The 288,358-nt window shown below is 45.8% G+C and overlaps 3 protein-coding genes across 5 annotated transcripts in view; 2 read left to right on the forward strand and 1 right to left on the reverse strand.

The window, feature by feature from the left end:
• Positions 1-49,171: 49,171 nt before the first annotated feature.
• LOC142576817 (nose resistant to fluoxetine protein 6-like) lies at positions 49,172-174,853 on the forward strand. Of its 2 annotated transcripts, none has more exons than XM_075687051.1 (15): positions 49,172-49,746; positions 56,890-57,101; positions 68,435-68,546; positions 71,719-71,803; positions 71,917-72,011; positions 74,048-74,227; positions 84,671-84,764; positions 90,901-90,987; positions 100,219-100,390; positions 106,206-106,288; positions 113,442-113,564; positions 122,992-123,112; positions 126,621-126,810; positions 168,720-168,862; positions 170,841-174,853. In XM_075687051.1, the coding sequence occupies exons 1-15, from the start codon at positions 49,440-49,442 to the stop codon at positions 171,135-171,137; spliced, it is 2,301 nt and encodes a 766-aa protein (XP_075543166.1). In that variant the 5' UTR covers positions 49,172-49,439; the 3' UTR covers positions 171,138-174,853. The 2 variants fall into 2 exon arrangements, with proteins under 2 accessions (XP_075543166.1, XP_075543167.1); XM_075687052.1 differs by lacking the exons at positions 168,720-168,862; positions 170,841-174,853 and adding exons at positions 137,882-138,024; positions 139,983-140,535.
• Positions 116,666-121,184, reverse strand: LOC142574008 (uncharacterized). The gene is made up of 2 exons (XM_075683206.1): positions 121,156-121,184; positions 116,666-117,866 (listed from the first exon to the last, which is right to left on the reverse strand). The coding sequence occupies exons 1-2, from the start codon at positions 121,182-121,184 to the stop codon at positions 116,666-116,668; spliced, it is 1,230 nt and encodes a 409-aa protein (XP_075539321.1).
• An 11,457-nt stretch (positions 174,854-186,310) lies between the features above and the next one.
• Positions 186,311-288,358, forward strand: part of LOC142571086 (nose resistant to fluoxetine protein 6-like) — a 102,550-nt gene continuing 502 nt past the window's right edge. The window contains exons 1-15 of one of the 2 annotated variants that reach the window (XM_075679381.1): positions 186,311-186,872; positions 198,630-198,841; positions 206,804-206,915; positions 211,572-211,656; positions 211,766-211,929; positions 213,971-214,150; positions 224,042-224,135; positions 238,050-238,136; positions 259,148-259,319; positions 261,515-261,597; positions 263,872-263,994; positions 267,732-267,852; positions 277,282-277,471; positions 286,118-286,260; positions 288,199-288,358. The exon at positions 288,199-288,358 is cut by the window's right edge and continues 502 nt beyond it. In XM_075679381.1, the coding sequence (XP_075535496.1) occupies positions 186,566-186,872; positions 198,630-198,841; positions 206,804-206,915; positions 211,572-211,656; positions 211,766-211,929; positions 213,971-214,150; positions 224,042-224,135; positions 238,050-238,136; positions 259,148-259,319; positions 261,515-261,597; positions 263,872-263,994; positions 267,732-267,852; positions 277,282-277,471; positions 286,118-286,260; positions 288,199-288,358 (2,233 nt within the window). In that variant the 5' untranslated portion in view covers positions 186,311-186,565. The remainder of the gene's footprint in view (positions 186,873-198,629; positions 198,842-206,803; positions 206,916-211,571; positions 211,657-211,765; positions 211,930-213,970; positions 214,151-224,041; positions 224,136-238,049; positions 238,137-259,147; positions 259,320-261,514; positions 261,598-263,871; positions 263,995-267,731; positions 267,853-277,281; positions 277,472-286,117; positions 286,261-288,198) is intronic. The other variant, XM_075679388.1, reaches the window with a different exon arrangement.

Genomic DNA, 288,358 nt, shown 5'->3' on the forward strand with positions numbered 1-288,358 from the left:
AAACTACGGCATCTATCGTTAAAACCGATGCAGCGTACGTAGCCCGGAGACTGAGCTTTCGATTTATGCCTATCTCGACTCTTATTGCGCAACACTGTTCCCAAAAGCAATTTTTGAAAGACAGTCGTGCAAGTTCACGTAGTATCTATAAATAACCCGAGCGTGTCACTACCAGAAACCCAAGAAGCCGTGGTCGAATCATTCAATCGGTCGCATCTTTCCGCGTCATGCTGGCAGTGGTTTGATGCCGTGCTGCGTCATGCTTTTTTTTTTAACGCTACGTAGGACTGAATTCGAAAGTCTTCCACCAGATGGCCGAAACACAAAACTCAAGATTTGGTTGCACTTCTGGTTTGCTCAGGACTCTTCAAATAATATATTTCCTATTTTTACTTCCTAAAACCTAGCAATGGGTAGCTCATTTGTGAAGTCATCGCTTTTATTATCAGATTTTATTCCTTGGACAACATAACAACCAGCGAACTGAACATATCTTTGTGTTACGTTAAAAAGTACTATCGTGCCTTGTAGCATGGACATACTCATGAATTCTGGACATTGTACCGTCACCATGCCGTGGAACTTCACGGCAATGCAGATGCGTAACTGAATGGGCAAAACTTTAAACAATGTCATTTCTACGTAATAGCTGAGTATCAAGAAGTTTCAACTTTCTGCGCCAAGGGGGTAGTCCTATGTAACAACACATACATTTATGAGACTTAGTCGGAACATTGGTGGTGCGTTAAAGCAATGTTTTGGTCAGGGATGGGCGGTTATGTCACACGACAGGAGCAAATGGTTTTGCACACTCTCAGCAGAGGGCACCTTGATTTGAAGAAGCGCGAAATTTAAACCCTAAAGCGATTTATTACAGCTGGAGTCTTGAACGTAATTGCAGAGCGAGTGTCATTCAGTCCGTTTGCACGTGCATGTTTTGTGAGGCAACAGGGAAGGAAAGGGAGTGTATGTGGGTGTGAATGCCTTGAGCGTGCGTGCGTGTCTGCGTTTGCGTGTCCGCGCGTGTTTTTAATAATAATAATATTTGGGGTTTTACGTGCCAAAACCACTTTCTGATTATGAGGCACGCCGTAGTGGAGGACTCCGGAAATTTTGACCACCTGGGGTTCTTTAACGTGCACCTAAATCTAAGCACACGGGTGTTTTCGCATTTCGCCCCCATCGAAATGCGGCCGCCGTGGCCGGGATTCGATCCCGCCACCTCGTGCTCAGCAGCCCAACACCATAGCCACTGAGCAACCACGGTGGGTGCGCGTGTTTTTGCCTCACTGTTTGAATATGCGTGCGCACGAGTGCGAGTATGCATGTGCGAGCATACGCGTGTTCGTGTGTGCGTGCAGTTCCGTGTGCGTGCGTGTATACATGCGTGGACGCGTGTATATGTGAATTCGGGCGAGCATTTGTCGTACCTCTGTCTCTCTTTGTGTGTGCGTCCGTGTGTGCGTGCGTCCGTGTGTGCGTGCGTGTGTGCGCGTGTGTGTTTGTGAGCGAGCGAGCGAGCTAGCGAGCATTTCCCCGCTTACACCTACTCTTGCGGATGGATGGTATATAGATTTTATTTAAACCCATATTTAAATGTACGAGACAAGAACCAATGACATTGAATTTATAGCATGATTTCTTTCTAAAAGCGAAATCAACGCAAAAGAAGAAAACGCAGTTCCCTTCCAATCTGTGAAGAAGTATGAGCAGCGGAGCTGTGTATGTGGGCCCCTTAATGGCGAACTGCAACTCCGACGCGGGTCGGCCCGGTATTGCACTATCTTCGGGGACGGCCCACGTATGGGGAGTGCTTGACGCCTGCGTCACCTCCACCGCGGGTGGGGCCGGCATTGCACTATCTTCACGATTTTGTTCTACACGCGGACACGACAGTGGGGAAAGTCGCCCTTAAAAGAAACCTCTGGCGCGGGTGCTCCTATCTAAATACATGTGAAAGGAGAATTCGTTTTTCTCGGCAACCACTGTACCAAATTTGACAATTTGACGATGTTTGTTGCATTTAAAATAAAATATTAAAATCTAGTGACTGTTGTTGTCGAATAATTTATTGGTCGCCATTTTTATTAAAAATTGGCAAAAATCGCAAAGTTCCAGAAAACAAACGTATCATGTTTACATCTCTGTCTTTCGGCAATGGAAAATGATATCACAATTATGTGCATTGCATCTAACAGTACATCTAAAGCGGTCAAAATTGATATATTACGCATGAATCTGAAAGAATGTTAGTAATATAGAAATACAGCTTTTGCAGAACCCTTGTACACAACGTAACGAATTTGTCCGCTCGGAATGATATAATGAATGCCGTTTACAGAACCGCGATATGTGTTCTTGATGCAGAGCTATTAATTTGTAAACTTCGTGCTTCTATTTTTTCGCACTTTAGAATTCTTGAAAATTATTTCAACAATATTCAGGCACTAACTTGATATTCCGCTGCCAACTGTCATTATAATTTACCGTTCTCTCCCAAATGCAACAAATTTCATTAAAATCGGTCCATGGGTTATCTCAGGAAAGCATTTCTGCGTTTTACATGTACTTGAATAGGTCGCGTTGGAGTTGAGCCCGCTTAGCTGTAAAAAAAAAAAAAGAAAAAAAAAAAGACCTCAGACGTCAATATCGCAGCCCCAGATTTCGTGACGATGACAGTGTCACCATCGGCACGGCTCTGTGAGCAGCTACCAAGGTGTTCACTTTCGTTATCTTCCTTCCCTCGGCGGCAGCGCATTGTCTTGATGCCAGCGACGCTCTAAATCGGCACCATCATTGCGTCATGCGTCGCTTCTGCGGCGAAGCATGGCTTTTGGCGCCACACGCACGCTGCTATAGAGACATTAAACTTTAAATTCCTTGCCTACGAAAAAAAACAGCATGAATAAAAATTGAAAGTGGTCTGGCCGCAAGGAAGATGCTCACGGGGCCATGCTATTGATGATAGCATCACAAAAGGCTAGGTGAGGTTAACTTTACAGGTTTGCAAGGATTGGCTGACGGGCTAGTTGGTTCATTATCACAGAAAGAACATGACCTCAAGTTCTTAGCGCAGTGTGTGTGTGGTTCCTTCTTTGTGTCCAATCTGAAAGTGCTGTTCTTTACGTGAATTTACAGACTTTCTTTTTCTGCGTCAGTTACGCCTTCCAAGAGCGTTTACGTGGAAAATTTTTGTTGGCATGACTGTTACAGCAGCATGCTTAACCAAAATTTCTTCGCTCGGCTCGATAATCTCGAGGACGGGCTCCAAATTGCTCATTTTCTTTAGCCACGCAAGATCGATTACTGAAAATATAATTAACGTAGCTTTGCTAGTTACGCACACAACTTTTCAACTTACTCCGCATCCAGAGGTTACCAATCTGAACACTCGAATGATAAAATGACGTCCCCAATGCTTGTATTGGCTTAATTGTTTTGTTTGGTGCAGTTAAAAGCAGCCGGCATGTTGATGGTGCTGTAGTCTTATAAAGCAAGTGTGAGGCCTTGGACAGGTCTTCTTGGCGCAAATCAACTTCATGAGCTTAAGCACATGTGCTCAACCGTGCACATCTGCCTTTATAACCGATTCTATTACATATTACATAAGGTACCTGAGCACTACGGTATGTCACACAAGGTGTGCGAGAACATTGTGCGCGCTCCCGCTTATATTTCTGAGCGTTGGTGGCATCAGCCTCGGTTTCCTGGCATCATCAGGAGTAAAAACAGCTGCCTGGGGGAAAGCATTGAATACATTTTCAGTACTTTGTAACATATAGATCAGCGCGGATATGTACGTTAGAACGCAAAGTGATTGTACTGCGGCAGATATTTTGGCTGTCTAATGTTAAGGTCTAATGAAAAAATACAGTGATTTTCTGACAATTAGTGGTGACATGAAATATACAACACAATACCCGTGGTGGAACTGGTCCCTGGACTACAGGGCTACATTGAACCACGAAATGCTGGTTTGATAAATACCACTAATTGGAAAGTGTTTAGTTCTTGAATTTTTGGTATGTCCGTGCCGCTGTGCAGTCTTTGGGGCCCTTTTTACCACGAGCACTTTGTTTCAGCTAATATTCAAAGCAACTGTACACTATTTCTTTTTAGGGTGTGGGTGAGCTTTCTTTAGAGTCTAGCCACTGTTTCAAAGTTATGGGTTAGCTCAAGACGCTCCTGCATGTGTTTCTAATATCCAGTATGTTGTCACGGGTTCAATAGCGAAAGAGCGTCGTTATCTTATCAGATTGCGCGTGAAGCGAATACTGGCGTACATTCTCCATCACATATGAAGACCCGAGATTACGCTGAAATGTACGAGCATTCCAATCTGACGAACCGACGCCTTGATCCGTAGATCAGATTCAGAGGAAGCATTACTTTGCGCGCAGCCATCGTTGAGCTTTCAGTGTTTTCTGTTCCAACGCAAGCTCACCTTATTATGAGTTATATTCGTGACCCGCTCTTTCAGAACTGCCTTTTTCTTCACATCACTGCAACTTGGCAGGATAGACGTGCTACATCTTTATTGAGTGAATACTGGGAAATGGACTAGGACTTTTTTTGCGCGTGCGTTTACACATTTACTGCAGCAACTTATTTTTCATCCCTTTCTTTTTAATTTAGGATGCTGTAAAAGAGAGCAACCTCATATTAACAGGAGGTCTTAGTAATACAGAAAATTTAAGTGCTGATTAGTCGGATTTCACCTCATGGTAAGGAATTTCAATAACTATATCCTTATGATAAAAGCCTATCCGGTTGACAATGTTTCATCTGAGTTCCCCCTTTGCAAACTGATACCGACTTGAAGGTGGTTCGTATGGTGGGTCCTTGACATATGTCCAACCATCAAATAAAGTGTTATTCCGAATGTTTCATTTCAGGTAGGTATGTTACCCTCCTGCTCTTCGCTCCGGTACGCGAACACGCATAAGACGGAAGTGCTGCGTGAAGAGCGTCGTTAGTCCAAACCCACGAGCTTCTGTAACTCGGGGCCTGGCTGCGACAATGCACTTCACAATTTTTACTGTTTATGCAGGTCGCCGGCGCTTCTTTTACGTGACAATGTGCCAGAAAAGCACCGGCGTTTCTTCCAGCATTGGAAGGAGACACTTCGCAAGGACTACGAGCCCCGAAAACCCTTGAATCCGACATAGCACTTGATGACGACAGCGGGATGACACCGGCTGACGATCCAGATTTCGGCAAATGTGCGATTCTTGCCAACAACCATTTGAGTGATTACCGGCTGGACGGTATCAGTCTGCTTCATAAAGCAGCTCTCTTCAGTGCATCGACGGGGCGTGAAACCGGCATGGCTGCAACAGTGCACTTCACGATGTTTTTACTGCTTATGCAGGTTAGTAATATGGAATTATCGTCTTTTTCCCGTTGTTTAGCTTGCCGGTTTCACCCCAAAAAAATTCACTGTGTTCTGTCGCACTCAAGTACGCAACACCGTCCAAGGAAACAGTTTCGCCTGTTTCGCCGCTTCTCGTTTTATCTGCTGCTTTTGATATTCTGTGGCGAAGTTGAACTGAATCCCGGACCTTCAACTGAGGCGACATTGCAGCAGCTCTTGGCAGGCCAGAACACGATTAAGGAGAAACTAAACAGTATTAAATCTGTACAGGCTGCAAACAGGCTCGCTATAGACGAACTAGGTGGTCGTACTAAATCTCTTGAAGCAAAGTTAACCAACCTTGATGAAATCAAATCGTCCGTGACAGAGCGCGCCCAACAGTACGAGACTCAGGGTCGAGCTTTCAGGTCATTAACGTCAAACGTTGACGCCCTTGAGAACCATACTAGAAGGTGCAATCTAATTTATCATGGCATACCTGATCAACAGGCTAACAAGACCATAGTTGACTTTCAGAAACAGGTCTTGGGTGTATGTTCTTCGAAGTTGGGAATTTTCACTGTTGAAATAGAAATGGCTCACCGGTTAGGACACTTTCACGCTAGGAAGAGTAGACCTATTATTGCGAAATTTGTCTTGTTTAATAAAAAAACAGCACGTGCTAAGTAATGCAAGACAAGTTAAAGGGCACTGCACTTGGTATTTCTGAAGACTTCTCGGAAGCAATACGAAAGAAAAGAAAGATCTTGTGGGAGTATGAGAAGGTACATAAACAGGACGGCGTTAAGGTTAGCCTTAGGTGTGATTACCTACTTCTGAACGGGCAGAAGTTTGTTTGCGATGATGTAACAATGCAGGTAAGCTCACAGATGTAACGATGCCAGTTTAGCTCTGTTAACCTTACTGTTCTGTTACTGAATTGTACGAGTATAAAAAATAAAAAAACGAATTTTGTGCACTCATAGATGCAGCAAAGCCTTCAGTCATTCTTGGCACAGAATCCTGGTTAGACTCAAACATTGGTATCACGAGGTATTTCCCACAGGATACAAGTGCTACAGAAAGGACAGAAATTGTCATGGAGGAGGTGTATTCATTCTCATAGATAACGGGATTAGGTCTTCTCAGATTCAGGTGGATGTTGGCATAAGTGAAGCCGTATTGCGCAAACTAGAACTTCCGAACCATATGATCGTTACAGTATGTAGCTTTTATTGTCCTCCAAATGTATCACAATATGTTCTCACTTGTATTCAAGGTATGATTGATTGAGTGCATACAGATACCATGGTGACTGGGGGAGACTGCAATTTGCCGGATATTAAATGGGATTCAACGAATACTATCACAGCTACTGGAATAAGCAATACAGAAATGATGAGTATGGTGAATTTGTATGCACTGAACCAGCTAGTTTTCTCGCCAACGCGGTGAAACAATATTCTGGACTTGCTGCTAACAAATTGACCTGATCTTGTGCATTCAACACTCGTGATTCCTGGTATAAGTGACCACCAGGCTGTCGTGTCGACGATGTCACTGGACTATGTTAAAACCACAACCCATGTTAACAGAAGAGTGTACAATTATAAACAAAGCAGATCTAGATTGTATTAATCAAGCGTTGGACACCTATTTTATAGTGTTTGAAACAGAAGCCGAGTGTAGGAGTATGGAAAAGTTGTGGCGGTTATTGAAGCAAGAAATAATGGAACTGCGTGAGCGGTTTGTCCCAGCTTGGGTACTGCCGACGCGAAGAAGTAAAAACAAACCTTGGTTTACGAAAAGGTTTCGCCAGCTCGCACAAAAAAGGCAGAGAATTTATCGGGCCTTTTGCAGAACACCATCAAGAGAAACAGACGAAAACCTGAAAGAAATAACTCGAGAAGTTAAGGAAGCAACACACACTGCTAAAGACAGTTATTCGAAAGCTATTCAATCACGATTAAAAGATAAACCAAAAGAATTTTCGAGACACGTGAAAAATAACGGAACAAGCCAAACAAGTCGAACAAGAGAGGAATATGACTGCTGCAGAAAATATTCGGAGTCCACTCAATACATCCTAATGCAATGCGAAGAGATTCACCCAGTCAGGCCCATACGTAACGTACGCCTTCCAGGAGCGCTTGGATTTAAAATGAACGAAAGCATCTACCGGTATGCAGCCGAGATAAATACGACCCGTTTAGAGTATTAGTTGATAAAGAGCAGGGAAGAAATTGGTACGACTGGATCCGTTACAGGTATATGTAGCGGTACAACGTAGATACAGAAGTTTTTAGGAAGAAAAATGAGATTAAAGAGATGCACAGAAAAAACTACAATGAAAAGCATGTAGAGCATACCTGATTGACTCAAGCAGGCTTCGTGGTTTTTTGTCACCACCCCGTTTTAAAGGGACTGTCAATAAACCACCAACATCAATCATCATTTCCTGGCCTACCGCGATTGGCTCAAACTTTAAACACGTTGCGTACAGAGCGGCCCTCTGTTAGAGGCAACGCCTGATTGTACAGCTCGCGTGATTTTTTTTTCTTCTGGCAAATGTGGAATCCCCAAGATTTGCAGCAGGTGACGCGATTGGGGACGCTGACACCTTTCTACTCATAAGCAGGGGGCTTGTCTACACTTCTCTGCAGTGCATTGGCAGGATTCAGCCGGTACTTCTCGCCAGGATGCAAATGCTGCTTCTCCATCTTGCACAGAGTTCAACGACGTGGGCAATGTAGAACACTTCATCTAATCGTGCAAGCGCTTCTGTTCAGAAAGGGAGAGGCTTCTGTACAGCATAAGACGAGGGTTTGCTCACGAGGTGGTGAACAGTTTTCCCAAAAGGGACGGTGATTAGTGCGCAAGGTGTCGCGCATTCTACTGACACTTCTGCGAGACTGAGCTGATCGACTCGCGGTGACTCCTAGCCATGATACGGAAGCAGACGCTCAGGTGGAAAAATTTCTGGTCAAGTCTGCCAGGCTAACCACATCTATACACTATGCAGGACTAAAATATATATGCTAGGGCTAAGCGAAAATAGATGGCCGAATCCATTGGTGAAGCCAAGATTTTGTCGAAACGTGGCCGAAAAGTGTCCTAGCCGAAGTTCAATGACTGTTTTCTAAATGTCGGCACGAAAGGCAACAGCAACTTCACAAACGGAAATTTTCCAAGGACGATGACATCGCTTTGCGGCGTACCTACGCGTTTTAAGTCCATGTCTCCCTTTGGCTCTTTTGTACCATAGAGGCATTTGGCGCGTTAGGCACGTCGCATAGCAAACATTTACTTATACAAAAATTACACGGATCTCCCGCACTGAGGGAATCGATTTAAAGGAATCCTTCTGTGTTCCTTGCTTTGACTGACAGCTAGTGTTTAATTCCTTCAGCGTGTAGTCTAACGCGATAGTAGAGAGTTGATGTTAAACGTTAGCTTGCGCGCCTCACTGCTGTTTGTCTGCGAAGTACACACAACACGCAGCGTGTTTGCTTGAGGCGTTGTTGTGCGCCACTGTTCCTAACCTTCGCGCAGGTTAGATTGCCATTACCTCAAACAGCACGTCCCATTGGGGCATAGATGTTCAACTTTAGCTATACGTATCAAAATCACAATCCGAATATGAGGCACGCCGTGGTGGCGCACTCCGGATTAATTTTGACCCCCATGAGGTTCTCTAACGTGCATTTAAATCTAAATATACGGGCGTTTTCGTACTTCGACGTCATCTAAATGTGGCTGCCGTTGTCGGGGTCGTACCTGCGACCTCAAACAATGTCATAGCCCTAAAACTACCGCCGCAGGCACAGAAGTGTCCATTTGACGTGCGACCGCTTCCGTAGAGTGGCCAAGATGCTACGGTGTAATGTGCCTTTGCGTCGGTATGCCGTCCGTCAGTTGTCTGCTTGACAAATTTGCGTGGTGTTTATCTTTCAGAAAGAGCAGAAACGTACCTTATCGTATCTTGAACTCAAATTTATCTAGTTTGTCCGCCACCGCTGTCGTATATAATAGCAGCGCTTTCTCACCTTCTAACGTCTCCTTTTCAATCTCCCGTCCTCCAGCCATGTAGTGGCACAGTGACCAAAGAGCGGCGAGGCTTTCATACACTCGTTTCGTGACTGCGTCGGTTCTTCCCATCTTTTGCCTTCTCTCTCTACCTCATCTCTACAGTTATATGTACTTCCCCTTTGGACTGTTGCGCATTAGTAGAAAGGTAAGCGCCGCCGTTTCTGCAATGCGCTTGCTGGAAGTCATGGATAACTAGCGCTGTCAAGAGGGTATTGTGGCGCCGCCCAAGGACCTCCAGAAGGCATTGTACACATGCGACGCGATGGAAATGTCCAACGGAGTTTCTAGAGTCGCCTTTCCTCTCTACCACGCTCCTGTCATGTATATGCGCGCTGTGAACCCCCTCCTGACGCGTCGTACAAGACATTTACAGCAGCAGCAGCAGCAGTGGAAAGTCCAAGGAAGAGACAAAAAAAAAAAAAAAACTTCGCTCTAGAAGACAGCGCGTGATTCTTCTAGCCAACGATGAAGAAAGTAGTTATGGGAAGGCCGCGCTGGAAATAACGCTAGCATATGGGTTAGCGCTCAGCGCGCTTGTATTTATGGCACGTAGTATTCCCCTTAATTCGCTACGACTTTTTCATCCTGTGGTACTGCATGCGGTACAGTTCTGCAAGGTCAAGAAAAGGCTGCGCTGAAATGTGATGGCATTGCGCCAGCTTTTCAGCGCGGATGTCACCAAGCATATCACGTCTTGTGATTTTACACGTCTTAATGCTGAAAAAAAGAAACGCCTTTCTGTTCAACGTCCACCAATGCAGTTTCTCATTCAAATTAGTTTTCACAATCTAAAGATCTGGCGAGAAGTCTGTTCTTGCACTTATTTAATGTTGAACGGGCCATTCAACGACTTTGCATGTCTAGGTGTTCGCTATCAATATTCAATGAAAATGTCTTCATAATCACTTTAACTGAGGTGTAGATAAACGTTTGCTCACAAAGATAACACCTGTGCGCGATTGGCTCATCTTCGGCATGCAGGATTACGTGTAGCAGTGATATTTGCGTCATAAACACGTGAAAACTGATGAGTGAGGCTATGAGCTAAATGAGCACGCCCACTGTTGACCTCTTGGATAAACTTGGCTGTTGATGGCAAACACGTTAGATACTCAAAATTGAATGCAAGAAATGCCTTGCTGCTAATAACTGAAGCGAAAAATTCGAATTATGCCCCCCATTGCTCAAGCCAAAGCAACTTTCTTCAGTACAATTGATTTTGGGATTTGTAGTACCTGTGCTTTGAATTCGCAGTGTGAGCTGCAAGCGCAAAACGCATTCTGTAAGTGCGTCGCATTATTCTAAGCTCTTCGATTCTATATGCCACAACGTTGACGCGGACAAAATCCTTTCATAGGGTGGGGGGGGGGGTACAAAGTGCGGCGTCTGTATTCTAAAACCCTATGATATTGTGCCAGCTATTCCGTCACTGCTGCGCATTATAGGCAAAACATCAATTTTTGCTTGTGTTAATAAAGCGAAACTTTTCAGCCTCTTCGACTTGCCTACTGCTGCTGGCACTTTTCGCTCGGGGCAGCTTATATACATGGAAGGATCGCGAGAGAGGGTAAAGGCACCATCAGAAAGCATGACTTGTTTGTGATCTTATCGCTACTTGGGCTAAAGTTGAGGGCAGACATGGCTATTCAGGTAAGGTAGGGCGCGTTTCTGCTATTTCAGAAAAATAAACAACATGCAAGCTTGTCCAAACGGACAACTGACGCAGGATGTTCAGACCCAAAGCCGCATTGAAACACCTTAGTGTCCAGATGACAACACGCAAGCGGCCGTGCAGCAAGCCAACATTTCAGCCACGAAGCCATGCGTCGTGCTTACCTTCCCGCATGGTACGAGCAATCATGCACAACTACGCCTCGAGTAATCACGTCTCGCGATGTATTCTGTGTACTACGTAGACAAAGACAAGTCTATAAGCAAGGCAAGATTTAATATCGCCTCACGACTGTCGCATGCTATCAAGATCACCGCCAAGTATCGTCAATCAGCGTAAACAGCACAGAAAGCTTTGCTGACATCGAATCCCACAGAGGGTAGGATATGGATATGATATAAATATGAATATATGTGATATAATGTTCTCGCAAGGTGCGTTGGGATCCCTGCGATGTTACCAGTGGATATGAAAATGCCAGGGGAGTTGAGCCCATGACAACTATCCCATGAAAGCTGGCAGCTGAATGCGGTTGGATAGGTACAGCGCTAAACAGGAATGTAAGCGAAAAAGTGGAAATTATGCAAATAATATCAAAACAGACTACGTTAAACCTAGTCCATAACTGCTTAGTGTAGGAAAAAGCAGTAACTAAAAGAACTCAAGCTGATAAGTATTCGACAAAATAGATGCCGACATTTAAATCTTTTCCAACGACGCTCAGGTTAGCGAACACACCCTACTTGAAGGCTAAATTCTGTGAACAGCGAGGTAAAGGTGGGATCGAGGGAGCCGCGCACAGGCAGGGTAAACTGAGTTGAAAAGCGAGCTCGTGCGTGAGAAGACTTAACGGCAACGAATTTAAACGTGGAGCCAAAAGAGATATGTCTTAAACGAACAAGGAATGGAAAAAAAATCTGCAGGTTTCGGCAATCTCTTTGACTTTAAGCTAATAAAATGCGACTGGAGCTGCACCTCGTAGCACACAGTGATATCTTCTCAAGGACAACTTCCTTGCGATTCGCACAACGTTGTCTTTACCCAGTAGATAGTTATGCGATGTGGACTTCGCAATATACGAACAGGCGCCACCACTCTGAGTCTTAGTGTTGCGCAAGACCCTGCACGAAGTGCCAAGTGTGACGGTGGCGGGACAGCTCAAGTGATGAGCCACTTAAACCATCAAAGCTATGTAAAATATACATTCATAGAATTCACAAGTATATACAGTCTACTAGTTGGACCAACGCGCACCTTTGGCCCACTGATCATCATCATCATCAACATCATAATCATCATCAACACAAGCCTGGTTACGCCCACTGCAGGGCAAAGACCTCTCCCATACTTCTTCAACTACTCCGTTCATGTGCTAATTGTGGCCATGTTGTCCCTGCGAACTTCTTATTGTCATCCGCCCACCTAACTTTCTGCCGCTCCCTGCTACACTTCCCTTCCCTTGGAATCCAGTCCGTAACCCTTAATGACCATGGATTATCTTCCCTCCTCATTACATGCCCTGCCCATGCCCTCCCTCCATTTCTTTTTCTTGATTTGAACTAAGATGTCATTACCTCGCGTTTGTTCCCTCACCCAATCTGCTCTTTTCTTATCCCTTAACGTTACACCCATCATTCTTCTTTCCATAGTTCGTTGCGTCGACCTCAATTTCAGCAGAACCCTTTTCGTAAGCCTCCAGGTTTCTGCCCCATACGTGAGTACTGGTAAGACACAGCTGTTATACACTTTTCTCTTGAGGGATAGTGGCAACCTGCTGTTCATGATTTGAGAATGCCTGCCAAACGCCCCCCCCCCCCCAGCCCATTCTTATTCTTATGATTTCAGTCTAATGATCCGGATCCGTGGTCACTACCTGCCCTAAGTCCTAACTCCCTAACTCCCTTACCACTACCACTTCAAGTGCCTACGTACCTATCGTAAACTGCTGTTCGCTTGCAAGACTGTTAAACATTACTTTAGTTTTCTGCAGATCAATTTTTAGACCCACCCTCCTGCTTTGCCTCTCCAGGTCAGTGAGCATGCATTGCAATTGGTCCCCTGAGTTACTAAGCAAGGCAATACCATCAGCAAATCGCAAGTTACTAAGGAATTCTCCATTAGCTCTTATTCCCAATTCATCCCACTCCAGGTCTCTGAATACCTCCTGTAAGCACGCTGTGAATAGCATTGGAGAGATCGTATCTTCCTGCCTGACGCCTTCCTTTATTGGCATTTTGTTGCTTTCTTTATGGAGGACTAAGGTGGCTGCAGAGCCGCTATACATATCTTTCAGTATTTTTACATAGGGCTCGTCTACACCCTGATTCCGTAGTACCTCCATTACTGCGGAGGTTTCGACCGAATCAAACGCTTTTTCGTAATCAATGAAAGCTATATATGAGGGTTGGTTATATTCCCCACATTTCTCTATCACCTGATTGATAATGGAAATATGGTCTATTGTTGAGCAGCCCTTACGGAACCCTGCCTGGTCCTTTGGTTGACAGAAGTCTAAGGTGTTCGTGATTCTATTTGAGATTACCTTAGCAAATACTTTGTAGGCAACGGACAGTAAGCTGATCGGTCTATAATTTTTCAAGTCTTGGGCGTCCCATTTCTTATGGATTAGGATTATGTTAGCGTTCTTCCAAGATTCCGGTACGCTCGAGGTGATGAGGCATTGCATATACAGGGTGGCCAGTTTTTCTAGAACAATATGCCCACCATCCTTCAACACATCTGCTGTTACCTGATCCTCCCCAGCTGCCTTCCCCCTTTGCATAGCTCCCAAGGCGTTTCTTACTTCTTCCGGTGTTACTTGTGGGATTTCAAATTCCTCTAGACAATTTTGTCTGCCATTATCGTCATGGGTGCTACTGGTACTGTGTAAATCTCTATAGAACTCCTCAGCCACTTCAACTATCTCATCCATACTAGTAATGACATTGCCGGCTTTGTCTCTTAACGCATACATCTGATTCTTGCCTATTCCTAGTTCCTTCTTCACTGCTTTTAGGCTTCCTCCGTTCCTGAGAGCATGTTCAATTCTATCCATATTATAGTTCCTTATGTCAGCTGTCTTACGCTTGTTGATTAACTTAGAAAGTCCTGCCAGTTCTGTTCTAGCTGTAGGGTTAGAGGCTTTCATACATTGGCGTTTCTTGATCACATCTTTTGTCCCCTGCGATAGGTTACTGGTATCCTGTCTAACGGAGTTACCACAGACTTCTATTGTACACTCCTTAATGATGCCCATAAGATTGTCATTCATTGCTTCTACACTAAGGCCCTCTTCCTGAGTTAATGCCGAATAGCTGTTCTGTAGCTTGATCCAGAATTCCACTAGTTTCCCTCTTACCGCTAACTCATTGATTGGCTTCTTATGGACCAGTTTCTTCCGTTCCCTCCTCTAGTCTAGGCTAAATTCGAGTTCTTACCATCCTATGGTCACTGCAGCGCACCTTGCCCAGCACGTCCACATCTTGTATGATGTCAGGGTTAGCGCAGAGTATGAAGTCTATTTCATTTCTAGTGTCGCCATTCGGGCTCCTCCACGTCCACTTTCGGCTATCCCGCTTGCGGAAGAAGGTATTCATTATCCGCATATTATTCTGTTCTGCAAACTCTACTAATAACTCTCCCCTGCTATTCCCAGAGCCTATGCCATATTCCCCCGCTTACTTGTCTCCAGCCTGCTTCTTCCCTACCCTGGCATTGAAGTCGCCCATCAGTATACTGTATTTAGTTTTGACTTTATCCATCGCCGATCCCACGTCTCGTAGAACCTTTCGACTTCCTGGTCATCATGAGTGGATGCAGGGGCATAGACCTGTACGACCTTCAAGTTGTACCTTTTATTAAGGTGTACAACAAGACCTGCCACCCTCTCGTTAATGCTATATAATTCCTGTATATTACCAGCTATATCCTTATTAATCAGAAATCCGGCTCCTAGTTCTCGTCTCTCCGCTAAGCCCCGGTAGCACCGAACGTGCCCGCTTTTTCGCACTGTATATGCTTCTTTTGTCCTCCTAACCTCACTGAGCCCTATTATATCCCATTTACTACCCTCTGATTCCTCCCATAACACTGCTAGACTCGCCTCACTGGATAACGTTATGACGTGAAACGTTGCCAGGTTCAGATTCCAATGGAGGCCTGTCCGGAGCCAGGGATTCTTAGCACCCTCTGACCGCCGCCGTGGTCAGTTGCTTCGCGGCTGCTGGGGACTGAGGGCCGGGGTTTGATTGTTGTATTCATATAGGAGGTTGTGGCCGAGTACTGCACCAGGGTGGCCAATGCTGTTATGGTGACAGAGTGCGTTATCCGGTTCTGGTCACTGGGATCAAGCTGATGACCTGAGATAAATTGAAAACTGAAGTTTGTGCGATTGCATGTGGTAATGACGTTACCTACTAATGCGAAGCTGTCTTTTCGTACGCTACCCTCCTCGCCCTTGAGGTTCATGTGTGACCGTCTATCGGTTTCTTGACTAATATAGTGGACCGATGCCAGAGACAGTATGATAGTAAACTAAGCTGATGCAGCAGATGTTGTAATCAAAACTGGGGCAATCTCCAAGAAGAGTGTAATAGTTAAGTTGGCCGAACCCCGAGATGATATTTGTGAAGTCAAAAGTGACTTGGTGGGTCGATTCTTACAACAGTGCAGAATATGTGTCGTCACAAGGATTTTAATGCAACTTGTCAGACGAGCCGATGCTGCAGTCGATGCAATCCTCACTCATGGTAATGCTATCGCCCAGGTGTAGGATCTGGGCGTAGATTCTTTGTCTCCTCTTTCGGTTTGTCGTCGCTGTCTCGCCAATTAGGCACAGTGGTAGTCCTCCACAGTCTCGCGACGAGGAGTAAAAACGAACATATACAGGACCTTTAAAAAGAACAACGGATTTGTCGCCTTATTTACTCTACGAGTGGTCGTGTGGATCGCGTGGTGGCGGTGATTGATTGATGATTTGGTAGTCAGACGTACTGAAGTGTTAAAAACGTTTCGGTATGTCACAACTCTACACAGAATGTTTTCTTGACCACTCGCAAAACGTCACATCAACCGCTACGGCTACAGCTACGGAAACGGCTATGGAACGTCTTGCGAAAAATGTTTTTGAGCCCATGGCAACAATTGCTGTCTAGTCAGCTGGCACAGTTCATTAGTGCTGCCTCTAGCCAAGGTCATGCATTCCAAGTTAATGATATTCCATATCTAGGTCAAAAGCAAACATCGTCACCCAATCCGTTAGCGGTTTCTCATTGCGAAGGACCTTCTACTCATGAAGAGCACACGGAACCAGAATCACTAGCGGATGATTATGAAGAATTCCAGGATGTAGAAATGGAACTTAAGAGTCTGACACGCACCAGACTGCTCCCCTCTAAATTTCCCCTAAGTCAAAAGCTAAAAAATATGTAGAAAAGAACCTTTCCAAGAATGACTTTTTTAAAGAGAGCATTTCGGGTCAGGCAGTTTCCGCTGCCGTTCTATCTTCCACATAGGCTCTCTAAAAATATTACAGGGGAATTGCCGTGCGATTGTTGCTGCTACTACAGATTAATCACATATTTCTTCCGAGTTTTCACCATACAGACTTGTTTTGCTAGAAACCTGGCTTCCTAATGGGCCTAAAAATTTTCCTGCAACATTACCGTTTGTTTCGTTTGGATCGACCTGCCAGAGGTGGTAGCGTTGCATGCTTGATTTCAACTAAATTTTGTCACAAGGCCACAATTTCGTATCAGTGTATGTCTGCTGAATGCGAAATTTTAGCATTAGACATAACACTGCCAGACTGCTCCTCTTTTACCTTATAGTTAATTTATATTTCCCAGGAGGAGTACAGGATACCCGATGTCTAGACAACGCAATAGCTTCCCGCAGAAAAGCCATAGTACTGGCTTGTGACTTCGTTTCTCACCATGTGTCTTGGGGTTTTAAAACTGATGTAGATGGAAAACCCCTGTGGGAGTGGACTCTTGATAGTAATCTATTCTCTTTAAGTTCAAAAGTTGCTACGTTTGTACGTGGGCAGTCTCAATCTGCCACTTTTTGCAGCTCGTCTCGAACTGTATCCTGGTGGGATACTATAGACTATGCTACAAGCAGCGATTGCCTTATTATTACTTTAGAGATTGATTCCTATGTGATTTATTTCAGTAGAAAAAATGGCACATTTGTAAACTACTCAAAATTTCCAAAGGACTTGAAGTCTAGTATGCTCCCCCGTACGAATATGCAAGAGGATATCAGGGCTATGAGCCTCTGTGCAGTTTTAAAACGTTCCTTGAAGAATGCAGCTTTTAATTTAACCTTCTACAAAGCAAAATCTTTCAGTCCATGGTGGAATTCAGAATGGAAGCGCCCTCACCGAAAACTAAAATCTGCCTGGAAGAAAATCAATGTCCAAACAATTGGCGGGATTACCAATTTATTGGTGCAACTTTGAAGCATAAGATATCTAAAGCGAAAGGTGTGTACGATATGAATAAATTCAATTATTTGTCTAAATCTAAAAACAAAAAGCGCCTCTTTAGATTTTTACGCTCTCGACAGATGATTGCTTTTCCAGCAAATATTAACTCTCTTGTCCTTTGGCCACGTGAATTGTCCGAATTGATTGAAAATATTGAAAAGGGACTAAAAAGCAGATTTACTTCAACAGTTCCACCGTACCTATTGAGACCATCCCCGCTAGAGGAATTTGGGGAAGTCACATTACAAGAACTTGCGGATGTTCGCTCTCTGCTTTCTTCAGCGCCAGGTCCAGACGGAGTTACCAAAGCCGTGATAAAAATTCCGCGTGAATTATCCCCCCAATAAATTTTAAATATGGTAAATTACTCTCGGAAAAACTCCTGGATACCTTCAGGATGGAAAATTGCTTAGGTAATTCCGATACTTAAAAAACAGGGAGGTAGAATTAACTTAGATAATCTTTAAACCAACTTCTCTCACATCCTATTTGGCTAAACTAATAGAAGGAATTTTGAATGGCCGAATTACAACCTGCATTTCTGAAAACTAAATACTTAATCCCAGACCCCAGTCAAATGGGCTTTGGACCTCTGTGCTCCATATGGTGTGCGGACATAGACTTAGAGAATCGCATACGACTAGCTCGTCACCGAAGAGAATATTCAGCATTAGTGACCCTAGATCTAGCTAAAGCTTATCATTGTGTGGAGCATGGCATACTGATAAAGAAATTTCAGAATTACAGGCTTCCGAAATACATCATGGCATGGATGTCAGAATTTTTAAGGGAAAGAGAATTGTGCTGTTTTCAGTGCAGATGGAGATGTTTATCGTCTAGGTATAAGTAGAAGCGCGGGGAGCCATAAGGGTCAGCGTTCTCCCCTGTTTTATTATATTTTAAGCTCCATCACTTTGCTCCAGGACGTTCAGGTATATGTTTATGCCGATGACATCGCTTCTTTTATATCGAATGATGATTTACATTTACTTGATCAATTGTTACAAAATTACTTAAGCATTCTTGAAACTTGGATAGAGAACACACATATGTCTCTGAACGTCACTAAAAGTGCACTTGTCTTTCCTTTAGATGTTCCCGTTCACATTTCACTCACGTATCACCAAGAGTTCATTCCCCAGGTGTATTCTCTTAAATACCTGGGAATAACGTAAGGTGGGCACTAAACTGGAAAACCCACATTGAAAAACTCTTGCGTCTGAGGCAACTCGTGCAGTGGGATGGTTGCGTAAGATCACTAACCGACGATATGGGTTGCGAAGACATACATTAGTTATGATATATAAAATGTATGTACAACCCAGCATGGAATTTGGATGTGTCTTGTTTACAGACAGCCCAGCTTATAAAATGCAGCCTCTGCATTTATTAGAAACGAAAGCTCTGCGATTGTGCCTTGGGCTCGCTAAGTTTGTTGCAAACACCGTTCTGTATGTGGAAGCACGAATACCATGTTTAAAAAGTAGATTCAGGATCCTCACGGTCCAAATGTACTTAAAATTTACGATTCTCCTCAAAGAAAATCAATATATGTTTTCATTAATGAACCTAGTTCATTTTTTTAATAATCACTGACCGTGACTACGCACACCTCAGATTGTACAGGCACAGCTTAAACAACTGAATGTACAAGTTCACCGTATTCAACCAAGAGGTCAATCCAAGACAAGTCTCCAGTCTCCAGATAGAATTTGATGATATTTTGACCTAAAATGCTAAACAAATGCCATACCAATATTTAATGACGAATTACTAGATTACCTTTCCCATCTGGAAACAAGCAATATAATAGCCACTGATGCTTGGCTGTCTGAAGAGAAGGCTGGCGTAGAACATTTTCTCTCCTTCGCTCTGTTGGTCCGTTTCTATACGCCTTCCAGATTACATGCCCATTATCATAGCAGAATTATTGTCTATTGTTCTAGCGCTGCGCAAACTTCCCGCTAATCAATAGTTAGCTGTCGCAGTTACAGATTCCCTATCGGTAGGTCTGTCGCTTTCCACGGAAACGAATACAGCTATCTTGAGTATGTTTCAAAATTCAGTCCTAACAACCTTACAAAAAATGTCAGTGCCTTAACACTCTGTGAAGAAGGATGACCAGCGAAGATGTGTATGTGGGCCCCTTATTGGCGAGGTGCACCTCCGCCACGCGTAGGCCCGGCATTGCACAGTTTTCGGGATCGGCGCAGGTATGGGGAGTGCTTAACTCCTGCTTCACCTCCGCCGTGGGTCGGCCCGGCATTGCACTATCTCTGGGATCGGCCCACGTATGGGCAGTGTTTAACGCTTGCTTCACCTCCGCCGCTTGTCGGTCCGGCATGGCACCATCTTCGGGATCGGCCCACGTATGGGGGGTGCTCAACGCTTGCTTCACCTCCGTCGCGTGTCGGCCCGGCATTGCACCATCTCCGGGATCGGCCCACGCATGGGCAGTGTTTAACGATTGCTTCACCTCCGCTAAATGGGCAGTGTTTAACGCTTCCTTCACCTCCGCCGTGGGTCTGCCCAGCATTGCACTATCTCCGGGATCGGCCCACGTATGGGGAGTGCTCAACGCTTGCTTCACCTCCGCCGCCTGTCGGCGCGGTATTGCACCATCTTCGGTATCGGCCCACGTATGGGTAGTGCTCAACGCTTGCTTCACCTCCGCCGCCTGTCGGCGCGGTATTGCACCATCTTCGGGATCGGCCCACGTATGGGGAGTGCTTAACGGTTGCTTCAGCTCCGCTGCGTGTCGTCCCGGTATTGCACCATCTTCGGCATCGGCCCACGTATGGGCAATGTTTAACGCTTCCTTCAGCTCCGCAGTTGGTCGGCCCAGCATTGCACTATCTCCGGGATCGGCCCACGTATGGGGAGTGCTCCACGCTTGCTTCACCTCCGCCGCCTGTCGGCGCGGTATTGCACCATCTTCGGGATCGGCCCACGTATGGGGAGTGCTTAACACTTGCTTCACCTCCGCCGCGTGTCGGCCCAGCAATGCACTATCTCCGGGATGGGCCCACGTACGGGCCGTCTTTAACGCTTCCTTCACCTCCACCGTGGGTCGGCCCAGCATTGCACTATCTCCGGGATCGGCCCTCGTATGGGGAGTGCTCAACCGTTGCTTCACCTCCGCCGCCTGTCGGCCCGGTATTGCACCATCTTCGGGATCGGCCCACGTATGGGGAGTGCTTAACGCTTGCTTCACCTCCGCCGCGTGTCGGCCCGGTATTGCACCATCTTCGGAATCGGCCCACGTATGGGGAGTGCTTAACGCTTGCTTCACCTCCGCCGCGTGTCGGCTCGGTATTGCACCATCTTCGGAATCGGCCCACGTATGGGGAGTGCTTAACGCTTGCTTCACCTCCGCCGCGTGTCGGCCCGGTATTGCACCATCTTCGGAATCGGCCCACGTATGGGGAGTGCTTAACGCTTGCTTCACCTCCGCCGCGTGTCGGCCCGGTATTGCACCATCTTCGGGATCGGCCCACGTATGGGGAGTGCTTAACACTTGCTTCACCTCCGCCGCGTGTCGGCCCAGCAATGCACTATCTCCGGGATCGGCCCACGTACGGGCAGTCTTTAACGCTTCCTTCACCTCCACCGTGGGTCGGCCCAGCATTGCACTATCTCCGGGATCGGCCCTCGTATGGGGAGTGCTCAACCGTTGCTTCACCTCCGCCGCCTGTCGGCCCGGTATTGCACCATCTTCGGGATCGGCCCACGTATGGGGAGTGCTTAACGCTTGCTTCACCTCCGCCGCGTGTCGGCCCGGTATTGCACCATCTTCGGAATCGGCCCACGTATGGGGAGTGCTTAACGCTTGCTTCACCTCCGCCGCGTGTCGGCCCGGTATTGCACCATCTTCGGAATCGGCCCACGTATGGGGAGTGCTTAACGCTTGCTTCACCTCCGCCGCGTGTCGGCCCGGCATTGCACTATCTCCTGGATCGGGCGACGTATGGGGAGTTTTTTTATTGCTTACCACAACGACACGAAAATTTCCTTCGACGGTAGAGGTATACAGCTTCGCTGTAAAAACTATTTATTTTTTATTTATTTCACAATAACCCTAAAGGCCCTCTAGGGAGGGTATTACATAGGGTAAATGTTACATAGGTGAGGTGAACAGTGCGTAATGTAAATACAATGGAAAAACAAAACTGGGAAAAAATTAACTGCAGTGCATCAACGTAGAAACACAAAAAATAATGATATTTATCAGTACAGCAACTCTAAATGGTTTGTACAAAATGTTACAGTGTCGTGGAAGCTTGGTTAACGGCGCATTAACAAACAAAAAAGAAAAAAATGTTTACAAATCAGAGAGTCAGACGTGATATATTAGGTATTCATGGTACTGCGTAGAGCGTCTGTGAATTTTAAGGCATTTGTTTCGGTGACAATGTGCGATGGCAGATTATTCCATTCTTTCGCGGTGCGAGGTATGAATGACTGACCAAATGCGAGGGAATGACACATTATGCATTTAACTTTGCAAGAATGATCCCGACGCGGAAAAATGGCTGAGGGTTTATGCATGAACTCGTTATGAAGGGATACGTGATAGTAGAGCTAATGGAATGGCGTTAAACGAGATATATTACGGCGAAGTGACAAGGCTTCAAGTTCGGCGCGATCTTTTAATGCTGTTATACTGGTTTCTCGTGAATAATCTGAAAAGATGAAGCGTACAGCACGGTTCTGCAGGGCTTCTAAGTCAGTTATTAGGTATGCGTGATGGGGATCCCATATGGCTGACGCGTACTCTATTTTAGGGCGTATTAGTGTTGTGCATGCCAATTTGCGTAAGTGTACGGGAGCTTGTTTGAGGTTATGTTTAAGGAAACCAAGCGAACGGTTTGCAGAAGCGAGGATATGGTTAATGGGATTATTCCACGTCAAGTTAGGGGTTAAGTGTACGCCAAGATATTTGTAGCTGGAAACTTGTTCAACAAGGCTGTTGTTTAAGATGTAAGATGTTGATGTTCGGGGCGCCTGATTAGTAAAAGACATGAATTTAGTTTTAGTAAGATTTAGAGGCATTAGCCAAGTTGAACACCATACGTTTATTGCGTTTAGGTCAGATTGAAGAATGTCGTGATCATAGTTAGAGTGAATATTACGATATAGGACGCAAGCATCAGCAAATAGTCTGATATTGGATTTGATGCCGTCTGGTATAGATCACTAATTTGCGTTGTGTTCCTGTCCACCGCGGTTAATACTTAAATGAAATGGCAGATGCATTAGCCGGAACTTCATTAAATGGACCTTTGATTCCTGTTTTACCGGATACAGCTTACATGACTGCACTGGGATACATAAAAATTTGTTTGCAAAATGATGTAAGTAATTTATCGCTGATACCATCTCCAGATTTTCAGCATCTCTGTTTTTGCTGGAATAAAGAGTGGTGTCCTCGGCACTTGGAAGTTTCGTACACCAGACTACATTGTCGCATCCCGCAATTGAATTTTTATTTACTTACAGCTGGTCTGTCGATGTCCCCTTATGCACAATTGTAAGGAAATTGAATCAATAGCGCACTACTTTTTAATATGTAGACGATGTTCGCACCAGAGAAAGACATTACTCGAAACTCCACTCTGCAAAATAGGATTAGGGTTAAGTATAACAGTATTAATATTTGGGGCCTTGACACTAGGATATAGTCACAGAAACGTTTGTTCCGCAGTATTTGATCATTTAACTGAAACAAAACGATTGCCCTGATAATTATTACATATTTATGATAGATATCAAATGTGCATTCGTTTGAACTAAATTGGTTTCTCAATTATTTACTAACAATTTCTGCTTGATTTACCTTTTTTAACACTCAACTTTAAGTCAGTCCGACTGCGTGTTCGCATACTAGTCTAGTTATTGCATCATCGTCTTTTATTGTATTTCGTTTATTTTGCGTTAATCTTCTTCAAATAGGTATTTATTAGCTACTTCCTACCGCCCGATTCTTGACCTATCACCCTTAGTGGGTGCGAACCAGGACAGAGGTTCATCATCACCATCATCAGCTTGCGCAGAGGCAGATCCAGTGCCGAATGGAAGACGACGACGGCGAGGTCTTTGATTCATTCAATTTTGGTTGCACTTTGTACACTGTTGTTGGATATATTGTGTATTATTTTTCGGTTTTATGTCTTTTGTGTTACGCCAATATCAAGGCGCAAAGCTGTTCTTGGGTACTCTCAGTAAATACATAAATAAAATCATTTGGCATATTCTAATTTTAATTTTATTTTATTATGGTTTGCAATCTGTTTATGTAAGCCGGCCTATCTCTTATACGTATTGTTCACCTCAGCGAGGAAGAGTAGCTGGCCTAAACGATGATGCCAATGTTTTCGGACACACGTTTATTAAACAAAACATTTCCTTCTTCTACTTCAATGTGAACTTAGGGAATTTTTACTACAGATAGGGCCTGACATCGCAAGAAATAACTACACGAACCAGTAATAAAAAAGACAGGCAATAAAAAAACAAATGAAATTCCCTTATTACAGGCACGAAGGCAAAAATTGATATCAGGATTTCTTTCCGAATTTTTGTAGAACAAGCTAGCGCTAGATGCATCAATACATTTGTCACCCTTAACCAGCAGGCCCACTCGACACCACAATGAAAACGCCCTAACCCCATACTTTACTCGCAAAGACCTACTTAAGTTTTCTTATTTCCCGAGAACCCTTAGTGAATGGAACTGCCTTATCAAAGCAAGTGATCAAACTGTGAAGTAAGCTTTCTGATCCTGTATTATTGTTGCTTTTTTTCGTTCCTGTTTATTTTGTATATCTTCTGTATTTGTATCGGCCACTCTGCTTGGACCATGAGTCCGCAGTATTGTATAAATAAATAAATAATAATGAAAACGGAAGACGCTGTTATAACTGTAACAAAAAGGCACCGCACTAATACAGTGGGCTCAAAACAAGAAAAACAGTTCTCTTCCTCTTGTGTAATACGATTGAAACAAAACACCACTAAAAAAATGCGAGAAAGTAGATCGTACGTGTCTTCCTCTTTCTGCAACATGCGTGACCGAATTGTGAATCGTTCACAGAGACGGCTTTGTGCAGCTTGAACTTTATGTAGTATCTTGTTCGTTGTACACCGCCCCAAAATTTACTGCAAGCAGTGCAAACTGCTTAATGAACTCCTGCTCATTGCATTAGCTAAAATTTTCATATGTCAGAGGGGAGCAATTCTACTCCTGAGCTTTCGGTAAGCAAGACGAGGACACCTCGCATGCACTGTTAACCTCGGTGCTATATGCACAGAAGAGGCGATAACTATGCGACTAGTTTAGAGCATTAGGGGAACGCTCACTTTCTTACGGAATTTGTTGGGCCGCGGTCACCTTGGGACCCCATTTATTTTTCCACTTCCTTATTTATTTGTTTATTCATTTACATTACCTTCAAGATAGGCGTAGAGCGATACAAACGTGATAATTGACCGGCATGGAGACTTGCGCTTTTTGCGCCAACGGAGCACATTGTCTGCTGCTGAAAAACACTACTAAGCAGCTAAAAAAAATGTCTGGCGGTTGTGTGGACTATCCAGATGTTCCGGCCACATTTGCAGGGACGCCCCTTCCGCGTCGTCAGTGACCACCGCTCTCTCAGCTGGCTGGCGAATCTCAAGGATCCTTCCGGCCATCTCGCACGATGGAGCCTTCGGTTGCAGGAATTTGACGTGACAATCGTCTATAAGTCTGGTCAGAAACACACTGAGAGACACACCCGCACCACTAGATACTGACGACGACTGTGGTTTTCTTTGCGCTGTTTCCTCTTCAAACCTAGTTCCACAGCACAAGATTCCGAGCTGTAACCTTTGATTGAATACCTGGAAAGAAGCCGCCAATAAGTCCCGAGGCAGTCCCCGCGTCACTTGTCCTCTTTCCGCCTACGCAGCGACATCCTATACAAGCGGAACATTCATCTTACGGAAACCGTTTCCCTACTCGTTCCCGCTTCTCTTGGTGACAACGTTTTACGTGTATGCCACGACAAGCCAACGTCTGGGCTTCTTGGTTTCACGTGTACTCTGGCAACGATGAACCAGAAGTACTACTGGCGAAAACTCACAAAAATCGTGAAGTACGTCAGAAGTTGTCGAGATTGCCAACGTCGCAAAGTTCCACCAATGAAACCAGCCGGTCTGCTTCAGCCTGTACGACCTCCTTGCTCAACTTTTGATTAAGTCGGGATGGAGTTGCGCGGCCCGTCTCTTAAGTCTTCGGCTCATAACCACTGGATCGTTGTCGTCACCGATTACCTCACTCGATACTGTAGAATGCCTGGCGTTGTTTCTTCCGCCTCGTTTTTGTTCTGTATGTTATTTTACATTGCGCAACATTACCTATATTATCTATCGCCTAGTACCGTACCATACTAAAATAAAGATTCCGGTACATAGATGTCACGCTGTCCTTTTATATCTCGAAAGTTGCATGATACCTTAATTATATGGGCAGTAATGACAGGATATGGTTATTTATATATTTATTTACAGAATACCTGCGTCACCTCGAAGGCATTATCGCAGCGCACGCAGTTGGAGAAAGATGTATTAAATTGTTCACATGAATAAGTAAAGAATGTATAGAGTAAAGTAACATCAAGTTGGGAGCACAAACTAAGTGAACATTTTCAAGCGCAACAGAAAGTTATGCGAGTTTATATAGCAATAAGTGTATTACAAACTTATCAGAAACTTTGCTTCTCACTTATTGGGCATGACTTATGCCTTGTGGTACGTCTGCACAGTTGATTATCTGTGGACGTGCAATCACAGTGCGCACTTAAAATGATGCTATCATTCGCGGGAATTGATGCAACAGGCAAAGTTAACGGCACGATTTTCGTTTGCTTTTGCTACTGTTTAGGAATGCAAGGTGCTCCACTCCTTTCTACATCGTTGATTGCACTCTACTGGAGTTAGAGAGAGAGAAGCAAGGAACGGAAGGGAATCTTAATGGCGAGGTAGTGTCTTACAGTACTTACAGTCATGTTACTAGAAACATAAACAAAATTCAGTGCACTGTAGTAAGTACCATATGTAATTACCATTTAAAATGAGGGTTCATTTAGGTGCAGTAAGGTTACCAAGTCTATAACATATAGAAGGTTTATCGATTTCCATGCAGGAAAAGAATGATACATAAAAAAAGAGATAAAACTGTTTAAATGATGGTTATCCTACATTAACGGTTCAAGAACTTGTTTACTCAATAACTTGTTTACTGACGCTGTTTACTCATAGTCAAAGCAATAACTACGCTAGTGTAGAATATTCATTACGATATATTGTTTGCACGATCGCTTTGCGAGCTTCGGAAGCAATAGCGGCTTGCAGCGGAAGAAAAATTTGAAATGAGACGTTTAATTCAACGGGAAAATACCCGTGGAAGCCAACACGAACCGACTGCAACTGAATCGGGACGGGTATTGAGCAACATTGAAACGTCGAATACTATGCTGTCATGTCGGTGCCATCGACACAGCATTTGATCGTAGCTGTATACCTGGCAGAGAACATCACGATCTCTCCAATGCTATTCACAGCATGTCTACAGGAGGTATTCAGAGACCTGGAGTGGGAAGAATTGGGGATAAAATTTGATGGAGAATACCTTAGCAACTTGAGATTCGCTGATGATATTGCCTTGCTTAGCAACTCAGGAGACCAATTACAATGCATGCTCACTGACCTGGAAAGGCAAAGCAGAAGGGTGGGTCTGAAAATCAATCTGCAGAAAACTAAAATAATGTTTAACAGTCTCGGAAGAGAACAGCAGTTTACGATAGGTAGCGAGGCACTGGAAGTAGTAAGGGAATACATCTACTTAGGGCAGGTAGTGACCACGGATCCGGATCATGAGACTGAAATAACCAGAAGAATAAGAATGGGCTGGGGGCCGTTTGGCAGGCATTCTCAAATCATGAACAGCAGGTTGCCACTATCCCTCAAGAGAAAAGTGTATAACAGCTGTGTCTTACCAGTACTCACGTATGGGGCAGAAACCTGGAGGTTTAGGAAAAGGGTTCTGCTGAAATTGAGGACGACGCAACGAGCTATGGAAAGAAGAATGATGGGTGTAACTTTAAAGGATAAGAAAAGAGCAGATTGGGTGAGGGAACAAACGCGGGTAAATGACATCTTAGTTGAAATCAAGAAAAAGAAATGGGGGGTGGGCATGGGCCGGACATGTAATGAGGAGGGAAGATAACCGATAGTCATTAAGGGTTACGGACTGGACTCCAAGGGAAAGGAAGCGTAGCAGGGGGCGGCAGAAAGTTAGGTGGGCGGATGAGATTAAGAAGTTTGCAGGGACAACATGGCCACAATTAGTACATGACCGGGGTAGTTGGAGAAGTATGGGAGAGACCTTTGCCCTGCAGTGGGCGCAATCAGGCTGATGATGATGATGATGATGATGTATACCTGAAGGCCATGTCTTCTCGTGTGTGACACCTCGTAGTATTTACAACTAGCAGTGCCTGTAAATGAACAAAAGAAAACGTGAAGCCCCCAAAGCCCCCAAAGCCAACGTGAAAACAAAAAAAAGTCGCTTGATTAGCAACGTAGCGTGTCAGGAAACGCATAGGATTCACAGAACAGAATCTGACTTGGGAGTTTTAGAGCCCAGCGCTTCGGTGCCCATTCCTGCGGCGAACGCCGGCGTCGGCGTAACCGAGCGAATGAGCACAGCGAAGGATGAACGAGCGAGCACGCAGCGCAACGAGAGATGAAAGAGGCCAGGAGGAAAGAGGAGGGGGATATCGTGTAATGGTGAGAGGAAAAGCGCAGAGCGGTTACACACACACACACGCACACACATACACGCACACATTTAAGTAATTATGAAGCAAAAATTGAGTTAAGCTCTCTCACGCTTCACTTGGGTTCCGTGTTTATTTGATACTATGGTTATGCCACTACAGAGCCATGGTTATTTTACTGTTAGCTAACGCATCTGCCAGTCACGTACCCAGGATTTTTTTCGGGGGGAAGGGGCAACCTAATGTAACTTTCCTATGCACACACCCGCCATTCGCCATAAAGACGCGTAAACCCACAAAAGAGAAATAAAATAAGGTGTATGGTCACAGGTACGCCTGTGAGATACACCTCTCCTTTACTAGGCAAACAAGGAACCACATCAAATGGACTCGCGCAGGAAAGAAGCGCAGGAAGAACACTGCCAAAAACAAATAAAAAAGCGAAAGTGTAAAAAAACAGATTTCTATAGTAGCATAAAACTTAAAAAGAAACAGCAGTTGACAACCAAGGCACACGGCCCATGCGGGGTTGTGTTACTCCGCCAGCCAATCACAGAAGCAAACAAAATCGTCGTCATGGGTTTTCTTTTTTTCAAAATGGCGTCGTACTTGATACCTTCGGAGCGTGTGCTGTTCTTGAAGAAACTTCATCGATGAAAGCAATGAGGTGTGCAACAGACATGGACAAAATGTATGGAGTCTGAGCATTTCACTCTTCAAAAGTCTACCTGCCATTGTTGCTCAGTGGCTATAATGTTGGGCTGCGAATCACGAGATCGCGTGATCGAATCGCGATCCCGTTCACGGCGGCTGCATTTTCGATTGGGGCGAAATGCGAAAACACTCATGTACTTAGATTTAGGTGCACGTTAAAGAACCTCAGGTGGTCCGGAGTCCCCCACTACGGCATGGCTCATGGTTTCGGCACGTAAAACTCCATAATCAATTAATTAAATATTCAAAAGTCTTTGGTACAGTTCATTTCACTGCTGAGCCCGTTTTACTCATGAAACTTCCCTGCCAACTGAATTGCAACTTAAAAATATACTGCATAGTTGCAGCGAAGCAAGCATTTTATTTCAGTTCAATAAAAAATTAGGCATTCGCAATTCCACTGTAATAGGCGAGGGAAAGTGTATAAATTTACGCGCTAATAATATTATTTTATGGTTGCTGCCTCATTTGCGTAACAGGAAAAGTTTGAAATATGAATTATTTGCAGCCTCGCGGAGGAACAGTGGCTGCCGGTTATGAGGGCGTGTTCGGGGCTTCACTGTAGACTTGAGTTGTGTCCGACTATAGTAGTATTTTCTGAATTAGCTCTAGAAGAAGTCTAGAGGAATATACATTAGCGGAACAATCACAGTTCTTTTGGATCCCTTGTTTACTGATCTAAGAAGTGCCACAACCAACTGGTATTGTTGTTTGGGAAGTTGCGTAACGATGCGTGGCCGCCAGTTCCGTATAACCTTGCAGAGCGCAGGACGCTGCGGTTATAGACGTACTGCGCCCACCGCGGAACGTTAGAAAAACACCTATACAAAAGCACAGCAGAGAAGTCGCTACGTCAGACGGCTCGACTGATAACTGTAGAAGCGTCATTCAAAACACACGGACGGAATTGTTCTCCGCTTCCAGCGGCGTTTTCTCTAGTTCCTTTTAAATAGAAAGATGTTGATCCACAAAGATTTTCATAAACAACTGGTTAAATTTGTTAATATTCGCTTTTTCTTCCTGTTTGGCTGTTGCCTTGGCTCTCTCCCTTAGTAGATCGCTTGATTTCTCAACTCCTTGCGGCTCTTGTTTTCAGTTGCTAATTTTGCACGAAAAGTGCTATACAATTAGGGAAAAACTAGACGAGGTAACGGTTGACAGTCATATTGCTTATGCTTCTATCTAAATGCATGCAAAAGGAGAATTCGTTTTCTCGGTAACCACGGCACGAAATTTGACCAGGTTTGTGGCATTGAAAAAAAAAAACGTAAAATCTAGTGATTGTTGGTTTCTAACTGATTTAGATCGTCAATTCTTTATTAAGAAATTGGCAAAAAATCAAAATTCAGAAAATGAAACTATCAAGTTTACAACTCTCCAACTCAGCAAGGAAAAATTATATCACAATTCTGTGAATTGCATCTGATGTTACATTTAAAGGGGATAACATTAATATCTTACACATGAATCTAAAAAAAATATGTAATATGGAAATACAGCTTTTGCTGAACCCTTCTTCCCAACGCATCAAATTAACCTAAGATATATATTGACGTATAGAATTTGTCCGTTTCGAATGATCTAATGGATGCTCTTTACAGAACTACGGTATCTGTTTTTCATGCAGAGCTATTCATTTATAAACTTCGCGCGTCTTTTTTTTTTTTCGAACTGTCGAATTCTTGAAAATCTCTTTCACAAAATTCAGTCCATAAATCGTAATTCCGCTTCCAACAGTCACTAGAAGTTAACTTTCGCTCTCAAACGCAACACATTTCATTGAAATCGGTCCAGGGGTTATCTCAAAAAAGTGTTTTTGTGTTTTACATATATATGAATAGGCTGCGTCGGAGTTGCGGCCGAGCTAAAGCTTCCTCTTAATGTTTATTGCAGGGTTCGATGATGGACGCTGTTTCGCATAATTTTATTTTGCACCTTATATAACCCATATCGCCGGTATATGGATCCGAGGATCTGCCACCGTCCACGGCGAGCCGTCCCTCGAGGCAATAATGAAGCAAAGTGACAAGTTAAACGTAATTGGCGTTCTGTCCGGCCGCAACTCGTTTCTCGTGCATACACACCAGCTGGCTACGAACCGACTCCCTTTCCTGGTCCCTAGATCAGTCTAAACAAAGAAGGTTGAACTAACGAAGCGACAGCAATGCGCATGACCGTTGAATAGGCGGTGACAAGGGAACGCATCTCGTGTTAGTCGCGCGGGTACAGTATGAGAAAACTGGCCTTCACACCCAAGGAGATGCCGATAACTACCGCCAACCGAAAGGATTGAAATAGGCAGCAAAACGTTGACCACGAAATAGCTGTGAAGTGTCAACATTGATTTGGCGGCGCTTTAGGATTGTGCGTGAGGAGTGGTGGCATGGGCGGGGAAATGGGTGGGGGGTATGCCGCTTAATTTTGCCCCCCCCCCCGAAATTGCCTCCTCCTGGGTACGTGCCTGGCATCTGCCCATGTACGGGCTCGCGTCAGTCACCAATCTGTCTACAAGTACCATGGATGCCACCACTTCAAACCTGACCGGCTGATACCACCTTTAGCTTCGACAACGCTGCATGGCTTTCAAGAGAGCAGATGAGCTCTTTCAATGTGCGTGGACATAAGTGGGAGCGAAGGGCCGCACTTCTGTGGGTGCTTTCTTGCGATGGTAAACCTCTATTCATTATGCAAACCACGTTGAGCCAAGACGACTTCGTTTTGATGATGGTCGCCTGCAGCCACAGGGGTATACACGATGAGCGGTATGTAAAAGAAGGGACAAAAATAAGTCCTCGCTTCCTGGAGGCCGTGGCCCGGTTTTTAAATCGAAGCTTTCTTTCCCTTTTCATTCGGCTTTCCCACTGCTGCTTCTCCTGCTGTCCGGCCTACTGCCTTGGGGGGTGTATATACATGGAAGAAGCGTGGCTAAGAAAAGAGACGCGAGGAACGCGTTTGGACCGCACCGCGTCGAATGCGCACAATGCCCTCCCGTGTCGTCGCTACTTTACCCTTTTGACAGCTGTAATTACCTGTGACCCTGCGCAAGCGCTTACCTTTCTACCAACGTGCAAATCCCGAGGGAAGCTCGAAAGAATGGAAGAGATGGAGGGGGGTTAGGGGGCAGGTAATGGGTAGAACAGACGGCGTCACGAAACAGCCTTGCCTCTTTTCTCTCGCAGTTCCCATACAAATAAAAGAGGCGGGGGAGGGATAGGAAAAAGCTGACGTGAGAGGGCAAGGAAAGGCTGGATAAACTTCAGTTCAAGGTACGGTAAGGTGCATTTCTGCTATTTCTGAAAAGTAAAACCATGCAAATATGTCTAGCGGATAAGTTACGCAGGTCGTGCAGAAGACGTGCATTAATTAAAGCACACTGCAGGATCTAGGTGACACAACGGAAGCGGTCGCACGTGAAATCAACACTTCTGTGCCCGCCGCGATAGCCTTGCGGCTATGACATTGGTCGAGGTCGTGGATTTGACCGAGGCAGCCGCATTTCGATGGAGGTGAAATAAAAAAAAAAACGCTCATGCACTTTGATTTAGGGACCCCTTTAAAAACACTACGGTGCCAAAATTAATCGGGAGTGCGCCACTACGGCCTGCCTCATAATCCGATTGTGGTTTTCGCACGTACAGCTCCATAAGCCAATTCACGCTTAATGCTCCTACCCCGATGCGAGGTGCCATGTGAGGCAATGACAATGCTCTACTCTCTCAGAGGTTATGAAATATGGCGCACAACAACGCTTCAAGGAAACACCTCTCCCTTTGTGTTTTGTGTCCTACGCAGACTAACAGCAGCGGTGCAGGCAAGGTAACGTTTGACATCAACTCACCACTCTTGTGTTGGACAAAACGGCGAAGAAATTAAACATTCACTGTCAACATCACCGCTAATTATCGTCAATCAAAGCAAACAACACAAAAAGCTTCGCTTACATCAATTCCGACAGTGCGGGGGATCTGTATAATTTTTCATTTATCGATTCTTTTAAAGTCACGAAGGCCAGGTGCATTTTCTTACAAGTGTTCCATCCAGTTGTTATTGCTCGAGCGTCGCTGCACGTGAAGAGGGTATGAGTCATCACCATTGTGCACTGCTATGCGTAGCTACTACACCAATAACCAAGGTCGTTTATATTTTTTTATTCATTTTTTAACCGTTAGCCGAGGGCAGCAAGAAGCTTTCAAGTTGTGTTTCAGAAAATACGCTCGTGTAAATTATTAATCGGTATGAAGCTTCGCCTAAATTCATCCCTGTAATTTGCGCGAAAAAGCATTGTCCTTCTTTTCTATTTTTTAAATAACCCCCTCAACTTCTGGATAGTCACGACGTGCTTGTAGAGTGTCTTGCATTGGCACGCTGCGCCCGTTCTCTATCACAATGAAGTATTGTACCGTCATGCTTCACTGGGAAAATGGCGCCGCGATGTTTTACTTCTAGTACGATATCGTCAAACCAATCCAACCCATCGTCTAAACGGTTGCAGCGGCCGCATCTTCAGTGGTGGGCCTTGCGTCCAATATACGGAGCTTTGGATTAGTGGTTCCGCACATTCCATTCCAGCTGGCGCTATGGGAAGATCACGAGTAGTGCGTGCTCCTGAGGAAGAACCTGCCTATATATCGCGTGCGTCAGCGAGAGTTGGCTCGCGTGAATGGGCTCGTCGTCGTATGGCCGACGCCGAGCTGCGCGAAAGAGATGCGACGATTAAACTGCAGCGCAAAAAAAAAAATACAAAGAACACTGGGAGAATCGCAAAAAACTAAAAAACACTCCTAAAGCACGCTCACCCCACGAAGCACGCAAAAGCGAAACAGAGGTGAAATAAATGTGAAACAAAAGATTTACAATTATAGACTGCTTCTGAAGTTTGACTTGCATGGTCTAACGCTCGGTGTAACTAACCCAGCTTCGCTGTTCGACCATCTTCACGGACTGGAAGGGGCAGTGATTTTTTGTTTCTTTCCGTGAAACGTGTTTAAAGAGCCTCAAACGGGGTAGCTGTTGTAACCGATGTAACGAAAATATGTTATAGCGTTATCACTCACGCCTTTGCAACCATAGTACCCATCTGCCTTATTTGGGTATCGTCGTGTAGTAGAAGTAAGCCACTACTGGATCATGCATGCATTGCATGCGCAGACGGTTCTGTTGTCGCACCACGCATGACGCCTTTGGAGCTAAATATTGTCTCACGCACGCCGTTTAGACAGGCGTAGCTGGGCAGTGCGTTTATCCATCGGAGCAGGAATGGGGGGGGGGGGGTCGTGTTTGAAAGAGCTCACTATGCCATCGTAGCTATAAACAATCAAACTCAAAATTGATGCTCATCAGCAGTTGTAAGGCCTACAAACTCGCAATGTGTGGCAAAATTTTCGCGCCTGCTCTGCTGTTCACGATATGTGACGTAAAGCTATGAAATTCATTCCTCGCCTGTCTTACTTGTGTTGTGCACAGGACATATACTCCTTTCTTGTGAATAGGTTTACAATAGGCATGGAAGGGGTTCTTTGAATAAACGTTTCCTTAGCGAAACTTCTTGAACTGTAAGTTTAATAGTGTTTATTTTCTCTCGCAATGTTCTGTTCTTGCAGGTTTCGTTCTCCCTCACCATACCCGTTTGGAGCTGCCTAATCAGCTACTTCATGTGCACTTTCTGCAGAGCTACAACGGGCAGACTGGACAAACTCATCTTTGAGGCTCGATGTGCAACAAAAGGAAAGGAACTGAAGGGAGAAGTTCGAAATGCCAACTGTGCTGAGGAGATATCGCAAGTGGTCCCGAAGTTACCAGATTCCAAAGGGGAGTTTGCACAATACAGAATCGGCGAAGAGGCCTTCAGTGGCTTGCATAAAAATAAGGACAAGCCCACAAGCTCTCATCGATAACGTCAGTAAAAAAACCATTAATTTGTGACAAGCGTTCTAATTTCCCAAATCACCGAAGTCTTTTTTATACTCGTTCTAACAGCGAGCATTCTTTATTCTCCCATCATTTAACCTAGAAAGGCCTACAGATAATTGCCCTTGTTGATGTATTCTTAAGATCGGCATCCTGTAGTCTCTGTATGTGAGAGGTGGTGACGGCACTACATGAGTCAGGGCAGTTTTAACAATTTCATTGTTTATCGCAAACAAAATAAATTGACTATGAAGGTACACCTGTCATCTACGTGTTCGAGCGAGGTGCCGTGCTCCTTTTGTTGCATATTTTTCTCTAATTCAGCCGATCGCATGAAGTGGCAGTGAAGTGGCACACAATGTTGATTTTCTTGGCTGCTACGATTTGTTGACTCCACGTTTCCATTTGATCTCGTTCGCGAAAGTGTTCAATGAAGTGCAGTCAGCGTGCGGGCACCGAGGTTCGTGTGTGTCTTGTTCGTCATCTGTGTCCGCATGCTGGTCGCGCTACATTGAACGCAACCTATTCTATGGTTCTGTGCGCAAGCTGTTTCATCCGAGGAGCAGAAGACGAGGAGGCTCCACAGGGTCCTTTGAACGATATCAGCGAAAGTGATAGGTCGATGTGGCCGGCCCGGGCAGTATGGTGGGTGCTCTAGAAGGCATTGGCTATGCACAGCGTCGCCGGCCCGGGCAGTATGGTGGGTGCTCTAGAAGGCATTGGCTATGCGCAGCGTCCGTGCCTCCGGCTTGTGGTGGTGTACGTTTACTCGCCGTCGACGCATGCTACTCTTTAGTGTGCTGTTTAGGCTACACCTCACGGCTCTCCACTCGTTTGGTTAGTGCTGCATGTACGCATACTGGCCAAACTGACAGACAATGCTTATTGTACCATTACTTGAAGTTTGAAGTTTATTTCTTTCTTCATTACAGAAAGAGGAAACAAGAGCTAAAGGCCATATGGCCTGACAGGGGCTCTTGCTCCTAAGCGTGTTCGGCTTACATGATGATCCAATGTACGAAAAAACCAAATATAACAAGAAACAAGCAAGTACGATGTAGAAAATACAAATAAACAAGATAATGTGTACATTATACAATGACTATGTGAAAAAATCATTTATGCTTCAATTTTTCTTTGTGCATTCACATTACAGCACAGATTAAGGAATACATATATAGTGCATAAAAATTTTAGTGCGATAGGATTTTATGTATAAATAATTTGATTTTGTATGAGAAGGTTTTTTTATACATTGCTTAAAATTAGGCGCACAGAAATAAATTTTTCGCTTAACGATGTTTAGGAGCCTTCGTATTTGATAGTTTATATCCTGACGTCCGTAGTTAGTACGCGTGAATGGTATTTTCTTGATTTGATAACGTAATGGGTATCGAGGAGAAGTGGGTATGCTGACAACATGGAGCCTGTTTTTTTTATATGTAAGAGTAATCTATAATAAAATACTTGATTTGCTCGGATCAGTAAGTGTTTGCCGAAGAGATTGTGTGTGGGTAAGTCACGCGGCCTACCATGGTAGTTTTCAAAAATTCTGACTACTCGTTTTTGCAAGCTTAATAACTTATCACAGTTTTTTGCTACAGTTGTTCCCTAAATCAATACACAATAAGTTAGGTTCGAGTAAAAAAGAGCGTAGTATGTTGCTTTCTTTAGCCATAATGGTATTATATCACCTATTTTATGCATACAGCCTACTGCTTTGCTAAGATCATTGCTAAGCTTATTGACATGATTGTCCCAGGAGAGATTCTCTTGGAACCATACCCCCAAAAACTTTTGCGTTGTTGCTTGTTCTAACATCTTTGCTTGAAATAGAACAATTATATTAACAGGCAATGGCTTGTTTATCAGTTTAAGTATTATATATTTGGTTTTGTTGACATTCAATTGTAGTTTGTTGATGTACAGCCATTCAGATAATAAATTTAAATAATCATTTATTTCTTTTTGAAAGCATTCCAAGAAAGAATTTGCAAAGAAAAGATTAGTATCGCCTGCGTACATGATGATATTATGTGAAGAAGAAATGTTAGGAAGGTCATTGATATCAAGATTAAGTAATATAGGACCAAGTATGGATCCCTGTGGCACGCCAATATGTATTTTGAGAAGTGAGGAAGTGGCCTGACTTATATGAAACAAACTGGTAACGATCTGTTAAGTAACTTCTCATTAAATCTAATGCTGTACCACGTATACCGTAGTTATAAAGTTTGCACAGAAGTATAACATGATTTACACTGTCAAAAGCCTTACGCAGGTCCATAAATAAGCCTACCGTGTATAAACGGTTTTCCATATTTTGCACTATTTGATGTTTTATATTTAGGAGCGCATCCTCACATGATTAATTTTTTTGGAATCCATACTGCGCCGTACTAATAATAGCATATTTCCTTAAGAAACCCTGTAGTCGAGCGTTTAGAACAGTTTCAAAAAGCTTTGAAGAAAGAGGTAGTATTGATATAGGTCGGAAGTTGTTTACACTATGGTCAGCACCACCTTTATGAACCGCGCCGACTCTGGCTATTTTAAGTTTGCTAGGAAAAATTCCGCACTAGAACATTTTATTAATAATAGGAGCTAACACATTACAGATGATGTCAGAGACATATTTTATAGGAAATGCCATGATACCGTCGCAACCTGCAGTATTGTTTGACTTAAAGTTTTTGATCACGCTTTCTGCTTCGCTTGGTGTCGCCGCAAATAACATTAACGAATTTTGCAGAGATGGTTTCACAACAGTATGTCCTATCTCTTCTGGATCTGCTGCAGAAATGTTGCTGCAGCATTGAACAAAGTGAGTGTTTAGGATAGAGACAGCTTCTTCACCTGCAAGAGTGCTGTTAACCGAAGCTATTTGTAGGTCTTGAGGGCTAGCCTTTCCTCCAGATATTTTCTTAATTTCCAGCCAAACTTTTCTTGGATTCGTATATATGCGCGAGAACACATTTTCATAACATTTTTCTTAAGCCTTTTTTAATTCTGAATTTACTTTGTTACGGTACTCCTTAAATTTGGCTAATTCATTCATGTCTCGTGTTCTAAGAAATGTATAGTACATATTATTTTGATTTTTGATTTTTGTAAAAAGCACTACATCTATCCATGGCTTTCTAATTTTCTTTTTGGTCGTTTTGTAGCACTATGTTGTGGGAAGGCTAAGTAGCAAGTGATTAGTTTATCGAAAAATGAATTGCATGCCTTATTTGGGTCAATTTCTGTTAGTTCATATTCCCAGTTTTTTTCCCGAATAAGAAAGCGAAAATAGGCTAGCGTCATTGTATCCATGAGACGGTAGGAATATACAGGCGCATTATGCTTGTATTTCTGCGAACAAGGCCGAAAACAAAGAATTGGAAGATGATCGCTTATGTCAGAGGACATGACACCAGCAGTCGCAGTGGAAACATGTACTTTAGTGATACAGACATCTAATAAGGTTTAGCTGTGTGCTGTAACTCGTGTTGGCAAAGTTATAATATTCGAGCATGCGTAAGAGTAAAGCAGCTGATTCTATTCTCGTGTTATTGTATTTTCAGCCATCATATCTATGTTCGAATCACCTAGTATGGCAAACATTTTGCCGGTGCCGCTGAGATAAGCTAGTAGCTTAACCACAAAGCAAGAGAATTCTTTTTTGTTCCCATAGAGTGGTCTGTAGACTAGTGAAAATGTTCCTGCTTGAAGACGAATAATGAGGCATTCAACGTTGTGGTTAATTAGGAAGAAACCTGCAATTTTCTCCGAGTTTAGAACATTTCGTACATATGCTGCTAGAGCGCCATCTCTTGCGTAAGTATGGTTTAGTACGTGATGGCCTGTAGTTTTCGAGCCGTATGGGGCAGCCCTTATCAGACAACCACGTTTTAGTAAAAAGAAGAACATCGGGATTAGTGTTGGTATGTTGGAACAATTCTTCAATTTTATGTCGCTTATTTTTTATGCTTTGGACGTTTAAACGAAAGATTGAAATATGTTTTTGCAAAGCCGCAGATATATTTGCAAATGAAACGTAATTATGATATAAAGAATTATCGATTAAAGCCATATCTGGACTTAAAACCAATTAGAATTATTCTCACGAAATAAAGCTAAATATTAGGTTATCATCTTGCTGATATTTTCAGTGCTGAAAATATGCAGAATAGGTGATGTTTCATTGCGCCTTGCCATTACTTTCCCTCCAGTGGTCCAGACATATTTCCAACCAACCTCATTGTTCCTTTCCTTCTGTAACTGCTTACCTTGTCTTGTCAAATGCTCAATAATGAATACAGGACGATTCTCATCAAAGCCAAGCATTCTGGTATTAATTTTTTCCTTTCGTGATTTAGCAAGAAAACTGTTCCTTTTGATACGGCGCACAAATCGAACAATTATCTTTTGTTCATTGTGTTTCGCTGTCGGTACTTTATGGCATGCGTCAATATCAGAATCTTGCACTTCCTCTGCAACAAGTTCGCCAATCTTCTTTATAATAGCTATTGGCTCAGCATCAGCAGGAACACCCTTTATTTCCAAGTTGTTGAAACGCTGGTACGTTTCAAGCTCCTCTTGTTTTCGCGTCAGCTTAGCATTTTGCACTTTAAGTACCTTGTTTTCTGTTACAATGACATGGATTACTTCTTTCAATGCTCCTAAGTCCTTAATTTCCTGTCTCAGTTCTTTTAGATCCTCTGGACTTTCTTTTATCTCTCTGAGGTCATCAATTATCTCAGCACGCAATTCGTCCACCTCTTTTTTTGACATAAGGCTTCGGGACTATGACACCATTTCCCGCTTGTAAAGTCTAGAATGTTTGAGATGCAGTTCGGCAGCAGTGCATAAATCACATCCTCTGCTTCGCAAAAAGAAAGACCACTAATGTAAGTAATTAATGCAAGAGCCTTACTTGAGTCATCGTGCGACCCCTCTGTCATCAGAAAGCCATTTCAGGAAGCCATAGCGAAAGAAAATGCACATAAATTAGGTAATTTTCCCCTAACGAAAAAAAGAACGGTCACGGTGAGGAATCCATCCTTTGCTACGCATCCACTGTTACCACTCCGCAAGCCAGCACGCTAACCACTGCGCCATCGTTGCCCTGCGCCGCCGTTGAACGCATTCAACAGTGATAAATATCGTCGAGGCTGTGCGCGTGGTTGGGCGCTGCCTGGCGGGCGATTCATTAGACGGCGCATGATAGGAGTGGCGTCCCTTTCGGCGCTATGAAGTCTTCATCCTCCGAAGATGAATTGGGTGAATCGCTCGCGTTTACGTCATCAGGCGAGACAGGAAAGCGTGGTCGGACGCTCAAGTTCACTGCCGACGAAGTACAAGACCATCGCAACGCAGCGGAACGTACGAAGCACGGAGCGGCCGCAGCGAAACGACGTTCACAACACAAGAACCCGACAACGCGAAAGGCAGAGCGAGCACGGTCAGCTGCGGCGGCTGCAGTGAGGCAACGTGCGCCTCCGAAGTCCCCGACAGGCAGACAAACGGCGAGCACAGCGGTGCAGCGATCAAGGCAGCAGCGGCAACTTTGCGAATTCAGAAACGCCGAGTAGGCAGCGGCAACAAAGCAGTTCGCCAAAACGTTTGTACGCAATCCGTCGGGAAGCGGTTGCGACGTTTGCGACAGATTGTGGTTCAGAATGGACGTCACGCCCGCGCCGCCACGATGTCACGTTCCGGTGCGGGTGTGACGTCCGTTCTAAATCATATTACGTAAACGAAAGCCGTTACACAAAAAGAAAAAAATAAATCCGCAAAACAAGGCATACTTTTCTTGCGTTCATGACTGGTGAGCTCGCAGCGCTTGTCATGAATGCCCGAACAAGCTAACAAAAAGACCATGCTCGCATACCCTAGTAAAAGGCGACTTCAGAGCATACGCCCTCCCTTCCTGTTCGAAGCGTCACGAGTGCCCTCACGAATGCGTCGGTTTGTTTTATTTTTAATTTGTTTAGTCTAGGATGCCGGACAACCGCTAGTGGTGGAAGCGGCGCTGGCGCGGAGCGTCGGCATGTGACCATAAGCAACTTTGGCGTCCTCGTGCAGGTATAGCGAGTTTGTGCACATTGGCGCAACGTCCACACATCCCTGCCACTTTTTATATGCGTGAAGGTCTTTCCGAATGTAATCTTGATCTCATTTCATTCGTTGAACGGTTACCAAGGCAGTAGCCACCGCGATTCAGTTCAATATGCCTGAAGAGAAGAAAAAGCATTTCACTGACAAATGCTGTCACACACATGTCACGGTTGTTAAACGTAAATGACTGTCTCGTGAGGCAAAATCCTACAACAAGGAAGCGATTTAGTCTTAGTAAATTATTTCTTTTTAAATGCTCTAAGTAACACTTGGTTGTCCTTAGTGATGGATCAACAAAGACACCGACCTTCGGCTGCGTGTTCTTACCTACGTCAGGCTCACACTATTGCTGCGGGACCCGAACACAGGCTGCGTTGCTGGCTGTTCCGTGGCTGATATACAGCGAAGTTGTCTGTGGCTAGAATCCGGGATTTTATGGCTTCCGCGCGGAAACGCCCTCCCATAATAAGTGAGAGTGAAATCGCCAACCAAAAAAGCTAACGCATATCGCCACCCGCGTTGGAGCTACGTCTCTGTGAATGTAAGACGTAGTGCGGGCCGTAGCGTGTTTCTCATGAGGCAACCAAGGGGAATTTCACAGCGAAGCTGTATATGGCTTAGATGCGTGGTTTCGTGGCGTCTGCGAGCAGAAATCATCATCGCCAGCAATGGCTCGAGCGTCGTGGTCTTCATTGGCGCCCATCGGCGCAACAGCCTAAAAACGCGCTTGTGCCACTACTCGCGCGTTCTTCGTTGTCTTCTTCTTCCACATCTCGCTCCGTTGTGCAAAAAACAATCATCATCACCAATGGCTCTTTCGCATGCGACTGAAGTCAGGGATCTATAGGCGAACGACGTAATTGCTCTCAGTTGTATTGCGCGGGTGCAATGGCTGGGCCGCACCTTGCCGGGACTTGTCAGAAGAGGGGCTGCAGCGGCAGTAGCCAAGTGCTATCATTATTTCAATAGCGTTGTTTCCCTCTCTCTCGCTCGTCGCTGCTGCCGCTCTTCATCACGCCAGCGTTCTGACAGAGAATGTCCGTGGTCATCGAACCACATCTGTTCGTGTTTGCCTGTGCGCGCGTGAAAATGTGCTTCTTAATTTAGGTGGTAAATGAATCTTTAGAGCAGTTTATGCAGATGAAAAGACAAGCAGTTACCTTACTTCGTATAGCTGTCTCGTCATTTACCATCGCAACCAATGCTTCGCCTACCGGGCGAAACTTGTCTTTTTTCTAATCATGAAAACTTCAAATTCAGTCAGCAAAGACCAGCAAACCATTTAGAGTACCACTGACTGAGCTTTACGCAATTAAGGAACTGTTAAGCAACTGACGCTGGCGCTAGCCGTTCCCAGTAAACGATCACAGTGTTAGCGATCCGACGAGTGCGTTGCTCAAACGGCCATCAAGCGAAACGGAAGGAGCCACAAGAGATCATGCAATATTAAGTGCAATATATGTGGCCATAAAGCCAAATAAAGAACGCAGGCTACTTTTGGTGTCGCTCTTCATGCGTCAGCACACGCTCGATTAGAGGTAATTTAAAGCGTGCGTCCGATGTTATGTCACGTAGTGACCCATTCGCATTCGTGGCGCGTATCGACGGTGTTTCCTTCTCCTACTCTTTTCTGCCGTTGTTTTCTGGTCATTTTGCTTTGTGTAACCCATCGCTAAGCCATGGTCCGGAAAGAAGTTTAGCGCTGCCCTTGACCACAAGCAATGCATTCCAGTTCACCGGCAGCGGTGCTACGTGATTCGCTGCAACATCGTAACGCAATGAGCAACGAAAATAATGATGACGGATGTGCTGCAAATTTGTCGTCGTCCAGGGGGCGTTTCTTGCTATAAGAGGAAGCTTCAGCTCAACGCAACCAGCGCCGATTTTCGCGCTCTGATACATCTGGCTGCAGCGGTTCTCTTCACTTGGCAACTGCTGAATATAGGTTTGCATGACATGTTCGCTGCGTCTCAAAGGAGGACTCAACTTCTACTGAAAAAAAAAAACTTAAATGAATTAATCCAATTCTTCGGTTTTTCATGCCAGAACAACGATATCGTGATGAGACAAGCCGTAGTGTGCGGCTTCGGATTAACATGAACGCACAGGCATTTTTGAAGGCGCGCCCAATGCTTGGTGCAAGAGGGTCTTTGCATTCCACCCCAATCGGAATGCGGCCTCCGCGGACGGTATCGAACGCACGACCTCGAGATGAGCAACGCATCGCGTAGCAATTGGGCTACGGCGGCGGGTCTTGGAATAATGGCGCCGTATCTAAAATTAAGTGTCCTCAATTTTTTTTAGTATTGTAAAAAAATATGCATGAAAAAATTAACATATTCCATTTACAATCATGTCGCTTAGAGATTCAGGAAAGTAATCACAATTCCGCAAACAAAAATTAATGAAGGGTCTAAAGCCAATGAAACTGAACTTTATTGCTGTCTATTTCTAGAATATACCACTAGTAGGCGAGGAACCCCTTTAAAAACCTTCCATAAACGCAAAAGCACTTTATTTTTAAGCCATAAATTTATAACTAAATGTTAGCTGCGTAAGCTCTCTTTCGTGGCTGTTTACCGCGTTAAGGCTGTCATTTTTATCCTCCAGGGACAGCCTTGAACGTGGTGCTTCAATTCCTTCTCCCCATTTTCTCAATTAATTTTACAAACCTGGAATTCTTAACTAGAAGTGTTCTGCCATAGATTTCGGCAAATCGAGCTTGTCTTTTAACCTAGTAAATTATATTCAAGTGTCATCTGCGACAGATGATCAGAAAAAAACATTATAAAAAGCAGAATTATTACGTGAGATTTAAAGTACCACTGTATGACTAATGATAAACTTGCCAACGAATCAGAGGGGCAATAGGGACGCTATAAAGCAGGGTTAAATATTCGGAATACCTGGGCCAACTTAATGCGCACCGAAAGCTCGGAGCACGATCTTTCTTGCATTCTTCCTCCACTGGAATAAAGTGGCCTTTACCAGCAATCGAACCCGCGACGTTTCGCTAAGCGGCATCTATCCATGTTACTGCAACTTTCTTCCTCAACGTGAATTTACCCCGCCGCCCTGCACCTAGGCGAGCTGCTTTCCCCCAGTTGCTTAATTCCTCATCCGACTGGGTGATTTCCAAGTGCTTTGAGTTGCTCAGCTTGTATAGAAGTGAGATCTCTGGGCAATCCCTTAAGATTACAAACGCTGTAGAATGGGGAAGAAAAATGGGAAAGAAAAAACTTCAGCAGGGAATTCTTCCCTGCTGAAGTTGACTTAGACTATCATCATCATCATCATCATCATATTGGCCCTTAAAAACCTCTGGAAGGGGCATTACATAAGGGGGGAGGGGTGGAACATCGAACACAACAACATAGGTCACTGTTAAACATGGTCACAATCAGTGATCAGCAGGATATATACATAAGAAAATGTACAAAAAACCTTTATATAAGCATTAACACGTATAAAAGGAGCAACAGTAAAGTAAACAGAACCAGGCAAGAATTCTCCACATCATGTTTTCAAATAGGATGTCAGTAACTGCCGGAACTTATATGGACCGCGTTCTATTACAATATGGTCTGGTAATGAATTCCATTCTTCAATTTCAAGAGTCAGGAATGACTTGTTAAATGCGTTAGACGAGCCTTGCAGACGTAAAATGCTCATGGAGTTGAAGAAATGGCGTGATGTTCGGAGAGGTGGAAGCAGAAGAGAGTCCCGAAGCGAAGGAAAACAGAAGTATAGCTTATGAAATAATGACAAACGGGCGATTTTTCGTCTGTGCATCAGAGGCTCGACGTCAAGCGATAATTTTATATCGGTAACACTGCAGTGGGTGGCGTAGTCGGGTGAATCATGCTCAAGACGTATCATAAGAAACCGACAAACATTACACCAAGGACAACATAGTGTGAATTACTTGTGTTTAATAGTTGAAATAAAGAAACCATAACTTAATGCAAATGAAAGTGGACGAAAAAACAACTTGCCGCAGGTGGGGAACAATCCCACAACCTTTGCATTTCGCATGCGATGTTCTACCAATTAAGCTACCGCGGCGCCGTTTCCCCATCCACTTTCTTGGGTAGTTATGTTTCCTAGTAGAACCCTGGGAGAGGAGTGTTAGCCAGCTCCATCGCTCACAGACCTTGGCGGCGGTTGTGGAACATCCTTTCTGCCGCAGGCGCCACGAGAACGTGATCTTTTTAGGGGGAAGGCAGCCGGTCAATAAACCCACACATGCTACCTGACGGCATCAATGTGGCCGGATTCGAGACCCTCGTTATGTAATAAACGAGAAGAAAGGGGGTTAACCGAGGGGCCTAATATAATTACTCGGTTTAGATTTAGGTAGATTTAGGTGCACGTTAAAGAACACAAGTTGGTCCATATTTCCGGAGTCCTCCACTACGGCGTGCCTCATAATCAAAAAGTGGTTTTTGCCCGTAAAGCCGCATAATTTAATAAACTTTTAAACAGAGCGTGCCGGCAGGATGACGACGCCAACTTGAAACTAGAATTGGTGACTCTGTTTCACCCGTTTCGACGCGAGCTGCACATTTGGACGAAACTGACACTCTCTTCGGGACCCATTTGGATACCATCGTGGCGAACAAAAAACAGTACGAGATCAATCTGTCCAGCGACGCATTCGAGGACATGTGCCGCGAGCTACTCAGCGAGGATCGCCCACGACAGAGCAAAAAAATCAAGGTCAAGCACAATCACACATTCAAGACCAAAATAGACCGGCGCTGACAGTACGCATTGAGCAGGATGAAAACATTGATATGGTCAACGGAGCAAAGCGCGGCAGCGGGACCACGTGCAGTGCAGTCAAAGTGCGTGACGACGTCATGAGTGCAGATGATTACTGTATCGCTATGCGATTCACAAACCGAGAACAACGCTCTATCATACTAGAAGTAATCCATCGTTCAATGATGCTCGACATCGAACCGCTGCAAGTGTCCCTCACTGATAGTGCTGGATGTGGCGAAACATTTAAAATCACCTTGCTAAACCATGCTTACAACTGTCTCCACTCGACCCCCACTAGCGAATAAGTCACCACCGCTACAACTGGAAAGGATGCGACTTCTATTGGAGGCGTCACTCTGCATTCGGTATTGAAGACAACCATGAAAAGCACGTATAGGGCTACGGTACAGTGACTTAAACACATACCGTTGCGCCTTCCCTAACATCGAATCATTCATTGTGGATGAGATAAGCGTGATGGGATCTCAGCTGCTCGTTAAGGTGGACGCAGAGTGCGACAGACTACGCAATGCTTTGACGCTCCCTTTGGAGGATTCGACGCCTACATGGTTGGCGTCCTGCGTCAACTTCTCCCTGTACAAGCAACTGAGGTATACCGAAAGAGCAAACGGCAAGTTAGGCTCCACACGGACAACCCGTGGACAACCCTACAGTGTCATTCTTTAGTTCACGTGGTGCGTCGAAAATACAAAACCTTTTCATCGTCTCCAGCGCGCCTCGGAGACGGCGAAAAGCTAACGGAGGGAGACGCCGGATTCATCGAAAGTCATTTCGTTACGTGAGAACAGGCCGCGCGACAGGGTCTGGACGGCGTCCGCCTCTTCTATAGCAATGAGGACGTTGACCGCTACAATAACTACTGTCTGGCAAACGAGAGTGATGTGACGGCGTGTTTGGCCTTTGAAGGTGCACTGGAGTTAAAAACAAGACAATGAGACGTGATGCCGGTGCAAAGGTTGCAAAAATGAAGGTTGTTGATTTCGGCGGAGTGCCCAGAGAACTCAAATTGAGCATTGGAAAATAGTACATGATTACAGCCAACAGAGACCTGTCTGATGGCTTAGTCAACGGCAATGTTGGCTTACTGAGGCACATAGAAACAAACGAGAACGACGATTCACAACGTCAGTGGCTCGAGCTTCCCAATGCGTCAGTGGGTATCGTCTCAAAAGCCAAAGCAAAACATGCCAGGGTGCACTACCCTGCAATACGACCCCAGTGGGTGCCCATAGACAAGCGTAATGTAACCGTAACGTTGTACAAGCGCTATAACGTTACTTGCAAGAGGGTGAACATGTGCACGTATGCACATGCTGTGTACGACTACAATAAGAGGTTTGTGTACGCCGCACTGTCACGTGCGACCGCTGTTGAGGGCTTGTACCTAACACATAGTACCGATGACTTCCCATTTAAGCATCGCAGTGGTACCACGGATCGAACTCTGCGTGATGAGATGGTTCTGCTAAGCAGGCGGAAATTAAGCACTTGTCTAATCGGACAATTGACAGTCTGCAACAAGCCGCAAGAGACGGAGACGTCTCAATCACGTTCTTCAATGTTCAAAGTCTACATGCCGACGCCCCGAACATTGAAGCGCAGTGCTTAATGCCGAAAGCCGATATGCTGACCTGGAACCGATTGCCGGTTTCCAACGAGTGTGCTACTGGAAGCGGCAGTCTGTCAGGTGCACTGGAGTGGCCATTTACAAGAACGAAATGGCCGCTCATTGGACCGACAATGCTGTCCTTACCACCAGATTGCGAAGTCAGGTGGGCACTGGTTGACGGTATTGCTGGCGTACTCGTTGTGAAATTCAAGTGCAGAGGCGTCGACGTTGCACTGGCCGCTGTCTGTATTAGCCCTTCGGCGGCTCAAGAAGAAATCAAACATTTCCTTGCGCTCAGGTTTGCTCAATATGCACCCGGGGCATTGGTCCATGGTTGTGACAGCACGAGCGCAAATAACATGCCGTTGCTGTTCACCGGGGACTTCAACGTCGATTTGAGGAAACCCGAAAATTGCTGGTTGCCAACGTTTATGCAAGAGGTCTGCGGTGTGCGCCTAATGAGCTGCGACTCCAGCACACCATTACCATTACCAACTTGCAGAACTGGTGGTGCAATCGATCTGGTTTTCGCAAGGGGAATTCAGACGGACACCGTCTAGCATTATTTTTCGTACTTCTCCATTCACGCGCCCTTGCTTACCATTCTGCCGGCGTCGCATCGCCAGGACTACTCTACGCAAGCGGTCGTCTAGCATATCAACGCTTCTGCCACGATGTGATGCGCCATGTGAGCCAATAATAATGCTAACCTTTCCGCTGGCTACGAGCAACGAATCAAAACAACGCCCCAAGCAGACACGTCTCTTTGTGTGCTCTGTGTACTACATGGATGAACACAAGCGGTGCACGCAACGTAACATTTCACATCATATCAGGACTGTCGTATACCGTCAACGACACCGCCAAATACCGTCAATGAATGCAAAAAAGCCCAGAAAGCTTCGCTTACATGCATTCCCATAGTGCCTGAGATCTGCATATTTTTTTAAAGTCGGCGTGAAGGTAACGAGTTCTATAACCACGCCGATTCTGCGCAATCATTTGACTTAACTATTGTACCACAGAATAAACTTACCTGAGAGAACTTGAATAACAATTCTTACTAAAGCACGAATATCCTGCCTGAATATCCTGTTGGATTCTAATGATATGATTAATAAAAATCGGGCCCGTCGCTTAACGCCGTTTCCTGCCGAAGGAGGGTTATACAGTACAGCAACGGTGAGCGTCGACTTTCTTCTCGTATACTCAGAGTTGTCCTCTGATACCTCTGCGTGCTCGTTTATGAGAACCTATGCCCGGAAGCGCCATATATATAGTTTAATTATGGGGTACCCTACCTACGGAAACGAGAGATAAAATAAGAAGACAGAAGTGGTAATGAGAAAGTCAATGTAATGTTTAAGTGGCGAAGAGCGACCACATTACATCAGCAAGCCACAGCAAAGCTATAAAACCAGGCGTGCGCTAACAGTTAGGCGCCTCAGGAGCCACGCTCTCTCTACGGAAGGTCAACCAGGCATTGCAGTAAATCAGAACGCGATCGCCCCCCCCCCCCTTGCGCATGCTCTAATGTTCCCGGATGAGTGGAGGAGGAAGGAGCCATCGTTCCCCGCGAAGGAATTACCGCATGCATACGTCAAAGCAACCGGATTCATACGTGCGCGGATGGCTCAATTCCAGCGGGCTCCACACGCTTGAGCCCGCGCACCACTACCACCGTTCGCCCTAGCAGTCACGGGACTATGTTCTCTCGGGCCTGGCACAAAGTAAGCAGCCATTCCGGAACCTAATTTACAGTAAAACATAGTTGGACACTTGAAGTACGTTACGAAGAAGCCGCGTGGCCCACGTTATGTCATACACTGACTAGCGTTCTTCGTTATTATCAACATTTTCCGAGATTGCGCTATTCTGTTTGTAGAGAAGCCGCAGAGATGCTTTCGGCGAAGAGTGTGCAGTCGTGGCCAGCCACATCGCTCTTTCTACTGGCGATCCTTCTGTGCGCCTGGGCGACGACGCCTTGCCTCGGAGGCGCCGAAGCCAGTGCGAGTTCTTCGGAGATGGGGTGGTCCGAGGCGAGCTACGTGCAGAGGCTGAAGGATTGGATCGCCAACGCCATGAACCGGGTGACACCTACGCTCATGCGCAAGTTTCTGGAGGCTGACGTGTCAACTGAATGCCGCCTAGGCCTTCTCAAGATGATGCGAGGATTCCGCAACCTGGAACCATGGGCGCTGCGATGTGAGTCTGCCTGCGGCGAACCCAACACTTACAGTAACACAGGCGCTACATCCGCTTGTTTACAACTTGGTTGCAGTTACGGGACCAGTTAATAAAGTTAATAATCAAGGAAGGGGTTGGACTGAGAACGGGTTTTCGGAACGGATATCCACCAATATTGATAGCTACCTACATAATGTTGAAGGTGTCACCCTATAACGAACAGTTCTCGCAAGCAAATGCCTTCGTTAATCCGGCAGTACTCACAGGAGTATACAGTCGTTCGCACATGGGGACTGTTCCTTGTTCACGATGGAGCAGCATGGACAGACGATTTCATGATAGCTGACACTGCGAGCATATGCACAAGCGTTTCTAGATGGCGAATGGCTTTATGAATTAGACCTTTATTGCGTGTTACTAGTGAAATTGTGGTGTTTAGCGACCTGAAACTGCACAGTTGCTTAGGAGCGTCCTAATAGGGGGTCCAGATTAAGTTTGACCACCTGGAACTCTTTAATGTGCTCACGTACACAAGTGTTTTTGTATTCAGCCCCTATGATATAGAGTCTGTCGCGGCCGGGATCAGACTCGCAACCTAGTGCTTAGCATCCCAACAGCATAAAGCTATTGAACTAGCGCGGCGGGTTGGTGTTTCTGTGAGTTGCTATAACGAGTATTTATTAAGGTGGCACCATGTACACCCCAGGCGCAATTCTGACGTCCTCGTCGTCGTCGACGTGATGTTCCGTATACCAAGGGCGATAACATCATCCTCGCGTGCCGTATGCTGCATATGCGAGTGAAAGCGTGCGAGGATAAGGCGATGATGGTTGCTCAATCTTTCGCGCCAAGGGAGGAAAGCGGGGAGGAAGCTCGCTATCTTCCGTCACGCGCAAGGCACCCATACGCGCCGTGCACGCCAACGGACGCGCTACTGGTGGCGGCCTTGCGCAGAACGCGCAGGAGAGGAGCCTGGCGCGCGCCGTAGTTTGTTGTGTTGTTGATCATGCTTCTCTGTCTTATTCACGTTTTCAGAGCAAGATAGGCAACACGATTCGCACGTGCGGGGTGGCCAAAGCTTCAGGGAATGTCGAAGAAGAATTGTTGCAGGGTGGGGGGCTCACATACCGGTGAAAACGTGCCGGCGATACGGTTCTAATAATTCCCGGCAAAGCCTCATCAGCGGGAGCAACGGTAGCAAAAATGGATCGTCGCCTAGAAGGGAAATTTTTTGTTCTCATCCTTTCCTTTGTCTCGTCGGTGTTTTTTTCCACTCGATCATAGACGCGTGAGCGACGAAGTTCGTCTGCAGTGCAGCATGAGGTTTAAAGGCATTTCGCTAAAGTTCGGGATACTGTTTGCCGCTTATATTGTTTTCCGCTTCTTTACCGCGTTGCGCTAGCTAGGCAGCACGACTGCACGAGCACATTGCGTTGTTTGTTAAAGCTACTGAAGTTTGCAAGAACTGAAATTGTTGGTTTCATGTGGCGCGGTAAATCCTCGCACCAGCTGTTGCACACTTCATGTTTTTACATCTATTTTATGCGTGGCTTCACACATGTTTAACTGTTGCTAGTTGCTCCATGCATAACTCTTGTCGATTCCTTTGAGCTGCGAAGTTTTCACCCTGCCTTGTTTGTAAAGGGTATACATCAGGCTGTGTCTTATCGGAATGATACCGAGGAAGTGCTTCTTTAACAGCTTTATTCTTTTCGCCCGAGGGCATCTTAGGTATTGTTTGCGTTTTTCGAAGTATGTTTAGAAAATAGGTAGTTCAGGGCAAGAATTGCTAATAGCTGCTGCATATGGTATTTTTGTTCCATTTCTCGCTGAAAAGTTCGCGTCCCGTTTGGAAAGTCATCACACCTCGATGCTGCCTGAGCAAACTTATCACGCCGAGTGATTTGTTTGTTTGACAACGTAGTCCCTTCTTGCATGTGAGTTTTGTACTCAACTGAATTCTTTCGTTACTTACGCTGCAGACGACTAAACCGGGCCTTGCAGCCAGCGCTCATCTACTTTGACTGGCGCTGCTCTGCCTTTAAATATATCATGTGGCACCTCTCTCTAGTAATATAAAGAAGTACTGAAAAGTTAGTCAGTCTTTAGCTTTGTAAGTTCCCAAGCAGCTCCCTTGGGGAATTTAAAATTGCAGAAACTGCAGCAGGAACAGTAGTTCATCGGCGTATGCAGCAGAATTGCATCGGCGGTACGGCACTAACATGCGCTTTTATTAACCCGTGTGTTTGGTGACTTCATCGGCTAGTGTACGCGTTTCGATTAATAAATTGACAATTACTCTTCTTGAGGCGACTTCGACTGCACTTATTCGGCGTGTCACATGTATTCATCGACAGAAAAATCACAACGGCATATGCAGAGATTGCACCGTGCGGATTTGTTTGATATAAGTCTGCGCTAACGACGGGTGCTTATTATTCAGGTACAGAAGCAGCAATGAAGCAAGGGTAGAATAAAAAAAAAACATCGAGAGATCGCATCACTCAACAAAATTTATCGTCTAGTGAACATGAGCTCCACGTCATGTAAATGGGGTTGATGGTGTTTGTCTGCGGGACACACCTTGCACGTATGTGGACCATTTTGTCCCTAACACCGGTAACATCGTGTTCATACCCGCTCGCACAGAGGTCAGCATCTTCCCTACAGCTGTCACCGCAGAAGAAGCAGCCTGGCGCCCGAACAAAGGAGAAATCGCAGCCGCGAACTTCAGCCATCCTTGCTGCAAAGGGTTCTCGTCTGCTACTGCTCCCGCGTGTATTGTCTGAAGCGTCCGCTAGGTGGCTTTCAGTGGCGCCTCTATAGGCGGTGCACGAGGCGTATAGGACAGAACGGAGGGACGAGGGAAGGACGAGGTAGGGGGGCGTTCTACTCCGGCAGCTACTGCATGCGGCGCGGCCGCGCAGATCCTATTTTGAAAGCGATCTGCGATGGGGACAGAGTCTAGGCGCCTAGGCGCACCGAGGGCCGATAGCATCGTGTGCGCTGTCTTCTCGCCGTTTGAATTGAGAAGCAGCACGAAGCCTAATTCGTTCGCTCCTGTTGCAGCGCTTCCTCACTACAACCTTCTGACAGTCAGTTTCACCGGTCATCGATTGATATGTGCTCGCGTTTGCTTGCGCGCGCGAGACACCATGCTTGTTAATGTATAGTTAGTAAGCGAATGTAGGCAAGTTTATACGGCCGATAAAACTACTATCCCTACTTTGTATATCTGTCTATTACTTTGCTATCGCAATCAACGGTGCGCCTTCAGGGCGAAACTGCGACTTTTTTGTTTGCTTTTTGTTTTCGCACAAGTGAAATAGAGTATCAGAAAGCATTTCAGGTACGATATGGCATACGATGTACATAAGCGAGCATCCTCGACAGGTTGATAGAAGTGGAATTTATGCGATGAAATAGTGAGCATCGTATCCAACGCGCCGGCTCAACAAATTGTGATTTACGCGAAGCGTGCCTGAGACAGTGGGGCAAATGCTCATGCATGACCCAAATATGTCTGCCAACGAGGGGCGTTGGCCACTTCTAATACAAAATCATTATATGTCCCGTGAGGCAGAAAAGCCGGAGTTGTAGACGAGTAGTACCAGAAATCATTACCATTAGTCACGTCATCAGCCTCCTCTCAGTAGTAATACAGAATTAGTGAGAAGTTAGACTAAGGCGTCTCAAGGTAAATTGAATTATGGTGAATTAAAGATAATAAAGTCGATTAAGGTAGATTACGGTTGGTACAAGTTAGAGCAAGATGGATTAATGTTGGTGAAAATTAGAGCAAGGTGCAATAAAGTGAATTTCGGTGAATTAAGGATCGTACAAATTAGAGCAGGGTAGAGTTGTGAAGGACATGTGTCAATTTATGACGTCACGGTGTTAGTGCAGGATGCTTTCCAGTCGACACGATAGCGGCGATATGGTAGCGAGCCGTCGCTTGACGATCGCCGCTGTCTTCAAACGCGACATCGTTAATGGCCCCGTGTCGCAGAAAACCGGCGTCGGCGTTGAAGAGAAGTTTATTTCAACAAACTTAATTAGAGAAGTGCATGTGCACTTGATTTGATGTACAGAAAGAAAAACAATAATCTTACATAACATCAACAGCTAGGGGCACATTATGATGAAACACCAAACATTGACATTACATACAACTCTGGCAAGTGTTGTCACCTGCCCTGGAATTAAAGTGCCGGTAAGGTAACAGCTACGCAGTAATGCGCCCATTTCGGAGCTTTATGAAGCGTGTCGACCATTTCCGCAGGAATTGGTCTTCATTTAGATTGATCAGGCCCACGCAAGCCTGTTCATACGTCTGTTTGTGTAAGCGGCCTAGTAACGGCTACATCTCTCTTTGGCCGCCCCTGTAGTGCCACAGCACCTCTTTGACGCCAGAACGCGAATGCTCCCCCGCACCACAACACAACTTCGAAAAGTCTTCGTGGTTGCGTTCTGGGACTCAAGATTACATCGACCATGCTCCACTGTAAGAACCAAAATGTTTTTGCAACGGTACAATAAAAGAGGACATGTCGTAGCATTTCTTTGTCTGTACTGAGGACAGTGGCTATTGGAAGATATTCCCCACGCTGCAGTGCACTTCCGCGTAAGCAAGACGGGCCAACCTCGTCTGCCCCCGAAGTCGAGCACCTCGGCCGGCACGGCCGATGTGTTCAGCTTGCGCCAGCTGATGCTCCAGCATCGATGCAGCTTTCTGTGTCAAGTGTCATATTACTAGTAATTCGCAAACCTCCGTTGCCGGTGTGCCAACTATATCTACGTTTAATAAAGTTGATCTAATGGAGTTAAGGCTGCTGCATACATATTTATAAAATGGCTGTGGCTGTTCAGCCGCAGGTCTTATTCTTATGCCTGATAAAGAAAGCTTCCTAGACGTGCCTAGGAAATAGTTGAGAAGTTTCCTGCCGGGATATTCAGGATTGTTCACGAGGTCGTAAAAAAACCTCGCAATGCGAGGACGGAGCTCATTGTTCTGTTACACGAAATGCTAAGTCCACCCAGGCTCGTTGGAAGCCGAAGGAGCGGACGTGCCACTGATTCTGTTTTATCTTCTCAGAGAAAAGAACCACAAAGTGAAGCTAGCCCCTGTGAAGCCTTGTGTGGGAGGCGCGCTACGAGTGCGACGTAGTAAAAAGCCGTGCAAATGCTGGATTTCCTTATGTAGCAGCGCTCGGCTAGAGTCAACGAGAACTTCGATGCCACTGACAGCTTCTTTTCTGCCTTCCTAAGCATGTAGGGCCACGTCTCCTGCGCAACTTCGCCAGATGAGAGGAAAGCTACTCCCAGGAGCAAACCTTGAAGCAGCGCGAAGAGTACGAAGACGCGCTGCTTCATGTTTTACTCAAGATGAACCAACTCGCCCAAATCATGTTGTTGCTTCTACCAGGGCTTTGATCTCTGCTACCCACTTAACTTCTTCGTCAAGCGCAGTTGTGAAGTTGCCGAAGGCCATCGCCTCACTTTTATCTTTATTCAGAAGGGCTTCGGATAATTCAGAGTAATCGTTGAATAAACGTAGGAAGGCATAGTAGCAGTCTTCGTTGCTTAAAAGGAGGGACACGTCATCTGCATATGCAGACACCTTTATTTTTCCTTGGACTGGAAAGGGAAATCCACGTATCGCTGGGCAAAGTGAAATGTGGCTCAGCAAAGGGTCAAGACAAAGAATGAACAGGTGATGGTTAGTGAACCCCCTTGCCTGAAGCCGCGTGCGACCGGGAAAGAATCGCTTAGGCCACCGTTGACCAGCAGTTTGGCAGATAAACCCGAGTACACAGAAGCCAGGTAGTCTTCAACATTCACCTTAGGATCACCTAGATTCCACGCGTTCTGGGAAGCTGGTCTCAGCGATGCTGTCGAGCAGCCGGTAAGACAAAACGTCGCACAGCATCTACACCTTCAGATGTCGCAAACCCTCTCTCGCGCGCGCGACAGCACGTGCCTATTAAATAGATGGTGCTTGGCGACGAAAACGCCGCGGAATTTGGTACTCAGTTGCCCGAGAGAACGCGCCCTCACAAGTCCCATTGCCGACGACTATGAGAAAGGTGAAAGATCCTAATAAAGCTTCTCGATTTAATATCGCTACGTGCAGCACTGACTGCACGCCTCTGCGTATCAAGACATGGCCACGGTTAAATAAATACCTTTGCTCACTGCGAAAGGCAAGGGGTCAAGGACGTTGAAACGGTCACTCAAGCAAACGTGATGTTGGGGCCATACTGAGGGCAATCTTTATTATGTTCCACTGAAGAGTAGGGCAAAGCGTTACGTTTTGGATGAGTTTGTTGTACATGGTTCTGCAGATGTGTTCCATGTGCAACATGAACGATGTACAACATGCGAACCATGTTGTACATGGTTCACATGTTGTGTGTCTCTTCTTCGTTCGACGTCCTGTCTTTATGCGTGCATAAGTCCAATTAGAAGAGTATATATGGGTTTATCACAAAAACGACTTTTAGACGTTTTTCTTATGATGCGAAGCATAAAGGGCTGCGTGCCTCAGTAAGCGTGTAGACAACGAAGGGGAGTGTACGTCGAACGTGTGTTACTTTGTTTTTTGTTTTTGTTTTATTTTTTGGTTTGGTGAGAAACGCAGGAGTAGATCAACTCTGTACAAGAGCGATGGCTTTGTCTGTTCATTAAACTAAATGTCTTTGCTAAGTCTGTACCGCAGGTTACGAAGCATGTGCATGACGTCTCATGTGCAAAATGTAAACAGAGTTAGGGTACTGAGCTCGAGCACTGCAGTAGCTGATCTGTCCGCCATTTCATTTGCTGCGATACTCATGAGACTCGGTAGCCACTTAAGACTGAACTCATAAAGAGCCAGAGAAGCAATAGTTAATATTTTCATAATTTCGTAGAACAAAGGGTAATCTACATGATAGAAAAAATTTATTGCTTCTAAGAACCGTTTGAAATCGGAATATAGTATCCAGTGCCGACAGAAATCATTCTCGGCAATTGATCTTGAGGTTTAGAATCCAAACAGGCAGACAGAAGCTATCGAAATCACTGTTGTTCTTGTTGTGCGGCCTTTATTCTGCCTATTATTAGCAGTCTGTAACCACAGATCCTTCATTTACATGTCCGTATCGCGAAAATCATTACTCGCAGTGATTGATGCATCCGGCAAGTACCCTACTGGAGCCTTCCAGTTGTCGCGAGCTGATCTGGGCGCCTTCGACGAATGCGTAGAGACCATGCTCTTCAACGACTACGGTGAGGAGACGGTGCGTGGTCAATACTGCAACCTGATAGTTTACCATGGCAACAAAACGGACCTGGACGACCTCATCTCCCTGGCCATGCAGTTTGCGCATCCTAGGGTGAGGCAGTAATTTGATCAATGCATCTGTCTGATAAGTTAGAATGATGTAAGCCTTGAAAACTAGCGTTCGGATAATATTTTGTTGGTGCACAGGTAATAATGTTGCTGTGCAAGCCATTTAATGATCAGGGCAAATAACCCGGTAGACCATAAAGCCCAGACTACACGTGCGCGCAGCAGCAGCAGCAGCAGCAGCAGCAAAGGGCTCAGCTCATTAAATCTGTCTGAGCCCTTTGTATCGGGCGGGCAAATCTCTAGTACCCTAGCCAGAAATTTGAAAAAGGAGATCCACATAAGCACACACGCACACTACAGTATCAGTTCGCAGGGAGTATACGCACGTCCACATTAATTGCTCTGCTTCGACAAGTGCCCGCTGCATGCTGCGTGTACTACCGGTGTTGCCAAACCGCCGTACAACTCGCTGCACCAGATGTTGCACTGCCTGCACGCTTTCTCGCAGAGCCACTTTGATCAGCAAACCACAGTGACAGCAGCAGTGTGGTAGTCTCTCCTTGGCGTAGACACAAATATGTACAGTAGAGCACAAGGTAGTCAACCGCCACTTCGTTCCCGCACACCCGGCACAGAGCACTTGTAACGCTCCCGCAGTCATCGAAGCTGCGCCAGCACGCAAGTGTCCGCAACGCCTTCGCCCGCGCCTTCAACAGCATGCCATCACCGTCGCTTTTGTCGCACAGCCGCTCCTTGCCAATAACGTTTTTGCGAGTGCGATAATCACCAGCAGCGTTCACGTGTTGCTCATCGCCCTCGGCGCCTGCGGGTTCTCCTCTTCGCACATCTGGGTGGGGAGAGGGAGTATTCTGTTAGTGTCCACATAGTGGACGTGTCCACTTTGTCTGCTGCTGAAGTTATGCTTGGCTAGGCGGGTGTACGCTTCAGGAGGCAGGCCCAACCCATGCTAATAAAAACCTGAGCAACAGACGAACTGGAGGTGCCCGCTAGGTGGACATTTACAGGATACCCCCCCCCCCTCCCCGCCCCGGTAGCTTAACGGCTATGGTGTTGCGCTGATAAGCACGGGGTCCCGAGATAAAATCCCAGCGGAGGCGGCCTTATTTCAATAGGAGCGAAATGCAAAAACGCCCGTGTCCCTTGCATTGGCGGTACGTTAAAGATCCCTTGGTGGTTAAAATTAATCTGGAGACCCCACTACAGCATGCAGCTCATTGGCCCGTAAAACCCCCCAATTTGATTACACAATAGCCCCCCCCCCACGCCCCCTGTGCTTGAACGATGCAGACCAACTCTCAATCCTTGCATGCTTTGACGGGTATGAAGAAAAACTCAAACTTCCGGCGAAGGGTGGGTACCCGCGATGTCCACTGAGTCCTTATTCAAGTTACTCTGATGTACCTTACACGCAGCCAGGCCTCGTAATCAAGCACGCTCCTGGCTTATCAAGCCTCGTACGTGCACTAGCCTACGGCTCCCTGAATGGTCTCTACGGCCACGTGGCCATGGCAGCCCAATATCAGTGGGCCAACCTCTCGTTGCCCCCGTTCCAACCAATGTCTGGTGTTTGATTGGAAAATGAGTGAAAACAGCAATGCCAAATAAGAGGCCTGGGACCTACCCTTACAAAAATTTTTATAGAAAGTCCATAGACAGTCTATAGACATTTGTCTATGAAGTCTATAGACTGTCTATAGACATTTCTTTAGACTAGTCTATAGACAGTCTATAGATTTATGGCCATACACTTTTTATAGACTAGTCTATAAAAAGTCTGAGTCTATAGACTGTCTATAGACATTTCTTTAGACTAGTCTATAGAAAGTCTATAGACTTATGGCCATACACTTTTTATAGACTAGTATATAAAAAGTCTGAGTCTATAGACTGTCTATACACAGTCTATAGACAGTCTATAGACTTATGGCCATACTTTTTATAGACTAGTCTATAAAAAGTCTGAGTCTATAGATTGTCTATAGACTGTCTATAGACTTATGGCCATACACTTTTTATAGACTAGTCTATAAGAAGTCTGAGTCTATAGACTGTCTATACACTGCCTATAGACAGTCTAGAGACTTATGGCCATACACTTTTTATAGACTAGTCTATAAGAAGTCTGAGTCTATAGACTGTCTATAGACTGTCTATGGACAAGTGTATAGGCTTACAGTTCTACTTTTGTAGACTGAAGTCTATAGAATGTCTACAGATGAGATTTGTCCGTAGACATTTTATACACTTCAGTCTACAAAAGTAGAACTATATATACAGTTCTACTTTTGTAGACTGAAATCTATGGAATGTCTATATACAAATGTATATAGATAGTCTATAGACATTCTATAGACTTCAGTCTACGAAAACAGAACTTTATAGTCCGATACACTTTTTTTCTATGACATTCTGCAGACATTTGTTAACAAATATGAATTTTTTTTAATCTATAGGCACTCTATATACACAGACATCTTATAGACAAGTCTACAAAGAGTGTATAAGGCCATAACTCCATAGCGGCTATCTACAAGTTAGTTTACATTTTTGTTTACATGCGGTAGCAAAAAGTTTTGAATGTATTTATGCATGTGCACCTGTTCCTTTTCATCTGCACTTATGCATTACCGTTAGTAGATTAATAATGCTTCTGAACCAGCTGTACTTTCATATATGTTGCACAAACAGAAAGAATTTATATAGTGCTGAATCATGCAGTGCGAAAAATAAAACAAATGCGCCAGCAATGCATTCACCGTTTTTATTGCTCGATATAATAGATGAATTCCTTAAATTCATGTCGTATGCTATTATGGAAACAGATTAAATATTTACACTACTCCTTGGCAAGCATGGTCGCCAGGCTGGCCTTGACCTTTGTGTCATTAGTCCCAAAGGTGCTGCAGGTGTATGCTGCAAATAAGTAGATGCAGCAATATGAGGCAAAAATAACAAGTGTATATTCTTTGTGTGTTCATTAAGCAGCTTAATATATTTGCTCAAACCATCGAAGTCAATACTTAATGCGGTTTAACTATGACTAATGGCTGCTTGTCAATACAAATCAGCACCTTTATAGAATGTTTTATTGCATGGTATGGTGAACAATTAAACAGTCACAACTGCTGCTCGTTCCAGCAACAGTATGTTCCCTTTTATGACACGTTCATATATGATGCATTATTGTACTTATCCCAAATGGCCTCTATATTTATTGCTGAAACGTTACCCAGTTGGGCTGTCTGTACATTTTTTTTGGCTGGTAGTTAAGTATGCCCGTGCAGAGGGATATTTTCAGAAGACGTGACTGGAATATTCACAGTATCATGCCTAAGATTGTAATTTATTTTGCTTAATACACATTTAAATGTCTTTCTCATACTTTTAAATGAATGGGTGATTGGCCATAACTTCAACGGAAGGCAGATGGGCTGATTGTATCGATATGGTCACTTAATTTGTTACAGGTAATGAGGCCTCTTGGGCGTGCTAACAGGTTTCCAAGTTAGGTATACCACATGAGCACCCGAAATACCACACGAGCACTTTGTGTCATGGCACGACAGATATGCACCTCCTAGAAAACAGAACTGATAGTATAGTTCGAATGAATTCTATTACAGTAAATTATTTAAGGTGCTTTGAAAGATGAAAATTTTTTCTAGGCTATCGAGGTTCAGGACGTTTAGTTAACGCAAAAAAAACACATATTGAGTAAGAAATGCCTTGTCAGTAAGCTTGACTTCCTTTTATTTTTCAATAAATGGAACCAATTTCCTTCAATTTTTATCAGGTGAAACGTTTTAAAAATATATTTAACTCAGAGATTCTCTGGAAACTTTGTATGACATATAACAAGACAGCATACCTATGTGGCCATTTTAAAATTTCCCGATCTTTTTCCAAGCCTTCCCTGGTTGTTCTCATGAAAATTTTCTGGCAATCTATGACGCCTGCAGCTTAAGTGCAATAAAAGAAATATTGTGGTTTAATGCTTGCCAAGTACTGCCAGTCCATAATATTTAGATAAAACGAATAACACGTCAGTCACTTGACATGCAGTGTTAGATTCAACTGACTTGAATCCCTTGATTAATAAAGCTGACAAGGGCTTCGGCAAGTTCGTAATTGATGGCCACACGAGTACAGCACGGAAGACACAGAGACACACGTAAAGCAAATGCAACAATGTGAGGAAAAACTATACAATGAGTTATACAATTAGTTATTTTTACGCTTCAGTAGTAGTTTTCAATATAATTTGCTCTCATCACTTATGCCTCTAGTTAACTTTGTTTACCTCTGACTAAAGACTACATGGGAATATTAATCAGTACCATTATGATGTTTCGTTATACTACAGTATGATAAGCAGTTAGACAACCGTAATGGTCGCCGGTGCCAGCAACGGTACGTTTCGTTTTAGGACAGGTTCATGTGACACACAGTGTACTTATAAAAATAAAAGAAATGCGAGAATCCCAAACGATTCCTATAATAATACTTGTTGAAACAAAGATACCTGGCTGGACTGTGCACATTTTTCAGGTGTTAATACAATATGCCCGTGCCGAACGAACATGCTCAGCATACTGACTGCAGTTTTGAACAATCACGTTAAGATTTGCAATTTACTTCCGCTTAGAACAGTCTGCAATGTCTCTTTTCTCATACTTCGAGATGAATACATTTGCCACACTTTCAGTAGAATGCACATGAATGGGGGCGTACTGATCAGGTTACTTATCAACTAAAACATGTTACGATCTCTTAGGTGTGTTGATAAGGGTAGAACAAATGCAATGCCCACTGAATTATTTGAATAATCTGTGCGTTATCTACTTAGAAAAGACCACCAAATTGATAATCTGGCTCTTTTTTTCTTTTATACAGCGCATATTGTATGCAGTCTGTCCAAGACGACGGCGCGACATGCAACAGTAATGAAAACCGGAACACTTATTACGCACGACAATGACTTCATACCATGCACGATTAGCACAATGCGAATCTGCGCCAGCAGCTGCCTTGTGATTAAGAGCACGTAAACTACAGAACGCCGAAGCATCGGAAGCCGCTTAACGCTTTTCACATAGCTCGAAAGATAACTTCTGCTGCTAAATTGTTTAAAAAAGAGACAAAAAACAAATCTTCCAACTACCGTCAAACGCAATCCCTTCAGTTTGAAACGTGTAAAGGTGTTCCCGGAGCGACTAATTTATTGTTCTCTAATTTTTTCGGCTAAGTTGCGGAGCTGCAAGTGACTAAGCTTATCGCAGGTTTCATGCTCCAAAAGCGTTTGTGGTTGCATATAAATAGATTGGGTTAATCTAGAGATTTCTACTAGATATTTCTTCGTCTCGTGTTTTGCTTGCTGTAACTTCACAAAACTATTTAGATTGGTTGCCAGGAACCTTAAAAATACTGCTACTTTTAAACTATGCGAAAACGGCAGCGCACACACTGCTGATGCATGCCCCGCAAACACGGCCTTTCATCCTAGTACGCTAGCAGTTATTCAACTATGCCTGTCTGTTTGAAAATTCTTGATGCTAACACAATTTCGAGATATATGCGTAAAGCGTGTCATGAGAATTTCGCTACACATACGGTGCAGCATTCATCGCGGCCGGATCAAGCGCCACTAAATGAGATCTACCACACTGGCTGCCCAACACACACAATCCGCTTAGTGGTAGCTCAGTATCAAGTTAAAACATGGTGTACTTCCTTTTTTACGCACCTAAGCTATATTGATAAAATCAACAAGCACGAGCGATCGCTCGCCGTAAAACATTCCGTATAGTAGAAGCGAGAACAGGAGCGCGTTGTCAAACCATGTCAACGACAAACCGACACTATACCCGAGTCGCCTGCGCTATGTGCAGCCGGTTCGCGCTACGAAATGCGCTCACATAATCATGAGGTATTGACGCAAAACGTCTTTGATAAAGCTTACCATTCAATGTAGTTGACTTGTGATGCCACAAAGAAGACACGCATACACAGACACCAACGTTCAGGGAGACACCGCACACCGGCACAACCGTTTACGTGCCTGGCGCGCTCGTTGAGACGGCGCACCGCCGCGCATGCGCAAGAACTCCGAGCATGCGCAGGAGCTCCGCGCGGAGGGCGTGCGCGCTCGGAGGAGTGTGAGCGCCTTTTCCGCCTTCATTTTTTTCTTTGTCTCTTTCTCTCTCTGCGCGCCATGCGCGCCGGAACGGGTGGCTTTTCTTTTCCGTTATGCATTTTTTTCGTGGACGAAGGATATGCGCTGGCAGGTTGTAAGACAAACGCTGTGGGCTATCGCATCAGACTGGAACGCTAACATGAATGCGCTGTTTGTAAAAGCCGTTACGGTGCCCTTCAGACGTTTTAGACGCATTATTGTCAGCGTCGATGAGTAATACAGCGTATTTGTAGCATATCTTCCAGCGTACCGCTAAATGTGATGCCCGCACGTATGTTAGTGCTAATTTTCTGTTCCGATGATAGGTCAAAGCAATCAGTACAGCATTGAGGTACTCATATGCGTGGCTGCGCAGGCATACCGCCGGCGAAATACTGGGTGGGCTCAGAGAATTTGGCACCTATTTTAAGTGAATGAGAAACGTTGATGAGTTTATAGTGCAGGATATTAGGCAACAAAAGTCGCCCGATGTTAGTGACGCAGCCGAGATATGAAGACAATGTGAAAAGTATCCGAGAATCGGACGACACACAACGCGAACACCACATGCGCGACATCGGTTCATGGCACATTCACAAAGTCCGCGTTGTCAGCTACAAACATTACGAGTGTCTTTGCTGTTAGCTTGATGCCTGTTTCGAATCCACTTGTATCTGAAGCTGGCGTTCATAACATATATTTTAACAATTGGATCGGCGTTTTGCTTCCGTTATTCTACTGCCGCAAAAGTGATGCGACAACTGTGAAGACTGTCTTGGTATTGCCGAGAGTGACTACGTAGATCATATGTGGTCAACAAATGCGGAGGTATACACTATGTGTATACTAAAGTCTACAAATAGGCTCTATAGCAATCTCAGCAGTATACAACTTTAGTGGCTTATATCAAATGCAGCTATGTATTATCCACCGGTACCTGCGCTTGGTTACAGCGTACACGGGTTGGGCCCAGATTAACGATGTTTGTCTATTGTTAATCTATAGACATGCAAGACCACGACAACTCAGAGGTGGTGAATTCACCACCTGGTCTGCGGGCTTTCGCCACTTATTCACCCCCTTTGCCACACCTTCACCATCTGACCTTCACCACCTGGTCTTCGCGAAGTGTACGTCCGGGAAGCAGCCAGGTTTAGGGCCTTCGGGTGCCTGGAAGACCTTGGTGTCTCGGACGGTGCCTGCTCCGCCGCGATCCTCGTTCGGTGCAGCTGCACCGAACGCAGACTAGCAGTCTGCACGGTTTGCCCACCGCGCCGGGGTTGCGGTGCCGTCGTGCATGAACCAGTGCCATATTATCGCGTTCGCAGAGGGCGGGGGGTATGGGAACTCGGAATTACATATTATCGACTTTCTTCTATAGACATTCAATACACCAGGAGTAGAGAAAAAAATAGAAACCTTGTCGACTATTGTCCATAATATAGAGAGTCAACAGACAAAGTATGGACAAAAATAAATAGAAACTGTATCGGCTTTCGTCTACAGGTAGCCCATATAGAGGGGAAGTAGACAAAGAAGAAACAAACTCCCTATCGAATTTTTTCTATAGACCGTCTATAGACTGCGAGTAGACAAAAAGAAATAGAAATCTTATCGACTTTCGTCTACAGAAAGTCTATATACAAAGTATATGGACAAAAATAAATAGACACTGTATCGACGTTCGTCTAAAAGTAGTCCATAGAGGGGAAATAGACAAAAAGAAACAAACACCTTATCGACTTTTTCTATAGACCGTCTATAGACAGCGAGTAGACAAAAAGAAATAGAAACCTTATCGACTTTCGTCTATAGAAAGTCTATAGACAAAGTATGGACAAAAATAGATAGAGACTGTGTCGACTTTCGTCTGTAGGCATTCTATAGAGGGGAAGCAGACAAAAAGGAAACAAACACCTTATCGACTTTTTTCTATAGACCGTCTATAGACTGCGAGTAGACAAAAAGAAATAGAAACCCTATCGACTTTCGTCTATAGAAAGTCTATAGACAAAGTATGGACAAACATAGATAGAGACTGTATCCACTTTCGTCTGTAGGTATTCTATAGAGGGGAAGCAGATAAAAAGGAAACAAACACCTTATCGACTTTTCTCTATAGACCGTCTATAGACTGCGAATAGACAAAAAGAAATAGAAACCCTATCGACTTTCGTCTATTGAAAGTCTAAAGACAAAGTATGGACAAAAATAGATAGAGACTGTGTCGACTTTCGTCTGTAGGCATTCTATAGAGGGGAAGCAGACAAAAAGGAAACAAACACCTTATCGACTTTTTTCTATAGACCGTCTATAGACTGCGAATAGACAAAAAGAAATAGAAACCCTGTCGACTTTCGTCTATAGAAAGTCTAAAGACAAAGTATGGACAAAAATAGATAGAGACTGTGTCGACTTTCGTCTGTAGGCATTCTATAGAGGGGAAGCAGACAAAAAGGAAACAAACACCTTATCGACTTTTTTCTATAGACCGTCTATAGACTGCGAATAGACAAAAAGAAATAGAAACTTTATCGACTTTCGTCTATAGACAGTCTATAGACTTTATATCAACAAAAGTCCAAATCTATAGAAAGGAAAGGTCGTCTATGAAAAGTCTATAGACTTTCTATAGACAGTCTAAAGTCATTTTTGTAAGGGTACACACAGTTGCATATCTCCCGATCCAGTAGGAAGTGGTTGCCGCCCCAGAGACCTCATCGACGTAGCACTCTCGTCGAGGTGTGCTATGTTTACCCAATGTTCTCCACGTAGGTGTCTCACACGTAGGTGGAGGTGCCCAACAACGCACCAAGGTACTTATGCTCTGTTTTCCAAGGTATCTGTACGCTGTCTGGCAGTTTATCAGCCGCAGAGAGGTCTGGACTCGAGAGAACAAGCACCGCAAACTTCTTTCCATTGAAGATGAGACCAAGTTTCCAAAGATGTTTCACAGACAGCGTGACCAGATGCTGGAGGCCACTCATACTGGCATGATCTACCAGTGCCTCTAGTGGCCATCATCATGACACAGGGAGTTGAACGCCGTTTTGCACGAATGGCTAATCGCATAACCAACGAAGTGCAGTTTTTGCGAGGAAATAGTGTCTTTCTCGGCAGAGCCGTACATCACGTATGCATGAACTGTGCATGTTGAGTGGCGCATTTTTTGTTCCAAAGTTGTCAAAGTTCGAAGAATGAAAGTTCGCAGAAATCGAGATATGTTTTTGCAGCGCATGAAACGTGCGGGAAAGTGGGGAGAAGGGAAATGTGGGAAGGTTCAGTCCAGAAAAGAAGTCAAACTTGTGTAATGGGTGACAATCCTATATTTACTTGACTGTGTTTTCAGTGCTAGTACCTGTAGATAAGACAATGTTTGTGCGCTTTCGTTCGTGTATGTTATCGTAAGTTAGATACCTTGATCCCCGCTAGTGAACGTCGGACAAACGAAAATGTGCCATAATGTACATTATATTCCAAGCTACGTAGCTTGGAATAAAAAAGAAAATAGATAAAATAAATAGCGTAGGGAAGTGCCTGGGGAGTAGTAATAATCCGTTATTAGCGAAAAAAATCCAAAATCAAACCCGGATGCGCTAGTTCCAACTGCGCGCGCCTAAAATCAGAACTGGAGTGTGACTCTACTTAACGAAGAATGGGGCCCGATCTCCGAGATTGTGCAGTGTAAATATGTTGCTCGATTCTCAATATATTGCGGTCTAAAAAGAAAGAAAGTAAAAAAATTGTAAAGGGTAAATAAAGGAATCCTTGTAAAGGGTAAGCTGACATAGGAGTAGCTGCTGTAATCAAAGAAAGAGAGGCTTATTGACGGATCTTCTCTACCCTCCCGAAAAATAAAGCTGTAAAAACATGGAACAATAAAACACATGTTACACTAATGCCCCCCAAAAGACCTTGTCTTGCTTCTGTGCCAACCACTGTTGATTCTCTTGGTTTTTTCCCGTAGTAACAGTTACCAAAGCATAATGACGACATCTAGTGGATTTGCAGATAAGAACCTGTCCGACCCGCTAAACACCCACTAGCGTAATAGCCAACCATTTTTTCTTTGGTTATTTTCTTGCAGGTCGTATACAGTCAAGTCGCTTATTCGGCTCAAGCCCGAATCTTTTTCTTTTCACTATCTATGACTAAATTCATGTTTGAATTGCACGCATAGGCTCACGAAGTTCTTTCGTGAGCGCGAAAATTTTGAATTTTACTTTAACGTAAATAGCAGTGTTCCTCTGTGTGCGGCCCTGACATTGTCGACTATAATTATATAGTAAATGTCGCACTGGCCGAATTCAAATACTGAACCGTAATATTTAGAATTCTTACTTTATGCCCCCATCCCCATCATAATTTTAAGCATCTAATAATATTTTTGTTTGCGTCTGGCTTGAACATATGCATCCAGTGGTCATTCCCCTGCCAGCGTTGCACATTTGCGAAGGAATTACATTCGTGTTTTATAATGCATAGTGCTTACCAATTACATCTATAAGCCTATTAACAGCATAAAAAGACACAACTTCCACCATATCGTCACAGCACAGAAAGCGGCAACATGCCCTGTAATTATTTGTCGGTGCGGACGCTGCTTTTTAAAGTTTCAAGCATTACTAACTACATATTCAATCGATTATTCGCTTCCCGTCTTTTTAAGGTAATTATGAGGTATGCTGTTCTAAAGTAATACATCGGCTATGAGAGAAATCCTTCTAGAGAGCTACGGGTTAATTGTTAATGCCTGTGGTTCGTAATTGGCACCGAGCGCTGATACATTACCATTTTTTTTTCATTACGTTTCTATCTAAATGCGGTCATCGGGAACGGTAATAGAATAATATAATAATATGGGTGCATTAACCCATCTATCACTTCTATACCTGTCCCGGGTCTTCGTATTCTGTTCTACGTTTTAAGATTTAGCCGGCACAATGACTTGGATTACACCGTTTTATTCATTATCCCAGACATTTGTACGTATAAGAGTCTCATTCATCAAAGAAAAATTGCGCAATAAAAAAGAAACTAGAGATACGTATTCAGGTTCATGCGCCGCTCCAGATAAAGGGTTGCCAAAGGCAATCAAATTGAGTGCACCCTGGGGAGCTCTAAAAACAGACACCCTAGTTTTCCTCGTACTGTATTCATGGTGGTGATTACTTCTTGTGCAGCTCGGAAATATCGCGAAGAGCTTTAACGAAGTGAGACTCCCACTGCTCCACCTAGGCGTATGCACCATCAACAACTGCAACGAGAAGGACCTTCAGAAGCTGATCGGAGCAGGTACGTGTCTGAACCTGCGAGGACGGCGATTGCGCACACGCAGAAGATATACTTGAACGACGCAATGACGAGCAATGTCCGTGAATCAGTGTTTTTTTTCCTCTCGTTGCCGGAAAGCGTTCCGTAATGGCATCTAAAGAAATCAGGGCTACTTGCTTCATGAGTTCACGATCATTAGGGCGCCATTTTTAGGGCATGCCCTCCGTGCGTGTCTGGATTCCTTGTCACTGGTGTGTCTGGTGAGCAGACAGAGTAATCACGGACTTGTTTGCGCCATAGCCTGCAATTTTTGACGTAACCGTGCCATCAAGTAACTGTTTGATAATTTTCTGAGTACTAATAAAATGAAAGGCAGCTAAGAGCGTGGGTAATGACAAAATGACTCCGCTCCGAGACGATCAAGTGTGGGCCTCGAATGCGGATTTTGTAGCCTTGTTTCGTGGATCTTCACTTTATTGCTGTTGTTGTTGTCTTCCTAGTCCTCCCTATTGACAAGGATGATGATGGGCTGGAGAAGGATGATGGTGGGAAAGCACGTGAAATTCACATTTCACTTACTTTTTTCTCGTGAACTGCATGCAAAACAGCACAGAGAAAGGTAACCTGGCGCGTCATCACGTAAAATTCTTCCAGTTTCTTTCAATCCAATTTGCCACTATCCCCGAGATTTGTCAAAATTTTCAGGCCACCGCCACTTCGCCTGTCAGTCGGGCAACATCATGAAAAACACTCAAATTCCACCTCTTAAATGTCGTTTACACATTCATTGATTTGTCACAAGGCCGAAGAAAAGAAAACGAAATATTTCGATTATACGCCTTTGGCGACATTATCCCTAAGCTGTTCGTCATAAATGTCTGGCGTATGCCCACTCCACGAGTCTGTCACGAAGCCACCAAGTCACGAAAACTCAATCAATCAAAATGACTGTTATGCACTAAAGACGCATTAAAAGCCCAACAAAACTTATTTGTTTGATTGCTTGAAATTGCCTCGTTCAGAAAATAATTAAAATAGCAGCCTACCGATCCCTCTCGCATTGGGTGCTCGGAGCTACGCGGAAGAATGGATTTCTCGTCGATTAATAAAATTTTGGTGTGGCAGCACAAAGTTTTCCAGGCTATTCGGTCGGCCAATTTTCTCCCTTGAGGACGTCGTTTAATGGCATTTTTAACCTTCTGTTCCACGCCGCCGCGATTTTCCACAAACCGAGCGCCTCCAGTTAAGCAAAGGGAAGCGGACCAATCGCAGTTACCAACATCACATTATTCATCCCGTTATCTACTTTCACTGCACTTGCTCAGACGGACCGAAACTCTCTCCCCTTCTTTGTTCTGCTCGCCTCCTCCTATTCAATTAGAAAAGAAAGGCCTGTTAACGAAGGCAATGGTAGTTCCTTTCAAAGCAGGCAAGCGTGACCGTCTGTTAACGAGGAGAGCGATTGATTGCACTGTGAAAACAAACCTGCCGATCACCGCCCGATGCTTGACGTAACCCTGACGTCAAGAGATTGGAACAAAATTAGTATGGAATGGATTTACGTTATATGGCCCAGGGACACCGACTACAAATAGTTTTCTAAAATGCTTTATCGTAAGGGATCTAACCATAAACTATCCAGTAAGCAACTTTATGCCCACTTGCATTAATTCTTCAAGCACTTTTAGGTAATATCCCCAGGATATCATTAAAACCTGCTTCTTTCTATCAAGCACTTTTAATTGCGAGTCAAACTGCAGTTTTGAAGTCATATAACAGCTGCGTTTCTGAAAAAAAAAGCTGTCTCTTACTTGAGGCATCATTCAGGCGAAAACGGAGTAGTCCACACCACACAGCAAGTAATCAGATTAGTATAGCCTTACATTAGCTAGGTGAAGGCAAAAGCAGCTACGGCTAAATGAAACACCATAACTTCGTTGCGCCCATCTTGCAATGAAACGATTTTCGTTAATGACTTCGAATTCTCCTAACACCATATTACGCATTGACGCATAATGTGACTTGTCTGAGTTGTGAAGTGGCCAATTTAGTCACCAGTGTTCGCCAGAAAAAGTGCAAGCTGACGGCGCAATGGGGCCGTGGGCCCATGGAAATACCTCGTGCGGGCTCCATGCGCTCGTAACCAAAAAATCGCGAACCCAATATCTACAATACGGCAACGTTGGCGCAGTCCGGAGCCGGCCTCGCAAGCACTCTAGGAAAGTGCGATTCACACTGTATGCAGACAGTATGAATTTAAGAATATCATAGGCCACTTTTCGTGCCTACATTCTGAGAAAGCTCCGCGAATGCATTTATTTCATTTATTCTTGAAAATACCCGCCGTTGTTGCTTATTAGCTATAGTGTTGGTCTGCTAAGCACGAGGTCGCGAGATCGAATCTCAGTCACGGGCCTCATTTCAATGGGGGTGAAATGTAAAAACTCCCGTGTACTTAGATTTAGTAACAGGTTAAAGATCCCCAGGTGGTCCAAATTTCTGAAGTCCCCCACGAAAGCGCGACTCATAATCAGATTGTGGTTTTGGCACGTAAAACCCCATAATTATCTTTTTATTCCTCAATGCGCCCACGAACAACTCTACGATTTAGTAGTGGTGCACTTGTGTTACACGAAGAACAGAGTACAGAAAACCAAAACAGAAAACCTGAAAGAATAGTGGTACAAAATGCAACAAGAAATTGAAATAAATCAATGGCAGAAGTCAGATAAAGAACAAATACGAAGGCTCCAAATATCATGATCATAACCCAAAGTGTTTTGTTCGGTTACAAGACGTGTTATAAAGTTAGACGAGCAAGCTAAATACGCATTGAAAAGGCCTGGATTACGCAAGTTTGGGAGAGATACGCAGAACGTTACTGCAGGCAGTAACCGCGGACAGGAGAAGTGCCTGTGAATTATTTTATAAAAAAATAAGTTATTGCGATATTTTCACCTTACTTCTAGGGGTATAATATTAAACGTGCAGAGTACACAATGATAGGCATAAAATATTCGGTGTCCCAGAAATAGATCGTGCAGAATGTGAGCGAAATGTCAGCCTAAACTAAACTCCAGTTGCGCCATTCCAATGCATGAGAAACGCAAAAACTACCTAATCAGAGAAGTAATGAATTAAAAAGAAGCTTCCTTCGAAGTGAATTTGCCAATTAACTCTGCTCTTCTTTCAGTGCTTCCTCCTTCCATAGAAGTCACCATATCGAATTGCGTAACGTCTTTGCCTGCCGCCTTTACAAAAGGGCAGGTTGCTATTTTGTAAGTATGTTCTGGCGGTAGCGTTCAGCTTTGCAAAATAACTAGTCTATCTAAAGGAAATCATGGAAACTCTTTGAATTTTTTTTCATTATTGTACCTTTCTTTTTTGACAGGTCGTTTCTTGGCATTTTGATGTTGTTGCTTGTGGTTGGAACACTTCTGGATATATGCAGCCCTGCAGGGCAGGATATGAAAAGAAAGAACCTTAGTAAGTTCACGAACTGCATTTACAAAGGACTTGTCGTTGGCCACTCATCTTCGGCTTCGTACACAACCATAATCTCATGCAGTTATCAAAGACCAGCTGGAAAATAAGGACGTGTATCCCTAAGTACTACATTTCAGCAGTGCAACAATGAAATATTTGCTTTTGTATTTCTACAACCACCGGTTAGCAAATAAATGCGTCTGTCATTCAATATTGCTACACAACACATGACATGAACTGATACTGATTCCTTCACGAGGGCTCAAAAAATGAATTCACGCTGAATTAGTTGTGATGCTCTTGAAGGAACTGTCGCGAAATAACTCGACGACGTTCGAAGGTGCCCTTGGGAGACGAAGGGAAGTTATAGTAAAGCATTGCAACGATATCATTTTTGCTCATACATTCTTTTGAGGGCATGTCAATCCCCAGTTTGAGCGGTTTGAGTTGGTCCAGGTTTTCAAGGCACAGAACTGTTTGCTTTTGAGGCAGTCAGTAGTCTTTGGCACGATAAACTCGACATTAACCGCGGACAGGGCAGCAGACGTTGCTGTCTGTGTTCTTTCTGCACTCCTGCGCATGCTAGCCGCTCGATTCATTGAGCCATGAAATAACTGGCACATCTGCAAAGTCATCATGACTGACACGTCGCGCCGTCAGACCCGGTCTTTCCTTGGAGTACGCTTGGACTGCCACCACGTTTACGTTCTCTGGTACCTTAGTCACGTGCGTCCTGCGCTACTTAAAAAGCGTCGACGGAAGTGTTCATGCTTTAGTACGCTATATTTAAGCTGCATCCCAGGTGAATGCACAGCCGTAGTGAGTAAGTTCGGCGAGAGAAAACGTCGTTCATCATACAGAGGGAATTAAAATGCTTCGTTGTTACACTGCCAGATGCAGAACGGTCTGGTATAGGGTGCTTCTTCTCGCATTTTAAAGAAGTGTTGCTTCGGGTGGGTGCCTCATTAGCAAATGTTTACGTCGATAGCTCCACGTAATTTCTATGCCAGTGCCGGCTAATAAGGATTTCCTTTAGTAAAGGTGCTCTTGGAAAATTTCGTTCTCAGCGGCAATGTCGAGGTACAGATATTACTCACAGCTGCCACCGAGGCTTGTTCGAGACTCTTCGGGAATTGGACTAGGTTAATTCTCAATCATCTTATGCCGCAAGTTCAGGAATATGTGGCACACAAAAATATCGCATTTTTCTTTTCGGGTAAAATTTAGTGCCAACATTCTTATGGTTTTCGTTTATTTCTCAGCGCTCCATTGGCGTAATGCTTTGCTCATACACGCTCCTTTAATTTCGCTATGAATTGGACAAACTGAGCTTGAGAATTTCCGGCGAAGCCTGGTTTCAGTCTGTTTTTAGAGTTGTAGCTGCATACAACCCTCGCAATAAACTAAAATCTCCCCAATAATTGCTTTTTAAAGAAAGAGTACTTCCTTATTCGTTTTGTGTAACGCATGATGGTGAAGGAGAGCAGATCGAGAGGCGTAAAATTAAACAGAGCAGTACCTGAAGACACGGTCTCAACAATGCAGCACAAAGCAGTGTTCCTAAGTATGAAGACTAGTGCTAGCAAAGACTGATATACGCGAGCAATCGGATTGGTTTTGCAGCCCTCGCAGCAAAACTAATGACGCTAATTTAATCAAAAACTCTCAAAGGCTACTTTTCATAAAGCTACATGCCAACCTCATAATTACTTCTAATCAGCTATATGCATTTCGATAACAATATAATTCCAAAGATTTTCTTTGCAGAGAGTTCTAAAGAAGCTGAAAAATTTTCATAGGAGTGAACGTTAGTGCAAGTCATGCGACGCCATTGCATAGTTAATGTGTTGCACAATGTTTGAAAAAAAAACGTGCTTTTTTCATAACATAAGTGCATGTATCCTGGCAGTAATAATTATTTGAACAAACAGGACATTACATCATGTATCTAACCTATTTCTTTTATTTTTTTCGTGTTTGCTGCCATCGTGCTTTTGATCGTGGTACAATATTTGTTTCTTCGCTCCCATTTTCAGATTTTCTTCTGTCCGCTGTGAAGTCATTCTCTGTAGCGTCAAATACGAACATGATGCTTCATGTAACTCGAGACAAGGCATCCTATGCCTACAGGCTTCGCTTCCTACACGGCATCCGCTTCCTAAGCATCGTATGGATTGTTGCTGGACACAGCTACGGTGCGTCTTCGTATGTGTGGTGTGAGTATGTTTGGGCGTTCTTCCCCTTCGGAAAATTCATCACATGCTCTGAGCACAGTAGCACGTTATTCGGCTTTTTTGGTTGTACAGTCAAGCACATACCTATAAATGGTGGACGCAGGCACATGCAATCATGATGTAAGTAGCGTACAATCTAACGACTACAGAGAAATGTGATGGCACCAAGGATCAGTACTGTTATATGCCGTTATTTTATAAGCACAGCCACTTGTCAACCATGCATGAGCGGATCATTTGTCGGAAAAATATGTAGGAAAGTATAGTCATTTGGCGCAGGAACCATGAACGAGGCCCACAACCAGAAAAGCAAGGCGAAGACAATGACAAAATGACTCAAACAATGAGTAATGTGCTTAGTACAAGCTCCCTCTCCTGCTCTTTTATGTCCACCCTTCCAACAGTTTGGGCGCAGCCGCAATTTAATCCTTTTATACATACCACGCTACGTGGTGCTCCAGCTGTACCAGGTGCGTGCGACTATGCTTACATGCGCTTTCTTTGCTTAGACACGAGCATAGCAAACAGCCTTCATCGGGCATTGCAAATGCTCCCAAGGAGTGAAATGTGAAACAGGTATTATCGTCTTCTTGCTTATATGCGTAACATGGGAAATTTGGTGACAGAAAAATCGGGCTATCACACGATGAAAGCTAGGATAAACAACAAAACAAAAAAAGAACGTAGGAAGGGTGCAAAATACTTCCGTACGAAAGAGTTGCCAGTACAGCAATTGTTATTCTAAATTAGATGGCAGTTCTTGTGGGCTGACAAAGCGAACTAAATGTCTTGTTTTTATCTTTGTTATAGTCGAGAATGAATGACATTTGGCTTTCATTTTGCCAGTATTCCGAACGCAGGAACGTAAGCCCTAGGTTCCTAACAATAGCATTTGTGTGTCCTAGAAACATGAGATTCTAGACAGTAAAATTAAACATGCACATTCGCGAATGACTGCTTCATCTTCTAAAATATCCAGATTGCTGATTGCTCGATACGAAACCTGCTGAAATATTGAGCAATGTTTATCGGAGTGCCTCTTAAGCTGTTTATCGTTCGAGCAAGCCAGACTATGCGTATTCTAAGTCAGTCAATCGCTTGGCGTTTCACGCACTGCTGATATTATATCTGTATACGCCGTTAATATTTTTATTATAAATCGATCAAGTTCAGCTTAGGCATTTGATAATTCATTTCACATCTATAGTTGTGACATTGATAATGTAATGGCATAGGCTAAACTACATTGCTTTAAGCCCAGCATAAATGTTGTTTCCGCGCCTAGCTTCTGTCTGTGTGTGTGCGTTCGGCAAAGGAAAAGGCGTGCTCATGTTCTACATCTGTCATGCGTTAATGCTGCACCGAATAACATAGTGCCACAAAGCATCGAAGATGATCGTCAAATGCTTTAATCCGAAACTATCCTTGAAGGCGCTCCTCGAATTACGAAAGTTTATGGGCATATCAGCTGACACAAGAAATGGAAATCTTGCTGCGAAAGGCAACGCCAAATGACACCACGATGCAGCATATCTTCTAACGATAGATTCCCCGATGAAACCCTTTAGCAACCCACATTATTGTGGTTATCCTGGCTGCAACTTCCAATCAAGCAGTAGCACACGATGCTGGGACTCAACGACAACTAAATGAACATTCAAAATGGTTAGTTCAAACTCCTCGTATCTCGGTGGCACATACATTCTGGAGCATTAACCCTGCCAAGGCACGTATCCTGTGGCACATTCTCAGTGACCGAAGTTGCCTATTGGGGCAGCCAGCAGTCAGCAGCAAGATGTATATTACGGCCCATATGCAGTGGCCAAAGTTGTTCATATTCATACACGAACGAAGGATTAAGAACGAGACATTATTTACAAAGTATATTTACAAAGGATAACTGCAGCGTTGACCAGTTCAACCGACAGCTCGAGAGCCAGAGAGCGTTCGTAGTCTTCGTCGGGGCACCCCGTGCATCGTCCACAAGAAACGCGCAATATGCATGTATCATTATCCCCGGCGGCAGAAGCACCGTCCCGGGGCGTCTAAATATCGCTGATAACAGGAGAGTAATATGGTTTGAGGCGTGCGATATGCACAATGTCAGTGGAATTCGGGGAAGATGAGGCACTGGTACTGACTGGGCGATATTGTACGTAACTGGAGTCACGGCACGCAGCACTTCATATGGGCCTGTGTACCGAGACAGGAGTTTTTCTGATAGGCCAACGTGACGAGTCGGGGACCACAGGAGTACCAGAGATCCAGCCGAAAAGTGGACGTCTTTGTGTTGGCGATCGTGGAAACGCCGTTGCTTCTCTTGGGAGGTGAGGAGGAGAGCGAAGGCACTTTCGCGTTCTTGGGCTGCCCCAGTGATGGCGTCAAGTCCATACTCACTGGTATATGCTGCTGCGGATGGAAGAGATGGGTCCAGTAGCAATGTGCGTTCTCGGTCGAATAACAGAAAGAGCAGAGAAAAATCGGCAGTGTCGTGGCGCGAAGAAGTAGATGCAAAAGTGACATAGGATTGGGCAAGGTCCCAATCAGTATGGTCGGACGAGACGTGCTTCGCAAGCATGTCTGTTTGGGTGCGATTCAGACGTTCCGTGAGACAATTAGTCTGTGCATGGTAAGACGTAGTCAGCTTGTGCTTGGTGGAGCAGGACTGCAGGATGTCGGCGATGACTTTAAAAAGAAATGTCCGACCACGGTCTGTGAGCACTTCGTGGGGAGCACCAGGCTGTACAATCACGTTGCGTAAAAGAAAGAAAAAAAAGCTTGTTGGAAGCGCTCTGGTGATGGTGTAGCGCGTGACGTAATCTGTTGCCATAGCGACGCACTTGTCACCAGATGTGGATAGAGGGAAAGGGCAAAGTAAGTCCAAGCCAAAGCGAAGGAACGGCTCCGAAAGAATGTCGAGCGGTTTAAAGCACCCAGCCGGGATTGTCCATGGTGTTTTTCGGCGCTGGCATTTCTCACACGCCACAACTATTTCCGAACGGAGCGGGCAAGGCCTGGCCAAAAGAAGCGTCGGCGAATCCGCTCGTAGGTGTGGTAGAGGCCAAGGTGACCTGCCGTTGGTAAATCGTGAAGTTCTTGGAGAACAGCTGACGGGAGGTGCTTAGGAATGACGAGGAGTATGGCAGGACCGTCGCGGCGTACATTCTGGTGGTATAATGTACCATCCGGGAGAACAAACAGGTAAAGGGACGAATCAGAAGCCATCAATGATGGCGTGCAAGGTGGCATCACGGCGTTGCTCGTCGGCAACGTGTAGCAGCTGAGAAACGGAGAAAACGCAAGCGTCGGTATCGGGGTCAAGGTGGGTGGTTGGTTCGTCCACTGGATGGCATCATAAACAGTCTGCGTCTTGATGTAATCGGCCGGCCTTGAAACCTACTGTATAGCAATATTCCTGCAGCCACAGAGCCCAACGACCAAGCCGGCCGGTAGGATCCTTGAGTGAGGGAAGCCAGCAGAGCGCGTGGTGATCCGTGATTACAGAGAAGTGCGTGCCATACAAGTACAGGCGGAATTTGGAAACCGGCCAGACGAGAGCCAGGCATTCACGATCTGTAATCGAATAGTTGCGCTCCGCCGCTGTGAGGAGGCAGCTAGCGTATGCGATAACGCGATCTTGGCCTTGTTGGCGCTTGGCTAAGACGGCTCCGATACCGTGACCACTGGCATCGGTACGCATCTCTGTAGGAGAGGACGGGTCAAAGTGGGCCAGTGTAGGTGGCATGGTGAGAATGTTGGTGAGGTGGGCAAACGCGACAGTTTGAGCGAGGCCACACTTAAACGCCCCGTTCTTCTTCAGAAGATCAGTAAGTGGTCGGGCAATCGCTGCGAAGACTTTAACGAAGCGTCACAAGTCGGAGCAAAGTCCTAGAAAACTTCGGACGTCTTTGACAGACTGAAGTACAGAAAAAGACGTGACATCACGAATTTTCTCCGGGTTTGGTTGAATACCGGAACCGTCGACGAGGTGGCCAGCAATGGTAACACGGGCGGCGCACATTCGCATCACGGCTGTTGTACTACCATTAGCTAACTCGGACGGCAGGCGACTGGGCAAGTGTCAGGACTTTACGATTACGGCTGCGAAGATTTGATCGCATAACTGACACCTGAGCGCTAGTATCGATGAGGGCTATAGCTCTTGAACGGGTATATCATCAACAAAAACTTCAACAAGGTTCTGTCGAGAAGCAGGGGTCATCAGAGGTTTTGGAGTCCGAGTCATCAATGCAGCCTTACCTGCTGCGGCTGCATTGTTTAGTTTCCCGAAAATCTGCCCACGTAGGACGGGGACGAGGGACGTCGAGGTGTAGGTGAACGGGATTGAAGGCATTGCGGCGAGGGAGAGCGGCTTGTGGTATTTCCCCGAGATGGAAGCCCGGCATGGTATGGTTCAGAGATGGGCGACAGAGGCCGAGGGTCTCGGTCGAAGCCGCGATCAGCATGTTGACACGTGTAAGTGAAACGTGTCTTCATCGTGAGACACGTTTCACCGCCTAACAAATGTTATCGCGACGCGCAGGACGCGCTTGCATGTGTCGGAAGTTTCTGGAATGTTATCGATGGTTCCATCCACTGTCTGTGATCGAACCTTGTCTAATCTGATTGCATGTGCGCGACGCGAATAATGTAGAACTTTGTGGAAGGCGCGCGGGTCCCATCGATTAGTCCGGGACATTCGACGATTGATGTATAAAAGCCGACGCGCTTGACCCGTTGATCAGATTTCGACGACCGCCGATCGTGTTCGCCGCTACCGTTGTTCTTCGAGTGTAATAATAATAATAATAATATTTGGGGTTTTACGTGCCAAAACCACTTTCTGATTATGAGGCACGCCGTAGTGGAGGACTCCGGAAATTTTGACCACCTGGGATTGTTTAACGTGAGCCTAAATCTAAGCACACGGGTGTTTTCGCATTTCGCCCCCATCGAAATGCGGCCGCCGTGGCCGGGATTCCATCCCGCGACCTCGTGCTCAGCAGCCCAACACCAAAGCCACTGAGCAACCACGGCGGGTGTCTTTGAGTGTAGCCTGTTTTTGAGGGCACAAGTTCACCCAATAAAACGCTCGTTTCCTTAATTACAGTTTTGCTGCCCTCTTAACCGTCACTACCACGTGACATCTGGTGGAGGTGCTAGTGCGGTTATGTACCGAACGCCCCCGCAAAGCAGCGATCCAAGACCGAAGCCCGAGGGCAAAACCAACATCGCCCAAGACCAGCCTGCTAGCCGCAGACTGCAAGGACTGCCCCCAGAGCACGGACTTCTACCTGAGACGACAAAGAAGATTGTGGTCAAAACAACCCCAATGGCTACCCCAGGGTCCCATGTTATCCTAAACAACCTCGGGACCCACTGACCTTCCATGGAGCAGCGACTGAAGACCCGAAATCCTGGCTGGAGACCTACGAATGAATCGCGACTTTCAACAACTGGGACTCCGGCGACAAGCTGCGGCATGTATACTTTGCCTTAGAAGGCGCCGCCAGAACGTGGTTTGAGAACCGGGAGTCGACCTTGAAAACATGGGACCTTTTCCGTAGCGGCTTCCTTTGCACCTTTACGAGCATCGTGCGCAAGGAAAAGGCCAAAGCCATGCTGAACGCCCGAATGCAGCTACCTAACGAAAACGTTGCCATATTTACTGCAGACATCAACCGTCTGTTCCGCCGCGCCGACCCGGATATGCCCGATGAGAAGAAAGTCCGCCTTCTCATGCGGGGTGTGAAGGAAGAACTTTTCGGCCCAATTATACGAAGCACACCGAAGACCACAGAAGAGTTCCTTCGCGAGGCCACCAGCATCGAGAAGACACTCGAAATGCGGAACCGGCAATTCAACTACCGCATGACCTCTACCAATTACGCAGGAATTCAATCACTGGCCACCGACGATCTGCGCGAGTATACCAGCCAGCCCGCCCGCCCGTCGCCCAGCACCGCTACGCGAGGAAGACGGACATTTGGCGCGCTCCTCACCACCGCCCGCTCTGTTATCACTGCGGAGAAGCGGGTCACGTCTACCGCCGATGCCCATACCGGGAGATGGGACTGCGAGGGTTCACGATGAACGCGCCGCGACAGCAGCTGGGTGAACGACCTCGCGTAATCGCCGACGACCTCGCCACCACTCAGTGGAGCCCTCGACGACCGTCCCGTTCGCCGTCACCAGGCCGCTACGTGTCGCCGCAGCGCCGACCACACACTGGCCCAGCCCGGGGCCGGTCTGCGAGCCCATATCAGGAAAACTAAAAGCAGCAACCGATGGAGGTGCGGTTGCTGTTCGTCGAACTGACGAAGATCCTCCGCCGCCGACGAAGACGCCAAAGAAAATACCTCGACGACATAACGACACGCCGTCGTCGCAACAAAGTCAAGAAGCAAATAATATGCCGACGAAAGACGACCTGATGACGCCACGTATCAGCCACAGGCCAATGCAACGCAGCTGTGATCCGACGCCAAGAGGTAACTGTAACGCAAGACAAACAACCACCGACCTCAACGTGCTTTTCGACGGCCATGCAGTCACCGCCTTAGTCGACACAGGAGCCGATTACTCCGTCGTGAGTGGACCCATCGCCGCCCAGTTGAATAAAGTTAAGACTGCATGGGAAGGCCCTCAAATTTGGACCGCTGGAGGACACCTCATCACGCCGACTGGTATCTGCACGGCAAGAATTACCGTTCATGACCGGATTTACCCTGCCACCTTCGTTATCCTCCAACAGTGTTCACGAGACGTCATTCTCGGCATGGACTTCCTGAACCAACACGGCGCTATCATCCACCTGAAGTCGAAGTCGATAACGCTGTCGGAAGATCGAGCGATACCGCCGGAGAGCTCTCGTAGTCAACATGCCTTAAGCGCGCTCGAAAGTCAAGTCAGCATCCCGCCTCGCTCCAGCATTGTCATTTCCATCGGCACCAAAACACCTGCCTACGTAGAAGGCGTCGTCGAGGGTGACCAACGTCTACTGCTAGACCATGAAATTTCCGTCGCAAGAGGGATCTCTCGAGTGCACGGAGGTAAAACTGAAGTGTTGCTGACAAACTTCAGCCAGGAGTTCAAGCACATTAACAAGGCCACGGCGATCGCGTAAATCGAGGAAATTCTGGAAACCAGCAATACCTTTGTCCTCTCGGATTCCGCCGCATCTACCCCGACGACCATGGTTCCCGAACCAGACTACGACATTAATACAAGTCTCCCCAAGATTAAGGAACAACACCTCTGAAGTCTGCTCCGACGATACAAAGGATGCTTTTTGACGTCATCGAGGATTCAACAAACACCAGTCGCAAAGCATCGCATAATCACCGAGGAGTGCACTCGACCACTGTGCCAGAGCCCTTACCGAGTTTCACCGCGAGAACGTGAATACATAAGAGAACAAGTCGACGAAATGCTCCGCGAAGACATCATCCAGCCGTCGAAAATCCCCTGGGCATCCCTTGTTGTCTTTGAGAAGAAAAAGGACGGAACCTTACGTTTCCGCGTCGACTATCGTCGACAGAACAAGATCACAAAGAAGGATGTATACCCCCTACAACGGATAGACGACGCATTAGATCGGCTCTGCAACGCAAAATACTTGTCGACGATGGATCTCAAGTCTGGTTACTGGCAAATAGAAGTCGAGGAGAGACATCGCGAAAAGACCGCCTTCATCACGCCAGACGGCCTGTAGGAGTTCAAGGTCATGCCACTCGGACTGTGCTCGGCGCCTGCAACGTTCCAGCGCGTCGTGGACACGGTCTTAGCAGGATTGAAGTGGCAGACCTGTCTTGTTTACTTGGATGACGTCGTCGTCTTCGCCGGAAATTTCGACGATCACCTTAGGCGGCTTGTCATAGTACTAGAGGCCATCAAGTCATCAGGGCTCACTCTGAAGCCAGAAAAGTGCCGCTTGGCTTAAGATGAGCTTCTGTTCCTAGGCCATGTCATCAGCAAGTCTGGAGTCCGCCCCGGCCCGCAGAAGGCCTTCGCAAAGTTCCCGCAGCCCATCGACAAGAAGGCAGTTCGTAGATTCCTTGGTATGTGTGCCTACTACAGGCGGTTTGTCAACGATTTTTCACGCATCGCTGAGCCGCTGACACAGCTAACTAAATGTGACGTCAACTTCGAGCGGGAAATGCCGCCGGCCGACGCATTTCAAGAACTCAACCGACGCATGCAGTTGCCGCCCGTACTTGCGCACTGCGACGAGGACGCCTATAACGAAATCCACACTGACGCCAGTAGCCTAGGCCTCGGTGCCATCCTAGTCCAGAGAAAAGATGGACATGAACACGTGATAGCTTACGCTAGCCGGTCGTTGTCAAAAGCGGAAGGCATTTATTCTACAATCGAAAAGGAATGCCTCACTATCGTTTGGGCTACAGCGAAATTTCGCCCATACCTATATGGCAGGCCATTCAAAGTCGTCAGCGACCATCACGCCTTGTGTTGGATAGCGAATTTAAAGGATCCTTCAGGACGGCAGGCGCGGTGGAGCCTAAGACTGCAAAATATGATATCACTGTAACCTATAAGTCCGGACGAAAACACTCTGATGCCGATTGCCTATCACGCGCCCCCATTAACTCGCCGCCGCAAGATGACGAAGATGACGCTGAACAGATGACGAAGATGACGCTGAAGATTTCGCTGAACAGCAGCGAGCAGACCCGGAGTTGAAAAATCTCGTCGAGTATTTGGAAGGGCACACCGACGTTGTCCCTAGGGCACTTAAGCGAGGATTGTGTTCGTACTCGCTTCAAAACAACCTACTCGTAAAGAACTTCTCACCAGTGCGCACCAACTACCTTCTTGTTGTCCCGTCAGGAAAGCGTCCAGAAGTATTGCACGCCCTACATGACGACCCGACCGCTGGACACCTCTGATTTTTCCGGACACTGTCGAGGATACAGGAAAGGTATTATCGGCCGCGCCTCACCGCCGACGTCACCCATTATGTCAGAACATGCCGGGACTGTTAGCGACGCAAGACACCCCCAACAAAGCCAGCCGGAATCATACAGTCAATTGAGCCTCCTTGCCCACCATTCGAGCAGATTGGGATGGTCTTGTTGGGATCCTTCCCGACGTCTACAACCGGAAATAAGTGGATCGTCGTGCCGACGGACTACCGTCGCTGAAACTAAAGCACGGCCGAAAGGTAGCGCAGCCGAAGTGGCGAAATTCTTTGTAGAAAACATCCTGCTGCGACATGGCGCCCCAGAAGTCCTCATCACCGACAGAGGAACGGCCTTTGCAGCGGAGCTCACTCAAGCCATTCTGAAATACAGTCAGACAAGGCACAGAAGGACAACGGCCTACCGCCCACAGACGAATGGTCTGAACAAGACACTTGCCGACATGCTAGCAACGTACGTCGACGTCGAACACAAGAGCTGGGATGCCGTCCTGCCGTACGTAACATTCGCTTATAACACGGCGGTGCAATAAACAAGACAGAGTACGCCGTTGCAGTAGCCACAGTGCAGTAGCTGCGTGCAGCTCTTCTATGAACGCCTTTGACGACAACTTGGGTAAATATGTGCCACTCTACAATGATAAAGATGCACCTTCAAATTGTTCCGATGCTTTGAGGAATCGAACCTAGGTTACACACGGCTTCCTCAAGGACAGCAACCCGACACTTTAACAGGCCGCGCCATCAATACACCGCGCATGCGCACCTTTTCAATGAACACTTCCACGCCAACGCTTTAGCGGGCGGTGCAATGAATCAATTGGGCATGTACCACTGTTCAATTAACCTCTTCGTAACTTGGGTATATGAGTATGTGCTCCTTCCTGGGTGTGCAGTAACCGAGGGAACAATTCTCAGCGTCACCACGAAGCAGCGCGCCACACTTCTCTTCTGGGAAGCCACGCGCATACGTCTCGGCAGCGTCACTAGATGGCGCAGCGCGTCCAGAAAGAAAAGCGACAGGGGAGCGAAGCTTCCACAGGACGCGTTAACCAGCGTTCGCACGCACCGGCGCGCCATGGATTTAAGATGCCACGCGCAGGCTTTGTGGCGGCGCTGCTAGGTAGCGCCGAGTGGTCCTAGGGAAACGCGAAAGAGGTGTCCCGCTGCACTACACGCCTTGTGCCCAAATCATTTCGATGGTGCCAATACGTTGTGTCACTGTATTGATAAAATGCTAACCACAATACCATCGACAGTCGTCCTGAGATGGGTTCAGCCGATTTTTTTTTGTGCCAGATCGGACAAAGTTAATTCAAAGTAGGTGAAGTACCTAAAGAGCGTAAGTGCTTTAATGTCTATGGTTCGGGAGCATTTACTTCTCTGAAACATTTCCAGTGCCATACTTACGAAAATAACACGTTGCACATCCTTGTGATTATGATATGCTCCCTAAACTTCAGCTTTTCTCTATTTCTTTCTAGCAAACTTGGCGAACATGATTAAATATGTTGATGAATGGCAAAACATGATTGCCATAGCCGGATTCATAAGCGTCGACAGTTTCTTATTTCTCAGGTGCGTAGTGGAGCACTTCCGCTCTTTATTTCTTCTTTTCTCTCAACAGAGGACCTTACATAAATTTCGTATCTGGTTTTACGTAGAAATATTTAGTTATGACTTTATAAAGAATCGGGCATATAGGACACAACAGTTATGAATGGTCATTTACGTGTATAACCATATATAGTCATATCTGTTAATTTCTTTTATACCGTTATCTGGCTCTCGCTTTATCAGCCCTATACGATCATATCTGCCCAATTCTTTGTAAAACCATATCAATATTATTCCAGTAAGACTGACATAAACTGTATTTGGGTGTCTGCTATACATATTTTATATAGCTCTTCTAAAGCTATGTATGTAAAATTCCTTACATTTCGGCTTATCTGAGCCTGTGTAACATATTAGCAAGCGTATGTCAACTCTATATAAAGGAATTTCTAGTTAATGCTCCCACTTGTTCTTCGGAATTAGTATGTGAAAATAGAGGGGTATAGACATATTATACGATGAACGAATACCACGTGGTATGTATGCGTATAAATTTAGTTGATTTGCCCTGATTGTCCCGTTGACACTGTAGCCTACATGCATAAATATATATGAAAGCATTTCACTGTCGCCTTTTTGCTTCAAAATGGCTTTTCCGCTTGCTGCAATTGAGGGAAAAGAGGGGATCACCCACATAAATGCACATCCACAGAGCATGTAAACGGCTTGTATATCTGAAAAAAAATTCTGCTCAGGTGAATGAAAGCCCGCTCAGATCGCGAAATCCAAGCGCTCATACCTCTTTTTGGGCGTCACAATAGCTTGTTCTTTTTGCATATGTACTTTCCGGGTATAGGCACATGTATACCGCCTGAAATAAGTGGAATTAATCACTAATGCCTTGAGACTAAAAGCGCCGTTAGAACCATTGTAGTGAGCAGAGTGATTTGAAATATGGCTTACTTGAAGCCTCCGCAACCATTCCTTTAATGTATCTCGCGTCTTTCATTATACGGCAAGCAAAAATTAGGCCAAATGGGAGTAAATGATTTTTCCTCTACCGAATTTCCCGATAGAATTTTGATATGCTCCGGTCAGGTGGAGTAAAAAGTTTAAACCCGTGCGGAACGGAAGTTAGGATGGACTGATGGGAGTAAATGTGTACCCCCATCGGGGAGTTTTTGCAGTAAGCTATGGAACCGCATCGAAGAAAACCCAAGAGTCACAAAAAGAAAAAAAATAGATACACATACCATCCTTTCTTCGCGACACCTCCCTCTATGAAAAATTGTGTCACTCGTTTCCGCAATGGACTTCGAACGTCAAAAGAACAGAACTTTCATAAACGCGGATATGGGAGGGATTCATGGAAGAAAAATGAATTAGCGGCAAGGAAAAAAATGGAAAATGAAACTAAAGTAAGAACAAGCACGCCTAAGAAAATGGAAAAAAACCCGAGCAATCGTGAAACACAAGAAAATTAATACTAAAGTTCATTCACTTGAACTGTAATACATATCATTGTCACTGTCGTAAGCAGCGATGCTTCTAGAACCGTACTCATTGGAAGATGTCCTCATGTTCAAGTAAACTTCGACCTCATCCGAGTTTTCGGCTTGACAGCCTCGATCAAGGTTCTCCGTCTCACAAACACGATCACACGAGGCAAGTCTCAGGTCACCACGCGAACCACACTTGCGTACCTTAATACGGATATGACACATTCTCTTTTTCTGACCATTTTCGTCAACAGACTCTTCCTCCGCGTCACCATCGGAGTACTGCCGAACGTGGCAGCATTCGCATTGCACAACATTCACGCTGTAACTTATCTTTTTCGGTTCGGTTCACTTGCTGGAGCTCGCGCTGTAGGCAGTGGGCTATTTTTCTGGTGTCTTCGGAGCAACGTCGCGCGTTTAGGCCTTTATCTACAAGAGGTGTTGGATCATTCTTGAAGGCCACAAGAGGGCGACACTGGCCGGTGTTCCCGGTTTTAGCAGTCAGAGCAGGAGGTGACGTACTTTCTGATGTGAAAAAAACATGTTTTTGCCAGAAGTAACGGCGGAGAACATTATTCTCCATCGCACGCGGGACGTCGAGGTGGCCCGCTGAAGAGTCGAGATGACAGTGCTTTAAAACTTCTGACCTCAAACACGCAGAGACAACGAGTGCCGTGCGACCTTCGTAAAAGCATTTCGCCTTTCTGCTCAAAATACCATCAACTCACCGAGGGATCCGTGCGGTTCTTTTCAGTCTCTGACAGCCGAATGTGCAGCTGCTCTAAGCAATGTATAATTACTCTCATCCACGCGTAGATCAATGTGCTCATATGTTCAGCCAGCACGAGCAACGGTAAGGTTTTCTGTACTTGCTAGCGCGGGATCATGCGGAAGGAGGGAAAGCCTGTCAGAGTTTCTATGCTGGAATTAAGAATGCTGCCGTAATTTTGTGTCGGTCCCGATTGCTTGGACACGATATACGAGGGGGGACCTTTCGACAAAGTATAAAATGGCCGGCCGAACAAGCCCTCTACGCCCAGCCATTCTCGTTTCCCGAGGGGTAGACTTGCGAACCCCGAGTATCACGTTCCTCCTTACGTTGAGGTCCGTCTTCTCGGAACCGGTTCCGGCACTGGGTCGCGAAGGGGCCGATGTGGTCGTAGAGATGGCATTGTGGTCGCCCGTCGTTCTCATCGGAACTTCCCTGTGGCCAATGTGCTGCAGGACGTCGTACACCTTCTTCTATAGAATTTAAGCGGTCCGGTAACGAGGCTATGGAGTCCGCGATCGCCTTCAGGTCCATATCGTGCTCGGTAGCATCTCGCACGCAAAGGTGCTCTGCCGCAGCTCAGGTACCGAAACATATCGGAGGCGGCTGCGTAGCTAGCACAGCAGGTATCATTTCAACGGGAGGTGTCAAGACGTCTGGGAACCATGGCCGCAGGCCGGCAGAGAAATAAGAGCCAATCGGTTGTGGCTGAGAGGTACGGATCATCAATAATAATAATAATATTTGGGGTTTTACGTGCCAAAACCACTTTCTGATTACGAGGCACGCCGTAGTGGAGGACTCCGGAAATTTCGACCACCTGGGGTTCTTTAACGTGCACCTAAATCTAAGCACAGGGGTGTTTTCGCATTTCGCCCCCATCGAAATGCGGCCGCCATGGCCGGGATTCGATCCCGCGACCTCGTGCTCAGCAGCCCAACACCATAGCCACTGAGCAACCACGGCGGGTACGGATCATCAAAGCAACCCCACTAATAATCGAGAGCAAATGTCGGGGTTTGCGATAATAATTTTTTCCCGCATGTCCGGATGCAGGCCGGGCATAGTCCTCTTCAGACATCGAGGAATTAACTCTGGTGCACAGCTGTTCATGATGTCCAACCTTCGTTTTATTGTTTATTGGACACCGTTCTCTGCCTGCCTCCCTCACATCGAAGCGACCAACCAGTCGCAAAAACAAAACAAAAGGCCCTGCGGTATACATTCTTCGCGATAATATGTTGCCAGATCTGGGAGCCTAAAAGTCATATAAGGCGCAGCAAGAAATACCGGAAACACTCAATATAAAGTATTGTATCTGGCTATAATGCAAGATCTGGAACTTTATAAATCATATAAGGAACGCGCCATGTAAGGAGTTATGTAGGACCGTATTTTGGGAAGTTGGGATCTGGGTGTGGGATCCATGCTTGGGACTGAGGCATCAGTATCAGGGTCGCTAGCCTGCGCTATACTGGGACGTCATAGTAAGCGGACCAAGCGCGCCCCCTCCATCGTCCGTGCCTATCTCTGCGATTTGCTTCTTGGTGAGGAGATGAGATAGGAAGGTTGGAGCGAAAGACTAACTGGTTTATTTTACATATTTACAAAACTGGCTCCAGATATGCGAGGACAATCCATGTTGGAGTGCTTTAAATGTCGGAGTTCACTTCATTTCTGAGCACACTACATCAGCACCCACACTGCAGCAAATGTGTCCGCTTTTAAGAGAGTTCTTTTCCCTAGTTAACTAGAAGAGGGAACCTGATGACTGTGCCTTCTCCAAACATAATGGTCGAACTCTTCGTAAAATCCCACGTATGGCCGCACCAGCTGGTTGGACGCCGCCTCTAAGGTCCAACCTTCAAACCCACCTACGAATGAATGACGAAGGCAATCTGGAAACTAGTCCACGTTGATTGCACGGGAGTCGTCGACACTGGCTCATTGCTGTTCGTGACGGTCAGCCCGTCACGTTCACGTGACTAGCCTTCACGGTTGTTACCGCTTGAGCGGGGTGTAGTGGTTGTCGCCTCGAAGGTAGCATCTTTGTTTGCTCGTCAAACGCGGCATCGGGACCCGTCGCCGTCCCGGCGGGTGCTGATGAAGGGGCTGCTTCGAGGGAAGCACCTAAAGAATGCTCGTTACCGTTTTCGTTCGCAACAGACTCCACCACCCCCACCGGGAGATCCGACTGGATGTGACCAATTGTCACGTTGCCCGAAGGCTCGGTCTTCAGTTCCGACCTTATCTCCTCACGAACAGGTAACTCTCGGCGATAGACAGCGACGACGGCGTGGTTCCGCTTAGCCAGGTTAGTGCGGCGCCCTGGTATAGCGCGGGCCAGATAACATGTTTTAGGTGCCCCGGTGGCGTAGGCAAGCAACCATCTGAGTGACGCCTGAGTGCGATCCTCGAACCACAAGACCTGGATCACAACAGTGCAGCAAAAATGGTGCGTTTGCCATATCTCGCCTCATATGCACCTAAATATATTGATACGTCACTCTATATCAGGTGCTATATTTGCGTATATGACCATATAGCATCTTATAAGAGTCAGATATGACCCGTACTTGAGATTTCTTACGACAGGGGAGTCATAAGTCTCTCATAAGTCCTTCATAAGTCTGTCGTATTATCAGATATTTTGGTGGACTCAGCAGCAACATTCACTATAAACGGAAGCCTATAACGAGAGTTGCACCTGATGGTTGTCTCGGAACACTCCACACAGTCATCCTGTTTCAGTGGTCGATAAAGGGCACTCGGACTACATTTGGTTGCTTCTTTCAGACTGCCTTAATCCGACTTAGATCACCTCTATCGGAATGCGCTCACCGACGACGTCGGAGCAATCGCCAGATTTGGTAATTTTCTCCACACGCAAGTGTTGTGCACCTTTCGATAGCACGCTTTTGGTGTGGACGTTTAGGCTGCTTCATGATTTTGCTTTAACTGCGTGCTGTCATGTTTTATTTGGCTGACGTCGATGATAGCGAAGGGGCAACGTTGGTATTCGGTCAGGCAACCCTGGAAGTTCTCCTCGGCCCTCGTTTGCGTCCCTCACTGCTCCGGAATGTGAGCCGCTTCGGGTGGCGCGTGTTCCCTGTTATTCAAATATCGAGCATCTGGCAATCGGAATCGGAATACCGGATCGACAACCCTAATGTACCATTAGTTAAAGTAGCAACTACACACACGAAGCTATCACTAATGCTTAGTGAAAGTACAGTATCCGCTACTGTAATCCTGATTTAAAAGACTCCGACTGATGACAGCAGTATTTGGCCGGTTTGACCGCAACAATTTTCGCAAATGCAGGCAGCTCGTGAACTATTGTACCGTAATATAATGTAACACATGCAGTTTTAACTCGAGCAAGCCAAATTCTTAAATTGAATTTTAGCGTTTTACGTGCCAAAAACCACGATTTGTTTATGGAGCATGCGGTAGTGGGGGACTCCGAATTAATTTTGACTACTAGGGGGTCTTTAATGCTCCCCCAATGCACGAGACACGAGCGATTTTGCATTTCGCCCCCATCGAAATGCGGCCGCCGCGGCCGGGATTTGATCCCGCGACCTCGTGCTTAGCAGCGCAACACCACAGCCGCTAAGCATCCTCGGCGGGTAAGTTGAAGTATTAAGCTGCTTCCTTGGATGAAATTCACGATTGTTTCGGCTTATTGCCGCACTTGCAGTGTCGCTAATTTGGGCAAACCGCTATAGTCGACATTATTATGCTCACACGAACATGTCATGATTATGCATAAAGTGTCTTGAATAGAAAAATGTCAAAAATTTTCATGACTTGATGTAACTGAGAACTGATCTGGTCTTTATTATCCTTATACCCTGCACCCACCAAACCCCGCTCCTTGCTGCAGTGGATTTCTCCTAGCTGCAGTAGTATGCAAGCAAAACAGGACTGGAATCATCATATTCCTCTTTGCTGTAATTCGAAGATTGATCAGGTAAGTTTGCCATAGAAGGAAGTGCGCGTGGACTTCCTTCTTCCTTTTTGCCAGTGGTCATTGTGGCTGAACGCCTAAAGAAGTCGATTTTGAGGGGGACGGACGCGATCACAGAAGGCAGTAAAAGCAAGAAAAGAGTAGTGGCTATTCCTTACGGTCATTCAGTACCACACAGGCTTAAGAAAGTTGCAAGCAGATATGGTGTTAATGTTGATTTCACTGCTCCCAATAAGCTAGCTAAGATATGCGCTGCCGTGCAGAGAAAACCGGAGCAAGTGAAAAGCAAGAAAGAACAGAGTGACACACGTCAAGAAAAACAATTTTACTGACTCTCGTATGGGTGCGGTATATAAAGTTCCCTTTAACCCGCCATGGTTGCTCAGTGGCTATGGTGTTGGGCTGCTGAGCACGAGGTCGCGGGATCGAATTCCGGCCACGGCGGCCGCATCTTGATGGGGGCGAAATGCGAAAACACCCGCGTACTTAGATTTAGGTGCACGTCAAAGAACCCCAGGTGGTCGAAATTTCCGGAGTCCCCCACTACGGCGTGCCTCATAATCAGCAAGTGGTTTTGGCGCGTAAAACCCCGTAATTTTTTAAGTTCACTTTAGCTGTGGTCATTTCTACGTAGGGCAAACTGGGCGGTGTATCAATTGGAGGCTAACGGAACATAAAAGCTCATTAACCGGTGGATTACCTTCTAGTATATCCTTACATTGCCAAGAGTGCCAAGATTGTATCTGCACGCCTGAGTTAGATGAATGCATGATATTGTACAGGCATATGATTCAAGACAGGCGTCTTATGGTCGACGCATGGCATATCAATAATGATGGAAGTGCGTGCGTGAGGTAGCCTTCGATTACCTTTCATAAGGAAGAGATGAAATACTTAACAGTTACCTCTCACGTAGACTGGCACGTGTACCCGATTGACACGTGGTGCTACCATTCCAGAGCATGCGCAGATGAGTTTTGTCTCTCTTTTTTCTTTTTTCGCCTCAGTGCTTCCTTCACTTGATAGTCGGCGTTTGTTTTGTCCACTTCTCGTCCGTCCGTGTATGTACGCTTTACCCCTTCTTTGCATTATGCTTCCTTTAGGCCGTGTGGGTTGCCGTTTCTAGCCCGTTGCTCGCTTCGGGTAAAGCGAGTGGTGTGAGTGAGTGGGTGAGTGATGAGTGAGTGAAATTCCATTATTTTGGTCCAGAGAAGACGCAGGGGAGACCCAGCGCCACCCGGCTAGTCCCACGTAGAGACCGCTAAGGCGAGCTTGACAACCCCAGAGTGGGCACTCTGGACGGCCAGGGTGTGGTCGCTGAATTCAGGGCTGGCCAAGAGCGCAGTCCACCTATCCTTGTTGAAGACGGAGCCGATGAGTTCACACTCCCACAGCACATGGTCCAATGTTGCCATTAGTCCACAGGCAGGGCAGTCCGCACTGGGATACCTTTCAGGGTTGTAAGGATTGGGAGATCAATCCCATCGCTCATAACCCATTGTCAAGATTGGAGTCGGGAATGAATTAGATGGTAGCTGGCCCATGCCGTCGTCCAACTTATCCACGCTGAGGACGTTGTTGAAGGGAAGGACTGCTTCTCATCGAGAACGAGGAATATGGGTTTATTTACAGTATCTACATAAGGACGTTGCAGTTCATCAGTCTAGCATGACTGCGAGAGAAAGTACACTGAGCAGCCGCACAACAGCGATTTATAAACACTCGGTCCTCCCTCGATCCCAAGGTGAGAAAAACGTTCAACCAGTCATCGTAAACGAGTCCCCTCTCTGCACGGGGGATTACACACACAAACTTCCGCACAGGTTCACGGTCCTCAACCGACGTCAGACGGACTTCATAGAACTCGAAAGGTGCCTTTTATTTCCCGAGCTGACCGCCGCAGCGCGGCCGCCGATTGCCCATTGTCTTGCGTCTTGAACGGCGCGTGGGAAGGGGCCTCGAACTACGTTCCCACGGGGACTCCCCCGCTCGTGGCAGACCGGGTAGGCGGTGTCGCGTTCCGGCACAAATCCTGCTTTGCCGAACTCATCTCGGCTCCTGCGACGGAGAGTCGAGAGTCGTACTGTCCTGCGGACACATTCAACTTAGTGACGCCGTGGCTGGCGCGTTGCAACGGTGGCGTTCCTGGAACAGTTGATGCCGCTGTCGCAACTGGCTGGCAAAACTTGCACCTCAGCAGGTCGTTCTTAACAGCGCCTCCATGGCCCGGAAAATCTCGACTGTCCAGTCCTGACAACCGCTGGGCAGGAAGAGAACGGCTGGTTGCCAGGGGGTTGATGCCTTGGCTCGCAGCGACCACTTGTCTAATGATGTCACCGCCCCAAAACATCCAAAAAGGACAGGCAACTGCAAAACTAACCCCCAGCACGGCTCTGCGGCGAGATGACGTACCTTGAGTCTCACTTTAGACCCGCAAGACTTCAAAGAAAACATAAGTGCAGAAACAAAAAATGCTGCATTTCCCTATGCCACTTTTTGAAGCAATTTCGTGCTGTCAAATTAAGCAATCATGGAGGGAATCCTCCTAAATGAGAGGGGATCTTCTTGGCTTAACAAAATTAACAATAATAACCCTAAAATTTAGGCGGGACTCTTAAACGCACAATTGAAATTAGCCTGCTCAAACCATCCGTATTGCTATGCAACTTTCCCTTCTTATACCTAACGGAGAAGTTGCACTCTTGGAGAGTGAGGCTCCATCGGAGCAAGCGGCCATTTTTGTGTGACATTTGATTGAGCCACGTCAGAGGACAGTGGTAGGTCTCGAAGATGAACCTCGCTCCGTACAAGTAACACGACAACTTCTGGGCGGCCCAAACTAAGCAAGCGCATTCCTTCTCTCAAGCGCTGTAGGCTTCCTCTCTTACATTTAGTTTACGGCTGGCATAGAGGATAGGATGCTCCTCGTTATCATCGCCGACCTGTCTAAGTACCACGTCCATACCTCTGTCGCTTGCGTCGCATTGAACTATGAATTCATTTGTGTAGTCTAGCGCGTGAGGCACAGGACGAGATACCAATAGCGTTTTCTAACTTTGGAAAGCGTTCTCTTTGTCCTTATCCCAGTGTACGCTACTCGGTGCTAGCTTTCGGAGGGCGTCCGTTAATGCACTTGCCATTTGCGAGTAATTCGGAATGTACCGTTTATTGTAGCACACAAGTCCCAAAAATGAACGAAGGTCTGTTTTCGTGCGCGGCTGAGAAAATTCTCCAATCGTAGCTATGTTCAGCTCGGCCGGCCGTCTCGTGCCCTGGCCGAAAACATGGCCCAGATAAGTAACCTGCGAACAACCAAATCTACACATTTCCGCTTTCATCGGTAAGCCGGCTTCCCTCAACCGTGAGAACAGCTGTTTGAAGTACACTACGTGTTGTTCCCAGCTGTCTGAAAAAATTGCTACATCATCAAGATATGGCAAGGCGAACTCCTGCAAGTCTTTTAGGACAATATCCATTAACTTAGAGAAGCTAAACGGTGCGTTCTTCAGCCCGAAGCTGAGTGCGAGAGGGCGAAAAGTGCCTACAGGTGAGGTGAAGGCGGCATAGCGGCTGGCACTTTCTGAAAGGGGAACTTGCAGGACCCCCGCACGAGATTTATAGTTGAAATGTATTTAGCAGCGCTAACTCTTTCAATTAGTTCCTCAATGTTGGGTATCGGGTACAGCTGATCCCTAGTGATGTCATTTAACTTCCTGCAGTCAACACACGGACGAGGGTCCTTGTTAGGGGTTTCTACCAGTATTAGCGGTGACGTGTAGTCACTCTCAGCGGGCTCAATAACTCCCAACTATAGCATGCGCTGTATCTCTGCCTCCATAATCTATCTCTGTCTTGGAGAGACCCTGTAAGGCTTTGATCTTACGGGTTCGGTTGATGTCAGCTCTATTTCATGCGTTATTAGTTCGGTTCTACCTGGCCGATCGCTGAGTCTGTTGAGATATTTCCCTAACACCCCTTTGGGCTCATCCAGCTGCTCGGGTCTTAGAGCGTGCGAGCTTACCGAATGGCTTACTATTTCTAGGCCGATTTCAGAGTTGGAGGTCGCCCTATACTCCTTAAACTTGGTACTGGTGCGATCCTGCTCTTTGATGGTATAGTTAACGACTCCGCTCCGCTCTATATACGGCTTCATCAAATTGCGGTGATATATCCTCACCTCCTTCCTGCGACCGGGCATATTCAGAGCACAGTTAGTATCTGAAAGTTTGTACAACACTTTAACGGGTACGTCCCAGTGAACTTCGAGCTTGTTCTTTCTTGAAGGTTTGAGGATCATTACCTGGTCTCCGAGGTTAAACGTACGAAGCCTCGCATTCCTGACGTAATAGAATGTGGCGTTCTTTTGCCCCACTCCCATGTTCTTTTCGACTAGTTCTTGGGTTGCGCTTAGCCGTTCCAGCAAATTTAGCACGTATTCAACCACTGTTGGACTCTCTCCTCTTTCATTCCACATTTCTCTTAACATTCTTAATGGAGAACGGAGTGTCATCCCATACACTAGTTCTGCTGGCGAGAACCCTGTCGCTTCATGTGGAACCGTTCGCAAAGCAAAGAAAGTTACCGACAGACAGTTCTCCCAGTCCTCCTTATGCTCGTAACAGAGCGCACGCAAAACTCGCTTAAGCACTGAATGCCACCTCTCTACACTGTTTGACTGAGGGTGATAGACGGAACTGTGGATCAACTTTACCCCGCATTTTTGCAAGAATGTGGAAGTCAGTGCGCTCGTGAATACTGACCCTTGATACGCCTGAATTTCGGCTGGAAATCCAACTCTTGCAAATACTGTCAAAAGCGCGTCTACTACTTCGGTGGAGCTGAACTCTTTCAGAAGGATTGCTTCTGGAAACTTTGTAGCCGGACACAGCATGGTAAACAAGTACCTGTAACCCGATTTTGTTTTTGGTAGAGGCCCTACCGTGTCTATCACAAGTCATCTGAAAGGTTCTGTTATTAAGGGTAATACCTTTAGTGGAGCTTTCCATGTCTCTCCTGGTTTACCCGAGCGCTGGCACGTGTCGGATGATCTTACAAAGTTTTCTACGTCTTTGAAACAGCCAAGTCAGTAGTATTCCATAAGCAATCTTTCTTTGATTTGTTTATGCCTAGGTGGCCGCACCACCCATTTCCATGATAGAGACTGAAAAGGTCCTCCCTGTACTTAGTCGGTACGACTAACTGATCTAAAATCCTACCCTTTCGATCTCTGTAGTGCCGATACAACAATCCTCCTCTCTCATGTATCGTAACGTTGCGCCTAGCAATGCCTGCTTTAGCTGTGTGATGTAATTTAGCTAAGCTGTCATCATTCTTTTGCTCTGCTGCCAGTGACTCTCTGTCCACACGTAAGAGCTGATCAAAGTTCTTTGGGGCCGGTGATAATAACGACCCTGTCTCGCTTGGGATTGCGTCAACTTGCTCTTCCTGCAGGCTTGAACTTTGGCACTCTAATGATGCGCTCTCATTGAGCTGGTCAGCTGGCAGGCTTTCCTCAACTGTTTTTTGTCCCTCGGGCCTAGCTCGGATTCGGCTACTGAAGTTATCCCTTTTTCTGCTTCCGCTGGAGCAGCTTGTGCACTTTCAACCAAAAGCGACGCGATTTTACGAGCTTGGCCTCGCGTCAATGCCTGTACAATTCCCACTCCCAGTTTGAGCCCTTTTTCACGCAGTAACCGATTCGAACGATTCGAAAATATGTAACGGTACTGCACTGACAAAATTTGGAAACTGCAGCCTCGGTCACTAGCTCCCCGAATAGTCCGCTGATTTTGACTTTCGCCATGGGCAGACACGCACTGTGTTCTTCTACAACCTGTTTGATCCATGCTACTTTTCCGCTGAAGTCGTCTACCGTAACGTAAGACGCATGGACAATGTCCGTCGTGGCGGCACTGTCTTAAGAGACAGTGCCGCCACGACGGACATTGCCCATGGTTTGTCATTAACTTGCAGGTCGTGAAGATATGGGCTTAAAAGTTCCATATTCTTGTCTTTTACATCTACATAGGGAAAAACTACGCTAGGCTTTCCGCAGTTCACAGCTATATCTCCCAGTTTGTGGCATTTATAGCAGCGGATTGGTCTGAAAGATTCGAATTTTCTTTTCAGCTCTTTTGGTATTGTTTACCTGTTTGATTTCTCCTCGTTCTTTTCTGGGGGCTTTTACTCCACGTCTAAAGGCTCCGGTCGTTTAGTCTGCGAACCCTTTTTGAACGGAAATGGTTTTCGTGGTCAATTTCGACCGTCCCAATTTCCGTCCTCAGCGTTCAACTTTCTACGCGTTGCGTACTCTTCGGCTAATTCAGCCGCCCTTTCCACAGTGTTTACATTTCCTCTGTCTTGCACCCACATCTTCACAGATGGTGGGATGCTTTTGTAAAACTGCGCTAGACACATGCATTCAATGATCATGTCTCTGCTGTCGTACGCTTCCGCGCTTTTCAGCCACTCGACTAGGTTGGCCTTTAAGCCGTATGCAAACTCCGGATACCCCTCGCTATCTTTCTTGCCTGTGCTCCTAAACCTTTGCCGAAAAGCTTCGGCTGAAAGGCGGCTAGCCTCAGGAGATTAGCCTTAATTTTTGCATAATCACATGAATCCTGTGCACTGAATCTGGCGATTACTTCTGCCGCCTCACACGGCAACATACACAGCAACCGCTGTGGCCATGCACTCTGACCGAAGTTCATCTTCTCGCAAGTCCTTTCAAAATGGCTTAGGAACAAGCCTGTGTCGGTCCCGACCTCAAATGGCTTTAATAGTCAAACCATACGGTATGATTCTGCCTCACTTGATCGTCCCAGAGCCTCTTCACTGCCTTGAGACAACTCCAAACGTTTGCTTTCAAGTTCAAGTTGCATTTATCTTAACTCGCGTTTCTCTCTCTCTCTTTGCCCCGTTCTTCTCTTTTCTTCAGAAGTTCCAACCCCATTTCAATTTCTTCCTCTCTGGCCTGTTCGGAAATTAGCTTCAATAATTCCGATTTTAGCATTTCCTTGCGTACATCAAGGCCCAGTTACTCACCAACAATCAACAATTCGTCTCTCAGCAGTCTCCTTAACTCCATGATTGCTGCTTTACTGCCTTGATCCTGTTCGCTAAATCTACATAGGAAAACACAACCTAGCTAACAATCAACAATCTAGCTTCCCTACAGTTTTAAACAGAAGAACAACAAAAAAAAGCCTAGAGAGTCAAAGCAAGGTCCGAGCACTCACCGCAGACACAGCACCACGTCGCAAAGTCCATCCCACCGTTGCTACCAGTTGTAAGGATTGGGGGCTCAATCCCATCGCTCCTAACCCGTTGTCAAGATTAGATTTGGGCATGAATTAGATGGTAGCTGGCCCATGCCGTTGTCCAACTTATCCACGCTGAGGACGTTGTTGAACGGAAGGACTGCTTCTCATCGAGAACGAGGAATATGGGTTTATTTACAGTATCTACATAAGGACGTTGCAGTTCATCAGTCTAGCATGACTGCGAGAGAAAGTACACTGAGCAGCCTCACAACAGCGGTGTATAAACATTCGGTCCTCCCTCGATCCCAAGGTGAGGGAAACGTTCGACCAGTCATCGTAAACGAGTCGCCTCTCTGCGCGAGGGATTACACACACACCCTTCCGCACAGGTTCACGGTCCTCAAACGACGTCAGACGGGCTTCGTAGAACTCGTGTATTACGTGAAGAAAGGTGCCTTTTATTCCTCGAGCTGACCCCCGCAGCGCGGCCACCGATTGCCCATTGTCTTGCATATTGAACGGCGCGTGGGAAGGGGCCTCGAACTACGTTCCCTCGGGAACTCCCCCACTCGCCGAAGACCGGGTAGGCGATGTCGCGTTCCGGCACAAAGCCTGCTTCGTCGAACTCATTGCGGCTCCTGCGACGGAGAGTCGAGGACGCGCTTATTGCCCTCCGGACGCAGTCGGCTTAGCGACGCCATAGCTAGAGCGTTGCTGTGGCGTTCATGGAACAGTTGACGAGGCTGTCGCAACTGGCTGGCAAAACTTGCACCTCAGCAGGACATTCTTAACAGGGTATACAGCACGAAGAACCGCAAGGTTAAGATACGCACTGGCGTGTTAAAGACGGGGGGTCATCGTGAGCAAGGGTCGCGCCCCATTTTCCTTTTATCTCCTTCTCTTCTAAAATGACCTATCCCTTCCTCATTCGGATGAGTGACACACTTTCGTACGGCGGTTGCGTCTGTGGCAATTTTATAGAACATCAGCTCTGCGTCTCTGCACGCTATGACGAGCCGCGCCTTCTACTCCGCGCCACGTTAGGTCGCCTGGGTTCAAGAGCGTGCACAGTTACAAAAGTACTTGAACCGTGGTCACACGCCTGACAAATTCAGAAAGCGACACAGGCGTTTCGACAGTTCCTGAAGTCGATAGATCTCAGTGAGCGGCTGTTCACATCCGGATGAAGCGATGCATAGTATTTTCTATTATTTCTTTGTTTTCATCTCCTAACCGCCTTTTCCCTGCACGGGGTAGGGACCAAGAGTCTGGTTGACCTCTCTTCCTTTTACTTACACGTTCTTAGGCTCTTCTTTTGATGCGCGGATTATTGGGAGAGGCGGCATTACGCACACTCGTTTCACGGGATCTGGTCGTGCTGCAGCAGGCTATTTGTTCGGCGGCGCCATGCATGTGACGTCATCTCTCTGGCCTCCTCCGCGATAGGTGTGCGGTATGATCAATCTGTGAAAACTGTCACTGCGGCGTTTTTAAAGCGAAGCATTCATCCCTAAGAATATAACGCTTATCGCCATGTTATATACGTAGGGCGGAATTTTGACCGCTGTGGTAGGGCCAGTTAGTAAAACAACAAATCATGAAAACATAAAACAACAAATCATGACAAAAAGCTTATAATACAATGTCGGCTCATAGACATCTCTTCATTTAATTACACATCTACAGCTCTTAATGGAATAGTGCATCATATTCAACAGTTTTCTAAATTGACTTAAACACTTCTGATATATCGCCTACCCCGTTCAAGGTCTATTAAGCGCAACTGGCTATGCGCTCATTGTGAGCAACGCAACAAAGAAAACGAAAAGGATAAACAGTTTGAAACGTTGTTCACGCACACAGCTTCGCGTCACCTAGATGGCAACAATGCATTGGGTCTGTATAATATTTTTCTTTCTTAGTATACATAAATGCTGGACGAACTGTAACAAACAAATTCATGCTCTTCCAGAACCATGGTTCCGGTATTCTTTCTCCTCATGTGCCTATACCTACTGCCGCTCATTTCGTCCGGACCGAACGCAAAGACCTACTTTCAGAGAATGGACGAAGAGTTTCGAAGCCAGTGGCTGGTTCTGCTGCTACAAGTGCAAAATTACTGCTTCGACATCATCCCTGACACCGTAAGGATCTTCTATGGTGTGCCTGTTAAGTTGTTACCTTTGCAACACTCGAACCTCTCTTTGTTTTCGTTTTCATGTTTTAAGATGGCTCTTTCAGTGAAAACTTGGTTTTCCTTCACCCGCCGAGGTGATTAGCGGCTATGGCGTCGCGCTGCTAGGCACGAGGTAGCGGGCCTTAATCCTGACCCCGTCATCCGCATTCTGAGAGGGGCGAAATGGAAAAGCGCACGTCTTCCGTACATTGAGTGCACACTAAAGAACCCCAGTTAGTCAAAATAATCCTGAGTCTTTGACTATGGCGTACCGCACAATCAGATCATGCTTTTGTCACGTGAAACGTTACAATTTAATTTTGTTTTCCTTCAGGACAGAGGGCTCAATAGATATGCTACAAAAGATGGTAAAATTTCCGTCTCGGAAGCACAAAAATTTCACAAATTTCGGAATTTTACGTGCAAGGATCTCCATATTATTAGAAACATACTTGTCTTTGGTGCAGTCGCCGAATTTTCGAAGTTCATCGCGGCCGCACCGACCAAAATTTCTTTAAACACTCTCCGGTGGACGCCTTCCGGCGATGCACGGACGAGAATAATCGCCTTTATCCTTCTCTCCGACTGTTCTATTCCCGTCATCACTCTAGGAGATATGCGAGGTTATTAACCTCTGATGATTCCTCTCTTTTAACACGAAAGTGTTTTATGCCGGGGTCGACCTTCAACTTGCGGTAACGGATGTGACGTCGCGCGAACGTGTGAAGTATGCTCAAGTAAAACTCTTGCTTGGGCTAGTTGGTTCATGCTTGAATTAGTAAAGGCAAGGCGCCGATCCTGTCGTTTGTGTTCTTCTTCTTGAGTCCTGGCCTTCTGCGCCTCGCCTTTACTAATTCAAGTGTGAAGGATCCTCTCTTGACAGGGATGGTGCCGCCATCAAGGAGCGGTGAAGCGAAGTACTGCATTATCACACTTAGGAGCGCCGACAGTAAGCGCTTTTGTAGTCTCAGCGCTAGGAGGCCTCGAAGTGAGCGCCGCCTCGAGCACGCGAGGCACCATACTCAGCGTAGCGGAGGCTCCAACGCCGTGTACGCTGGCGTAGGCGGTGTAGGCCTTCTGCTGAGGTGACGACGCAGCTTCTGCAGATGTTGTTTCTTTCGCGTCCGATCAGCCTGTGACGCCTCGTCACCTACGGAGTGCATCTTCAACATGTATGAGCAGTGCTTACACGCTGCCTATTGCTTCCTTGCGATGGCACCAACTAAGGAAACTGTTACGATAAGCGGCGCTGAAAGGCAACGACGTCGAGGGGCGAATCTCGGTTTGGTCCGGGGCGAGACATGCCAGCGCGAAGCAGAACGCCTTCGTGCGTGCGCGACTCACGCTGCGAACTCAGCCACTGGCATTCCTGAAGCTGAGCGCGTGGCCACTCAACTGGCTGCCCAAGACACAACGGAGACGGACCGAAATTCTCGTACCTTCACTGAAGTGACACGACAGCCGGACGCCGCTCGCTAGCAGGATACCACGCGCCAAACCTGTGACACGGTCGTCGACCCGTAAATAGTGCGCTTTCTCTGCAGCGGACCGCAAGTTCACGAAGCAAGCATGCAACAGTTTCTGCGAAGACAGGTTTCGCTTTCGTATTCTGCCGATCTCTGCGAAAGAGGGATCAACCAAACTTTTTTCTCTCTCTTCGTTCTTTTTTCTTTTTTGCTTACGACAAACGGTATTACCCGCAACGGAACTCTAATGACGCGTACATGAAGGATTCAGTTGGAAACAAACTAATGAGACGATATGATATACTGCGGAAGTGATGACGGCGTAAGACAGCCGCCACAGAGGAGGAGAAGGTCACTTAATCTGTTGTTGGGGTCATCGAAGACATCTTGGTGGGAGCGGGTAACGGGGAGGGGGGTGCTGTTGCATGAACTCTTTTGGCCTGTGCTCACATGATTACTTTCAAAAGTAGGCGACTACACAAGATTAGCTGGTCTTGTGAACCACTGCCGCTGACGGCCAAGTCGGTGGATATAGAACGCGGAAGAGTGTGCGTCCGATAAAGCGTGCAATGTTTATTGATAGTGCAAAGCAGCATAAAAGCAATGTAAAAAAAATCAGATAGAGTAGCCATTTAGCTGCGCATTTGCAACAAATGCGCATGTATACTAAAAGGTTCAGTGACACTTAGGTTTCTGAAGCACGTAAAAAGCAAAAAAAAAAAAGAATAAAGAGTAATTGTAGAAGCTCACGGCATTGTTAAAGGGGAAGAAAAATGTGTCAGTGCAGCATCAGTCGGTCTATCAAAGTGTGAAATATTTTTTTCTGGATAAACAGCTCTACTTGCAGGAAGGGTGCATGCCCTTGACCCTTTAGGTTCGTGTTGGCATTTCTTTATCTATTTTTGACATGGCGTGCGCTGGTTGTTCTTTCAGTAAAATATTCAGTTGGCACTTCAGCGCTCGTCATGTTCTATTTGTTCTTGATAACCGTCCTCGTCTTCTTCGCGCTGCTTCAGGTAAAAGGGGCGCTGAAACGATTTTCCTGATTTCGTACAAGCGTACTGAGCCGTTAGGGTAGGTCCTTCTGATCATTAAGTGACATATTCTAGCGCTTCGCGTAAAGCGTGTGATTGAGTATATGGTTATAAAAATGTGTACAACTGAGTGAGCTATCCGATTGGCTATCCAGGTCGTGTGCTCGGCAATTTTTCCAACTCTATTTGGAATAAGTTTTCTTCGAATAGTTGGAATACTGATTAATTTGTTTCTTTAAAACATGACTAAAAGAAAGGGAATACACGGCAATTTATCACCGCACTCATGCACTTCCGGCTCACAGCCAGTGTCGTCTGCTCGTGTTACAACGCGGGCTGCGCGGTCAGTGCTGGTCTCGCACTTTCTTTTTCGGGAGCACCATATATCGCCCATGTTACGTTGGGGGCTCCAAATCTAGCGATCGGCGACGTGTCAGGCTTCGACATCGTGTCCCTCTGCAAGGCAGCATGCTAGCGGAGTGGCTGCTGCGCATCGGGCTATCCGGTATTCGTGTAAAGGAAAGCACAAGTGGACTGGGCGTTTTACGCAATGAGCCGAGGCGCAAACGGCAACGGTCTGCACGGTGCAGCCACCTGGTGGCACAGAATTGAACCAGACAAAGGCAGCGCTAAATTGCAGTAGCCAAGTTTATTCTATATTGCTGCTGGTGTAAATTTTCGACAGTAGCGTAATCATGAACACGTCTTTTTAAATGTTCAATTGTTTTACACTTCGTTAAAGGAATGTTGGCTCTGTATTTGGCTGGTTAACCTGCGCGCCACCAGCTGGCTGGATCATGCAGGCCGATCGGGCCGCTCACATACGTACGTCTACGCTACAGCTCCTTTATCACAGCGCTATAGTAGTATGGAGGGGCTTTAGTTTACGCCTCCACCCATCCGTCAAAACGCCCAGCTCCCCTGTGGTTACCAGAATACCGGACACTTTCGGCGCTGCGACAGAAGGCTCCCAACGCACGCTGATTGGAACGCTCACTCTGGGGATCGACGGCCAGGTGGCTAGCGCAGAAGTTGGAGAGGCTTCGCGGGCTGGCTCCAAGACAGCCGGAAGTAGACGACATGACGTCACATCATGACGCTGAATAAGCGAAGGCGCACCTTCGACTCGATCACTCGGCGAACGAGGAGGAAAAGCATTTCTAGGGAAGAGGGTAACTTGTAATCCTCTGTAGCTTTCTTTATATGAGATGGTTCTCTTGGATCGTGGCGCTCATTCTTTTATTCTAGCTTTGCCCTACGCGTCTACCAAATTCGCCCGAACCGTTTGAGGGACCCTTTAAACGCAGGTGTCACGCAGTACGTTACACCTGCAAGGTTAGGAGCAACTGGCCAAGAAACTATCATATCCTACCTCGTGACATTAAGGCTGCCAAATTCAAGGCCCTTGTTTATTGATTAATGAGGGCCTCCAATGTGACAGTCTTGACCTCATGACCTTCAGTGAAGGTTTATGAGGAAAGCAGAAACAACGTGCAAATGCGCAAACCCATTCTCGCTGCACATTGGTATCGCACAGGGCTTCATGGTTTTATTATGTTTTTGTCTCTTTTAAGGTTACGACATATAACATATCCATTAACTTCCACGAATAGTAGAAAGATAAAAATGTGGATAACAAATTTAAAACAAGTTGTAAATTTATGTTACATTACCTAGAAAACTTATCACTAAGTTTATGAGGCACGTCTGTGTCGGAGACTTGAAGCCCTTAAAACAATATTATTTTGTAAGATATGCTACTATCGGAGTGGTGAGTATATACAGGGTGTGCCAACTACCACGCACCAAGATTAAAAAATAACAAAGGCCACGTAGCTGGACAGAACCAAGGTTATTTGCCGTCGCTTGAAGATATTTAAATATTTTTTCAATGCCGCCTAATTACATGTTTAATCTTAATTAATGCATCAATCAACTTCTCAATTATTGTAAGAAAATGAAAAGTGAGAATGACGAAATTGTAGAGCAACATGAAAAACTCTAGATAAAGCTTTCTGCTACTCAATACGAACTACATAAGAGTATATTTCCGAGCTTGAAAGAGGTCCGCGGATGCACGCAAAGTGCCTCGAGCGGCCAGTCGCGCGGAAGCTTTGCATGTATTCGAAGACTTCTGTCACGCTCGAAAAGACACTTTTATGCCGCACGTATTGAACAACAGAAATCTATAACTAGAGATTTTAATGTTGCTCTACAATTCTCACTTGGCGCTCACCATCACAAATATTATTTAAGAAATTAATAATTATATGGACCAATTATGTAATTAGGCGGAATGCAAAAAAGTAGTCTCAGCATCACAAAGAGATTGCAAACAAGATTACATTCATTCTGGCCAGCTATGTGTCATTTGCATATTTTAAAATCTTGGTGCATAAAAGTTAGGACGCCCAGTATATATCCGTCACTGGACCTGCATCATTACAGGAAAGGTGCGTCACGCGCCTCATCGGAGGTTATTCGCAGCAGCCTCTTTAGCCCGGTGTCTTAGGTAATAGTTTACGCTCGGGCGCACATGAAATCAGTCAGCACATGGGGGCTTCAACGTTTCAAAACTTACGAACGATCTGCAAGAAATCATTATCTTGACATGTTCGCCTTTGCATATTGTTTCTGCTTTCCGCATAAACCTTCACCGAAGGTCATGACATTAAGACTGTCAAATTGGAGGCCCTCACTATTCAATGAATGACGGCCTTGAATATGGCAGCCTTAATGTCGCGGGGTAGAGTTTGGGACGCATGGCGCTGATAAAATGTTCGATGGGAAGGAATAGTGGTGCAGATGTTCCACATATGCCATAAAAAGCAATAAAACAAAAATATGTGCAATGAATTCAGCGAATAAAACCGCGCACATCCTTCTCACACAGGGGGATACAAGGGGGACATTAAACGGTATCTAGGCCGGTGCATTTATGAACTTGACTAGGGCGCAAGTAGCTTTTTGCGTCAGAGACGGACGTTGTCATGGTCCGAGAATATTGTGGTCACAAATTTCCCTAAGATCCAGCTAGTTTTAAGGATTCTCCAGAGCTAGGTTGCGCACCTCTAGCCGAAGATAGGTATACAGCATGTGCCCGATGGTTTCATCGCATATATAGCAGAGCATACAGTACAGGGTTACACTGTGAACTTAGAGAGCTTCTAAAAGTCTTGCATTGCACTAAATACCCCAAACATGTTGCTATAGAATGTGTTAAAGAGTAGACTCGTGGAAATCACTAGAAAATTGTTGCCAGTGACTTGTTTTCCTATCACAGCGAATGTTTCCCCACCTGTGGTACCTATCCGTAGACTTCCAATTCTTTCTTCTGAGCCTGCCGATACTTCTGCTGCTGAAGAAGTAAGTAATTTCGTTGGGAAGTGCATGCATTTTAACACGAAAGTGTTTTATGCCAGTGTCTACCATCAACTTCCTGTAACAGATCTGACGTCGTTGTGAACGCGTGAAATACACTTTTGACAGGGATATCGCGCCGCCATCTAGGAGCGCTAAAGCGAAGTACTGCATCATGACACTAACCAGTGCCGACACTGAGCGCTTCGGTAGTCTCAGCGCAGCGGAGGTTCCAACGCAGTCTAGCGCAGTGTAGGGGGTATAGGCATGGAGGAAGAAAACTGAGGAGAGGCCCTGGCCCCTCCGCGCGCTAGGAGAAAAGTGTGGAGGAAACGACGTAGTAGGTTCTCCTTTGTTTTGCTGTTTTTTTTTTATTTCCTTGCTGTAGTGGCCCCGCCTTTCGGGCCACAATGGCAGCTTTGTTATTGTTCTGTGCCACGGAGGAAGAAAACTAAGGAGAGGCCCTGACGTCACTCTTTGTGAAGCTAAAGTGAAGCCGGAAGTTGGCGTTGTTCATGGCGTTGCTCCGCCTATCGGGCCAGCTCTCTTGTTTACATTTCTCGCGAAACCACGCCGTGCTGCGCGCAACCATGCTGCTCGGACTCGCGCGCTCCGCAGCAATACTAAGCAATCGTTAGCACGTTAGCATGGCTCCGCGAAAGAGGGCAACATTTCCCGCTGAGATTCCTTCGTCCGTAGCCATTGCCGTGGCGCGGTACATTGCGTACAGTGTTGCATGCGCGTTCATTTCACGAACTTTAGTTCCTCCTGTCCCACCTGGCCACAGCAACATCCAGTAGAGCACGGTCCAGATAACGCAGCGCAACAAAACACGGAGACCAACGCAAACCTGCCCGCACGCGCCTTTGCCACGGTATGAAACCTACGGAGTACCACGTGTGAGCGCACAGAACAATAACAAAGCCGCCATTGTGGCCAGAAAGGCGGGGCCACTACTGCAAAGAAATAAAAAAACAGCAAAACAAAGAGGAACCTACTACGTCATTTCCTCCACACTTCTCTCCTAGCGCGCGGAGGGGGTAGGGCCTCTCCTCAGTTTCCTTCCTCCATGTTCTGTGCGCTCACACGTGTTGTTCTGTAGGTTTCGTACCGCGGCAAAGGCGCCGTGCGGGCAGGTTTGCGTTGCTCTCCGTGTTTTGTTGCGCTGCGTTATCTGGACCGTGCTCTACCGGCTGTTGCTGTGGCCAAGTGGGACAGGAGGAACTAAAGTTCGTGAAATGAACGCGCATGCAACGCTGTACGCAATGTACCGCGCCACTGCAATGGCAACGGACGAAGGAATATTCGCGGGAAATTTTGCCCTCTTTGGCGGAATCATGCTAACCTGCTAACGATTGTTTAGTACTGCTGCGGAGCGCGCGAGTCCGAGCAGCATGGTTGCGTGCCGCGCGGCGTGGTTTCGCGAGAAATGTAAACAAGAGGGGAGAGCTGGCCCGATAGGCGGAGCAACGCCATGAGCAACGCCAACTTCCGGCTTCACTTTCGCTTCACAAAGAGTGACATCAGGGCCTCTCCTGTGTTTCCTTCCTCCGTGGGGTATAGGCCTTCTGCTGAGGTGACGAGGCAGTTTCTGCGCGTGGTTTGTCTTTCGCGTTCGATTAGCCTGTGACATTACATTTGAAATCCCTATATGGACTGCAGCTTGAACATGAATCAGCAGTGCTTACACGTCCCCTATTGCTTCGCTTACGATGGCACGAACTAATAAAACTACTTCGCTAAGCGGCGCAGAAAGGCAATGACGTCAACGGGCAAATTTCGCTTTGGTCCAGCGAGAGACATGCTACCCTAAAGCAGAACGCATTCGCGCGTATGCGGCGCACGCTGTGAACTCTGCCACTCGCATTCCTGAAGCTGAGTGTGTTGAAACTCAACTGGCTGCCCAGGGCTTACTAGGGAGCCCAACCACAATGCCCGTACCTTCGCCGAAGCCACTCGGCAACAGGACTCCCTTCGCCAACAGGGTTTTCCCACGATCCAAGCAACCTGCAAAACGGTCGCTGGCCCGCTAATCGTGCGCCTTCGCTGCAGCCTAACGTGAGTTCACGTAGCAAGCATGCACCAGCTTCTGTGAAGACACGTTTCACTTTCGTATTCTGCTGAAAGCATATTTAGCGCCAGGAAACAAGGACGGGAGGGAGACGACACCACTCCCCTCCCGTCCTTGTTTGCTGACGCTAAATATGCTTTCAGTTTACCAACACGCCCAACAAATGGCAATGCTGGTATTCTGCTGATTTCTATGAAAGATGGATGAACCGCTAATTTTTGTTCGGCCGACTGTCTGTCACGATAGCGCTATTGGATGCTCATTTGCGTACAAGGTGTGCACAAGGCAGGCCAGTAGGGAATAAACGTACGTCAAGCTTTCAAGTTCGAACTTTTCTTTATTTTTTTCATCTTTTTCAGCCCGAAAAAGCAAAATTCTAGTTTGAGGGATTAAACACCAATGCCAAAAAAGTTTTAGAACGCCTAAAAAGCCTATAGTTTCGATAGCTTAAGCATTAGCAGGCCTCCGTGTAAATTCACTAGGCTTGAGGATTGGGCGAGTTCGTATTGCATTCTAAAACTGGTACAGCGCAACATAGATGGGAAGAAACAACCCGAATCGGCCAGATGAAAGAGAGTGCGCTGACTTCCAATTGGAACAGAGCGCTGACTTCAGTTGTATATCAGCGCTCCGTTCTTTCATCTGGCCGGCTCCGCTTGTTTCTTCCTTTCTATGTTAGCTGCTCCAGTATTAGAATGCCCTGTGTAAAACTTCGAGTTTGAAATCAGAGTGGACGTGTCACGAAATACACGCGAAAATACATGTCCTGATACCCAAACTGCCAATAAAGCTGCGATTACTGCTCGCCAGAAATGATGCGCTACCCACAACGTTAATAAGCAGTGAGGCTTCTTGGCATGATTGAAGAGGTAGCTTAGCGCAAATAAAACCACGGACACAAGGAAGACAGACAAGGACAAGCGCTACTCACAACTGTTTAATGGAAGGAAGGATGGTGCATAAATATATATATATCCTCTTGTCACGCATGCGCCTACCAAGCAGAAGTGAGGCCGGTACATGCACATCAAAGGCGGTCGCGCATGAAGTTAAATTCGGCATCCAGTAAAGTGATGGAAGGCTCACTCACACATCTATCTCTATTCGTCTTGATAAAGAAGGCCTCAAGAGCGAGCCTGGAAGACGCGTTGCCGCTCCTGCCAAGAATAGTTGTCGCAGAAAATCGAGCGTCGCAACCACACGCGGTAACATGAGCCACCAAATGTGCGCCCTTATCCTCTTTTTTCTTTAGTTTTTGCGCATGTTCCCTTAAACGGTCATTCACACAACGCTCAGTTTGGCCAACGTAGAGCTGCCCACAAGGGTGCAAGGGTATTGCATAAACAACCCCTCTGGAGCACTCGACAAAGGGCTTCTCATGCCTCGTGCGGCAGCCCCGCCTGCTCTTACAGCAAACTCGAGAACACAGCTTCGAAAGCTTGTTGGGCGCAGAGAAAACCAGAGGAATACCATGACGGTTAGCAACCTTCTTAAGGTTGTGTGACACCTTGTGTACATAGGGAACAACCTCTGGTCTTACCTTCTGTCGTTCGACTTCTGCGCTCGCCCTTCGTGCTCCAAGCTTTACTTTTTGCAGAAGAGACTCTACTATAGCATTGACGACCGTCAAAGGGAAACCAGCTGCCAAAAGGCGTCCAACTTGGTTCATAAAACTAGACCGCATTTGGTGTGCGCACGATTTCCGCAAAGCCGATTCCAAGCAAAGACTACCAACTGCTCGCTTCACCACTTTAGAGTGTGCGGAATCGTACGGCAGCAATTGCTTCATGGCTCGCGGTTGATAGGACCAGCAGACGTGGCCAACTTCAAAAGACAATTTTAAATCTAAGAACTGCAGGCCTGTGTCGTCAGGAAGTTCATGGGTAAAAACAAGCCCTTGGCCTTGGTTGTTAAAAGCTTCTAAAATAAAAGCAGGGGATGTAAAGTCACCCTTATTGTTTAAAAGCACTAAAAAATCATCAACATACCTAAAAACTTTTAAAACCTGCCCCCCATTAAAAACCTGCTCTAAAGACCTATCAACAAAAGACAAAAAAATGTCGCACAAAATAGGAGCAACACAAGACCCAATACACACTCCCCGGCGTTGCAGATACGGCTGCTCGTTGTAAAGAATAAAAGTCACACTTAAATAAAACTCGAGCAATGTTAAAAAGCTGTCCACTGAAAGGCCCGCTGAGTTTTGGAAGTCGACCACGTCGTTGTATTCAATGCATTCCCTTAAGAAAACGAGAAGCTTGTCCTGAGGAATTGAGTAGAATATCAAGACGAATAGAGATAGATGTGTGAGTGAGCCTTCCATCACTTTACTGGATGCCGAATTTAACTTCATGCGCGACCGCCTTTGATGTGCATGTACCGGCCTCACTTCTGCTTGGTAGGCGCATGCGTGACAAGAGGATATATATATTTATGCACCATCCTTCCTTCCATTAAACAGTTGTGAGTAGCGCTTGTCCTTGTCTGTCTTCCTTGTGTCCGTGGTTTTATTTGCGCTAAGCTACCTCTTCAAATATGGACGACCAACTAGCCCAACAGTCAACTCTTCTTGGCATGACATCGGAGATTAGGCGCTGGAAATCTCAGAGGAGATAAGCTGGAATTTCGATCGCATCCATTAACCATCAAATTCAAGCTTCGTCTACTTAGGTGCTATGTTATGGTCCATACTAAGAACTATCGATACCTACCAGCCTTGCAGCTTTGCCAGGATTGTTTAAATAGTGTGCCCTGTATATCCAATTTTGGCAAAATTAGATTTTGTTGCAGTAATTTATTTATTTATTTAATTATTTATTATAGCCTTGCAGCGGGGAGTAGTAACCAAAAACACAAAATATGATGGACTAATTATTAATAAAAGGCGGTACCAAAAATAAATCTTATTTATACAATCTTCGCTGGCATTAAAAAATAAAAATAAGTGCTAAGCGAATAATACGAAAAAAATCTGATGAGTCCAGATTTCTGCCATGAGCCATGAGTCCTATTCATACAATGCCAACTAGCTCAGAGAGAGAGAGAAGAACGAAGAGGTAAAGGTAGGGAGGTTAGCCAAAATCTAGCCCGCTTGGCTACCCTACACTGGTGGAGGGGAAAAGGGAAAAACAGATAAGGAGAAAAAAATAATAGTCAATCATTCACAGTCAGTAGCAGAGGAATCTCCACTGTCACAAGCGTTCATGTAATGCAGTGTCCTCCAAGAAACGCAGAAGGGCGTTTGTGGCCTTTTGCATGGAAGAACGCATAGGCCCCATGGGCCAAAGATCTTTTCCTCTGAGAGTGCTCTGTTGTGTAGCAGGTTGAGCTTCGCTTATAAAGTACATCGTATAGTGTCAAAGGATGGGCAATGACAAAGAAAGTGCTCTATAATCTCATAGCACTCGCAAAAATTGCACGCCGCACTGCTGGCAATTCCCATTAGGAATTAATAGAAATTTCTAAATACGACGCCCTACCAATGCGACACAGTAAAGTTGTTTGGCGATAGAAGAGCCAGGTGGCAGGCGAAGTTTCAAGTAAGGGTGGAGAGAGTGCAAGCGTGATTTGGTTAAAATCTGTGAATTCCATCGTACAAGTGTGATGTGGCGAGCAAGGCATAGAAGTTGTCGCGCAGCATCAGTTCTTGAAAGTGGTATAGGAAATCGCTGATGTTCTTCGTGAGCTGAACGCGCAGCTTCATCTGCGCTGTCCTTGCCGACAATGCCGCAATGGCTTGGCAACCATTGAAATATAATGCCGTGACCTCTCTAGAGCGCGTTATTATGAGCGTGCCTTATCTCGTACACTAGCTGCTCGTGTAACCCATGACGTAGGCCAAACTGCAGAGTTTGTAGGGCTGCTTAGGAATCACAGAAACTTGCCCAACGATTTAGTGGCTGCTGGAGCACGTACTTGGGGGCACCATGAAGAGCCTCAAGTTCTGATGCTGTCGACGTTGTATTGTGAGGATATTTAAATTGCAAGGAGATGCAAAGAGTATTTATTGTAAGATGGAACAACTACTGCTCCGGTAGAGCTGTTTGAATTCGTGGAACCGTTCGTGTAAATGTGTATGCGGTCAAAATAGGACTCGTTGAAGTGAAGCAGAGACAACTGCTTCAAGGCTAGCGGTGAAATTCTGCCTTCTTAACAATCCCAGGAATTGAGTGGCACACGTTGTGGCAGAGACCACAATGCCGATGTTCGGCGTTTTGCAGGTTGGAAGCGAACTAGCTCAGACGTTCTTAAAGTAGTTAAGATGTTCAATCGTTGCAATTTCCGCGTGGAAGGTAATGATAACCGGAACTCGAAAGGGACCATAAGGCCCTATTTCGCGAGTTTACCGTTTCTACAGCTCATACTATGCGTAATACCAACCAGCACGATACACAATTGCCTTATCATTCGCCTCTTCCACTTTCTGTGATTAAGTTTATACATGGCCATGATTAGACGCAGCTGTGGCGGGAGCATCCATGCAATGACTACATACTTCTTGAAGGATCAGTCATACGCAATGTATTACATGTGTGCTTCGGATAGCCGCAATGCAGAAGGCTTCAAAGAAAATAATGTGCGTCCAATTTGCATCAGGATGTCTTTTTCTCTATTTGGGAAATAGGAAAGTGTCAGCAGCCAGAGGAACGACAGGCTGCGTCACAATCCCTCGCATTTCGTGCTACGTAATGCACGCTGTTTGTGAGGAGACGCTCGCGAACTAACTTTGATTGGCAATGTGAGCGCCTCGTAAATGGACATCGGAAGGGCTTAACTAAACGTTTGTGAATACGCAGTGATTATAAACGGAATGTTGATGTTTCTTGTTGCCCGTAATCAGAAAGATGATTCCTAATTTCGGAGCCAACGAACCTGTAAGGTGCATCTGCTGCCGAGGCAGATGCACCTTACAGGTTCGATCCTTACAGTTACACACAGTTACACACAGTTACACACAGTTACACACAGTTACACATTACAGCTCGATCATTTTTCAGGCGTTATATTTAGCTTTCCCGTTTGAGTAATCGGTGAGGCAGCAGTTGAGTTCTTTACGTTTCCATTCATTTTTGTTTTTGTTTTTTACAGTCGTCCTAAGACCGCTGTCGCTATATTTGCGCTGCTATCGCTGGTAGGATGTTCGATTGCGACGTGGCAAGTGGCCAGTAACGACATGACACCTTTCGTCGTTGCCGTGACAGAGTCGCTACCGTGAGTATAACTCATTTTCTATTTCCATTTCTGTGCAGCCCAAAATTTACATTTATTTGTGTTCTTCAACGTTCACAAAGTCCGCAGTATGTTATTAGGGAGTAATTAAGGGGCGCCGGATTATATTTTGACCGCCTGGGCATCTTTCACGGGCACTTAAAGCGCAATACAGCAGCGTTTTTGAATTCCTTAAATACATGTTGCGGACGCCTGACTCACAGTCGTTCATCACTCTTGAAAGTTTTGCGCTTATTAGTACTACTTACAAAAATGGAAACAAAAGCGTAAACCCGTAGCCCGCATGGAAATTACACCTACTATAATCGCAGTTGAGTATAGAACATGCCCAGGTGAAGTGTCCCATGTGAAGCGTAGACGAAGGCAATTTGGGCGATTCGTATCAGGGATCCATCGAGAACGTATATTTAGGTTCCTGACTGAAGTACGAAAAGCATGCCGCTTTGTTATTAGAGGCAGCACTTGTTTATATTTGAGCTACGAGTTTCGGTAGCGAGTTCACGCGCATGCAACTATCTCAGTATGAATCCAAACAGTGTAGAGGTAATACATTGGCAGACAGAGGTGTGAAGTGATCTACCTTGTTCCAGCGAGCAGTGTCTCAAACTGGAGTCGACGATTCGATCTCAGACTGGAACCGACTGCTGTCCTAGCGTTCACGAGTCACCTTCAGGACAGCAGTCGAAGCCAGTGCTTCGGAACGGAACGAAAACAAAAATTCAGAGCCATTCCACTGTGTGAAGGTGGTGATCAGTGGAGGTGTATATAACTATAAAAAACATAATACAACGAAACAATATAACACAAATATGCACGTTATGTTAATTTGCATTTGCGTTTATCTCGTGACCACAGTAATTACGGCTTTATGGTCGCTATGATAGACGGCCATGGCCTCTGTAACGACACTGGAGATGTTTTTAGCGAACGTTAGGTCTATGCACGACCGATGGCGCGTCGTGGTGGAGACATTGGCCCTGGTGTAACATTGAAGGCCGAATCTTCCCAAGATGAACGCCAAGAACCACTTTCAGTCGTGACGAGACACAGCGACGTTAAAGTCACCCACAATGACGATGGGATTGCGGACCACCCAAATGTGTCAATCGTAAAGTCTTCAAGGCCCCTCTTTGACGTTCCGGTAATAACGTACGCGGTGGCGACACCGATTCCGTCCCCAGTCTGTACGGCGCCCGCGTCGGCACTGTGCACGGCAAAGCGTGTCGCCCGTCGTCGGTATACGCATAGGCGCAATGGCCGCGCTGTCGTTCTTTGCGTAGATCGCAACGCACTAAACCATCATCTATCATTCATTACCGATTTTGACACATCTGGCCTTAAACGCAGCTGGAACACATAAGCTGATACGATTTCGCCTGATGATTAAGATATTTTAGCTCTGTAGACGCCACCATCGCTTTTCCACTATGTGCACATCACACAACGCTGGCGACTAGCCTAAGACAGCTGCTCGGTAAAACTAGAAACGAAGTCAAATGACATTTTTGACCGGAACGGACACGTAACCGAAAGATTATTATTTTGTTTCTCAGTGAAACCAATATATTTTTATGCGTTTTCGGTTCGACAGGAAACTCGGCAATCCGAAACAACCGGCGCCAGGCAACGTCAGCATTAGCGTGAAGTAACCACGTACTCCCAAGAAGATCAACCGAGCAAACAACGTTTGTTAGGGGTATCGCGTGCAACATATAGCACAGCAAGAAAAAGGGGAAGGGACAAATGGAGAGTAAGGGAAGAAAGTGATTACAGCAGGTGCGCCCAGCTTCATAGGCACGTGCGCTGCCATAACGATACAACAGTCTCCTCTTCTCTTAGGGAGAGAACCTGTCAGGGGGACGTCTCGAACGCGTTGACCTTCGTAGTTCCAGGGTTGTGGTCGCATCCGTCGTATTCGCACTAGCGGTCTTGTCGACGGCTCCGTCGCCTCTGGATGAGAGACGCGGCTGCACTTGCTCCGAGTTCTGCACCACCACACGCGGTTGCACTTGGTCCAAGTGTCGTCGCATTAGTTCGCCCTCCGGTCCCTCGGCAGTCACCATACGAGACCCCTCTGTGGTGTGGACACGTGCTTGAGTCCATGGGTCTCCGAGGCAACCGTAGTTTCGCACACAAATTGGTTTATCCTTCTGCAAGAAATCATTGGCAAAAGGGTAACTGTAACGCTCTGTTTCTGACGGCAGCAAGTTATCTAATCGGGAGCGTAACTCACGCCCCATCAGCAGCATAGTCGGCGTTTTTCCGCCCGACAGCGGCGTTCGTCGGTAATTGTGCAAGATCCTGGCCAGCAGTATTTGCATCGATACTTGCCTGTTTTTCTGCAGGTTTTGTTTTATGGTACGCACCGCTCGTTCCGCCAACCCATTCGATTGAAGGTGATATGGTGCAGTGCGCATGTGCTTTATTCCATTCAGCGTAGCTAAAGTCTGGAATTCCCGGCTTGCGAACTGCGGCCCATTATCTGTGACGATCGTGCGTGGCAACCCAAAAGTGCTAAGAGGGTGCGCAGGGCATCTACGGTCGTCCCAGTTGTGGAAGTTCGCAAAGGCACAGCTTCCATCCACTTACTGTGGGAAGCGACCACAAGTAATAGCATGTAGCCATCCACCGGACCCGCAAAATCAATGTCCAGATGAGACCACAGCTGCCTGGTTTCCGGCCACGGGACTGGTACCTGGCGTGGAGGCATCGGTGCAGCTTGAACACATAAGTGGCACGTCTTACCGAGCTGCTCAATCTGTTTATCAATGTCGGGATACTAAAGCAGCGAGCGAGCTAGTCTCTTCATCGCGGTGATTCCTTGATGTGTCTCATGAATCAGCTGCAACACTGCGTTCCTGGCTGTTTTAGGCACGACGACTCGGTGGCCCCAGAATACGAGGCCTTCTCTTTCGAGCGCAACGCGTACGGCACCGGCCGCGCCTCCTTACAGAACTGAGGAAGAGCATCATCCCGCAATGGCAAACGGGAGGGTGGTCCCCTTATGAGCCCTAACTCGGGTCGAAACACGACAGAAAATTCTTCTAACAAGACTTGAACGCCATTACCAACTTCACGAATGGCTACACTCTCACCTTCTTGCGTTGCGCGCTGAGCACCGGCTCCCCAAGAAGGTCCAGCGCTGTCATGACGTCCCTGCCACACAGGTTCAGCCCGGAACAACTCAGCACCGCTAATGTGGCTTTCGTAGTCTTCGAAACCAAGCAAACGTCGAGCTGTAACTGGCCACGTATCGGCAGTGGTCCAAGGAAGCATGACAACTTGAGCGGCGATTCTTGAAGTTTCGGCCAGGCATCTTGATGCTGTACGTAGGTGGGCCAAGTGATGATAGAAACCGGTGACCCTGTGTCCAGCTGCATCTTGATAGCTATTCCATTCCAAAGTAGAGTGCACATTATTGCCTCTACGGTGTGAATGTTTCCAACGAAATTATCTGCCGTTTCAACGAGGAACAGAGCTTCTGATCCCGGATCGTTGCAGTTTCCTGCTGACGGATGCACGGCATTAATTTGCTGGTTTGGCCACGTGAATGGTTCCCTCGTTCTGCTGTCTGCTTGTCCAGGACACATCTTGCGAACATGACCGCGCTGCTGGCACCGGTAGCACTTCGCCGAGCGGAACCGGCAGGTTCTGTGGTCGTGCTCTGTTCTTCCACACCTGAAGCATGGTTGCCGACTTTCACGTCGTGCATGCATGTTTCTTAACATGTGTACGCCTTCATCCTCAGGCGCAGTCTTCAATGTCTTCACGTTTCCTTCCGCCATTTCCACTGCTAAGGCGATTTCCTCTGCTTCGCTTCTTGTTAAGGATGCCTTCGAAAGCAGTTGACGACTTACCGAGTTGTCTTGCATGCCACAAACTATACGGTCCCGGAGCATACTGTCAAGTGAAGTGCCAAAGTTGCAGGTATCCGCCAATTGCCGAATGGCTACAAGAAAATCTCTGACTGCCTCTCCTGGCATCTGGTTGCGTGAGAATTTGTAGGATTGCACTATTTCATTCGGGCTGGGCGAAAAATGCTTCTGCAGTATGTCGAGGGCTTCATTGTACAGCTCGTTCACCTTTGTTGGCGCGCAGCGTCCACTAACGACGGCCACCGTGCGAGTGCTCAGCCCTGCTACGAGCAATGCTCGCTTCTTTTCTTCCGTGATGCCGTTGCCTTCGAAGAAAGCTTCTAGCCGCAATAGATATGCCGGCCAGTGTTCCGTAGCTTCCTCGAACTGCGGTGGGCTTGCGTATTCGGCCACGGCTACCGGAGTGTTGCTGGTGGGACGGCAGGCTTATCCCATTCTCGTCGCCACTGAAGTAACCACGTACTCCCAAGAAGATCAACCGAGCAAAGAACTAAAGAATACATTGTTGCGCCAAAAGAAGGAAAATAAATACTTGGGAAGGAAGAGTACGAAACGACAGATTGAGCGCTGAAATTGAAGTAGACATGGTAGAAAAGGGGCCCACTGTACTACAAATGTAGTTGAGTAGAACTTGCTGCTGGGCGAGTTGGTTGGGATCTAAAGAATACATTGTTACGCCAAAAGAAGGAAAATAAAGACTTGGGAAGGAAGAGTGCGAAACGACAGATTGAGCGCTCAATCTGTCATTTCGTACACTTACTTCCCAAGTCTTTGTTTTCCTTCTTTTGGCGCAACAATGTATGTCATTGTTGCGCCAAATTGCATTTCATAGTACGCCTGAAGCCGACTAAACTGATATGTCACACATGAATATCAAAAAAATTCAGTAATATGGAAATACAGCTTTTGCCGAACGCTTGTACACAGCGCAACAAATTCATGCAAGATATAAATTGACATATCGAGTTTGTCCGCGTTGAAGAATCTAATGGATGGCTTTCACAGATGCGCGATATCTGTTTTTGATATAGAGCTATTGATTTACAAACTTCGTGTATTTTTCAAACTTTCAAAATTTTGAAAAGCTTTTTCATAAAATTCAACCACTAAATCAATATCCCGCTTCCAACAGTCACTAGAATTTAACTTTCTCTCTCAAATCCAACAAATTTCATTAAAATCGGTCTCCCGGTTATCTCAGGAAAGCGTTTTTGCGTTTTACATGTATTTGAATAGGCCGCGCTGAAGTTGGGCCTGTTACTCCCGGGGCAAAAAGGAAGCTCAACCGCCATGCCTCATCGAGACGGAGGGTGGATTCATAATTTGTTATCGTTGTTTCGAGTGGTTGGTGCTGTTACGGTTGGCGTGTGACACCCCGGGAGAAAAGGATGATCAACCACCATGCCTCATCTAAACGGAGGATGGATTCCTAATTGGTTGTGGTTTTCTCGAGTGGTCGCCGGTCTAGCAGACGCCCCGCAGTGTTTACAGGCCCTTTTGTGTGTGTACGTGAGAACCCTTTCCACGAACTGCCGAACTCTAGGGCAGAACGCTTTCCACGAACCAACGCCGCCTAGAAGAAAGGATCAGCCGCCTACGATCCCGGACACGCGGGTGGCCACCAGCGGAGGCAAGCAAGTGAAAAGTCACCTAGGAAAGTGACAGCAGCCGCAGAGCAACGACGGGGACGTGCAACGTCACCTGGGAAAGTATGAGCAGCCGCAAAGCAACGTCACTAGGGAAAGTGGGAGCAGCCGCAAATCCACAACCAGACTTAGTGCCTGTCACGTGACGTTGACGTGAGAAAGATCCCGCCTACGATTTTAGTGGGCCTATTTAAGGAGCCCCGCAATGCTCTTTTTTCACTTGATTCATTCTCTTCTTTTACATCTATCACCGACCTCTGAATACACGGTGCAAGTTTGGCACTAGAAATCGTCTCGTCATTGCCTGGTCGCCATGGTCTACCGGACGCCTGCAGCACGCCGTCAACGCCATGCTACCCAATAGTAACGTCGTTCGAGCTTCGAGAAACGGCGTCGCAACAGCCTGTACGGGTTGGAGTCGGGCAAGTAAAAATGTAATAGCGGGCCCATGCTGTCGTCGAACTCATCCAAGCTTAGGACGTGGTTGTAGGGAGGAACTTGCTCTCATGCAGATCTATGAGTACGGGATTTATTTACCATATTTACATGAAGGCTGGAGAACGTTACATTTCATCAATCTAGCATGACTGAAAACGAAGCACGAAGCACACCGAGCAGCCGAAAACAGCTGATTAAAAGCACTCTGTCCCGCCTAGATCACTAGGTGAGGGAAAACAGCCGTCCAACCTTCGTCCAGCCGGACCGCCCCAAAGTCGTCGTAGCCGCAGTCGACCCGCCTTTGAAGGCGAGAGATCACACACTCATTCCCGCGCTTTTGTTTCACTGAACACACCGAGCGGAGAGGGTCCTCGTAGACAGGGATTGTCACGCTTGACTCAAACTGGCGCCTCTCGACTCCAGAGCTGACTCCGCAGTTAGCCGCCGCGCCTCTCAAACGACTGTGACGATTACTGGGGCCCGTTAGAAAGCGACTTAAAACTACCTTTTCCAGGAGTTCTCTTCCTCCAATTAGACCGTGAAGCCTACATCGAACCAACTAACAATACTCCATCCGCCAAATAATCGATCCGACGCTGGCGCCGTTGGGCTGTGCGAAGGAGGCGCATTGTTGACTTTACAAAGCAACTCGTCGCAGCGAGCTAGGGGAGGTTCGAAGGTCAATACCCCTGCAGGACTATCGTAACATTCCGACCTAAAGCTTCCTCTTAAAAGCGGTACATGCCCAGTGCCCCAAATTCAGTGCCGCGTCCCCAGTGATCCAAGTTGGTCCGGCGCAGTGACGTAGTAACGGAGAGGGAGGGGGCGGGGGGGGCCGTGGGACCCGGGCGGCAGTTCGGGAAGGGGGGCAGTGTCATATGTGTGTGAAGACACCCTCTTTCTGCCGGCTTGACTGGGCGTAAATGGCAAAGAATGCTTCGGTAAGCAGCAGCACGAGCTCACGTACACTATGTACCAGATATGTAGTGCCGCAGCATTGTCGGATGCAGCTTTATCAACATAATAGTAATAGTTGCAGGATGTACGGGCTAAAAAATTATTTGGCTAAATGCGTTTTATGTCGTCAGTATGTATACAGTGTTCCATTTCTCAGTTTTGTATCGTTTGTATTACGTAATTATCAGTTTCGCAGTGTGGAGTAACAACTTTGTCTCCTAGTCCTAGTTAACCGTCCTTTTATCATTTTGTGTTGCGTGACTTCATGTCACAAATACCGTGTGTTGCTTCAGCTGCACAGAATTTTATGAAAAGGTGAATTTTCAGAGGTTGTTTTCCGATGTTCTATCAGGTTGGGTCTTTGTGACCACCTGGAACTCGGTATCGTGTAAAATATGGCAGATAATTAATAAGGATATCTTAAATAACTACTTCATTACCAGTTCTAGAAGGAACGTTGCAATTCGGGAATTGAGGATCCAAATTCATGTTATTAACTCAACAAAAACATCTCTAAACCAATTTGTCTTGGGTGCTACAGAGCCTGCAGTACTTTGGCACTATGGGTGGCTAAGTATGGTATTACCAAAATAAATATGAAATAGTGCACCGGTGACGTCGATATCGCCATACTCTCAATTGCGAGTGCATACCCACAGTAGCGCGGCCGCTGGCACGGGCTTCATGGCGGTCTTGACTTTTTTTGCATGATGACTATTTAATTTTAGTTTGGGTTCGGGGCTGCCCACAGCCAAAATACTGCGCGCCGTATACCTACTACGATTTTTGTGACGTTGTTGTTGGTCAACGTATGACTGTCCGGCTTCAATTTTGCACATGCAATATTGCCTCTATATTTGCTAATTAAAACTTTATTGAAATATTTTTGTTGCTTCTGAGCCATATTTGCCACGATGCTGCATCCGTATTGGCTGCCAAGCCTCACAGTTTGACAGCAGATTTTCAAATGCGCTTACCACAAGTTATCACTGAAGCACACTGTGTTATTTCGTGTAGAAAATAAAACAGTGTGTATACTTGCTATATTCGCGATCTCTGGGAGTGAAAGCGAAAGAGGGGCCCCAGAGGGCAAACGCGGTATCCGAGGCGGCTGTGCTGGTGTTGAAACGTCACCCCCCTCGTTCAGAAAATTTTCGATATCCTCGCCTTCCTGACTACACCCGGGTAGCTGGGTGGGGGTGGGGGGCGGGGGAGTGACAGAAGACCTATGAGCCCTGGTCCGGCAGTTGGTATCTAACCCTGTTGCCTCAGCACAACAGCCCCATGCGCTGTCCATTCGACCATGGACTACCCGTCACCAAGGCTGTGGTGAAAACGGTTAGACGCATTGATAGGCGGGTCGCCCTCGTAAAGTGCGAAAGGTAAACAAAGAATCCAAGTCGCATTAGAAGAACCTATTACTACATTGAGATATTACCACTTGTGATTCTTGCACAGTCCCTCTCAGCATAGATAACTTGATTCGAAGTGCGGGTCATGCAGAACGATCCTAGAGCCGTTCCTTTGCCGACCTGGCGCTTGATGTAAAGTAAGGCCAAAACACTGCATCGGACGCTTAAGCGACCACGCCTGGCAATCTAAGTGAACCGCCCCTATTTCACGGTAAATCTGAAAACAGGTATGTCGACAATGCTGTTGGTGTAAGAAAAACAGTGAACACGCCTTGGAACTCTTCAGCACTGAGAGCATTCATTCCGCAAGTGCCACTTACTTCCTAAGGCTAATTCAAATTTTGATGGTGAATTTCAGTAAAAATGTCATCAAATATTATGTAAGTTGCCGACGTGCACCGGCGCGAATACTGCGCCGTCGAAAAAAAAATAACCAATTTATATCTACAGCGCCATTTTGATGTCTTCCTTGATGCTGATCGTAGGTTCGCGCATATTTCGCAGAATAGTTTCTTTTTTCTATCCAAGGCTCATGTGAAGAAAATTTCTGCCACGTAAAAGCGTTCCTCCAATGACCAGAATTCGGGCACCCGCACTGGATGAGAGCGTTCGGCATAAAACTAGACAATCGCTGTGGTTATCGCCGATAATGTATGACCCTGACTTCGCAGAAGCATTATAATACCGGCCCTGAACCTCAAAGATGACATCATCTCCGTAGTGATCACCAACCAAAGGTATTTGTGGCTTTAAAGCATGCCGTCGTTTACACCGAGTCGTTCATATTAAGAACCACCGGCGACTTAAACCACCTCCCTGCCCCCATCACTGCCATGTGCGAGTTGTTCAAAAGGTTCCTGTATGCATAACTTGGTTGTCACCTTTCCTCTTTGTGGAGTACTCGAGAAGTAGAGAAAGTTACAATATATAATTAATCAATATTAATCAATGAGGCAATAAATTTCTAACGCCTTCGATTGAACACCTACGTATACAGCTAATGAAGTTGAATTCGTCATCCTACATAAAAAAAATTATTTTATTGCTGCTTTATTTGTCTTATCTCTCTCTCTTCTTGTAGAACATTCTTGAAGACTGCTTACCGCTACTACTTCTACCCGTTCTACCATGCTGTGTGCTATTTTTCGGGGTGCATAACATTTTTTTTGGTTGCACGGTTCAGGAAGCGAGAGATACCGAAGGTGAGTTTGCTGGGAGGTTGCGTACCGTACTTTTCCTTTTTAACGGGCAGTGAATGGTGTAAAAAACTAATCTTGCTAATGCACAAACGACTCGCAGAGTTCATTTAAACATAAAATGACCTCTTTGCACCAATGTGAGAGACTTCAGAGGAGTAATCCACCCTCCAGCGAGATCCACTGTGAATCCAGTGAGAGCCTAAGGACAAGGCAATAAAATATAGTGCCAGTGTTGCCTTCACCATGCGTCGAGTACAGCTAAATCTTACTCATCACTGCCACGGGAGTTCACAACAGTCCAACTGCGTTCAGAGGCTGTAGCCGCCCACAAATCTCCAAAGTTGCGAGCCTCGCACAGTTTCACACGAAGGTTACTGGAGGAAAATTTGGAGCTGCAGATAATCGTTTAGCTAACATGGTAATCGTGGACCGTAGGTCAATTTTTCTACTATTTGGAGTGGATTATTTCACTTAAGCGGGCGCCGCAGCATCTTCCCTTGCCCTTTGCGATTCAAATGTTTTTGTATTGGTCTCACAACATTTATTTTTTAGTAATTAGACTTTATACGCTCGGGATTACCTTTACTGCATAATTTTAGTGTGCAAATAAATGAAGATATTTCTTCAGTATCACAAGTGGTTGCAGTTGAGTCACGTGGCAGATGTTTGTGTTAAAGTGGCGGTATGTTCACGCTGCTCTCAGTCCCACACCTCGTTATTTTAGCAAACGACTGTAACGAAGTGCACAATCTGCAGGCACCACATCAAAATGTATCTCTCGAATCGGGAACATGCGGAGTGTTTGTAAGCAGATTGTAAGTGAAGGCTCCATGCTCCGGGACACCGCTACTTCTACGAGAAAATGACGCGCCTGCCGTCGACGTTCGTTCAAGAACGTCTCACAGCACCGTCCTATAGTCGGGACGCGTCACCACGTCGTATTCCTGTTTGCAACGAGATATTACTAATTCCTTTTGTAATATTCTGCTGAGTTATCAAGGAAGAAAGGTTTTAATGTTCCATGAAGCCCCAGATTAAAAAAAACAGTAATGAAGCTGTGATTCCTCTTGAACAAGTACATTCACATGTTTTTCCAAGGCGTCAATATAGGCCTCAGTTTATTTAGTATTGTAACTAAACAGAGCACTTGGAAGACATGTTGTTAACACAATAAGTCCATGCTATTTTATCATCAAAGCAACATCTAAAGAGCAAACTGAATCTACATGCTTAACAGGAGTATTTCGGAAGGGGAAAATAGGTTCAGCGTAAATTATCTTATTGCTTGCCCAGTAATAGCAGGAACCTGCACTATATGGTTTTGCACAACGCATTAGGGTTCAAGGCTGTTCACTTTTAATTAATTTGACAGCTCATTCAGCAAGCATTTATATCTTTTATCACGGAGCCTATATTAGAACCAGTAAATGATACCTCTGTGTAATTTGAGTACATTAAATATGAGGGAGCAAGAAAGAGCCCAAATAAGTAACTGATGTACAGGAGAAGAAACAGAGAGCCTAAAATTGAACCCTGTGGTAGACATATACTTTTTTGTTAGACATTTTTTTTCTGATTAATACATTGTGACGTTAATGTAAAGTACCTGTAATATACTGTATATTATATGCAGTGGAAGTACCCTTACACCGTAGAACAGTAATTTGCCCAAAAGGTTTTAATTAGGACTTGAATGATATCTTTATATGCAGAAAGTTGTGACGTTACGAGTTCCTTTTTTATGTTATTATTTTATACTTCGGTTGATCTAAAACCATTTCAGCAGACCTATCATTTTGGAAACTTAAAGGTTTTACTGTAAAGCTACATGCACGGTGATGCTCGGGTTATATGATACCCGAAGGCTCTCGATTACGGCTGACAATCTATGATGCTTTGAAATCCACGCAACAAACTTGGACAATAATTCGGGACATCGACAACCAATTAATTCACGGCCACCTGCAGGAAAGTAGCGATGGAACGTCACCTTCCGTAAATATCTAATCTCAGAGGCAGAATAGTGTAAAATAGACGGGAGAATGAATGCTAAAATGTTTTTATTTGCCAACAAGTCTGGAGGGGGCTCGCAAGGTGAGAAGCTGAGACATACAGGTTGAAAGTTCCTGAAGTTCCTCACATGGTAGCAGCACATCCGCCTTCGGCAATGAGCATAAAAACACTCATTCTTTAAAATATATATGCAAAGAAAAAAGAAATTCTTGTACAAAAATTCAGCCCCCAGAATAGAAATTCTGCTTGCAGCAATCACTAGAATTTACCTTCGTCTCTCAAACGCAAGAAATTTCATTAAAGTCGGTTCAGGGGTCATCTCAGAAAAGCGTTTCTGCCTTTTACACGTACTTGGATAGGCCGCGTCGGAGTTGGGTGCGAGCAAAAGTTTCCTCTTAAGGCCGCAAATTAATTTTATTTGGGAACGCTACTAGTCCACTATGAGGTCCACAGAGTCCTTCGGGCCGGCCACAGATTTAAAGAGGGTCTTCCGTTGGTATTGCCATCCGCGAATCGTTGACGTCGAGCGGTCGAGTCACGGAGGAGTTTCCCACCCTCTCGGCCATGAAAACTACTCGTCACTCGAAGCAGGCGCGTCACGTATAAACGGAGTCGAAGCGCCAAAGTTCAAAGAGTGCAGCAGCATTGTAACCGTAACACCAGTCAGAGGCACAGGGAAATTGGCGTCGATTCCAACAAAAACCAAGTTTTGACTTCGATCGACTTGTTTAAGATTGGATCGGGACGCACATGTTGCCAACATAACAATAAAAACTGCGAGATTTAGTCAATTTGATCAATTTTACCGTTATTCGAAAGCAACGATAGGGTCGTGTTCAAGCAACGAAAATCGTGAAAAAAACTTGTCATAATCGAGTAAATACGGTACTCGTTTTTTGATAAGCCACTATTTCGCGAGCATGGACATCTAGGTCAATGTTTTGTCATCCAAGTATAAAGAGATGGAGAAAACATAAAATACTGATTCGTAAGAGGGTGAAAATTCTAGTATCACCATCGCTATACTAGAAATCCTAGGAAAGCTATGCTGAAAAATCCGGTGCACTGCATCATCGTATCGCGGAGTAGTGGACTAAATGTCCCTAACTTCCACCTGTTAATGCATACAATACACTGAATTATTGCGCCTTCCTATGGATGCGGCAGCCGAAGAAGGCAATCGAAGGAACGAGTTTGCGCTTCGCACCACCGTGAATAATGTACGGTAGAAGCATGGGGGGGAATCGAACTCGTGACCTTACACTTCACTGCACGGCACCACATATATGCCTATAGGCACCACGATGCATCTGCGCAATAAAAGTAAATCTTTATAGCGAAGAGAGACGACGCCTCCAGGCACGCACATGGAGTTACATATGAAACTTTTTAAACAGAAAGTACAGCATATCTCGGAGTGCGCAAACAGACAGCGTCATGCTTTCGAACAACGAGAACAGCAGTGTTTTCTTTTTCATGCAACGACTTGCTTTTTCAGACGTTCCAGATAGCAGCCTGGCTTCTTGCCGTCTCAAGTGGACTTACCTGTATCTTCGTGAAGATTGCATGGTACCGCACCAAAGACCCCACTACCGAGTTCGGCAAACTATCCACGGCCTTTTTCGATCGCATCCTGTGGTCCATTTTCCTCATCTGGATCACCCTTGCTTGTGCCACTGGAAGAGGAGGTAATTATGGGAGGACGCCTATCGTGCACAATGTTCAAGACAAATAAGTTATTTGTTTTAAGTGACGCTAGTATTGCTCTTATAGATGCTCTGAAGAATGTGCGCTTGAAAGTACGCTCCAAAACACGAACAAGATACGCATTGACGTACACATTTGAGACAGCGCAGTGAATTTCGTAGGTGATTATGGTAGGTTTGATGCGCTGGACAATGTTTTATTCCTACATTCAGAAAGGCAACTAAAGGCATGTCTTACCTCATCCTAACCATTAAATTATCAAATTACACGGCGTTCAGGACAGTGGGATAAAACATTCTCCACAAAAGGGGAAATCAAGGAACCGCAGATAAGATTATGCACCTATATGTCTAAAATAAATGAACACCTAAATAGTTCAAGGACTAAGTGGTGAAAGTGCTGAAAATCTGGTTTAAGCACGTAACATGTTAAAGGTTTTCAGAATCAACAAATTACCGAAGTACTGTTAATTCAACTTAGGATCTTTACAGAACATTCAAAAGTGCCGTTTTAGAACTAGTGAGCGTATCAAGAAACGTACTTCGTAAGACTTCAGGGCGTCTTAGGAGCAGCGCGCTGGAGAAATTGCGAAGTTGTCTGATATTGTGGGTGCCTTGGGAAATATGAAATTGGTACTAATTGAAGTTATTCGAGATGGTTCCCGGAGGACTAAAACTTCACCAGTTCGATAACTACCAGGGGTATCGGAAGCTAAAACGTGTCCTCCTAGAAACGTGTTTCGCAGTTTTGAAACCTGTCTATTTATAATAGCAGCACTGTAGCAAACTTCTAAACAGCTGTCAATTAAATTTTACGTTGTAGAATGGTGGCTGCGAGCAAAGCGGGTCCATATATTTCTCCTTGAAACTTCGCCGAAATGTGCGGGAGGCCCTCTGCGCTCATAGCAGCAATCGTTAAAAGTATGATCCAACGATTACATGTATTAAATCAGACTTATAAATAAAATATTAGCGAATTATAATCCTTGCACTATTACACAGACCAACGCCGCTGCCATGGGAGCACCTGTTGTAGCATAAAACGCTCGTTTCTAGGCCGAGTCCCGTAGCTGATTATAGGTACATATATTTGATGTGATAAAAATTATAAACACGCCTCATACGTCGAGCGCATACATTCAGCATTCAAATGTATTTGTGAGTAAAATCCACTTAGCAAGCAATGTTTTAACCGTGTAGCAAAAGTGGCGGCAGCTGGAGGGTCCTATATATTTGCAGACTATTGCAACTTGTATTACGTGGATTCTCTTCGTTACTCGACAGACCGAGCAGGCTGTTCACGAAGCACAAACAAAACGTATTCTGGGTCCTATGTATGCCAACATTAGAATATCACTGACATAGAAGTTCGCCGGGCTTCTTCCTCTCGAACGCTGCTTTGTTAAACATGGGCTGTTATTCGATAACTACGCTGATGTTAGCCTACATTATTTTTTCCTCCTAACTGATAAATGCCACATTGTTGAGTTCTGTAATTCCTCAAGCATGATTTGTTTTGACGCTACCGCAGGTCAAACGGCCAAAAAAATTTTATTTTCATTCTTGTTATTGTGTTCCGAAGGGTGATGTATACATTCAAGTCTAATTGGCGGTCATGCTTAACGCGGCGAGTATAATTTTACCAAGGTCACGTATACTCGAAAGGTTATAATTAAGGAATTTCGCGTCCTGGAATAGCACTGTGGGCTGTAAGAGACGCCCTAGTGGAGGGCTCCTGTATTAAATTAAATTATGGGGTTTCACGTGCCAAAACCACTTTCTGATTATGAGGCACGCCGTAGTGGAAGACTCCGGAAATTTCGACCACCTGGGGTTCTTTAACGTGCACCTAAATCTAAGTACACGGGTGTTCTCGCATTTCACCTCCATCAAAATGTGGCCGCCGTGGTCGGGATTCGATCCCGCGACCTCGTGCTCAGCAGCCCAACACCATAGCCACTGAGCAACCACGGCGGGTGGGGCTCCTGTATGGATGGATGGATGTATGGAGGTTGGATGCTATGGGCGTCGCCTTGCATATGGAGCGGTGGGCTGCGCCAGGAAGCTCTTAATTTTGTATTATTTTGCCTTATGTTTTACCTACCTTTTTTTTTAACGGACAAAATATTCCCAGCATCAAGCTTCCTGAACTACGTAACATATGATGATGATAATGATTTACTGGCATCCCTTTCGAAGCGGAGCGGTGACAAATAGTCACCAATGCTATAAATGTTACCCCGTCGCCCCCAAGCGCAGATATTTAAGGTTTGCTTTTACATTCCGCACTGGGAGGCCATCGACCCCATGACCCTGTGTTCAGCAGCAGAACGCGGTACATAGAAGGGTAGTCACGGATCAGGATTGTCGTTGTTATTGAACCTCCAACATGTCACGTACCCACAATCGGCAATGCACTCAGAATCGCACGGTTGTACGATGCGCAATAAAACAAAGTTATGTTGTAAGTACCGAACTGAAAGGAAAAAGTAGAAAAGGGAAAAGCTTGAAACAAAAGATTAGTGGGCAATTGAGTAATGAGAGGGGATGAATGGATAATTAAAGAAGATATAAAAGAACGAGAATTAGCTACCTTCAACGAACCAAGCTCTAAAGAATTTGGTAAAAAAATAATAGTGACAGTAAAGAAAATGGACATTAATATTGTAGAAGCTCCGTAGGTTGCAGGAAATTGTATGCAGCATCAAAAACATCTCTGTGGCTCCCGAGGCCCCAAACGAAAGGAAAATCGAACCAGTTACTCACGAACCAATATCATAACGTGGATTTTCAAGGAGTCTTTTTCGGTGAATAAACACATCGGCAACAAAATAAAGTGTAAGCATTGCATGAAATTTCAAATATTGAATGAAATGTAGCCCAGATTGCCATCGACGTTGTAATTGATGTAAATTTTATTTTCGTTTTATTTTATTTGTTTTTGTTTTTTGTTTCTTGCGAATTGTCAGGACGTCTAGCCACAGTAGTGTGTTGCACGCAAGGTGCATTCCGGCAACTTATGTGGGGCACAAATGTTCAGTGAGGATTTTGCTAATTCTCGAAAACTGTTAGTCATCGATAAAGAGGTGATTTCCTAGGTTATTAACGCGATAGCGTTAAGGAGCTCGTGTCGCAGAAAATCCGGTGTCGTCCACGTCGGTGGCGTTGGCCGTGAGCGATAAATCCCAGAAGGCACTTCATAAATAAAAAACAACAACATGCAAGATGGGCGGGGTAAGAATCGAACCAGGGTCTCCGGAGTGCGAGACGCTACCACTCAGCCACGAGTTCGATGGTTCAAAGTAGGACAAAAGCGCCTCTAGCGAATGCGGTGTTGCCTTAGAAACGTGCCGTAGAAAGTTATACTGTGGTGTATATCGGTAATTATGAGCATGTAAATTACAGAAGTCGCCGTTACACGAGTAGCGAAGTAAGTTTCCGCTACATTTCTTCTGCGCTCTGCGCACACGCAGATCCATCTTGCGGCAAACACAGAAGACCCCCTCCTCGCAATGTACGGCGCTGCCCCGACTGGTGGCGCGCCACTCGCCCGCGCGACGCGGCTCCTCTTTCCGCTCATAGCGCGATTCCTAGGTGCAGCGTCCGATGCGGGACGCCTCTGACGGGATCGCTGCGCCGTAGCGCGTCTGGTGGGAAAGCGTCCCCTGCGATATGTGCCGTGCTGCTGGCGAGGAGCCATGCGTCTGCGTAGTGCTCCCAAGCGAGATAGAGGACGATTCCATCGAGGTGTCAGCCCCATGACCGCGCCCGCCTTCATGGCGCGTCATGGCCCCGGCTGTCCGTGTCGATTACGACGTTTGGCTCGCGTAGATCCTTTCTCCCTCCGAGACACCGAGTTCTTGGGTTCGTTCCGCTTACTCAGGCGCACGTTTCGTCATTGTGTGACTCAAAAGCATGCCCAGCGAATGAGTGGGCGTTGCGAACGGGGTGCGATAACGCTATCGCGTTGCACTCTTGAAGGCGAAGCTTAAGCGTCCTCCAATTGTTTTTTCATATAAATGGCGCTCTGCAGTAGGCGCCAGGAGTCGCACGTATATATGTACATATATATGTATGTGGGGGGGAGTAAAAAAGTGAAGGGACTCTTGAGAAAAGGTACATTTATTCTAATGATAGAAAACTGAAGAATACAATGATTTACTACATAACCTGCCTGCACTTTAACAAGTTTCGCTAAACGTTTCACAAGTTTTTTGATTCCGTCGGAAAAAAGTTTTTTGGTTCCACCTTTAAAAATTTTGCGCCGCATCAATGACTTCTGCATCGGTTGCAAATTTTCTTCCCCTGATTGCTTCCTTCAGTGGTCCAAACATATGAAAATACTTGGAGCCAGGTCTGGACTGTAGGACGGGTGTTCCAGCAGTTCGAATCCCATCACAACTCCTTTATTGTTTCAGCCGTCCGTTTGACAGAATGTGGACGAACATTCTCTTGCTGCAGGAGGACACATTTTCGCAGTTTTCCACGACGTTTGGATCTGATTGCAGGTTTCAATTAAGCTCGCAAAACATAACAATAGCTTTCACCATTCACAGTTTTGCCTCTTGGGGTGAAATGAACGGCTATCACACCTTCCACGTCTCAGAATATTATTACAATAATGTTACCAGCTGATGGTTGACGTTTAGATGTCTTAACTTCTGGTGATGATGAGTGTTTGCAAACCATGCTCGCAGCCTTACTTTCCGGTTCGTGAGGATGTACCCACGTTTCATCTACAGCAAGAACGTGCTGTTAAAATCCGCCTCCCTCTCGACGATAACGGGCCAAATGTTCACACGAGATGTCCAACTTTTTTGCCTTATGCTGCGCCGACAATTTTTTCGGGACGCACCTTGCACACACTTTTCCAAAATTTACCGTGTCCTGTAAGATGGAATATGCGGAACGATGACTGATATGTAAAGTATTGGAGATTATGTCCCCTGTGATTCATCTGTTTTCCATCACCATACCCTCAACGACTTTCACATTGTCCTCATGCGTTGACGTTGATGGCCTGCCCGATCTTTCCTCGGCACATAAATTTTTCCCTGCTTGAAACGCTCTAGTAATTCCCAGATCTTGCTTCGCAATAAACAACTGTCACCATACTGCGCCTGCATTCGACGGACAATTTGCGTAGGTTTAACACCTTCCGCAAACAAAAAGCGAATCACTGCCCTCATTTCCTCCTTATTGCAGATCGACAATGGAGCTGCCATGCTGAACGGTCTGCTACACTCTAAGGACTATCGCCGGAATAAGAGTGATAGGTTCCTTAGAAGTGTTACGGACGACAATAATTTAGCGCTGGATACTAGCAGTGTTACTAAACCTTAGGGCGAGAAATTGCAGAAGTCCCTTTAATTAGTGACTTCCCCTCGTGTGTGTATATATAGAAATACAATATTTCATTACCTAAATCATATTAACTCACTGTTAGTGTCACTCATGCTGTAAACTTAATAAAATGTCAACATACAATGATGCCATAGAAATCATAAAGGAAATAATTTTTTATGTAATATATTCTTAAATTAAGGTGAGGGTACAATGCTGCGATCAGTTTCATGTTGTGACGTCGTATAGTGACGGTGAGGAACCAAGCGCTGCGATAATTTCAAGCTGAGAATCAATATCTTTACTGGGGCGAAATTGCGCCCACATGCATGGACAAGAAACACTCTAATGTCACAACAATTGTGGCGAGCACAATCCCCGTAGTCTATATCTGATCTACTGGTCACGTGGGTCTCCTATTTATATATGTAGCATGGCAGTTACATTACAGAGGCACAACAGGTGCTCGCTTGCATTCGAGAAGGCACGACGGTACAACGCGGTTCGCGACGTGCGCAGAATCTGACTGGACATTTCTGTTTTAATTTAATTCTGCGGTTTCACGTGTCAAAACCACAATGTTGTTATGAAGCACAACGTAGTGAGGGACTCCAAAATAATTTTTTTCCACCTGGGGTTCTTTAAAATGCACCCAGTGCGTGGCACACAGGCGTATTTCATCTTGACCCCAGCGAAATGAAGACGTCGTGGCCGTGATTTGACCCCTGACCTCGTGCTTCACAGCGCGACGCGAAAGCTACTACGTAGCCACGGCGAGCGTCTTGCTATTCACCGGTAGGCAACGTCTGCGAAATTTCGGATAAAAAAGGCGCTTTTTGCGCGGGGAGGTAACTTGATAACGGCGATTATGTGGCGAAAAACGGTCAGCGGTTAAATGCAAAACAATGTACATGTGGCGATATCCTTAAAAAAGACAAAGGTGGGAAGATGTGGGAAGAACTGCCCGTGGTAGCCACACCAACAGCCTCCACATCAAGGCTGTTAAACGTGCTGCGGCAGGAGCGAAAAAAATTCGGTGCATCCGCGTTGCAGTGCGATTTTTACAGGGTTAATTTCACACAATTGCGATTTCAAGAAGCCCAGGGTTGCTTCCTGCGAGATTAAGTGGCATACACTGCACCATTTATGTAATCTAATGAAAGAAACCTGTGCATTGGGATATTACTGAAGTGTTTTTAATAAAGTAAAAAATACGCTGGTTTTATAACTTAAAAACGCTTTCAAGTTTACATTTGTTTTGGAGTGCGAAACAGCCGTTCCTGAAATTCGCTGCGAGGTCACATGGTATACCTAAACAGCTGTTCCCAGCTGTTTGTTTAGCGCTCTGTGTTGTCTTGCGTGCCTTCTACGTCCGTGTCGTTCTGTCTGCGCTACAACAAATTACAAGAGGCCCTCTCAACAAGCCCATATAGCTATCCTCATCGCATATGCAGTATTCAGAGTTCGTCTGCAGCGAAGCCGTACTGTCAGTGCAGAGAGACCATCGAACTCCGCGCGCTTAGCGTCAGCTACTGCAAAAATTATGTGCGCACATTGTTCGTAATTGTGCATGACCGGTGCCTGCAGAAAGCACCAACCCGAAAGCTCACGTCTGCCCCAGGAGTAAGCCGCCAATGATCTGTGTGTGATTAGTGAACGTGAAACGGAGTTTGTAATGTGAAATTAAATCCTTGGGCGCCAGCCTGGTTCGTCCAACGCAGTGCGTGTACTATAATTACGTAAAACGTCCTCTCTGAATATTTCCAAATGGGCAAAAGTCGACACCACAAATCGCTTAGGAGCGGCAGTCACTTGTGCGCGTAGTATTGTTCCATTCTAACAGATGTGGGTGTCATCTACTTTCTCGTGCTGCATCTCGAGCTGCCATTAAGCAGGGAATCTCTATCAATAAGCTTAAATGAATATGCTGCGTTACGTTGTGCCGGGGCGTAGCCCCACGGCAAACATTATATATGTTGTTAGGAGTACATTCGCTTGTTTATTTTATTTATTTATTTATTTATTTATTTACATATACTAGAGCCCAATAGCTATAGCAGCAGTGGGAACATTGTACATTACTTTGCATAACACATTAAGAAAAACCAGGTATACACAAATAGGTGAATGATCAAAAAGAAGTGCTTTACATATTAGCGAAGTGCCTACCAGTGGTAGCTATAAATTTTTTTAGTTATATTGAACGATTGTTACAGGGTCGAGAATTACAAAGCTCTATTGTACGTGGAGAAAAACTGTACTTGAGTGTATTAGTACCGGCATAATGAGGTGTTATGTTCAAGGCGTGGGGAGCTACGGGTATAACTTCCGTTGGCAAATGTGATATATTAAAATCGGTAAGACCAGAGGGGAATTATTAATTGCATATAAAAGTGTGAAGACTTTAATATGATAACGTGAACGTATGCAATGGCTCAATGTTCAAAGATTGTTCAGCCGATGTTGTTGAGAAACGGTGGACGTAATTCTGGCAAATGGAACGGATAGATTTTCGTTGAACGTTATTGAGCGAGCTTATTTCACATTGCTTGTAGGCGAACCGAACGACACATGCATATTCTGGAATAGGACCAATTAACGTTTTATATAATAGCAGTTTAGTATCGCGGGAGGTCTTAGCTAAAGTTCGGCGCAAATAAGCTAATCTTCTTACGGCTTTTCCGTTTACATATTCGATATGCTTTGACGAAGAAAGATGTTCTGTTCGAATGACACCTAAGTATTTATATTGAGGCACTCTATTAAGTTGGATGCCATCCAGAGAATAATCCAACGACAGTGGGGTCTGCCTATTGGCAAATGAAATCACGACTGTTTTACTACCGTTGATGTTCATATGCCACGTTTTGCACCACGCGCAGAAAGATATAAGGGATTTGGCAAGACGGTGGTGGTCATCAATGGAGATAATATATTCGTAGGAGGAGACGTGGTCATCTGCATAAAGTCTGATTTTGGTTGAGGTGCTACGAGGTGAGTCATTGGTGTATATTAGAAATAATGAAGGGTTTAATACGGATCCTAGAGGAACGTCTGAAGTAACCTCGACAGGAGTTGAGTTCGCTGAGTTAAAGGAAACAAATTGGGAGCGATAACGAAGAAAACTACCTATCGTAGAATTAAGACATGGATTATTGAAAATGGCGTTTAATTTTACCACTAGTCTAGAATGCATCACAGAGTCAAACGCTTTATAGAAGTTGATAGAGATGACATCCACTTGATAACCTATGCCTTGGTTAGAAGTGATATCATGAAGAAAATGGACAGATTGCATTACAATGCTATAACAACGATGGAAAACAGGCTGGGGCAGATGTTAGAACATCATCAAAGTTAAGGAATTCGATTATACGTTTGTGAATAGTGTGCACGAATAATGTAATCTTGCATGACAGGGGTGTGAGAGATATCGGCCTGTATTTAGAAGTTATCACCTGATATATACAAAGGCAGGACTTTGGCTGTTTTCCATTTAGTTGGTACTTTACCAGACTTTAGGATTTCCGAAGGACTACAGTAAGGCACTGGGCTGTCCGTAGGGAGTATCTTGCAAGGAAATAATTCCGGATACCATCTGAACCTATACACTTTTTAGTGTCGAGATTCAAGATTAGGTTTAAGACACCATCATAACTTATTACGATATCGCCAAAATACAAAATTACAAATGAGAAAATAGAGCGCTAAAATTTTGTACGCCATTAGCCCAGCCCTCGTTGCCTTCCTAGTCCAGAGGAAAGACGCACTTGAGCGGGCCATAGCTTACGCTAGCCGTTCGCTGTCAAAAGCGGAAGTAAAAAATTCTACGACCGCAAAGAAATGCTTCGCTATAATTTGGGCTACAGAAAAATTCCGCCCTTGCCTATATGGCAAGCCGTTCAATTTTTGTCACCGACCATCACGCGTTGTATTGGCTAGCGAACATAAAAGATCCTTCAGGACCCGTGGTGCGGTGATACCTCAGACTCCAAGAATATGGTATCACTGTAATCTACAAGTGTAATCTCGAACTACGCGCTCGACCGGCAGATCAGATTTTCAACCATCGTTGAATGTGTTCGCCGCTATCCTTGTGCTTTAAGTGCAGCCTGCTATTGTGGGCAGAGGTTTGCCCAATAAAAGATTCGTCATTCACAGTATTGCTACTGTGTTGTTTGCCGTCGCTACTACGTCACAATATTGACAAAAAAAGCATGCAAGCACAATTACGGAGAGAACAGACATGTCTAGGCTCGTTGAGGTGACCGGCTGCGGACTGCAGCGGCGTCTGTAGCTGTTACCTCGCGGTAACTGCTAGGTTCCAGCTATGTTTAGCCCATATCCCATGGATATAGGCTAAATCACCTTTGCAAAAATCTCTTCTAGTAGGAGACATCACGCGCTTAACATTACACCATTTTTTGCACGCACTAATACTTTTCAGTATAGCTTCTTCCCTAAAACAATTGAAACATGGAATTCGCTACCAGAAACCAACCGTTCTCTCCCATTAAATGAATTTTTGTCTGTACTCCCTCAACACTGCGCCTAAACTTTCTTTGTTGCCTATTGTATTTCTTTCTTGTATTGTATTATCCACTCCTGCTATAGCCCCATCCGGGGCGGCAGTATGTGTAAATAAATAAATAAATAAATAAATAAATAAATCAGGCAAGTGACTTGACCATGCGTGGCCTCATTGCAGGGTCGCCCTGTGCTTTTTTGCAATATATGGCGCCAAACTCGGCCGATATGAGATTCCATCTGTACATGTATCTAGCATTCGTGCGCGTCTTATTATGCGCACGGTTTTTTTATCGTGTTCTGATTATTGTACTTGCAGGGATGTAAGCGGTAATTGATATATTCCACGACAGGTCATTTACCCAACATTGTGTTGAAAGGTACAATGTGTGGCCGCTCCGTAATGGCTAAAGTAGCCATTAGTATAGGAAAAAATTATGATGCAGGACACATTCACTAGTTGCAATCTACATGAGGCGCAGCTTTCATGCAATGGTCAGGTAAATTCTGTACAACTAAGTCCACTGTGTATAGCATTTCTTATTTTCATCTGATGCTATACGCATTCTTGTGCAATGTTCGCTTACGCACCGCGCAGGTCACAAGTTTAATGTCATGTAATAAAGTGCAATGAACTCGAGTGAGCTGAACTCATTCGAGTGAGCTCACTCGAGTGAGCTGAACTCGTGCTTCACTGGGAAAATGACGCCGCCATGTTTTACTTCTAGCGCGATAGCTGTATATGCGGCTTGACGATTCTTGGTGTCAGCAGTCCACTGCGGCTATCGTAGGAAGCAAGTTTTAAAAAAAGAATGCCTGCTTCTTTCTGGTACGCGCGAAAAGTCCGCGACGAGATGTGCTATATAGAAGCAGTGCCACGACCCTGTGATATTGCTTTACGCCGCCTCCGCGTACTGTGGTCACCGCCACTCTAGAAGCAGCACGTAAATCTAGACTCACTGGCATATGTAATGATAAAAAATCACATGCACATAAAAAATGCCGAGTAAAGCTTATTCTTACCGATGTTCTCTGTCTTGTGAGCTTGGATTATACTACATAGATAACAAGAATTTGTTGTAAACAACTGCAAACGTAGCGTAGCAACTGTGAACCAGAATTGTCAAAGGCTTACTCAGGTCTCTGGATAGTTTGTTTATATTTTGTTTTTCTCATCACGCAGGCTTCCTGTGCACGTTCCTGTCATGGAGTGCCTTCACGCCCCTCAGCAGGCTCACCTTCGGCGTGTACATTGTCCACTTGCCCTTCGCACAGCTTACGATGCACATATCGCGGGAACGGCTGCACTACTCGCATTTCTTCATTGTAAGTGAACAGGGGCAAAGACAGCGTTAGTTTTCGTTAGTTTCAGGCGGAAGCAATATGCCACGGTTCGGTAGTAGTATCTGTAAATATTTATTGTAAAGTACGCATCGGCTACAAACCACACACTGACTCCGCGCTCTGCAGCTAAGATCTGCAGCAAAGGCTAGTGTCAGCCTGTCGGCGACGAGAGCCGACTGCATTTTCTAGACAAGGGAGGAGTGTATCGCCCATTGTGCACGACTTACGCTTCGATGGCGCATTCATTCAGTCAGCGTCACGCAGATAGGGATTACAGGTGGACAGTGAAGGAACCTTTCGTTCTCGTTTGCTTTTGCTTTATTTTTGAGCTAAGCCCGGGCGTATGTACTGCCTTCTCTAGCGTTAATACAATGCTCAGAATTGCACTATGTGACACTTTGCTATTCCAGCACTTGTATATCTTTCAGGCAGCTAAGAAATTAAGACACCCGGTATATGAAACAGTAGGAAAGTAAAAACGCATTTTTTTGCTTCTTGACGTGAAACGTCTTTAAAAAGCCCCAAAGAGGTAGATTGCGGAAACTGATGTAAAAAAAATTTGAAGGCCCAATCCACTCTGTGAAGGTGGATTGCCAGCGAAGCAGTTACCATCCACTTAACCTTTTCTAGTCTAACGAATGAAATGAGTATGCCATAAAATGGAGTGTGTAACCATTTATTGCACAACGACATTCACGACGGCTTCATGATCGCTGTGGTATACACTGAGGTTTTCGGTTTTGACCGTTTCCACGTTCTTCGTCAACGTTAGGTCGACACACGAGTCACGGATGGTGGTTGGTAGTTTCTTTTCTGTGTAACACTTTAGTACAAACTCTTCGAAGGCAAAGTCTACGAGCCGCTTGTTTTCCTGTTTCAATATGTCGACTTTAAAGTCCCCCACAATGACGAAAGGCGTAGTGTTATTTCTCGCCAACACCTAGACGTGCCTTCGCATGAAGCGTTCTATGACGGCCTTGGAACGCCCCGGCGAAATGTGCACGGTGAAGATGACGATTCCATCGCGGGTTTTCACGGCACACACATCGCCGCAGTCGACCGGGTAAGACTTAAGCGGGCACGCAGTCACGCATGCTTCTTTCCTTGCGTAGACAGCGACTCGGGCAGAGCGGTTGTCACTTCGTTTCGCGCCCGTTATTCCAACGTAGCCGGTCACTTCGGCGACTATGTCCGTCCACGTTTCCGAGAGACACAGAACGTGAACCACGTTGAGTACGAAGACATGCGTTATATCTTTGGAGTGAAGACCAAGCGACCTCACGTTGAGAGAGGCAAGCGAGATCGAGTGCGGTTCCCGCAACATGGAGCCCACGAAAGATTCGCCGGTTGTAGAGGTAAACAGCTTCGCTGTAAAATGTAGCGTTATCACTTACACCTTTGCAACCATAATACCCACCTACCTAATTTGGGTATCGTCGTGTAGACGAAATAAGCCACTACAGCATGACGCGTGCACTGCGTGCCCAGATGCTGTGGTTGTCGCGGCACGCGAGACGCCTTTGGAGCTAAATATTGCCTCACGCGCGCCGTTCAGAGATGCGTAGCTGGGCAGTGCGTTTGTCTATAGAAGCAGGAATGGTGGTGTTCAAAAGAGCTCGCTATGCCATAGTAATTATAAGCTATCAAACTCAAAACTGATCTTAATTCAGCAGTTGTAAGGCCTACAACCTCGCAATGTGTTGCAAAATTTTCACGTTTGCACTGCTGTTCACGATATGGGACGTAAAGTTATGAAATTCATTCCTCGCTTGCGTTACTTGTGTTGTCCACAGGACATATACTCCTTTCTGGTAAAAAGGCTTACAATGGGCGTGGAAAGGGCTGTTTTAATAAACGGTTGGTTAACATAGTTTGTTGAACTGTATGTTTAATACTCTTTATTTCATCATGCACTGTCCTCTATTCTGTTCTTCTTGCAGGTTTCGTTCTCCTTCAGCGTACTCGTTTGGAGCTTCCTAATCAGCTACTTCATGTTCATTTTCTGCGAAGCTCCAACGGGCAGACTAGACAAACTCATCTTCGAGGCTCGACGTGCGACAAAAGAGAAAGAACTCAAGGACGAAGTTCGCAATGCCAACGGTGCTGAAGAGAAGATGTCATAATTGGTCCCGAAGTTACGAGATTCCAAACGGGAGTTTGTGCAACGCAGTAGCGGCAAAGAGGCCGTCAGTGGCTTGCATAACGACGAGGGCAAGCCTACAAGCTCTCATCTATAAAGTCAGTACCAAAGGCCACTAATTTGTGATGAGCGTTTTCTTTTTATTTTCCAAATCACCGAAGTCTCTTCTATACCTGTTCTATAGGCACAACATAAATACTTTATTTTCCCGTCATTCGACGTAGAAGGGCGTTCGAGCAATGCGCCCTTGTTGATGTATTTGTAAGACTGGCCTCCTTTTTTCTCTGTATGTGAAAGGTGGTGTCGGCACTACATCTGTCAGGGCAGTTTTAACAATTTCATTATGGATAGCAAGCAAAATAAATTATTACTATTAAGGTACACCTGTCATGTACGTATTCGATCAAGGTGTCGTGCTCCTTTTCTTGTGTCTGTTTCTCTAAGTTAGCTGACTGCTCAAAGACGGAAATTAAGTGGCACGCAATGTTGACATCCTTAGTTGCCTTCACGAATGCCTATATAGCAGTAATTGGAATGGCTGATATTCCTGCATGTGATGTTTACAGATGGTAGGAGAACATCGATCGCAGTTTCGATCGGAAAGCGACTCATCGCGGTTATATTTTTCATGTAATAACATACTATGTAGCCTTTCAAAACGCGTGGAATTTAAATCATACCCGGAACACAGCGACTGTGGAACACTAGCTCTGACGGAAACTTGACGTTACTCGGGTATCCCTGATGATGAGGTTCTGCCTGATACTAACAATTACGTCATTTATAAAAGATACCGAAAATAGAAGGGAGGCGGTGTCTTAATTGCAGTTAAAATCACATAAATTTATTTGTAGTATAAATTGTCAGCCTGTAAGAAACTATGATTCTACATTGCATCATCGTTTCGCAATTTAATAATAGCCGTAAGGCCATCAAATAACTCTAGTTCTTTTACTTCCTATATGGGCGACGTCCTTAATGCTATTTCAGCTAAGTTTCCCAAAATAAATACCTTCTTAACGGGTGGTTTTAACTGCGGTAACGTCAGCTCGCCATCTTTCACGTGCCATGAAGGAACTCGTTAACCACATCCTTGGCTTTTTCGTTTGTACAGATTGTCGGCCAACCAACACGCGCAACTAACATCCTCGACCTGCTACTAACATCAGAACCCTTGATTACTAGTGCCAGTTCCATTACCGATGGGTTGAACGATCACACAATTCTGAACTTCACCATTACTATTCCATAACTTTGACGAGCCCTAACCTTTCAGCGCACCTTTAATTGCAAGGTGCAGCACCAGCGTTTGTGCGCAATCCGTCGGGGAGTGGTCGCAACGTTTGCGATAGACGGTGGTTTAGAACAGACGTCACGCCGGCTCCGGAACGTGGCATCGTTCCAGTGCGGGTGTGACGTCCGTTCTAAACCACAGCCTGTCGCAAACGTCGCAACCACTTCCCGACAGATTGCGTACAAACGTTTTGGCGAACTGCTTCGTTGCCGCTGCGCACTCGGCGTTCCTGAATTCGCAAAGTTGCCGCTGCTGCCTTGATCGCTGCGTCGCTGTGCTCGCTGTTTGTCTCCCTGTCGGGGACTTCGGAGGTGCACGTTGCCTCACTGCAGCCGTCGCAGCTCGCCGTGCTCGCTCTGCCCTTTCGCGTTTTTATTTATTTATTTATAATACCTCAAAGGTGTGGGACATTACTTGAGGTGTGGGCACATATTCAAAAACGGCGTGTCAGGTTAGGTAAGGTGACTTGAAAGATGGTCTTCCATGGCAGCTTTGAAACGAGAAATGTCAATGATGAGGTCGATATCAGAAGGAAGGGTTTTCCATTCACGGGTTGTGTATAGAAAGAAAGAACGTTAATATGTAGTGGAATGGGCGCGTTATAGATACACAGCATTATGATGCGTGTGGCGCGAGAAAGGATGGGCTGGAATAATGACTTGGTTGCCTGTGGGCTGTAAATGAAGGAACCTAAAAAATAAAAGAAGACGAGCACTTTTGTGGCGGGAGGTGAGCGAGGGAAGACACAACCTATATTTTAAGGCTGAAACACTTGTATTATAGTAGTCAGAGAGAATGAATCTGGCAGCTCGGTTCTGAACGGATTCAATGATGGTAATCATATTAACCAGATGGCTGTCATAAATAGCGCAAGCATATTCTAGTTTAGTTTGTATTAAGGTTTTATATGCAAGTTGTTTGACTGAGGGAGAGAGAGCGAGGGGTCTTGGGTTGTGAACGTTGTTTCGTTGCAGCCGCTCTCCTTCGTACGTTTCGCTCCGTTGCGATGGTGTTGTACTTCGTCGGCAGTGAACTTGAGCGTCCGACCACGCTTTCCTGTCTCGCCTGATGACGTAAACGCGAGTGATTCACCCTATTCACTTTCGGACGATGAAGACTTCATAGCGCCGAAAGGGACGCCACTCCTATCATGCGCCGTCTAGTGAATAGCCCGCCAGGCAGCGCCCAACCAGGTGCACAGCCTCGACGATATTTATCCCTGTTGTATGTTTCAATGATTGCACAATGCAACGGTGGCGCAGTGGTTAGCGCGCTCGGCTGCCGAGTGGTAGTAGTGGCTGTGGAGCAATGGATAAAATCCTCACCGTGACCGCCCTTTATTTTTTTTTTATTCGTTAGGTGGAGATTGCGCAATTTGTGGGCCGTTTTTCGGCGACGGCTTTCTGCCACAGGTTTCTGATGACGGAGGGGTCTAACAAAGTACTAATTAATATTCTCGCATTAATACGAAATGTCAGTGTGCTCTGTTGTTGTGAAGCCGAGGATGCGATCGGCAGATAACGGTACAGTAAACGTTGCCTGTTAGTTTGACCAGTATGCGTAGAGCAGTCACCAAAAATAAAAATAAATTATGGGGTTTTACGTGCCAAAACCACTTTCTGGTTATGAGGCACGCCGTAGTGGGGTACTTCGGAATTTTCGATCACCTGGGGTTCTTCAACGCGCATCTAAATCTAAGTACATGGGTGTTTTCGCACTTCGCCCCCATCGAAATGCGGCCGCAGTGGCCGGGATACGATCGCACGACATAGTGCTTCGCAGCCTAACACCATAGCCACTATGCAGCCACGGCGGGTAGCAGTGACCAAGCGAGTGGAGAGGTGAGAGGTGTAGCGTACTCAGCACAGTAGCTAAGAGTAACATGCGTCGACGGTGAGTAAACCTACGCCACCACAAGCCGGAGGCACGGACGCTGCGCATTGCCAATGCCTTCGACAGCACCTATCATACTGACCGGGGCCGGCCACATTGGCCGACCACTTTCGCAGGCACCGCTAAAAGGACCCTGTGGAGCCTCACCGACTTCTCCTCCTCGGATAAAACAGCTTTCGCACGGAGCCATAGAATAAGTTTCGTTCAATGTAGCGCGACCAGCACACGGACACAGATGACGAACAAGACACACACGCACCTCGGTGGTCATACGCTGACTGTGCTTCATTGAACACTTTCGCTCGCGAACGATACCAGATGACAACATGGATTCAAGACATCGTAGCGGCCAAGAGAGAGAGAGAGGAATATACGAAGGCAGGGATGCTAAGCAGTCAAGAGTCCGGTTGGCTACCCTACGCTGGGGGAAGGGAGAAGGGGAAGAGAGAGAAGGGAGAGAGAAGGCATATATAATAATAATAATTATGGGGTTTTACGTGCCAAAACCACTTTCTGATTATGAGGCACGCCGTAGTGGAGGACTCCGGAAATTTCGACCACCTGGGGTTCTTTAACGTGCACCTAAATCTAAGTACACGGGTGTTTTCGCATTTCGCCCCCATCGAAATGCGGCCTCCGTGGCCGGGATTCGATCCCGCGACCTCGTGCTCAGCAGCCCAACACCATAGCCACTGAGCAACCACGGCGGGTATAGAAGGCATAGAGACGTGCACGGACAGTACTTAAGTTAAAGCCGCTCGCGCAAACCAGACGTTCTGAGAAAGCACAAAAGTGCCTTCACTGTCTTTGAGCCGATGATCGGTGGGGGCGGTGCTGTAGTACTGTCTTTTCGCTCAGAGGACGATCATGAAGTTTCCTCAGTGTTTTAGGCAAACATTGTCTTGTGCTTCAAATTTAAAAAAAAATGGCACAATAAGTGGTCAATGTTCTCCTACCATCTGTAAACATCACATGCAGGAATATCAGCCATTCCAATTACTGCTATATAGGCATTCGTGAAGGCAACTAAGGATGTCAACATTGCGTGCCACTTAATTTCCGTCTTTGAGCAGTCAGCTAACTTAGAGAAACAGACACAAGAAAAGGAGCACGACACCTTGATCGAATACGTACATGACAGGTGTACCTTAATAGTAATAATTTATTTTGCTTGCTATCCATAATGAAATTGTTAAAACTGCCCTGACAGATGTAGTGCCGACACCACCTTTCACATACAGAGAAAAAAGGAGGCCAGTCTTACAAATACATCAACAAGGGCGCATTGCTCGAACGCCCTTCTACGTCGAATGACGGGAAAATAAAGTATTTATGTTGTGCCTATAGAACAGGTATAGAAGAGACTTCGGTGATTTGGAAAATAAAAAAAAAACGCTCATCACAAATTAGTGGCCTTTGGTACTGACTTTATAGATGAGAGCTTGTAGGCTTGCCCTCGTCGTTATGCAAGCCACTGACGGCCTCTTTGCCGCTACTGCGTTGCACAAACTCCCGTTTGGAATCTCGTAACTTCGGGACCAATTATGACATCTTCTCTTCAGCACCGTTGGCATTGCGAACTTCGTCCTTGAGTTCTTTCTCTTTTGTCGCACGTCGAGCCTCGAAGATGAGTTTGTCTAGTCTGCCCGTTGGAGCTTCGCAGAAAATGAACATGAAGTAGCTGATTAGGAAGCTCCAAACGAGTACGCTGAAGGAGAACGAAACCTGCAAGAAGAACAGAATAGAGGACAGTGCATGATGAAATAAAGAGTATTAAACATACAGTTCAACAAACTATGTTAACCAACCGTTTATTAAAACAGCCCTTTCCACGCCCATTGTAAGCCTTTTTACCAGAAAGGAGTATATGTCCTGTGGACAACACAAGTAACGCAAGCGAGGAATGAATTTCATAACTTTACGTCCCATATCGTGAACAGCAGTGCAAACGTGAAAATTTTGCAACACATTGCGAGGTTGTAGGCCTTACAACTGCTGAATTAAGATCAGTTTTGAGTTTGATAGCTTATAATTACTATGGCATAGCGAGCTCTTTTGAACACCACCATTCCTGCTTCTATAGACAAACGCACTGCCCAGCTACGCATCTCTGAACGGCGCGCGTGAGGCAATATTTAGCTCCAAAGGCGTCTCGCGTGCCGCGACAACCACAGCATCTGGGCACGCAGTGCACGCGTCATGCTGTAGTGGCTTATTTCGTCTACACGACGATACCCAAATTAGGTAGGTGGGTATTATGGTTGCAAAGGTGTAAGTGATAACGCTACATTTTACAGCGAAGCTGTTTACCTCTACAACCGGCGAATCTTTCGTGGGCTCCATGTTGCGGGAACCGCACTCGATCTCGCTTGCCTCTCTCAACGTGAGGTCGCTTGGTCTTCACTCCAAAGATATAACGCATGTCTTCGTACTCAACGTGGTTCACGTTCTGTGTCTCTCGGAAACGTGGACGGACATAGTCGCCGAAGTGACCGGCTACGTTGGAATAACGGGCGCGAAACGAAGTGACAACCGCTCTGCCCGAGTCGCTGTCTACGCAAGGAAAGAAGCATGCGTGACTGCGTGCCCGCTTAAGTCTTACCCGGTCGACTGCGGCGATGTGTGTGCCGTGAAAACCCGCGATGGAATCGTCATCTTCACCGTGCACATTTCGCCGGGGCGTTCCAAGGCCGTCATAGAACGCTTCATGCGAAGGCACGTCTAGGTGTTGGCGAGAAATAACACTACGCCTTTCGTCATTGTGGGGGACTTTAAAGTCGACATATTGAAACAGGAAAACAAGCGGCTCGTAGACTTTGCCTTCGAAGAGTTTGTACTAAAGTGTTACACAGAAAAGAAACTACCAACCACCATCCGTGACTCGTGTGTCGACCTAACGTTGACGAAGAACGTGGAAACGGTCAAAACCGAAAACCTCAGTGTATACCACAGCGATCATGAAGCCGTCGTGAATGTCGTTGTGCAATAAATGGTTACACACTCCATTTTATGGCATACTCATTTCATTCGTTAGACTAGAAAAGGTTAAGTGGATGGTAACTGCTTCGCTGGCAATCCACCTTCACAGAGTGGATTGGGCCTTCAAATTTTTTTTACATCAGTTTCCGCAATCTACCTCTTTGGGGCTTTTTAAAGACGTTTCACGTCAAGAAGCAAAAAAATGCGTTTTTACTTTCCTACTGTTTCATATACCGGGTGTCTTAATTTCTTAGCTGCCTGAAAGATATACAAGTGCTGGAATAGCAAAGTGTCACATAGTGCAATTCTGAGCATTGTATTAACGCTAGAGAAGGCAGTACATACGCCCGGGCTTAGCTCAAAAATAAAGCAAAAGCAAACGAGAACGAAAGGTTCCTTCACTGTCCACCTGTAATCCCTATCTGCGTGACGCTGACTGAATGAATGCGCCATCGAAGCGTAAGTCGTGCACAATGGGCGATACACTCCTCCCTTGTCTAGAAAATGCAGTCGGCTCTCGTCGCCGACAGGCTGACACTAGCCTTTGCTGCAGATCTTAGCTGCAGAGCGCGGAGTCAGTGTGTGGTTTGTAGCCGATGCGTACTTTACAATAAATATTTACAGATACTACTACCGAACCGTGGCATATTGCTTCCGCCTGAAACTAACGAAAACTAACGCTGTCTTTGCCCCTGTTCACTTACAATGAAGAAATGCGAGTAGTGCAGCCGTTCCCGCGATATGTGCATCGTAAGCTGTGCGAAGGGCAAGTGGACAATGTACACGCCGAAGGTGAGCCTGCTGAGGGGCGTGAAGGCACTCCATGACAGGAACGTGCACAGGAAGCCTGCGTGATGAGAAAAACAAAATATAAACAAACTATCCAGAGACCTGAGTAAGCCTTTGACAATTCTGGTTCACAGTTGCTACGCTACGTTTGCAGTTGTTTACAACAAATTCTTGTTATCTATGTAGTATAATCCAAGCTCACAAGACAGAGAACATCGGTAAGAATAAGCTTTACTCGGCATTTTTTATGTGCATGTGATTTTTTATCATTACATATGCCAGTGAGTCTAGATTTACGTGCTGCTTCTAGAGTGGCGGTGACCACAGTACGCGGAGGCGGCGTAAAGCAATATAACAGGGTCGTGGCACTGCTTCTATATAGCACATCTCGTCGCGGACTTTTCGCGCGTACCAGAAAGAAGCAGGCATTCTTTTTTTAAAACTTGCTTCCTACGATAGCCGCAGTGGACTGCTGACACCAAGAATCGTCAAGCCGCATATACAGCTATCGCGCTAGAAGTAAAACATGGCGGCGTCATTTTCCCAGTGAAGCACGAGTTCAGCTCACTCGAGTGAGCTCACTCGAATGAGTTCAGCTCACTCGAGTTCATTGCACTTTATTACATGACATTAAACTTGTGACCTGCGCGGTGCGTAAGCGAACATTGCACAAGAATGCGTATAGCATCAGATGAAAATAAGAAATGCTATACACAGTGGACTTAGTTGTACAGAATTTACCTGACCATTGCATGAAAGCTGCGCCTCATGTAGATTGCAACTAGTGAATGTGTCCTGCATCATAATTTTTTCCTATACTAATGGCTACTTTAGCCATTACGGAGCGGCCACACATTGTACCTTTCAACACAATGTTGGGTAAATGACCTGTCGTGGAATATATCAATTACCGCTTACATCCCTGCAAGTACAATAATCAGAACACGATAAAAAAACCGTGCGCATAATAAGACGCGCACGAATGCTAGATACATGTACAGATGGAATCTCATATCGGCCGAGTTTGGCGCCATATATTGCAAAAAAGCACAGGGCGACCCTGCAATGAGGCCACGCATGGTCAAGTCACTTGCCTGATTTATTTATTTATTTATTTATTTATTTATTTACACATACTGCCGCCCCGGATGGGGCTATAGCAGGAGTGGATAATACAATACAAGAAAGAAATACAATAGGCAACAAAGAAAGTTTAGGCGCAGTGTTGAGGGAGTACAGACAAAAATTCATTTAATGGGAGAGAACGGTTGGTTTCTGGTAGCGAATTCCATGTTTCAATTGTTTTAGGGAAGAAGCTATACTGAAAAGTATTAGTGCGTGCAAAAAATGGTGTAATGTTAAGCGCGTGATGTCTCCTACTAGAAGAGATTTTTGCAAAGGTGATTTAGCCTATATCCATGGGATATGGGCTAAACATAGCTGGAACCTAGCAGTTACCGCGAGGTAACAGCTACAGACGCCGCTGCAGTCCGCAGCCGGTCACCTCAACGAGCCTAGACATGTCTGTTCTCTCCGTAATTGTGCTTGCATGCTTTTTTTGTCAATATTGTGACGTAGTAGCGACGGCAAACAACACAGTAGCAATACTGTGAATGACGAATCTTTTATTGGGCAAACCTCTGCCCACAATAGCAGGCTGCACTTAAAGCACAAGGATAGCGGCGAACACATTCAACGATGGTTGAAAATCTGATCTGCCGGTCGAGCGCGTAGTTCGAGATTACACTTGTAGATTACAGTGATACCATATTCTTGGAGTCTGAGGTATCACCGCACCACGGGTCCTGAAGGATCTTTTATGTTCGCTAGCCAATACAACGCGTGATGGTCGGTGACAAAAATTGAACGGCTTGCCATATAGGCAAGGGCGGAATTTTTCTGTAGCCCAAATTATAGCGAAGCATTTCTTTGCGGTCGTAGAATTTTTTACTTCCGCTTTTGACAGCGAACGGCTAGCGTAAGCTATGGCCCGCTCAAGTGCGTCTTTCCTCTGGACTAGGAAGGCAACGAGGGCTGGGCTAATGGCGTACAAAATTTTAGCGCTCTATTTTCTCATTTGTAATTTTGTATTTTGGCGATATCGTAATAAGTTATGATGGTGTCTTAAACCTAATCTTGAATCTCGACACTAAAAAGTGTATAGGTTCAGATGGTATCCGGAATTATTTCCTTGCAAGATACTCCCTACGGACAGCCCAGTGCCTTACTGTAGTCCTTCGGAAATCCTAAAGTCTGGTAAAGTACCAACTAAATGGAAAACAGCCAAAGTCCTGCCTTTGTATATATCAGGTGATAACTTCTAAATACAGGCCGATATCTCTCACACCCCTGTCATGCAAGATTACATTATTCGTGCACACTATTCACAAACGTATAATCGAATTCCTTAACTTTGATGATGTTCTAACATCTGCCCCAGCCTGTTTTCCATCGTTGTTATAGCATTGTAATGCAATCTGTCCATTTTCTTCATGATATCACTTCTAACCAAGGCATAGGTTATCAAGTGGATGTCATCTCTATCAACTTCTATAAAGCGTTTGACTCTGTGATGCATTCTAGACTAGTGGTAAAATTAAACGCCATTTTCAATAATCCATGTCTTAATTCTACGATAGGTAGTTTTCTTCGTTATCGCTCCCAATTTGTTTCCTTTAACTCAGCGAACTCAACTCCTGTCGAGGTTACTTCAGACGTTCCTCTAGGAACGTCTGAAGTAACGTCTAGAACGTCTAGGAAATAAAGTTTTTTTCCTTTAGGGCATAGATAATTAGGTTAGATTGCCTATTGCGGTTTTCTAGGTCTTTAATTTTTTGTTGAAGTGTGTCTATAACTTTGCTCATATAGGCGATTTCTTGTTGACAGGATTCAACTCTATTTTCAAGGACTGTAAGGAGGCCAAGCTTGTTTTCTATGTCTACTAAACGTTTTTCTTTAATATCTTTGATGTCGGCTGCAATATCCTTCAGCTGTTTTGAAATTTGGGTTAGATCGGGGCCAGGGTTAGTTTCAATATCACCACCTACTATCAGCAATTTTCTCAAGGCTAAGGCGACACCAAGTTTGAAGTTTGAAGTTTGAAGTTTTTTTGAACCAAGAGCCAGGATACAAAACGGTGGGCACGGCAGCACTAGCAAGAAAGAGTCACTTGAGCGGATGCAATATCCAAAATCCCTTCTCACCTGTACAACATATGCAAACGGGTTGTTAGCGTGCCGCATGCTGGCAATACCACCGTGCCCAGTGGCCGAGTTGATCCTGGGCAGGCTATTTAAAGCGGCGGAGAGCAGTGGCGCTGAACGCAGATCACGTGCCAAGATGTCCGAGGATGCTATCTTCCGGTGTTGACGGTGCATTTCCCACGATGAGTATGGCGGTGGATACAGCACGTGGCATCGGGTAGCGTAGATCCCCTGCGCCGCCCTGATCGCCCTGGCTTGCGCAGTGCCTCCATGCCGGCATGAAGCAGCAGGCCGAAGGACAGCTATACAACAAATGAAAAGGGGTTGTCAGCGTGCCGCATGCTGGCAGTGCCACCCTGCCCAGTCTATTGTGCGCAATGTTTAAGACAAGTCAATTATTATTTTTTAAGTGACGCTAGTATTGCGCTTATAGATGCTCTGAAGAAGGTGCGCTTGAAAGTACGCTTCAAAAGACGAACAAGATACACATTGACATACAAATTCGAGACAGCGCAGTGAAGTTTTTAGGTGATTATGGTACGTTTGATACGCTGGACAATGTTTTATTCATACATTCAGAAAGGCAACTAAAGGCATGTCTTAACCCATCCTAATCATCAAATTATCAAATTACACGGCGTTCAGGACAGTGGGCTATAACATTCTTCACAAAAGTGGTAATCAAGGAACCGCAGATAAGATTATGCACCTATATGTTTAAAATAAATGCACACCTAAATATTTTTAGGATTATGTGGTGAAAATGTTGAAAATGTGGTTTAAGCCGGTAACATGTTAAGGATGCTCAGAATCAATAAATTACCGAAACACTGTTAATTCAACTTAGGAGCTTTAAAGAACATTCTAAAGGGCCGTTTAAAAACTGCTGACCGTATCAAGGAACATACTATCTAAGACTACAGGGCGTCTCAGGAGCAACGCGCTGGAGAAATTGTGAAGTTGTCTGATTCTGTGGATGCCTTCGGAAATTATGAAATTGGTACTAACTGAAGTTATTCCCGATGGTACCCGGAGGACTAAAACTTCATGAGTTCAATAATACCAGGGGTGTCAGGATAAAATTCCGTAAATCTTAAACGTGTCCTCCTAGAAACGTCTTTCGCAGTTTTGAGACCTGTATGTTTATATTGGCAGTGCTGTCGCAAACTTCTAAAGAGCTGTCAAATAAATTTTAGAACGGTGACTGCGAGCAAAGCGGGTCTATATATTTCTCCTTCAAACTTCGCTGATATGTGCGGGACGCCCTCTGCACTCATAGCAGCAATCGTTGAAAGTATGACCCAATGATTACATGTATGAAATAACACTTTTAAATAAGATCTTAGCGAATTATAATCCTAACACTGTTACACAGACCAACGCCACCGCCACGGGAGCAGCTGTTGTAGCATACAATGCTCGTTTCTTGGCCGAGTCCCGTAGTTGATTATTGTTGCATATGGTTGATGTGATAAAAAGTATAAACACGCCGCATACGTCGAGCGCATGCATTCAGCATTCATGTGTATTTGTAGGTAAAATCCACTTAGCAAACAATGTTTGAACCGTGTCGCAAAACTGGTGGCAACTGGAGAGTCCTATGAATTTGTAGACCATTGCAACTTGTATTACTTGGATTCTCTTCGTTATCCGACAAACTGAGCAGGCTGTTCACGAAGCCCAAACAAGACGTATTCTGGGTCCTACGTATGCCAACATTAGAATATCACTAACACAGAAGTTCGCCGGGCTTCTTCATCTCGAACGCTGCTTTGTTAAACATGGGCTGTTATTCTATAAGTACGATGAAGTGAGCCTACATTATTTATTCCTCCTAACTGATAATTGCCGCATTGCTGAGTTTTGTAATTCGTCGAGCATGATTAGTTCCGACGCTACCGCAGATCAAACGGGAAAATTTTTTTTTTCATTCTTGTTATTGTGTTCCGAAGGGTGGTGTATACATTCAAGTCTAATTAGCGGTCATGCTAAACGCGGCGAGCATAATTTTACCAAGGTCACCTATACTCGAAACCTTATAATGAAGGAATTTCGCGTCCTGAAATTGCACTGTGGGCTCTAAGAGACGCCCTAGTAGAGGTCTCCCCTATGGATGGATGGATGGATGTATGGTGGTTGGATGCTAAGGGCGTCGCCTTGCATATGGCGCGGTGGGTTGCGCCAGGAAGCTCATTATTTTGTATTATTTTGCCTCATGTTTTACCTACCTTTTTTTTAAACGGACAAAATATTCCCAGCATCAAGCTTCCTGAACTACGTACCATATGATGATGATAACGATTTACTCACATCCCCTTTGCAGCGAGGCGGTGACAAATAGTCACCAAGCCTATAAATGTTACCTCGTCGCCCCCAAGCGGAGGTATTTAAGGTTTACTTTTACATTATGCACTGGGAGGAGGTCGCTGCAGGCCACCATGGAACCCATGACTCTGTGTTCAGCAGCAGAACGCGGTACATGGAAGGGTAGTCACGGATCAGGATCGTCGTTGTTATTGAACGTCCAACATGTCACGTACCCACAATCGGCAATGGACCAAGAATCGCGCGGTTGGACGATGCCCAATGAAACAAAAGTTATGTTGTAAATACCGAACTGAAAGGAAAAAGTAGAAAAAGGAAAAGCTTGAAACGAAAGATTAGTGCGCAATTGATAATGAGAAGGGATCAATGGATAATTAAAATAGATATAAAAGAACGAGAATTAGTTACATTCAACGAGCCAAGCTATGAAGAATTTGGTAGAAAAATAATGGTGACAGTAAAGAAATAGGACAGTAATATTGTGAAAGCTCTGTAGGTTGCAGGTAAGTTTATGCAGCGTTAAAAACATCTCTGTGGCTCCCGAGGCCCCAAAGGAAAGGAAAATCGAAACAGTTACTCACGAACCAAGTTCACGAAGTGGATTTTCAAGGGGTGTTTTTCGGTGAATAAACAAACATCGGCAGCGAAATAAAGTGTAAGTAGTGCATAAAATTTCAAATATTGAATGAAATGTAGCCAAGATTTGCCATCGACGTTGTAATAGATGCAACTTTTATTTTGGTTTTATTTTATTTGTTTTTTTGCGAAATTGTCAGGACGTGCAGCCACAGTAGTGGGTTGCACGCGATGGGCATTCCGGCAACTTATGTGGGACACAAATGCTTAGTGAGGATTTTGCTAATTCTCGAAAACTGTTCGTCATCGACAAAGAGGTTATTTCTCAGGTTATTAACGCGATAGTGTTAAGGAGCTCGTGTCGCAGAAAAGCCGGTGTCGTCGGCGTCGGTGGCGTTGGCCGTGAGCGATAAATCCCAGAGGGCACTTCATAAATAAAAAAACAACTTGCAAGATGGGCGCGGTGGGAATGGAACCAGGTTCTCCGGAGTACGAGACGCTACCACTCATCCACGAGTTCAATGGTTCAAAGTAGGGCAAAAGCGCCTCTAGCGAATGCGGTGTTGCCTTAGAAACGTGCCGTAGAAAGTTATACTGTGGTGTATATCGGTAATTATGAACATGTAAATTACAGAAGTCGCCGTTACACGAGTAGCGAAGTAAGCTTCCGCTACATTTCTTTTGCGCTCTGCGCACACGCAGAGCTATCTTGCGGCGAACACAGAAGACCCCCTCCTCGCAATGTACGGCGCTGCCCCGACTGGTGGCGCGCCACTCGCCCGCGCGACGCGACTCCTCTTCCTGCTCACAGCGCGATTCCTAGGTGCAGTGTCCGATGCGGGACGCCTCTGACGTGATCGCTGCGTCTGGTGGGAAAGCGTCCCCTACAATATGTGTCGTGCTGTTGGCGAGGAGCCATGCGTCAGCGTGGTGCTCCCAAGCGAGATAGAGGACGATCCCATCGAGGCGTCAGCGCCATGATCGCGTCCGCCTTCATGGCGCGTCGCGGCCGGGCTGTCCGTGTAGATTACGACGTTTGGCTCGCGTAGATCGTTTCTCCCTCCGAGACACCGAGTTCTTGGGTTCGTTCCGCGTACTCAGGCGCACGTTTCGTCATTGTGTGACTCAAGAGCATGCCCAGCGAATGAGTGGGCGTTGAGAACGGGGTGCGATAACGCTATCGGGTTGCACTCTTGAAGACGAAGCTTAAGCGTCCTCCAATTTTTTTTCATATATATCACGCTCTGCAGTAGGCGCCAGGTGTCGCACGTATATATATATATATATATATATATATATATATATATATATGTGTGTGTGTGTGTGTGTGTGTGTGTGTGTGTGTCTATAAATATATGGGGGGAGTGAAAAAGTGAAGGAACTTTTGAGAAAAGGTACATTTATTCTAATGATATAAAAATAAAAAATACAATGATTAACTACTGAACCTGCCTGCACTTCAACAAATTTTGCTAAACGTTTCACAAGTTTTTTGATTCCGTCGGAAAAAAAGTTTTTTGGTTCCACCTTCAACCAATTTTTCGCCGCATCAATGACTTCTGCATCGGTTGCAAATTTTCTTCCCCTGATTGCTTCCTTCAGTGGTCCAAACATATGAAAATAGCTTGGAGCCAGGTCTGGACTGTTTGACGGGTGTTCCAGCAGTTCGAATCCCATGGCAACTCCTTCATTGTTTCAGCCGTCCGTTTGGCAGAATGTGGACGAACATTTTCTTGCTGCAGGATGACACATTTTCGCAGTTTTCCACGACGTTTGGATCTGATTGCAGGTTTCGATTAAGCTCGCAACACATAACAATAGCTTTCACTATTCACAGTTTTGCCTCTTGGGGGGAAATGAACGGCTATCACCCCTTCCACGTCTCAGAATATTATTACAATAATGTAACCAGCTGATGGTTGACGTTTAGATGTCTTAACTTCTGGTGATGATGAGTGTTTCCAAACCATGCTCGCAGCCTTACTTTCCGGTTCGTGAGGATGTACCCACATTTCATCTACAGCAACAACATTCTGTTAAAATCCGTCTCCCTCTCGACGACAACGGGCCAAATGTTCACTCGAGATGTCCCATTTTTTTGCCTTATGCTGTGCTGACAATTTTTTGGGATGCTCCTTGCACACACTTTCCCAAAATTTACCGTGTCCTGTAAGATGGAATACGCGGAACGATGACTGATATGTAAAGTATTGGCGATTTCGTCCCCTGTGATTCGTCTGTTTTCTATCACCATACCCTCAACGACTTTCACATTGTCCTCATGCGTTGACGTTGATGGCCTGCCCGATCTTTCCTCGGCACATAAATTCTTCCCTGTTTGAAACGCTCTAGTAATTCCTAGATCTTGCTTCGCGATAAACAACTGTCACCATACTGCGCTTGCATTCGACGAACAATTTCCGCTGGGTTAACACCTACCGCAAACAAAAAGCGAATCACTACTCTCATTTCCACCTTGGGGCAGATCCACAATGGAGCTGCCGTGCTTAATGGTCTGTTACACTCTAAGGACTACTGCCGGAATAAGACTGATAGGTTCCGTAGAAGTGTTGTAGACGACAATAATTCAGCGCTGGATACTAGCAGTGTTACGAAACCTTAGTGCGAGAAATTGCAGAAGTCCCTTTACTTAGTGACTTCCGCTCGTGTGTGCATATTATATATATGTATATATATATTGTCACGTGTGGAAAGACACAGATGACTGAGGCTATATACAGGCTATTTAAACTGGAGCCAGACCGCCAGGCCGACACTCTCTCGCGCCATGGGAACCAACGCACTTCGTCGTCGTAATTGTGGCGGCTCGTCCCTTGAGCATCGCTCGATGATATCGTAATACTACCCCCCGGCGGCAAACGCGTCGTCACGGTGCTGTTGAATATCGAAGGCGCGTGGAGAGTTGTAGGGTTTGAGTCGGGCGACGTGGACAATGTCACTGGTTGTCACAGCGAAGGACGTAGTGGGCGTGGCTAGAACGATTTCGTAGGTGACATCGGTCACTTGGCGAAGCACGCGATATGGGCCTGTGTAGCAGGAAAGGAGTTTTTCACAAAGGCCAACTTTACGCGATGGTGACCAAACCAACACGAGGGTGTCGGGCACAATATGGACATCACGGTGACGCAGGTTGTAGCGTTGCTTTTGTTTGCCTTGAGAGATTTGTAGACGAGCGCGCGCAAGTTGGCGAGCGTGGTCAGCATGGGCGATAGCATCACGGGCACAAGCGCTAGTTGAAGCTGTGGTTGACGGAAGCACAGTGTCCAGTGGTAGCGTCGGTACACGGCCATACAAGAGGTAAAAAGGCGAAACGCCAGCAGTTTTGAGACGGGAAGAGTTGTACGCAAAGGTAATGTAAGGTAGAGCCTGGTCCCAGTCATGTCTGTTGTCTGAAACGTATTTGGATAGCATGTCTGTAAGGGTGCGGCTCAAACGCTCAGTGAGGCCGTTCGTTTGAGGGTGGTAGGAGGTGGTAAACTTATGCTGTATTGAGCAGGCATGCATGATGTCGTCAATGACTTTGGCTAAGAACGTACGGCCAAGGTCTGTTAGCAACTGACGCGGGGCACCATGAATCAAAATGATATCATGCTGGAGGAAGTCAGCAACATCAGTTGCCCAACCGGTCGGAAGAGCGCGGGTTTCGGCGTAGCGGGTCGCGTAGTCCGTCGCGACTGCAACCCACTTGTTTCCTGATGTATATTCCGGAAATGGGCCGAGAAGGTCTAAGCCGATAAGATGGAAGGGCTCGTCAGGAATGTCGAGCGACTGCAGGTAACCAGCAGTGAGCTGGGAAGGTTTCTTGCGTCGTTGGCAAAGTTCACAAGCGGCGACGTAACGTCGTACGGAGCGGGCAAGGCCCGGCCAGAAAAGACGGCGACGTACACGGTCATAGGTTCGAGATACGCCGAGGTGTCCTGCCGTTGGTGCGTCGTCAAGCTCTTCTAGAACGGTTGAGCGGAGGTGTTTAGGTATGACAAGTAGGCACTGAGAGCCGTCCGGATGAAAGTTACGATTGTACAGTACCGTCGCGGAGGACGAAGAGGCCTAGAGTGGCGTCGGCCGGAGAGTGTTCAAAACGGTCGATGAGTGCTCTGATGTAGGCGTCACGGCGTTGCTCGTCGGCGAAACGAAGCAGCTGCGAGAGAGAGAATACGCAAGGAGCACTGGTGATATTGGAGGGGTCAGGGTCGTCAATAGGGTGACGCGACAAGCTGTAAGACCATGGAATATGAAAATCCTTGTAGCCTGAAAGCCCATCGACCAAGCCGGCCTGTGGGATCCTTTAGCGATGAGAGCCAGCAGAGAGCATGATGGTCAGTGACTACGGAAAAAGCGCGACTGTAAAGGTAAGGACGGACCTTTGCAACCGTCCAGACTACAGCAAGGCATTCTCGTTCCGTAATGGAATAGTTGCGCTCCTATGGTGTGAGGCGGCGGCTCGCAAAAGCAATAACACGATCCTGGCCACGCTGACGCTGGGCTAAGACGGCACTTACGCCATGACCGCTGGCATCTGTACGCAATTCTGTAGGGGCATCAGGGTCGAAGTGGGCGAGAATGGGTGGTGAGGAGAGAAGAGCGACGAGACGAGAGAAGGCGGCGGCTTCTGCAGTACCCCAAGAGAATGGCACGCCTTTCTTCAAAAGATTAGTGAGAGGTCTAGCAATTGCCGCAAAATCTTGAACAAAACGACGAAAGTACGAGCATAGCCCTACAAAACTTCGAACGTTTGCGGCAGTCTTCAGAACCGGAAAGTACCGGACGGCGCGACTTTTGTCGGGATCAGGCTGTACTCCGGAAGCGCCAATGAGGTGGCCCAGAACAGTAAATTGGCGGCGGCCGAAATGACATTTGGACGAATTAAGTTGGAGTTTCGCCTTTCGAAATACATCAAGCATAGCTCTTAGACGCTCAATGTGAGTGTCGAACGTGGGCGAGAAGACGATGACGTCGTCGAGGTAGCAGAGACATGTGGACCATTTGTAACCTCGGAGCAAGGAGTCCATCATACGCTCAAAGGTGGCAGGGGCGTGGAATATTTCAAACGGCATTACTTTAAATTGGTATAGGCCATCAGGTGTGATGAACGCGGTTTTTTCTCTGTCCATATCGTCAACAGCAATCTGCCAGTATCCAGAACGAAGGTCAATAGAAGAGAAATAGCTGGAACCGTGGAGGCAGTCAAGGGCGTCGTCTGTACGTGGGAGCGGGTAGACGTCCATCTTAGTAATGTTGTTCAGATGATGGTAGTCTGCACAGAAGCGCCACGTGCGATCCTTCTTCTTAACCAACACTACAGGTGACGCCCAGAGACTCGAAGAAGGCTCCATGATGTCCTTGTCTAGCATTTTGTTCGCTTCACTTTGAATTACTCGGCGTTCCGACGCAGAAACTCGATACGATCGTCGGTGAATAGGAGTAGCATCGCCAATAAGAATCCGATGCTTGACCGCGAGCGTCTCGCCTAAAGGGCGATCGTAGAAGTCGCAAATATGTCTGTAGGACGATAATACTTGGTAAAGGTCTTCAGCCTGCGCAGAAGACAGGCCCGTCGAAACCATTATCTGTATCTTTGGATCGGCGGCCGAGGCTGGCACGATGGGCCTGCTAAGCTCGCAAGAAGCATCGGTCTATAAAGTTGCCACGTGATGGTCGCCGAGACTATCAACGTTGGCAAGGCAAATACCTCGCGATAGAATTTGCTTTGCCAATCCAAAGTTGAAGATAGGCATGAAAGTGCGGTTCGCAGTTATAGTAAGTATACTGTGAGGCACGGTGACGTCCTAGTGTTGTGGAATGTCGGGCTGAGGAGTGACGAGGTACTCGACATCAGGGACTGGTGGGGAAGAGAAGAGTTCAATATAGGCTATTGATTTTGGCGATAGGCGAATAAAACCGGTGGGGCGTAGGTGGCAGTGGGGTGCGTCAGAAGGTTCTGCGAGAATCGGCAACTCAAGGCGAGGGTACTGGCAGAGCAGTCAATAAGAGCAGAATGCGCGGAGAGAAAATCGAGGCCGAGAACGAGGTCGTGGGGGCAATGAGCAATCACGGTTAAGAGGACAGGGGTGTGGCGGCCGGCGATGCTAAAACGTGCCGTACACATGCCGATGATAGGCACAGTACCGCCATCCGCAACGCTGACGACGCGTGCCGACGCTGGGGTGAGCTGCTTGTTCAGTCGTCGTCGCATAATAGAAAGATGTGCTCCTGTATCGATGAGTGCCGGGACAGGATAGCCATCAACGTCAACGTCAAGAAGGTTTTGGTTCGTGTGTAACGTGAGCAGAGGATTTGAGGGCAGGGTGGACAACGCAGCTTCACCTCCAGAAGCGGCAGCCTAGTTTTCCGGCTGAATCCGGGAGGCGATAGACAACGGAGAGAAGCGACGGGGTTGGGGCGAGCGAGACTGATGGCGTCGAGGTGAGGGCGAGCGGCTGTAGCGAAGGTTCGGGGCAGGAGCATCAGCGGCAATGGGTTCATGGCGGGTGGCATAGCGAACAGAAGGTCCAAAGGGGCGGGAATGAGTGGCGCTGTATGTCCGAGGAGGTGGTAGCCATCGGTTGTGGCGGTGACGAGTGTCGTGGCCGATGCGACAGCAGTAGAAGCAGATTGCCCTGTCATCAGAGTACGCCATTCGGACGGGTTGCGGCGAGATGTGGCAGAATAGTACTGCCGGGGACGAGGAGGGCTGCTAGAGAACTGGGGAACCGTGGATGGAGACGATGAACACACGGAGTTGAGACCCATGTTCTCAAATTCCTGTCTGACGATGGCCTGAATCATCGCAATGGTGGTTGCTGGTGGATCGGGAGGCGTCGCGGAGAAAGCTGGCAAACAGGCGACCTCAAGCTCGCGGTGAACAATACGGGTTACGTCGTCACAGGGGGTGGTCTGACGCGGTCGACCCTCACATGTCGACGTAGCAGCAGTGTTGGGTCGCCGCGTGATGTGATGTGTGATACGGCGGCTCTTAGCTTGTTCAAGACGACGGCATTCTTTGATGATGGCGTTGATAGTCGAGACGTGGCTGAAAACAAGCAAATTGAAAGCATCGTCGGCGATGTCTTTTAGCATATGCGACACTTTATCTGCTTCAGACATAGTATCGTCAGCTTTGCGGCATAGAGCCAAGACGTCGAGGATGCATGAAACGTACGGCTCGGTAGATGTCTGGACACGAGACGCAAGAGCCTTTCTCGCGGCAGCCATGCGCACAATGGGGTCGCCGAACAGTTTCCTGAGCTTTTCTTTGAAACTGTCTCAACTGTGTATCTCGTCGTCATGCGTTTGGTGCCACACGCGTGGGGTGCCGCCGAGATAAAAGATGACATTGGCGAGCATGATCGCTGAGTTCCACCTCTTATTAGCACTGGCGTGCTCATACAGCTTGATCCATTCGTCAACCTCTTCTCCCTCCAGGCCAGAGAACACACCAGGGTCGCGATGTTCGGCAACCGTGATGATTGGGGCAGTCGGACAAGTCGAATCCGTTGCAGAGGCGGTCTCGTCACCGGGAGGCATGGTGACAAACTCGATGTACCGACCACCCCGAAGTTCCGTAGTGAGGACGGGGATCGCTGACCTCCACCAGAATGTTACTTGTAGAAACACACAGATGAACGAGGCTATATACAGGCTATTTACACGGGAGCCAGACCGACTCTCGCTCGCGCCACGGGCACCAACCCACTTCGTCGTCGCTCTCGCGGCGGCTCGTCCCTTGAGCATCGCTTGATGATATCGTAACTATATATATATATATATATATATATATATATATATATATATATATATATATATATATGTGTGTGTGTGTGTGTGTGTGTGTGTGTGTGTTTGTGTGTGTGTGTGTGTGTGTGTATATACAATATTTCATTACCTAACTCACGTTAACTCACTGATCGTGTCACTCATACTGTAAGTTTCATAAAATGTCAACATACAATGATGCCATAGAAATCATAAAGGAAATAATTTTTTATGCAATAATATTCTTAAAGGTGAGGCTACAATGCTGCAATAAGCTTCATGTTGTCACGTCGTATAGTGACGGTGAGGAACCAAGCGCTGCGAGAAATTCAAGGTGATAATCAAAATCCTCACTGGGGCGAAATTGCGCCCACATGCATGGACAAGAAACACTCTATGGTCACAACAATTGTGGCGAGCACAATCCCCGTAGTCTAAATTTGATCTACTGGTCACGTGTGTCTGCTATTTATATATGCAGCATGACAGTTACATTAGAGAGCCACAACAGGTGCTCGCTTGCATTCGAGAAGGCACGACGGTACAACGCGGTTCGCGACGTGCGCCGAATCTGATTGGACATTTCTGTTTTAATTTAATTCTGCGGTTTCACGTGTCAAAACCACAATGTTATTATGAACCACAACGTAGTGAGGGACTCCAGAATAATTTGTTTCCACCTGGGGTTCTTTAAAGTGCGCCCAATGCGGGGTACATAGGCGTATTTCATCTTGACCCCAGAGAAATGAAGACGTCGTTGCCGTGATTTGACCCCGCGACCCTGTGCTTCACAGCGCGACGCGAAAGCTACTACGTAGCCACGGCGAGCGTCTGGCTATTCACCGGTAGGCAACGTCGGCGTAATTTCGGATAAAAAAGGCGCCTTTTGCGCGGGGGGGGGGGGGGGAAGGGCGGGTAACTTGATAACGGCGATTCTCTGGTGAAAAACTATCAGCGGTTAAATACAAAACAATGTACATGTGGCAATATCCTTAATAAAGAAAAAGGTGGGAAGATGTGGGAAGAACTGCCCGTCGTAGCCAAACCAACAGCCTCCACATCAAGGCTGTTTCACGTGCTGCGGCAGGAGCGAAAAAAGTTCAGTGCAGCCGCGTTGTAGTGGGATTTTTACAGAGTTCATTTCACACGGCTACGATTTCAACAACGCCGCTGGTGTGACGCCCAGGGTTTCTTGCAGCGAGATTATGTGGCATACACTGCATAATTTATCAAATGTAATGAAAAAACCTGTGCATTGTGACATTACTGAACTGTTTTTAATAGAGTTAGAAATAGGCTCGTTTTGTAACATAAAAATGCTTTCACGTTTAAATTTGTTTTGGAGTGGGCAACAGCCGTTCCTGAAGTTCACTGCGCGGCCACATGAAAGACTTGAACAGCTGCTCACAGCTGTTCGTTTAGCTCTCTGTGTTGTCTTGCGTGCCTTCTACGTCCGTGTCGTTGCGCCTGCGCTACAACAAATTACAAGAGGCCCTCTCAAGAAAGCCATACAGCTATCCTCATCGCATATGCAATATTCAGAGTTCATCTGCAGCGAAGCCGTACTGTCAGTGCAGAGAGACTATCGAACTCCGCGCGCTTAGCGTCAGCTACTGCAGAAATTATGTGCGCACATTGTTCGTAATTGTGCATGACCGGTGCCTGCAGCAAGCACCAACCCGAAAGCTCACGTCTGCCCCAGGAGTAAGCCGCCAATGATCTCTGTGTGATTAGTGAACGTGAAACGGAGTTTGTAATGTGAAATTAAATCCTTGGGCGCCAGCCTGGTTCGTCCAACGCAGTGCGTGTACTATAATTACGTAAAACGTCCTCTCTGAATATTTCCAAATGGGCAAAAGTCGACACCACAAATCGCTTAGGAGCGCCAGTCACTTGTGCGCCTAGGATTATTCCGTTCTAACAGACGTGGGCGTCGTCTGCTTTCTCGTGCTGCCTCTCGAGCTGTCATTATGCAGCGAATATCTATCGATAAGCTTAAATGAATATACTGCAGTACGTTGTGCTGGGGCGTAGCCCCACGTCAATCATTAAATACGTTGTTAGAAGTACACTCGATTATTTATTTATTTATTTATTTATTTACATATACTGCAGCCCAATATAGGGCTATAGCAGGAGTCGGCTCTTTGTACATTACTATGCATAACACATTAAAAAACACAAGCATACACAAATAGATGAATGATCAAAAGAAGTGCTCTACATATTAGCGAAGTGCCTACCAGTTGTAGCTATAAAATTTTTTAATGATACTGAACGATTGTTACAGGGTTGAGAATTCCAAAGCTCTTTTGTACGTGGAAAAAAACTGTACTTGAGTGTATTAGTACCGGCATCAATAGGTGTTATGTTCAAGGCGTGGGGAGCTGCTGGTATAACTTGCGTTAGCAAATGTGATATAGTTAAAATTGGAAAGACCAAAGCGGGAGTTATTAATTGCATATAGAAGTGTGAAAACATTAATATACTAACGGGAAAGTATCCAATGGCTCAATGTTCAAAGATTGTTCAGCCAGTGTTGTTGAGAAACGGTGGCTGTAATTCTGGCAAATGAAACGGATAGATTTTCATTGAACATTATTGAGCGAGCTTATTTCACATTGTTTGTAGGGGAACCAAACGACACGTGAATATTCTAGAACAGGGTGAATTAACGTTTTATATAATAGCAGTTTAGTATCGCGGGAGGTCTTAGCTAAAGTTCGGCGCAAATAAGCTAGTCTTCTTACGGCTTTTCCGTTTACATATACAATATGCTTTGACCAAGAAAGATGTTCTGTTCGAATGACACCTAAGTATTTATATTGAGGCACTCTATTAAGTTGGATGCCATCCAGAGAATAATCCCACGACTGTGGGGTCTGCCTATTGGCAAATGACATCACGACTGTTTTACTACCGTTGATGTTCATATGCCGCGTTTAGCACCAAGCGCAGAAAGATATAAGGGATTTGGCAAGACGGTGGTGGTCATCAACGGAGTTAATAGATTCGTAGGAGGAGACGCGGTCATCTGCATAAAGTGTGATTTTGGTTGAGGTGCTACGAGGTGAGTCATTGATGTATATTAGAAATAATGAAGGGTCTAATACGGATGCTAGAGGAACGTCTGACGTAACGTCGACAGGAGTTGAGTCCGCTGAGTTAAAAGAAACAAATTGTGAGCGATAACGAAGAAAACTGGCTATCCAAGAATCAAGACATGGATTATTGAATATGGCGTTTAATTTTTCCAGTAGTTTAGAATGAATCCCAGTCAAACGCTTTAGAGAAGTCGATAAAGATGGCATCCACTTGATTACCTATGCCTAGGTTAGAAGTTATATCATGAAAAAAATCGACTGATTGCATTACAGTGCTATAACAACGATGGGAAACAGGCTGGGGCAGATGTTGGAACATCATCGAAGTTAAGGAATTCGGTTGTATGTTTGTGAATAATGTGCAGGAATAATGTCATCTTGCATGACGGGTGTGAGAGATATCGGCGTGTAATTTGACAGAAGTTCTTTTTTACCTGATATAGACAAAGGCAGGACTTTGGCTGAGTTGGTACTTCACTAGAGTCTAAGGATTACTGAAAAACTACAGTAAGGTACTGAGCTCTCCACAGGGGGTATCTTACAAGTAAAGAATTCCGGATACCATCTGAACCGGTATACTTTTTAGTGTCGAGATTCAAGATTAGATTTAAGACACCATCATACCTTACTACGATATCGCCTAACTACAATATTACAAATACAATATACAGCGCTAAAATTTTGTACTCGATTAGCCTAGGCCTCGGTGCCGTCCTAGTCCAGAGGAAGGACGCACTTGAACGGGTGATAGCTTACGCTAGCCCTTCGCTGTCAAATGCGGGAGTAAAAAATTTTACGACCGCGAAGAAATGCCTCGTCATCATTAGAGCTACAGAAAAATTCCGCCCTTACCTATATGGCAGGCTGTTCAATGTTGTCACCGACCATCACGCGTTGTATTGGCTAGCGATCATAAAAGACCCTTCAAGACCCGTGGTGCGGTGATACCTCAGACTCCAAGAATATGGTATCACTGTAATCGACAAGTGTAACCTCAAACTACGTGCTCGACCGGCAGATCAGATTTTCAACCATCGCCGACTGTGTTCGACGCTATCCTTGTGCTTTAAGTGCAGCCTGCTATTGTGGGCAGAGGTTTGCCCAATAAAAGATTCGTCATTCACAGTATTGCTACTGTGTTGTTTGCCGTCACTACTACATGACAATATATACAATGAAAGCATGCAAGTACAATTACGGAGAGAACAGACATGTCTAGGCTCGTTGAGGTGACCGGCTGCGGACTGCAGCGGCGTCTGTAGCTGTTACTTCGCGGTAACTGCTAGGTTCCAGGTATGTTTAGCCTATATCCCGTGGATCCGGCAAGTGACTTGACTATGCGTGGCCTCATTGCAGTGTAGGCCTGTGCTTTTTTGCAATATATGGCGCCAAACTCGGCCGATGTGAGATTCCATCTGTACATGTATCTAGCATTCATGCCCGTCTTATTATGCGCACGGGTTTGTATCGTGTTCCAATTGTTTTACTTTTAGGGATGTAAGCGCTTATTGATATATTCCACGACAGCCATTTACCCAACATTGTGTTGAGGGTACAATGCGTGGCCCACCCCGTAATGGCTAAAATAGCCAATAGTATAGGAAAAAATTATGATGCAGGACACATTCACTAGTTGCAATCTACATGAGGCGCAGCTTTCATGCAACGGTCAGGTAAATTCTGTACAACTAAGTGCACTTTGTAAGGCATTTCTCATTTTCATCTCATGCTATACGCATTCTTGCACAATGTTTGCTTATGCACCGCGCAGGTCACAAGTTTAATGTCATGTAATGAAGTGCCATGAGCTCGAGTGAGCTCACCAAGTCTTGGACCGAACTATGAGGCTGAGTTCGTCTGACCCTCGTTGAGTGGAATTTTGGTGAATATGAGACAGAGCCCGTTCAGCTGAGTAAAAGTTTGGCTGAGTCCGAGTCCGAGTCTCCGTAAGCTGGGCTGAATAAAATTTTGCGGAGTTTGCACACACATGCCTTTAGATCACACTATGGAATAAATGAGCAAGCAGCTGTACCTTACAATGTAGAAAGAAGAATAAAGGTATTGTGGCGCAATGTGGAATAACGCATGGAAGAAAAAGGAGGTGCCAGAAAGAGTGCCAGACAGGACGTCTCACGTTCTTACTTCTGTCTCTTTTTTTTTCGCATGTTATGTTACGTTGCGCCACATTGCCTTTCTTATCAATGCACCAACTCACCCAGCACAGTACCCGACTACAGTAAAAAGAACATTCCGATAAACAAATGTCATACTGTCATTGTATATCTAGTAAGTTTCGTTACACTTTAATTATCGAGGCAGTAATGACAGGATGTGGTTATGCGAGTTTATGTAATAATGAGTGTAATTGCAAACTTATAAGAAATTCTGCTTCTCCATTGTCGGGCATTGCTTATGCATTGTGGTACGTCTGCGCAGTTGATTATCTGCGGACGTGCAAGCTCAGTGCGCACGCAAAATTCACGGGAATCGATGCAACTCGCTAACTTCACTGCACGATTTTGATTTGCTTTTGTTTAATGTGTTACCTACTGTTTAGAAATGCAAGGTGCTTCACTCATTTCTACCTTGTTGCATGTATTGTACAGGAGCTAGAGAGGGAGAAGCAAGGAAAGGCAGGGAATGTTTACGGCGAGGTAGTGAGTTAGAGTATTACAGTCATGTTACTAGTTCCATAAACAAACAAAAAATTCCATTCACAAAGCTGCATTGGTGGCAAATGGTGGCGGGTATTGCGCAACGTTGAAACGTCGAATACTATGCTGTTATGTCATATGCTTTTGACAGAGCATTTAGTGGTAGTTACACATTCTTTAAATTTCCCCTTCGTAAAAGCATGCCGTGCAACAACTGTGACATTTTCGTACATCGCGAACTTGCGACCGAAATCGCACTTAGATGCGATGAAAATCGCGTCACGTGAAACATGCTTCACGCTTGCGGTGCTCTACGTCACATCATCACGGATGGGTGGGCGTACCGCTAATGCCGCTATGGGTGTGAGTGGCTCTCGCTAAACCTCCAAGAGCGAGATGGACAGCCATCGCCGTAACTCAGCATTTCAAGAGTGCCATTCTTTGATTGTGACTTTGTCTCTGGCTTTTGCCGTTGTTTCCACGTTTATTTTTCATCTCATTTAAGAATTTGAAGGTTATTGTAGCATTTAGCATTATATTTGAGTATTCATAAAGCAAGAATAGAGTTAAACTCCCTCATGCTTCACATGGCTTCATTGTTTATTTCGTAGTACGATTAGCTCTATAGAGCCACGGTTATCTTATTGTTAGTTAACGCGTCTGTCCATATAGGGGCTCTCGTTAGTCGCCAACCTTTCAAAAAGTTTGCGCGATGCGGCCAATTCTATCCTGACCGGCTGAAGCCACTTTTAGCTTCGACAACGCTGCATGGTTTTCATGAGAGCAGACGTGCTCTTTCAGTGCGCGTAGGCATAAGTGGGAGCCAAGGGCCGCACATATATGGGCGCTCGCTTGCGATGGCAAACCTGTATTCATTACGCAAACCACGTCGGGCCAAGACGACTTCCTTTTGATGGTGGTCACCTGCCGCCACAGGGGTATACACATTGATCAGGATGTGAAAGAGACGACGATAATTTGTCCCGGCTTCCTGGAGGCCATCGCCCGTTATTTTTTTAATTGTTTATGCTTGTAAAGTCACGAAGGTCAAGCGCATTTTCTTACAACTGTTCCTTCCCCTTGTTAGTGCTCGAGCGCCGCTGACGTGCGGATCAGTTACACCCATGGTGCACTACTATGCTATCACCAGCTACACACAGAACCAACGTGTGTTTTGTGTTTTATGTTTTTATACTCATATTTTTTACCGTTAGTCGAGGGCAGCAAGAAGCTTACCCGTTGTATTTCGGGAAACTCTAACGTCTAAATTCTTAATCGGTATGCAGCTTCGGTCAAATTCATCGCCGTAATTTGTGCGAGAATGCTTTATCATTCCTTTTCTGTTTTTTTTAATAACCCACTCAACTTCTGGATAGTCGCGATGTGCTTGCAGAGTGTCTTGCATTGGTGTGCTGTGCCCATTCTTTATAACAATGACATATTGTGCCGTCGTGCTTCACTGAGAAAATAACGCCGCCGTGTTTTACTTCTAGTACGATATTTGTATATGCGGCTTGACGGTTCTTGGTGTCAGGAGTCCGCTGCGGCTATCGTAGGAAACAAGTTTAAAAAAAAGAATGCCTGCTTCTTTCTGGTACGCGCGAAAAGTCTGCGACGGGACGTGCTAAATAGAAACAGTGCCACGAACCTGTGATATTTCTTTACGCCGCCTCCGCGTATTGTGGTCACCGCTACTCTAGAAGCAGCACGTAAATCTAGACTCACTCGCATATGTAATGATAAAAAATCACATGCACATAAAAAATGCCGAGTAAAGCTTATTCTTACCGATGTTCTCTGTCTTGTTAACTTGGGTTATGCTACATAGATAGCAAGAATTAGTTGTAAACAACTACAACGTAGTGTAGCAACTATCAACCAGAATTGCCAAAGGCTTACTCAGGTCTATGGAGAGTTTGTTTATATTTTGTTTTTCTCATCACGCAGGCTTCCTGTGCACGTTCCTGTCATGGAGTGCATTCACGCCCCTCAGCAGGCTGGCCTTCGGCGTGTACATTGTCCATTTGCCCTTCGCACAGCTCACGATGCACATATCGCAGGAACGGCTGCACTACTCGCATTTCTTCATTGTAAGTGAACAGGGGCAAAGAAAGCGTTAGTTTTCGTTAGCTTCAGGCGGAAGCAATCTGCCACGGTTCGGTAGTAGTAGCTGTGATTATTCATGTAAAATATGGATCTGCTATAACCCACACACTGACACCACGCCCTGGAGCAAAGATCTGCAGCAAAGGCTGGTGTCAGCCGACCTGCGACGAGATCCGGCTGCGTTTTCCATAGAAGGGAGGAGCGTATCGCCCATCATGCACGACTAACGCTTCGATGGCGCATTCATTCAGTCAGCGTCACGCAGACAGGGATTACAGGCGGACAGTGAAGGAACCTTTCGTTCTCGTTTGCTTTTGCTTTATTTTTGAGCTAAGGCCGGACGTATGTACGGCCTTCTCTAGCGTTAATACAATGCTCAGAATTGCACTATGTGACACTTTGATATTCTAGCACTTGTATATCTTTCGGGCAGCTAAGTAATTAAGACACCCTGTATATGAAACAGTAGAAAAGTAAAAACGCATTTTTTTGCTTGTTGACGTGAAGCTTCTTTAAAAAGCTCCAAAGGGGGTAGCTTGCTGAAACTGAAGTAAAAAAATTTGAAGGCCCAATCTACTCTGTGAAGGTGGATTGCCAGCGAAGCTGTTACCGTCCACTTAACCTATTCTAGTGTAATGAATGACATGAGTACGTCTTAAAATGGAGTGTATAATCATTTATTGCTTCAACGACGTTCACGATGGCTTTGTCATCGATGTGGTATACACTGAGGTTTTCGGTTTTGACAGTTGCCACCTTCTTTGCCAACCTTAGCTCGACAAACGAGTCACGGACGGTGCTTGGTAGTTTCTTTTCTGTGTAACATTTTAGTACAAACTCTTCGAAGAGAAAGTCTACGAACCACTTGTTTTCCTGTTTCGGTATGTCGACTTTAAAGTCCCCCACGATGACGAAAGGCGTAGTTTTATCTCTCGCCAACACCGAGAAGTGGGTTCGCATGAACCGCTGTAGTTGGGCTTAGAAGTGCCCTGCGAAATGTACACGGTGAAGATGACGATTCCATCGCGGGTTATCACGGCACACACATCGTCGCAGTCGATCGGGTAAGACTTACGCGTGTACGCGGTCACGCATGCTTCTTTCCTTGCATAGACAGCGACTCGGGCAGAGCGGTTGTCACTTCGTTTCACGGCCGTTATTCTAACGTAGCCGGTCACTTCGGCGACTATGTCCGTCCACGTCTCCGAGAGAGACAGCACCTGAACCTCGTTGAGTACGAAGTCATGCGTTATACCTTTGGAGTGAAGACCAAGCGATCTCACATTGTGAGAGGCAAGCGAGATCTAGTGCGGTTCCCGCAACATGGAGCCCACGAAAGAATCGCCGGTTGTAGAGGTAAACAGCTTCGCTGTAAAACACGTTATAGCGTTATCACTTACACATTTGCAACCATAGTACCCACTTACTTGATTTGGGTATCGTTGTGTAGACGAAATAAGCCACTACTGGATCGTGCATGCATTGCGTGCACAGATGGTTCGGTTGTCGCGCCACGCGAGACGCCTTTGGAGCTAAACATTGTCGCACGAGCGGCGTTCAGACTGGCGCAGCTGGGCAATGCGTTTGTCCATCGGAGCAGGAATAGTCGTGTTTAAAAGAGCTCACTATGCCATACCAGGTATAAACTATCAAACTCAAAACTGATCTTAATTCAGCAGTTGTAAGGCCTACAAACTCGCAATGTATTGCAAACTTTTCATGCTTGCACTGCTGTTCACGATATGTGAGGTTAAGCTATGAAATTCATTCCTCGCCTGTGTTACTTGTGTCGTGCACAGGACATATACTCCATTATGGTGAAAAGGCTTACAGTGGGCGCGGAAAGAGCTGTTTTGTTGAATTGTAGTTATTATTGTAGAATTGTAAACATATTTTGTTGAATTGTATGGTTAATACTCTTTATTTTCTCATGCACTGTCCTCTATTCTGTTCTTCTTGCAGGTTTCGTTCTCCTTCAGCGTACTCGTTTGGAGCTTCCTAATCAGCTACTTCATGTTCATTTTCTGCGAAGCTCCAACGGGCAGACTAGACAAACTCATCTTCGAGGCTCGACGTGCGACAAAAGAGAAAGAACTCAAGGACGAATTTCCCAATGTCAACGGGGCTGAAGGGAAGATGTCGCATTTGGTCCCGAAGTTACGAGATTACAAAGGGGAGTTTGTGCAACAGAGCAGTGGCAAAGCGGCCGTCAGTGGCTTGCATAACGACGAGGGCAAGCCCACAAGCTCTCATCTATGACGTCAGTACCAAAGGCCACTAATTTGTGATAAGCGTTTTTTATATTCCAAATCACCGAAGTCGCTTCTATATATAGAAGCATTTGTTGTACCCATAGAACAGGTATACCTGTTCTATGGGCACAACATAAATGCTTTATTTTCCCGTCATTCGACGTAGAAGGGTGTTCGAGGAATGTGCCCTTGTTGATATATTTGTAACACTGGCCTCCTTTAGTCTCTGTATGTGAAAGGTGGTGACAGCACTACATCTGTCAGGGCAGTTTTAACAATTTCATTACAGATAGCAAGCAAAATAAATTGTTACTATTAAGGTACACCTGTGATATGCATGTTCGATCGAGTTGTCGTGCTCCTTTTCTTGTGTCTGTTTCTTTAATTTAGCCGATTACTCAAAAACGGAAACGAAGTGGCATACAATGTTGACGTCTTTAGTTGTCTTCACGAATGCCTACTCAGCACTAATTGGAATGGCTGATAGTCCTGCATGTGACGTTTGTGGAAGGGAGGAGAATTGACCACTTATTGTTTCATTGTCCTCAATTTGAAGCATAAGACAATATTTGTCCAGCACGTTGAGGAAATTAGGTGATCCTCCTCTGAGCGAACAGCCAGTACTCGAGTCTTCTGAGTCAGTACTAGAGCACCGTGCCCACCGTTAATCGGCTCAGAGGACACTGAAGGTACTTTTATGCTTTCTCAGAGCGCCTGGTTTGCGCGAGCGGCTTACACTCAAGTACTTTCTGTGCAAGTCTCTATGCCCTTCTTTCTTTCTTTCTTTATTGTTTCCTCAGACACAGTCTAAGAGGGGGCCGAGGCTAAAGGCGACAGAGCACCTGACAAGGGCCCCGGCCCCCTTGCACAATATACACTGACAAAATACATCAACAAAGTTCAGTCAGGCAGACATCATAGGTTCAGACAGGGGGCAATAATAAAAAGGGGGACTAGTGACTGCTCGAATATAAAGTCAGCAAATAATTCGTACAAAATATTTACATACGCAACATAATGTCTGCAACATAAATACAGAACACAGCAATTCAGTTACCAGTCAGCACGTTCAACAACATCCTCCATAGCCGTGGCACTCATCACAAAAACCAAGACACAGAAACCAAGCACAATTTAACAGCAGTGTATCAAAATTGCAGTAGCTGAGAGGAGCATGGCTAGGGAGAACAAAGCGCACTTTTTGAGGTAATTTACAATAATGAAAACATAATGTCACTGTTCACAAGAAACTTCCTACAGTATTTCTTAAATGTATGTACACCTTTACTAAAATCTACTTGAATATCTCTTCTGTTTAGAACATTGGTTATTTGAAAAGATAATGCTTGCCTTCCATAGTTGGTTCTAACTTGCGGCATTTTTCGTTTTGAGTTTCGGGTACTGTATGAAGTTGAGCTGGGCACTGCGGAAATATGTAACTTGTATTTATTGATCCATTGCAATAGCTTAATGTAGTACACCTGGTCAGCCTTCAACATGTTATATTTGGTAAATAACGGCTGTGTTCTCAATAACTGCTTGTTGCCTTTGAAATTTTCCAGTATGCGCAAAATTTTATTTTGTAATACATTAAGTTTGTAGTAGTTAGTAGCTGTTGTTGTTCCCCAAGTCAAAATTCCATAGCTCATTCTAGAGTAAACCAGTGAATAGTATAGTGCCTGCCTTAAACGTTTGGGTATTAGATGTTGTACTTTGTAAATGCACCCAATGGTGCGACAAAGGCTTGATTTTAGTTGAATAACGTGAGTATTCCATGAGAGGTTGTGGTTAAACCACACACCTAAAACTTTTGTTCAGTAACCTGTTCCAGGAAGCGCCCTTCAAATCTAATGTTAACCGGGTAGCAGTCATGTTTATTAATTGGCTTAAAAATGACGTACTTTGCTTTATTTATATTTAGACTCAAGCGATTTCTTTGAAGCCATGCAGATAACTGTAATAAGTAGTCATTAACAGATGTCTCTAAACATTGCATGGTTTCTCCGCTGAAAAAACACTAGTATCATCTGCATACATTAATAATTGCGGGGATCCATGTATTGCTATAATATCATTTATATAGATAAAGAGTAGGGGACCCAGAATAGAGCCCTGGGGAACGCCCTGTTGTACTTCGAGTTTGCTGGAGGACCAATTGTTAACACGTACATATTGATGACGTTTCTCTAGACAACTCCGGATGAGTTTTATTGCCACTCCTCTAATACCATATTTTTCTAATTTTCTTAACAAAATATTATGTTGGACAGTGTCGAAGGCTTTGCTGAAATCTATAAATAAGCCAAGAGTGAGCAATTTTTTTTCTATATTTTCAATTATATTATCCTTTATGTCAACGAGAGCAATCTCTGCTGATTTGTTTGCTTGAAAGCCGCACTGAACTTTTGTTATTACTCGGTGTTTATTAAAGAAACCACTTAGACTGTGATTGATGACGTATTCAAATACCTTTGAAAACACTGTCAGAACTGAAATGGGCCTGTAGTTCTTAATGTTGGTCTCACCACCGCCTTTGTAGACAGGTGTATCTTTTGCGATCTTCAAATCATCTGGAAAATCTCCGCTAAGAAGCATCTGATTTATTATACGCGATAATATGGGGCTTATCAAGAATACCACATGCTTAATAGGCGAAACTTTTATCCCGTAGTCACCACAAGCGACTTGGTTTTTTAGATTTCCTATTATTGCTCCAATTTCATGAGACGTTGTAGGGGCAAGCATGATTGACTCCATCAAGCTATTTATATGTACGCAGTCACTGGAAGTGCCATGCCGTCCTGAATAAACACCTACTTTGACGAAATGCCGATTCATTGCTTCTACTAAATTGTTCCCAGTTAGAAGCACATTGTCAATGCAGATTTCCTTCACACCACAGTCAGCTTGATTTCTTGCTAATATGTTGTTTAGTAGCTCCCATGTCTTTTTGCTGTAATTTTGAACGTCCTCGAATTTAGTTTGGAAATAAATGGACTTTGCGTGTTTTAGATCCGAGTTTTATTTGTTTCTCAGTTGTTTGAATTCATTCAGTACGCATGGGTCTCGGGTTTTAAGAAAGTGTTGAAATTTTCGGTTTTTCTCTTTTATTCTTCTGTACAGCTCACTAGTAACCCATGGTTTTCTAATCCGTTTACTTTTCTGGCCACTTTCTCGTTGTGGAAAGGCCAAATCGTAGCAATGCTGAAATTTCATCAAAAAGACCTGGTAAGCCAGTGTGGCGTTGCGTTGCTTGAACACATCAACCCAGTTATCTACTGCTATATAGTTTTGAAACGTCATCAAGATTTTATTAGTTATTGCTCGATATAAAATTTTTTCTTGAAGAAAAACATATTTTTTCTCGGAAGGAAAGCCCAAGCAGAACACTGGCAAATGATCGCTGATGTCATATCTGAGAACACCAGCCGTAACATTTGCATCATCTGTGTTGGTAACACACACATCAAGACACGTGGCGGTATGTACTGTGGCCCTGGTTGGCAGTGATATCAGATTAGATCAGGCATAGGAATTTAGTATGTCATAAAAGTCTCTTGCACATGGACTATCTGATATGGTGTCTATATTGACGTCACCAAGAAGCATAAATGATTTTGTTACAGTCTGTAAAGTGTGAAGAGCATTGTCGATGAAGTCGATAAACTCCATCGATTTGCCTGCGGGTTGTCTGTAGATCGCGCAAACAGTGACGTTCGACAATTTGACAAACAGGCTTTCAATAACTTGATCGCATCTAGTCAGCTCGCTCACCACTTCATACCATACACAATCCTTTATAAAAATTGCTATACCACCGCCCCTTTTTATATCCCTACTAAGGCTTACGCACTTGTAACCAGGAAGGTGCGGTACCGTGTCTGTGTGTATTAGCCAAGTTTCTGTTAATACTATTGAAGAAAACGTATTGGGGGGGGGAGGGTTTAGGGACTGAAGAAGTATTTCAAGACTATCAACTTTGTTTTTTAGGCTTCGCATGTTTATATGTAAAACTGAAAATTGTATTTTGTTTGACCTGACGAACGAGTCAAACAAAACAGGTCTCTCCCTCCTCTTTCTTCCCCAGCGTAGGGTAGCCAACCGGACTCTTGACTGGTTAACATCCCTGCCGTCCTATATCTCTCTCTCTCTCTCTCTCTCTCTCTCTCTCTCTCTCTCTCTCTTCGCCGCTACGCTGTGTTGAATCCATGTTGTCATTTGGTCTCCTTCGCGAAAGTGTTTAATGAGCGCAGTCAGCGTATGACCTTCGAGGTGTTTCTGCGTCCTGTTCGTCAGCTGTGTCCGTGTGCTGGTCGCGCTACATTTAACGCAAATGATTCTATGGCTTCGTGCGAAAGCTGTTTCATCCGAGGAGGAGAACGCGGGGAAGCTCCACAGGGTCCTTTTAGCGGTGCCTGCGAAAGTGGTCGGCCAATGTGGCCGGCGCCGGTCTATATGATAGGTGCTCTAGAAGGCATTGGCTATAAGCACCATCAGTGCCTCCGGCTTATGGTGGCGAACGTTTACTCACCGTCGATGCATATTACTCTTGGCTACTGTGCTGAGTACGCTACCCCTCTAGGCTCTCCACTCGCTTGGTCGCTGCTACCCGCTGTGGTTGCTTAGTGGCTATGGTGTTGGGCTGCGAAGCACGATGGCGCGCGATCGAATCCCGGCCACGGCGGCCGGATTTCGATGGGGTCGAAGTGCGAAAACACCCATGTACTCAGATTTAGATGCGCGTTAAAGAACCCCAGGTGGTCGAAATTTCCGGAGTCCCGCACTACGGCGTGCCTCATAATCAGAAAGTGGTTTTCGCACGTAAAACCCCATAATTTTTTTTATCATTTTGGTGACTGCTGTACGCATACTGGTCAAACTAACAGACGATGTTTACTGTACCATTATCTGCCGATCGCATCTCCTGCTTCACAAAAACAAAGCACAATGACAAAGCGTATTGACGCGAGAGCATTACTTAGCTCATTGTACGGCCCCTCCGTCATCAGAAACCTGTGGCAGAAAGCCGTTGCCGAAAAACGGCACACAAGTTGCGTAATCTCCACCTAACGAATAAAAAAAATAAAGGGCGGTCACGGTGAGGATCTTATCCATTGCTCCACAGCCACTACTACAACTTACTACCACTCGGCAGCCGAGCGCGCTAAACACTGCGCCATCGTTGCATCGTGCAATCATTGAAACATACAACAGGGATAAATATTGTCGAGGCTGTGCACGTGGTTGGGCGCTGCCTGGCGGGCGATTCACTAGACGGCGCAGGATAGGAGGGGCGTCCCTTTCAGCGCTATGAAGTCTTCATCCTCCGAAGATGAATTGGGTGAATCGCTCGCGTTTGCGTCATCAGGCGAGACAGGAAAGCGTGGTCGGACGCTCAACTTCACTGCCGACGAAGTACAAGACAATCGCAACGCAGCGAAACGTACGAAGCAGAGCGGCTGCAACGAAACAACGTTCACAACCCAAGACCCCTCCCTCTCTCCCTCAGTCAAACTACTTGCATATAAAACCTTAATCCAAACTAAACTAGAATAGGCGTGCGCTATTTATTACAACCATCAAGTTATTATGATTTCCATCATTGAATCGCTTCAGAACCGAGCTGCCAGATTCATTCTTTCTGACTACTCCTATAATACAAGTGTTTCAGCCTTAATATCTAGGTTGTGTATTCCCTCGCTCACTTCCTGCCACTAAAGTGCTGGTCTTCTTTGATTCTTTAGGTTTTTTCATTTACAGCCCTCAGGTAACCAAGTCATCATTCCAGTCCATCGTTTTTCCCGCCACACGCATCCTAATGCTGTGTATCTATAACGCGCCCATTCCACTACATATTAACGTTCTTTCTTTCAATACATAACCCGTGAATGGAAAACCCTTCCTTCCGATATCGACCTCATCATTGACATTTCTCGTTTCAAAGCTGCCATGGAAGACCATCTTTCAAGTAACCTTACCTAACCTGACCCGCCGTTTTTCAATATGTGCCCACACCTCATGTAATGTCCCACACCTTTGAGGTATTATAAATAAATAAATAAAAACGCGAAAGGGCAGAGCGAGCACGGCGAGCTGCGACGGCTGCAGTGAGGCAACGTGCACCTACGAAGTCCACGACAGGGAGACAAACAGCGAGCACAGCGGTGCAGCGATCAAGGCAGCAGCGGCAACTTTGGGAATTCAGGAACGCCGAGTGCGCAGCGGCAACGAAGCAGTTCGCCAAAACGTTTGTACGCAATCCGTCGGGAAGTGGTGGCGACGTTTGCGACAGGCTGTGGTTTAGAACGGACGTCACACCCGCACTGGAACGATGCCACGTTCCGGAGCCAACGTGACGTCTGTTCTAAACCACCGTCTATCGCAAACCTTGCAACCACTCCCCGACGGACTGCCCACAAACGTTGCTGCTGCACCTTGCAATTAAAGGTGCGCTTAGAAGTAAGGGTCTTTGTTATGGAATAGTAATGGTGAAGTTCAGAACTGTATGATCGTTGAATTCATCGGTAATGGAACTGGCACTAGTAATCTGGAGTTTTGATGTTAGAAGCAGGTCGAGGATGTTAGTAGCGCGTGTTGGTTGGCCGACAAGCTGCACCAAGGAAAAGTCAACGATGTGGTTAACGAATTCCTTCATGGCACGTGAAAGATGGCGAGCTGACGTTACCGCAGTTAAAACCGCCCGTTAAGAAGGTAGTTCTTTTGGGAAACTTAGCTGAAATAGCATTAAGGACATCGCCCATATAGGAAGTAAAGGAACTAGAGTTATTTGATGGCCTTACTGCTATTATTAAATTGCGAAACGATGATGCAATGTAGAATCATAGTTTGTAACAGGCTAAACAACTTATAATACAAATGAATGTATGTGGTTTTAACTGCAATTAAGAAACCGCCGCCCTTCTGTTCTCGGGATCATTTATAAATGACGTAATTGCGAGTATCAGGCAGAACCTCATCATCTTGGGTACCCGAGTAAAGTCAAGTTTCTGTCAGAGCTATTATGTACCACAGTTGCTGTTTTCCAGGTATGATTTAATTTCCACGCGTTTTGAAAGGATACAGAGTATGTTATTAAATGAAAACGATAACCGCGATGTGTCGCTTTTCCGAAGCTGCGATTGCAAACGGGGTGATAGTATCTGCTGATTTTGCCCGTGTAATCTACCGCCTCGATTGAATAACTGTACCTGATATTTCGTCGTTCACATATCAATGCGTAGCTTATCAATATTTTATTTTATCAGAACATTTTTTTTTAAATTTCACGAACTGAAAGTTTGTTTTAGCCTCCCGCGTCTGCAAGGAAAAATTTTCGCGTGCTGCAAATTCGCAACCTAGAACCCTTCTTCTGAAAGGTGCTTTCTGTTCTTGAAAAGTCCATACTTAGTATGCATTGTCCTGAATTTCTCCGCATTGTAGTTTACAAGGTGCTATGCAGCTCTATTTGGGACGTACAAATCAATACTTATACTATGTTTCTGTGAGCAAAATTCTTTTACTTCGGTGGTTTCTTTTCTGGAATCATCGTGCGAGTCTGCTATGCCGGATAAAAGTACATTTTAGCGTGGGAGCTAGTTCTGGGCGTCATCACAACATGATTAAATTGTGTTAAGTTCGTCACAGATGCCAAAAATAGATTCGGGTGCTCGTACAGATGAATCAGATTTATTCCGCAACGATTCAGTGTTGCCCTCGATTACACGCATTCGCGCTGACAACTGCCATAGTTCAACCACCCCCGGAAGGTGCGCGATAGTTTCTACTTCAAGAACATGCGCGCCGCTAGAGATAAGATATAGTGCGACGAAGTGAATTAGACGTACTACTTCGCATTTCTCGGTACTCATTTTGCAACGAAAGCTGTATATGACTACCCTTCCGTAGTTTTTTTCAGCGTCCGGCCACAGAAACGGGCTTAGCGATTTCTAACAATCCCATACGGGTGCAGTACGGTGGCGCAGATGTCAAAATGCGGAACAGATTAGAACACTCGCCGTGAACAATAGCGCGACGTCAAGGTTATCGCAGTATATAAGCAGGAGAGGTATCGACGCTAAAAACAGCCGCGTTATCGATGGGGCGTACACGTATAGTTCGTACACCCGAAGAACAACATGCGTACGAGGAGCGCCGTAGGCAACAGCAACGAGAATGTAAACGGCGTCGGCGAGAAACGACCACCGACGAGGAACGTTCCCGCGATGCGGAAAGAAAACGACAATCGCGAGCCCGCGCAGCTCCGAGTGAGCAGCGGCGCCAGACTCGCAACGCACAAAATCACGAGTTCCCCTCTGTGAAGATGGAATGGCAGCGAAAGCACTTCGCTTTTCAATTCATCATCAGCTTATCATTATCATCAGCTTTCGCTGCCATTACATCTTCGCAGAGTGGAATGGTTGATATTTTTTTTTCGCTTTAAGAAACAAAGAAGGTTGAGTGGATGGGAAAGAATACTTCTTTCCGTTTACAAACTTTTTGTTCGCTCGTGTCATCAATTTTAAATCTGGGACCGCGCGGGAAGTGGCTGATGGTGTGTGCCTGTCGCCTACGCCTACGCTCACCCTCACCGCTTGCTGAGCGATACCGAATTCTGCTCGCGCTCGGTGACCTGGGGCGCGATCGGAGATGGTTGTTCGGCGCGTTCGTTCGGTTACCGGCGCGCGCGATTGGCCTACTCCACGCCGACGTCGCCAGCCGCGGGGCGCGGCCACGTTTTTGGTGACGTCAAACTGACGACACCCTCCTGTCAATCATCCTACCACCGAGCATTTCGTCTGCTAGGCGCCGAACCCGACGGGAGCTGGGAAGTTTGGAGCGATCATACGGCTTCGCATGGCGCGTCTGGTGGATTGGATTGGATCCAACAGGCGGCCTTTTCGGCTGTGGAATGGCACGTTTGAATGCAATCCATAGTTTCATTCGAGAAAATGGCGCTTCCGTTGGGAACTTAGGTTGTTGCGCTGGCATTTCTAGAGGAAGGAGGAGAGCGGGTGGCGGTGCGAAACGCGTTTGAAGAAATGGCAGAAAGTGAATTCCGGCCTCGTTTTTGCTTCTCGAAACAAATAATTCGTTGGGTTGTACAGAGAAATCGACAACATCATCGGTGCCAGCGAGCCACTGGAATGTTGTCGCTGCCTCTTGAAAAGTGCGCCACTCTTCCCGTCGTTTTTTTTTCTTCTCGCTGTGCGCGACACCACCTAGGGAGGACGCAAAGAACCTAATAGTTATAAATTGCAGTAGTCACACGTACTACTATTTGAAAACGTGTTTGGGCTTGAGAAGAAAAAATACATGTTTTAGATAAAGATTTAATTCATTTGGAAGACGAGAAACATTTGGTTTTGTAGTATACTGTTTGCAAGCAGACGACAAACGACGGAAGTAAACTTCCGGGGAGGTCACCGCTTCCTGATTGGCTGCTCTCTCCGCCTCGCTGTCACAAATTTTGCATACTGCAACTTTGTGACGTTGCAGCAACTGAACGGAACGCGTATCGAACAAAGATCTCTGATCGCACGGCGTGATCGGAGATCGGCGTCAAAGGATGGAAGGTGCAGCAAAGCAAGCATTACACTAGCATACATCTAAATAGAGGCATCATGTTTGTAGCTTTGCATAGTTTGAACATCATGATTTCTAGTTCTTCAAGGTTTTACAGTCTAGCTGTGCAATGGTTGTCGGCATTTTACAGCGAAGCTATTAGCCTCTATACTCCGTTCCACACGTATAGTACTAAACGCTGTGAGACTTCTTGCAGTGGCTTCGTTCGCACTAGGATATTGTTCAATCTTTTACCGCAATTGTGTGTGACTGTTTCTTTATATAGGCTCATTATTGATTGAAACATGTTTTAATCCTTAGAAACAAACGCACTTTGGTATACAGGTGCTATTGCGTTGGTTTAGGTAATTTTTATTTTGGTTGTTATTTTCGGGTTTCATTTATTTAGACCCGTCGCAAAGCACCTCGCGTGCATGCTTGCGCGAGCAAACGCTGTTGGCGCTCAGCCAAGCATGGACGGAACACGCGGAGTGATAACTTTCATTGACTAAACTTCTTGCGTAGCTTCCACAGCGTTGTACGCTATGTATGGAACGGAGTATAGTTGATCGGCATTTTTCCGTCTGTGCACACCGAAAGAACAGACCTCGCTGGAAAAGGGGTTTGTGCTTGAGTTTCCGCGTAACAGAATTATGCTTACTCGTAAATTCGAATTACAATCCGAAGATATCATGTCTGCAGGTGTATTTATTTATTTATTTATTTATTTATTTATTTATTTATTTAGGATACTTTCAAGGCCCGAAGGCATTACAGAAAGGAGTGGGTGAACATAACAAAAAAATTGTGCAATATACAAAGACATATTGAACGTGGCGTTTCATGAATGCTGGTTTTGAAGGTGTTGGTATCCAGGATGGCTGCAACGGTGGCGGGAAGGTGGTTCCAATCTTTGCTTGTGCTAGGGATGAATGCATTACTACAAAGTTTAGTACGTGAAGACGGCACACAAACTTTGAAACTGTGGTCAGAGCGAGATGATATGTATGACGGTTGGGTGATAAGCTGTTCTTTAAACAATGGGTTGTGGTGGTAGATTTTATGGAATAGCGAAAGGCGGAAGCACCTACGACGGAAAGAAAGTTCTGGCAAGTTAAGTGTTGTCTTCATTGAGATAACGCTAGCATGTCGGGAGTAGTTTGATAAGATGAGACGCGCTGCACGATTTAGAATGGCTTCTATGCTGTTTATCAGTGTAATGTTAGCCGGGTTCCAAATGGTGCATGTGTATTCTAGTTTGTAGCGAACTAATGTTTTGTAGAGAGTTAGTTTCAGTGATGATGGCGCGGATGAGAAGTTTCGGCGCAAATAGCCCAACATGCGATTGGCATTGCTACATATAATGTCGACAGGCGTGTGCCAGGAAAGGTTGCTGGTGATGTTTAGTCCAAGGTATTTGTACGATGAGACAACTGAGAAAGGGCTATTATTTAGGAAACATGTATGCAGATCAGTAGCATTGGTACGCTGTGATACGCGCATGCATTTACATTTCTTTAAGTTAAGCTTCATAGACCTCTTGTTACACCATAACAGAACGTTATTAATGTCGTCTTGAAGTTTATGAGGATCATTGAGGTCAGTAATTTTATGATATATAACGCAGTCATCAGCAAAAAGCCTAAATTTTTGCGTTACGATTTTCTAAATATTGCTTATCTGGCACCCGGGCATCAAGATTTACAAAATAATTAATTGTAAAATAACTCGATCGAAAGGAACTTTAACATGAATAAAATGAGCTGATGATAGTACTATGGCCGCGAAAATGCCATGATCAACCACACGCATGCGGCGCATTGAAAGATTATGCTCACTCATAGTTCTCGAATGGTGCCTGTGCGTGCAAAGGCATCTCACGTACTCGAGAGAGCTGAAAAACGAACTACTCTTTGCAACAGCAACTTTATTTTCTGCAGTAATAGAGCGCGCGGTGAGCGGCGTGGATAGCTTGCCGGCGAGATTCACGATCACGGGAGAGCCCATGTGAACTAGGGCCGCCCGGCATATGGCAGGCAAGCCTTTCGTTGCAGAATGGCAAAAGAACACACCTTCACTTCATAGTCGGCACGCACGGTTTTCATGACATATTCTCGGTGAACTTCAACCAAAACGTTGGTTGCCAAGCATGTTAATTAATCTTAGAACACGTTTGAACAGAATAAGTTTATTCTTCGTGCACAAAAAAAATAGTTAACTTCATCCATTCGCAATAGTTGACCGACTCTAATACGCAACTTTCTTTCATATGCCAATTTGATCATGGGTGCCGAATTCTGAGTTCGTCGCCCAGCGATCACTCCGAAGCAAAACCTTCCGAACATACACGCGATGACGTCAAGCATTTTCTGTTTATGCTGGCGATACAAAGCGTACGTTTCTCTGCAGTCGCAGCGGCGGTGTCCACGAGGTCGCCGTGGCTGAAGTTGCACTTCACGTTTGCTTCCGAAAGTTAATTTTGCAGCCAAATACAGCAGAGTGGTAGCCCGTCGACCTTCAGTCATCTGACACCGCAGAAATCGCAGACAGAACAGGTTAGAATCGCACTAATTTGCAATTAAACCGCTACCTTTACAAGCTGCCGCAGGGTGAAAACGGAATCCGCACATACCATTATGAGGAGGAGAGCGGCGCGGCGCGCTGGTTCGAGGCTGCGTTCCCCCTCGACGATAAAGCGTTCTATAGACCGTTTTTTCGTAGGCGCCGCCATATTGCGAACGCAGTGGCGCCGCCTATGAGCAGCGCCATACTGGCTTGGGTAAAAGCGGTCTTTTGCATGGCAGGTATACGTTTGGCGGCAGTTTCTGGCGTTTGTTTTCGCGGTCGTGCGGTCTGTTTAGTATGACGTGCGTCTTCTACGTAGTAAACGGTTCTGTGAGACGTGCTGAAGTGGTTTAAGGCATCATGGCCGGAATTTTCTCTGGCGTTGAGGTGGACAGAACACGCAACGCGATGTGTGCGCGCATATTCGAGTCTGCAATCAGCCTCGGAGATGAATTGTGTATTTCTGAATGTTCCAGTCACTAATGTGACCTTATTTCAGTATTATCCTCTATTTCTAAGCTGCGGAAACATACGCGACGATCATAACAGCGTGATCGTGGGTACCGTTCTGCTACGATATGAGCTGTGATGTTATACTTTGGCAAGCGTTCAAACTGTTCGCTGCAGGTTACATTGCGTGACTACTTGGTTCGATGGGTGAGGTTTGCGCACCTGAATAAAATAGTTTTGGCAAGTGATAGCAGCATACCTTACAGTCTGAATTACGCTTGTCCAGCAAAGGGACTGTTTGCGAACAGCGCGAGCGTCCTAAGCAGTGGTAAGTGCTGGATTACATATATCTTTGTTCTATATACAGCATGGTCCAAGCATACCGCATCAGCGGTTCTATATTTATAAACGTTGTGCGGCGTGACTATGCGAGGCCCTATTGCGGCGTTAGCCCGTTTTCTATTGCTTTTTCGAGAAAGAGGATTATAACCGAATTTCTTTTTCGGTTGTGTTTGTTCCGTTCATTACGACGCACTCACACGCATTACGGAAATTTTGTCCTCAAAAATAGGCATCGCATTCTTTTTATGCGATCCTTCGTATATTATGGCTGTATGCAGGCAAAAAAGGCAATGCCGAAGCGCACAGCTTACATATGTACCGTGCTGGTTCACAAACCGCAGTGATCGCTGTGTTGAGCAGCGCCATCGGCCTCATGCAGGAAGGCTAGCGTAGACATATGGTAATTTGAAGCCTACTAGACTTGAAATGCGCGAGAACGATGCCGGTGCATCACAAACATGTGACTGCGCCTGCCGCTTAGATGTTTCGTGGTTGCCTTAGGTTGGCCGTGCACGAGCATGCGCTCTTATGTTTATGCTTTGCTCCCTACGCCAAGGGATCAGATATTGAGCAGATTTACCATTTCATGCTGCTAATACAGAGACACTGGGTTTCTTTGTTGAATTAAAACCGATATAAGTAAAATATTTCACAACACATACACACACCGCGACTGATAATGTGCGTACACCGCGGCTTATAAAACGCGTCACATTTCTGCGCTCCCAAAAGATATTTCCGCCTACTGTAGTTACCGATGCACCGAAAGGCTTCCCTGACGACCTTATATGAACGGACACGGCGTAAATTTCACAAAATACCATCTAAAACATCTCAAAATCGCTCCGCAGCACGCGACAGCAATACTTTCAAGCAGCGCCGCGCCGGATCGCCCAAGCCAGAGAGGAGGAAAGGCTCTCCGCACGCCCTATCCTCCTCGCCCGATGAAACGGTCTATATGGCTAGCCGATACCTACATCCGTCTGATACCAGAACGCCAAAAACTCCTTCGTTGCTACCCAAAGCACATGCGCGAAAAAAAGAAACAGAGAGAAAGAAAGAGATGCGCGTGACTGGCTGCGACAGTAGTGACGTCGGTGCTCTACGTAGCAGTCAAGCTCGCGCGCAGCAGTTTCTCCGCTTCAATCCGGCTCCGAAACGGGTAGGCCACAGGTCATACGTACTGCTGAGGAGCACGCAGGGAGAAAAAAAGACACTAAGCAATCAAATGCAAATAACTAAGTGTTCTTGCCGATAGCTTGAAATCTGGCGTAAAAATTTAGAAATTTAGCAAAACACTCTTATTTATTCACAATAGGTTGCTTTGTGTTCTTTTTTTCCTCGCTCTTTTTTCTTTCTTTTATTTATTTATATATTTATTCCATATCAGTAAATATTTTTTCGCGGGCACCGTTTCCTTCCACGCCTTTTATTATCTTTCAGAGAGACGATTGCCCACGACCTCCAGCGAAGCAGATAATAGATGGGTGCTGTGCTAACGGACATTGGCACGCTGGCTGACACACGGCTGTGTCACCGGCCTTGAGCATACCACGACATCATTCTTAATTCGACACCCTCGCCTCTAACACACCTTTAGTTGTTGCCGCACCCACCCTCCTTACCTTCTCTCCCCTTCAGTTGAACCCTACCTTTAATTCTGGGCGGAGGAAGGCGTAGTTAGCCTTGAAAAAGACAAATCCACTTGTCTAAACGTTGGCTCCCGCATTTACCTTGCTCTGATTTTGCTCTTCGGTCGAAAGAGGGTTATACAGTATAGCAACGGTGAACGTCAACTCTTCATCTCCTTTACTCCGAGTTGCCGCTTCGGAAGCTCTGTGTGCTCGTTTATGTGAGCCTATACTCAGAAGCGCTGTATAGTATAATCCTGGGGTATCCCACCTACGCGAAAGAGAGATGAAAAAAAGAAGACAAAGGGCGTAATCAGGAAGTTAGTATAATGTGTATGCGGCGTACAGCGAACATATTCCATCAAGAAGCCACGGAAAAGCTAGAAAACCGGGTGTGCGCCAGCAGCCAGGCGTGCTTCAGCGGTCACGCGTCTCTTCAGAAGGTCAACCAGGAATTGTACAATTGTAATGAGTGACAACGCAATCGCGCGCCCCCCTCCCTCCTCCCCGTGCATGGTCTAATGTTCCCGGAAGAGTAGAGGGGGAAGGAGGCGTCGCTGCGCGCGAGGGCTTGCCGCACGCGGACGTAAAAGCAACCGGATTCATGCATGAGTGGATGACATGACTAGCGGAGTCCGTGCGCATGAGCCCGCGTAACCTATAACACTCATCGCCGGCGATGCCACGCGACCTTTTGTTCTCTTAGGCCCGGCACAAACTAAGCAGCCAATCCGCGACATAATTCACAGTGAAACATAGTTGGGCACTTGAAGTACGTAACGGCGCTGCCGCGTGGCCCGTGTTATGGCTTAAACTGTCTTGCGTTCCTCGTTATTATCGATATTTTCCGAGATTGCGGTCTCCTGTTTGGAGGGAAGCCGCAGAGATGTTTTCGGCGAAGAGTGTGCATTCGTCGTCAGCCGCATCGCTCTTCGTACTGGCGATACTTCTGTGCGCCTGGGCGACAACGCCTTGCCTCGTAGGCGCCGAAGCCAGTGCGAGTTCTTCGGGGACGGGGCGGTCCGAGGCGAGCTACGTGCTGATGCTGAAGGAATGGATCGCCAACGCCATGGACCGAGCACCACCTACGCTAATGCGCAAGCTCCTGAAAGCTGACGTGTCGACTGAATGCAGCCTAGGCCTTCTCAAGATGATGCGTGGAGTCCGCAACCTGGAACCGTGGGCGCTGCGACGTGAGTCTGCCTGCGGCGAACGCAACACTTAACGTAACACAGACGCGGCAATCGCTTGCTTGCAACTTGCTTGCAATTGTGGGACCCACATGCCTCGATTTTGTAGCGCTGCCACTTCCGATGCTACTCCTTTTGGCGCTTTTGGGCCTCGATTATCAGTGGTCAGATTGACGCTCCAGCCGGTGTCATCAATGGAATCAAGCGCCCGTGAACTGTGGATGATGAGAGGGGGCAAAGATTAAGAGTGCAAGACACCGCTACAAAATCGAGGCCCCGGAATTCTCAAGCCGAATATGTATATACAGTGAATTGGAATACCTATATGAAGAAACACGTGAATGATAACTTCCGCTTATTGATAGCGTGAATTTTGTGCGTTTGTTGCTGTGTGCGTACTCAGGGTGCGCACCAACGCTCGATCGCATTCATGGACGATCATCATCATCATCATCATCATCATCATCATCATCATCATCATCATCAGCCTGGCTACGCCGACTTCAGGGCAAAGACCTCTTCCATAGTCCTCCAACTACCCCGGTCATGTGCTAATTATAGCCATGTCGTCCCTGCAAATTTCTTAGTCTCATCCGTCCACCTAATTTTCTGCCGCCCCCTACTACGCTTCCCTTCTCTTGGAATCCGGTCAGTAACCCTTAATGGCCACCGGTTATCTTCCCTCCTCATCACATGCATTGCCCATGCCCCATTTATTTTTCTTGATTTCAACTAAGATTTCATTAACACCCGTTTGTTCCCTCACCCAATCTGCTCTCTTCTTATCCCTTAACCCATCATCACCCATCATTCTTCTTTCCATAGCTCGTTGTGTCGTCCTCAATTTAAGCAGAACGCTTTTCGTAAGCATCCAAGTTTCTGCCCCATACGTGAGTACTGGTAAGACACAGCTGTTATATACTTTTCTGTTCAGGGATAGTGGGAACCTGCTGTTCGTGATCTGAGAATGCCTGCCAAAAGCACCCCAGCCCATTCTTATTCTTCTGATTATTTCAGTCTCATGATCCGGATCCGTGGTCACTACTTGTCCTAAGTGGATGTATTCCTTTAACACTTCCAGTGCCTCGCTGCCTATCGTAAACTGCTGTTCTCTCCCGAGACTATTAAACATTACGTTAGTTTTGTGCAGATTAATTTTCAGACCTACCCTTCTGCTTTGGTCCCCTGAGTTACTAAGCAAGGCAATATCATCAGCGAATCGCAAGTTACAAAGGTATTCTCCATTAACTCTTATCTCCAATTCTTCCCAATCCAGGTCTCTGAATACCTCCTGTAAACATGCTGTGAATAGCATTGGAGAAGTCATATCTTCCTGCCTGACGCCCTTCTTTATCGGGATTTCGTTGGTTTCGTGGACGCTCAATCTGTACTAAATTAGCAGCCCGATGCTTCACTGGAGCAACGGGCGTCCTTTTGATGCCTTAGCCTGTGAATACGCTCCGAGAGTGACCGAACCGAAAGTGATTCATTGCGAATATGGACCAAGGTGAAGGTAGTGACGCAGCGGTTGCGTAACCCTCGCTGGAGATGGCAAGTGATCGCGGTGCACCCCGCATCTCCCCCTGCACCCGGCACCCTCCCCCGAATTTAGGCGACGTACCCCACCCCCCTCCTCCCCGCCCACACCACCACTACTCACACATTCCTAAAGCACCGCCAAATCAATGTTGAGACTTGTTGTTCAAATTAATGTTGAAGAGTTCGTTGCCTTTTTCACTCCTTTTGGATGGAAGTAGTTATCGGCACCTCCTAGGGTGTGAAGGCCGGTTTTCTCATAGATTCGGTGCCAGCGCGATTAACTCTAGATGCGTTCAGTTGTTACCATCGATTCAACGGTCACGCGCATCGCTGTTGCTTCTTTAGTTAACCTATTTTGTTTAGTGTGATCCAGGGACCAGGAAAGCGATTGCGTTCTTAGTGAGCTGGTCTGTATGCTCGTGGAACGAGTTGCGGCCTGGGAAAGCGCCAATTGCGTTTAACTTATCCTATTGCTTCATTATTTCATCGAGTGACGGCTCGCCGCGGCGCTGGCAGGTCCTCTGAACCGTATACCCACGATATGGATTAGATGAGGCGGAAAATAAAATAATGCACAACAACATCAAAACCAGCAGTAACCCTTAAAACCATAAGCAATATGACTGTCACCTGTTACCTCGTCAGGTTTTTGCCTAACTGTACAGCACTTTTCGTGGAAAAATGGCAACTGGAAACAAGAGCAGCAAGAAGTTGAGATATTAAGCGATGTACTAAGGGAGAGAGCCAAGGCAACAGCCAAGCGGGAAGGAAAAGCAAAAATTAACCAATTTAGCGCTGTTTATGAAAACATTTATGGACCAACATCTCTTTTATTTACAAAGGAGACAGAGAAAACACGGCCGGAAGTGGAGAACAATTCCGTGTGTTTTGAATGACGCTTTTACAGTTATCAGTCGAACTGCCTGACATAGCCACTTCTGTGCTGTGTTTATGTGGGTGTTTTTCTAACCTTTCGCGGTGGTCGCAGTACGTCTAGAAAAGCAGCGTCCTGCGCTCTACGCGGTTGTACGGGACTGGCGTCCACGCATCGTTACGCAAGTTCCCAAATAACAATGGGAGTCGGTTTTGACACTTGGTAGAGCAGTAAACTAGGGATCCAAAAGTACTGTGATTGTTCCGCAAATATATATTTTTCTGTAATTCTTCCAGAGCTAATTCAAAAAACGCTACTATAGTCGGATACAACTTAAGCCTGCAGTGAAGCCCCGCTCACGCCCTCATAACCGCGAGCCACTGTTTCTCCGCGAGACTGCAAATGATACGTGCTTAATCTTTTCCTGTTGCCCAAATAAGACGGTAGCCACAAAAATAAAATTATTGCTGCATAATATAATACGTTTTCCCTCGCCTATTGTAGTGTAAAGGCGAAAGACTAATTCTTTATTGAACAGAAATGAAATGTTTGCTTCGCTGCAACTATTTATTGTTTCGTTTGATTTCAGTTGGCAGTGAAGTTTCATGAGTAGAAGGACCTCAGCAGTGAAATGACCTGTACCGCAGACTTTTGAAGAGGGAGATGTTCAGACTCCATACACTTTGTCAATGTCTGTTGCACACTTCATTGCTTCCGCCGATGAAAAGACTCTTCAAGAACAGCAGACGCTCGGGAGCTATCAAGTACGACACCATTCTGAAAAGACCGCATGACGAGATTTTGTTTGCCTCTCTGATTGGCTGGCGGAGTAACACGACCCCGATCGGTCCGTGTGCATTAGTTGTTAAGTGCTGTTATTTTTTTAACTTGTATTCTACTATAGAAATCATTATTTTACATTTTCGCTTTTTTACTTGTTCTTGGCAGTGTTCTTCCTGCCCGAGTCGATTTGATGTAGATCCTTGTTTGCCAAGTAAAGGAGAGGTGTATCTGACAGGCCTACCAATGAGATACGCCTTATTTTTTCTGTTTTGCGAGTTTACGCGTCTTTGTGGCGAATGGTGGGCGTTATTCATAATTGTACAATAAAGGTACCCCCCTCATTTGCACAGAATAGTTACCTTGGGTTGCCCCCGCCCCCGAAAAAAATATCCTGGGTACGTGCCTGCTATAAAGTATATGTATTATTGTGATGCCATGAACACTTCAGGCGCATTTCTGCCTTCGTCATCGCAGTCGCCGTGATCTTCCGTATAAAGTCCGATGGACATGACATCGTCCCCACGCGCCGTATCCTATATGTGCGAGTTAAAGTGTGCGAGGGTGTGGCGACGATGGATGCTCCATCTCGCGCGCGCAAGGGAGGAGAGCGGGGACGAAGCGCGCCGTCTTCCGTAGAGCGCAAGGCCCCTAAAATAGTGGAGGGAGGGAGGCATGGAGGGAGGTGTTTTACCCTGGCGGCTGCGCGAAGCCGCACAGGCCCTATTTTGAAAGTGATCGGTGATGGGGACAGAGTACAGGCGTCTCGGCGCACCTAGGGACGATAGCTTTGTGTGCGCCGTCTTCTCGCCGCTTCGTTCGCGTTGAAGCGAGAGGCAACACGAAGGTCAATTGACTCGCTCCTGCTGCCACGCTTCCTCACTCCTGCGTTCTGACAGCGAGTTACACTGGTCGTCGATTGAGATGTGCTCATGTTTCCTTGTGCGCGCGTGGCACCATGCTTGATAATTTAGTTAGTAAGGGAATGTTTGCAAGCTTTTACGGTCGATAAAACTACTATCCTTACTTTGTATAGCTGTCTATTTACTATCGCAATCGGTGCTGCGCCTTCCAGGCAAAACTGACTTTTTTGTTTACTTTTTGTTTTCTTACAAGTGAAATAGAGTAACAGAAAGCATGAAAAGGTCAGGTATGGTGTGGCATACAACGTACATAAACGACCCTCCGTGACAGGTTAAGAAAAGAAGTGGCTTTTACGCGATGAAATAGTAAGCATCGTATCCTTCACGCCGGCTAACCAAATTGTGATTTGCGCAAACCCAGCTTGACATAGTGGAGCAAATGCTCATGCGTGCCTCCAATATGCCTGCAAATGACGGGAATTGGCCTCTTTTAGTCCGAAAGGATTACATGTCCCGTGAGGCAGAAAAGCCGGCGTTGTTGACGAGTACTACCTGAAAGCAGCTTCAGTGACGTCATCACCGCTTTGTTTGTCGTCAGTAGTAATACAGAATTAAAGTTACAAAAAGTTAGAGTAAGGGCGACTCCAGGTGGAATAGAGTGAATTCATCATCATCATCATCATCATCATCATCATCATCATCATCATCATCATCAGCCTAGTTACGCCCACTGCAGCGCAAAGGCCTCTCCCATACTTCTCCAACTACCCAGGTCATGTACTAATTGTGGCCATGTTGTCCCTGCAAACTTCTTAATCTCATCCGCCCACCTAACTTTCTGCCGCCCCCTGGTACGCTTTCCTTCCCTTGGAATCCCGTCCGTAACCCGGAATGATCATCGCTTATCTTCCTTCCTCATTACATGTCCAACCCATGCCCCATTTCTTTTTCTTGATTTCAACAAAGATGTCATTAACTCGCGTTTGTTCCCTCACCCAATCTGTCTGCTTCATGTCAGCACTTAAAATACAGAATGACAGTCGTTTGTATTTGCACCCTTTCATTGGACATGCTGTTAAATTTAAGCTATTAAAACTGTTAAATGTATGTAAGCACCTAACCAAGCATGAGCTGTTTCTTTTTAAAATGAACACAGGCACTGTGCTCATTGCAAGTATGTATCATGTCACTAAGCAAATATGCAATTAGATTGTGCCACAATTTTTTCATCACATGGATATATCTGTTGAGAGGCAAGACAAAAAACAGTCATTTCTCACAAAACTAATCAACTTTTATTAACACATTTCTAACTTTTCAATGACACTTGCTTCTATGTGTTTGTCTCCAGAGAGCAGACTTTATTTCGACTTTCACATCAGAGACTTTAGATAAATATACCACGTTAAGATGACTGCCTAGAGCACATGATAATTTTCATCTTGGTGTGACATACTGTATTAGGAAAGTTTTGTTGAGTCAAATGGTACAGCCACTATATCCACATTCCAGTTTTCTCGTCCAAATTGCCTGGCAATGTATTTTGATTCTTCGGCATGCGCTCCTCTGCACTATGTGGAGTCACGCTGGGCTGGCTCTTTTGACATCCTTGTGTCCTTGAAGCTGCCTTCTTGCGTTATATAAAACAGGTGCTTGAAAAATATCGTGTGCAAAAGTCAACACGAGCAAAGGGTGTAAAACAACATCAAGAGAGTCAAGAAGTAAGATCATGGCATTAAAAGAAAGGCTTAGCTTTTAGTCTTCCTACTGACACATAAATGACTGCAACAGTAAACTGCTAAACTAACTTCAATTTTTAGATTTAAACAAAAAATAAATAACCGACAGTTCATCCTCGTTCAGCACCAATGTTAAAATACTCCTACTAATAAATGCAATATTTGTCATTGTCAGATGTCATAAGTCTGTAATTAGTCTGGTGTGTCGTAAACACCCCTCGTGACACATCCTAAGCATGTTTCCAGTGTGCCCCCCGCACCATCTCTGGTTGTGCCACTGCTCGAGCCGTAATTTGAGGATCATATATGCAAACATGATGCTCAGTAGAGATGAAAATATGGTCCTCCAGTTAAATGGATATGACTGGATGTGCCTATAAGAAAGGACCACAAGGCTTATGGCAAGCTTACCCACATTTCAATACTAACAAGGAAGTTCACTGCGCGTGGCCTGCATCTAAGCTTACTAAAAGGCATGAACTTATTTTCATTTATGTGGTGCGCAATGGAGTTCATTTTTGACACACTCGACTATACTGCAGTTTCAAATCTATCATTTTACATTCTTGAAGGCATGTAAAAGTTGCAGTTAGACCGTAGTTATTAGTTTATTAGACCAACTCTTTGTTTTGTGTACGACAGACGACTGGTAACACGGAATTAGGAATTAAAGCAATGTTTTATTTTGATACTTTATTTCTCCACTAAAAATAATAAAGTGATAAACACATTTTTATCTGCCAAGCTGTAGCAAGATGCACACAATACGCTTGTAACCTTCAGAGGAAGGGTGATTTAGCTGCTCATTTGGCGCTTCTCTGAAACGCCAACTCACATTACCAAATGCACAGGCATGTCAAAAACAATGAACGTATCGAAAGCGCCCCTGCAATTGTAATTCAACACAGCAGCCTTTATATTAGATGCCAATGCATAACTCGCTGCTTGACCATTCACCGAGTTCATAGACATAAGCACCCTTTCAGATTAGCATCGCGCTCGAAAACCGCAACAGGAGACATAAAATCAGACATATCATCACACCATTTCAATAGATGAGCAAGAACAGTTCAGTCTTAGGGCTAAACCCCATAAGAGCGATTTAGTGCGCGACGGCTACGAGCGACGGCTTCGAGCGACAATATGGGCCGTCGCTTGAACAGATCGCTCGGCGCTGGAAATCTAGAATTCGTCGCTCGTCGCCCGGAAGTGCTATAAGCGACTAGCCAATAGCGCGAAGCCGGAACTGGATGTACATCGTTCAAATGCTACCGACTGTCACGCGGAACGAGCAAACAATCGAATTTATATATGTGCGAATATAAGAACCTACTGCAAGACCTTCAGAAATATTTTATGGTACTTTTTACAGTAAAATACATCAACTTAATTTACTAAAGCACGCGTCACGGTAGTTTTGACGCGTATTTGCAGGCCTGATACCGGCAAAACCGGGGAGCCGTCGCTCAAAATCGTCGCTCGAACGGAGTACGACTTGTAGGCGATGAGCGAACGCGACAGCCATCTCCACCGCATCGCTTGTAGCTGTCGCGCGCAAGATCGCTCATATGGGGCGTCTACATTATTCAGCATAAAACATGAATTCCTCACGCGTTTTCAGTAAATTCAAGATCACGCGCCCAACTGCCCTCTTGCAGCATGTAGTTGAATGCCTGCGGCAAAGTTCCTAACTAGCACTGGCGCTGCACGTAACTTCAGTAGTCGCAGATTACCCATGGGCGAGACACCGCCAAGCGCGCGGCTTATATATAAGGAAAGCATGCCGCCAGCAAAATGACGCCTTCTTTTATGTGACTGCTTATTTCAAAAGTGTTCCGTGCATAGCAGAGTGTTAAACTGAATAAATTCAAACACACAAAACACACGCTAAGCGCGCTCCGCATAGGCTTGGAATCATGGGCTGGTGAACAAACCATTTTAAGCGTCTTCTCACCTCCCGTATTATTACACATACCATGGTTCTGGCAGCGTTTGCGATTTTCAAAGCTCCTACGGATAGCGGCAAGTGATAAAATCACACGCAGTTATCGCGACGACTGGCTTTTTCGATTGACATCGAAAGACACAGCGCGCTTGCGCAGTCCATTGTCAATCGCATCGGCAAAGCGCCACGACGACTTCTGGCGATACCATTTCACGTGCGCAGAATGTGCACCTTATAAGTTAGAATTCACTTACTGTGGAGGATATCTTGTCATATCGGAGGAATGACGAACGAGGGTCGTGTTTTCGCGGCGACGAGAGATGGGCTGACACACGATCTTCCTTGGATGGCCTACGTTGCGGCTCGCTGGACAGATCCCTTACTCCGGTACTGTGCTGTTCCGCGAGGTTGAGCGCGCGCGCAGTGGAGTAACTCCGAGTGAAAAAGTAGAGCGTTCGCTCCTCGTTCGTTTGAACTGTGGCTACCTGTTCTCTTGGAAGCAAAACGATGTGTTCTTTGCTCAGCATGGGTGAGTGAAACATTGTCATGTTCGGGGCCAGCCTCCTACAGTTGAAGCAGAGGCTTGCGCTACGTTTTGTTCTCTATTACCGCGAGAGTAGAACGGGCATTCTACTCTCTCTCTCTGATGGGCAGAGTGAAAATCACATTCCACTCTCTGCTTGGTGATGGAGTGAACAATGCATTTCACTCCACTCGACATTTTGCTAGAGTAAAACAACGCTTTGAAGAGTAAATTGGCCACTTCCCTCCTGCGATAACCTCCCTAGTTTTTGGAGTGTAGACTGGTACGCAACCAAGCTTGTCAGCTCCAGTCCATTTGTTGTGAACAAAGTCTCATTCGAAAAACTAGTTTTAATACCTTGGTATTACTTCAAATTTAAACTGCACACATAATACATACAAAACAAATGTCATACTAGCCGTCGGCGGCCTGCCTATCTGGCCTGGTTTCCCGTGGTGAAGTGGCATGGTGGGCTGCCGTCTCCTTGCTCCCCCTGAAAGACTCAGACCTCTTCCTTCAATTAGTTTTGCAGCAGCCAAGGGACACGTGAACCCTTGGGTGACAGAGGCCTCTCCACCAATCGCCTACTCAGACAAATCAGGCAAGCCGACGCGATCTAACAGGCGCCAGAAATAAAGCGACCAGACATGATCACGAAAGCACGCAAGGAACGAAATTATGACTTATGGGCAGAGCTGAGCGTGAACCGACCGCGACAGGTACGCACACTCGTCTCCGCCCGTTTCGGTATCCCTTGGAGGGTGGTCGCGAGCAGAGTAATCCCTGTACGGCGCACACACAAAGTGAGTGTCACGTACGACTGCATATGCCGGGCGAGAGCTCACGCCCGATGTCACGTTCCGGTCCTTCACGCGCAAATGCTGCAGGCGCCTGCGTCGCTCGTTTTTGTGTCTCCACGTCTCCGCTCACTGCCCGGCTCCCCCGCATCGAGGAAGGCTCAACAGTCACAAAAGCAAAAGGCACCCGCGCAACATTTTTTTTCGCGACACCTCCACCCAATAAAAGAGAGAGCCATTCGATTTTACAAAGCCCTTCGAACGTCAAAAGAAAAGAGCACTCATTAAAACTTGTATGGCAGGGGTTCGTATAAGAAAACTGAAGTAACCCCGGAAAGGCAGTGGACCCGGGTTCCAGTCCCGGACCAGGATAAATTTTCCTTCAATTACAAGGCTTTTCTTTCGAGGAACCCGTATGCGTTCCCTTTGTAGTAATTGCTACGATGGCGGATGTGTCATTTTCCCTTTACTAATTATTTTTCTTCACCTTACGAGGTTCCGCAGAACTATTATGTAAATTAACTAAGTAAATGAATTAAGTAGCAAGTAAGTTCATTCACTTGCGCTATAATACACATCAGTGTCCGTGTCGCAAGCAGCGACGCTTCTAAGTCCGAACTCATTGGGAAATGTGCTTCAGACGAAGGAAACTTCGATCTCGTCCGAGTTTTCGACTTTGCGTACTCGATCACGGGTTTCTCCCTAACCCAGATGATCACAACAACGATCACACGAGGCAAGTCTCTAGTCACCACACGAACCACATTTGCGTACATTACGACTGATATCACATATTTTCTTTTTCTGACGATGTCCTTCAAAAGACCCGGCATCTGCGCCCCCATCGGAATGCGGTCGAATCTGGCAGTGCTTTAACTGCGCAACATTCACACTCCCACGTTTTCCTTCCGTTTGGTCCACTTATTGGCCATCACGCTTGAGTCGGTGGGCTACTTTTCTGGCGCATTCGATTCTGCCTCGCACGCCTAGGCGTTTACTTACATGGAGTACCGGCTCATTCTTAGAGGCCACAATAGGGACGACTCTGCCCGGCTTTCTGGGTGGAAGCATTTGATTCTGGCAGTCATAGCGAAAGTGAACGTACTGGTTGACGTGAGTAAACATCTTTTGTCAGAAATTACTGCGGCGAATTTCGCCCATTTGTGCTTGACGCCGAGATGGCCCGCCGTAGTTTCTACATGGCATTGCTTTAAAACCTCCGATCCGATATACCCTGGGACAACAAGTGCCGTACAAGCCTCATGAAAGCACTTCGCTGTTCTCTACGAAACACCATCGCCTGACTGAAAGCTCCGTGCCGGTCATACCACTTTTCTGAACACGGCTATGTTCGGCCATTCTAGGTGATGTACAGCTTCTCTCATCCACGCGTCTTCCCTCTGCTTTTCTACAACGTCCGCATTATCCAGCACGAGCAACGGTTAAGGGTTTTCTACGCATATTCGTGCCGAATCATTCGGAGAGTGAGAAACCGTGTCGGAGTTTCTATGCTCGAAGTTAGTGCTCTACAACTTGAGACGTCACAAACCTTCTCTCCCTCGCGCGTGCGAATGCAAGCGGCTCTTAAAGAGATTGTGCTCGGCGACGAACACTCCGCGCAACTTCGTACGGATTCGGTTGACCGAGAGAACGCGCCCTCACCCGAAAAAGTTAGGCCGGCCACTACCAAAATGGGCGAAAGATCCAAATAACGCTATAAGATTTAATATCGCTACATGCGGCGCTCACTACACGCATCTGCGTATCAGGGAATGGCCATGGTCAAATCCCTTTGCTCACTGCGAAAGGCAACATGTCGAGGAGGTTCAAATGGTCACTCAAGTGAACATGATGTTGGGTAATACTGAGGGTAATCTTTCCTATGTTCCACTGAAGAGTAGGGGCTATAAAAAGAAACGAGTCTTTATGCGTAGCATCAAAAGAAGAACATCTAAAGTGCTGCATGTGTAAATGCAGACGCCTAAACGTGTAGACGACGAAGGAGCATGTCGAACGTGCCGTAACTTCTTTTTATTTTTGCTAAAACCGGAGCAATGGATAAATTTGGTACAGTAGTGATGAATTTGTGTGTTCATTAAACTATGCCTCTTTGCTAACCTTGTAACGCAGGTTGCGAAGAACTTCCATAGATTTTCATGCGGGAAATGTAAAACAAGTCAGGGTACTTAGCTCGAGCGCTGCAGTAGATATAGTCTGCCTGCCATGTCATTTCCTGTGATCCTCATATGAATCGCTCGGCATTAAAACTGACCTCATGTCTAGGAAAAGAAGCCACAGTGAATATTGTCAAGGCGCAGTGAAGAAGAAGTCCCAGTTGCGCTCGGCATTAAAAAGGCGACCCACCACTGTGACTCCTGAATAGCGCTCTACGACCTCTGTTTTTGACGTTGCGACAATATTTTCATAATTTCGTAGAACATAGAGTGATCTACATGATAGAAAAAACCTTCATGACTTTTAAGGACCGTTTGGAGTCGGAATATACCATCCAGTGCCGACAGAAATCATTCTCGGCAATGAATCTTGAGGTTTAAAAATTCAAACAGGCAGAGGGAAGCTATCGAAGTCAGTGTTGTTGTTGTTGTTGTTGTGCTGCGTTTCTTCTGGCTATTCCCTACAGTCTGTAAGCACAGATCCTTGATTTGCATGTCAGAATCGCCAAAACTGTATTTTTCGCAGTGATTGACGCGTCCGGCAAGTACCCGACCGGAGCCTTCCAGATGTCGCGAGCTGATTTGGGTGCCTTCGACGAATGCGTAGAGACCGTGCTCATCAACGACTACGGTGAGGAGACGGCGCGTGGTCAATACTGCAACTTGATAGTTTACCCTGGCAACCAAACGGACCTGGACGACCTCGTCTCCTTGGCCCTGCAGTTTACGCATCCTCGGGTGAGGCAGCGATTCTGTTAATGCATCTGTCTGATAAGGAAGAATGACGTAAGCATCGAAAAGTAACGTTCAGATAAAATTTTGTAGGTGCACGGATAAAAATTTTATTATGATGACCATCGTCATCATAACCTTAAGAGACAGGAAGCGAGAGGTATGGATCACGGAGCACAAGGGGATAGCCGATGTTTTAATTGACATTAAGACAAAAAATATTGCTGTGAAGGCTATTTAATGTTCACAGCAGGTAACCGGTGTAAGAGTTCCAGAATGGACGCCGTGGATAGGGAAACGCAGTCGAGGACAGCAAGTAATTTGGTGGCGGATGAATTCGGAAAATTTGCAGGCGCAAGTTGAAATCAGCTAGCGCAAGACAGTGTTAATTGTGGATTCCTGGGAGAAGCCTTCGTCCTGCAGTGGGCGTAAAGATAGACTGCTGCTGCTCATTGAATGTGGCTGAGCCCTTTGCATCGTGCGGGCAAATGCCCTAGCCAGCCATTTAATAAAAGAGATCCACATAAGCATACACACACTACAATATCAGTCCTCAGTGAGTGCGCACGTCCACACTAATCATTCCACCACGACAAGTGTACTCTGCATGCTGCATGTCCAACCACTGTGCCACGGGCCACCACTGCCCTAGCTTTGCTTTGGTGATGCCGGACCCCCGTGGTAACTCAATGCGCGACATGTTGCATTCAAATCAAATCAAATCAAAAGGGAATTTTATTACACAATATTATGAAAAGTGGGTACAAAGGTATTTGGTCCCATAGCCTAATGCGGCTAGTGATGGGTCCAATACAAAAAACGTATTGCAATAATTATCAAACTTATACAAACAAAATAGCGAAAGTATCATACATAAGCGGCAAATACTAAATATAATCACAGAACTGCGCTAAAAATGAACAAAACAAAAACAAAACTCAAGAACGTGCTTGACAAGATAAGAAGTGGCATTTGCATGTAATGTCAAAATTTCTTGCGAGTTTTATTTCAAGAGGCAAATTGTTCCACAGCTTAACACCAGAGAATTGAATTAATCTTTCGCCGTACACATTGGAACATAAAGGGAGATGATTAAGATTATCGTTGCGTGCATGCAGTGTGTTTAACGACGGAAACGTGAAAATGGCACGCGGAAGAGGTGTGTTTGTGTTTATTGTTTTATTTACTAGGCAGAAAATCTTGTAGTCCCGAATGTCAGTAAACGGCAGTATACGCAGCTTCTGAAATAGAGCATTAGAGGGATGACGCACCGAGGAGAAAGTAATCGCATGAACAGCTCGTTTTTGTAATCGTAATAACGGGGTAAGGTGTGTTATGTACGTTTGGCCCCACGACTCGCAACAATAGCTAAGGTGGCAGTCAAATAGGCTAAAATATAATATTCTTAGCAATGTCAAATTAAAGTATTGACGTGCTCGTATGAGAGTGTAACAGTTGAATGACAACTTTTTACAAACGGTATTGATTTGGTCTCTCCAGTTAAGGTTACTGTCAAATATAATGCCTAGATACTTAATAGTTGGAACACATTCAATGGTTCGATTGTTTAATGATATGCTAATTGAAACGTAGTTCAGAGTTTTCATTCGGGAATGGAAAATAACGTATTTAGTTTGATCGGCATTTAGTAATAGTTGATTTTCACAAAACCACATTGAAACAGCTAGTAGTTCATTGGATATAGCATATTGTAAGGTTTCAAGTGAATTACCTGTGAATAAAATGACAGTATCGTCAGCATACATTAATGCTTTAGATTGTGGAATTCGCGGGAAATCATTAACGTATAGAGCGAATAGAATGGAACCTAATACGGATCCTTGCGGTACACCACATGTGACATTCCTAGATTCGTATAAAAAACCATCAATCAGTACTTTTTGCTTTCGGGATGTGAGATAACTGGAAAAGAAGTCATGAGCGCCATCGATAATACCATAGCACTTCAGTTATTTCAGTAGTGCCGAGTGGAAAATGGTATCAAACGCCTTTTTTATGTCGATAAAAATTCCAATAACAATCTTTTGATTCTTGAGGGCAGAGTTCAGTATTTGAGATAAAGTAAGCACCGCTGTTGATGTGGATTTCCCTGGGACGAAACCATGTTGTTCCGGGCAAATTATGTTATTATTGCTAAGGAAGTCCTTCAGCTGTTGCGCGATTAATTTTTAAAAGATATTGTTTACTATACTCAATACGGAAATCGGTCTGTAGCTGCTGGGAATATTATGGTTGCCCGATTTGTATATTGGTAATACTTTGGCCATTTTCAACACATCTGGATAGGAATTCGCATTTAATGAATGGTTAAATGGATGACAAAGTGGAGCACCTAAAACGTCAGAATTGTCTTTTAGTACCCTAGCTTGTATACCATCTATTCCTGTGGCTTTGTTCAACTGCAGATTTTTTTATAATAGACGTCACCAGCTCTTCTGTTATGGACTGAAAGCTAAATCTCGTTTCATTTTTTTCAACATGAGTGGTGGGCCGGGCAATACTAAATTGTTTCGTAATGTTTTCGCCAATCGTGGCAAAGTAATCATTAAAATCATGTGTAAGGCTATTTGTGACGTTGTGAGGGAGAATTTTCTTTTTGTTATCGAGCCCTGTCGCTTCTCTGACTATATGCCATGTTTGTTTTGTGTCGCGACGGGCAACCAGACATGCATAGTATGCCTTTTTAGATTTACGCAATAGCCCAACTAACTGATTTCTGAAGTACCTAAACTGAGCCTTGTAATATTTATTTGTTTTGTTTACTATTACAATAAGCTGAAGTTAATCTTTTTTCTTCAGTAGTGCTAGAATAGGCTGTGTTATCCAAGGACATATGGCGTGATCATACCTACGTCGGGTGCACGTATACGATGAGTGCTTTATTGCATTCGTGATACTGCAAATAATGTTATCACTTTCTACTTGCACGTCATCGTTATACAGCGTTTCGAACATAGTGTGTTGCAAGAGGGTGCGTACTTGCGAATAATTAACCCGTGTGTGATACTTCGGGAGCAACTTTTCTGTTTTACGAGTATGACGTAAGTACGACTGGGGCATGAAAAGAAAAGTCGGGTGGCGATCAGCAATTAGACAATCATAAACAGCAGCTTCTACGTTAGTATCAAGACTGCATAGCATGTGATCGATAAGTGTGGCAGAATTTTCAGAGTAACGTGTTTGTTCGGTTATAACATTTCTAAGATTAAATGATTGTAGGAGGAGCAAGTAGTCATGGCACTGTTCTTTTAGCAGATCTATATTGAGGTCACCACTGATTACTATCTGGGAATGCGAAGTTAAACATTAAATGAGCACACTTTCCATGACAGACATGAAGTCATCTACGCTTGAGCTTGGGGAGCGATAAACTACACCAGCTATGACACCACATTCAATTGTTGCAAATAGTGTTTCCGCAGATTGTTGAGTGCTCGAGATATCACTTAGACGCTGAAAACTGAGCTCGTACCTCATAAACATGGCTCCTCCACCACCACGTGTCGCATGCGCTCTCGGCTGTGACAACATTACATATCCAGGTATATTTACGTACTCATCTTCCTTTAGCCATGTTTCTGTTATTGCGATTATAACGTTTTGAAATAAATGTTGTGACAAATAGATTAGTAGCTGGTCGAAATTTTTCTTTGTGCTGCGGATATTGCAATGGAACATTGATATGTTTTTATGTTTTTGCCACGCCCTTTCAACCTCTGCGTTATTAATCATCTTGATTGGTTACTGCACTCTATCGAGGTCCTCTGCGCATGTCACGTGCAGAACCCTCGAATTTTCTGTCTTGCGCATTAACACTTTGCCATCTGACACCCAGGCGAACTTCCAATTTTTCTCGCGTTTTGCATTCAATGCTTTTGCCAAAAGTATATCATATTTGCTGGACAAAGGTGTTCATTCACGAACACTGGTAAACTATCCTTGAATCCCAAGGTGGACGTGTTCAGCCTCTGCTTTTTTGCCGCTCTCAGAACCCGGTCCCTCCCTTTGCAAAAGTGGAATTTTACTATGATGTTGGGTTTCTCTTTGTCCTTCGATGGGACTCGATGAATTACTTCGATGTCAGACTCGTCAATCTCAGAGCCAATACAAGTTGAAATTGCTTTCATTGTCGAAGTTAGATCTTCATCGCGGGCTAAAGGTATTTCTTTTATTTCCAGGTTGCTCTTACGACTCTATTGCTGCATGTCAGTTAAATCTTTCTTAATGTCTCCGAGTTCCTTTGCAAGACGCAAGTTGTTGTTTTTTATTTCCCTATTGTCGTCCTTAACTTTGGTAATTTCGCTCTTTAGTGTTTGCATTTCTGCTCGAAATGCCTCAAACCTCTCAGTGATGAAGTTCATTGCTTGGTTTACAGGGTCCAGCTCATTTCTTATCAAGCTCATTAGGTCGTGTTTCATTTCGTCATATTTCTCATCAAGTCTATTAGTCAAGTCTACCAAAGCCTTAGCAAGTTCTTTAACGGTTGTAGGAGCCTTCTCGCACATATTGCGCACACAGTAGGGAGCAGTCCGGCAGCCTAAGTAACGATTACTTAAGTAACAATATAAATAGAACGTACCTGCACAAAATAAATACTTCGTTAAAAGGCCGTTCGATCGTTGTGGCAGCCTGGACTGGTCCTTTGTGACGCCGCCCTCAGTCAAGGAACCGTTTAAGTACCCGGCTGGTGTCATCAGGGCTCATAAGGATGCGCAGAAGCATTTGTTGGTCCGGCGGGTTCTTTCCAATGGTCAGTTGGATGGTTCCCCTGTCGCTGCGTGACCTGGCATAGTCACTAGGCGTAGGCGCTCGATGTAAAACGGCGACGGGCGCTCTGCACAAAATAAGTGCTTCGTTAAAAGGCCGTTAGATCGTTGTGGCTGCCTGGACTGCTCCTGTGTCTGCATGCTGCATTGCCTGCATGCTGTCGCGCAGAGTCACTTGGATCAGCAAACCACATTGACAGCAGTAGTGGGGTGACCTCTCCTTGGCATAGACACAAATACGTGCAGTAGAGCACAAGGTGGTCATCCGTCTTTTCTTCCTTCCCCAACACCCAGCACAGAGCACATGTGACGCTGGAGGAGTCATCGAAGCGGCGGCAGTACGCAAGCGTCCACAGTGCCCTCGCCCGCGCCTCGAACAGCAGACCACTGCCGCCGCTTTTGCCGTACGACCATTCCTTCTCAATAATGTTCTTGTGAGTGTGGTAATAGACAGTTTTAAAATAGCGTTTGTCGCCTTACGTACGTTAACCGTAAGTACCTTTGCGGGACGTTACGGCGCGTGTCCTTTCAAGTTTTTTAGTTTACCTTACGGAAACAAAAACGCAAAGAAAACGTTATAAAACAGGGCGCCGTCTGGTGCTTCGTGGCAAATGTATGGAAGCCAACACGATCCGTCGTCGCTGTGCGCTATGTTTAACGAAGGTTCTCCACGAAGTGTCTAACAAGTAGGTGGAGGTGCTCAACAACGCACCAAGGTACTTATAATCTGTTTTCAAAGGTATCTGTACGCAGTCTGGCAGTTTACCAGACACAGAGGTGTCTGGATCCGAGAGAACAAGCACCGCAAACATATTTGCATTGAAGACGAGAGCAAGTTTCCAAAGATGTTTCGCAGACAGCGTGACCAGATGCTGGAGGCCACTCATACTGTCATGATCTACCAGCGCCTCTAGTGGCCGTCATCATAACAGATACAGTGAAACGACGTTTTTCACGAATGTCTAATCCCATAGCCAATGAAGTGAAGTTCATGCGGGGAAATAGTGTCTTTCTCGTAGAGCCGTACATCACGTATACATGAACAGTGCACGTTATTGAATGCCGCATTTTCTGTTCCAAACTTGTCAAAGTTTGAAGAATGAAAGCTCGCGGAAGTGTACAGCGCATGAAATGTACGTGAAACTGGGGAGAAGGGAAATGTGGGAAGGTTCAATCTAGAAAAGAAGTCAAACTTGTGTGATGGGTGGCCATCATATATTTACCTGACCGTTTTTTCAGTGCTAGTGCCTGTAGATAAGACAATCTTTGTGCGCTTGCGCTCGTGCATGGTCTCGTAAGCTAGACAACTTGATGCCCGCGGGTGAATGTAGGACAAACGAAAATGTGTCATAATGAATCTTAAGATAAAAAGAAGAAATATACAATAAATAGCGTGGAGAGGCAGCTGGGGAGCAGTAATAATTCTTTGTTAGCGTAAAAATCCTAAATCAAATCCAGATGTGCTACTTTAAACTGCGCGCGCCAGCACTAGAACTGGAGTGTGACTGTACTTAATGAAGAATGGGGCCCGATCTTCGAGATTGTGCGGTCTAAATATGTGGCCCGATTCTTAATATATTGGGGTCTAAAAAGAAAAGAAAGTAAAAAAAAAGTAAAGGCGTAAGGAAAGGGCTCTTTGTAGCAGTAAGTTCATACTAAACTAGGGTAAGCTGACGTAAAAGAAGCTGCTGTAATCAAAGAAAGAAGAGGCTTTCTGGCGGATCTTCTCTGCCCTCCCGAATAACGAAGGTGTAAAATGGAACAACAACACACATGGTACCTTAATGCACCCAGAAAGACCTTGGCTTGCTTCTATGTACTCCACTGTTGAGTGGTACTTTTTTCGTTGTGATCATCATCATCATCATCATCAGCCTGGTTACACCAACTGCAGGGCAAAGGCCTCTCCCATACTTTTCCAACTACCCCGGTCATTTTTTCCGTAGTAACAGTTACCAAAGCACAATGACAACATCTAGTGGATGTTCAGATGAGAAGCTGTCCGACCCATGAAACACCCACCAGCGTAACAGCCAACCGTTTTTTTTTCTTGTTTAATTTCTTGCAGGTCGTATAGAGTGCAGTCGCTTATTCGACTCAAGGCCGCATATTTTTGTTTTCACTATCCATGACTAAATTCAAGCTTAGTTTGACGTATTGGCCAACGAAGTGTTTTCGTCATTGCAAAAATTTAGAATTAAACGTAAATAATAGTGCTCCTCTGTGTGCTGCCTTGACCTTGTCTACTATGATTATGTAGTAAATGGCGCACAGGCCAAATTGGCAAGCTTAACCCAAATATTTAGAATTTTTACGGTATGCAACCATCCCCATAATAACTTTAAGTGTCTACTAATCTTTTTGTTTGCTTCTGGCTTGAATATATACATCCGGTGGTCATTCCTATTGCAGCAGTGGACATTTGCGAAGGAAGTACATCCTTGTCTTATAATGCAAAATGCACACCAATTACGTTTATAAGCGTAGTAGCAGCATAAAAAGACAGAACTTTCACCATATCGTCTCAGAACAGAAGGCGGCAACATGCCTTGTCATTATTCGTCACGGCGGACGCTGCTTTCTAAAGTTTCAAGCATTACTAGCTATATATTCAATCGATTATTCGCTTCCCGTCTTTTTAAAGTATTTATGAGGTATGCTGTTCTAAAGTAATACATCGGCTATGAGAGAAATTCTTCTAGAGAGCTACGGGTTAATTGTTAATGCCTGTGGTTCGTAATTGGCACCGAGCGCTGGTACATTAGCATTTTTTTCATTATGTTTCTATCTAAATGCGGTAATCGGGAACGGTAATAGAAGAATATAATAATATGGGTGCATTAACCGGTCTATCACTTCTACTACCTGTCCTAGGCCTTTGTATTATGCTCAATGTTTTAAGATTAAGCCGGCAGAATGACTTGGACTGCACTGTTTTATTCATTATCGCAGACAAATGCATGTTAGCCCCATTCATTGGCATGGAAGAAAAATTATATAATAAGAAAGAAACTCGAAATGCACATTCACATTCATGCGGGGCTTGAGATGAAGGTTTGCCAAAGGCCATCAAATTCAGTGCATCGTCGAGAGTTCTAAAAACCATGCGGATATAAGCCCGAAGCAAGACACTCTACTTTTGGCCCGACTATAATAATGGCGGTGATTACTTCTTGCGCAGCTCGGAAAATTCAGAAAAGGAATTTACGAAGTGAGGGTCCCGTTGCTCCACCTGGGCGTATGCACGCTCAACAACTGCAACGAGAAGGAGCTACAGGAGCTGATCGGAGCAGGTACGTATCTGCACCTGCGAGGACGGCGATTGCGCACACACAGCAGATATAGTTGAACGACGCAATGACGAGAAATGCCCGTGAATCATTGTTTCTTCTTTTTCTTCTCGATGCCTGAAAGGGTTCCGCAACGGCATCCAAAAAAGTCAGCGCTACTTGCCTCATCAGTTCACGATCATTATGGCGCCATTTTTGTGGCATGCACTCCGTGCGTCTCTGGCTTCCTGACCACTAAAGTGTAGGGTGAGCAAACACAGTAATCACGGACTTGTTCTGTGTCATCGGCTGCAATTTCTCACGCAACCGTGCCATCAAGTAACAGTTCGATCATTTTCTGAGTACTAAGAAAATGAAAGACAGAGAAGAGCGCGCCTAATGACAAATGGATCCGCTGCGAGACGATCAAGTGTGGTCTTCGAATGCGGATTTCCTAGCTTTGTTGCGTGGCTTCTTTATGTTCACTTTATTGGTGTTTTTGTTGTCTACATAGTCGTACCCGTTAACAACTATCATGATGGGCACGAGAAGGAAGAGAGTGGGAAAGCACGTGAAATTCACGTTTCAGTTATTCTTTTTCTCATGAACTGCATGCCAAACAGCACAGAGGAAGGTAACATGGTGCGCCATCACGTAACGTTCTTCCAGTTTCTTGCAATCCAATTTGCCATTATCCCTCCAAGATTTGTCAAAAATTTTCAAGCCGCCTCCCCTTTGCCTGTCAGTCAGGTGACATCACGAAAAACGCTAAAATTCCACCTCTGAAATGACGTCTGCACCCTGATTATTCGTGACGATGCCAAACAAAAGAAAAATAAATATTTCGATTCCACGTCTTCGTCGAAATTAGTCCTAAGCTCTTTTTCAGAAATTTGTGGACTATGCCCACTTCGCGAGTGTGTCACTAGACGCCACCAATTCACGAAAACTCAATCCGTTAAAACGACGCTTATGCACTAAAGATGCATTAGCAGCCTGGCAAAACTTATTTGTTTAATAGCCTGAGGCTACCTCGTTCAGAAAACAACTAAAGATAGCAGCCTGCCGATCCCTCTGGCTTTGGCTACTCGGAGCTACCCGGAAGAATGGATTTCTCTACGAATAATGAAATTTTGGCGTGGCAGCGCAACGTTTTCCAGACCATTCGGTCAGCCAACTTTTCTTCCTTCAGAACCTGGTTTAATGGCAATGGTTGCACGGTGCCGTGAAAGTCGACCAACCTAGCACCTCAAGTTAAGCAAAGGAAAGCGGACCAATCGCAGTTACCAGCATCACCCTATTCATCCGGTTATCTACTTTCATTCAATGCACGAGCTCGGACGGACCGAAACTCTCTTCACTATTTTGTTCTGCTCACCTCCTCTTATTGAATTAGAAAACAAAACCATGTTAACAAAGGCAACGGTATTTTCTTTCAAAGCCGAGAACCGTGGCTTTCTATAAACGAGGAGAGCGTTTGACTGGACTGTGAAAACAAACCTGCCGGTCCCCGCCCGATCCTTGCGTCGACGGTTACGTAAATCTAATGTCAAAAGATTGGAACAAATATAGTATGGAATAATTTTACGTTATATGGCCCATAGACACTGACTACAAATATTTGTCTAAAAGGCTTTATCGTGAAAGATCTCAACAACCTCCATCCATTAAGCAACTTTATGTCCACTTGCAATAATTATTCAAGCCCTTTTAGCTGATATCTCCAAGATATGATTTAAACTTGTTCCTCTCTCTCAAGCACTTTTAACCGCGAGCGAAACTGCAGTTTTCGAAGCCATGTCGCAGTTTAGTTTCTCCAAATGAGCTGTCTCTTATTGAGGCTTCGTTCATGCGAGTATGGAGTAGTCCGCCCCGCACAGCAAGCAATAAGATTAGTATAGCATTGCATTAGCTAGCCGAAGGCAACAGGAGCTATGGCTAAACGAAACACCATAAGCTTGTTTCACCCATGTTGCAACGAAACAATTTTCGCTAATGACTTCGAATTTTCGTAACACCATACTACGCCTCGACGCATAGTGTTACTCAAACTTCTTTGAGTTATCAAATGGCCGATTTGTTCACCAGTGTTCGCGAGAAAAAGTACAAGCCGGTGGCGCAAGGAGGCCGTCGTCGCATGGCAATGCCTCGTGCACGCTCCATGCGCTCGTAACCAGAAAATTTCGAACCCAATATGTACTGTTCGGCAACGCTGGCGCAGTCCTGAGCCGGCCTCTCAACCACTCGAGGAAAGTATGATTCACGCTGTATGCAGATAGTGTGAATATCAGAATATCATAGACCTGTTTTCATGCCTCCGTACGGAAAGCTCCGCAAAGTCATTTATTTCATTTATTCCACAAAGTACCCGCCGTGGCTCCTTATTGGCTATGGTGTTGGATTGCTAAGCACAAGGTCACGAGATCGAATCTCAGACATGGCGGCCGCATTTCAATGGCGGCGAAATGTAAAAACTCCCGTGTACGTAGATTTAGGTGAAAGTTAAAGATCCCCAGAGGGTCCAAATTTCCGAAGCCCCCCACTACAGCGTGCCTCATAATGAGATCGTGGTTTTAACACGTCAAACCACATAATTATTTTTTTTATTCCTGAATGCACCCAAGAACAACTCTACGACTTTGTCCACTTTTGTGTTACACGAAGAACAGAAAATATAAAACCAAAACAGAAAACCTGAAATAACAGTGGTACAAAATGCAACAAGACATTGAAATTAATCAATCACAGAAGTCAGGTAAAGAACACATACAAGTGCTGGAAATATCATGATCATAACCCCAGGTATTTTGTTCTGTTACAAGACGTGTTATAGCGTTAGAGGAGCAAGTTGAATTCGCGTCGAAAAGGCTGGCATCACGCAAGTTTGGGAGAGACATGCAGAACGTTACAGCAGGCAGTAACCGCGAGTACAGGACTCGTGCATGTGAATTATTTTATAAAATAATAAGTAATCACAATATTTTCACCTTATTTCTAGGGGTCGAGTATTAAACGCGCACTGTACACCCTGATAGCATAAAATACCCGGTGACCCAGAAATAGATCGTACAGGATGCGAGCGAAACGTCGGAATTAACGGGCCCCTGAAACGGATCGGACAAATTTTGTAGACGCGTGGGGTACAGCTTAACTAGAACATTCGCACCTCCATTTAAGTGAAGCGTTACTTATTAATGGAGCTACAAGCGATTACAAGTTACCTTCCTCCCTAGCCATGCTTTTCCTCCTCAACTCGTTCGCCAAGCGATCGGGGCTAAGCTTCGCCTTCACTGGTTCTGCGTCATGATGCGACGTCACATCGTCCACTTCCGGTTGTTTTGGAGCCCGCCCCGGCCCTTGCGAAACCTCTCCGCTAGCCGCTTGGCCATCGACCCCAAGCGAGAGCTATCGAAGCAGCGTGCTTTGCGAGCATACTGTCGTAGCGCCGAACGTGTCTGGTATTCCGGTAATCACACACTAGCTGAAGTTTCGACGGAACGGTGGAGGCATAAACTCATGATGGATGAAGGAACTTTAGCGTAGACGTACGTGAGCTGCCTGATCGGTCTCTAGGGACCAGCCACCCGTTGGCGAAGAGCTTAACCAGCCAAAGAAAGAGCTAGCATTGCTCTAAGCAAGTGTAAAACATTTTAAGCATTTACAAAAACAAAGTGTTAACGATTACACTCTTGCGAAAAATTTACACCAGCAGCAAAGAAGAATACATTTTGTTACTGCTACTGTGTGTGGTTGAGCTCTGTGCCACCAGGTGGCTGCACCGTGCAGACGATTCACATTTGCGCTTCTGTTTATCCCCTGAAACGACACGCAAGGGGACGCAGCCTTGCGCTTGCGTTTACCCTAATACCGGACTCGCGAAACGCTATTGCGTTAGTAATCTTCGGGTGTAAAGTGACGGCCGCAATCGCGCAAATCCTGGCGCCGATCGCGTAGCGGCAGTCCGATGCGCTGCATCCAGTTCGCTCGTCTACTGGCTTGCAGAGGGACACAATGTCGCAGCTTGACATATTGTCAGTCGCTACGATTGCAGTCCACAACGCAACAAAGTCGAATCATAGCGTTCGCGAAAAGACAGACCGACACTGATGGCGGAGCTCTCGTCAAAGATGGAGCACGTTGTAACACAAGCAGACGACACTTGCTTTGTGCCGGAAGTCCTTAAGTGTACTGAAAAACTGTTCTTGTGCATCCTCTTTGTGTTACGTTCTTTTTATAAAAACAAATTAACTAACATTCCAACTATTACGAACATGATTTGTTTACCATAAAGTTGGAAAAATTATCGATCCCGCGCCCTGGTCAGCCAATCGGATAACTCGCCCCACTGACGTCATATGGGTGATTTCCGTCATATGAGTAGGGGCGGCTTAAAATTCCGCCGAGCAGTGTGCTGCGATCGGCAGCGATGTGCATCTTGAAAAACTTATAATAAATTCCACGCTTTACGCGGGGCACTGAGATGTGTCAACTAATGATCAGAAGGACCTACTCTAACGACTCAGTATGTTTGTAGAAAATCGTCAAAGTCGTTTGAGTGTCCTTTAACTCCCGTACGCCATTCCAACGCATGTGAAACGCAAAAACTAATAAGAGAAGCGCTGAATTAATAAGAAGCTTCTTCCGAAGTAAATTTGCCAATTTACTCTGCTCTTCTTTCAGTGCTTCCTCCTTCCATAGATGTCACCATCTCGAATTGCGTAACGTCTTTGCCTCCCGCCTTGACAAAAGGGCAAATTGCTATTTTGTAAGTATGTGCTGGTGGTAGTGTTGAACTATACGAAATAACTAGTCTAAAGGAAATGATAGGGACTCTTTGGCTTCTTCCTGTCATTAATGTATCTTTTTTTTGACAGATCGTTTCTTGGCAGTTTGGTGTTGTTGCTTCTGGTTGGAACACTTCTTGATATACGCAGCCCTGCAGGGCAGGATATGAAAAGAAAGAACCAGAGTAAGTTCACGAACTGCATTTATAAAGTACTTAGTCCTGCAGGGCAGGATATGAAAAGAAAGAACCAGAGTAAGTTCACGCACTGCATTTATAAAGTACTTGTCGTTGGCCACTCATCTTCGGCTTCATACACAACTATGCTCTCATGCAATTACAGAAGGCCAGCTGGAAAACAAGGGCGATTATCAATAAGTACATTTCAACAATGCAGCATTGAAATATCTGCTTTTTTCTTTCAACAATCACCCGTTCGGAAATAAATATGTCTGTTACTCGACATTTCCACACAACACATGAAATCAACTGGGACTGATTCCTTCATGAGGGCTCAAAAACGAATTCAAGCTTAATTATTTGTGATGCTCTTGAAGGAACTGTCGCGAAACAGCTCGAAGACGTTGGGAGACGAAGGGCAGTGATAGTAAAGCATTGCAGCGAAATCATTTTTGCTCATGAATTCTTTCGAGCGCATGTCAATCCCCAGTTTGAGCGGTTTGAATTAGTTCCCGTTTTCAAGACACAGAACTGTTTGCTTTTGAGCCAGTCAGTAGTCTTTGGCACGGTAAACTCGGCATTTTCTGCGGTCAGGGCAGCAGGCGGTGTTGTCCGTGTTCTTTTTGCACTCCTCTGCATTCCCATTCTCTGCACTCCCGCTGGATTCATCGAGCTACGAAATGACTAGCACATCTGCAAAGTCTTCATCATGGCAGACACGTCGCGCAGTAAGACCCGGTCCTTTCTTAGAGTACGCTTGGGGTGCCAAGACATTTACGTTCTCTGGTATCTTAGTCACGTGCGTCCTACGCTTCTTAAAAAGCGACGGCGGACGTGTTCATGGTATAGTACGCTCTATTTCGGCTGCATCCCAGGTGAATACACAGCCGTAGTGAGTAAGTTGGGCGAGTGAAAACATCGTTCGGCATAGAGAGGGAATTAAAATCCTTCGTTGTTACAGTGCTTGAAATAGAACGGTCTGGTATAGGATGCTTCTGCTCGGCTTTTAAAAAAGTCTTGCTTTGGGTGTGCCTCACTGGCAAATCTTTGCGTCGAAAGCTCCAGGTAATTTCTGTGCCGGTGCTGAATATTAAGGATTTCCTCTTAGCGAAGGTGCTCTTGGAAACATTTCGCTCTCAGCGGCAATATCGAGGTACAAATATTACGCACAGGTGCCACCGAGGCTGGTTCGAGACCTTTCGGAAACGCGTCTAGGTTAGTTCTCAATATTGTTGTGCCGCAAGTTCAGGAATGTGTGGCACACAAAAAAATCACATTTGCCCTTTCCGGGTAAAATGTGATGCCATTATTCTGGTGTTTTTTTCTTTTTTTTTCAGTGCTCCATTGGCGGAATTTTTTGCTCACACCCCCCTTTTGTATTCGCTATCAATTAGACATGCCGAGCTTGAAAATTTCCTGTGCAGCCTGTTTTCAGTTTGTTTTTAAACTAGTAGCTGCATATAACACTCAAAATCAACTAAAATATCCCCAATAATTGCTTTTTAAAAAAAAACAGCACCTAATTATTCGTTTTGTGGAACACACGATGATCAAGGAGAGCAAATCGAGAGGCGTAAAATTAAACTAAACTGTACCTGAAGACATGGTCTCAACTCTACTGCAGCATAATGCAGCGCTCCTTAGTATATGGACTAGTGCTAGGAAAGACTGATATTCACGATCAATCGGATGAGTTGTAGAGCACCTGCCAGAAAACTTATAATGTTAACTTAATCAAAACTTCACAAACGCTACTTTTCATATTACTAAATCCCAACCTTCTAATTCCTTCGAATCAGTTATACGCATTTCCAGAACAATATAATTCCCAACTTTTTCTTTGCGGAGATTTCTTTTTAATTCAAAAATGCTCATGGGAGTGAACCTTGGTGCAAGTCGTGCGACGTGATTTCATCATTAATATGTTGTACAATGTTTCAAAAAACGTGCTATTTTTTCATAACTAAAGTACATGTGTCATGGCAGTACTAATTATTTGAATAAATAACACATTAAGCCATGTCTCTAACACATTTCGTTTATTTTTGTTGAAGTCTTTGCTGCCATTGTGCTTTTGATCGCGGTTCAACGGTTGTTTCTTCGCTCCCATTTTCAGATTTTTTTCTGTCTGTTGTGACGTCATTTTCTGTAGCATCGAATACGAAATTGATGCTTCATGTAGCTAAAGACAAAGGTTCCGAGGCCTACAGGCTGCGCTTTCTACACGGCATCCGCTTCTTGAGCATCGTCTGGGTTGTTGCTGGACACAGCTACGGTGCGACTTCGCATGTGTGGTGTGAGTATGTTTGGGCATTCTTCCCCATCGGAAATTCCATCACATGCTCTGATGAAGAGAACAAGCATGTGCTTCCGCTTCTTTGATCGTGATTTCGAGCCCATGTCTATAGATAAGTGGACACATGCATATGCATTCAGGATGTTAGTGTGGCGTACAAACTAATGACTATAGAGAAATGCGATGCCACCAAACATCTTTACAGTTGCTTGCCGTTGAATGTTGAATTTAGCACAGCTACTTGTAAGCAATGCATTAGTGGCTCGTTTGTTGGTAAAATATGTGGGACGGCTCTATACGCAGAGCTTTATGGAGCAGGAACCAACGTGCTCCACAGCCAGAAAAGAAAGAGGACTAGAATGGCAGAACGACGCAAACAATCAATATTGTGCTTAGCAAAAGCCTGCCCCCCCCCCCCCCCCGATTCATTTTATGTCCGTGCTTCCAACGTTTTGTGCGAAGCCAATTTAGCCCTTTTCGACCATCACGCGCTACGTCTTGCTCCAGTCGTTCCAACTGCGTGCGACTGCGCAAACTTCCTTAGTATGTTCATTCGCTGTCACAGTAGATTACAGAAATCAGAGTATGCACATCAAGGAATATGCCCCGCTTTCGACTGGCAACATTTTAACAAAATGTCATAAAATGTTTTTTTTTCTCTCAAAAGTAAGTATGCCCGAAAGCATGGTAATTTTTTAGTGTGTGCTCTCAGAACACAGAAAATGCTGGCAACATATTTTGCTGGAGTAACTATATGTGGCATATTTAGCATCACTTTCGAAAGTGCGCAAAACACCACCCAGTTTACCTCACGAAGCACATGCACTTACTTTGATTAGGCGCGAACAGAGCAAACGCCCTTCGTCGGGCATTTTTTTCGTTAATGTGAGACACGTATTGTCTTCTTCTTTATTACGTGTGAAACATGGGAAGTTTGGCAGCAGAAAAAGCAGGATATCACGAATATGTACCTACAAAAAACAACAAAACATACAACGTAATAAGAATACAAGAAACTCCCGTACCGAAGGTTTGCCAGCACAATTGTTACTGGAACTTTGGTGGCAGTAACTGTTCGCAAAACAAGCGAACTAAATGTCTTGTTTTTTATGTTGGTCATAATCGAGAATGAATAACATTTGACTTTCAGTTTGCCAGTATATATATTTCCAATGCACGAACTTATGCTCTAGGTTCAAGCCAGCTGTGATGGCGGTCCCATAATGTTAAACCCGTGTGATTCCAAGCGGTAAAACTAAAGATACAAATTCGCGAATGCCAGCTCCATCTGCTGAAATAGCGAGATTTCCAATCCCCCGACAGTAAACTTGCTGAAATATTTGAGCAAAGTAATCTCGGAGTCGATATTAAGCTACATATCGTTCGAGCAAGCCAGTCTATGTGTATTCTAAAGACAATCAATCGCTAGGCGCTTCACACACTGCTGAGATTATATCGGTATACGCTGTTAATATTTTTATTATAAAGCCAGCAGGTTCAGTTAAGAAAGATGGTTAGTTTCACATCTGAGGACGTGAAATGAATAATCTAATGGCTCAGGCTAAATCTAATGGATTTGCACCCAGCGAAACTACTGTTTACATGTTTAGCTTTTGTCTTTGCGTGTGCGTGTTCGTCGGAGTAATAGGCATGTTCATGCTACACATGTTTCATGCGTTAATTGTGCACAGAACAAAAGAAATTGTGACAGAACCATCGAATAAAATTGGGAAAGTCAGCGATACTTTTCTTGCGTAACCTGCAGCATATCGCCATGCTATCCGTGAATTACGAAGCTTTATGGGCACATTAGCAGACGAAATAAATGGCAATCTCGATGCCAACTACAATGCCAAGTGATATCCCAATACTGTATATCTTGTTATCACATAACTCCAGTTGAAACCCTGTAGCAAACCAAATTATTGCTGTTATACTGCCTGCAACTTTCTGTCAAACAGCAGTGCACGCTAATGCGAGCTCTAGGACACATCAAATGCACATTTAATATTGTTAGTCGACAACCCTTCTGTGTCGGTGGCACATATATTTTGGAGCATTAACCAAGAATAGGCACGCACCCAGTGACACGCTACTCAGTGACACAAGTTGCCTACTTGGCCAGCCAGCTGCCATAAGCAAGGGCACATACACAGTGACCGGAGTTGTCCATATATACCGAGAACACGTTTTTAATGTGTTAGCACTCCTAGAGTGCTTCACAAACTTTTCGGAGGCTAACTCTGTATGTCTCTAACTGTGTCTCTAACCGTTTTACCGCTTACCTGGGTAACTGGGCAGTCCGCGCTCGAATGAGTAGTGCATCGGGCTGTTGCGCTGAGGGAACAGGATTAGAAATCAAGCGTTGGACCAACTTGGACCACTGACTATGTGGCACTCTGTACATATGTGCAGCTCTTCATTGAACCTATTCCACGCCGACATGAGATTGGGTAGGTACCGCTCTTCAATGAATCTTTTTGACACCGACTTCGAGCACTGGGTACGTGCCACTCGGTCTGCACTCATCTTCAATGACGCTCATCAATACTGACTTGGGTCTCTGGGAATGTGTGGCTATAATGACGAGAATATCATTTCAGTTTCTCTGATCGATGCTCGGCGAAATCTAACCTACGCCAACAGCAACAAAACAGCAAGTCAATGCTTTAGCAGGCTGTGCCACAAATGCACTCAGTAGATGCCGCTTTTCACAAAACGCTTTAGCGACCTGCGCCATTAATGCACTGGGTATGTGCCCAAGTCAGTGAACCTGTCGCGAACTCGGGTCGCTGAGTATGTGCCACTGGGTCTGCGGCAAGCGAGGGAACAATTCTCAGCGTCACCACGCACCGGCGCAATACGCTTCTCGTCTCGGAGGCCACGCGCGGAGTTCTCGGCGGCGTCACTAGATGGCGCAGCGTGTCCAGAAATGAGTGCGTGGGGAGCCCGGCTGCCGCATGAAGCGTTTTTCAGCGGTCGCAGGCTGTTACGAACGGCCTGCAAGGATACCGACCTACAAAATTTTTCCAGCCAGCCGCAGCTGCGGAGGTGGTGAGCTTCCCAGAAGCAACCTTGGATCCCTTCCCCACCTGCTGCGGCGACTCGTTTTGTAGGGACGACGATGTGCCGCATCAACACCCCCGCGGTGCCGCTATGACTAAAAGCGGTCGGCAGACCAAGTATTGTTAATGGATTCGCCGTGGCAGTCACGGCTTGTTTGAAGCGCTGAAACTCCTGGGAGAAGATGTCTTGCGGCCGTGTCACGGGGCTTAGAAGTCATGGACAGACGCGGCAGCCATTGTCTGCGGAGTCAACACTGGGTTGAAGACGCGCCTGCTCGGGGCAAGACTCATGTCTGCGAAAACCCTCTCACCTTGGTGTATTCAGTGAAACCTGTGCGGAAACGAGTGCAAACCCTCCCCCTTAAAGGCGGGTCGACAACGATGACTTTGAACAGTCCGTTTGGTCGAACGGCCGTATTCCTTCACCTAGGGATCTCGGGAGGACAGAGTGTATTTATGGAGTCATTGGCGGCTCCTCAGTGTCCATTCCTCTTTCAGTCATGTTAGACTGATGAACTGTGACGTTCTCATGTAAATACTGTAAATAAACCCATATTTCTTGTTCTCGTTGAGAAGAAGTCCCTCCTTTCAACAATGTCCTCAGCGTGGATAAGTTGGATGATGGCATGGGCCAGCTACCGTCTATTTCATGCCCGACCCCAACCATGACATCTGGCTGCCAGTGGTGAGACAGACTTTGCGACATGGTGTTGTGTCTGCGGTGAGTGCTTGGTTCTTGCTTTGACTCTCTTGGCTTCATTTTGTGGTTTTTCTCTTTAGAACAGTAGGGAAGCTGCATTGTTGATTCATAGTCAGGTTGTGTTTACTAAGGTAGGTTTAGCCAGCAGGATCAAGGCAGTAAAGCAGCAATCATGGAATTAACGACAATGCTGAAAGACGAAATGTTGATTGTTGGTGAGGAACTGCGCCTAGAGGTACGCAAGAAAATGCTAAAATCGGAATTATTGCAGATAATTACCCAACAGGCCAATGAGAAGGACATTGGATTTGGGTTACAACTTCTTAGGAAAAGAGAAAAACGGGAAAGAGAAGAACAGGACAGAAAGGAACGCGAGAAAGATCGGGAGTTAGGAAAAATGAAACTTGAACTTGAAAGTAAATGTTTGGAGCGGTCTCAAGGAAGTGAAGGGGCTCTGGGACGATCAAGTGAGGCAGAATAACGCCGCATGGACAAGCTGTTAAAGCCATATGAGGTCGGGAACGACATAGGCTTGTTTCTAGGAAATTTTGAAAGGACTTGGGAGATGTACTTCGGTCCGAGTACATGGCCACTGCGGTTGCTGTCTATGTTGCCGTGTGAAGCTTCGGAAATAATCGGCAGACTCAGTGCGCAGGATGCATATGATTATGCAAAGGTTATAAGGCTAGTCTTTATAAAAATTACTGCCGTTCAGCCGAAGCTTTTCGGCAGAGGTTTCGAAGCACACGCAAGAACGATAGTGAGGGATATTCTGAGTTTGCATATAGCTTAAAGGACCTAGTCGACTGGTTGAAAAGCGCGCAAGCGTATGAGAGCAGGGACATCATTATTCACTGCATGTGTTTAGAGCAGTCTTACAGAAGTATCTCACAATCTGTGAAGCTGTGGGTGCAAGACAGAGGAAATGTAAACATTGTGGAAAGGGCGGCTGAATTAGCCGAATAGTGCGCAACGCGTAGAAAGCTGAACGCCGAGGACGGAAATTGGGACGGTCGAAATGGACCGCGGTAACCATTTCCGTTCAAAAAGGGTTCGCAGACTAGACGGTCGGAGCCTGTACACGTGGAGGGAAAGCCCTCAGAAAAGAGCGAGGGGAAATCAAACGGGGAAACCGTACAAAAAGAGTAGAAAAGAAAGTTCGAATCTGTTAGACTGATCCGCTGCAATAAGTGCCAGAAACTCGGACATTTCACTTTAAACTGCGGGAAGCTTAGCGTACTTTTCTCCTACGTGGGTGAAAAAGACGAGAATATGGAACTTCTAAGTGCATATCTTCACGACCTGCAAGTTAATGGCAAACCATGCCGGGTGCTGCGAGACAGTGCCGCCACTATGGACATTGACCATCCGACTTACGTGATGGTAAATAGCTTCACTGGAGAAGTAGCACGGATCAAACAGGTTGTAGAAGAACACAGTGTGTGTTTGCCTATAGCCAAAGTCAAAATCAGTGGACCGTTCGGGGAGCTCGTGACCGATGCTGCCGTTTCCAAATTTTGTCGCTGCAGTACCCTTACATTTTTTTTAATCGGTGAGATCAGTTAATGCGTGACAAAGGGCTTAAACCTGGAGAGGGCGTAGTACAGGCAAAGCTCGTAAAATCGCGTCGCTTTTGGCTTAAAATGCACAAGCTGCTCCAGTGGAAGTAGCAAAAGACGTAACTTCAGTAACCGAATCCGAGCTAGGCTCGAGGGACAAAAAAAACGGCTGAGGAAATTCTGCCAGCTGACCAGCTCAATGACAGCGTATCGCTAGGGTGTCAAAGTTCACCCCTGCAGGAAGAGGCAGCGGACGTACTTGCAAGCGAGACAGGGTCATTACTATCTCAGGCCTCAAAGAACTTTGATCAGCGCTTACGTGTGGACAGAGAGTCACTGGTAGCCGAGCAAAAGAATGATGACAGCTTAGGTAAATTGCATCACACAGCTAGAGAAGGCATTGCTAGGCGCCACTGGATGGTACAAGAGAGAGTAGGATTGTTGTATCGGCACTACAGACACCGAAAGGAAAGGATTCTAGATCAGCTAATTGAACCTACTAAGTACAGGGAGGACCTTTTGAGTCTGTCATTGAAATGGGTGTTCTGGCCACCTAGGCATCAACAAATCAAACGAAAGATTGCTTATGGAATACTACTGGACTGGCTGTTTCAAAGACGTAGAAAACTTTGTAAGATCATGCCACGCTTGCCAGCACTCGGACAAACCAGGAGTAACCTGGAAAGCTCCACTAAATGTAGTGCCCTTTATAACAGAACCTTTCAGACGACACGGTAGGGCCTCTACCAAAGACAAAGTTGGGTTACCAGTGCTTGCTTACCATGATGTGTCCGGCTACAAGGTTTTCAGAAGCAATTCCTCTGAAAGGACTCAGGTGCCCCGAAGTAGTAGACACGCTTTTGACAGTATTCGCACGAGTTGGGTTTCCAGCCGAAATTCAGGTGGATCAAGGGTCAGTATGCACCAGCGCACTGACTTCCACATTCTAACAAAGGTGCGGGGTAAAGTTGATACACAGTTCCGTCTATCACCCTCAGTCAAATAGTGTTGAGAGGTGGCATTCAATGCTTAAGCGAGTTTTGCGTGCGCTCTGTTACGAGCACAAGGGGGTCTGGGAGAATTATCTTCCGGCCACTTTGTTTGCCTTCCGAACGGTTCCTCATGAGGCTACAGGGTTCTTGCCAGCAGAACTAGTGTTTGGGAGGACACTCTGTTGTCCACTGAGAATGTTAAGAGAGATGTGGAAGAAATGAGGAGAGAGTCCAACAGTGGTATAATACGTGCTAAATCTGCCTGAACGGCTAAGTACAACCCAAGAACTAGTCTAAAATAACATGGAAGTAGCTCAAAAGAACGCCAAGTTCTATACGATAAGAATGCCAGGCTTCGTACGTTTAACGCCGGAGACCAGGTATTCATCATCAAACCTTCAAGAAAGAACAAGCTTGAAGTTCACTGGGACGGGCCCGTTAAAGTGTTGCATAAAGTTTCAGACACTAACTAGGCTCTGAAAATGCCCGGTCACAGAAAGGAGGTGAGGATATACCACTGCAATTTGGTGAAACCGTACGCAGAGTGGAGCGGAGTCGTTAACTGTACCATCGAAGAGCAGGGTGACACTAGTACCAAGTTTAATGAAGTTTAATGAGTATAAGGCGACCTCCAACTCTGAAATCAGCCTAGAAGAAGTATTAAAACATTCGGTAAGCTCGCACGCTCTTAGACCCGAGCAACTAGATGAGCTAAAAGGGATGTTAGGGGAATATCTCGACAGATTCAGCGATCGGCCAGGTAGAACCGAACTAATAACGCATGAAATAGAGCTGACATCAACAGAAAACGTAAGATCAAAGCCTTACAGGGTGTCTCCACGACAGAGAGAGATTATGGAGGCAGAGATACAGCGCATGCTAGAGTTAGGAGTTATTGAGTTAAAGGAGTTCAATGCCATCACTAGGGATCAGCTGTACCCGATACCCAACATTGAGGAACGAATTGAAAGAGTTAGCGCTGCTAAATACATTTCAACTATAGATCTCGTGCGGGGGTACTGGCAAGTTTCCCTTTCAGGAAGTGCCAGCCGCTATGCCGCATTCATCTCACCTGTAGGCGCTTTTAGCCCTCTCGCGCTCAGCTTCGGGCTGGAGAAAGCGCCGTTTAGCTTCTCTAAGTTAATGGATATTGTCCTAAAAGACTTGCAGGAGTTCGCCTTGCCATATCTGGATGATGTAGCAATTTTTTTGGACAGCTGGGAACAACACGTATCGCACCTCAAACAGGTGTTCTCACCGTTGGGGGAAGCCGGCTTAACGATGAAAGCGGAAAATTGCAGATTTGGTTGTTCACAGGTTACTTATCTGGGCCATGTTGTCGACCAAGGCACGAGGCGGCCGGCCGAGCTGAAAATAGCTACGATTGGACAATTTTCTCAGCCGTGCACGAAAACAGACCTTCGTTCATTTTTGGGATTTGTGGAGTACTATCCACGGTACATTCCGAATAACTCGCAAATGGCAAGTCCATTAACGGACGCCCTCCGAAAGGGAGCACCGAGTAGCGTACACTGGGATAAGGACAAAGAGAACGCTTTCCAAAGTTTGAAAACGCTATTGGTTTCTCGTCCTATGCTTCGCACGCCAGACTACACAAAGGAATTCATAGTTCAATGCGACGCAAGCGACAGAGGTATGGGCGTGGTACTTGGTCAGGTCGGCGACGATAACGAGGAGCATCTTATCCTCTATGCCAGACGTAAACTAAATGTAAGAGAGGAAGCCTACAGCGCTTCCGAGAAGGAATGCGCTTGTTTAGTTTGGGCCGCCCAGAAGTTGTCGTGTTAAGTGTATGGAGCGAAGTTCATCTTCGAGACCGACCACTGTCCTCTGACGTGGCTCAATCAAATGTCACACAAAAATGGCTGCTTGCTCCGGTGGAGCCTCACTCTCCAAGAGTACAGCTTCTCCATTAGATATAAGGAAGGAAAGTTACATAGCAATGCGGATGGTTTGAGCAGACCAATTTGAATTCTGCGTAAGGGTCCCGCCTAAATTTTCGGGTTACTAGTGTTAATATTATTAAGCCAAGAAGATCCCCTCTCGTTTAGCAGGATTCCCTCCATGATTGCTGAATTTGTCAGCACGAAATTGCTTCAAAAATTGGCATAGCGAAATGCAGCAGTTTTTGTTTCTGCACTTATGTTTTCTTTGAAGCCTAGCGGGTCTAAAGTGGGAGCCGATGTACGTCATCTCGGCGCAGAGCCGTGTTGTGGGGTTCATTCTGTAGTTGCCTGTCCTTGTTGTATGTTTTGGGGCGGTGTCCTCATTTTACACCTGGTCGCTGCAAGCCAAGACATCCTCCCCTCCCCTTGCCACCAGGCGTTCTCTTCCTGCATAGCGGTTATCAGCACTGGCTAGTCGAGATTTTCCGGGCCATGGAGGTGCTGTTACGAACGACCTGCAAGGGTAACGTCCTACAAAATTTTCCCAGGCAGCCGCAGCTGCGGAGGAGGTGAGCTTCCCAGAAGCGACCTTGGATCCCTTCCCCACCTGCTGCGGTGACTCGTTTTGTAGGGACGACGATGTGCCACATCAACACCCCCTCGGCGCCGCCATGACAAAACGTGGTCGGCAGACCTAGTATTAGTGGATTCGCCGTGGGCGTTACGGCTTGTTTGAAGCGGTGGAACTCCTGGGAGGACGTGTCTTGCGGCCATCTCTCGGGGTTTAGAAGTCATGGACACACGCGGCGGCATTGTCTGCGGAGTCAACACTAGGATGAAGTGGCGCCTGCTCGGAGCAAGACCCATGTCCGCGAAAACCCTCTCACCTTGGTGTGGTCAGTGAAAAATGTGCGGAAGTGAGTGTGTAAACCCTCCCCCTCAAAGGCGGGTCGACAACGATGTCTTTGAACGCTCCGTTTGGCTGAACGGCCGTTTACCCTCACCTACGGATCTAGAGAGGACAGAGTCTATTTAAGGAGCCATTGGTGGCTCCTCAGTGTGCATTCCTTTTTCAGTCATGTTAGACTGATGAACTGTAATGTTCTCATGTAAATACCGTAAATAAACCCATTTTCCTCGTTCTCGATGAGAACAAGTTCCTGCTTTCAACAACGTCCTCAGCGTGGATAAGTAGGACGACGGCATGGGCCAGCTACCATCTATTTCATGCCCGACCCCAACCATTACAACGCACCCCTACGCCGTGCATTTCAGATGCCACGCGCAGGCTTCGTGGTCGCTCTGGCAAGTGGCACCGAGTGTCCTTTGGGAAGCGCAACCGAGGAGACCCGCTGCTGTAGACGCATCATGCATAACACGTTTCCATGGTGACAATATGCCGTGTCCCTATATTGATAAGATGCTTAACGCATTACCGTCGACAATATTCGGGAGATCGGTTTTGCGTATTTTTTTTTGTGCCAGATCAGACACAGTTCGTCTAAAGCAAGTGAAGTAGGTAACTAACGCAAGCGCTTTAAAATCTATGGTTTGGAAACACTGACTGTTCTGAAACACTCCCAGTACCACCTACGAAAATAACACAATGCGTATTCTTGTGATTATGATATGCTCCATAAACATCAGCGTTTCTCTATTTCTTTCTAGCAAGCATGGCGAACTTGGTTAAATATGCTGATGAATGGCAAAACATACTTGCAGCAGCCGGATTCATAAGCGTCGACAGTTTCCTCTTTCTCAGGTGGGTGACAGAGCACTTCTGGTCTTGATTTCTGGTTTTCTCTCAAAATAACACCTTCCAGAAATTTCATATATTCTTTTACGTAGAAAAATCTAGGTATGACTATATAAAGAATTGGACATATATGACCTAGTAAAGCCATATGTCGTCATTTACGCATACAAATATATATGGTCATATCTGTCAAATTCTTTCTTACTCATATCTGGCTTTCCCTTTATAAGCCACATAAATGTCTGTCCAATTCTTTATATAGCCATATCAAGATTATTCCGATAAGCCTCGTTTGACCTGTATTTCTGTGCTGCCGTATATATCTTATATATGGTATATCTTAGTATATTTGTAGTCTCGTAGACTTTGGTATATCTTAGGAGGTGCAACATAATAGATAGTACATGTCCGTTCTATACAAAAGGTATTTCTAGTTCATGCTCCCACCTCTTCTTCGGAACTACGTGACAATAGTGTAGTTAGAGATATTAAATGGTAAACAAATACCGTGAGGTACTTATGCGTACGCATTTATTTGATTCGCCCGGAGTGTTTCGTTGATACCATAGCTTACATGGACTGATAGATGGAAGCATGTCAGCGTGGTATCTTTAGTTTGAAATTGATCTTCCGCCTGCTGCAAGTGAAGGAAAAGTAAAAATCACCCACATTTTCTATCATTCGCAGAGTATGTAAACGGCACGTATATCTGAAAAGAATTTCACCTCAGGTGGATGACACCACGCTTAGGTCGAAAAACCTAAGCGCCCATGCCTTCTTTATTATTTTTTTTGTCGCCGCGGTGGCTATAGCTTGTTCTCTTCGCATATGTAGTTTTAGGGTATATACATTTCTGTGCCTCCTTAAATAAATGGAATTAATCACTATTGCCTTGAGACTAAAGAGTGATATTTACAGCCATCGTAGTCAAAAGAGTGAATCGAAATGTGTCTTACTTGAAACATACGTAACCATTTCATTGGTGTATATTCCCGTCTTTCATGTGTCTTCCGACACTTCCCAACCGAAGGTTGGTCCCGTGGCAGATTTGTGGACTATTCACGACAATATATGCCAGTTGTATTTCCCCCTTTTGCGCCTGAGAAACCACTGCAGCATTCCGATCTAATGTAGCCAGAGAAAAACATTGAATGCGTTAATTCTGGAGTTTTACGTACCAAAACCACGATTGGATTACGAGGCACGCCGTAGTGGGGACATTCTGGATTAATTTTGACCACCAGAGGATTTTTAACGTGCCCCCAATGCACGGGACATGGGTGTTTCTGCATTTCGCCTCATCGTATTGCGGCCGCCGCGGCCGGGATTCGACACCGCGACCTCGCGCGCAGAAGCGCAACACCATAGCCGCCAAGCCACCACTATGAGTAAACACTTAATGCGTGCACCACAGAAAGGTAATCCACTGCCCAAGAAAGGGTAGCCACCAAGTAACCTGTACAGGGCGACACCGCAGACGTACTTGCAGGAGGACCCAAAAGCAGCCGGATTTGAAGGGGTTCTCGATCGCTTCCTTGAGCGCGAGTAGGAGAGAGAGAAATGAGCAAGGCGAAAGTAGGCCCGCGTAAAGGAGGGGGCCCGCGCTGGCCCAAGTAACAATTATATCAACGCTGCAGGCAAATTTCCGCCATCACCATAGCCGTCAGCGTCACCGTGAGGTTCTGTGTAAAGTCCGAGTGCCAGAACATCACGGCTGCGCGCCGTATCCTGTAGGTGCAAGGGATAGCAAGCGAGGTTGAGCCGAGAAGCATGGTAGCTTGGTGTGGCGGCGTCTTTTCGCGCCCGAAAGGGAGGAACGCGGGTAGGGTTGGAAGAAAGGCATGGGTAGCCCGCCTCCCCGCTTCTACTCCGGCCGCGACTGCGCATGGTGTGGTCGAGAGCGGCCACGCGTGTCCTATCTTGGAGGCACTCTGCGGTGGAGTCGAAGACTAACCAACTCTTGATTACTGATGGCTTCGTATGCGCTGTGTTCTCATGCGCCTAGTTCGCGTTGAAGCAAGAGTCAGCATGAAGGGGAATTCTCTAGCCGCTGCTGCCCCTCTTGATCTTGCCCAGCATCCTGGCTGCGCGTCTCCGCGGCCATCGAGTGAGATGAGTTCTTGTTTGCCTGTGTGTGTGAGACACCGTGCAAGTTAATTTAGTTAAGACACTGTTTACAGCTGTTTAAACAGTTGAACAAAACGACTAATCTTACTGCGTATAGCTGTCTAATAATTTGCTATCGCAATCAATGCTTCGCCTTTCGGGCGAAACTGCGACAAAGGAAGCAAGTTGGACATCCCCTCCACCCAGGGAGACAAGACTACGTGGGCTTTGGGGAGAGGCCATAGCAAAAAAAAAAAAATCCACCGACAAATATGATAGTCCCTAATACGAAATTCGAGCGCAGGTTTACACGTGTTTTCATTTCGCGATATATTGGCTGGCGCGGACAACCTGTCTCGTGCGACACGTTCCAAACGGAGAGAAGTGTGGCGCCTCTGCCCCGCTAATTCAGAGATCGCGAGAGGCAGCGCTTGTGTGACGCGTGGCTGCGATTCACAGCAGCCGCCACAGACAGAGCTCCCTTCACGCAGCGCTCTGTTTCCATACAGACGACGCGCGCTACTCTGGCGCCATATCGTAGCCATCGTCGCCGCACATGCCGTCTTGCGCGGCACTACGCTTTCCTTCTCACGCTTTCGTTCCACCAACGACGCGAGTGGCCCTTCGTTGTAGGGAAGTCCTGCCACCATGGTTAGCGGCAAGAGCACCCAAGGGAGCGTCACATCAAGCCGTACTCGCAGCCGCTCGCCATCGCCCCTTGCAGAAGCAGCGATCGCCGTCACACATGCACGCTGGTGTCACGGACCGCAGCTGACGCCGCAGACGAGCGTAGCCCTCCCCAACTCATGGCACCCTGCCTCCCCCCCCCCTCTCGGAAGCGAAGATGAGATCGCCCACTAAGCTGCGAATGCCTAGGCAGCCGACAACTCAGCGCATGCGCAGGCCGTCTCCTCTCCGCTCGTCCTCTGCTTTCTGCCAATTGGTTACCCGGCACCCTCCTCCTGCGCTATCGTCTTTCTTTCATCTCCAGCTGCACTCCGCGTTCATTCTTCGCAGCACTGGTTCGCTCGCTTACGCCGACGCTTGCCGCAGGAACGGGCGACTAAGAGCTGTGATCTAAAAAAACTATAAAACAAGGAAAAGAAAGAGAAATAATGCACCGACGATTACGATACTCCCTAATGCGAAATTGAGCGCAGCTTTATGTGTTTTCATTTCGCGATATATTAGCTGGCGCAGACAATCTGTCTCGCGCGGCACGTTGCAAACGAGCGAAATGTGGCGCCACTGCCTCGCTAATCGGGAGATTAACGAGGCAGTCAGCGCGTGGGTGACGCGTGGGCCCTAATCACAGCACACGCCGCGGACAGACCTCCGCTCACGCAGTGTTTGTTTTGACGCCCTCGCCGGATGCCTTATCGATTGCTTTATCGGTGAACAGATTACTCACACTAGAGTGTTTTAGTTGAGCGTCCTTACGGTATGCTCCGCTCCGAGCTGCCCCGCTAAGCCACAGCGGAGCAGCGAGTGATTTTCACGTTTTAGTTATACGTTTAGCGCAGTGGAGAGGACCTTTCGTAGTTGCAGCGCCCCCTGGCTAAATTCAGGGTAATGCAAGAAAATAAAAACACTTTATGATCACTCTTATAGACTAAAACGTATATGCATATATATATAACATATTTCTCCATGAAGTATCTAGACGCGCGCTTGTAAAGCGTAACCGGTCCATTTTTTTCCAATGGAAAATAAAGCGCCGTCTTGGGGAACGCCACGTGTTAGCCAACGCGCTTGCTTTCTGCATCCAATCCAATCCGTTCTGACGCCAACGGTAGCCAAAGTGCGGCGCGGCACGCTCCGCTCAGGCAGCTTCTAAGCGGACCGTGTTCCTCGCTCCGCTATCCCGCTTACGGCTAAGGGGACAGCGCATGCGCATTCGCGCTTCCACTCCGCTTAACTGCTTAGCGGAGCGTAAACACGCTCAACCAAAACACTCTACTGCTGTGGCGCTACATCGGAGCGATCGTCGCCATAGAAAGCCCCATACACATTAGCGGTAAAACGCATGCGGCGCGCTGCCGGCGTTCATACACAGCTGCGGCATAGCCGGCACACCTACTTGCGCCGAGCCACAGTGACACTCACGTGACAACATGAAAATCTCGCCTGCTCTCGGTAGTAATAATAATAATATTTGGGGTTTTACGTGCCAAAACCACTTTCTGATTATGAGGCACGCCGTAGTGGAGGACTCCGGAAATTTTGACCACCTGGGGTTCTTTAACGTGCACCTAAATATAAGCACACGGGTGTTTTCGCATTTCGCCCCCATCGAAATGCGGCCGCCGTGGCCGGGATTCGATCCCGCGACCTCGTGCTCAGCAGCCCAACACCATAGCCACTGAGCAACCACGGCGGGTTGCTCTCGGTAGGTGCTAGATGTTGCGTGCTTTCTCGTTCGTCTGCTGACAGGTCTGCGTTGTGTTTACGTTTTTCGTCTTTCGTTTTTACCGCGAGTCATGTGTTATGAAGATGAGGACGTTGTTTGCACTTATCATAGTCATGTCGGTAGTGGCGTGGCCACGTTACAAAGTCAAGGAGAATGAAGCACTGGGTGTCGCCTCCACGTCTTCGTATTCAGGGTTCGTCTTGTACAGAATCGGATATGGCGCAATGTCTCTAAAAACCTTACCTTTAGGACGTCTTGGTTTGTACTCACCATTCTAAATACAATCTCAAACCATGACAATCGAAACAAGCACGAACGAGATCATTCAAACAAACCGAACAAGCGCGAGCGAGAGCTGACGCGAGGAGACGATAGTACGAAGCGAGCGGTCCGGCTGAGGCCAGATACGAGTACGCATCGAGCGGTCGGGTGGGTCCGCACGACACCAGTTTCCCGCGCACTCTGACTGGCTTCCGCCGTTCGCGGCTTCAGTCTTTCATGCCCCCTCCGTGTTCGCTCTTTCATGCTTCGCTGTTGCGTTCGTTCGCTTGGTTACGCCGAGGCCGACGCTGAGGGTCGTCGCAGGAACGGGTGCCTAAAGTCCCAACCACTCACACGCGTTAGCAAGCTTCGGCGCTCGCCGACAAGCGAGCGCGTCGCTTCGCGTCGGTTGGAGGGAAAGGGCGCGCAACCACTGGACACAAGCTCTGACCCTCGCCGAAGCTCGCTCCTCGGCTGCAGCGCACTGTTGCTGGACTATTTTGTCTTCATCCGTCAAAGTCCGGCCTAAAACAACCTGCTATAAACTAAGCTTGAAACAATAGGTCAGTTATCTGCATGCTCGTTTAGGTATAAAATACACGCCACAGTTTCTTTTTATCTTTTTTAGAACAATAGTCCACAAAATATCGACATTAGCGCTCGCATGTCATCTGTCTACAAGATCGCTTTGCAAACATCCGTACGACGAGGCCATATCGTATCAAAAGCTGTTGTGTCATTTCATTTTTTGTAGCTGATTGCGCAGCCAACTATGTAGGAATTAGACGTGCAAAGTATCATTGAAAAAATCTGTGTTAGAAATATTGTCACGTAGATGGGACGGGGGAAAATGATGCGGCGTCAAAACTGGGAGTTACAAATTTCACTCTTTATTAGGCGAACTCGTGCCCAGCAAAAGCAAAATTCAGTCGCAATGATAGCGGCGAGCAAATTCGTCGATCGTCGAAAATCTCACCTGCGGGTCAAGCGCGTCGGTTTTCATATATCAGTCGTCGAAAGTTCCAACGTAATCGCTGGTGCCCACGCGCCTTCCAGAAACTACCACACAATTCGTGTCCCGTATGCAATCAGATTATACAAGGTTCGTCGGCAACAGACAACAGAGACAACCATCCAAAACTTTCGCGAAACTTCCGATATGTGCAGGCACGTTCTGCGCCGAGCGATAACGCTTAACATTTTTTTCCCAGTGAAATACGTCACCGGTTACAGTTAAAGTACCCGTGTCAATATAATTATGCTTGTTTGAGCATGAAACAAACGTGAAAAAGTGGGTTCAGAGAAAATCAGGAAAGAATTGAAACACCTGTAGCACTCCCCCCAAAAAAACATCTAGAATAGCTAAACTTTAAGTAATTCGTAGCTTGTCTCCTCCCGATTTTTGATACTGTCAAATCTTGCCCAACCCACCGTGGTTGCTCAGTGGCTATGGTGTTAGGCTGCTGAGAACGAGGTCGCGGGATCGAATCCTGGCCACCGCGGCCGCATTTCGATGGGGGCGAAATGCGAAAACACCCGTGTACTTAGATTTAGGTGCACGTTAAGGAACCCCAGGAGGTCGAAATTTCCGGAGTCCTCCACTACGGCGTGCCTCAAAATCAGAAAGTGGTTTTGGCACGTAAAACCCCATAATTTAAAATTTTATCTTGCCCATGGAGCACCTCATTTATTATTCTAGGTTGTTTTGATGCAGCCATACCCCATCGGGAGGCCTTCACATTGAGTGTATTGCTAGACAAAATTTTCACAGTCTAAAGGCCATGTTCTATTGTAACTGGTTTCAACGTGTCAAGTTTGTCTTTCTGGTCATTAATGAAATGACATACCGCCAGATAATACAAGCTTGAGAATCGGAGTGTTTTACTAGGTGTCTTTCGTTGCCCTTTTGTCGTATTATTGAAGCGCTTATTCGAATGTATGGGGGCAGTTCATTTCCATGATATATATATATATATATATATATATATATATATATATATATATATATATATATATATAGGTTATATTCATAATTTACACATTTCGTCACCACAAAAATATACCAGTATATTCTTTCCAGCCTACTATGATGTTTTGACTGAGAAACACATTCAATTTTTTCTGTGAGGCACGCAATAATTGCTGTGGCATATTGTTCATTTATTTTTTGCACAAGACTGGATACAGTAGCCAACCATCATTAAAACTCAGAAGAAATTAGTAGCACAATGCATTGATCAGCACACAGCATTTTATTGCACTTTTTTAATGCATGCTTTTTTTTAATTGCACAAAAGCTACTGCCCTGAAATAATATACTAGGCCATACTTAAAAAGCATGATTTTATGCTACAATAATAATACATCAATGAAATGTTTTAGCGCCCAGGAACAGCTACAGCGCCTTCGTACTGGTGCACTTAAAGAGCAATAGTGAGACAAAATGTACAGAAAACATGAATGTGGTAGACAAAAAAATGCGAGATAGAGAAACAAATAGGAAAAAAAAAGAAAACGAGGAAGACTAAAAGGAAGTTAATCATATATGATTACATACAGGTACACAAAACACAGGAAATGAACTCTGAAGTATTTCAAGACAGGCACAGGTCTTATTACATGTGTTTTGGAGTCGAGTCATATATAGCACAGCCTTGCAACAAGGCCAGACAAAGAATCTGGAATGCTGCATGGTATACTGCTGCAGCACAAACAAATGCATATGATCAAGAAGCTTTGGGGAATGCATAATGTCATGGACCACCTCATACAGGAACAAAAGTTCTGATTAATTAATTCTTGAATCTGGAGGTGCGAGTTGAGGTATGTCTGAGAAGGCTGAACTGTGGTCGCGAGAATGGCAAAATTGGTGCTTGAAGATTGATATAAATTTATTCTGGAAGCCTTCAACGAGGTCAGAATTAAATTTGCATGTTGCACGGGCCCCTCCTACAGAGGCATACTCTAGTAGTAGAAGGCACACAGCCGAATACAATTTCATAAACACAACAGGTGAGTGGACATCATGCAATATACGGCATACAATTCCAAGAGCGTGAAGGACATGTTGTGTGATTATCTGTGTGAAGAGAAGCTTAGCATTTTGTCGAAGTACACACCAAGAGCTTTGATTTCATCGAACTACACTGCGAACTCATTACCGCGGGCATGACGCTCTTTGGTCATACTTGGCCCTTGGACCATTAAACAACAAACATTCATTCATTCATTCATTTCATCAACCCTGGACAGTTGAGTATCCCGTAGGGTGTATGAAAATTGCACATGGTGTGTTTTCCGCACATAATGCCATAGTATCGGAAGCATTTAAGACTACCATATTGTTTCTCCACCAGTTTGAGAGTGAAAAAATGTCTTTTTGGAGGTCGATGCAGCAGTGAACACTGTTGACAGTCTCAAATAGTTTTAAGTCGTCGGCACACAAAGCCATGCTGTTCATTTATTAAAATGATCTTAGCACAAACAGAAAGCAAGGAATACAATACCGATTCAAACACTTCTGACGCACTGCAGAGGATAGATATATGCTGGCAGTTAGTAACTGCACGTCTAGCACCTGATTTGTGCACGGGCAACGCCCGTGCTACATTCCGAGTGCTAGAAGACGTACTAAAATTCAGGGAACTATTGAAGGTGGCTGTGAGAACAGGGAACAAGTATGCTTCCATACGTCTTAACGCTTTCAGACGCCACATTATCCCGTTGATTCAAAACTTGCTTTCACCACCCCCATGTCTTGCATCCTCAGAATCATAGAAATTGTACAGCTGCAGAAAAGATGTAGAATTTTCAATTGTTTAGTGAGTTTTGTCAAGTTTACAAAATGTCGAGCTTTGTAAAGCTTGAAAAGCACTTATCCAGTGACTTGAAAATTATGCCTAGTGTATGACGTGAAAAACAATAACAGAAGAGAACCCGCTACATAAAACATACTGGCAGAGTAAAAACACCCAGCCGTCTACGTTCCCGCTCATTTTGCTAAAACACTCTGCACGTTATTCAAAATTGCAACAGAGTTCCAATAATAAGTGTTTCAAGATGTATGAAACACATTTTAACTATCATCACTTTCATCAGTGCTTTTGCTATTGATGCACTATCCTGCTGTGCACAATTGTGTAGACAGCACCTCAAAGGTTTAAGCACTGCGGAAGAAATACCATCAGCACCACAAGAAAGGGAACCCGCCGTGGTTGCTCAGTGGCTATGGTGTTGGGCTGCTCAGCACGAGGTCGCAGGATCGAATCCCGGCCACGGCAGCCACATATCGATGGGGGGCGAAATGCGAAAACATCCGTGTACTTAGATTTAGGTGCACGTTAAAGAACCCCAGGTGGTCAAAATTTCCGAAATCAGAAATTTTTTAACCACAAAGGGAAGGTTTGGGGGGCTCCATTCAGTTGAAAACAAGGTTTTCATTGACTGATAGCGTATACACCGCACACACACACACACAACACGCAGGAGTACCAATTCACTCCGGTCGCGAGAACTGGGAGTCCGAATGGCCGAGGGGGTGGGGAGAAAGCCGTGTATGCCAGATATAATCATGGAGCTGTGGTATCGGGTCATACAAGAGTGATGGGGCTCAGGCAGTGCTGACCACTTCTTCAGACGAACTGAAGAAGAAAGACGAGTGCTGTCTAGAGCGCCGTCAAGCACCCTGAGAATAGACAGACTAGTACAATGTTGCGCTGGTATTGCAGGGTGTCACTTGAGGGCTTTGAGGCAATCCTCGTAGTCTGGCATGAGCTTGCGGCAACCGAAAAGACGGAAGCATAGGGTGCGGGAGTAGAGAGACTTCAGTGTTCGGAAGCATGTTTCCATATGTTTCGAGCACAATAATATACACATACTCCAAGCACAGACGTTGCGGCAATCGTGATTCGGTTGTATGTTTCCGCAGACGACCGCACTGAGACCGGCGGAACCCAGTGGGCAGGTTGTATCAGTCGGCGTCGTTCGAAATCAGTTTGGATCCACGTCGCACTGCCACAATTAACGGTCGTCGGTCGTATCGTTGTCGCCCTACAATCACAATGCTGTCGTTCAGTAACACTGTCACGCGTGTGGTGCGTCCAAAGAACTCGGACGATCGTTGGTGTCGGCGCCTTCGCAGTGGCAGCCATCATAGGCATAGCAGCCAGAGGCCTCGCAGCCTCCGATTGGTTGACACCGGCGATACGTCGCAGCCTCTGATTGGTGCACGCCAGCGAAGCGTCGCCACGCGTCGGCGAACTTCTAGCATCGGCAGTCGACAAAATCACTGCGCGTCATCACGCTTCGCCCTATTCCCGACCGACGCCTTGGCGTGTGCCGAAGCATTGCGACGTGTGCCAGTAGTTGGGCCTTAAGAGCTGCGCCCTAAAAAAAGAAAGAAAACGCCACCAATAGCGCGTTTGCAAGCGCCTCGTGCCGTGGCGCCTGCTGACATGGGTCGATATGAGGACACTTCGGCCTTTCCTCTTCTTCTGGTATGTTGCGTGCTTTCGCACGCAAGCACGCAGACTGGGGAACACATGCCGCGAAAGCATTTTCCGCACAAGATTTCAGCTTTCACTTTAATTAGGTCTACATTCGTGAGAATGAAACAGCGCTTATTTCCTGCACTTGTTTTAACAATATGAACACACTGCCTCACGAAGAAAAAAAGAACGCGAACCCTGCGTACCAACACATTGAAAAAAAAAAGGTCATGACACATAAAAGCAGCACAACCAACAAACAATGCTTGCTCTTGTTGACCGTTGCGTATTTAAGCAGCTTACCTTTGGTACTTCAGCCAGTCTCCCGTATTTGTTATCTTATTATCTATCTTTGAAAAAGAAAGTAATTTTTTAATATAATAATAAATGAAAACTAACTTTCAGGTAGCATACTGCAAAGAGCTTTATCAAGTCCAGCCACTATTTATTTTTGGTGACCATTGCAGTTGCACGAATAGCTACTAATAGGAATGTCGGTCTACTTCGGCGGCGGCTGCTTATGGCGCGGCCGCGCGCGCCCTATCTTGATTGGACAGAGGGGTCGAATGCTGATATCTTTTTGTGCGCTGTGTTCTTGCCGCTTATTCGCGTTGAAGCTGAAGGCACCACGAAGATGAATTCGCTCGCTACTTGCTGCCCCGCTTTCTCGCTCCAGCATTTAGACAGCGAGTGTGCGCTGTTATAGAGTGAGATGTGTTCATGTTTGCATGTGCGCGCTTGACACCATGCTTGCTAAGTTAGTTTGTAAGCGAATGTTTACAAGTTTATACGTCCGATAAAACTACTATGCTTGCTTCGTATAGCTGTCTTCTAATTTTCTATCGAATGGATGCTTCGACTTTGTAGCGAAACTGCGACTTTTGCGTGTTTCTTGGAGACCACTCTCTGTCCGGCTCCACCGCATGAAGTAAGGGCCAACAGTCACAAAAAAAAAAAACCTGCCTCGCCACCCCGGTCCTGCGACAGTTGTTGTCCAGTGAAGATGTTGATAACTATCACTACAACTGCGTGGGGAGTAAGGAGGGGAGGGGGTATGTGATGGTGTATGGTTTATAGCTAAATTCCTCCGCCGGCGCATTATTCGGCCACAGGAGATTGTGGAAGTGTGCACTTCCTCTGTTCTAGAATTCCACAGCAGTGCGACCAGCCGCAGCATGTCACCGCTGGTCGTATTGCCGTTTCTTTTCCATTTGCCGCGCCTCGTATTGACATGGCTCCTCGGGAGTCTTATGTGTTGCCTACGCATAGCGGTGGTGCAACAACGATGCAATGATTTGCTATAGGCTGTTTATATATATATATATATATATATATATATATATATATATATATATATATATATATATATATATATATATATATATATATATATATATATATACGGAAAGCTAGGGGCATCTTTAACGGGAAACGTATGCGGGGAGCGCTACGTGCTTCGCATTGTTAACAGGTGTGCCTTATCATCAATTATATGGTCTGGATGCTTGTTTTGTGCTTTATCGTTATTGAAGCGAATGATGTGCCGTATTTCGTATGCATGATACCGAAGAATGTATGCACTTTTCGATGTAATCACGGAAGCTTTCTTTTTAGTGAGGACGACGGCACGAAAAATCCCCACCAACTAGAGGCTAACAGCTTCGCTGTAACAAAGACCTGCGGCATACTTTCTTAGCGTCAATATGTTGTGAGCTTTGGGACCTTTACCGCCATATAATGCGCAGGAGATATAAGGAACACACAATATAAGGAGTCGAAGCTGGGCATAGTGCCAGATATGGAACTTTCTTAATCATATAAGGAACGTTGAACAAAACAAACCCGCCATATAAGGAACTCTTAGGGCCATATATGGTGCCGTTGTGATCCGGGTATGGGGTTCATTGTTCGGACTGGGGCGTCACTATGAGGCTCGCTAGCATGCGCCGCCGGGTCCCTAAAACGTTGTAGCTGGCTTGCGCTATATAGGGCTTCGTACTAGGTTGGCTAAGCGTACCCACGCCGTCGTCCTTATCTATCGCCGAGAGGTGCTTTTTGGTTGGGATGTGAGATAGGGAGTGTTAGGCCGCTCATCTCTCGAACAGGCAGAATGAACGGTGTAGGGCTGCATGATTGTTTTGTATATACTTTTGCAGTGCCGCGAGTTGCCCATGCGTTTTGTGAATGGGAAGGCGTCCACCCCCCAGCGCGTCGGGCAGCAACCGTTTCTGTTTTTGAGGGGTCGGACGGCCCGCGTGGTGTCGGGTGACGAGCCGAGGCGCGCGCCGGGGGGGCGCGGTGCAGAGGCGGAAAACGGATTCGGAGAACATGCTCTTACGCGCGCTGTGTTGACATTCCGCCGATGGTCATAATAGGGCCACGCGGACAAACCTCGAGTGGGGCGGTGGTATACGCGACGTTGTGGCGCCGGCTCATGAGTCCCCTGCTGGCTGGAAACGCCGCTGAGGTGCGAGATGGCCTCAATAAATCGTGCATGCCTGGCGTGTTTGCCGAGGCCGTCACTGACCATGCGTAAATAGGAGAGGGAAACGAAGCTGTGGGAAGAGGGAAAACAGGGTGGTTTTCCAATACATTTACTTTTGAGAGTAAGCCCATCCCTTTGGGTTGTGGCTTAAGAAACTGTCAACTCTCATTGGCAACTGCTTCTGTGGGATGGGCTAACGGTCCTACCGCCCTTTTTCTTTGTCTCTTTCACCTATAACAATCGAGACGAGGTGCTTCTTCATCAGTCTAGGCTGTAATCACTAAACCTGATAGAACAGTAAGACTCCGTACGATGCAACGCTAGTCTGGGCCGTAACCACTTAGTGGTAGAACAGTGAGACTCGGTTGGTCGTATGTAGTGACAGTTGTCCTAGGCTCTAACTTAAAGAAAAGTAGAAGAGTAAGGCGCTGTTTACTTGTGTGTTTTGTATCAGTGTTCTTTTGCTAACTCTGTATTTGACTGTGTAAATATTTCCGTTGCAATATATCTTCAAGTTTTGTTACCTCCAACCTGCCTCCTGCTTCATCACCGCCGATAATCACCTTGAAGAGACTTTGGTCGGCTTCAAGGAGAAAAGAACAACAAAAACTTCCCTCTCACTGCTCCGAAAATTAATCCGCCATTCAGGTGGCGCATGCTCCCGTTATTCACATCTGGAGCATCGGGTAATCGGAATCGGAATACCGGATCGACCACCCTAATGTACCATTAGTGAAAGTCGCATCTACAGACTCACAGCTACCATCAATGCTTCGCGAAAGTGCAGTGTCGGCCAATGGAATGCCGATTTAAAGGCTGGCGACTGATGACAGCAGCATTTGGCCCGTTTGTTCGCAGAAATTCTCACAAATTCAGGCATCTTCTAAATACTGTATAGTAATATAACGTATCATGTGCAGTTTTACTTTGAGCGAGCTGGATTTTTAAGCAGATTCCTTGGATGAAATTCACGCTTCTTGCTGCCTATTGCCGAACTTGCAATGTCGCTCATTTGCGCAATCCGCTACAGCCGAGATTAATATGCTCAGTGTGCGTAGAGTGTCTCGATTAGACAAATATAAAAAATGTGCCTCACTTGAGCTAATTGAGAATTGTGCTGGTTTTTATTATCCTTATACCCCGCACTCACCCGACCCCACCCCTTGCTGCAGTGGATTTCTCCTAGCTACAGTGGTATGCAAGCAAAAAAGGACTGGAATCGTCATATTCCTGTTTGCTGTAATTCGAAGATTGATCAGGTAAGTTTGCCATAGAAGGAAGTGCGCCTGTATAAATAGCAACACAGAGCTGTACCGTAGCGTGTTCATTTTCATTTATGTCACATGTATTTGCATATCCTTCAATACAAAGTTCGTTCCTGCCGAGTGGATACTAGCATATGCTTATTGTACTCATTAATAATCTATTACTTTACTGGCAAACGTCGGCGTCTCCCTTTTCTGACAATGTGTAGCAGCTGTGGCCTTATAATTTGGGCGATAATCACCAATGCGATTTAACATTGAATGTTTTCATTAAATAAGATTATAATTAGTGACATCAGGGGCCTTCTTAAGCTTGCAAAGCTAAAGTCAGCCAATACTCAAATAAAAGCGCTTTGCTAAAAACCTTGTGCCTATCACGAGCCTTGAGAAATACGGACTCAAAAATGCGCAATGAGATGGATTCATGTTCCGTTTATTCTTTATTTTTCGTGCGTTCTTTACGCCGTGCGGTGACATACTTGTTGCAACAACAATGCATTTTTTAATGTTTTGTAAAAGGTGGTAGTATCGGAAGACCAACTAAGTGGACAACCCTTCACCACTTACCGGCTTCATGAGCCTTCAAATAATGAATAAATTCAATTGGTAAAATTGTTTTCATTACTGGACAGGAGTCTGTATCCAAGCTAGTTGGTACACAGCTTCATTTTCCTTAAAGCAGGTCAAGCGCGCAAAGACACGGACGGCAAAAAGAAGATAAAAAAAGTGCTACTTCCAACTAATTTTATTTGCATGAGGCCCCGTATACATACATTCACCATTCAAGTCACGGCGCATGCGTCAGAACCAATGATAACTATATCACTGTGTCAAATGATGCCCCACAGTGCACGCTCATACCTTCACGTGTCTGCGGAACGCTATGATTACACTATGAAAACATGAAGCGATAAAATGTGTTGACCAAGAGATCGTCAAAGGATAAATTGGCGAGTATAAAAAGCTGCACTTTTCAAGAACGTCATTTTAAGCATTAAAGCACAAAATTAACTGAAACGCCAATGCATTTATTTCTCGGCAAAGTTCGGGAATTAATATCTCGGAATTAATGTCATCCTTAGATCGCGTTCCAAATTGATCCGCCTTTTGACCTCCACGGCTAGAACTTGTAAATTCTAATATCAGCCATAAGGCAATTCGTTAAAAGTTGATTAGTCAATTTTTGTTAGTCGATTACGATTTCAACGAAGGCGCCAAATAAAGCAACGGATGAGCGAAGGCGACACGGCACAACCACGTAGGTGCCTTCGGGGTGGTCCCGTGTCGCCTTCATTCGTCCATTGTTTTATGTGGCGCCTTCGTTGTAATCAAGTATTACCAACTCACCCACCAGCACGTGCTCAGTAGTCGATTATCGATTTCAATTTTTTTGTGCAAGTAGAGGCCGCCGCTTCGAGTAGACCGCCTCATGAACCAGAATACTGCTATCTGCCATATATGTATGGCAGATAGCAGAATTCAGCTCAATTAGCTAAATAATCACACTTGAAGACACTGACGAGAAGAAAGGTGGTTAACCGAAGGGCCCGATTTGCGAAAGTTGTGGGATGGCTCCACACCTGCGGCAAGTTGCTTGTTCATCCACTTTCATTTCCATTAATTTATCGTTTCTTTGTTTCATTTATTAAGCACAAGTATTTTCCCCTATGTCGTCCTTGGTGTCAGTGTTTGTTGGCTCCCTTTGAAGACATTGAGTAATTCAACAAAACTGCGAATAAATGCAGTTGGTCACATGAAAAGTCACTGTGTGTGTGTGTGCGTATATATATATATATGTATATATATATATATATATATATATATATATATATATATATATATATATATATATATATATATATGTAGGTGTGTGTGTGTGTGTGTGTGTATGTGTGTGTATTCTGGTTTATCACGTTTTCTTTCTGCAACACTGATATCACAGCAAGGCGTCAAAACATTTTATTAAACATTTAACTATACAACCAATCATGATTAATTAGCAAACGGGTTGCGGCCGCTACTCGCCCACGTAGTGCCTGCCGTGCTTAAAGGGACGCGTACCGATAAGACCATCCCGGCATAAGTTATGTCCTTCGTTCAAAAAATATGTTCTTAATAAGCAATACCGCCATGTATAGAGTAAACCCTCGATGTAACAACGCTGAATGGGAGCCTGACCTTATCTCTTGATATGCATTACCTCGTTATGGCAGCTGCATGCCCTCACGTGTGCTTCGATTGACCTCGTGACTTTGACTTTGACACGAAGTCAAAACTAGCATTACTTGTACAAGTTCGGATGTGATTTATATGCTCGAATGTTCTTTCTGTAAGAAACAATATATCGGGGAAACGGGCCAATCAATGAACTTCCCGTGAAACGGACATCCCGCGCACACAGCTAAAATGCTTCCCAAAGCTATCGCCAAACATTTCAACGAACCAGGTCCTAACCTTGACGAACTTAAACTCTACATCTCACAGACAAATTTCCGTTCTAAACGAGAACGAAAATACAGAGAACCATACCTTATCCATAAGTTCAAGACATACCAACCAATAGGCATAAACGTTTCAAAGGGAGCTTTAGAATCTATTCGCTATGCTAAATTTCAAGCTATAGACAACCACACTTGGTTCGGTTACTTTGTGTTTTTCCCCCTTCCACTTTATTTATTTATTTATTTATTCCATTCCACATTCCAATATTTTCCTTTATATATTTCTTTTTCACGAGCACCGGTTTCTGCCGCCCTTTCTATTATCTCCTTCAGAGACACGATAGCCCACGACTACCAGCGAAACAGGTAATAGAGGGGTGCTGTGCACATCGTTTGCACGCCGGTGACGCACGGCCGTTGACACGCGATTGACAGACGGCCCTGTCGCCGGCCTTGTGCACAGCACTCCTTTATTTTCAATTCGACACCCTCGCCGCTAACACACCTTCGCTTTTTGCCGCACCCACCCACCTTGCGCCCTCTCCCCTTTAGAAGAACCCTACCTGTATATAGTGCGACCAGGAAAGCATATGTCCCCTTCAAAAATTCTGAATAAAACCGCTACTGACACGGGATGGAGGCAGACGACAACCCAGGGTTGTACTTGCAACTGAATAGAGGATTGCAACTTTTATAGAAGATGGCACGTGTAAGCCGACAACCAATAGTAACCAGGATGACGTAAATACCAACAAAAAAAATTAAGATAGCAGAATTTTGAGATTAAAAACAACCGCATGCACGTGGAAGTGAAAAAGCTGATAGTGAGGAAGACAAAAGAAATAAATAACGCGTAAACGTGAGCAACACAAAGGAAATTAATAACACATGAAAAAGATAACAACCCAAGATCAGAAACCTGAAAGGGGACGAAACCACTCGTGGAAATGATGGCACAAAAAACAATACATAGCAGAATACAACTAAGGACTCACGTGGCAAGAAACCCCAGTCCTTTTTTTCAAGACAGAAACTGAAGGGGAACTTACGCAGTCGTCCGGTTGCGAACGTAAAATAGCCACTGCCCCTGTAATCTCTCTTCCAAGCTGTCCCTTCCTTTTTCCTATAACCTGTGTATGAGTGAACTGAGGAAGGAGCAACTACGTCAGTGAACTGGCAGATTTGAACCCCCAGCCTCACCTATGGAAAGCGCATGCTCTCGTAAACCATCATTACGGCATCTACCAGTTTGTCCGATACATAAACGCTCACAACTGAGAGGGATCTTATATATGATACCAGTTGTGTATGCGACGCGCTTGTGCTTTTCTAGATGCTTCTTACCACATGTGCCTTGTTCCGAAGTTCCATCTCAGTTGAGAGTGTTTATGTATCGGACAGACTGGTAGATGGCTTAATGATCGTTTACGAGAGCATGCGCGTTCCATAGATGAGGCTGGGGGTTCAAATCTGCCAGTTCACTGTCGTAGTTGTGCCTTCCTCAGTTCAGCCGTACACAGGTTATAGGAAAAAGGAAGGGACAGCTTGAAAGAGATATTGCAGAGGCAGTGGCAATTTTACGTTCGCAGCCAGACGAATGCTTTAGTTCCCCTTCCGTTTTTGTCGTGAAAAAAGAACTCCGCTTTCTTGCCACGTGAGTTCTTAGTTGTATTCTTCTATGTATGCTTCTTGTGCCATCATTTCCACGAGCGGTTTCGTCTCCTTTCAGGTTTATGATCTTGGGTTGTTATCTTATTCATGCTTTATTCATTCCCTTTGTTGTTGCTGACGTTTACGCGTTATTCATTTCTTTTGTGTTGCTCACTTTCAGCTTTTTTCACTTCCTCGTGTATGCGGTCGTTTTTTTGTTATTCCGGAAAGATTCTGCTGTCTTATATTTTTTGATGGTCTTTACTTCATACTGGTTACTATTGGTTGTCGGGCTACACGTGTCATCCTCTATAAAAGCCACGCTGCTTTTCAATACAAATTCAGTTGCAAGTACCGCCCTGTGTTCTCGTCTCCCTCCATTCCGTGTCTGTAGCGCTTTTATTCACAACGTCTCACGAACTGGCCTACAACTTTACCCTACTAAAGCCTTGAAAAAGACGTCAAAACTCGTCGGAACGTTGGCTTCCGCTTTCACTTCGTTCTCGTTTTGCTCATCGTCTTATATATGATCAGTAAGATATCCCTGCGTAGTCCAGAAAGATGGTGGCTGAGCCAGCGGAGCATAGCTACGACACGTTCTGTCTTTGTTTTAATATGTTCCATGCGACTGCGTCAGGCGAGCTTCCCATCGTAAATAACACCAAGGTACTTGACTGCATCAACTTGAGGAATGATTTCTTGGCGGTATTGTAGAAATATATGCACATGTGCAGTCAACAGAAGACTAGGGCCGCACTTTTGCTAACATAGAACGACATGCCTAACCTCTCTAGCAATGTATATATCCAGCACGTCTAAGTAATTCTGCAACGACAGGTGAGTTTCCGATGTAAAAAATGCGATATCGTCTGCATAAACACATACATGTAATTCCGGAGACAAAGGAATTACACTTTGCAATATGTTAAATAATCTAGGGGGACGAACAGCACCCTGTGGTACACCGCTTGTCTGCTTGTGTTTAGACGTCGAAATACCGTATTGATAACAATAAAACTCTCTAGCTCTCATAAATTCATAGTTCGAAGTGGTTGTATACTTCGGGAAATTCGTAGACTGAAGCTTATCGAATAGAATACAATATTCTACAGAGTCGTAGCTTTTGCTATATCTAGCGTCACCAAAGCTACGTACTCTCGTTTGCGGAGAGAAAGTTTATAGTGGCTGTCTAGACCTATATACGTGCACCATATGGAGTGCCTGGGACAAAATCCAATCTGACAATGCCTGAGAAGTGCATTATTATGCATAAAATTTGTTATACGGCCATGGACAGCACCTTCTATTAATTTGTCGACATTGAAAGCAAGAGAAATTGGCTCATGTTATCTATGTCAAGCCCAGCTGCTTTTTTTCTTTAACTGTGGGATAATTTTAGCTACTCTCCATTCTCTTGGAACTCATGAATCTCTGAGAGAAAACGTTGCTATATTTAGAACGTCCTGAGGCGCATAATCAAACAAACATTTTAGCATTCCTGTTGCAATGCCATTTGGACCTGGGGCTGACGCCGATAAGGATCTAATAATGCCCGCAAGCTCTGTCGCTGTTACTTCTACAAAGTAGTCTTCCGAGGGAGGTTTCGGGAGTACTATCGGCGTTTTAAGGCCAGAATACATGGAGCGAACTTTCACGACGAAGTTCGGGCGGCAGAAAATCTGCCGCGGCGCGACGCCGTATGTTCGTCGGGCTGCGCTACATGGAGCGAAGGCACGGCGGCCGCCGCCGGCGAGTCCCTGCGTTGTTATCACTGTGGCTAGACGAGGCAAATGCGCTGTAGTGAAACACATGACACAAAAAAAAACTTTAACGACAACTATATCGCTTTTGAATTGTGGAACACTCTAAAAACGCGTAAAATTTTGTTTAGAAATGATTTCTAGCGTTGTTATGTGTTTGAGACATTCATGTGCCGATGTAGATTAAAGAAAGCGGCGATGCTGGGCGGGTAAACAAATTTCGTCTCCTCCAACTCCGCGGCTCTGTTCTGTGGCTCAACGCGCGCGCGGAACACTTCTTAGCAGCCGAAATTAACTTGTCGTTAAATTCCAGCCGCGCCGCTTTGGAAGTCATGACTACGAAAAGCGGGAGACCGGCGTGAACGATAGAGCGGGATCGGGATACACGAACAAGCGGGGAAGCCTAGTCGGAAGTCGGGGCGGATAGTGAGACCTGATTGGCTCGCTTTGGGGCGCCGCTCGTTTGCCGCTTCCGGTATCGCTGACGCCCGACGAACTTTTCTGCGCCAGCTAGATCGGCGGCGAACGACGTTTTCTCCGCCGCCGCGCGTCGCGCGTACGCCGCCGGGCGTCAAACGCCGACTATTCGTCGCATATTCGCTCCATGTATTCTGGCCTTTATGCGTAAAACGTCGGGCTCTTCCTTGAGCAGTTTTCCGAAGTGACTGATAATCTCTTGTTGATAGCACTACTAAGTCGGTATTCGCGGGCACCGGTATAACTTTACGGGATTGGAGTAATCTGAGCAGGGCGTTTTTATTGCTAGAATTCGAAAGATATGTGTAGTGCATTGAATCGTAATCGATCTTAGCTTTTGAGACTATTCGCTTAAATGTTGTGGCTATATATGTGTTACGGTGGAAAAAGAGGACGAGGTCTTCGGCGGTGAAGATGACGAAGTGGCAACAGCCTCTCGGGATTCCCGGCTGCTGTATATATATGCGCCCTGTAAATACGCCGTGTACATGCTTTTATACCCGTGACATTTTGGTGGACGTACAGGGTATGCGTCTTCGCCACGAAGTTCCGCAGCGGACGTCTCACCCAGCCTGGGACTATGCTTCCAGTGGAAGGCACCTCCAGCTGCAATGCCGACTACGCATACCCAGTACGTTGCTCTATCTCAGCCGCAAGACCCCGGAAAGTTCGCTAGCCTCAATGGTGTTGACGTTGAAGAATGGTGGAAGATGTACGAGCGCGTCAGGAAGGTGAGCAGGTGGTATCCGACCATAATGCTGGCCAATGTCGTGTTGTACCTCAACGGAACACCGCGAACGTGGTTTTACACACACACGACGAAGAGCTAACCAGCTGGGACTTGTTCAAAGAGAAGCTGTCCGACGTTTTTGGTAATGCGTGTTACGTTTTGCGCCAGGCGTGCCGAAAGGATCAGACAAGTTCCGGGTGAACGACGTTTATTAACCCATGCTTGTGGGTTGAGGCTCGGCAAGAAAGAGGGCCGCTAGCAGAGTGCCCCTTCACTCTGCTTTTAACACTTAGTGGCGCATGCGCACTTCGCAGAGTGCTCTTATCAAGATGAGCGCCAGCCGACACAAGAATGCGACTGGTCGACAACTAGCCGCCAAGCAACAACTCGCCACGCGTGCCCAAACTGTTACCGAGTCGTATGTTTCCTACATTCAGGACGTCCTAGCCCTCTCTCATAAAATCGACACCTCCATACTAGAGGCAGAAAATGTTGGACACATTATCAGAGGCATCGCGGACGATTCATTCAACCTCCTGGTCTTTAGAAACATATCGACTGTCGACGCCATGACAAAGGAATGCCGCTGTTTCGAGCAGGCGAAGATTCACCGTATATACAATCAGTTTACACGGCTTCCAAATACTGCAGCGACCTCTTCCTACACCGACACCAACGACAAATCTAGCTCGCCACCTCCAAGCGAAAACCTCACCCGAATTGTACGCCGCGAACTCGAAGCATCGTTTCCTGCCTCGCCTCAACAGACGTCTTGGAAGAACACTGCTGAGACGATATCGCGGATCCAGTCCTTGGTTCGCCAGGACATCGCTAATATTGGTCTTCCCAGTGCGTGCTCCTTGAGTCGCCCTGACACCCGCCCTGCTCCTATGACTCGGTCCTATCGCAGTCCACCTCACAGTGTCCGTTATCCCTACACTACCAGGAATCCATAGGACTGGCGTACACCTGATGACAGGCCGATCTGCTTCTGCTGCGGCTGAATCGGTCACGTTTCCCATCACGGCCGGAGCCGTTGGCCGTCCCCTTCTCGAAACCCCTTCCGGAATTCAAGTTCGCCCTGAAGTTCCTCCCCCCGTCGCTTTTACGACGCTTCCGACTCCACTACCTCGACTCGCCGCTATGCTCGCTCGAACTCACCTCAACGTCGCCAGCCACGTCCACCCCAGCTTCACCGCTCGCCCTCGCCGACCTACCCAGGACCGTCCCAGCAGGAAAACTAGGCAATGCGGCACCTCGAGGTGGTGCTGCAATACCGGATTCGCCGCATAATCCTCCTTTGACGCTGCTTACAAGACATAACCTTCTTGACGTCCAAGTTGATGGCACACCCGTCACAGCACTCATAGATACAGGAGCACACATATCGATTATGACCAGCCGCCTACGCCGCCATTTAAAGAAAATCGCTACGCCTGCCGTTACTCGGTTCGTACAAATCGCCGACGGTAGCACGGTGACCGTGGTCGGAATGTGTGCTGCACGTGTGAGCATTTCCGGCAGCCATACTGTCGTCCATTTCACTGTGCTTGACTAATGCCCCCATGACCTCATACTAGGCCTAGACTTTCTCTCTGCCCACTCAGCGCTCATCGATTGTTCCTCAAGTACTGTGCGTCTTCACCTGCCTCTACTGGACGTTACTCCGACACTACACGAAATTCGCCTAAGACCGACTAATTTTGTTCACGTTCCACCACAGGTGTTGACATACATCGAAATGTCGCCTTCTATGCCAGTTCCCGATGGCGATTACATCTCCGTTCCCATAACTTCCATTGTTCTCACCCACAACGTTACGGTCCCGCATACAATTCTGATGGTCACAGAGAATCGCACGACTCACTAAGCAAATGCTGCCTAAAAATATCACCCTTGTTGGAATCACTGCTTTAGACGTTAGTTGCGTTGAGACTTTTGACGTCGACGCTTCCTGTGGGCCTTTGCAGTCTTACAAATGTACTGACAACGGAGACTGAACAGCTCTGCAGTCTATTGCTTTCCTACAAGGATATATTCGACTTGAACAACCGACCCTTAGGCCGGACGTCACTTGTGAAGCATTGTATCCATACAGGCGATAATCCACCCATCCATCGTCGACCCTACCGAAGCTCAGCTTCGGAGGGTCACATCATCAAAACGGAAGTAGACAAGATGCTAGCGAAAGATATCATTGAGCCATCGTCAAGTCCCTGGGCATCCCCTGTCGTGCTCGTCAAAAAGAAGGACGGCTCATGAAGATTCTGCGTCGATTACTGCCACCTCAACCGCATTGCGAAGGAGGACGTCTTCCCGCTACCTCGTGTTGATGACGCCCTCGATTGCCTATACGGGGCACAGTATTTTTCGTCCAGTGAACTGCGGTCCGGATATTGGCAAATCGCTGTCGATGATCTCGATCGTGAAAAGACCGCCTTTATAACGCCTGATGGTCTTTATCGCTTCAAAGTTATGCCTTTTAGGCTATGCGACGCTCCGTCAACCTTTGAGCGTATGATGGACTCATTACTCCAAGGATTCAAGTGGTAGACTTCTCTCTGCTACCTAGATGATGTTATTGTGTTCTCGCCCTCATTCAGCGCACACATTGAGCGCCTTTCAGCTGTACTTGCCGTTTTTGGCAAGGACAGTCTACAGCGCAACTCCAGGAAATGTAGCTTCGGCCACCATGAGGTTACTGTTTTTGGACATGTCGTCAATGCGACTGGCATCCGACCGGACCCAGAGAACATTCGCGCCGTCAAAGAGTTCCGTGTTCCACGGTCCGCAAAAGATGTCCGAAGTTTCGTGGGCCTTTGCTCTTACTTCCGCCGCTTTGTTGAAGATTTTGCCACCATAGCATGCCCTCTCACAGATCTCCTGAAGAAAAGTGTGCCGTTTGCATGGGGATCCTCTCAGGCCATCGCCTTTTTTCGGCTAACTACCATGCTCACCATCCCACCGATTTTAGGGCACTTCGCTACTTCAGCCCCTACAGAGGTGCGATGCCAGTGGCCACGGAATTGGTGCTGTCTTGGCACAAGTTCAACACGGGCATGAACGTGTCATCGCGTATGCTAGCCGTTTTTTGTCACCTGCGGAGCGGAACTACACTATTAGCCAGCGTGAATGTTTGGTCGTTGTGTGGGCGGTGGCAAAATTCCACCCCTATTTATACGGCACACCCTTTTATATTGTAACGGACCACCACGCCCTCTGTTTGCTTTCGTCCTTAAAAGATACCACAGGGAGGCTTGGACGATGGGCTCTGCGGCTGCAGGAGTATTCCTATTCGGTGGTGCATAGGCCTGGTCGCCTACATAAGGACGCCGACTGCTTGTCCCGCTACCCTGTACACACGCCCGCCTACACCGACATGGACGCTTCCGCAAGCGTTCTTTCCGTTTCCCAGCCATGACGATACTTTGAGGACCCTCATTGACCGAATGCAATGTGCTCCTACTGATCCAACGTTACGCTGCTTCATCCTCAACGACGGGATATTGTATCGACGCAGTTTCCATCCTGACGGTCCTCCCCTCCTCCTTATCGTTCCTCAACACCTCCGCTCAACCGTGCTTCCGTAGCTTCATGACGCCCCAACTGCCGGACACCTTGGGTTTGCTCCCACTTACGACCGCGTGCGCCCGCTTCTGCTGTCCTGGCCTCGCTCGCCCCGTACAGCGCTAGGTATCTGCTTGCAAGCCCTGTCAACATCGCAAAAAACCAGCAACGCTTCCTGCCGGGTACTTACAGCCGATCGACATTCCACCTGAGCCTTTCTTTCGCGTGGGTTTGGATCTCCTTGGCCCTTTCCCCGAGTCCAGCTCTGGCAACAGGTGGATCGCTGTCGCTACTGATTACGCGACGCGCTATGCCATCCCTCGAGCACTTCCCACGAGCTGCGCAACCGACGTCACAGATTTCCTCCTCCGTGATATCATTTTAGTACATGGCGCACCACGACAGCTCCTTACTCACCGCGGCCGCACTTTCCTCTCTTAAGTCATCACCGATATACTACGCTCATGTTCTACCAAGCACAAACTGGCTACCTCCTATCATCCCCAGACCAACCGCCTTACTGAGCGACTTATTCGGACCATTACTGACATGCTCTCGAAATACGTTTCACCCGACTACAAGGACTGGGATGTGGCTCTCCCTGATGTCACGTTCGCCTATAATTCATCACGCCACGATAGTGTTGGGTACTCCCCCTTTTACTTACTCTTCGGTCGCGACCCTGTCTTACCATTGGACACTTCACTCCCCTTGATACAGGATTCGAGGACCGAGTATGCCCGCGATGCTATCGCCCACGCTGACCATGCGCGCCAGCTTGCCCGTACTCCTCTGTTGGCATCGCAGGAATCTCAACGGCACGCTTACAATCGCCGCCATCGTGACACATAATTTTCACGAGACTCTCTGATGCTACTTTTGTCCCCTTGCCGCCGAGTGGGGCTCTCTGAGAAGAGGAACTTCTTCCACGCTACAAAGGAACTTCCTCCATGCTACCGTGTTCTACGCACCGTGACATACCCGTGACAATATATATAATCAGCCCAATGAACACGGCATTGGTTATATAAAAGTGTTTCCCATGCAGCTTTTTGACGTGTAAAATCTCGCTCCCACTCAGAATTACACCAGGGGCAATATGACGCACCCTAAGTAGATGGTATAAAAATTGAACCTAATTTTACGATTGTTTTAGAATTGAACACAGGCTCATTGCTTTATTACCTCCCTCTCCATGGCCTCCTGAGCGCTTAAAGCTGATTTTAATGCATTTTAATAATTGCATAATAAAAAAGTGCGCACATGATTAGCTAAACTAGTTAACGGGGTAACCAGTTAAAAATTATGGGAAAGTGATCACTGTAGTACTTGAGCCAACAGTCTAGCTTCCAGGAGGTGACAAACATGCTCGAGGCAGCAAACGTCAGATGTAAGGCAGATCGCGACTGACCCCGAACGAAAGTATCTGCTCTCAAATTTAAACAAGAGAAATGGTTTGCAAAACCCATTCCCACAATTAAGCGTTTGCCACAAGTTCGCAAACACCACGATACGTGATGAGAATTAAAATCCCCCACTAGTATGGCGTTCTTCTGACTGCAAGCAATAGATGTATTGAGATAACTGGTATCTTGCCCTCCAGCGGAGAAACACGTGTTAATTATAGGATAAGGCGTGCAACCAGGAAGTGTTATATCCAATGCTAACAGTTCACAGTCTGGTGACATTATCTGGTACGCTATAGTAGCTCTATGGCAGATCTTTGCTGATAGAAAAAAACTAAACTATCGCCTCGGGAAAGGCGATCCAATCGAAAGCGTCGGAAATTTTTAGATGAAAAATTTGACAGGTAGCAAGCCAAGTTTCTTGTAAAATAATAATATCTGAAAAATATTTTAAAGCAAGATATAATAAATCTGATGCAGCAGAAAGTATGGAACGACATTTCCACTGACTTACTGTTAAACTTCCTCTGGTGAATAAATCCTAGCAGCAGAGACTGCTTGGTCTAAAACGCTCTTTCAGGAAGTCCTTGTTAGTCGGAATCTCTCTCACGTACTTCTTCCCCTTGGAGTTCGTGGGAGAGCTAGACTTTTGCTATATCGGGGACTTTGTTCGTTTAAGAGATCGGGCGTCCATTTGTACATCTTGATTTTCCATCCCCTCTCTGTCGGAGAGGCCGATGTGGTCAACTTTCTCAGAAGTTGATGGCTTTGATAAATTGTTATTGTTAAAGGCTGCGCCGCTTCTCTAGGTGGATTCCGCGGTAGACTTGGCACCTGATGCTCTGTGTTGGCTTCATTAGTAAGTTGAAACCACGGAGCTATTTCTGAAAACATCACCTGAACAAGGGAGTCGGTGAGATTTGTCACAATGCGCCCTCTTGCTTTTTCCAACGCATTTATACGGAAGCTGCAATAGCCTGAGAGATTGAGTGTTCCATGCACGATGTTTGACAGGCTGTTATACTAGCATACCCTTGAATCTTGATCTGCATTTCTTTAATGGCCTTACGACGAGAGCATCGACGTCTATAAATTATTTCGAGGAATCGCACTTTTTTTGACCTGACAGGGCAATTAGGCTCATCTGCATGGTGGGGACCACTGCAAAGGCAGCAGGACTTATTTCGGGAAGAACAGCCATTTGAATTATGGACTTCTCCACAAATTCGTCATTGTTTGTTGGACCTACAACCTTATATGGATTGCCAAGCCGCCAGCACTTTAGACACTGAAGGAGACGAGGTGATAAAGGAACACCTCGGTATATAAGTGGCCATGCCTTGGTTTAAGATGGGCGGTTCATTCCAGAAAAAGTAGCAATGACTGTTTCTGTGGGCATGTGCTTATTTTCAGTGACACGGCTGCAACGATACACAGAAATCGCGCCTGCCACTGAAAACATTTTCAAAATTTCTGCCGTACATAGACTTAGGTCGACACCTCGGACTAGGCCTTTGGTACATGCTAGGTGATGAGGAATGAGACTGCTCACCGGATGCGTCGCAAGAACATCGCAGGTACTTCAGTAAACCTTGAACACAAGCCCGATCTAACGAACAGCAAAGGATGCCCCCTCGGCCAAACTTTCGAACTTCGCTGATTTGTTTAAAATTGGCCGAGGCCATCCGGAGTTCGGTTTGGATTGCCTTGGGATTCTTCATGCGAATCACTCCACCATCCCTCGGGACCGAAGCCGTTGGTACGTTGCTCGTCCCACTGCGTAAGAAAAGCTTTACCGGTAAATCAGGGGGAGGAATAGAAGCTGACCAGGAGGAAGCCTCCTGGCCTCGCGATGAGAGAGACATTGCAGATAAGTAGCAAATTACTCGAAAATGTTAACAGGTATTGGAACAAAAGGCCAAAATCAATTATCTAAGAACAAAGAACAAAATAAAACCGTCAGCTACTTGACCAGAATCAGCGTTCCAAGCGGAGCGGAGCAAGAGTCGAACGAGCAGCTTTGTGAAAGCTGAGAGTTTTGTGAGCCCTGTGTTTTTGCCGCTTCGTTCTCGAGGAAGCGACAGGCAGTACGTATGTAAAGTCGTAGCTCGCTGCTGCGACCTGTACCTTGAAAGCGACCGTCTTACGTGACGGAAGGACGGTTTTTTTCTCGATGGGTAAGCATAGAACTGCTTATGCATTTAAAATAGAGGTTTTAATGGAGAGGAAATAGCAAGGAAAGATGGTTCAGATGGGCAAAATGCTATACTGCAATAGATGTCTATAATATCTGATGAGTTAACGCAGGCTAGTTGACTATGTGTGTTCGCCCCCTTTAAAAGGAAATCACAATAGAAGCCATCATCATCTTTATCGGGTAACGCGATGCAAAAGCTAGCTGCGCACAAACGAAGAACTGCGTTAAGATTTTCACTTGGAGCGCAGCTCTTAGGCGCCCGTTCCTGCGGCGAATGTCGGCATAAGGCTGTTTCACATGGCGCGATTTTCAGTCAGCGACACAGCGAATTCCGTCGCTCAGCGACCGCCGCGACGTCCTGGGCTCTCCGCGACTGCTATTCCAACAAGTTGGTCGCGCCGTCGCTCAGTCGCAGCGATCGGCGCGATGTGGGAGGGGCAATGTTTGTTTCACCGCGCGTTGGTGGCTCTGTGGAGCAATGTCGCGCGTCAGTTCTAGCTATGTTTAGGGCATACCCACAAGCGTTTGCGGGTTAGGAGCTTCACACATTTTTTTTCGCTTACACAATTCGTTTGAAAGGAGAAGCTACACGCTATCCAGATCGGGAGAAGGACGCCGCTTCAACATAAGGCACATGCCCACTTGATTGCCGCCGTCGTCAACCTCTTCATCCCTACAAATCACGCCAGCTGCTTATATAGATGCACACTCAACAGTAGTTTGTTCTTCTGCAAAAGCAAATACTCATCCAGGGGAAGAAGTTGCGGCTTCCATAGTAATAACGAAACTAGAGTGTATTAAACGGAATCATCCCACCGACGCAGCGCAAGCCGCACGCTCATACTTGCGGTGCTGTGCAGCGCCTCACTCATCGTATCTGCAAGCTGTCGTAAAGTCTCAACCCTTTTAAACGTTAAAAATCGTGTACCTATTTTATTATCGAATAAAAATAGGAAAATTCGAATATTTGACTAGTTTCCTTGTTTTTATTTAACGATGCAGGCATGGATACTTTGTGAGCAAGAGGCAACCTTGCGCATCGCTGCCACGGATATCGGGCTGCCGCAAACGCATGTGAAAGCTGTGAGCGAAAATCGCTCTGCGACGTGCGCGGCAGAACGATTTTTTTCGCCCCAATCGCGCCATGTGAAACAGCCTATACGCGTATGTTTAACCGAGCGAACGTTCAAAGTGAAAGATGAAAGAGCGAACGCGTAGTGCAGGAGGGATTAAAAATCAGCGAGAGCGAAGAGAGCGCAAGGAGGAGGCTTTGTTGAAAGCGTGAAAAGAAAAGCGTAGTGCGGCGACGATGGCTCCGAGATGGCGCCAGAGTAGAGCGCGTCGTCTGGGAGGTCTGTGTGCGGCGGCTGCTGCGAATCGCGCCTACGCGTCACCCACGCACTGCCTCTCGCGATCTCCAGGTTAGCGAGGCAATCCCGCCACGTTTCGCTCTGTTTGCAGCGTGCCACATGAGATAGATTGTCTGCGGAAGCCAATATATCGCGAAATGAAAACACGCATAGAGCTGCGCTCAAATTTCGTACTAGGGAGTATCGTAATTGTCAGTGAAATATTTTTTTTCGTCCCGCGTTTGCCATTTAAATTACTGCTTCCTCTAATGCAGCAATTATAGTTATCCATCTCTGCCGTCGTCTTGCGCGCACAAATAGTGGCCCAACAGGTGTTGCAGTGTATGTGAGTGTGTTGTTACAGCGCTTTCACGAAAGGTTGATAAGCCATGTGATTACTGATAAACGTGAGCAGAGACCGTATTTCGTAATGATCTATTTCATTTTCCATTCGTATCATTCGTGCTGTCATGAGTCCGATCTTGGCTACAACAACGGCTGCGCTTCGTCTGAGCCAGCTGTAAAAGGAGCTAGGAATGTAAAATGAAATAGATACTATACAACTTGGTCACAGGATGCAGAAGAATGACTACGTATGTGTATCAGTTAATCCCGGCAATGGTCAAACCACTTGAATTGAATTCCGGGGTTTTAGGTGCCAAAACCACGATTTGGTTATGAGGCACGCCGTAGTGGGGACTTAATTTTGACCCCCAGCGGACCACCGCGAAGGCACGGGACACGGGCGTTTTTGCATTTCGCCCCAATAAAAAAGTCGACGCCACGACCGGGGTTTCATGCCACGACCTCGTGCTTAGCAGCGCATCACCATAGCCGCTAAGCCACCGTGGCTGCTGGTTAGACCACTTATGCCGATCGTATACAGGCTCTCTAAGATGCATCTTTCCTCCACGTGCCAGAAGCCACTTCCTCCGCCATCACGTTTCGTGTAGGCGTAAAAGTAGACGCGGTACACAACCTCCGACTCGAGAGACTAAGATGGAGCGTATTGTGCGCACAGAGCGCCGAGGGGTGTGTAGCGAACGTCTGTCACTGTCATTTGACCCCCGTTTCTCTGAAAACCATTTACCTCACCTGGCCTCCACGTGGGGGTCATTGCGCCTGCTCCTTCTTGAGAAGTGAGGTGGCTGCCCGACAGGGGCGCCACCACTGCAACTCGGCAAACCTGTTTTACTGTGGAATGAATGAAGCCAGTCTACTCTTCCTTCTCAACCTGTCGAAACGTGCGTTACTTGCTTCCGCTAAACCGAGCTCCCGACAAGTGCATGCGTCAATCGGCTAAAACGGCAGAGTGCGGTGCGCAGCTGTAGCGATAGAGGGCACGCGTGGCCGCCGACTGGCACGAGGCCGGTTTGGCGCGTTGCCCGTCGACAGCTTGCGGGAGTTTCGAACAGCTGACTCAGATGAGTTTCAAGCAGCGTCCGGCGTAACCGGATTTCGGCCTAACCGGTGTGAAAGCATCAGTAAATATTGATTGTAAACCATACAATGTTCCTTATATATATTAGAAGCAAGGAAGGTTTGCTTTGTTAAAAGATATTTTAGATGCTTGTGTTTCTGAGAACTTCAAGGGGGAATTGCGTTCACTTTTTTTTTTACCGCCGTTTCCCGGAGGCTTCCGGATGCGACGGAAATTATGTAATCACCTGACATGGCGGCAATTGGCTTGCATTTGGTCCTATGGGTAGCCGTTTCTAACCCCTTTATCCCCTTCGCGTGAAGCGAATGGTGTTTCTAACCCATTTACCGCTCGGCGGAATAGTTTGGGCGTTACCTGGGCGGTCTTTCTGAAATAGTATCCGGATATCGAAGGATTAAGGCCTAGCCTATTGTCGCACACAGGTGGTACACTGTAACACAGGCAGCTAGCGATGCTTCTGATCATGATGATGATGATGATGATTTATTGGCTTCTCCTTTGAAACGGGGTGGTAACAAATAGTCGCTAGCCTACTTGAGTTACTCAGGTATGCTATACATGTTTTTCATTTTCGCATTTATGTACACATATCTCTAATATGCTTATCATCTTCAAAAATTGCGTATCTCAATTTTAAGGCAACCTATGCCTCTAACAGATCCGGTCCTGTCACTCTGTTCCCTGCTCTTTTTTTCACCAATACTCCAAAGGTCCCTTGCTTATCTCGACTGCTGACCGGTTGATGCTTCCGTCCACTTTAACTCAGAGGGCTCTGCAAGTGAAGGGTGGCGCCATCTGTCACCGCTATTAAAATCACCGAAACACGTCACGCGGTGACAGATGGCGCCACCTTTTTGTTGCGGATATAATTCTATCGACTCTATCTTTTCAATCAACATTCAATTGAATTTGCTTTGGATTAGCGTTTCTTCGTGCAGCATAAGCTTGCGTCTCTCGTCCGTGCATCAAGACTCGGAGGCGTCTAATTGGTCTTATTATTATTTCATGAATCCTTTGCGCATCCTACATGCATAAGCTTCTCGTGGCTAAACTTTATGCTTCAGTGACATGTGTGACAACCTCTAATACCTACGTCAGCAGCGACGGCTGCATCGACGGCAAAGAATACAACAGAGCGCTCTAAGTTGCACCACTACACAAAGCGTGTGCCTGATGAACCAGCGGGGCCTTCCATAAGAGCAAGTAATGCTACAACCGGGATAGTGGCTCAAACTATGCAGGTCGACTACCACGCGCTAATACACACTTCAATGTCATATATTAGCAAACCTATTTGTGACTACTTTCACTGGTCGCATGTACCACAGTGGTTGGGCGTTTCGAGGCGATCAGGCGCATCGCGCTCTTATTACTTTCCTAAAAGAAACTAAGGTTCACGTTTGTAGCCTATTTCTGTTTACGGTGACGGGACATCATAACTATTCTTCTATTTCGACATTCTTTAGTGACATGACCTGCAGTGACCTACTGTGTGGGACCTGTACTGTGTGTTTTGATTATTCTTTGAGATTTGTCATCTTGCTCTTTCTTTTTGGCCCCTTCGGATGGCAGTTGCCAGCCTCCTTCTCGCTTTCCCTTTCCTTTCTACAGTATAAATGTTTTCAAAACAAGTAATAATAATGTCAACCAGCGGCAGCCGCTTCTGCAGTAATCTACCTTGGTTCTAAAATAAAAATGAATTCTGGGTTTTTACTTGCCAAACTACGATCTGATTATGAGGCACGCCGTAGTGAGGGACTCCGGAAATGGTGACCACCTCAGGTTCTTTACCGTGCACCTAAATCTTAGTATACACAGGTACAGCTTTTGCTGCTACGCACCAAACATTCCACAAGCCCCAATGCGGTAAACGCGTTTGTTAAATGAATCTTCCTTTACGACGACCGATGACTTTAACGGTGCCTTGGTCGACGTGCTTGGTCAGAATATGTGAAGAACGAGTTGCCGAGGTTAGCACAAGCTTCAGCGTGGTCCCACTCTGCGAGTGTATGCAAAAGCTTCGCTAACACCGATTCATACAATGCGTGCGACCTGCATAATTTTCCCACGGAAAGTCACCCCCGCCAGCATTATCAAAAGTAAATTTTCAGTGAACGACACTATGTCTGCGCTATTTGTGCACATCCGTCGTGACTAACGTTATTGCCGACGGTCAGGCGCACGACTTCCTCGCCTTGTGGTCTGCTCCGTTCTCCTCGGAGAAAGCTGCGCAGGCGCCGGTCCTGCACGTTGGCTCCTCTCATTGGCCCATACACTACGTGCCTTTCACTGCACTGCAAGTTCATTTTGAGACGGACAATAACCTTCAAAGGTGAAAAATATATATTAACTGGTACACTCTAAACCGGATGCTATAATTCTCTCTCATGCGCACCACAATACTCACTGTTGCGGATCTCGTGGACTTCCTGTATCGGTTAGCACTTCAAAAAACTGAAGCAAAGCCTGTTAATGAACAGGTGCGCTAATAAATAATTATTTCATGTCAGAGGATCCCGCACTTCATAACTCGGATAAGCAAGTTCAAAATCTCGGAAACGTTTGCTACTGTGTCACTTCCGCGGCTCGTTAAACAGACCCATTTGAAATTTCGATTATGCACGAGCAGTTGTAAATTGCGCTCTCAAAGGAGCGTTTTATCACAATAATATTTATATAGAGTTTTGTAGTAGCCGACACAGTTATAAGCTAACGAAGCGTTGCGAACCCTTCTCAGGAGCATCGCCCGCAAGCGATTCCCCTGCTGTCTTTCTCCCATGTATGACATAAGGCCCACGTGACGGTCACGTAACAATCCCGCCTCCTATTTCTTTCGTCTCCCTTCTCTTTCAAAATGACCGATTTCTATCTCATTCAGATGAGTTACACACCTTCCTTCGTGCGACATTTGCGTCAGTGACGAGTGTATCGAACAACTCCTCTTTGTCTCTCCCCCCTATGACGAGCTGCGCCTTGTACTCCGTACCACATTAGATTACCTGGTTTGAAGACCGAAAGTACTTGGACCGTGGCCACAAGCCTCTCAAGCCCAGCAAGCGACACGCGCGTTACTACAGATCTTGAAGTCGATAGTTCTCAGTGAGCGGCTGTTCACTTCCGGATGACACGACCACTTCGTGTTTTCTACCATTTCTTTGCTTTCATCCCCTGACAGCGTTTTCCCTGCCTAGGGTAGCAAACCAGAGTCTTGTTGAACTCCCTGACTTCAACTTCCACGTTCTTAGGCTCTTCTCTTGATGTGCGCAGTACTGGGAGAGGCGGTATTGCGCGCACTCGTTTCACGGGAGCTGCTTGCGCTGCAGCAGGCTATTTCTTCGGCGGCGCCATGCATGTGGCGTCAACTGTCTGGCCTCCTCCGCGAAAGATGTGCGGTATGATCAATATGCGAAAACCATCACTGTGTGATCTGCGCTTGAAATGCCCAAATTTATTGAGATATCCATTAACGCCTACCTTCATCGCGTGTGTCACCGTATGTTTTTAAAGCGAAGCATTCTTTCCCAAGATTGTGCCGTTGCTTGCCATGTTAGATACCTAGGAAGAAATTCTGGCCGGTAATGTAGTGCTACTTAGCGCACCTGTTTTCTGCCTCATATAACAACAAATCACGACAAAAAAGCTTCTATTATAATCTCGGCTCAAAGACATCTCCTAATTTAGGCGCACAGCTAAACCTCTTAATGGAATAGTGCATGATATTCAACGGTTTGTTGAATTGACTTAATCCCTTTTTATATTTGGTCTACCTTGTTCAAAGGCTATTAGTTAAGTGCAACTCGGTACGTGCCCCGTAGGAGCAACGCAACAGAAAACAAGCGCATAAACAGTTTGTAGCGTTGTTTACGCAAAAAGCTTCGCCCTACCTAAATGCCAACACTGCAGTGGGCGTGCATAGTATTCTTTTCGTTCTTTCTCAGTTTTCATAAGTGCTGGACGGACTGTCAATGACAATTCACACTCTTTCAGAACCATGGTTCCGGTATTCTTTCTCCTCATGTGCCTATACCTGCTGCCGCTCATCACGTCTGGACCGAACGCAAAGGCCTACTTTGAGAGTGTGCACGAAGACTTCCGAAACCAGTGGCTGTTTCTGCTGCTGCAAGTGCAGAACTACCGCTTCGAAATGAACGCTGACACCGTAAGGGCCTTCTTTGCTGCGCCTGCTAAGTTGTTGCCGTTGCAACACAAGAAACGATTCCTTGTTTTCGTTATCATGCGTCTTTGAGTGAAAGCTTTGATCTTCGTTACCCGCCGCAGCGACTTGGCTGCTATGGCCTTGCGCTGATAAGCACGAGCTAGTGGATCTGAATCCTGGCCTCGCCAGCCGCATTGCGATGGGGGCGAAATACAATAACACACGAGTACCATACATTAGATGCGCGTTAAAGAACCCCAGGGGATCGAAATTAATCCTAAGTCTCCCACTACGGCATGTAGCAAAATCAAATCGTGGTTTTGGCACGTGAAGGATTGGAATCAAATTTCTTTTCTCTTCGCCACAGAGGTCTCAAAAGAATCACTCAGAAAAAGGGTTACAATTTACGTCCCGGAAGCACGAAAATTGAACTAATTCTGGAGTTTTATTCGTCGAAATTTCGGGATGCTTGCGAAGCATGCCGTAGCGGAGGACACCGGATTAATTTTCACCACCTGGAGTCCTTTATCGTGCACCCAATTCACGGTATACGGGAATTTTCGCTTTTCGCACCCATTCAAATGCGTACGTCGCAGTCGGGATTCAATCCCACGCCCTCGGGCTTAGCAGCGCAACGCGAAGTCTACCACCCAACCCCGGTGGCTGTCCCAGAAATGTGGTTTTCAACTGTGGATATCACTCGATTGTCGAATTCATGGAGTCCTTTGGTCCTTGCTCACATGATCACCTTCAAAACGTCGCCGACTGTACAATATTATCATGAAACATATGGGTAACAGCGCAAACAGACGACTACATGAAGGGTGCGTGTGCGTGTCTCCCTTCTTGTGGTCGTCTGTTTGCTCTGTTACCCATATGCTTCACGATGAACCAACTCGCCCAAATAGAAGTATTGATGAACAAGATTAGCCCGGAGAGCCCGTATGTGCAACGCCCTTTTAAGCGCAGGTGACACTCAGTACGTTATATACACCTGCACGGTTAGCAGCAAATGGTCCAGAAACTCTCATTTCCTACCCCGCGCCTATAAGGCTGCAGATTTCAGGGCCCTCGTCCATTGAACACTGAGGGCTCCCAGTTAGTAGTCTTGATGTCGTGACCTTTGGTGAAGGTTTGCGCGGAAAGCAGAAACAATCCGCAGATGCGCAAACCCGTTGTTACTGCGTAGATTCATATCACAAAAGTTTGATAAGTTTTTTTATTTATTTACGTCCCTTTTAATGTTACTATATATAACTTGCCTTAGATTTTCCGAATAATTGAAAAAGAAGCAATGTACATAACAAATTCTAAACAAGTTGCAAATTCATGTTACATTCCCCAATAAATTTAGCTCTGAGTTTAGGACGGATGTCTATATCGTAGACTTGAAGCCTGTCATTCTACGAACGATATCATTTTGCAAAATATACTGTTAGCGCAATTTCGAGTATATATATATATATATCACTCCACCTGCTTCTTTAAAGAAAATGGTGCGTCGCGCGCCTTAACGGAGGTAGTTCGTAGCAGCTTTATCTCCGCGCTGTCTTAAGAAACATTTATTTTCAGAGCGAGCGCTCATGAAATCAATTGCATGTACAGGATTGGGCTTCAACCTTTCAAAACTTACGAACAATCCGCAAGCAGTTATTACCTTGGCGTGTTATAGACGCATTGGCGCCAATTGAACGGTTATATGGGACGGAAGTGTGGTCTAGATGTTCCATATGTTCCATAAACAGGAATAAAAGAGCAATATGTGCAGTGAACTCAGCCAATAAAATCGCGCACATCCTTCGCACACAGGAGGATACAAGGGAGGACATTAAACGGTAGTTATGCCTGTACACTTATAAACTTCAGTAGGACGCAATTATTTTTTGCGCCATAGACGGGCGTTGTCACGGTGAGAGAATTTGATAAAATTGGCTAAAATCGAGCTAGTTTTAAGGATTCTGCAGAGATAGGTTCCGCACCTTTTACCGAAGAGAGATATACAGCGTGCCCGATGGTTTCGTCGCATATGTAGCAGAGCATGCAGTAACGCCTACAAGGTTACACTGTGAACTTAGAGCACTTTTAAAAGTCTTGCATTGCAATCAATACTCCAAAGATACTGCCTATAGAATGTGTTGAAGAGTAGACAAGCGACAGCCTCGAGAAAATGTTGCCAGTTACTTGCTTTTCTATTGCAGCGAATGTTTCCCCACTTGTGGTACCTATGCGTAGACTTCCAATTCTTCATTGTCAGCCTGCCGATACTTCTGCTGCTGAAGAAGTGAGTAATTTTCTTGCGCAGTGCATCAATTTTTGTTTGGCCAGCATTCTGTGGTGATAGTGCTCTTGCTTGCTCATATGCGTACAAGTTGTGCACAAGACGAGTTGGTGGCCAATAAAATTACGTCTAGCGTTCAAGTTCGAGCTTTCTTTTCTAATTTTTCCATATTTTACAGCACGAAAAGACTGACCGGGCCAAAAGGCTATAATTTGAGATAGCGTAAATATAGAGGGCGCCTCAGAGCAAAACGGTACGTTTGAAATACGAGGGGATGTGTCACAAAAAACACGCAAAAATGCACGTTTATGATACCGAAACTGCAAAAAACGCCGCCGTTACTGCGCGCCAGAAATGATGCGCCACCCAGAACGTTAATAAGCAGCGAGGCTCTTTGGCATGACCGACGAGGTAAGGCGCTGGAAATCTCGGAGGCGATGAGCTGGAAATTGTGTCGCATCAGCTAAACATCAGATGCACGCTTCGTCTGATAAGGTGCTATTTAAATGTTGATACTAATATCGACACCTACCAGCCCTATAGCTTTTCCACGATTTCTTCAGTAGTGCACACACCATAACCAATTTAGTCAATTGGAAATTTGTTGCAGTTTATTTGTTTATTTAGGGATTTATTTATTAAATTCATACAACGTCACAAAGGGGACTGGTGAATAAAGTTACAAAGTCAGAAAAACAGCAATCATAGATCTAAAAAGTAGAATATACAGGGCAGCAATCTATAAAAAAGCAGCAACAAAAGTGAGTCTTATTTACAAAGTTATTTGGCATTAAAAAATAAAAATAAGTAAGGACTATACGATTAATACAAAAAAGTTTACATTCACTTTAGCATACGCAAAAGAGGAAGGCGAGAGCCTGCGTGCTAATGAGGCATTTATTAAATTACTTTGAGATGAGCCAATGGTTCTGCGTGGTTAATGGCAGGTTAGAACGTCGTTGCAAGTCGGTGAAGACCATTAAGACACAATGAATTTTGTTTTCTTTCAGCACTTCAATCAACGATTGTAGCTACATAAGGCTTGCATATATGGTGCCTTCTACTTTCTCGTAGCGCAGGCAGCATGGGAGGTAGACGAAAAAGCAAATTAGACAAACACACAGTGCTAAATTTCAACAACTGATTTATATCCCGCTCTCGCAAGCTTCCTCAAAACGTCATAAGTGTACATTGCTCGGCAAATACAAACAAAACCGGGAAATATTTTCGTGGCCACACTGATTATGTAGAAGGGTGTCCATTCAATGCTAACAGAGTTAATCGAGCTCTTTTATTCATAAAGAAATTGATGGCTTACTGGCGCGTGCGCTTCAATTTTCGTGCGATAACGCCGGACGGTTGTCGTATTTCTCGACCCATGAGCCATCTATGGCTTTGGCCTTAAAAATAAGCTGATACAGACGCGACTCTTATTCATACAATGTTACATAAGTAAGACGTTTTTCAACTAGTTATGGTTTTGAATCGTTGCAATTTCCGCAGGGAGGTGACGAGATTTTACCGGAACTGCAGAGGAACCGTCCCTAAGGCCCTATTTCAATAACTTACAATTTATAAAGCTCATATTTCAAATTCAATCTGAGTTTTTTTTCACCAGATCATACTGGATATTGTACGCAATAACAACCAGCAACTTCCACATTCGCCTTATCATTCGCCTCTGTCACACGGTGCGATTAAATCTGCACATGCCCATAATCTGACGCAGCTGTGGCGCGAGCAACTACTCAATGACTAGATACATCTTGAAGGATCAGTCATGCGCAATGTATTACATGTGTGCCTCAGATAATCGCGACGCACAAGGCGTCACATAACATAATGTACATGCTCTTTGCATCAGCATTTCTTTTTCCCTATTGGGGAAACAGGAAAGCGTCAGCAGCCACAGAAACGACAGGCTGCATCACGAGCACTCGCACTTCGTGCTGCGTAATGCACGCTGCATGTGATGAGACGCTGGCGAACTAACTTTGACTGGTGATGTGAGCGCCTCGCAAATGGACGTCCAGAGGGTTTCATTGAACATCGATGAATAGGCAGGGACTGTAAGCGGAACGTCAATGTTCCTTACTGGCCCTTGGCGGACAAGCGATTTTTAATTTCAGAGCCAACTAACCCGTAAGATGCGTTTGTTCCAAAAGCCAACAAATTCGATAATTTCTCAGGTGTTCCTTCTAGCCTTCCTGTTTACGTAATCGGCAAGGCAGCAGTTCAGCACTTCACCTTTTTTTCTGTTTCTTTCTTTTCTTACAGTCGCCCTAGGATTGCTGTCTCTATATTTGCACTGCTATCGCTGATAGGGTGTTCGATTGCGACGTGGCAAGTGGCCGGTAACGACATGACACCTTTCATAGTCGTGGTGACAGAGTCGCTATCGTGAGTACAACCAACTTTCTGTTTTCATTTCGCTGTAGCCCAAAATCTTGTTTATTTGTGGGCTTAAAAGGCTTGTACGCACATTTAAGAACGAGAATAATAACGAATTTAAGAACGTGTTCTTAAATGTTCTACAGACAACGCCTTGTCCGCATAAGAACGCGTTCTTAAATTCGTTATTAGTTTTGTTATTGAATGTTCGTGCAAGCCGCCCCGGAAACTGGGCAGTAAGTTATGAGGGAATATTGAAGGGGGCCGGAACATATTTTGACCCCCTGGGCACTTTAGCTCGGTAATGCAGCGTTTTTGAATTCTGTCTTTAAGTCTGTTTTGAATATCTGCTGCCGATGCCATACTACATTTGTTCGTCACTCTTGAAGGTTTTGCATTTAATAGTAACAAAAATGGAAACGAAGGCGTAAGCCCACACAACTGATGGCGATTGCATCTACAATCGCAGTTGAATATAAGACATGCCGCAGGTGAAGTGCACATGCCCCATGTGAAGCGTAGACGAAGGCAATTAAGGTGATTCTTATCAGGCATTGAAGACAAATAAGGCGAGTCTTATCAGGGATTTATCGACAGACAGACAATGAACTTTATTTGATACTGAGGAGCTTCAGCGGGGGCCCCTATCGGGGACCCGCGGACGCCGCTGGCCGCGTCCAAGTCGGGGCAGAAATACCGTGATGTTCTGCCCTTTGTTGGGCCCTTTGGAGTGCCTCTTTCCAGTCGGCTTCGCTGGATAGAGGGCAGTTAGGTAACGCGGGGCATTTCCAGAGCATGTGCGCTAAGGAACAATAAATCTCATTACAGTCCGGACAGCTTGAATCGACGTCTGTGTATTATGGAGAACGTAAATTTTAGTCTTCTGACTGAGGTGCCAGAGGCATGCCTCCTTGCTATTAGAAACAGCAATTGTTTAGGTTTTAATTACGATATGCGGTAGCGAGTTCACGCACATGCAAGTTTTTCAGTGTGAATATAAACACTGTAGAGGTGATACACTGGAAGATAGAGGTGTGAAATGATCGACCGTGTTCCGGCCAGCAGCCTCTCAGACTGGAGCCGACTGCTGCCCTGGCGTTGACGAGTCACCGTCAGGACAGCAGTCGAAACTTTCTTTGTTCAAGTACTCTTGATTACTCACTGTGAGTGACAGTTCTATGCATCCAATAGCTTTGAAAACGCTTCACACCAGTTTGTGTAGAAAAAGAATACGCGAAAGTCGTAGATTCCAATCACGAAGACTTAGTAAATATCTAGTGACACGTTTCATGTTCACGCACTTTGAACGGTGCGATATAATGCTGATGACGCCTGCTAACATAATACAAAATCATTAAAAAATTATACTATCTTAGTGTTCTATCCTGCATCCAATAGAGCATAGGGTGCTTATACTCTGAAATGAGGGCATAGTGCAAACTAATTATCATGTTATTATCAATATACTCGTATTTAGTAGTGCCTTCCACTACTGTATGAAAAATTCTGCTAAAACCTGCTGCTAATAAGTTTTTTTAATTCCTGATCTTAAACCATTTTCCCACACTGTATTATTAAGTGGAATGTGATGGCAGAAAAATGTTCTTTTGCTCGTGAGGGGAAAAGACTGAAGCATTCTGTCTTGCGTTTAATCCTCAGTATGAAAAATTACGGCACAAACCTTCTTATAAGGAAAGTCGACGTGAATGCGATTAGCACTGAAGCAATGTATAGCGACACGCCTAATTGCCAACGCCGACACATGTAAGCGGCCGGGCTCCCCACTCACGCTTCCTTCTGCGCACGCTGCGCAATCTAGCGACGTTACTATAAGGACGGCGCATGGCGCGGATTCAATTCCGCCGAGCTTTAGAGAAATTTAAAGAATCATTTTTATCATTTCAGAGTGACACATGCCAAGTGGCACATACATAGTTACCAAATCAGGCCTCAAAGAGTTTCATTGAAGAGCTGCACACACCGACTGCAACGCAGCCAACGAGTGAAGTTGGCATCAAAGAGCTTAGTTAAGCCAGTTCTCCAAGTCGGAGTCAAAAAGGTTCATTTAAGAACGCTACATGCCCAGCACCGCTAATTCGGTTCCGCATCCCCAGTCACCCATGTGGTCGTCGAAGAGACTCGTTGAAGAGAGACATATAGACACTGAGGGCCACATACTCAGTGATCCAAGGTGGTCCGGCGGTTGATTTCGAACTCTGTTGCCTTAGTACAACAGCCCCCAGTGCTACCCATTCCACCATGAACTACCCGTCACACAGGTTGGTGGGTAATCGGGTAGACACATAGCTGACAGCTCGCCCCTGAAAACTGTGTGAACTACACAAAGAATGCCTATCGCATTAAATGAACATATAAAAACATCGAGATATTGACACCTTTGATTTCTATACAGTCCGTCTGATCATAGATAACATGATTCCAGGATCATGTTGTCGACGATCGTAGATTATGATTCGAGGATTGGGCTCTATAAGATCGTTCAGCGATCCTATAGAGCCGTTGCTTTTCTGACCTTGCGCTTTATACGAAGTTAGGCGAAAACATTGATAAAAATGGTGGGAATTTTACTCGCCAAAACAACGATGTGATTACGAGGAACTCCGTAGTGCGGGACTCCGGACCACCTGGGGTTGTTTAACGTGCACCTAAATCTAACTACACCGGGGTTTCAGTATTGCGTCCCCATGGGAATGTGGCCGCCGTGGCCGGGTTTCGATCCCACGACCTCGTTCTCAACAGCCAAACACCAGAGCCACTAAGCAACCACGGCGAGTAGGCGTAAAGTCTATATCGGGTGCTTAAACGACAACTTCTGGGAATTTAAGTAAAATGCCCCCATTTCACCGTAAATCTGAGAGCAGACATGTCAAGAGGGGTGTTGCTGTATGAATTAAAATGAACGCGCCCTAACTCTTAAGCAATGACAGGCTTAATTTCCGCATGGGCCACATATTTCCTAGGGCAATTAATTTAAACTTAAGTAGTGAGTTTCATTAAAAATGTGATCAAATATTATCTAAATTGCTGAAGTGCACCCACACGAATACTGCGCCCTCGCAAAATATAACCAATTTATATTTACAGCGCCATTCTGATGTCTGGCCTAATGCCGATAGTACTTTGGCTTCTGTTCCGCAGAATAATTTCTTCTATCCAGGCTTCATGCGCATTAATCTTCTGCCACTTAAAAGTATTTTCAGAATGGCCAGAGTTCGCACACCCGCTGCGAATGAGGGCGATATGCATGAGAAATAAGCGACCGCTGCGGTGATTGCCGATCATGGACGCCCTGATGTAGGAGAAGCTTTATAATACCGGCCTCGAACCTCAAAGATGACATGCTCATACAAAAATCGTACGTGTCACCTCCGTAGTGATCATCAACCAAAGGTCTTTGTGTATTCTTGGCAAGCCATTGTTAACTCTGAGTCGTTTATAATAAGAACCGCCGGTGACTTCAACCACCTCCCTGCCCCCATCACTACCATCCGCGAGTTGTTCTTAAAATTCGCGTATGCATATATTGGCTCTTTCCTTTGCTCTCTGTGGAGTACTCGGAAGGTAGATAAATTTTTGATAATGATAATTAATCAATAAGCCAATAAATTTTTAAAGCAATTGTTGAAACACCTGGCATATGCAGCTCATTTATTGGAATACGTCATTCAATGCTGAAAATAATTTTTTTCTTATATTTTCTTTATTGTTATTCTCTCTTCTTGCAGAACATTATTGAGGACTGCTTACCGCTACTATTACCACCCGTTCTACCATGCCGTGTGCTATTTTTCCGGGTGCATAACGTTTTTCTTGGTTGCATGGTTCAGGGAAAGAAAGATACCGAAGGTGAGTTTGATATGAGATCGAGTACCGTACTTTTCCTTTGTAACGGGCAATGAATGCCGTAAAAAAACTAATTGTGCTAATGCCCAAACGACTCGTAGAGTTCATTTAAACATAAAATGACCTCTGTGCACTAATGTGAAATATCTTAAAGGCGTAATCCACACTCCAGCGAAATCCACTGTGAATGCAATCAGAGTCTATGGAAAAGGCAATAAAATATGTGCCAGTGTTGCCTTCACCATGCGTCGAGTACAGCTAAATCTTACTCGTCAACGCCACGTAAGTTCAGAACAGTGCAACAACGTTCAGAGGCTATAGCCGCCCACCAATCCCAAAATTTGCGTGCTTCGCAGGGTTTCACACGAAGGTTACTGGAGGATACTCCAGTAACCTTCGGTCACTGGCGTCGAGTTCACTGGAAGTTACAGCCCAATTTAGCTCGAAGCTTGCTTGAGGCGAAAATAACCACTTAACTCCGACGACGCAGCAGCTCCGGTGTGTCGGTTTGCGATAGAAGTAGCATTTGCCACAATATTTCTTGGAGATGAGTAGCACACTCGTTACTTGTAGAATTAGCGAAGTTTTATGTCACTAGCGAAATTTCAACCGCGCGATATCTCACGTCGAGCGCAGCAGTTTCAAATTTTAATGAACACTGAAAAATCTGTTGTTTCCAGGAGTTGCGTGGTTTCATAATGTTGTTATAAAGCAGCGCTACATAACTAAAAAAACTATGAAAGAACTAAAAGAACATATCAACGAATTGGTCATTTTACTTTTCTGTATTGACTGCTACGTAGAGTTAACTTGCGGCTATCAGGCATCCACAACCCCCAAAATAGACCTTAATAACACCTTTCTTATAAGCTTATATTTCTCGAATTGTGAAATTTATACAGTTTCTTTTTATGCTCACCTAACTTATTTTTTTTTTCTCTATCGAATTAAAGTGGGAGAGGTAGGCACAAATAACAACACCACCAAAGTAAGCAGAACCTGCAGCTCTTCAACAGCACCGCTGAGCAAAAATTAGGCCCAATATGGCCGTTCGTTGCAGTGCGCAAAGACCATATGCTTATGATGAAGTTCACGAAGAAAATGGTAATATTTTTCCAGCATGAACGTGGGGCGGGGCTCTGAAAGAGACATGTGTTTGCAAAATTGCTCGCAAGCTGATGACATTGAAGCACTGACATGCGCTCTAATATCACTGCAGGCAGACACGCATTCCAGAGCCATCTCACTCATTTCTGCTGATTTCACAAGAGTGGGAAGTCACTGAGTTAGTTTAGGCGAGTGCAAAGTGCAGCTGAATGCCAGTCAGTGTAAGGGACAAAAGTAGTTGGTGCATAAATGCGGCTGGTCTTCCGCACGAAGAATTGCTTGCATTCCAGATTGAAGAAAATGCTCATTACGGTGATGCTGATCATACTAATCTAGGACAATGCACAATGGACATAACGCGGTTATTCCAGGTTCATTTTGCTTCGAAGCCATCCACTTGCAAGTCTCCGAATGGAGCCCTTGTCAGCTGCGATACGCCAGCAAAATCCTGCCCGGTTATACGACCAACAGCGTAATTGTTCTTTCGACGAAAGTCGCTGTTTAACAAAGTGGCTGTAGCGTTTCGGCGCCGCCTGTCGCATTCCGACGGAAATGAAAAAACGCTACTTTGAGTGCGCGTTAAATAACTCCAGGTCGCAAGAATTAATCCGGAGCTCTCCATTACTGCGTCCTGTAATGCACAGCAGTTTCGGGATGCTAAGTCCGATAATATAAATTCTTTTACCACGCTTCGGTTTCTTCGCTCCCTTCCTTCTTCTAAATTAGACTGCACTGCAGGCCTGGCAGCTGGTCACAGCGTCATATGCGCCTTGAAAGTCGCGAGACGTTCCGAAGGGGCGCGCGTGGCCGCGCGGCCTGGCATCGGGCAAAAGTACCCCAGAAAAAAAAAAGCACGGACGCGCACTGCTGCGAACACTTGTGCCGTATACCGCGTTGGAACTTCTCTGGTCTGTTGCTCTGTATACACGTCGGTGCGGTGCCGAAAACGTGCGTAGCGTAAGACTGCAACTCCACTTTGAAACAGAAAGGGGCCAGGACCTCGTCCGGACTGCACCGTGAACCACATCGTTGCCACCTTGTATTGACAGCTATCAACTTTATCGATAAACCCCCACGTTACACTTCGCTGATACTTCAAAAACATCACATTTCTGACGCAGTCTTCTTGCAGTGTCGGCCCATTCTTGCTGTTAGTGGAAGTGTGTGCCTGACTTCACGTACTCGTTCAAGGCGCGGTAACACTGGGTCGACACGAGACCGACAAGAAGCTGACGCCAACGATTGGCCAGCTACTCAGCACAGTGTGTCGCTGAGACCGATTGATCACAATAGGCCGACAACGACGCAACCTACGGGCGAGAGTTGTCGTGCGATGAGCTTTCCTGTCAACGGTACGAACAAAATCAGCGGGCCGACAATGATCGTTCGATGGAACCCCGCGCGATCGGCCGTCGAACCGACAACGCGATAGCCGCAGCGCATTCTCTTGTATATAGAGTTGTTCGTGCTCAAAATGCGTCGACATGCCTTCGAAGTTGAAATGCGCGAGCTTCAATCCTCTCAAGCCGTGCACATTAAGTTTGAGCCAATGTTGATCCTGTTTAGCGAAGGTTGGGTTAGGCCTGGCCCCGTCAAGTTCATGCACCCGCTACTGGTGGACCTGAACTTAGAAAATAAGCAGCTAGGACGAAGGAAACCGCTATTATAGTTCAGTTGTGACCCTATAGCGATTTGGTACCAACTGCCCTTCCCTTCGCATGGCGCCTACACAATAAGTGGCAAGCCACGACACAGCGCTGTGCCAACATCTTGTACTTGCGGCAACGATCCCGAAAGCTTCCGGTCGCATTCGCTACGTAGAGGGTGGCTCTGTACGTATTGTTATGCTGGTACATTTCTTAACTCCAGAGAAGCACTAATTACCTCTGCGTCAAACGGCAAAGAACAGACAGTGCATTCGGTACAGCATATACTCGCTCAGTTACCAATGGTGTCAGCGATGGCATCCGCGTTTTCGCGATAGCCCCTCACTTATAGGCTACACAGCCTATAAGTGAGGGGCTATGCCGAGCACAGTTTTCTCTAATAACACTTTATGGCACGACAAATTGTATGTTTGATGAAATTAAAAAAGAGCGGCAATCAGTAATAGTACAGCCCGTAATATATGCGTCTGGATTAGAGTTGTCATTGTTTAAGTGACTCGGCCGCTCATATTGACTCGTATCAGGGTGGAACAACGCGGCTCATATGCGCAGATATGTATGTTTTGCCAGCGGCCGTGGTTTTGCTACGTTTTGACATTATTTCATATCAGTGGCGCACCGTTTCACCAATAACCGAAGCTAACAGCAATTTGTGGCTGTAGATGTCAATGTAAATATATCCACCGCTTTGGCTAATCCGACGTGAAAGGTTTTGCTAGAAAGCTTCTTGAATTTGCGAAATGTTTAATGAATGTGTAAAAGGAATACAAAATGCGGAGGTGCAAGCGCAGGCATAAGCGGCAACAAACTCCAAGACAGCCACGTCGGTAGACGCAACTCAGCGTGCTTTATTCGGCCGCAGTGTTAGCACAACAGTGCACTCGGGTCTGTTCACCCAGTAATCGATGGTTGAACGACATACTGCCCAGGAGGAGCCATTGATAATTACTCGCAGTCCACGAAGCGCACAACCGACGCATACTCAACTTGGGCCCAGGTACACAAATCGACCGGTGGAAGCCCCGACACCCTTCCAAAACGTGTCCAGCGGCGTCGTCAGAGAGTGGCACAGGAGGAAGAGGAGGAGGAGGAGGCGGAATGAACATTTATTGTGAGAAACAGCGAGAAAGTGTTCTTTCTTCGCACTACGTGGGCGGCTCTCTTAGTCCAGAACGCCGTTGGCTAATGCCGCAGCCCAGGCCCGGCCCCACCAGACTTCGCTGATCTTCCAGGCTCTGTGCCTTTAACATTCCATCCTACGTTTCTTCGATCGCTTGTAACGGTTCTGAGGGCTCATCTCAACTGTTTTTCTCGCGGTGTGGGCGCACCAACACCATATGTTGGAGAGTGTCTAGTACATCACAATATAGGCATAGGTAGGAGAATTTGGTGGGGTGCATCCGGTGTATGATAGTTACATGGACATACGTATTCCTTTGTAGTCTGCGGAGGGCGGTGACTTCTTCCTTGCTTAATTTTGGATGTGATAGAGCATATTGTCTTCTTCCCAGTCGGTAATTTTGCAATATTGCGACGTAGTTGATGGGAATGTGATCCACCCTCGTCGCTTTCCGGAAGCCGTGCGGCAGCAAATCCGGGCTGGTAGGCTCTCGGGCGAGAGCATGTGCTGCTTCGTTTCCTGCCAGGTGTTCGTGGCCTGGGGTCCATGCGACGTAGGTTTCGGGTAGTTCTTGGCGTCTTGTTCTTTCTCTTAGAATCTTCCCTGCTGCGGGAGAAATTCGGCTTTTTCGTAGGTTTCTACATGCCGTCTGCGAGTCGCTCAAGGTGACTGCTGTGTCTTTGCATGTGGCGATGCCGAGGACGGTGGCCACTTCCTCCGCCGTTTCTGGATTTCTGGCCGGTATGGTGGCAGCAACTAGCTCATTCCCTTGGTTGTTGGTCACGGTAATTGCGTATGCTCTCCTACCTGGGTATTTTGCCGCATCTGTACATCTCGTGTTGGGGTTCTTTGGGTATTTCTTGCTGAGCGCTCTAACTCTTGCTTGTCTTCTGTCTTTGTGGTATGTTGCATGCATGTTGCGAGGTATTAGAGCGACTGAGATAGAGTCCCGAAGAATTGGCGGCAATCGGGCTTTCGCGTCTAAGTCTGCTATGAAGTTTTCGCTGTATGTGAGTTTGCGAAGTACTGCTCTGCCTATTTGAGTCGGCTTAAGGCGTTCCAGCTTGCTGGCTCTGTACGCTTCACTCATTTCTTCCCAGGCGTTATGGAGGCCAAGTTTGAGGAGTGTCGTGATTGAGGTCGTACTGGGAAGTCCTAGTGCGGTCTTGATTGCTTTTCTGATAACGATGTTGCGTTTTTCAATTTCAGCTTCCTTCAGGAGTATATACCGGGTGTCATATGTGATACGGCTTATAAGGAGTGCTTGCATTATTTGAACGGTTTCTTTCTCTTTAAGTCCGCTTCTTTGTGTGGTTATACGCCGAATGAGATGAGTTACTTCTTTTAGGGTCTTCTGAAGCTTCGGAAGTGTGGCTGTGCCAGAACCGTCTTTATGTATTATGAGGCCAAGGACGCGGAGGGAGCTAACTGGAGGGATATCGATTCCATTGAGTCTGACGTTGGGATTTGGGGCGACGTAGGCTGGTCGTCTTCCCCGGGTCCTTGCCTTGAGTATAAGTAGCTCTGATTTTTCAGGGGCGCACTGGAGACCACATCTTGAGAGGTACTGTTCTATCTGATTGATTGCCTCTTGGAGGGCAGTTTGCAGTTGGCCGGTTGTGGACGCCTTTCTCCAAAACATTATATCGTCGGCGTATATTGCATGGCTTAAACCTTTGATGTCATCGAGTTCTTGCGCGAGCTTAATCATGGCGAGATTGAACAGCAAAGGTGAAATGACTGACCCTTGTGGAGTTCCTTTGTTGGGCATTTCGAACTTCTCGCTTCGGATGTTGCCGATACCCACCATAGCCGTGCGATCTTGAGGAAAGTCGTGTACGTATTGGTCGGTCAGGATTCATTGTGTCTTGGAGATTCTGGAGGATCACTTCATGATTTACATTATCGAAGGCTCCTTTTACATCTATTACCAAACTAGAGAAGTTTTTGTGACGTTCTAGGTAGTACAAGAGGTCTTCCTAGAGATGTAGTAGTATATCTTGTGCTGAGAGGAGCTGTCGGAAACCAAACATTGTGTCAGGCATGAGTCCTGAGTCTTCGAGGTATGTGGTGAGGCGATCGTGAACTATGTGTTCGAGAAGCTATCCAGCGCAGGAAGTAAGGGAGATGGAGTAAAGCACGTTGTGGGGCTAGTTGGTGCATAGCTTCCAATAGATGAAGCGCCAAAATGACGGCACACAAGAAGGCATAGAGACTTTCCTGTCTGTATTCCTTCTTGTGTGCCGTCACTTTGGCGCTTCATCTATTGAAAGTAAGAGAGATGGCCCGTAGGTTGCTGATTTGTCGTGGCTTGTTGTGTTTTGGGATCATAATGACTTCTGTACGCTTCCATTCTGCCGGGCGCTAACCTTTTTCTCAGCAGTTATTCATGTAGTCGAGGAGTCCATTTAAGGCCTTGTCTGGGAGGTTTCGTAGGATCTTGTTGGTCACTTTGTCATTTACTGACGATGTGTTACGGGTCAATTTGGCAAGGGCGGCGTGGAGTTCAGGAAGCGTGAAAGGGCTGTCGAGGGTGAGCTTTGGTTCGCCTTTGTAAGGTCATGAATCGGCAACCTTGGGGGCATTGTCGCCGACAAGTTTACGCTTCATTTCTTCCAGAATTTATTTTTCAGTTCCTGGATGGGAGTGAATGATCTTCTAGAGGTCCTGTCGTTGTTGGGTCTTGGTTTTGGTGGTATATAGAAAGGTTCGCAGCATATGCCAGGTCTTCTTCGTGCTGAGTGTGCCTTGAAGTTGGTCGCACAGCTTATGCCAGTTATGACTGCTGCGTTAAACTCCGTATTCTTCTGCTTGCTTTGTTATGTGACCGATCTGTTTCTGCAGTCTGCGGTTAAGTTTCATCTTTTTCCACCGCCTCAGTAGTCCTCTTCTGGCATCCCAAAGATGTAGGAGGTGAGAGTCTACGGCCGGCGTTTCCATTGTGAGTTGGATGACTTTAGTGTGCTTCTCCGCCGTCTTGACCATTTCGGTGCGTCACTCATCAATATTTTCGATGTTTTCCTCTATGTCATGTTTTCGGAAGGCCTTCCAATCCGTCAGCCTTGGCGTTCCGGTTCTGCTCGGCTTCTGGTGCAGGATTTCTTGTGCTCGGCTTCTGGTGCTCGGCTTATGGTGCAGGATTTCAAGCTGGAAGGATGTGGTGGTCGCTGCCGAGGTTTTCTTCCAGTCTGGTCCATTCGGCCTTGGATATTCCTATTGTAAAGGTACACGAAAGAAAAAGGCGAATTGCGTATGCGGCGGCTACGTGCCGTCACGCGGCCGATCTTGAGCGTGATCTGCATTGTGGGCAGAATCCAGCTGCGTCGACGGCTCGTAGCTTTGTGCGTGCTGTGTGTTCTCGGTGCTGATTTTGCGTTGAAGCGATGCTCGGAACGAACGTCACTTTGCTCGCTGCTGCCGCCGCGCTTGCTCGCGCCAGCGTTTCGACAGCGAGTGTCCGTGTTCATCCAATGTAATGTGTTCATGTTTGCCTTTCCTGCTGACAACATGCTTGTTGATTTAGTCATTAAGTGAATGTTTACAAGTTGATACGGCCGATGAAAGTACTATCCTTACTTCGCATGGCCGCCTGCTAATTTGCTATCCCAAACGATGCTTCACCTTCCTGGCGAAACTGCGACTTTTTTTTATTCAGACGGATTGTTACCCGAATATAAGTTATCTGTAATATCAAATGGAATGACCCGTATGTTATATAACAGTAATTTACACTACAAAAGTTTTTTATTAACATACTTAAATGCTCTTTTATATGCAGGAAAACTCCAGCGTTAAGAGTTTGTTTTACATGTTGTTATTTTACATTTCGCTTGAATTAAAAGCATTTCAGCACATCTTTCCTTTTTGTAGACTAAAATGTAGCACTGGAAAGGAACATTCGCGCTAATATTCGGCTTACATGTTACTTAAAAGATCTCAATTAAAGTCGACAATCTAAGGAGCTTTCAAGACAACTTTAAAAAATTGGGCAGAAATTCTGGACATCAACAACCAACGACTTCACGGACACCAGCTGGAAAGTAGCGACAGAACGGAAGATTGCGCAAATATCGAATCACAGTACCTTAAAATTGGAATATCGTCGGGGAAATTGATCCTACAGCTAGGGCAGAATACAGAATACAGAAAATTTTTATTTTATGATAAGGTTGTTAGGGGTCCACGAGGAAAAAAGCTGCGAAATGCAGCTTAAAAGTGCGAAAAGGCCCTTATACGGCAGCAGCGCACCTTCCACCGGCACACAACCTGGATACTTTCGTTCTTTAACATATAACAATACAGACAAGAAGGATAGGCAGCGTACAATATTCATAATGAAAAACACTCCTCTCGTAACGTGTATAAATACAACGTATTTGTAAAAGAAAAAAGAAACCATACTATGCCATCAACACACCTATGGAGCATTAAGAGCGTGTCCCCGTACGTACTAGCCACACATTCCCCATGAATCGGTACTGGTGTTTCCGTCCGTTTATATTATTTTTAACAAATCCCTCAAACTTTGAACCTTGGAAGTTTATGCATAACCACAAATCTTCTCCAAAGATCTATTTGCTGGCGCAGTAATGCATGAATCGCAATATAAAAATGACTACACATAGTATAGTCCCTGCTTTCATTTCCTCCAAACAGCGCGTCTTCAAAGTGCGTGCATATCTCTTCAGATTTTTCGATGCATAGACAATAAACTTAGCTCCATTCCGTGTGCCCAGAAATCACCGAGCGGTTTTGCGCGGTACAATGTCGCTTTGTACTCAGGATAACGTGAGTCAGTGCATGATACAATGTGTATGCGCGACTGAACAAGGGCGTAAAAAGAAACAGACAAGTAGAGACGGCGCTCATGGATCATGGGGTCAAACCAACTAGCTCGACAACGTGTTTTAAACCAAGTGAATTAATGGTTTTTTGCTGCGCTGCCATGGCGCGAACACTGGGTCACTGTTGCGCTGTCCTAGTATAGTGTTGGGGAAAAAAATAAAATACTGATCCTAGTACCCTAAAATGACGAAAATTCTAGTATCACCATCGGTATACTAGAAATCCCTAGTAAAGTTTTCGTGAAAATTCCGGTGCGCTGCATGGTGGTAGAGGGGAGGACTGAACTAAATGTCCCAAACTTCCACCTACTTATGCATCGAATACGTTGAATTACCGCGCCTTCCTATCGATGCGGCAGCCGAAGAACGTAATCGAAGCCACGAGTTTGCGCTTCGTACCACTGTGGATTATATATGGAAGTAGCATGGGGAGTCGAACTCGTGACCTTGAACTCCACTGTAGAGCACCACATATATGCCTATAGCCACCACGCTGAGTCTGCACATTAAAAGTAAATCCTTATGGCGAAGAGATACGACGCCTCCAGCCACGCACATAGAATTACGTATCAAAGTCTTTAAACAGAAAGTGCACACACAGCTCCGAGGGCGTACATAGACAGCATTTTTCATGCTTTTGAACAACGACAACAGCAGTGTCTTTTTTTTTTCACGCAACGACCTGCTTTTTCAGGTGTTCCAGATAGCAGCGTGGCTTCTTGCCGTCGCAAGTGGGCTCACCTGCATCTTCCTGAAGGCAGCATGGTACCCCACCAACGACCCCACTACCGAGTTCGGCAAACTATTCATGGCCTTTTTCGATCGCATCCTGTGGTCCATTTTCCTCATCTGGATCACCCTCGCTTGTGCCACTGGAAGAGGAGGTAATAACGAGAGGCCGTCTATTGAGTAAAATATTCCAAACAAATGAGTTATTTTTTTAAGTAACGCTACCACTGCGCTTATAGATGCTCTGAAGAATATGCGCCTGAAAGCACGCTCCAAAAGACGAACAAGATTTATTGACATACACATTCGAGGTAGCGCAGTGAAGTTTTTAGGTCATTGTGGTACGTTTGTCGCGCTGGACAATGTTTTATTCCTATGTTCAGAAAGAGAACCTGTATGTGTAAAGTAAATGTATGCACCTTTATATGTCAAGGATTATATGATAAAATGCTCGAAATATGGTTTAAGCAAATAGCCTTTTTAAAATATTCAAAACCAATAAATGATCTTTAAAAATGCATAGAATCAATAAATTACCCAAATACTGTTAATTCAACTTTGGAGCTTTATAGAATATACAAAAGCACGCCATTTCAGAACTACTGAGCGTGTCAAGGAACGTACTTCGTAAGACTACAGGGCGTCTTAGGAGCAACGCGCTGGAGAAATTGCGAAGTTGTCTGATTTTATGGATGCCTTGAGAAATTATGAAATTGGTACTAATTGAAGTTACTCCCGATGATTCCCGGAGGATTAAAACTTCACCAGTTCTATAACTACCAGGGGCATCGGGATGAAACTCCGTAAAACTAAAACGTGTGCTCCTATTGAAACGTGTTTCGCCATTTTGAAACCTGTCTATTTATATTGGCAGCACTGTAGCAAACTTCTAAACAGCTGTCAATTAAATTTTACGTTGTAGAATGGTGGCTGCGAGCAAAGCGGGTCCATATATTTCTCCTTGAAACTTCGCCAATATGTGCGGGAGGCCCTCTGCGCTCATAGCAGCAATCGTTGAAAGTATGATCCAACGATTACGTGTATTAAATAGGACTTCTAAATAAGATCTTAGCGAATTATAATCCTTACAGTATTACACAGACCAACGCTGCCACTACGGGAGCAGCTATTGTAGCATAAAACGCTCGTTTCTTGGCCGAGTCCCGTAGTTGAATATAGGCACATACTGTTGATGTGTTAAAAAATATAAACACGCCGCATACGTCGAGCGCATGCATTCACCATCCATGTGTATTTGTGAGTAAAATCCACTTAGCAAACAATGGTTAAACCGTGTAGCAAAACTGGTGCCAGCTGGAGGGTCCTATATATTTGCAGACTATTGCAACTTTTATTACTTGGATTCTCTTCGTTACCCGACAAACTGAGCAGGCTGTTCACGAAGCCAACATTAGAATATCACTAACGTAGAAGTTCGCCAGGCCTCTTCATCTTGAACGCTGCTTTGTGGAAGATAGGCTGTTATTCTATAAGTCCGCTGGAGTTAACCAGCATTATTTTTTCCTCCCAACTGATAAATGCCACATTGCTGAACTCTGTAATTCGTTAAACTTGATTTCTTCCGACGCTACCGCAGATCAAACGGTAAACTTTTTTTTTTCCTTTTGTTATTGTTCTCCGAAGGTTGGTGCATACATTCAAGTATTATTCGAGGTTATGCTAAATGCGGCGAGCATAATTTTACCAAGGTCACGTATACTCGAAAGGTTATTATTATGGAATTTCGAGTCTTGAAATTGCACTGTGGGCTGTAAGAGATGCCCTAGTAGAGGGCTCCCGTATGGATGGACGGATGGATGTATGGTTGTTGGATGCTATGGGCGTCGCCTTGCATATGGCGTGGTGGGTTGCGCCAAGAAGCTCTTTATTTTGTATTATTTTGCCTTATGTTTTACCTACCTATTTTTTTAAAGGGACAAAATATTCCCAGCATCAAGCTTCCTGAGCTACGTAACATATGATGATGATAATGATTTACCGACATCCCCTTTGCCGCGGAGCGGTGACAAGTAGTCACAAAGCCTATATATGTTATCTCCAGGCGGAGATATTTAAGGTTTACTTTTACATTACGCACTGGGAGGAGGTCGCGGCAGTCGACCATCGACCCCATGGCCCTGTGTTCAGCAGCAGAACGCGGTAAATGAAAGGGTGGTCACGGATCAGGATTGTCGTTGTTGTTGAAACTCCAACACGGCACGTACATACTATCGGCAATGGACTCAGAATCGCGCGGTTGTACGATGCCCAATGAAACAAAAGTTATGTTGTAAGTACCGAACTGAAAGGAAAAAGTAGAAAAGGGAAAAGCTTGAAACAAAAGATTAGTGGGCAATTGAGTAATGAGAGGGGATGAATGGATAATTAAAGAAGATATAAAAGAACGAGAATTAGCTACTTTCAACGAGCCAAGCTATAAAGAATTTGGTAGAAAAATAATAGTGACAGTAAAGAAAAAGGACATTAATATTGTAAAAGCTCTGTAGGTTGCAGGAAATTGTACGCAGCATTAAAAACATCCCTGTGGCTCCCGAGGCCCCAAAGGAAAGGAAAACCGAACCAGTTACTCACTAACCAAGTTCACGAAGTGGATTTTCAAGGAGTCTTTTTCGGTGAATAAACAAACATCGGCAACCAAATAAATTGTAAGTAGTGCATAACATTTCATATATAGAAGGAAATGTGGCCCAGATTTGCCATCGACGTTCTAATCAATGCAAGTTTTATTTTCATTTTATTTTATTTGTTTTGGTTTTTTTGCGAAATTGTCAGGACGTGTAGCCACAGCAGTGGGTCGCGCGAGGTGCATTCCGGCAACTTACGTGGGACACAAATGTTCAGTGAGGATTTTGCTAATTATCGAAAACTGTGCGTCATGGATACAGAGGTTATTTCTGAGGTTAGTTTTTTATATAAATGGCGTTCTGCTGTAGGCGCCAGGAGTCGCACGTATATATATATATATATATATATATATATATATATATATATATATAGGTACAAAAGGTACCTATATATAGGTACCTTTTGATACCTATATAATAGGTATAGAAAAGGTACATTTCATCGAATGTTAGAAAACTGAAACATACAATAACTTCCTACATAACCTGCCTGCACTTCAACAAATTTTTCCCAACGTTTCACAAGCTTTTTGATTCCCTCGGAAAAAAAGTTTTTTGGTTCCACCTTTAACCAATTTTGCGCCGCATCAATGACTTCTGCATCGGTTGCAAATTTTCAAACCCTGAGCGCTTCCTTCAGTGGTCCAAACATATGAATATCGCTTGGAGCCAGGTCTTGGCTGTATGGCGGGTGTTCCAGATATTCGAATCCCATGGCAGCTCTTTTATTGTGTCAGCCGCCGTTCGGGAGAATGTGGCCGAGCCTTATCTTGCTGCAGGATGACACCTCGTCGCAGTTTTCCACGACGTTTGGATCTGATTGCAAGTTTCAATTTTCGTTCAAGGTTATTGAGAGAGCTTATTTCACATTGTTTGTAGGGGAACTAAACGACAGATGCATATTCTAGAACAGGGCGAATTAACGTTTTTTATAATAGCAGTTTGGTATCGCGGGAGGTCTTAGCTAAAGTGCGGCGCAAATTACCTAATGTTCTTACGGCTTTTATGTTTACATATTCGATATGTTTTGACCAAGAAAGATGTTCTGTTAGAATGACACCTAAGTATTTCTATTCAGATATTATATTAAGTTGGATGCCATCCAGAGAATTATCTAACGAAAGGGGGCTCTGCCTATTGGAAAATCACATCACGACTGTTACTATAGTTGATGTTCATTTGCGACGTTTTGCACCAAGCGCAGAAAGACATAAGGGATCGGGCAAGACGGTGGTGGTCATCAACGGAGTTAATAGATTCGTCGAAGAAGACGCGGTCATCTGCATAAAGTCTGACTTTGGTTGAGGTGCTACGAGGTGAGTCATTGATGTATCTTAGAAATAATGAAGGGCCTAATACGACTCCCTGAGGAACGTGTGACGTAACGTCGACAGAAGTTGAGTCCACTTAGTTAAAAGAAACAAATTGTGAGCGATAACGAAGAAAACTGGCTATCCAACAATCAAGACATGGATTATTGAATATGGTGTTTAATTTTACCAGTAGTTTAGAATGAATCACAGGGTCAAACCCTTTAGAGAAGTCAGTAAAGATGGCGTACACTTGATTACCTATGCCTAGGTTAGAAGCGATATCATGAACAAAATCGACTGATTGCATTACGGTGCTATAATCACGACGGAAAAGATGCTGGAGCAGATGTTAGAACATCATTAGAGTTAGAGTTTCGTCATTCACGGTATGGCTACGGCGTTGCTTGCCGTCACTACTACGTGACAATATAGACAATAGCAGCATGCCTTAGTACAAGTACAGACTGAACACACATGTCAAGACTCCTTGAGTGGCCGGCTGCAGACTGCACAGGCGGCTGTAGCTGTTACCTCGTGGTAACCGCTAGGTTCCAGGTATGTTTAGTCTATATCCCATGGATCCGGCAAGCGGCATGATCATGCGTGGCCTTATTGCAGTGTCGGCCTGTGCTTTTTTGCAATATATGGCGGCAAACTCGGCCCAAGTGAGATTCCATCTGTACATGCATTTAGAATTCGTGCGCATCTTATTATGCGCAAGTGTTTGTATCGTGTTCTGATAGTTTTACTTGAGGGATGTAAGCGTTTATCGGTGCATTCCGCGACACTCATTTACACAACATTCTGTTGAAAGGTACAATGTCTGGCCACCCCCTAATGGCCGAAATAGCCAATAGTATAGGCAAATATTATGATGCAGATTCCATTCACTAGTTGCAACCTAAATGCGGCGCAGCTTTCATGCAACGGTCAGTTAAATTCTATAGAACTAACTGCACTGTGTATGGCATTTCTTATTTTCATCCGACGCAACACGGACTCCGGAGCAATGTTTGCTTATTCAGCGCGCAGCTCACAAGTTTAATGTCATGGAATGAAGTGTCATGAACTCAAGTCAGCTCACTAAGTCTTGGACCGAACTATGAGGCGGAGTTCGTGTGAACCTGGCTGAGTGGAATTTTGGTGAATATGAGAAGGAGCACGTTCGGATGAGTAAAAGTTTGGCTGAGTCCGAGCCTACGTAAGCTGGGCTGATTAAAATTTTGGGGAGTTTGCACACACATGCCTTTAGATCAAACTATGGAATAAATCTACAAGCAGATGTACATACGAAAAAGAACAAATGTATTCTTGCGCAATGCCGAATAACGGACGGAAGAAAAAGGAGGTGCCAGAAAGAATGCCAGAAAGGACGTCTCCCGTTCTTTCTTCTGTCTCTTTTTTTTTCGTATGTTATTTTACGTTGCGCCACATTGCCTTTCTTATCACTGCACCAACTCACTCAGCAATGTACCCGACTAGAGTAAAAAGAAGATTCCGATACAGAAATGTCATACAGTAATTGTATATCTAGTAAGTTTCGTTTTACATTAATTATCGAAGCAGTAACGACAGGATACGGTTATACGGGTTTATGTAGTAATAAGTGTAATTGCAAACTTATTAGAAACTCTGCTTCTCCGTTGTTGGACATTGCTTATGCATTGTGGTACGTCTGCGCAGTTGATTATCTGTGGACGTGCAAGCTCAGTGCGCACGTAAAATTCGCGGGAATGGATGGAACTGGCTAACTTCACTGCATGAGTTTGATTTGCTTTTGTTTAATGTCTTACCTACTGTTTAGAAATTCAAGGTGCTTCACTCCTATCTACCTTGTTGCATGTATTGTACAGGAGCGAGAGAGGGAGAAGCAAGGAAAGGCAGGGAATGTTTACGGCGAGGTAACGTGTTAGAGTATTACAGTCATGTTACTAGCACCATAAACAAAAAAAAATGTCCATGCCCAAAAGTGCATTGGTGGCAAATGGTGGCGGGTATTGTGCAACGTTGAAAAGTCGAATACTATGCTGTCACGTCATATACTTTCGTCAAAGGATTTGGTGGTAGTTACATATTCTTTATATTTCTCCCTTCGTAAAAGCATGCCCCGCTACAACGGTGACATTTTCGTCTATCGCGAACCTGCGACCGAAATCTCACTTCGATGCGATAAAAGTCGGATCATGTGAAACATGCTTCACGCTTGCGATGCTCCACGTCACATAATCACGGATTGGTGGGCGTACCGCTATCGCTGCTATGAGTGTGAGTGGCTCTCGCTAAACCTCCAAGAGCTAAAACACATCTACACTACGCACAAGACTAGTTTATGGGTGGACAGCCCATCGCCGTAGCTCAGCATTTCTCAAGTGCCATGCTTTGATTGTGACTTTGTCTTTTGCCGTTGTTTTCACATTTATTTTTCTTCTCACTTATTAAGAATGTCAAGCTTATGTAGCATTTAGCATTATATTTAAGTAATCATAAAGCAAAAATAGAGTTAAGCTCCCTCACGATTAACTTAGCTTCATTGTTTATTTGACACTGTGATTAGCTCTATAATGCCACGTTTATTTTATTGTTAGCTAACGCGTCTGCCCATATAGGGGCTCTCGTTAGTCGCTAACTTTTCAAAAAGTGCCCGCGATGCGGCCAGTTTAATCCTGAGCGGCTGACGTCACTGTTAGCGTCGACAACGCTGCATAGTTTTCATGAGAGCAGACGTGCTCTTTCAGTGCGCATGGGCATAAGTGGGAGCCGAGGGCCGCACATCCATGGGCGCTTGCTTGCGATGGCAAACCAGGGGCGCTATAATGTAAAACTATTCCAAACTTTTCTATTCCATTTCTGCTATCAGCCCTCCGCGATTGGTCAAAAACTTTTTTTGGACCACTCCCACTTCACCTGTCTGTCACGCGACGTCATGAAAACCGCGATACTCCCCCATCTGATATGATGTCTACACGCTGATTATGCAAGATTTGACCGAAAAAAGAAAAACAGTTATTTCTGATTCGACGCCTTTTCGCCATTAGCCCCCGGCTATTGGTAAAAAGCTTTCGGGCTGCACCCACTTCACCTGCCTGTCACGCGACGTCACATAACCACGATAACTCACCGCGTCAAAGTGACGTGTACGCATTAAAGACGCATTAATATGTCGAACAAAAGTGAAATTTCTTCTGAATAGCCGCAGGCTGCCCCGTTCCGAAAGGAATAAAAGATGGCTGCCGCCAATCGCTCAGGCGCTGGCCACGCACCTACCGGAGAGCTTGGGTTTATTTGCGTATAATAATCTTCTTGCATGGCCGTGTAACGTTTTCGAGCACTTTCAGCACGTTTACGACCTCATTCTACCAACTCTTCTTTGCTGAGGATCCGTTTTAGCATTATTCTTAAGCTTCCGTTGCACGCCGCCGCGATTTTCGACCAGCCACTGCAAGCTAAGTAAGTGAAAGCGGACCAATCGCAGACGCCGGCACCACCCTCTTTAACCGGTTATCGATAGTGCACTAGCTCTACGCCATCGAATCCCTCTTCACTTGAGCGTTCTCCTCGCCTCTTGTCAGCCAATTAGACACGACAAGCCGCTCAGTGTACTCAATGTTATTTGTTTTTCAAGCAAAAAAAAGTGACCTCCTATGAACGAGGAGAGCGTTTGATTGGTCTGTTCATTCAACCCTGCGGGTGACCGCCCAGTGCTTGCGTCGGTGTTTAGGTAAATTTGACGTCAGGAGATTGGAATAGTTTTACGTTATAGGGCCCCAGTATTCATTACGCAAACCACGTCGGGCCAAGACGACTTCCTTTTGATGATGGTAAGCTGCCGCCACAGGGGTATACAAGTTGATCAGGATGTAAAAGAAGCGACGATAATTTGTCCCCGCTTCCTGGAGGCTATCGCCCGTTATATTTTTTGTTTATTTTTTGACGGTCACGAAGGCCAGGCACATTTTCTTACAACTGTTCCTTCCCGTTGTTATTGTTCAAGCGCTGCTGCGGGTCAACAGGGAATGAGTAACAGCCATGGTACGCTGCTATGCTATCACCAGCTACACCCAGAACCAACGGCTGTTTTATGTTTTTTTATTCATTCTTTTTTTTACCGTCACTCAAAAGCAGCAAGAAGCTTACCCGTATGTTTCGGGAAACTATAACGTGTAAATTCTTAGTCGGTATGCAGCTTCGCTTAAATTCATCCCTGTAATTTGCGCGGGAATGCTTTGTCATTCTTTTCTATTTCTTTAATAACCCCCTCAACTTCTGGATAGCCACGACGCGCTTGCAGAGTGTCTTGCATTGGTACGCTGCGCCCGTTCTCTATAACAATAAAATATTGTGCTGTCGTGCTTCACTGCGAAAATGACGCCGCCGTGTTTTACTTCTAGTGCGATAGTTATATATGCGGCTTGACGATTCTTGGTGTCAGGAGTCCGCTGCGGCTATCGTAGGACACAAGATTTAAAAAAAGAATGCCTGCTTCTTTCTGGTACGCGCGAAAAGACCGCGACGGGATGTGCTAAATAGAAGCAGTGCCACGAACCTGTGATATTGCTTTACGCCGCCTCCGCGTATTGTGGTCACCGCCACTCTAGAAGCAGCACGTAAATCTAGATTCACCGGCATATGTAACGATAATAAATCACAAGCACATAAAAAGTGCGGAAGAAAGCTTTTTCTTACCGATGTTCTCTGTCTTGTGAGCTTGGATTATACTACATAGATAATAAGAATTTGTTGTAAACAACTACAAACGTAGCGTAGCAACTGTGAACCAGAATTGTCAAAGGCTTACTCAGGTCTCTGGAGAGTTTGTTTATATTTTGTTTTTCTCATCACGCAGGCTTCCTGTGCACGTTCCTGTCATGGAGTGCATTCACGCCCCTCAGCAGGCTGGCCTTCGGCGTGTACATTGTCCATTTTCCCTTCGCACAGCTCACGATGCACATATCGCGGGAACGGCTGCACTACTCGCATTTCTTCATTGTAAGTGAACAAGGGCAAAGACAGCGTTAGTTTTCGTTAGCTTCAGGCGGAAGCGATATGCCACGGTTCGGTAGTAGTATCTGTAATTATTCATGTAAAATACGCATCTGCTACAACCCACACACTGACTCCGCGCTCTGCAGCTGAGATCTGCAGCTAAGGCTGCTGTCAGCCGATCGGCGACGAGAGCCGGCTGCGTTTTTCAGAGAAGGGAGGAGTGTATCGCCCATTGTGCACGACTAACGCTTCGGTGGCGCATTCATTCAGTCAGCGTCACGCAGACAGGGATTACAGGCGGACAGTGAAGGAACCTTTAGTTTTCGTTTGCTTTTGCTTCTTTTTTAGCTAAGCCCGGCGCATCGACTGCGTTCCTTTAGCGGTAATACAATGCTCAGAATTGCAGTATGTGACACTGATATTCTAGCACTTGTTTGATCTTTCGGGCAGCTAAGAAAATAAGACGCCCTGTATATGAAACAGTAGAAACGCACTTTTTTGTTTGTTGACATAAAACGTCTTTACAAAGGATCAAAGGGGGTAGCTTGATGAAACTCATGTAACAAAAATTTGAAGGCCCAATCTACCCTGTGAAGGTGGATTGCCAGCGAACCTGTGACCACCCACTTAACCTATTCCAGTCTAACGAATGAAATGAGTACGCCGTAAAATGCAGTGTGTAACCATTTATTTAACAGCGACATTCACGAAGGCTTTATGGTCGCTTTAGTATACACTGAGGTTTTTGGTTTTGACATTTGCCACGTTCTTCGCCAACGTTAGGTCGACACACGAGTCAGCGACGGTGCTTGGTAGTTTCTTTTCTGTGTAACACTTTAGTGCAAGCTCTACTAAGATAAAGTCTACGAACCACTTGTTTTCCTGTTTCGAAATGTCGACTTTAAAGTCCCCCACGATGACGAAAGGCGTAGTGTTATCTCTCGCCAACACCGAGAAATGCCTACACATGAACTGTTCTACGTCGGCCTTGGAACGTCCCGGCGAAGTGTGCACGGTGAAGTTGACGATTCCGTCGTGGGCTTTCACGGCACACACATAACCGCAGTCGACCGGGTAAGACTTAAGCGTGTACGTGGTCACGCACGCTTCTTTTCTTGCGTAGATGGCGACTCGGGCAGAGCGGTTCACTTCGTTTCGTGCCCGTTATTCCAACGTAGCCGGTCTCTTCGGCGACTATGTCGTCCACGTCTCCGAGAGACACAGCACCTGAACCACGTTGAGTACGAAGTCATGCTTTATACCTTTGGAGTGAAGACCAATCGATCTCACGTTGAGAGAGGCAAGCGAGATCGTGTGCGGTTCCCGCAACATGTAGCCCACGAAAGAATCGCCGGTTGTAGAGGTAAACAGCGTCGCTATAAAACATGCTATAGCGTTATCACTTACACCTTTGCAACCATAGTACCCACTTACCTGATTTGGGTATCGCCGTGTAGACGAAATAAGCCAAAACTGGATCATGCGTGCATTGCGTGCGCAGATGGTGCGGTTGTCGCGCCACGCGAGACGGCTTTGGAGCTAAATATTGTCTCACGCACGCTGTTCAGAGCAGGGTAGTGCGTTTGTCCATCGTAGCATGAATGGTCGTTGTTTAAAAGAGCTCACTATGCCATAGTAGGTATAAACTATCAAAGACAAAACTGATCTTAATTCAGTAGTTGTAAGACCTACAAACTCGCAATGTGTTGCAAAATTTTCATGCTTGCACTGCTGTTCACTATATGTGACTTAAAGCTATGAAATTCTTTCCTCGCCTGTGTTACTTGTGGTGTCCACAGGACATGTACTCCTCTCTGGTGAAAAGGCTTACAGTGGGCGAAGAAAGGGCTATTTGAATAATCATTTGGTTAACAGTTTGTTGAACTGTATGTTTAATAGTCTTTATTTTCTAATGCACTGTCTTCCATCCTGTTCTTGCAGGTTTCTTTCTACTTCAGCGTACTCGTTTGGAGCTTCCTGCTCAGTTACATCATGTTCATTTTCTGCGAAGCTCCAACGGGCAGACTGGACAAACTCATCTTCGATGCTCGACTTGCGACAAAAGAGAAAGCAGTCAAGGACGAATTTCTCAATGCCAACG

Source organism: Dermacentor variabilis, chromosome 1, assembly GCF_050947875.1.
Source record: "Dermacentor variabilis isolate Ectoservices chromosome 1, ASM5094787v1, whole genome shotgun sequence".
Taxonomy (NCBI): domain Eukaryota; kingdom Metazoa; phylum Arthropoda; class Arachnida; order Ixodida; family Ixodidae; genus Dermacentor; species Dermacentor variabilis.

What these genes read in the sequence shown, in the direction of transcription:
- LOC142576817 (XM_075687051.1), top strand. Translation starts at nt 49,440, where the DNA reads ATGCTTTCGGCGAAGAGTGTGCAGTCGTGGCCAGCCACATCGCTCTTT. An exon ending in TCAGAAGCTGATCGGAGCAG is followed by an intron (nt 68,547 to 71,718) that starts GTACGTGTCTGA and finishes CTCTTCTTTCAG; the next exon opens with TGCTTCCTCCTTCCATAGAA. An exon ending in TATGAAAAGAAAGAACCTTA is followed by an intron (nt 72,012 to 74,047) that starts GTAAGTTCACGA and finishes TCCCATTTTCAG; the next exon opens with ATTTTCTTCTGTCCGCTGTG.
- LOC142574008 (XM_075683206.1), bottom strand. Translation starts at nt 121,184, where the DNA reads ATGAAGCCCGTGCCAGCGGCCGCGCTACT. An exon ending in GTGCCAGCGGCCGCGCTACT is followed by an intron (nt 117,867 to 121,155) that starts GTGGGTATGCAC and finishes CCGTCCCACCAG; the next exon opens with CAACACTCCGGTAGCCGTGG.